The sequence below is a fragment of the Diadema setosum genome, chromosome 2 (assembly GCF_964275005.1).
Source record: "Diadema setosum chromosome 2, eeDiaSeto1, whole genome shotgun sequence".
Taxonomy (NCBI): domain Eukaryota; kingdom Metazoa; phylum Echinodermata; class Echinoidea; order Diadematoida; family Diadematidae; genus Diadema; species Diadema setosum.
In genome coordinates this window covers 44,994,777-45,283,134 of record NC_092686.1, presented here as the reverse complement: position 1 = coordinate 45,283,134, position 288,358 = coordinate 44,994,777, and the positions used below count along the sequence as shown (strand labels likewise).

At 39.0% G+C, this 288,358-nt stretch overlaps 11 protein-coding genes across 14 annotated transcripts; 2 read left to right on the top strand and 9 right to left on the bottom strand.

Moving 5' to 3' along the window:
- Positions 1–701: 701 nt before the first annotated feature.
- Positions 702–11,002, bottom strand: LOC140245553 (uncharacterized). Its single transcript, XM_072325122.1, has 6 exons — positions 10,325–11,002; positions 6,735–6,906; positions 5,387–5,523; positions 2,826–2,906; positions 1,874–2,118; positions 702–1,039 (listed from the first exon to the last, which is right to left on the bottom strand). The coding sequence occupies exons 1-6, from the start codon at positions 11,000–11,002 to the stop codon at positions 961–963; spliced, it is 1,392 nt and encodes a 463-aa protein (XP_072181223.1). The 3' UTR covers positions 702–960.
- A 9,334-nt stretch (positions 11,003–20,336) lies between these two features.
- On the bottom strand, positions 20,337–31,090 carry LOC140246045 (uncharacterized). The gene is made up of 6 exons (XM_072325491.1): positions 30,248–31,090; positions 26,818–27,139; positions 25,531–25,676; positions 24,606–24,686; positions 23,173–23,429; positions 20,337–21,577 (listed from the first exon to the last, which is right to left on the bottom strand). The coding sequence occupies exons 1-6, from the start codon at positions 30,863–30,865 to the stop codon at positions 21,496–21,498; spliced, it is 1,506 nt and encodes a 501-aa protein (XP_072181592.1). The 5' UTR covers positions 30,866–31,090; the 3' UTR covers positions 20,337–21,495.
- A 6,254-nt stretch (positions 31,091–37,344) lies between these two features.
- On the bottom strand, positions 37,345–45,359 carry LOC140246043 (uncharacterized). The gene is made up of 6 exons (XM_072325489.1): positions 45,130–45,359; positions 40,590–41,198; positions 40,219–40,358; positions 38,431–38,511; positions 37,841–38,079; positions 37,345–37,418 (listed from the first exon to the last, which is right to left on the bottom strand). Exons 1-6 carry the CDS (start codon positions 45,332–45,334, stop codon positions 37,352–37,354), a joined length of 1,341 nt encoding a protein of 446 aa, XP_072181590.1. The 5' UTR covers positions 45,335–45,359; the 3' UTR covers positions 37,345–37,351.
- Positions 45,360–52,786: 7,427 nt separating this feature from the next.
- On the bottom strand, positions 52,787–61,471 carry LOC140245543 (uncharacterized). The gene is made up of 7 exons (XM_072325112.1): positions 61,407–61,471; positions 60,165–60,373; positions 57,480–58,079; positions 57,124–57,263; positions 55,771–55,851; positions 54,288–54,526; positions 52,787–52,883 (listed from the first exon to the last, which is right to left on the bottom strand). Exons 1-7 carry the CDS (start codon positions 61,469–61,471, stop codon positions 52,787–52,789), a joined length of 1,431 nt encoding a protein of 476 aa, XP_072181213.1.
- A 7,747-nt stretch (positions 61,472–69,218) lies between these two features.
- Positions 69,219–74,578, bottom strand: LOC140245535 (uncharacterized). The gene is made up of 6 exons (XM_072325103.1): positions 74,392–74,578; positions 71,815–72,423; positions 71,503–71,639; positions 70,957–71,037; positions 69,789–70,027; positions 69,219–69,285 (listed from the first exon to the last, which is right to left on the bottom strand). The coding sequence occupies exons 1-6, from the start codon at positions 74,576–74,578 to the stop codon at positions 69,219–69,221; spliced, it is 1,320 nt and encodes a 439-aa protein (XP_072181204.1).
- A 9,381-nt stretch (positions 74,579–83,959) lies between these two features.
- LOC140246044 (uncharacterized) lies at positions 83,960–93,784 on the bottom strand. Its single transcript, XM_072325490.1, has 6 exons — positions 93,580–93,784; positions 88,048–88,656; positions 87,672–87,811; positions 86,331–86,411; positions 85,209–85,447; positions 83,960–84,074 (listed from the first exon to the last, which is right to left on the bottom strand). The coding sequence occupies exons 1-6, from the start codon at positions 93,782–93,784 to the stop codon at positions 84,008–84,010; spliced, it is 1,341 nt and encodes a 446-aa protein (XP_072181591.1). The 3' UTR covers positions 83,960–84,007.
- A 6,038-nt stretch (positions 93,785–99,822) lies between these two features.
- On the bottom strand, positions 99,823–105,006 carry LOC140246040 (uncharacterized). Its single transcript, XM_072325487.1, has 6 exons — positions 104,805–105,006; positions 103,196–103,810; positions 102,735–102,871; positions 101,998–102,081; positions 101,105–101,343; positions 99,823–99,889 (listed from the first exon to the last, which is right to left on the bottom strand). Exons 1-6 carry the CDS (start codon positions 105,004–105,006, stop codon positions 99,823–99,825), a joined length of 1,344 nt encoding a protein of 447 aa, XP_072181588.1.
- A 4,598-nt stretch (positions 105,007–109,604) lies between these two features.
- Positions 109,605–112,229, top strand: LOC140245527 (uncharacterized). Its single transcript, XM_072325094.1, has 2 exons — positions 109,605–111,597; positions 112,084–112,229. The coding sequence occupies exons 1-2, from the start codon at positions 109,605–109,607 to the stop codon at positions 112,227–112,229; spliced, it is 2,139 nt and encodes a 712-aa protein (XP_072181195.1).
- A 6,962-nt stretch (positions 112,230–119,191) lies between these two features.
- On the bottom strand, positions 119,192–129,021 carry LOC140246039 (uncharacterized). Its single transcript, XM_072325486.1, has 6 exons — positions 128,817–129,021; positions 125,030–125,642; positions 124,349–124,478; positions 122,706–122,789; positions 122,190–122,428; positions 119,192–119,258 (listed from the first exon to the last, which is right to left on the bottom strand). The coding sequence occupies exons 1-6, from the start codon at positions 129,019–129,021 to the stop codon at positions 119,192–119,194; spliced, it is 1,338 nt and encodes a 445-aa protein (XP_072181587.1).
- Positions 129,022–138,902: 9,881 nt separating this feature from the next.
- LOC140245516 (uncharacterized) lies at positions 138,903–143,597 on the top strand. The gene is made up of 4 exons (XM_072325084.1): positions 138,903–139,071; positions 139,645–139,781; positions 140,239–140,540; positions 141,185–143,597. Exons 1-4 carry the CDS (start codon positions 138,903–138,905, stop codon positions 143,595–143,597), a joined length of 3,021 nt encoding a protein of 1,006 aa, XP_072181185.1.
- Positions 143,598–146,016: 2,419 nt separating this feature from the next.
- LOC140246310 (filamin-A-like) lies at positions 146,017–287,944 on the bottom strand. 4 transcript variants are annotated; one of them, XM_072325778.1, is made up of 40 exons: positions 287,865–287,944; positions 254,695–255,088; positions 230,458–230,712; positions 229,569–229,666; positions 215,408–215,536; positions 214,370–214,582; positions 213,708–213,870; positions 211,505–211,699; positions 210,477–210,614; positions 206,284–206,550; positions 204,746–204,939; positions 203,972–204,229; positions 203,277–203,394; positions 202,228–202,470; positions 200,568–201,440; positions 196,984–197,160; positions 196,063–196,386; positions 195,203–195,373; positions 193,822–193,945; positions 192,845–193,001; positions 191,546–191,735; positions 188,791–188,892; positions 185,155–185,405; positions 164,300–164,432; positions 163,155–163,295; positions 161,653–161,781; positions 160,911–161,084; positions 160,462–160,614; positions 159,818–160,021; positions 159,159–159,311; positions 158,540–158,674; positions 156,866–157,030; positions 155,625–155,726; positions 155,053–155,190; positions 154,283–154,398; positions 153,573–153,705; positions 152,747–152,923; positions 151,365–151,583; positions 150,383–150,583; positions 146,017–149,284 (listed from the first exon to the last, which is right to left on the bottom strand). In XM_072325778.1, the coding sequence occupies exons 1-40, from the start codon at positions 287,886–287,888 to the stop codon at positions 149,097–149,099; spliced, it is 7,719 nt and encodes a 2,572-aa protein (XP_072181879.1). In that variant the 5' UTR covers positions 287,889–287,944; the 3' UTR covers positions 146,017–149,096. The 4 variants fall into 4 exon arrangements, with proteins under 4 accessions (XP_072181879.1, XP_072181880.1, XP_072181881.1 ...); XM_072325779.1 differs by lacking the exon at positions 287,865–287,944 and adding an exon at positions 261,640–261,780; XM_072325780.1 differs by lacking the exon at positions 188,791–188,892.
- Between the last annotated feature and the right edge of the window lie 414 nt (positions 287,945–288,358).

The following is a 288,358-nucleotide window of genomic DNA, read 5'->3' as shown; positions in this document are numbered from 1 at the left end:
AACTACATGTACTTCCAGTCAATTAAGATGAGCAGAGAAATGTTAGTTTCAAAGACAACCCTGTATTTTGTTTCTGTCAAAGAAGATACACTTGTACCTTTGAAACAACAACAACAAAGTGAAATAAGCATCAATACACAAAATGTGATCATTAACAAATATTGATATCTAAAATCAAACAGTGAATGAGTGGCTTAGACTGAATATTGATGTAGGCTGTTAATATTTAAGAGACAAAATATTTCATCAAATTTTTTATCCTGTTGTACATACACATGCACGAAGAAAGGAACTTCTGTTACAACTTACCCAAATTTAGACAAGCTTCCATATTCATTTTTAAGTCAATTATTTCATATTAGTGTGATGGTGAATATTCGCTTAACATATAAAATAGATACTTGTCGTATCGGAGGAATTTGGATTGTGTGAATGCGTGCCAATCAGGTGAGCTATCCAGTTTGTTATACCAGAGTACAGTACCCAACGTGATAGTATGTGGTACAGTGTATTGAAACGTGGCTTAGAAACAGCTACAGAAATATTTCTTTACCACAAGTAATCCCAGACTTTAAACTTTGCTCCTTGATGACAAAATGACGAAACTGAAGCCAAATTTAGCAAATCTTCTGTCAGAATGCTAAACATGCTGTCTAGAACTTTAGTAATACATAAAAATATTCCTATATTCACCCTGTAGGGTCTACACAGGTTTAGGCAACTTATGGGTCTTTATGAGCCTGGTAAAAGCATGCATGAATTTACATACATGTACATGTATTTCAGCATCAGACAAGAATCTGAAATACTGCAGAATAAGTTACTTTTATGTTGCACATCTTTAACTGGCGCGGTGTTTCATTGGGCAAGTCTGTCCTTTTATGTTTCACCCCCATCTTGGTACAGCAGGAACTCTCCATGAGTGAAAGTGTAAAAAGAGAGAGAGGTGAAGTTTGGGATTCAGTAATCCTCCATTTGGCGTTGGATCGCATCTTCACACTGCACTTTGAAGACATTCCTCCAGTGAACATGGATGAGTCTGCAGAGGAAAGAGCAATTATTTTAAGAATGTGAACAATAACTTTATGAAAATCGTTTCTAGAATGAACTGTCTACAGTTATGTTTTATTGAGGAAATTACTGATATCTCCTTATATTTCTGGCTTTATTGCCAAATTTTTATATAGTACCTGTAGGATATTTTGTGATGCAACTGAACTATCCATATATGCATTAAATGTGATAACAATTACCGCTTCCAATGGTAAACAATGGCTTTAACCGCAACAATTATGATGCTTGGCATGTAAACGGCAAACGTTAATTTCCTGATTTCAATTCAGTCGTGGTCTAGAAGTAGCTTACTGATTGTCTAATACAGTGGACTCCCGTTATAATGAAAGTCCGCGCGACCGACAATTTTTCTGTTGTTATATCAAAATTTTGTTATGACCAAACAAATAAACAATTAAAAAAAAATGTATAGAGCGGATAATGTTGCTGTCTAAATTTTTACTTCGTTGTAACCGGAATTTCATTATAACCGTGTTCGTCATAACGGGAGTGCACTGTAGCTCCATGGTCGAAATGGTGTCATGATGAACGTGAAGAATGAAAATACAATTATCCTTTTCAAAGACTGACTGGTTCATCTTGTATCTTCATATCTCGTAACAAAATACATCTTGAAGCCGTTTTCACTATTTCAGTGACCAATATGCCCATTAACATGAGAAACAGTGGTTGCTGATTGTGTTTATGTCATCTGCCTGAAAGATTATGTCAGCGAAAAATGTCTTTACACTGAGTTACAGTTACATGTACTTCAGTGACATTTAAGTCTGACAGTTAGTAATGGCTTATCAATACACACCTGTCGAGAGTTCTGTAGATGTTCGGTAAAAGGAGGTGTACATCTAATGCGGCGTAGTTGATCATATCTTGAGTGAGCGGGCGCTTGGCCCAGAACCGGTAGATATAGCGCATTTTCTTGAGAAACTTCTTGTCCTTGTGGGTCGCTTCCTCCCCCACTATCTGGCACAAGTCTTTGAAGTTGATCCGGCCCCGGATGCTGGCGCCATCGATTGCGCATTGGTCCTGCAGCAGGTGGAATGCAATCTGTGGATCGGACATTGTCGGAAGTCGTCAATATTTCATTTTGATTTCGGGGAGATCAACAACAAAAAATTAAAATTAAAAAATTAAAATGTAACAGAAGTGCATCATCAACTTGAAGATAACAAAAATATCATAATACAGATAGGACCTGAAAGGTCTATAGGGCCTACATGTAGTCCGATCATATGGAGTGCCGTTCCATTAAAATATGAACCCGATATCAGCTGAAAAATCAAAGCAAAAACTTCTTGAAGCATACTTTTTTTTTTATTAATATTGTCCAACTTTACGATTGCTCGGTTAACCTGTTTCTTTCGAGATTAGGACATTTTCATAAACTACGCACAAGACACATCAAAATCCCACAGGCGCTAGCTTAAGGTACCCTTCAATGTTTTATGTTTAGAACCGGACATCAAAGTGTCGATACCCTACTCTTTGTCACTCGTCCGTCTTCTGTTTTGTAATTCAGTGCAAAGAATGTAATCTAAGTGACATTAATTTTTACCTTGAGAGCGCGTCAATTAATTAGTCAGCCGATCAACTGGTATGTCAGAATTCAATGCTGATACCTGTTTTTAGATCACACTACAAATCACTTATTTGTAGGAATTCCTTTCAACTCGCTTGCTTGGATTATACCATGCTCTCTTGAACCCCTTCCCCTTCCCCCATCGCATCGTCCCCATGCTCTGGGACAAACTAACCGATGTATCGAAGATGTTGGTGAGGGTGACGCCAAACTGATGGTAGAGGGCAGCAGCATCTGATCTGCAGTCATGAATCACCTGTTTGAAAAATACGTGGAATTAGAATAAAATAAAATAAAATAAAATGAAATAAAAGTACAATGCACTCGTTCGTGAAAGTTACATTTCCGAGGCAATCACGATCTCACGTGTTGCGGAACAGCTCGAATAACATTTGACGACTTGCAGCCAGTGTGCATGTCTATGTAGTCAATGGGGCATAATTCTAATGAAATCATACGTTGTTTCTCACCTTGATCAGATATTAAACAAAAAAGAAGAATAAAAAGAATGAAGGAACCGCATTTACGGTGATGAAACAAGCATCAATTTTTCAAATGACAACATGTCATGACAAGAAACCAGATGAACAGTGAATGGATGGAGGGGCGAGAAGTGCTATGATGCAGCAATGCTTGATATCAAACTGACATGAGTAGAGCCTATAATGAAGAGACGTTAAAGGGAAATAAAACCAAACACTCACGTGGACTGAATGAATGATGCAATGAATGTATTAAAACACGTCAGCAAAGTTTGAGGAAAATCGGACAATCCATTCAAAAGTTATGAAGTTTTAAAGTCTCAGTCCAGCCATAGCTAGAAGACTACTACAGTTCATGACGTCATGTATGAACAACAATACAGTGTATAGGGAAAGTCTAAGGAGAATCCCACAGAATTAGATTTTACATTAAAAGTATACATTCCACCGACTTGTTACGAACACAGGCCTACATTAAGGGTATAATGCATATCCCCCCCCCCCCAGCTTTCTGAAAGTCAAGTGCTCTTTCAGTGTGCTATAGAAAAGTGAAAATAGAGCTTATAATGAATTTTCTTTAGATATTCTTGATACTGTTTTCCATACATGACGGTACAAAGTGCTGTAATCTTCTCATCAAGTGATCGCTGCACCAAAACTTAAACAAAAAGAAATCAAAACGTGTGAACGGATTGTCCGATTTTGCTCAAATTTCGCTAATGTGCATGTTCTACAAATATCGCTGAATTCCCTTGTTTATATAAAACAGTACAATGTATAATAGGCTGCATTCTCCTTTATTCTAGTCCATCGTGTCGGGGTTTTGAGTTTGTGAGATCATGTTGTCGGGTGATGACAACGGTGACATTGTGGGTTGTCTGCTCCACGCAACCACAAGGGCAGCTGACTTAAAAAAAAGAAAGAAACAAAGACAAAAAACGTGTATTCTAACAATAACTGAGGGAAAAGGCAAGTCTGAATAATAAGTTTTGTTTTGGCTTCCTTCTACTATCAAAATGACTGCATTGTCATACCAAGTGCAGTGGCGGATCCAGGGGGGGGGGCGCACCCTCTTTATTTTTTTCATTAAAACAAAATATAAAAAAAAATGGGGGTGGGGGAGGTTGCGTGCGCCCTCCTTTAATTTTGTAAAGGCGCCTCCCCTTTACGGAACCCCTGGATCCGCCCCTGAAGTGAGCATATTGTTACGTCTCCCTCGAAGGGCTAGGCAATGAGTTCATCACTGCATCGTCTGAGGAAACTAGACCAACGTACCCGAAACTAGGAGCTACTACTGAGTTCGTGTTTTGTCTCCTGGCCACAAACAGCTCCTCTGATGGTCATTTACTTCAATTGAAATTTGAAAGAATAATTTTATGTTTTGATTTGATGTAATTGTATTGTATTTTAATTGTATGGAATGGCTAAGCGTTTACAAAATTACAAGTTGCTTTGAAGAGCCTAGATGGAGAATACTACATTGATTGGGTATACATGGGAAAGGAAGAAATATTGGCTGCCTTTCAATGTTCCTCTTTGTGATTACAAAGTACCCTGATTCCCTGCTGATATAATTTCATTAACAAAATATCAATGCAGGAAGTAACCTACTCTTAAGTTATCAAAACATTATAATTTCTCACATCTATAGATATATTTCTCTTATTGGAATGTGAGATAAAAAATTTCTTTACTTCACACTTCTTTGCGTCACACTTTGAGTTGGCTCAGTCGGTAGCGCGTCTGCCTCACGATCACGCGGCCCGGGTTCGAACCCGAGTCTGGACTGAGCAATGTTGTGTGTAAGCATACCGTCCCCTCTAGCAAGAGGCAAAACACCCTGTCCCTCGGATAGGACATAAAATGGAGGTCCCGTGTGTGAGAGAGTAACAACTCATGCACGTAAAAGATCCCGCTTCATTCATTCATCGCAAAGAGCAGGGTGTTTAACCCGGTGAAGTGGTCCCGCAACTCACATCCAACTGGACCCCATGGAAGACCAGCTAAACGTAGCTGAATATGGGCTATCCAGCCATCTTCTCAGATGGAAATGAACAAACAAACAAACAAACAAACTCTACAACTTTAAAGATGAACAAAATAATAATAATTCTGCCACATACCAAATAAATGAATATTTCTTAGTAAATTTTTTCTTTTCGTTCAGGAAAATGGCCACCTTCACTTGTTCATACAAGTTGTAATTAAAAAGTTAAGCAGCTTGATAAGCAGTAAGAACGGAAAAGAGAATGACCTTCAATACTGATGAACTCTCGAGAAAGTCAGCAAGGAGGCCATCAGTAAAGATGGACGGACACTTCTGGACATCGAAGATGTAGACGAGACCATTCATTTTGGCGATTTGCACCAGGGTTAGATCACCGGTACGACCTGTGCCGAAACAGAAAAACGCTGAAAACTTAGAGGAAGGTTAATTGAGATGAGGATTCAGCATTTAACTTTTTGCAAGATACTTAGAAACCACTTTATGAAATGTTTAAAGAACATATTATTCTAAGAAGAAGTCAAAGTTTACTTGATGAAAATCACTTTGAAATGGCTTATAAAGATATCGAAAGACAAAGTAAAACAAAGCAATCCTAATAAATGGTGGGTATCATCTTCTATTAGAATCGATCTCTTTCGGATACCTCAACCATTTTAAAACCAATTTAGATCACATAAACTTTGAATTCCTCTTCGAAAAATAGCCTCTTTCATATTTCACAAAGGGATTCTCATTATCCCCCCTCAAAAAAAAAAAAAAAATCATCAAAAGTAGTTGGAAATTTAAAGCCCCATCTCAACCGAAACTGTACACATACCTCTAAAGATACGTTTCATAGAGGTGTAAATATAATGCACTCCCGTTAAAACGACACAGCTATAACGAAATTCCAGTTAAAATTAACGAAGTAAAAATTAAAACCGCAACATTTTCCACTTTCTGTATCTTTTATTGTTTATTTGACCTGTTTACCTATAATAAATTACGATTTAACGAAAGAAAACAACCTGCCCCTCCCGAGGACTTCGTTACAGCAGGAGTCCACTTCATTTTCATTTTGTAATCAAAGCAATCAATGTGAATGGCAGATGACTCCCGCCATTTCACACGACCGTCATGTTTTCGTCATTGAGAATGTGTAAAGAAGGAACCACATGAATATCTTGCACATTGCCGGTCAGTGTAAAACAATAAAAAATTAAATCATGAATTGAAGAAGAAGAAGAAGAAGAAGAAGAAGACGAAGAAGAGAAAAAACCTTACGACCACAGAGTTGAAATTATCACAACATAATTGAGGGCATGAATATAACTATTATCAGATAAATATCAAATATAGATACAACTTTTGAAGTTACTATACTCAAAACCATGATTATTTGTAACGAAATTTCCCTGCTAATTTGTTGAATGTGTGATTCGGACAAGATACTCTATTGATCCGGATTGAAACCGGACAAGGAGTATAGTGTATCTCTCACATTATTCGGCTTTTACTTTCATAGAATCTCCTCCTCCCCCTCCCCCCCCCCCCCCTCAAAAAAAACCAAACAAACAATAAAAAACAATAGAAACCTATAAATGTGATTTCCTACCAAGATCAACACCTTCGCAGTCTAGCGCCACGACTAGTCCTGGGTGTTGTCCCTTCCTCGCCTTTCTTTCGGCGTGTTCGAGCATTGGCAGAAGAACCGAGTAGGACTGGCGCACATTTTGGATGATTTGAACGTAATCCAGCGAGCACTCACGCCTGCCTCTCGGGAACGTCTGCAAGTAATGTATGGTGCTGAATATCAGACTCACCTCAACGTGTGAATCAGGTTAAAAGCTACTCCTACCATGAATCCTCGCGGTGTAGATAGGGTGAATTCCAAGTGGAAGATGTCACACTGAACAAGTCGATCAACTGACGTCAAGCAAATTTTTACTGAACTTTTCTATTTTCCACAAAAATGATTTAGGCCTACACATTTTAATCAAATTATTCAATAGTCTTACCAAGCTTGATATCATCGGAAATATTTAAGAGCTGGGAGGGGAAATTGAAGCTGAGTTGACGAAATTCATTAGCGTTCGCAATTCTTCATGATGAAATGGTGTTAGGGATCTATCAGCTCAGCTGATGTGCACTGTATAATGTAAAACCAGAATTTTTTGCGTGCATTTTCATTTCGCGAATATCGCTATAGAGCAGATTCGCGAATCCTTTGTTTTTTTCTTTGGGCTTGTTAGCTCATAAAAACCGGAAGTGCCCCCCCCCCATACTTTTGAAAACATGGCGCTGGCCATGTGTCAGACATAATTGTTCCGTGAACATTGAATGTAGACGAATTTGGGGGAAAGGGCTGGCTATGGAACACTGACAGTATCTTCATTTGGCTTGTGAGCATGAAGTCTTTTGATAAGTGTATACATTTTTTTTTCTGAATGAAAACGTTTTCTTATATAGCTCGCGGCTAGAAATGTAGGCTGTATAAAGGTCATTATCTGCCTACACTTGCAAATTATACGCAACCTTGAATGCAGGTAATGGGGTCTACCTTCCTAAAAAAATGGGGGGGGGGGTAATAAAAAAAAATGAAACCATACATCAATATGTCATGCGACTTTAGCAGTCACAAACCCAAGTTGCCATTTCGGTTTTAAAATGTTCAACTACAGGTGCCTATGCTCGATGATCATTTTAATTTCTGTTTAGTCGTGCACCACAGGCCCCTATTTTGTGTATCTTTTGTATATAAATTGCAATAATTTATACTTTTTAGGGGGCCTATGGCTCTATACTGCCCTTATTGTACCGTGAAGTATAGGCCTAGTCATTGTTTCTCATGGGTAGGTGTTTATGACACGGAAATTTGGACAGAATTAAAACCTTCAAAAGCTTTTTAATACGTACTTGAAGTTGACATTTTGTCACAGTAAACAATGTTTTAATGTAAAGGGATCCCCGGGAGCAGTTGTGATGAGTGTGACGTATACCTGACAGACAGATGTTCGATTGCACCAATATTGTAATAATGAGATACAAGCACTACTGCTTTGTAAACGTTGGGTAATCCTGGACAATGAACAGTTCCTTGCGACTTTCTTCACGCAAAAATGTTGGTTTCATAATTATCAATGACAAAATTGTCATTATATTTACTATGAAACATGGGAAAGGCTTCATCAGTTTCGCGTCATTTTAGTAATGGAGAGTACCCCGGGTAAACTTCATGTACCAGTAAGACTGACCAAATGGCTGGGCTTCTATTTCTTTAAAAAAAAAAAGATAAATAGATCAAAATGCATTTCTTTCATCCAGTGTAGGCCCTATAAGTAGGCCTACTTAGAAAAAAAGAAAATAAATTATTAGTAACACGATGCACACACACAACGCACACATATAGGCCTACAAACGTTTGTTTTTGGGGGTTTTTTTTCTCAGTCTCCCTCTTGCTGTGTCATCATTTCTCTGATAAAAAGAAAAATGCGTTTATTTTCACATCACATGGTTCCGGATTACGAAAAACAACAAAAGCGAAGTTCTGTAACGTGTAAAGTCTTAAACTCTTAAGTCTGTGGAGTCCTCTAAAAGGAGTATAGGCCGCTCCGCAGAAGCGATCTGTTGTAAATAGAACTTTTTAAAGTGTTGGAAAAAGTGACGTTCAAGCTTTTTAGACCTAAACAAGTTCACCTCGAATAGACATGTGGATTGTGTGATGCAGCAATATTGGTAGAACACATCAGTCAGAGTTAAGAATTTTTTAATTTTCTGCTCAGTCAATCCTGGATGAGAAGACTCCTACAGCTTCTGATGTCACGCGCGTAGAACGATATAAAGAAAATTATAAAGAAAAAGCAACATAATTTTCACTTTCCTCGCATAATAAAAGAACGCTTTGCTTGCCTCTTTCAGAAGACAAGGAGAAAAATATAACCCAGTGACAAGTCGAGGAAATGTGCATTAAAAAAAAAAAATCTCTTTATATTTCTGTTATATTGTTCTACGCATGTGACATCACACACTGTAGTAGTTCTCTCATCAAGCAGTGACTGCGCAGATATACTTAAAAAAAAAAAACTACTTTAAACGGATCGTCAGATTTCCCCAAATTTTCACTGGTGTGCTCTACTTATAAATTGCTGCATTCACTTAATAACAATAATAATACAGGGTACTTATAATGCGCCAGTTCCACATAGTTAACGTGCTCAAGGCGCAGTACTAGAAGAAGTAAGTCATGAAATACAAAAATCCTTACACAAACATGCACATGAAAAATGAATGACACAATAATAATGATAATGAAAAAATATACATCATAATATACAATTCTACTGGAAAATGGTCATGAACAAATGAGTCTTGAGGGCAACTTTAAAGGAGTCAACATTCGAAATGTGACGGATAGCTTGAGGCAACTGATTCCACAGGTAAGGTCCAGCATGTGCAAACGACCGATCCCCCCATGATTTCTTCGTTTTTGGAACAACAAGCAATCTACTATCGGATGACCTTAAACATCTGGAAGGATTATAAAATGTCAGTAAATTAACACTGTACTCTGGGGCAGATCCATGTATGCAATGAAAAACAAATAGTGATAGTTTAAATACAATGCGAGATTCAACAGGTAACCAATGCAATGAGGACAAAACAGGGGTAATGTGAGTATTTCTCCTGGTAAGGGTAACAATGCGGGCTGCTGAATTTTGCAATTTTTGTAACCGTGAAAGTTGAGATTGTGGTAGCTGAAATAGGAGTGCATTACCAAAGTCAAGTCGGGATGATATAAGAGCATGAACTATTTTTTCTGTGGCTGAACGAGTTAAATAATTGCGTAACTGATATCTCACGGATTTACAGACAGCAGAGATCTGAACAGACATGGACATTGTAGAATCAAATAATACTCCAAGATTTCTACATGATTTAGATGGAGCAATAACCACATCATTGTCAACCGTTAAAGAAGGAAGACTAACCCTGTCAAGTAGAACCTTGGAACCAATAAATAACAACTCTGACTTTTCCTGATTTAACTTCAATGAATGCATAAACGGACTGGCATGCGGTCTCTCAAACAAAAACAAAAATAAATAATGTTCGTAATATGGTTCTTCTGAATATAAATACATGTACGAGATTATCATGGCTTCTACTGGATATCATGGTCAAATCACGAATGAAACCGCAACTTACTTGACAAATGTATGCTAGGTCGGCTTTGAAATCTTCCGGGTGGAAACCCTCGTACATGCATACCCGACTGGCGTGATCCACGTAAAAATACTGAGGTACAGTGCGCAGAAAGCTGCAAAGTGCTTTGCTAGTTTTTATGTACTTATCAAATAGTCCATCGGGATCGACTGCATCTCTACAGACGACATCGAGAAGAACATCGACAGGGCACTTGTTCCATTTGCGAAGGACGTCAAACAGGACGGTGACAATGTCTCCGGTCCGGTGGTGGGGTACGTGGCACAAGGGTGGTTTGGGCCAGGCGGCTGGGAGCTTCTTGCTCGTGTAATCCTCAAAATCATCGTAACACTGCGGCCGCTCGTCGGTGCAGTGCCAAATGCGGGTCACTGTCCACTTTCTCTTTGTTTTCTCTTTTATATTCACCACGACTTGATCCCAGATAGAAAGAAGGTCGTCCACCTGTTCGACGATCTTCCCGAGGCCACACGACGTTCGAAGAGGAGATAGCGTTAGCTTTACACACAATTTTCCCTCCGTAGGATGCGTGACGGTGATCTCGGCGAAATTTGTATCAACGTTGCTCACTTCTCCGAGGAGGTGGTTGACGGTGGCAGTCTTCGCTTTGTTCGCCGGGTTGTTCGCTGCAGTTTGTGCAGCTGCTCTGTGAGATCCAGACATAATTTTGAGAAAGTAGGTTTTATCTTTTCACTGTCCAACAAAGGAAATTAAGCGTCAGTATTGGCGATTAAGTATAAAACAACTGATTAACTTTTATCGCCCGCATTAACACCTGAGCCGACACCGAAAAACAGAAGTAGATCTCGACCGTCGCTTTATAAATGTACCAGTACATGTATAGAGATTTAATGATATCAGAACAAAGACTGGAATGACATGTCCTCCATCTACTGTTCGGCACACGCACGTCATACACGGACGGTTTGATTTGCGGCGTTTCCTCGGATCCGGTATCCTCGTCCACAAGTGCGCCGTGCGCGCACAGTCCTTAGAACCTTTGGACCGTACGCTCTGCTTTGGACTGCGTGCTGCGTTTTCATACAGAGAGATGAAAAGAAAAATGGGATGTCTATACAGGGTAGTCAAAAATCTATGGATTATGAAAACCCTAAGAACAAATTTGTCTGTTTGCATAAGAAGTTTCTCATAATTTTTGTTGTTTTGTGTGTATAATTATAGTTGGTGGTCGATGGATAGCTCCCACCGCAATTTTCGAAGACGAGACTGAGGTCACGGAAATCTAAGACTTCTCTATCAATGTCCGAGTGGACTTCACTGGGATCGTGCCAGGATAGAGGCCAAGGTCTTCATATCTGTAAACAGAGATGGCGAGTTGTCCGACAACTTTGTCTGACGAATTTGCTCTCAGCCAATCAGATGCAAGGATTTCAGTAGCTTCATATAACATTTTGTCAGAAAAAATATCTGACAAAATGCTTCATGAAATGCCCCGCTGAAGGCCTATTCAGTGCAGCGAGTCAGAAATCTTCAATGTTGTCGTAACTTGTGATGGACGTTTTGTCAGTTCATGAATGTCTCCAATCTTCTAAAGGCGGTAGGCTCGGTACAAGAGTTTCCACAATTAGCTGCCGTAACTAGACAATTAGGGTAAAATTCCATTTCTTTAATGACTGTACAGTGCAACGTGATAAATGTACCTGGATTCACAATATCTTATCTTGTAATACAATTGCATAAGATTTTGGTGCACATAACGTCTCTTGGACGCTGTATTCTGATATATGATATACGTAGTCATTGAATTGATGCCGATTTGGGGTTTTCGTTTTGGGCTTTTTTTTTTTTTCTTTCTTTCTTTTTATGGCACCCTGTACACAATTGGGCATGTGTGCGTAAGATACTGAGTACTACGGGGCTGGGGAAAACCATACAGGGGAATCCCCACCATTATGGCCTCGGCGCGCACGATCACGTCATAACAGGCGCGGCGATAAGGCCTCATTTGCATAAAGTAAGCAGCTTGTGCACGCAAACCGCTGGGAAGTGTGATAACGCATGGGTTACACCTTTTTAGTTGCGCAATCAGTTGATTCGAGGTCAACTTTTCGGAGTAAGGACTGTAATCGTGGACTGCCAACACACTCCTTGCCATTGTCAGTGGAAATCTTGCTTCTCATTGTATGTAACAAGGCAATAACGAGTCAAGAGATGATTTTGCACGTTTATGATTTACCCTATTCTCTGTAACTTGTGAACAATTTGGGGGTGTTTTTTTTTTTTCGGAAAAAAAAAATTAAGTGAAAAGACTAAATAGCCAAATACAAAAGTGATCTTCAATGCAACTAGATATTGTTTTAAAGAAAAGAATATGCGGTGATTAAAATACTGCAGTAGGCATTTGTCCAATGAATGTGTGCTACACAAAGAGAAAGAAATCTTCCTTTTATTTATTTATTTATTTGTTTATATATTCATTTTTATTCATTCATTTATTTATTTATTTATTTATTTATTTATTTATTTATTTATTTATTTATTTATTTGGGTTTTTTTTTGCCGAGAGACGTTTATTACTGGAGAAACTGTAGGTTCAACATAACAGAGATTTGGTACCTTGAAAAGGTACCAGCAGCGTTTTTGTATCCGCTTCTACACAACTATTGTATTGATTATTCTACACAACTGTTATATTTTATTGATATTGTGTTATTTTGTGCATGAAAATGTTTTACATTGTTGGAAATGAAATAAATGAAATGAAATGAAATGAATGAATGAAAAAAATATATATCTGTACGTTGAGCCTCGACTTGAGCAGCGTATATATCATGATAACATTAACGTCACAGTGATAACAATGATTATAATAACAATAAGCACTAAAATCTATAACAATCATCACTGTTAATTTCATCGTTCTTTTAAACACACGTAGCAATGAAAATCAGTTGTTTGAGTACCATTTAAAGGGCATAAAAAAACATTACTCAGCATAACATGAAAATTACTCACTCACAACATTTCCCTCGCTGTTTCACCACACACACTTCGCACATGTCTATCCCATGTACATTCATTCGACACATTCACCATGCATCATACCTTGGAAAGCATACATCGAAAGTTATACCAAACTTATTTGCCCCTCTGCACCAATGAAGATGGTTGATTTCTGTGTGATAGGCTCTGTGCAGTTGGACAGTTGAAAACTTCATCAGGGTTAAAATCATCTATCTTACCGGAACTCGCCCAAAATTTCTTTGGATTTGTTTTGAATGTGTTGATTGAAGTGCTCCATACTAGTACATACGAAGGCAGACTGTTCCATTCCGATATCACTCTGAGAAATAGAGGACTGCATCAATTTTGACATGACACGCTTCTTCAAAATCTAAATCGATGTCCTCTTGTTCGGCTGCCAGATGAAAAGTCAAAGAAGTCAGTTGACTGGGAGAGCGTCTATTGCCTGTACAATTTTGTAGAATTGTTTCATGTCTGACCTATTGTAACGTCTGTAGGCCAGTAAGTAGCTTTAACTGTTCAAGTAGTGATGCGTACTGCAGATGTCGAAGGGGATGCACTAGTCTTGTTGCTCGACGTTGCACTTTGTCTATTTTTACAGCATCTTTCACAGCATCACATAGACGCAGTGGACATAGCACATCGAGAGCTCATAATGCTATATACTGGTTTTTTAATGTATAAAAAAGAGAGATATGTTTGAATTAGAGTAGATAATAAACACTAATGAGCTGGTGGTACTCCTTAATCTCATCCCTTGTCAGGATTACATATAAAAAAAAAACATAAAATCTACTCGAGATGGCGGTCATTCTTATGTGTTATCATTACTCTTCTCATGAAGCTATCAGCAATGATGCGTATAAATGTCTCAGCTTAGCCTCACCCATAACCCAACTCTGACAATATTGGAAAGGGCCAGGTTTGTATTTGTCTCCAATTAGAGTGTGTTTTACACTAACATCTGTCTCATGTACCATTCCTGCTTTACAGTGGTATTGTATTACTATTATATCAAACCATGTCTTTAATTTGTCCGAAATTACGTAAAGCGTGGATACGTGTGGAAGCGTTACACAATCCTTCATATTGTATAGGGCCGACTTTTACGAATTCCATGTGTAAAACAAAACTAAAATTAAGATACCAGCAATTTGCCTGTGTAGTTCCATAAATTGTGAAATAACTTGCCATTAGAAAACATGAAATCCCAAGCTGTAGCAATTTATGAATCAAGAGCAAAACACTTTTTTTTTTTTTCATTTCACTGAGAATGTGCATTATTGCATATCACAAACTTTGGCAGCGCAGAATAATTAAAATGTGTATGGGTCATTTGGGATAGGTTTTAAAAATTTACATATTCAAATACTGTGACGAAAGGGGAGAAACTTATATAGCTGGTCAACAAGTTACTCCCAAAATGCCTTTTACCTAACAGTGATCGAAGGTATCTGAGTATTCAAAATGATCATTATATTAATGATTAATAGGTCATGACGTCATACAATCAAGATCCCTCCTTGTATCATTTTTGTCACAAAACTCTTGTTTCGATGTCGGGCAGCACAAATACAATGATCAGAAAGCTTCGACTGTATCGCAAAAAATACGAGTGATTAGTCACCATGGGGGCTTTGGCTCGTCTGATGATTCCAGTATTTCGACCGCGAAAAAAAAAATAGATGCACAAACGTGAACAATTTTGTTTGTCAGGTGGTTTGCTGGGTTCGTTTCTGGGAACACTCTAACGCCCCTGTCTCTCCCGACACTGAACAATATGGTTGCCCCTTGAAGGGTTTGCATGATCACTGATTGCCATGTATATTATAGTTACATAGAAATCAGTGGTCACATTTTTCTAAGTAGATATCTTGAGTTTGGTCTTCGAAGAGCGTTGACCCCTAACTGCATTGACTGTTCTCAAACTACGGTAATGATAGTTCGTATTACAGTATGCCCGGAAAAAAAAAATATTACAATCGGACTTTTCGCATTGATAACTTTCGAAATGATTAAACGAGCTAAATGTAATTTCAGGGTATGAGACTATAGCTTAATACCAGCATCATACAGAAAAGCGGATTCAATTTGGTTCAGTGGTCATGGAGAAATGTGGATCTCGGAAATGCATGTCGTGGATCCATTTCTTCCAAGTTTAGCACTTGGATGCTCTTGAATGCTCTTGACATCCGTATGAATGAAATTATATACTGCTCACAAATGACAGGGCAAACATTGCATCAATATATAAATTTGTGAATATATAGATATTGATGTCATGATCATCTTTACATGAAAAGAGAGTGAAAAGAAGAAAAGAAAATAGAAAACAGAGATCCCAAATGGAAGAAAACCTCAACCCATACAAGTCTTCAATGATGAGTCAATACAGTGTATTTTCATATCTTTATTTAATCATTTATTTTCACACCTTACTGATGTTTGCAAAACTATAAAAAATCTGCATCTTTTTTGAGGTAATTAATTTTTTCACTTCTTTAGTTGAAAATGAAAAGAAACAGGCAGTCACTTTTTCGAAAGAGATTTTCCAGAGAACACAATGAACAACTTAAGGTATTTGTAAGGCGTAAACACAATCGATAACGCGTTTTCTTACAAAACTCGGAGGGAAGGGAATTCTGACATATTTTTTTTTTCCAAAGATCCTCATTTCTATGTGACTACTGAAGCAAATTAAAAGTGGTTTTCTGCAGGATGTAAGTAATAAGTTATAGTCTCATACCCTGAGATTGCATTGTAATTGATTCACGACTCTTATATGCACAGATCAAACTGCATTTCTTTATTTTTGGGGGGTCATTGTCCCATTCCACGCACATAATTATAATGTGTTTCTCTTATTCGACGCAAATAGATTTACTGGGAGGCATTATACTGTGGTTGGACTCCCATCACCTTCACTTCTTTTTTTCTCTCTTTCCCTCTTTGTCTTTTTGTAATACGTCTGGAATTTCGAATGGGGCAAGGGCGATTGGGCATAATACGGTAGTTCACTTCTCGAGTTTTAACAACGCCCCGCGGCTTCATACGAAAAGAGGACAAGTCAAACAACCACACAGCTCTCCGTCGAGGTCGCGCGGCTTATACCGAGGAGCGATCAGTGGTCACACGTTCAGGTAATTATTACTCCACGTTCACACAGTTTCAATAGTTGGTCCTGAGAGGGTCAATTATGCCCAGTGTCTGTGGTCACAGGTACACCCGTCATGCTCCACTGTCCAGTGGTGTAAAAAGTTGTGCACTTTTTGCGTGTACGCCATCTCAACTGCAATATTACACAATAGGCAATCCGAACAATGTAATTTAGCGGCCAATCAGTGGTTTGCTAAACATGACGTAATTACTCAGTATCCCCGAAGCCGTTTTATTTTATTTTGTTTTATTTATTTATTTATTTATTTATTTATTGTCATTTGCGGGGGGAGGGTGGGGGTCTTTAGAAAATCAGAAAGCAGAAGAAATAACACCAATGACTTTGTGTCCTTCCGCTGTGTTTGTGTGTGTGTGTGTGGGGGGGGGGGGCGTTATCATTAAACTTTTACCCCCCCCCCCCCCAGCAATCTACCTTATAGGCCTACAGCAATTTATGTATCGGACACTTTATTTCATTCAAAATCACAAATCATATCACTTTTGTTTCTAATCTGCTTACTGGACTCTATGTTTCAACGACTGGAGACAGCTAAAACGAGATCTTCCCAACAAGACGTAGGCCCTATACACGTGGCGGGAATGAAATATTTCACCAGTTGATGTATTCTGGCATTAGGTACTGAAAGTGCGTGATCGAGGTGGCGAGTGCGCTCTACCAGAGGAATGCTATAAAATGACTACAAGGACAGCTGCATAGGCCTACTGTGTACATCAATGATTGCTACAATATCTCACGTCTGTGAGAAATAAAGGCATAATTTACCATTTGATGAAACAAAAACCCATATTTGGTGCTTCAAAATAGTTCTAAAATGTGAGTTACTTATCGAAACGACCAATGTAAAACTTTGAACCAGTGTAATCAATGTTAGGCATTGTTAGATATACAAAATGTGAACAGTGATTATGATGAGATGTTTGCATGACAACCGTCTACAGTTATGGTTTATTGAGAAAAATAGTGACATCTCCTTATATTTTAGGCTTTATTGCGAAATTTTTATATGATGGGATGTTTTGTGATGCAACAAAACTGACCTACACATATGCTTCAAATGTGATATCTCGAACACTTTTAAAATCACTGCTCCAAATGGTATGTACCTTTAACCTTTTTCTTCTTTTAATGTGTTATTATTATTACTATTTATTTGCTTGTTGTGGACCTCAAGGAAAACTCAGACTGTCACGTCATATCATCTGCAGTCATATCGTCATATCATATCGTCATATCTGCAGTCATCACGTCATATCATCTGCAGTATGAACAGTCACATTAATACTCCATAAATGTAAATTCTGATAGAGGTTATTGCGATTATTCTGTCTTACTCCACGACGGTGACTCTTATCAATGAAAAAAAAACTAATTTCCTCAGACGTGAGATTTTGTAACAATCATTGATGTACATACACGAAGTAGCCTACATTGTAGGTAATATATCAATCCTCACTGTGTAGTTTTGCTTCTATTACCGTTGGTGTGACTCCTTTTAGTTACAAATTGTTAGCAGTATATACTCTGATCGATCCCCATGACAGCAATTAGGTTAATCTTCTTTTAACTTTGCGATGCATTTCCCTGCATCTGTAATATTCTGTAAATACGTATGATCATTATACCAATTTTGAATGAAAACATCGTGTGGACGGCGTCTGTATAGTTGTATCAAAGTGTCAAACACAAATTTACAGAAATGAACTTTCTCATAAAACTTCTCAGCTTGACCCAATCATAAAAAGCGTGTGAGTCACTATTAAGGGAATGTCCGACAAGCAGTTGATCCTGCCAATCTTCGCATGTGGTAGGCCCTATCATATCGCTTCCTCCCCAAAAAAGTGTTCTCCTTGGAATATTGAAGTGATGACACAAGGAATATGACTTGAGGTGAGGACGATTTGTTTCAAGGAGAACTGAAAGTGACGGTGAAATACGGTAGGCTCAGTACATGTTGCGATAAAAAGCTGACGCACACTTCCAGGGTGGAGGTAGCTCAATAAGTAACGTATCGTGCCCCCCCCCCCCCCCCACCCCCCACTCTTCCAGTACAAGCAAAACACTCTGTCCGGCGGATAGGACATTAATGAATGATGAAGGTTCCATGTGTAAGATCCCAGTCTATTCATTCAAAATGCAGGGTGCTAGCTTACCCGTTGAGGTATTCACACTGGACCCCATAGAGGACCAACTATAGTGCAACCGAGTATGGGCTATCTATCTAGACATGTCATATTGTGCGATTGAAAATGAAAACAAACAAACAAACAAACAAACAAGCCAGACAGATGGGAATGGGTACCGAACGATGAACAGATACTTTAGAATTGAAGGGAAAAAAGGATTTGACGGATGGATATATGGAAAAAATAATGATTGACTATGTCGTTTGTTGTGAGGGCATGCCTCCAACACTCGGGAAGAGGAAAAACTCGGATGAATGACACAAACATATAGGCATCTTTAGTTCAATTACCTCCTGCCATACCATAATATACACCAAAGAAAACTGGAATGGGTCTATGGTACAACACAAGACTGCGAACACGCACTTTGGTAGGAAGATACTGGAGCTAATACACCCGTTTACTCAAATGCTCATATTTTGTGCCCCGCTTCATAACAGACGTCGTTCCTTACAACCAGAATGCTTGTCCAAGCTTTGCCCGATAGACCAACGAATGCATGCAAACTAGATTCCAAGTACTAAAATGTATTTAAATGTATATGTGCGGATGTAATAACCTACAAGTACAGTATTACATTGCTAGGTCCTCGGAGAAAAAACATAAGATCCACAAGATTGCATGCATTAGTAAACCGGCCTCATGTGCAAAATACCACGTACGGAACTAAATTTTAAAGGCACTTTAGTATTACCGTGTAGTTCAAATAAATCTTACTGCCATAACTAATAGTGCACATTTTTATTTGACAGATAGGATTCTACTCTTGTTTCCGTTAACAACATCATTTTATCCATTATCTTGTTCCATGAGGTCCCCCTCCCTCCCCTAACCTCTCTGGGTCTGTCATATCTGATTTGCATACTTTACATGACTTTTATTGGCGCCAAAGAGATAGGATGACGTTCTTTAGACATACAGTACATGCATAAATATAATGTAATACTGTACTGCACTCTTATTTCCCAAACCTGAGAAAGTACAAACGACCCTTGTTAGTATACTTGGATACCTCTCTACAGAAATTGGCCTGGATTATTGCCTTCTTACCCCGATTCATGAGCACGAAACAATGAAACAAAAAATACAACAGAATTTGCTCTTCGAAAAGTGATTTTATTCGAACTTAAAGAGAGGGTTTCATGACACATCAATGTGTATTCAAACAGAGCTTACATTCAAGCAGCATGTACTTCGTGACGTATCCATGGCGGTCATTAATGCATATATCCAATATGCGTTTTTTACCAACTCATCATCATACGCCATGTTTCTTGTCATATCCACAACGTATGCAGTAATCACAGACCTGTTTACGCGCTTGAATAGTATGATGCAATTAGTAGACAGGGCATAAAGACTTGCAACTAGCACGCATTTGGCTTTGATTTCAACAGAGTTTTACTCAAACTTATGTCAAATTCATACAAACTTACAGATCCATTTTGTGACAAAATCATTGACATGTGTGGTAGTCATTCTGTGCATGTACAGAGCTAAAGTATAAAACCCTGGTAGACATTGGAGTTGTGTTATTTTCATCCAGGCAAGGCTATTGCATAATTATTTTGCCGGCTATCTACTGTTTTTCAAACAATAGAGGGAGGTTTATGCTCAGGCAAAACATGCTGGTTTTTGTTTTGGAGCGCGCGGATCTATTAACTTCTGAAGTTGTGGAATTTTCAGAAATGAGAACATAATTATGCAAACATAGACTCGTCATAATCATGTTTTGGTGTTCGAAGTAATGATATGAAAAAGACATTACAATGTCACACTCTACTTGTGTTTGTGTCAATTTCAACTGAAGAGGTATAATCTGGTATATCCAGTCCTTTCAAGACATCTACGTTCAAACAGCTTTCACATCCTCCATTGCAGTTGTCAGAGATAGACAGACCGTACTGTATATTCATTGACACTAGGATTCGCAGACATCGAGCACAATTATTATCATTGATGCCTTAAGCACAGAAACTTGACAATAGACAAGAACTTACTACAGTCACGCATAGCTATTCTTCAAGCTTCTCAGATTTTGAGGTAGGCTTACAACTTGAAATGAATGCATGCATACACTTCGGCATAACGATATCTATACATAACAAAGTTAACACTACAGATACATAAACAAGACGTGTGTTGTAGTAGGTGATTATACAACTTAGGTCGTCTATTGAATAAATGAACTTGGCACTGGTAACGGAAAAAAAAAGAGCAATAATCGTGCAAAAAAAAAGGAGTGAAATAATGACAGATAATACTTTCTAAATCACATCTGCAACTACGAAAAAGAGAAGGAGCGGGTAAACATAATATAAAACTGCCATCATCTACAGTTACATGCCAAATTGGGAGTTCTCGTTCGTCTTTAAACAGTTTACCCTGCTACAATAATCTACGTTAAACACAGCATCTTTTGCTACTGCTGAAAACTCGACAAAGAACGAAAGCAATTAATCACATAACTACCGTAGAAACATCATGTTTAACATGAAAGATTGTGAAAAAACACACATGATAAGTAACCGCATAAATCTCATCATTTTCGCTTTCTTTAGACATAACGATTATATCGAGAAATTTTACGACCGTATCGACAACACATTGACTCACAATAACACATAACAACTTGTCTTTTATTTTCATAAAGTATCAAAATGAATATAGACTTATCAAACGAAGCACGAAGTTTGCAGTGTATTTTGAATACAAAGACATACAGCTGTACTTGTTTTCACCCTGGGAAAGGTAAGGTACGGGAGGGGCAGCGAAAGTGATACCACCCGCACGTCGGATGCTTTTTCCCGCTACTCCTCGGCAGTTTGGGTATGAAGGAGAGTGTGCTCGCACCGCCAGTCAAAGTACTGCTGCCAGGCTGGGTGAATGAGTCTGTGTCAAAATCCGAAAAGGATACCGGTGATGTCACTGATTTGGGGGATGGTGTTAGGGATGAAGGGGGATCGAGTCATAGCAAATTTGACTTTGTATACGGACAAAAATAAATGTAGATTCTTAGCTTTGTGGAGTAACAACTTCCTCAGATGACGATGGCAATATCCTTAGTTTTCAGGGGGTTTTTTTCTTCAATTTTTACTTCATTATCTGTTTGTCACTCTATTCATCTGTCTGTAAATTCCCGTTGTCTGATAAAAATCGATTAAAGGATTGTCCCATTTCTATAAATCTTTAATTTACACTTGGTTTTATTTTACTTTGACTATGTTTGGCCGATATGACGAGTGCCCCAGCAGTGGTTAACTCTGGTATGCTTAATAGCTCTACTGTGGTAAACTTATACATACAGTATGTCCCCCAAAAAAAAATTACAACGGGGCCTTCCGCAATGATATCTTTAAAAATAGTGAATCAATCTAAATACAAATTCAGGGTATGAAACTATAACTCATAGCCCACATCTTACAGAAAACCCCATTCGATTTGCTTCAGTGGTCAAAGAGAAATACGGAATTTTGTAGAGGATATCGGGAATCTCTTCTGTCCAAGTTCTGTCTATTGTTCACACACAAGATCATCGAAATGCTAAACTCGGAAGAATCTGATTCATGACATGCTTTACAACAATCCACATTTCTTTGTGACCGCTTAACCAAATCGAATGGGGATTTCTGCAAAATAGAGCTAAAATGTTATATTTCAAGACCCTGAAGTAGCATTTGAAAAATTTAATCATATTGGGCATTATCAATGCGAAAATCTTATTGTAATTTTTTGGGGGACATACTGCAGTAAGTCGCCCCAAAAATTACAATCAGATTTTCGAATTGATAACACCTATTATGATCAACCTGTGTACGTGCTACTTGAAAGTCTTAAGGTATAACATCTTAGCTCTATTTTGCAGAAAACCCCATTCAATTTGGTTAAGCGGTCACAGAGAAATGTGGATTGTTGTAAAGCATGTCATGAATCGGATTCTTCCGAGTTTAGCATTTCGATGATCTTGTGTGTGAACAATAGACAGAACTTGGACAGAAGAGATTCCCGATATCCTCTACAAAATTCCGTATTTCTCTTTGACCACTGAAGCAAATCGAATGGGGTTTTCTGTAAGATGTGGGCAATGAGTTATAGTTTCATACCCTGAATTTTTACTAAGATTCATTCACTATTTTTAAAGATATCATTGCGGAAGGCCGCGTTGTAATTTTTTGGGGGACATACTGTACTGTACATATAAACTTATACATAGCAGATTTTATTACGTCCTTCGATGTTTTTCCAATCAAACACGTTATAATTTTCACTCTATTTCGACAAACTAATACATGCACAGAATGAACTGAATCTTGGAGTATTGCATGACAGAATCTAGCAGGGTGGTATTACACCATTCAGACCGAACATACCGCAGCTCTTCTCCTGAGAACGATAAACACACACATACAGACAAAATATAAAACTTGCGGTAGCTATCTAAGCCACCTATTATGGCGAATTCGGTATAGGTGTGAATTAAGTCTTACCGATCAAGTTTGTTGAAGACTCTGGGTACTAGGGAGCGCACGGTTCCCGCCGCGTACTGAATCAACTCTTCCGACAGCGGTCTGTCAGCCCACATGTGTGGGTTGTTCTCCAGGGTCTCTGTCAGTCCTTTCCCGATGTCGGACTGGGCCTTCTCCCCGAGGAGCTCACACAGAGCGGCCATCTCGATCCGGGGCCGCTCCTCTGTCCGCTCGGTGGGGAGCAGGTTACACTGGTACAGCAAGGTCTCGTAAGCCAGCTATGAGCGTCATGACAGCAAAGAAACGGAGTATGCAGAGTCACATTTATTAATCTCCAGAGTTATTTGATAGCGAAACATCAATCATCAAAATATTGAACGCATGGCAACCATCTTCATTAAGACCTTGCTATTTCCGCACTGAAGTTTTGCTCTATTAAACAACGGCATGTCTTACTTCAGCATAGCAGATCAAATCACCGTCTTGATGTGGAGTTTTGACATGGTACAAATGGGTACAATAATGTATTGGCGTTTTGCTCCTTCCTGACAGCCAAATGCGTCGTTCTTGTACGCAAAGAAGAAAATGTGATTACAATGTATATTAATACTTTCATGACTTTGAGACAAAAGAAACCTACAAGGCTGCCGACATTCACAAATCAAAATCAGACAGACTCGAATGAACTTTTTTTTTAAAAGAGAGATGCTTGCGTGTTGCTTGCACTTAAATATAACTCCTTAAAGAAGAAATCCACCACAAAAATAAATAGCCTTCAAAAGAAAGAGAAAAATATTCCCTCAGAATGATACAAAGATGACAAAAAATCGGATAAGAAATAAGGAAAATATGACATTTTGAAATTTCACATTTTTTCGGAAAACATTTCTTGACCAGTCCTTATGAATAGTCAAATGAGCAAATTGTTTATAAATGGCATACCCTCACAATTTTTCATGTATGTTTTATATGAAATTCAGAAAAATTTTTATTTTTAGCTTATACAGTGTATAAGTAAAAGCATCTTCCCATACGAGGATAATATATCAGAGTTAACTGGTGATTTTAAGACAAGTTTTATATTCATATAGCTGAAATATGAGATTTTTGTCATTTCTGTAAATGAAATGAATGAGAAATTGTGAGAACATGAAATCGTCAACTTGCTGATTTGAATATTCATTAAGGACTGGTCAAGAAATGTTTTCCGAAAAAAAAAATGTGAAATTTCAAATGGCAGAACTTCCTTATTTCTTATCCGATTTTTGTCATTTTTTTCACGCAGAATATATCATACATCTGCAAACTTTCAGATAGGCAAATAAGTGTTCCAGTCGGATTCGAGGTCAACTGGCAGCCAGCACGTTACTACCAGACAAAACTAAACTGCATAAAATATCAATGGCGTCTACTACTGTAATTGACCCCCAGGAGTCGGGGGAATCGTTTCTCACCGATGTGTCGAAGACGTTCAGTAGCTTGACTCCAAACTGGCGGTGCAGGTTAGCGGCGGGAATTCTGCAGTCATGCATCACCTGTGGATATGAAAGACATCAAGAGGTGATGAATCGGAATGAAGGACTATTCTGGTAGAATCAATCATCTTATCAGTGAGATATCAAAGGGCTCAATTCGGTTGGAAAGCGGCTAGCCCAAAATGAGCAATGCAGCTGATAGGGCTTCATGATTTTTAAATGAATTGCAAACATAATACTGTACCGCCAGCATCCCACCAGAGACATAAATGAATCGCATGAATAGAGCCCTGTTTTAAAAAACCTTACCCCGACAACGTCGGGACAACGTCCGGAGAACAAAATTCCTCGCCTCGGGCAATAAAACCGCAGGAGAGAGCTAGGGGTACCGTTTTCAAGTACACACACACCGAAAAGCATTTTTGAAGCGCCATGAGCACTGAAAGGTGGATCTGTGCGCTATTCAAGTAGCCATTATTATTATTATTAGTAGCGGTAGTAGTAGTAGTAGTAGTAGTAGTAGCAGTAGTATCATCATCATCATCATCAAACCATCCCAAGGTAGATTTCCATGACAACCTACCCGTTCATGTGCGAAGGGGGTGTGGTTGCAATCCGCGAGCGATGTGTCATTCTGTTTGGACTATTGCACATGCATGTTGAGTGTATCAAATGACTGTTTGCGTTAATGTCCGTATAGATAGATTATGTTCAACGCATGTCATCCTCGACTTTATTTTTCCTTTCAGGAAAAAGCAAGAATCACTTTTCTTCAACTACATGACCACAACCAAACGCAAAGCTGCGTAACAAGTTACTTCAGCTGACAAGCGAAGTCTTGTGTCTTCTACTTACAAGCTTCTGTAGAAATTATAGATTTTTGATGGTGAGGCGAAAGACCCACCTTCATGACGATATCCGCCTCGAGCAGCTCTTTAAGACGCCCTTCTTTCATCAGCGACGACTTGCCAGGACACTCACTGACGTCAAACAGCCAAATCTCGCCCTCTAGCGTCGAGAGTTGAACAAGTGTCACCAAAGTCTGTCCGTCTGAGGAGTCAACGATAATTTAATATCATTGTTCAGAAGCGGACATGCAACGTCACAAATACAACTCACATACGGATGGTGCATGCATGTGCAGGTACAAATCTGCCGGGTATGTTGTTATACAGGACTGACATGTGACACAATAATGTCTTTGTTGGCAACATGGAATCAATAATACAATTAATGTAAAACATATAGTGAACATCGTGGCTTATGATCATTGTTTTTCACGAGTCCATGTCACCATCGACTATGAACTTCATAATGATAATGAAATATTTTTATTACAGCCTATATCATAGGCCCTACTCTGAAAGAAGTCTCTAGGCCCTTTAAGAATGAAAGTGCAACGTTATAGCTAGGAAAGAGAAAAAGAGCGTGTGATGAAAAACAAAAAAACAAACAGTCGATACACTGAGATATAGAGAGGTATATGTGTAAGTGTATTTCAGTGTAAAAATAAATGTTTATCTGCTGCTGCCAAAGCCCGTTTTTCCGAAGGAAAAAAGAAATAAAAAGAAGTGATGGATGGCGATTGAAATAAGAGAGACTTGCACTTGGTTCTTGGATATATTATGTTGGGGCAAAATTCTGTAAGCATGAGAAGGTTAACAGAATCTTGATCTTAACCCGGCATAGCATTTTATTCACATCGTACTTATAATCTCACAGCATAATGACCATAAAATATCTGCATATTATCTAGTATAAAATGAGCTTTGATAACATCTGATCTTTTTCATAAATTTGAGTATCTAATTCGGGCTTTTCTAATTGTGTGGATCATCGATAATCTTTCTTTGTGCCTGACCGTCTTTTGTCTGAATTGATAGATGAATGAATAAATGAATCAATCAATCAACCAATCAACAAAGTAATCAATCAACCATTATTAATCAATTGATCAATCGATCGATCAACCGATCACTCACTCACTCACTCACTCACTCACTCACTCAATCAATCAATCAATCAATCAATCAATCAATCAATCAATCAATCAATCAATCAATAATCAATCATTAATCAATCAAATAATCAACCAATCAATCAATCAAGCAAGCAATTAATCAATTAATGGATGTGTCAGTGGCTGAATGAAACACGAAACTTCGAATCACATGGCGGAATGTTGGCGTACCTTTCGGAGAACCTTTACAGTCCAGACTGATAACCATCATGCCGGTCTTGGCCGCGTCTTTCAGCAGTGTGTCTACCACCACCGCGCATTTGGCAGCCTCGCTCACCACGGGTATGCGGGTAGTGGTCGTCGCCTTACCCGGCGTCAGGGTGACATCCAGCTCGACGAGGGAGTCGTCGAGGTCGCTCGCCTCGCTCCTACTGTCGCTCTTCCGTCCACCACCACGTCGTTTGTAGATGACCAGGGCCCGACGACGGATCTCCTTCTGGATGGCGAGCTCGGTGAAGCCGGGATGTAGGAAGATGTTGGTCGACCATTCTTCCTTTGATGCGAAATACAATCATCCAGCAGGGTCATAATATTATGAGGTAATGAATATCCACAGTCAATTATAGGAGTTATATCATTTTAAAAGAAAGATATTTTTGCTTAGCATGTATATAATTATTCTGTATCACAAAATAACAAGATGAGCACTCCACGCAATCTCGAGAACTTATAAGAACTGATTTAAGAACTGATTTCTTACAAATGTAACATAACTATATCTAGCCACATAGACATAAGCACCGTCGAAGTAACTTTTGTTTTCTGCTCGTATAATAATAATCTTCATTGGCAAGAGTTTAGATGTGCTAAAGACTGAACAGAATAATGCATTTCAATCTAGGATCACTTCTGTCTAGAAAACGGGGTTAGGATCAGGGTAAGGACGTCGCTTGGGGTTAGGATTGGGAAGGTGCAGTCTGACTCTTAACCCTAATCCCACCGGGTTTTTTTGAGGGACATGAAACCACCGGGGGGGGGGGGGGGGCTTTTTGGCGCCCCTTCAGATCTCGGTCGTGGATCGCGGGATCCTCGCGAAAATTTGCACTAAGGTAGAGGCCAATGTAATCTACAAGACGTGACTGTATAGTTAGATTTTTCAAATTGTAATTTATGTATTTTACATTAACTAATTTATGCTAATTCGGGAAAAATATTTTTTTCATTTTGCCTATAAATCAAAAAATAAAGCTCCAAGACTAATTTTTGGTGAACATTCTTTTCAATATCCTCAACAATAATATTGAAGCAAAATTCGGCTTCATAATTATTTCTTATGTGTTTTATTGTGGATTGAATTTCTTATGTATTTCGTTGTTTTTACTTTTTGTTTTTGTTGGGGTTTTTTTTTCGTCAAATTTTGTCGCAGAAACTTTCTAAAGCATAATCAGGCTAAAATAAATCATTATCAGCCATTGAAAGTAAAAATATTTATTTTTATATGAATTAATTGCAAAAACACAATTTATATTGGATTTATACACAAAATCATGTTTTTGAGCAATTTTTGGGTCGACGATTTTTTTAAAGGGGCGTGGCTTCAAAACGGTATGCCTGGGAGCGACAAATTTGGTCTCAAAAGTTGCGCGATACTTGAAAGAAAAAGTCATAAAATGTCGCGGCGAGAGCATTACGCGTTGCGGAATAATCACGCGAAACGTCGGGGGGGGGGGGCAAAATGCCCCCCCCCCCCCCGTGGAAATAGGGTTAAGCGTTGGTAGAGTTACTTTGAGATGAACATTAAGATAAATTCAGACAATGACGGTATACTCACATTTTTTATAGGGCCTAGCGGAAATGTGTCCTAGTTTCATGGCTATTCAATTCCAAGTCCAAGCTCATGTCTACAGTTTTGTGTATGTACTAATGTTGATGGTTATATCCTTTTCTTCAAAATTTATAAGTGTTTGGACAGGCTTTATTCACTTGCGAATAATAAATACGTATACAGTAATATCCTCCATTAAAGGAAACCAAAACCAAACGAGCAATGTGGATTGAGTGAAAGCAGCAACATTATTAGAACATGACCACATTAGTGAACGTTTGAGGAAAATCGGACAATCGATGCAAAAGTTATGAATTGTTAAAGTTTTGGTGTTGTAGTGACTGGATAAGGAGACTATTTCAGTTTATGGCATTATGTGTGGACAAAAATAATAAAGAAAATCATAAAGAAAATTCAAAATTCAACATACAATGTACTTTCACTATTTTAGCCTAATGAAAGACCACTCGACTAACCCCTTTCAGAAAGCAGGGGAATGATATTACCCATAACATATGTCACTAACAAGTTGATGGAATGTGTAATTTCCTGAAAAATGAATTTTTGTGAATTCTTCTTTTATTTTCTTTGTATTGTTGTCCACATATGACGTCATAAACTCTGGTAGTCTTTTTCAGTCATTACTACATCAAAACTTTAAACATTGTCTGATTTTCCTCAAACTTTCACTTGACTGACATGTTCTACATGTATGTACTAATGTTGCTGCTTTCACTCAACGCGCATTGCTTTTGGGGTTTTCGTTTCCTTTAACTTTACTACAAAGTTAACACTTCCCTAGGTGTTTGCCCGACAGGTCCCTCAGCTGACAGTCAGTGGGGGGGGGGGGGGGGGGGGTAGGGGATGAGACTCCCGACTCCCAATCGGAGGACTCCAGTTCAGTTCCCGACCAGTGCTTACGTCCTTGGACAAGATGTTTTAACCCATCTCGACTCAGGTGTATAAATGGGTCCCTGGCAACGCTCTAGGGTAATAATAATGGCAGGGCTCTCTGGTAGAGTAGTGGCAACACTGAAGAGGCTACCCTGACATAATGCCTGAATAAAGAAGACCTTATAATTCTTATTAACTAAAATGTGTAGAAAAATGTTATGGATATAGGACCTAATATAGGCTGGGCTAGCTTATGTTTTGTTCTGTGTTGTTGTTTTGTTTGTTTTTTCTGCGAGGACATGGTAAAGAGCTATGAAATGCAGGCATCCCAAATGAACGCATTTTAATCCAGTATGCATCCATGCATTGCCATGTCGGGCAAAGCCCGCCTCTGGCAAATCTTCTTGTGAAGATCAACTTACGCGTACTAGGATAGTCGTGGTATTAGCGGTATGAATAGAATTGGAATACATGTACTTGGTATATCGGACCCCCCCCCCACACACACACACACACACAAACACACACACAAATAGGTGATGGAAAACGAGCTGGCGTGTGAAGACAGGTCAGGTGTAATGTACGATTAAGGAGAGCTCTTTACATTGAATATACATGTACATGTATTGTGAAAGTGGCTCATTCGATAAATCCAAGAAAACTATGACTACTTGTGACGGTTCACCCAAGTTCTTCTTGTTAATTCAATAGTGACGTCGTTCTTCGCCCAAAAGCAAAGTGAGTTTTGATCGGTTGACCTTTTTTCATTGTGCATTCAAAGATGAAACATAGATCAATTTTTTTCACCCTACCCCCCCCCCCCCGAAAAGAAAAACACGTTTGGTTTGCTCCCGAATAAAAATGTAATAATAAATTCAATTTAGTATTTTAATGGGTTGAGAATACTTTGGGGGCCGGGGTATCGTGTCATGTGTTTCCTACCTTTCCCCATCTCATGGTAAAGAAGAGTGGGATTGTCATGAAGAAACGTCGGAATCTCTGTAGCAGGGTCTTGCTCTCGCTGTGGAGTACCCGAAGCTCGTCTTTACTAAACACCTTCTTTAGTTTGCCTAGGAGCTCCTCCACATCTTGCCGAGTTTCCTTCGCTTCTGCGAAAATCTGCCAGATTGCCTCCACAACTCTACCGGTCATCTCCGGCTTGACTAGTGGCTTCGATCGCGTGAAGGGAACCTGCATGTTCTTCTTTCCAACGAAATACGCCGCTGGATTGGAGAACGTGGTTGCATTTTCCACGGGCTCTCCGTTAGCCAGCATGATGTTAACCACGTTCCAAGGCGAGCTGCTGCGTTGGAATCGCCGGGGAGATTGCCCCATCGGAGTCAGATCCACATGCACGGTCGCACCCCGGCGAAAGACGTCTCGCATGTCGTAGACTCCTACGCCAAGGATCCGTCGAAGTATGGCGATGTCTAAGCGAGCCTCGTCGTTGTCGAGACTCAAGAGGCGAACTCGAGCGCAAGTCTTCTTGATTCGGAACATACGACCACGAACCTTAGTCTCCGTCGGCTGCATTTTCTTGTTCACTTGCTGCGAGGCCATAGTGCAAGACTGGAAAAGTCTGACATCAAACACGGAGCTTAAAGTTTGCTGTCCACCTCTTGGTGTCTCCTCTCCAATTTACGTGATAAACTTTCATACCCCGTTGCACATTACAATAGTCATGTAGTAACGCTCTGCGCGCCACTCGCGCGGTCATTGCACGCCTGCATGGCGTTAGCAAAGGAATTTCTCCTAAAATTGTTATTACACCTTCTTGGAATTCCTCCTCTCCTCGGAAAGAATGGATTAAGGCTTCTGCACGTAAGTGGCTCGAATTTACCACGGATTTCATCCGCAGGTGAATGTGACGCCGTTTTTGTCCAATTTCCCGCCCTCATGTTCTATGAATGCGCAATGGCTCGTACCTTTTCAAGGGATGTGATTGTCGGGTTTTCTACTTTCCTATATGGGCCAAGACACAGTTATTAGGCTAGATTTTGTGACCTCATTATAGTGTATGACAAACTTGTCAAAGCTGTGACGGGTGTGGTATGGAGTGGTCACTGTGACGTCATGTGATCACCACCGAGTATAAGACAGTTCTTAGCTCATATTGTGTACATTGGTACCAATGTCGTGTTTTTTTTTGTGTGTGGTTTTTTTTATCAGTTGGTTAGGCGCTTCACGTGTTCTGAAGGCAGCATTAATTAACGCATGAGCTTGCCCGACGTGACAATTTAATGGTATGCAATTAATGTTCAACAAAGAATAAATTTGTGCAGAGCAGATGATCAGAAAGAGCTGTCAACAGGGTGTGTAACAACCTATAGAAACATAATAGTGTTTTCCCCTAAATGTATTTAGAATGTTAATACATTCCAAATAATTATGAGGCATATACTCTTTGGTGAATGTGCTGGAAAGCACTATTTATAAGGATCACATGAATAATCATCACACCACTGATGCTTATGTCAGTGAATTTACAAACCAGCATGCCTGTTGGAGCAAATTACGTTTTTCTGCTCATGAGCAAAGACGAATTACGAACTAGTCTATTGGTCATCCACTTGCCAAGACTAGAAGCTCAGTTTCATTTTGTCTGTATACATTGTGCTGAATATTGCACGAAATCCAGTCCAAATAATAATGTTATCTGATAAGAGAGAGTAAAATATTACGATTGAAATCGGTTGAAAAGTATGAAAGTTAAGACATTTTGAAGTTTCACTAATTTTTCAGGGAACAGTTCTTGAACGGTCGATATGAATATGCAAATGGCAAAGTGAGCATGTCATGCCTTCACATCTTACCATATATTTTGCGAACAAAAGTTTGATATTTTTTATTTTCAAGTTTAATTTCATTCAAACGCATTTGTGCCCGAGGCTCAAATCCTGGTATATCTAACAGATCACTTTTCTGAAGTCATTCAACCAGGAAAAACATCATGCTTCAGACTCCAATGACAGAAACATTGAATTTTCGTTATTTTTCTGCACACGGTCAATAGAAAGTTGTGAGGTTATGACATGGGTAAGCTCACTCATTTGCACATTCATATTTACAATGTTTACTGTACAAGAACTGTCAGAAAAACTTCAAAATGTCATAACTTCCTTATTTTTCGTCCGATTTTAGTCAAATTTGTACTGTTATACTCGTAAGAGTTTACTCTTTTTATCAGACTAACTTATGTTTGGACTGGATTTCCCCTTTAACATTTTTTTTTGTTTGTTTGTGGATTAGTTCCCCCCATCCCCCCACACACACACACTCAAACAAGAGGCTTCAGGAAGTGGTAATAGATTGGTGAGACACTCTGCAGTGGAAGTTTTAGTGAAATTGGACATGATTACGCTGTCTTGAGATGTATGAGAACTCATAAATTTCTAATGTCATTGTACAGTAGAATGCTGTACGGAAAATGGAAGATTCTTTTTTTTTTCTTTGCTTGGAAACAGTAGTTGACACGTGGCTCTTTCAGATGTAGAGGGTATAAACAACAGATATAAATTTGCCGCAGTACACGCCAGTAGAACGTAGAGAGAACATGAACACATTCTATCAGAGCTTCACTTACATTTCCGATTTCATTGAATGTACAGGTAGTAACCTATCTGAAGGGAAATCTTTATCCACCTTTACTTTTCCTCGGTATGACTTTCTGCATTGCCAAGATATGTAATCACAGTGAAGAATGAGAGTGCCTTGCTCGTATACGAATGGAATATTTACTTTCAGCGAAACTTTTATAACAATATTTATAATAAGTGTAAAAAATAATATATAGGTATACTAATAGTATGATAATGATAATGATAATGATGTTGATGATAATAATAATAATAATGATTGTATTATTATTATTATTATTATTATTATAACTATCATATTATTATTATTATTGTTATTGTTATTGTTATTATTATTATTATTATTATCATTATTATTATTATTATTATTATTATTATTATAACTATCATATTATTATTATCATTGTTATTATTATTATTATTATTATTATTATTATTATTATTATTATTATTATTATTTAGACACTGGCCCATTTCCTCACTCTCTGGTCACATATTATGCTTCCATCATTACCACTGGTGATTTCATGCACAGTTTTATAGGATATACATATTCAAGAGCACTCTTTTAATCATCAACCCTATCATTCCCATCATCATCATCATCGTCATCATCGTCATTTTGTCTCCGCCGTGTTAATGCTGCATCGCAGAAGTTCGCAAATGTCAAAGCCACTGCCTACAAAAAGTTTTTTTTTTCAAGATGTAATTACGTACTAGTACTACATCAATATCACATAACCACATCAATGTACACTTTATTGCATTAAGGAACCTTATACCCCGAACACGTGACATTGTAGATGTTTCCGTTCTCCAGGTACATTCAATTCAATTCAATTCAATTTATTTTCATATTTCTCAATGGAAAATTGCATCAAGTATAACAAAATAGAACTTGGATGTTCAACAAAATATAACTGACATAGAACATGGCTGTCAATTTATCAAAATTTGAATCGAAGTGAAAATGTCAGAGGAATATGATTTGACCAACTTTAAAGCAAGCTTGTCAAACGTAGGCCCCATCAGAAATAGAGTGTGAACAAAAAGGTACGGAGCACGAATGCAACTTTAGACCAAACTTGAGATAAAAATGACAAATAACACTCCGGGTTATACAGCAAATACTTCTCAAATACAATTTTAGATAGAGAGGAAAAACCACAAAGTGCTGGAAAATTAATGGTTATTATGATAGCAATATTGAAAGTAGTGTTATATTTCAGTTGATACATTCGTAAAACTATACATTAGGGTCCTAAGAAGGTGCAGGGGAAAAACTAGAAATTGAAACCAACGATTTAAGCGTGATCTATTAGTCATTTGCAGTAAGGCGAACAAAACAGCGCCCGCTTTAAGTTGCCGCGTTCCCGAAACCTGTGTAGTAGAATGAACCGGGTTCGTGACTCCGTGTACCTTTAAATTCCATCGAATGCAGTGCAGTTAAAGTGACTTATACATGAAAAAATTAAAAAAAAAAAATGAAACAAATGTAGGTGATTACATGAATTTCGAAAGAGAGTGTATAACAAGCAACGTTGTATGATTAAGAAAAAAATCTAAAAGTGAGTAACTATAAATCACAGATAGCAACGATGGAAATGTTAAATTTTTGCTAATCAACTTGTATTGTTTAACCTGTACGGCTTGTTTATGAATTAGGCAATAAAACTCAAGAGCTGATAATAATCTATCTACAGCCTAAGAGTTTTTATATTTTGAAAAGGAGTGTATCACATGTGTTTCACGTCATGTAACTTAGAAAAATCTAAAATATCAATAAAACATCAAACTAATCATAAATCTCTAAAAGGTAGCACCAATGGAAATTTGCACTAAGACTAAATCTACCTAATGTATACAGGGCCTAAGTTTAACTTCTATATGGCTTTCATGATTACTGGTATATTCCCTACCTCATTTTCATATGCCTGTCTATTGATGTATGACTACGTATATAACATGTTGATATTCATTTAGTTGAAGAACCACATTGTTAACAGTCGTAAGGGTAACGTGGCATCGAAGTTGTCCAGCAGACTAGCTGATCGTTCTGCAAGTAAACTGTCAGGGAATACCATTATAACGAGATCGGATACAACGAGATTCCGCTTATAACGAGAGAAATCGTCCGGTCCCAAATAAGTTTGCGTGTTGGCCTCTGGGGATTCGAAGTTCCGGTTATTGCGAGATAATTTTCGGGCCTAAAAACAAAGAAGAACAAAGACGATTTTGTGCGGGTATAACGACAATTATTCTTAAACCGAACTAAACAACGGACAAAATCGCGCACTATTTTAAAACCAGAAAAGGTCCATTCTTCGTGTAATTGTCTGAATTATATCATTGCGTGCATACAGAGACCAAGGAAGTTGTGACTCCATTCTCTAGAAACTCCTTGCAGAGACTAACATCTGTCATCCAGTGCCAAACAGAACGCAATCAAGGAGCACGCGCCGCAAGTTCATGAAGTCTCTTTCCGAGGGCTGTGATGAAACAGCATCGGAATATTTAGAAGCTATGGAAGCTATATCATGGCTGTGCTAAAACAGGCCTAAATGTTATCATATACACTACAATTCGAATTAGTGTTCTTTATTGGCTTATTAATAACGATTTTAAAAAATGGTGAACATGTATTAATGTAGGCCCCTATCCGAAATGTTAAGGTATATAACCTTTCCAAAGATACACGTAAATAGAGTATCTAACTGTAAGTAACTGCGAACGTAGCAAATTGTAGGTTTCGGTAGAAATTTTGAACATATTCAAAAAAATTTATGCAATGAGAAAAACTGGTTGCAACAATGAAAACTGTTTTCGAGTTTGATTGTAACTGTTACCGAACCCTGACGACATTAAAAATTTGCTATTATTCGCTACTTTCGCCGCTCAGTTAGATACCCCATTAACGTATCTTCGATTATGAGAGAAATTGAATTCGATATCAAAATTAACTCAACTCTAGCTAATTCAAATACTATTTCAGTCGATTATGCAATCATCAGTTACCGGGTAGGGCCCTACTAGTTTTTGTTTTCGTAAACGGCATGCACCCGTCAATCTCGTCGGGTAAAACATTCATGCAAAGCACGCATTCAACCACATGGCGCTCTGACAGTAAAGTCATCTGGGTACATGTATTAATAAAGCACGCGTTTCGCGCATTGCGCTGTACAGTAATAGCGAGAGAGAAATAGGTGTTGGGCACGGTTTCCTTGAAGGAAATAAAAAAAGATGAAAGTATAAACTGTGATGTACGCTTTCACCATAGTACACGTGATTTATATCAATAATTGTCATAGAATGAAAAGTAAATTCGGACTTCATGCAGTCACAGCATTCATCCACGCGAGTTACGCTAAACGCAGCGTCGATAGCGCGATGACCTTCCCTAGTTACATGAATTTTTCTTCATCTCTGATGTGCAGATTAATTAGCATGCGGATAACAAAAGGAAGGTACAATGTACCATCTACGACATGATTATATGATTTGTCAAATCTAAAACATTCGATTACCAGTGTCTAGAAAAAAAAAGTATATTATGTTATACTATCATATTATGATTGTAATCATCGCGAGAATGCTCTCGCATTTTTCCAGTCGCACTTCCTGTTTTTCTGTTCATCAACATGACGTGTCATATTATTCAATGCATGTAACCCAATTTTAACAGAGCATGTTTATGTATAAGGTGTACTTTCAACAAGTGATCGAATACAACGAGAATCCGGATATAACGAGAAAAATCACCCGGAAACGACGATCTCGTTATAACGGGATTCCCCTATACAAGTATTACATAACAGGTGAAACAGATGTGTGTCTATTTTTTTGTATCTAGAAAGCTCATAATAACTCTGTGTTTAAAGGGACATTCCAGACGATTTTCATAATTTCACATCATGTAGTACATAAATCGACAACTCCATGTATAGATCTCTGGAATTTATTGTGGTTCTTGAGCAGAGAAACAATAATTTGAAAAATTTTAAACAAATTACACTGAACAAGGATGATGACATAGGAGGTTCACATATTTCAGAAATGTAGCAGTGTCATTCCTTTACAATACCGCTTGCTCAACAAGTTCACCTGTGTATAATCTATGCATTCCTTCTTCTTTTGTTCTGCTTCCTTGAGCCCCAACTCATGCATTCTTTTGGTGACTCTGCCATGTCATCATCCTTGTTCATTGCAATTTGTTCTAAATTTTGCAAATATTCTTATTCTTCATCCCAATCATCACAAATTCTGAAACTCTGTCCTCAGTATAACTAATTTATAGTTGTTCAAATGTAAAAATCTGAAAATCATCCAGAGGTCTCCTTTAATCATTTATTTCTCATGCACCCGTCTCTTTTTTTTTTCTCTCTCGTTTGACTTCGAATCCGCAGAGAGTTATACTGTACTGCGCCCGATCGAAAGCAAATCCGTCGACAGGTTACAGCTCCATGAGGGCGTCCTTGCACTTGGCATCGAAATAGTCCCGCCAAAACGGACTGATCATTCTGCAAAGTAAAACAAGTAAAACCGATAACAGGTAAGACAGGTAAAATGGAGTAACCCTGTATTCCAACAGACTTTAACTTATCCTTTTCAAAATTCATTGTCGGAAATATTTGATAAAGGACCATAAAAATTATCATTATTACTTAATTTCACAAATTTAAAATTAACGAATAATCGAGTGACATGATGAAAAATCGTGAATCATTTTATTTTGACGCCAGTAGTCTGACCGTTTTTAATAAGGTGTGTGTGTTTGCGCATTTGGAAAAAATACAATAATGACATTGCCCCTTCGGTCACTGATATTGTTTCCACAAGTCATGTTCAAAAGTTCGCTCCCCCATTCTTTCCATTGCTTGAGAATTCCTACAGATACTTGTTGAGAGTACTTGAGAATTGAGAATAATACTTTAGAACTAACCCATCCAGGGCCTGATACACGTGAGGTATGAGACTAGGTGGATCCGCAGCAGCGTAATTCTTCATGTCAGCCGTCAGAGGGCGCTGTGCCCAAAACTGCCTGTCGATCGCCATCCCCTCAATGATGGCATCATCTTTGAAGGGTGTGTCCTCCCCGAGAAAGCTACACAGCGCCTTCAGACCAACCCGAAAGGGTTTCCCAGTCTTATTACACTGCTCCATGATCGTCGCGAAGGCAACCTGTTGGGATCGAGATAAATGAAGTGTGGATGTAGGCCTATGCATGTATTAAGCCAAAAATATTTTCCGTTAAAGGCTCCCTGCAATCTAAATGTATGTTGACCTCTATTGACACGATTAATGTGGTCTGTACATAACTGAATCACAAATTACTTCATGAAAATACACATCATAAATTTTTTAAATATTTTTTCTGATTCTTTTAGCACCCTGTTAAGCCCTACCTCTTATAAAAACCTCCATATCAGATTTATTCTTATTTCAGCAGTGACCTCCTCCTGTAGAACATTCATCTACAGAAATCAACTCTTTGTATGGCTATATAGCAAAATGCCCGATGGTCTGTCTTACCGCTGAGTCGAAAACTCCAGCCATCTTGATGCCGAAGTTAGCTCTGAGAGCTGCCGAGTCTCTGCGACAGTCGTGAATGACCTTTGATTGAGAGGATTGAAGGACGATAGTACAAGTGTAATTAGATGATTCATGTCTTCCGCACTAGGCACTACCGAATCAACATTAATATATTTCACATCATTTTAATTAGTAAACTAAAAAACAGAAAACATAACAAACAATTCAAAAACAACTCTTAAACAAGCACTACATTTGATGGAAGATACAATGTAATGATAATAAAATCACATAGACTGAAAATATGAGGGATTTTAATCAGCTTATGGAAACAATCACACCGCTAGATCAGTATTCAGCATATCCTTCTGTTTTTCCTCCCGAACAAGATACTCAACAGTATAAGTATCTTATTAATGAACAAAGCATAATCACCTGTCAGTGTGTAACACTGCTCTTCCCTACCCCACCCTAAATATCACCGCTTGGTTCTTCCACATAATTTGTGAGTACGCCTCTGGCACCCAAAGTGTGCATCCCCGACAGAGCCGTATATAAGGGCCTGCATTCCCGCTACGCTTCTTCTTTGGCTAACGTGCTAGCTGTGTATAGTAGATTCGCCGGGGAGGCAGGGTGGGTGAGCTAGTATGCTTTGTTAGATACTCACTGCTGAGTATCTTGATTCATTTAACTGCAGCATACACACCTGTCAGTGTGTATCACTGCTTCAGGGGGTGTTTCATCAATGCTTGTCAGTCGGCGCTGACCAATTTCAGCAAAATCCTTGGTTTTGATTGGCTGAGATGCTCTGGTCACTGACTGTTACTATGGTGATTCAAGTTGTCAGCGCCGACAAACGTTGATGAAACACCCCCCCAGATTACAACATGGGTGCTGAGCGGCGAATAGCACACAATTCAGTATATGAAAATTATAATTATAGGCTACTCTATGAGCAAGGACATTTTATTCGCGGTTGATTAATCCCAGGAATATCACAAGAACTCATAACATGCAAACTCTTAATCATTGAGGTTCAAGATACCTGCTTACAGTATTCAAGTAACTTGAGCGATGCCTCAGAAGCAACATATTGTATAACACATGACAGCGGCTTCTGATGCCAAGTAATTAGTTAAGGGCAATATGGCGACAAGCAAGGACTCCCCGTGAAAATATTGTGCCTCGAGTAGTGACATCTTTAAGGTAGAAGGATGTGAAAGTACTGGAATTTCTTCCAATTCCACTCCTTGGAAAAGTGTCCAGGAGTCAGCGATACCTCTTGTATCAAGTGCTCGGATGGATTGGGGGCGCTGTGGCATAGTGTATAAGACTCCCGACTCCCGATCGGAAGACCCGAGTTCGAATCCCGCCCAGTGCTTACGTCCTTGGACAAGATGTATTTACCCACTATATCCCTCTCGACCCAGGTGTATAAATGGGTACCTGGCAACGCTAGGGTAATAATAATGGCAGGACCCTCTGGTAGAGCAGTGGCAACACTGAAGAGGCTACCCTGGGTAAATAAGACTTTATTATTATTATTATTATTCTGAGAGAATAACCTACGGTCCCCCCCCCCCTCCCCGATTAGATAGCCTGCACTACACAGTATCAGATAGTATCTGCCAAGGCTATACCGAGAGGGGCAGTAGAGGGTAACTTAGGTCAATGTTATATACCCACGAGCCACAACAACTAATTCACTTTACCGGTGATAACAACGAGACGTATTTTGTCTCTCAACGAAAACTGATGTGGAAACACATTGTAAAGCACTCTACCCACCTTGATGATGTAAGGATCCTCTAGCAGCTGTTTTAGTTTCCCCGATTTCAGAAGGTTATGGTTCTTTTTGATATCGAAAATGTACACGTGACCATCCATGGTTGCCAGCTGAATGAGAGTTACGGTTCGATCTGGACGATCTTGGAAAAAAAAAAAAACATTTGTAAGTTTGGTCATCATGTATTCGACAGCTTGATCTTAATTAGTGTTTGTATCTAAAAATCGTGACATTACAATGTCATCTGCGCTGAATATATACTTTAAACTTATACACTCTTGTAAAAGCCCCTAATTGTTGAGGTACCTCCGTTGCTTAAGGATTTCGAGTGTTGAATTAGGCCTACTAGTCAACATCGACCCGTAAAACTTACCGAAATATACTCCCTCGCAGTCGACAGCAACAACCTTTTCTCTGGGTGCCGCTTTCTTCAGGATAGGATCCAAGATGGCGTCCATGTCTTCTGGAGTTTCTACCACACGTGCGTCCTCAACGATGTCGATAATCTCGCGCATTCGTGGCTGTTGCTTCCTACAAGCAGTAAATCTTCGCTTCATTTCTCTTCCGATTTCCTCTTCATCGAAGCCCAGGTACAGCTTCAATTTCCCGCCGGAGAACTCACAGTACACTCCAGCGAGGCAGTCATCAACGAAGCGACGCAGGGAATTTGCGTCTTCTGAGAAGCCAGTTGATTTGCAGCGCCATAGATTGATGAATGTGGCGAGATCGACCACGTTCCAGACGGACAGTATCTGTCGGATGGAGATGAGGAGTTTGGCCGACTGCAGCCGACTGCGGCCCTGCGGAGCTTGAAGCTGATCAGTGGTCATGTCCATGTAGCCAGCTGGAGAAGAGAAGGCAGCAGGACGTGGGGCTGTTGTGACGTTACGTTGCACGGTAAACACGTTCCACTTACTATTTCCTCTCTGATGTTGTAGGGGCAAATCAGACATCTTCTCGAGAACCATGATCACCCGGTCCCCTGCAAGAATAATGGAAAATTTGTACAATAATTACATATTACATGACTATCGCCTCCTCATACTATAATAATTATTATGGTTATTTATTTTTGTTATGCCACAGGGTCTGTTGAAAGCTGTAATTTACAGCAATCAACTATAAATCATCAATCAATAACACATAGGTCTAGTTTGCTTGGGTACTGAAGTCATCGTGTTGGCTATATTTTGGTCATGTTTTATGAACAAGTTTCAGTGCGTAACGCCTCAAGCCTTTAATTCTATGATCTCAATTTCCTCGTCTTGTTGAATAAATGCGGATTTACTCTTTATATCAAAAATATGTAAAGTGCTAAGCTTTCTTACAATTTCAGATGTAGTCTCATTAAGACAGAACCGCTCCATGATGAGACTACTAGAGGTAATGACGTGTGTGTGGACATCAATATAATGTAAATATAAAGAAAATTCCACATAAAAGTCACATTTCTAACATAATGAAAGAGGACTTGTCTAACCGATTTCAGAAAGCGGGGGGGGGGGGGGGAGGGGAATGGGAATTGCTACCCATATGTCAGTATCAAGTTCATGGAATGTGTAATTTTCATGAAAAATGAATTGTTGTGGAATTTTCTTTATCATTTTAATATTGTTGTCCACACACACACGTCATAAACCTCTAGTAGTGTCCTCATCCAGTGGTTCCAACACCAAAACTTTGAATTTATAACTTTTGCATTGATTGTCCGATTTTCCTCAAATTTTCACTGATGTATTTTTCCAATGTTGCTGCTTTCACTCAATCTACGTTGCTCTTTGGGTTAGGGTTCCCTTAAAGTCAAACAATCTCTGCCGAATCGATGGTGGGAAGTAGAAAATTAACAATTTGAAATCATATTTGGCTTTAAGTATGTCCGATTTTGTATTTCATTATGATAGAGTGAAATAGTCAGAACTGAACAGTTTTCATACAGGGCATGTGCGGCAATAAAAGTGATTTTTTATTTTTTTTTTTTTTTTTTATATCGTGAATAGACATGGAGACTGCAATTTTCGCCTACGTACCAGCAAACAGCTTTAACCCGAGAGTACCGACGAACTCGTTAATTTGTATTTGGAAGAAATCGCTTGACTTGCCATGACATCATGTGCTCAGCTGCTGCCCGGGTTCAGCGCTGTCTCTTCCGTAGTAGTACAGTGCAGTGTGCATTTTTGCAGCAAAGCCGTAAACTGGCAACGCATATCACTAAATGATTCGTGATATGTTGCCAATTTCCTGTTTGATTTTAGGGAATCTGTTTGGCTTTAGATAAGAAATACGGGATCTCGGGTGAAATTATTTGTCAATTATCGATTAGTAGGAACAGAACACTCCCCCATTGATAAGAGAAATTACAGAAAGAATGTTAGAAAGTCGAGAAGAAGAAAGGAAATAAGCAATGATACGAGGTACGCTGGCCTTGAACAGCATAGTCTGGTTTCTAGACCCTTTGCCAACTGGACTTTGACCAACTTAAACTATACTAGTTTTCGACGTTGAGGGCGTCTATATCCTGAATAGCGAAATAGTATGAGCAGAGGGTCTGGAAGCGAGACTATGAACAGCAGGAAATGGAATCACTCAATAACACGGTGATCTTAACTCCACATCTATAGCTACAATTTCTTTGTGTGTGTTTGTGTGTGATTGTGCGTGTGTGCATGTTTGTTGTTTGGTCGATTGTTGGTGAACAGGTTCTATGTTCGTGGTGTGTGTGCGTGTGTGTGTGCTTATGCGCTTGTATCTGTGCTGGAGTGAGGTATACTTGGAGTATGATTTTATGCCTATAGAGTGGGAAGTGTTGATGAGGTGATTCGGGCGATGGAGGAGTAATGTTGATTTATAGGTATGGATTATAAAGACATTGATCATGTATACATTTTGTATCGCTTTTGTATGTATGTGTGTATATTGGTATGTATGTTTTTTGTTGACCCCTTAAAAATAATCCACTCTATTATTCACTACTTACTGCTGAGACAAGTATATGAACGCAGTTAATGGGTGTATTTTGTATTGTATATTTTACACATATATTGGTTTTGTTGACCCATTATCAAGAATTGATTTTATTATTTAATAATTGTTGCGGGGATGAATATATTTGTGCAGCATAAAATAAAACACCCTGTGGAAGGGGAAAAAAATATTTGTGCAGCAGCTACTGTGTATTATTTGTGTATAGTAGAATAATTAGAAATTGACACAATGACAGTCCTAAGAATTACTTTGTAAAATTTTGTAATATGTTTGAAATGTCACGCAGCTAGTAACAATAACTGAGTGTTCAATTATAATCAAGGATGGATGATTGAATCGAAATGAAATATTGTCTGAAACAATGTGTCGATGATGTGATTGGTTGTGCAATACATCTCGATGAGGTAATCGATTGCGCATTACATCTCACTGAAGCAATTGATTGCGCATTACATCTCCATGAGGCAATCGGTTGCGCAATACATTTCGATGAGGCAATCGATTGCACAATTCATTTCGCTGAAGTCTCGCCAATATCTTACCCAGGTTGGTTGTCATCAGTGTTAAATCGAGTGTGATTGGAATATCCATGGAGCTACATAGCTCCATGGAATATCTAACAATAATTTACAAAATGATAGCCATGAGCCACTAAAGTACGGTTAGTTAAATGACACCCCCAAAACCGACTTCAAAATATTAATGATACAAATGTACACAGGTCCTATCAAATAAAGTATTCACGAACAAGTAGCACATCGCATCTTGCTTGATGTCAAGATTGATGGATATCGCAAAATGAATAGGACCATGCATACAACTTAACAAACTTTTCTAAGTTATATAAGTGCTATGCAAAGCAGATTTTATCATTGTATAAAAGGTTGTATAAAATAATATATATGTATGTATGTGTGTTATATATAAAAATATTTTATTAATAAAAAGTTCATATTTAGACATAGATTAAATATCTTCTGACTTCCAAAAATGTTGATTTCTGCTGATGCAGCATATCACAAATTCGGGAACTGTTTGATCAAAACCTGTTTTGCGAATATCTGATCATTCCATTTATTTTTTTTCAGTTTGCGCGCACCCATAAAGCCCTAACCCCCACTCCCGCCACCCTCCCCCCCCCCCCTCACATCACAGAGGTGTTAAAGAATGCAATGAAATTTTGGATGGGAGTGAAATGTTGGGTTTCAATGCTTTTAGTAACAGTAGAAGCACTTTAACATAGGCATAGACATGATCCTGATTGTATAAACATTCGAAAACCAGCTCTTGTTCTTGATTTCACGTATGGTGTACTTTTTTAAATCTGTAATCACGGTAATGATTATAATTTTCTCTACTACGCTGTGTGTCATGTTTTCTATCATGCATTATCATGTTTTTAATTTAGCAATATGTTTGTCAATGGACTTGTATAATATTAGCCACTTGCTGAAGCAAAACATTTCATCACAAAGTGGAAATGAAATTAAAATGAAATTACACCAACGGAGGAAAAAATTACATCAAATGATGAGACACTCAAATAAGTAAGTAAATTTTCCCGAACTTCTGGATTAACCAGCTCCTGTAACCTCAGTCATATCTTACTGACAACCTTATGTCATTTTCATGCATGTGGTAAGTTTGATTTTGATGGCATTCGCCATGACTAGCATTTTTATGCTTATTAGTGCAGAAAACATTTGACAGTTGTTTAGGAAATTTGCGTCTCCCTTCACACACTAACACAGTCTCTCTTTCTCTATAAGTCTGTCTGTTTCTCTGTTTTTTTCACACCCGAGACACACTTTAAATTGTCATTTCATCTCCCGTCTTTCTGAGTGAAAACAGCCATAACAACCTCCAAACATTCAGGATAGAACATATCTATCCCTGCCTTACGTGTATAGTAATAGGACGAAATCCAATACCGTTATGTATGAAGGCGGTGAGGTCATCTATTTTGGCGTCCATCGTTCTCCGTATGGCCGCGCAGTGCAGCCGGGCACTGTCCCCACGAAAGCCCTGTCCCTCGACACCAATTGTGGCGTGTTGCCTCATCACCTGTACGACAGTGCCACAGACGCCGTGCGTTCGTTGGCGGTCCGCGGGTGGTACCTGCCCACTACTGGCCATGATTGTCTCTTTCTTCGCCGTCAATGCAAGAAGAGAGCCAAAATCAAGAAAATGAGGAGTGTTCGTGCTGCTGCGGATCACCTGGAAAAACAGTACATCGGCAAACTAGGGGTACAGTACGGTATTGCACTCCTTCCAAGAGCACTGCACGACGATAAAATGATCACTGACGAAAAATTATGTGATGTTCACCATGGCACATTGAACTCAATACTCAGGGAACGCCCATTTCGCAGTCATGGGAACAACTCATTCAATGTTTTCATTGGGCCACTGTAGACAGGTAAGATATCAAATCAACGTTGGGATTCTCAAGTGTACATGGGTATTCCCAGAACCAGACAAGAACACGCTTGATTATAAGATACGTTCACACGCTAAAACTTAACTCTCGATGATTAGCTTCGATTAGTCTCGAAAGTTAGCAATCTCAAAGTTTAGTCGATGATTAGAACCACAAGACATCTTTCGGGTTTACGCTTGAAACCAGCCACGGGTGGTGGGGGGGGGGGGGGGGGGGGAGGTCCTCACTCGTAGTTTCGCTCCGTGTGGACACACCCAGCCAACAACCCCATATGGGGCCCACGTCGTGGGTAAACATGGGTAAAAGGTGGGTAAACCGGGTTGGAGTTGGCCAAGGGCTACTCGAGGGTCATCCTTCAAGGGTCCCTTGTAGGCAGCCAAGGGCAGAGATGTGAAAAGTTGATAGGCCTACAAGTATGGGTTTCTCATATCATGGGCTTGTCACTTGGGTTTCACGTGGACACAGACAAGGAGCATGATGGGTTTTTGTACGGCTAGCCCTACCTTTTTTATGTGAGTGTGTGTGCGTGTGTGTGTGTGCGATTGTAATTTTTTGAATTTTTGGATAAGCTAAATACTAAGATAGCGGAATTGTATGATCCTTCTCAGCTCGTAGTTTTAGGGGGAGATTTCAATATACTCATGAATGGAAAATTAGATTATATGGGGCAAAAGAATATTATAAAAACTAAGTTTAATGAGAAATTGGAAGAATTTTTGAGAAGGTATGAGCTAGAAGATGTGTGGCGAAAAAGAAACCCGGATAAAAGGGAATTTACTTTTAGGCAAAAGTGGCCAATCGTTCAAAGTCGTTTAGACTATTGGTTTTTTTCCTCTAATGCACTTAATTTGGTTAATAAGTGCGATATCATTACGTCAATTACACCTGATCATTCTTGTATTTTATTACAACTTAAGAATCTAGCAGATAAATTTTCATTTGGTAAATCTTGTTGGAAATTTAATAATAGTTTATGTGCAGATCTTGAGTTTATTAATATGTTGAATGAGAAAATTTATCAATTAAGGGAACAATTGATTCCAGAAATGCAGGATAAATTACTTTTTTGGGATTTTTTAAAGATGAAAATGAGAAATATTATAATCAATTATTCGAAGGAGAAGGCAAAACGAAGGAGAAAGGAAATAGAAAAGTTAGAATCAGAAATAAGTCATTTACAAACTCAATTATTGACTTTACCTGTAAAATTTATAACGGATGAAATTGAAGAGAAAAAAACAGCACTAAACAATTTGTATGATTATTCTCGCCAAGGTCTGAGAATCAGGTCAAGAGCAGAGTGGTATGAAGAGGGAGAACAGAAAACACAGTATTTTGAACAGTTGTTGAAATCTAAGAAAAGGAAAAGTGTTATTAAAGAAGTATACAATGAAAAGAAAGAAATAGTGTCAGATAAAAATGAGATTTTGAAAATTATTAGAACATTTTATGAAAAATTGTATTCTGCTTGTGATATTTTTGAAAATGAAAAGTTGATGTTTTTATCTGGTATTCCCAAATTAAATGAAGAAAGTAGAAATTTATGTGAAGGTGAAGTAACTAAAAATGAATGTTATGAAGTTTTGAAGGAAATGAAAGTTAATAAGTCTCCGGGAAATGATGGATTTACTGTGGAGTTTTATAATACTTTTTGGCCAGTTTTAGGAGATATTTTAGTTGAAACACTAAATGAGGCATATAATAGGGGGGAACTGTCTACATCTCAAAAGGAGTAATTACACTTATAGAGAAGGAAGGTAAAGATGGTATGTATGTTCAAAATTATAGACCTATTACTTTGTTAAATGTTGACTATAAGATTTTATCAAAAATATTAGCCAAAAGGATTCAAAAGGTGTTACCGGAAATTATTCATCATGATCAAGTAGGCTATATGAAAAACAGAAATATCGGAGAAGCTGTAAGAATAATAGATGACATTCTTTTTCATGCATTGGAACATCCTTGCGGTTATCTAGTTGCGGTGGACTTTGAGAAAGCATTTGATTCGGTAGCGCATATCTTTTTATTTAAAATTCTGCAATTATTTGGTTTCGGGAATTCATTTCAATTTTGGGTTGAAGTCTTGTACACGGATATCAGTAGCTGTGTTATGAACGGTGGAAACTCAACGGGGTACTTTAATATCAAACGGGGTGTGAGGCAGGGTGATCCTCTGTCTCCATATATATTTTTATTAGCTATGGAAACTTTAGCTGGAGCTATAAGAAAAGATAAGGATATTAATGGAATTAAATTTGGCCAAAATGAAATAAAACAAATTTTATACGCGGATGATATTTCTTTGTTTGTGAAAGATGAGGGTTCAATTAAAAGGTTACAATTTTTATTTGATGAATTTGGGGAAAATAAGTGGTCTCAAAATAAATAAAGGGAAGACTAATTTCTTATGGCTTGGGGAGGAAAAAGATAGGCCAAATATTCATTTGTTTGGGAATTTTGTTCAAGAAATCAAAATATTAGGAATTTATTTTTCCTTAGATGTTAAGGCAAAAGAGAATTTAAATTTTAAAGAAATACTAAGTAAGATAAAAAGTCTTTTAGGATGGTGGAAAGAAAGAGATTTAACACTTATGGGAAAAATACATCTTATGAAAACATTCGCCTTGTCAAAATTAAATTATGTAGCATCACTTATTGTTGTTCCTCAGTGGGTATTTTCAGAAGTCGAAAAAATTACCTTTGATTTCTTATGGCATGGCAAAGACCGTATAAAGAGAAATATTATGTATCAAGATATGAGTTTGGGGGTTTAAGAATGACGAACTTTCGGTTATTTGTTAAGGCACAACGTATTATGTGGCTAAAACACCTTCTATATGGAGAAAAAGAAGTTGGGTGGAAATTATTTTTTGACTTCTGTTTTAGTACTGTAGGAGGTAGATTCCTGTTTATGTGTGACTTTGATTCATCTATTATGACAGATAATGTACCACCTTTTTATTCGGAAATATCGAAGGTTTGGCTCGATATCTATAAATATAGACAATTGGAAAATGAGGTTGTAAATCCAATAATATTCAATAATAGGAGTGTACGCATAGCAGGTAGGATGTTTTTTCATAGAGATTTATTTGATGCAGGAATAATTACAATACAAGATATATTAGATAACGGTCATTTGAGATCTCAGTCACATTTTCAAAGCTTGGGTCTTGGTTTTAAGGTAGAAGAATTGCTTAAACTGAATGATATATTTAATGCTATACCCCAGAAATGGAAAGACTCTATGAGAGCAGGTACACTTCAGCAAGTTGATTCCACAAACTTTGACTTAAAATTGATTTTTTTTTTCTGGTCAGAGAGTAAATTTGCAAGTTTTAAAATCGAGAAAAATATATGAGGCTATGGTGGAAGATTTACAGTCATCTTATGTTTTACAAATTAAAGATGACCACAGTAGCTATGATTATACAAACAAAGAAATAAAAGATCTTTTTATTAAACCGAGTAAGTGTAGATTGATAAGAAAATATAGAGAATTTCAATTTATGATGTTACATGGCATAGTTTACACTAAGGAGCGTTTAATGAAGTTGGTTTTGTAACAGACAGCCTTTGTTCCTTCTGCCAACATGAGCCTGAAACTTATCTGCATTTATTTTTACACTGTGTTAAAGTGAAACCGTTATGGGAATTCATAATTAATTATTTCGATATAAATGAGTTAAGGAATATGGATTGGAGAGATATATTTGGGGGAATCTCTGGTTATTCAAATAGATCAAAATGTGTAAATACTTTGATTATCTTAACAAAATACATCATTTTTAAATCTAGAACGGGAAATAAGTTACCCACTGGAGAAAAGATGCAAAAGATTATTGTTGAATTAATAAATGAGGAAAAAATCCTTGCGACCAAGGCTGGGATGCTACATGTACATTTACAAAATGGGAATATTTTGAGACTTCGTTGAATAAACCAGTCTGAAGCTACGTGCAACGTCTGTGACTTTTATGAAAATTGTAATGTTTCCATAGTATTCCACTCTTTCTTTTCTTCATTTTTTTCCTTTCCTTCATTCCTCCTCCTCTTCTTCTTCTTCTTTTTTTTTCTCTTGTGTTGTTTTGTATTTTCTCCCCCTCCTTTCCCATGCGTTCCTGTCAGCCTGTTGGCGGGCTGATTATATAACTATATTTACTATATTGTGATGTGTAGGCAAGAACAGTTAACCAAATTAGGTGCATGTGTATGTGTGTGTGTGTATGGGTGTGTTTTGTGTGTGTTTGTGTGTTGCATGTGTACAGATAGGGGTGGGGGAGGAAACAGGAAGGGAGGGAACTGGTGGGGGTGATCATAGGGACTCAGTAAGGGATATGAGTTAGTATAGGTGGGCGGGTATTGGTTGATAAATAATATGGTTCCATTATTTAATACTGTATAATTTTGCTGCATAATTCATTTGGATGATTATTAAGATTAATGCTAGAAGAATTGAATTATCACTGTTAAATTTAAGCAATTTTTTTGAGAGCATAGGGGAAGTGACTGTATGTAATTTGATAATTGTTCATGAAAATGTAATTTTTGTTATGTCATTATGTACAGCAATAGCAAATTTGCTATTATGATCACAAATGTATATTTTCGTCATTTCAATTGTAGCAAATGAAAATTGTTATTTTTTTTCTATTACTTTGAATGGAACAGAATAAACATCGTTGAAAAAAAAGCGTGCTTGTGTGTTTGTGTATGTGTGTGTGTGTGTGTGTGTGTGTGTGTGTAGGGCCTATACAGTTGGTTGCTACTTTAACCAAGGAGGTACTAGTACGTCCTTGCTTAAATCATACATGAAGGGGCCCCACATGTGCTTCAGCTGAATAAGGATTCAGATTCTTTTACAAGATTTATTTTGAATTTTAAAGAGAAAAGCAAGAGTGTATAAGAGATCAAATCTAAAGGTTAAATAATTGATTTAGTTTCAAAATGTTACCATGTAAGCTCAGACAATGTTAATAGTTTCGGTTATACGTACATAGAGAACTTACTTGATACACCCATTATAATTATCATTGCCCTGCTCGGCTCGGCCTTCATGGTCGTGCTGGTCTTCCGAGAGGTCCGACTTCACATGAAAAATTACAATAATCGAAACTCCATACAATGAAACTGATTATACACAAACTTACTTTCACATAATAATGTAACAAAATATCTATACATCAGTACAAAATCAACTAAAACAACATTACATTAAAAAAAACTTGTGAAAATGGTACCTCCCCCCTCCCCCATACCGACTGCCAATATACCCTCTCCCAGCCACAGGAATCCCCATATAACATTATCGGTAACATATACAGAGATACGTCATCATAGTCATGACATCCAGTGTAAAACATGATTATTTATTGCTTTCTTAAAGTAATTACATGATGATGAAGATATTTTATCCAAGGGAACAGTAAACATGGATGCCCCAAGGTATGATGAACATGCGTCTGCAACATTCTGTTCTAGGCTTTGACAGTGTTAATCTTCCATAAGATTGAAAAAAATATTGATGAGATACAAAGTCAAACCGGTCCAATAAATAAGGAGCGCTGAAATTATTAAGAGTTTTAAATACCATTAGCAAATATGCTTTAAACGGCGTGTTTTAAGGATTCCCAATTTAGTGGCTGATGAATAACCTCATTCGAAATATGCATTATAGGCCTACGGACTGACTCTCAGGATCATTCTCCGGGCTCTGTTCTGTAATTTCTGCAATCGATCAGTGTACTTCTTATGGGCAGAATCATAAAGTACATCTGCATAATCAAACGAAAGTTTGATTATAGAGTTGTAAATCATCATACTTTGCTCGTTTAAATTGAAACGGAGACGACCCAAAAAACCTTATCAAATTACTTATATTCAAACACAACAGGTGTCATATACATAAAAAAGAAAAAAATCTTAATGATATTTATGAATTTGGAAATGGAAATATGTATCACAAGCAACGCCACGTGACTAACCAAAAATCTAAAGGCGAGTGACCAATCTTATCACTTACACATAACGACAATCAAAATCTGCAATTTTGCCACATCAACTTGCATTGTTTAATTTCTACAGCTTGCTTAGAATGCTGACTTAGACATCAAAAATCAAGAGCATCTATAGCTGTATATAGACAGGAATGTGTATACTTTGAATTGGAATGTATTACAAGCAACGTCATGTGACACCGAAAAAAATCTATATACAGAATCAATAAAACACCAAACTAAGTATAAATGCGTGAAAGATAACAACCACGGAAATTTGTATTTTGATAAGATCGACCTGTATAAGTAAACTTCTATGGCTTGAATGATTATATTACCTACCCTAAAACCAAATTTGTATAATTTTGACTGTCTGGTTTATAGGAATGATAATAGCCACGTTATTCATCAAGTCGAAGAAACCGCTTGTGAACCGATGGAACGTGACACCATAAAGGAGACCTCCGGATGATTTTCAGACTTTTACATTTAAACACTTATAAATCAGGTACACTGAGTACAGGGTTTCAAAATTTATAGCGATTGGCATGAGGAATAAGAATGTTTTCAAAATTTAAGACAAATTACAATGAACATATTAATGGAATTACGCGGCTAGGTTTCTGAAATATGTGAGGCTCCTATTTTTATCAGCACTGTTCAGCGTAATCTGTGCAAGATTTTTCAGAGTATTGGTTTTTCTCTTCAAGAACCACAATAAATTCCACAAATGTATATGTGGAGCTGTCGATTCATGTACAACACGATGTTAAAATATGAAAATCGTCTGGAATGCCCCTTTAATCAAGTACAGTCTCATCAAAACGGACTTATCGTCCTGTAAGCTAAACGATTCAAGAAACATAAGAGATAATGCACATATTTATGTGTCTGGTTTATGTATTTAGAATTTGCAGATATTTGTGCTAAACCGTTAATTTCCCATCCATTCGTCTTTACAGATACACACTGTTAGATCGGATGTAACTGCATTAAAAACAACAGCTACTTATAGCGTAATGATCGAATCCCATCATGCAGTCGGAAAGTTTTCTGCTCGCAAATCAGCCCGGGGCATGATAGAGATGTGTCCATAGTAGGCCTATCTCTACGGTCATGAGCCGTCACTGACTTCTAGGGAGAATAGGTCTAGAATTCTTCCTGATCGGCTGCTTGCACTTTCACTTTCATGACGGCGTCCTCGCACTCGGCATCGAAATAGACCCGCCAAAGTGGACTGATTATTCTACAAGTAAAACCGACATTAAATCACAATTACCGACAGGTAATATGAAATAACCTGTATTCCAACTGACTTCAACATTTTTCTAACCACCCCCCCCCCCCGCCCCGCCCGCGCACACACATACACTTTTGGCTCTTAAAACACTCCCCAACGAATCCCGTCAAAGCGTGCTGGGGGGGGGGGGGGGGGGTGCTGTACCATTGCCCTTGATCCCCCTCCCATTGTCGGGTGGGGGTCAAGAACAAGAACAAGAATCAAGCATAAAGACAATTCGACATAATCATTTTCACTTTCCTATCATAATGAAAGAGCAGAAACACTTATCTCGTACAGAAAGCAAGGGGAATAATAATCATTATCCTTGTCATATTATGTCAGTAACAAGTCTAAGAAATGTGTATTTTTAATAAGAAATGGAATTTTGTAGAATTTTCTGTATATTTTCTTTATTATCGTGGTAGATTATTTGATGTCATGATCTGTAATAGTCTTCTGATCCAGCGGTCTCGTCACAAAATTTCAAAAATTCAAAACTTTGAACGGATTGTCCGATTTTCCTCGAACTTTCACTGATGCACAACCCCCGTCTTAACAGGCCAAGAAAACGCAGGTAGCCTCGGGGTAGCCTCCATCGAAGATTGTTCTCCGGAGAAGATTGTGTCTGTTACGACGCAATTAGGCCTATACACTGTCGACAGTCTCCGCGGAGACCCTCCGGAGAAATCTTTACCCTGCGGCGACCAGGGTAGACGCGGGATAGCCTCCGGAGAACCGTCGGAAAATCGCCGGAGAAGGTGTCTGTTAAGACGCTTGCGGGATAAATCTTACTCGGAGTTGTGATGTGACCAGCGCTGCGCCACACAAACCCTAGAACTTTCACTGTTATTATGTGTTAGACGCCATGCGAAACACAGCGACTTCTGCATAGCGCGTCTTTGCTAGTAGCTCCATGGTTACCTTATGGTCTTCACACTCATCGAGTGCTGTAGATTGAACGGTATCGTAGTGTAGGCGTGCTCTGATTGTAAAACATGTGACTTTTTTCATGACATACTTTATAGAGAAATAAAAGGCGTTTGCTCGGTAAACATAATTACATATATTTTAAGAAGAAAAAAACCCAGTAAGCCTAATTCAAACGCCTAGGTAGATTAGGGCCCACATGCCTGTATGAGTATAAACGTCCGTGCACAATGTTAAATGCTTCCATTTTTAGAGAAGGTTTTTGAGCTGCACTCGGCGTCCAACCCGTGTTTATGGAATCTGAGTAATGTAAACACGGGGTGATTCTTCGCCAGAGAACGCTCTGGAAGGTCTGTTGTAAAGACGGGGCTTGATATTGCATGCATTCACTCAATCACATGTATATTTGCGTTAATTCTCCTTTAAGTGCAGTGTCCTTACCCATCCAGGGTCTGATACACATGAGGGACGAGACAAGCTGGATCGGCGGCAGCGTAATTTTTCATGTCAGCCGTCAGAGGGCGCCGTGCCCAAAACTGTTTGTCGCTCGTCATCTTCTCAAAGATGGCATCATCTTTGAAGGTTGTGTCCTCCCCGAGAACGCTACAAAGCGCCTTTTGTCCGATGAGATAGGGTCCTCCAATCTTATTGCACTGCTCCATGATCGTCGAGTAGGCAACCTGGTCAGACAGAGATAAATGAAGTGTGGATATGCATATAATTATTGTATAACAAAAACAACTTTTCATTAAGAAGATTTCACAATCTGTTCTATACGGGGAGATTCCTGTGGTTGTTTTGATATTTTGAACTACAATGTATCACATGTAATTAGGTGCCGTAATTAATCCAAGCAGATGCAAATTGCTGCTGTACATTTGTACCTCCCATGGTGACAACCACAGAACAAGCACGTGTGTGCAGACGTCAACTCTTTGTATGTCTATAACAAATTATGACCTATACCAAAGTGTATACGAGGTAGTTTTGCGAGGCAATTACAGTTGGTATTTTGCAGGGTAGGGAGTTAAGCAGGCGACATTAGAGCATATCACGAGCATCCGGGGTTTTACATATACAGTGGACTCCTGTTATAACGAAATCCTCGGGGCCGGCAGTTTTCTTTCGTTATATCGGAATTTTGTTGTAACTGAACAAATAAACAATAGAAATACATAGAGTGGATGACATTGCAGCCCAAATTTTTACTTCGTTATAACCAGAATTTTGTTATAACCGTGTACGTTATAATAGGAGTGCACTGTAAAACAGGGAGGTGGGAAGAGAAGGAGTGGAATCTCTCTTCCCACCTCCCTGCTTTACATGTAAACATTCCGATCGACCACGAAGAGAAAACATTCAAGGAGGTTGCTGCGTGTCGATTACACGCACCGCAGAAGAACGCCGATAAATCATCTCATACAAGGTCGACCACTTCCAGCAGCACTACGCGTCAAACAATGATTAGTCCATTTGTGCTCAATAACTGCACAGTGACCATCAGTTATTACAACTCTCCAAATTGAAACAGAAGCAAAAATAAAGTGTAAAAGCGTTCAGACGTTTGAAGTTCGCCTGTTACAACTACATATGTATCCTTGAAGTTGGAGTTGAATGATATACATTGATGAACAATTTTTCAATTATTCGACATGTTGGCGATGATCTACAGGTAGTCAAATGTGGCTTGACCTATATCATAGTGTATAGCCGTATTCACATATTTTCCTAATTTACCTAGGGGATGGGTAATAATCATGACATTGACTGGCCTTGAGGGAGATACCAGATACATATTGCCCGCACTGAAAGAACATTGCCCTCGTCTTCGACTCGGGCAATATTCTTTCAGTTTGGGCAATATTTTCGGGTATCTCCCTCGAGGCCAGTCAATATCATCTAAATGTCCGATGGTCTATCTTACCGACGTGTCAAAAACACCAGCCAGCTTAATGCCGAAGTTAGCTCGGAGAGCTGCCGAGTCGTTGCGGCAGTCATGAACGACCTTCGATAGGGAGAATGAAGGGATGAACGGTAGTAAATCTACAAGTCTGCAACAATTGGCACCACCAAAACGACAGTTACATTTCACATCATTTTTCATAAGTAAACAAAAAACCTGTCAAAAAAAAAAAAAACAAAAACAAAACAATTGAAAACAGCTCAAACACGAAAGTAATTAAGAAAAGATGTATATCATTCAAACGACAATGAATAAAAATATATCCGATCACACTTAGCTCATGAACACAACACCGCTTGAAACCAGCAGGCCTACCTAGCACGATTATGCTACTGTTAGGACTGGAGAAAAAAATGCGAACTGTTTTCCTCCTAAATATTATGTTCAAGGTGGTGTATGTATGAAGTGGAGGACAAAATTAGCCATGAATATAAAAGCCCGACACTTGCGAGTTTCCTGGAGAAAAAAAATCCTGAGTTTCGATGGCTTTCTCACAATCAACAGCACAGGCTTGAAAAAAAAAAAGCTTACATCCTTAGAATTTAACAGTCAGCATGGGACCAACGTAAGATGGCTGCAAGTATCCTCCAATCACGGTGACTAAGAGGGCCGATAGGATCCTCATTGTTTTCCTCTATGACAGGAAGTTGTAATCATATTTCACGATGAATTGAATATGACTGAATAATATTTTATTTGATTCTTACGTGGATGCAAATTAGTCATTGGATACTAGTACTTTAAAACAGATAATAAGTCAATACAGATGAAGTGCCTTGCGTGGGGCACAACCATTGCAGCCAGCAGATTCGAAGCGGGGATCTCGTGATTCATTGTTCGTTGTAATTGTTATATTTCCATCTGACGAGATGGTTGGATATCCTTTATTCAGCTGTACTACCTGTATAGGGTTTAGTTGTGAGTACTTCGGGTGGACCATATCATCGGGTTATGCACCCTGCTCTTTGAGGTGGATGAATGAAGCGGGATCTTTTACGTGCATGAGTCGTGATGCTCTCACACATGGGACCTCCATTTTATGTCCTATCCGAATTCCGATGGACAGAGTGTTCCCAGCCTTTACAGAGGAACTCAATATTGCTCGTTAGGACTCATTTGGATTCGAACCCGCTCCCGAACCCGAGCCATTCGATTGGAAGGCAGATACGCTACCGTCTTATCAAATTGATGAGATTGCTCTTATCCACTGATGAGCCACAGCAACTGATTCACTTTACCGCTGATAACAACGTGACGTATTTTGTCTCTCAACGAAAACTGACATAGAACCACAGTGTAAAGCACTCTACCTACCTTGATGGTGTTAGGATCCTCTAGCAGCTGTTTTAGTTTCCCAGATTGTAGAAGGTCAGGGTTCTTCTTAATGTCGAAAATGAATACACGACCATCCATGGTTGCAAGCTGAAGGAGAGTTATGGTTCGATCTGGATCACCTTGAAAAGAATAACATTTTGTAAGTTTGGTCAGTATGTATTCGACAGCTTGAGTTTAACAGTGTTTCATACAAATATTCGTGTCATTACATCTGCTCTGCGGGAACATTATACATTGTCGGATAAGCCTCTTATACCATGTACAACTGTTGAGGAACTACCTTTGCTTTATTTTGAGGGTGGAATGACTAGTCAACATCGATCCGCAAAACTTACCGAAATTTAGTCCCTCGCAATCAACAGCAACAATGTCTTCTCTGGATGCCGCTATACGATCCAAGATGGACTCCATGTCTTCTGAAGTTTCTACCACATATGCGCCCTCGATGATGTCGATTATCTGTCGATTTCGAGGCTGCTGCCCCCTACAGGCAGAAAACCTTCGCTTCATTTCGTCTTTAATTTCCTCTTCGTCGAAGCCTTGGAACAGCTTCAATTTCCCGTCGGAGAATTCACCGTAAACTCCAGCGAGGTAGTCATCGACAAAGCGACGCATTGCATTTACGTCTTCCGAGAAGCCAGTAGCTCTGCGGCGCCAGTGTTCGATGAATGCGTCGAGATCGACCTCGATCCACACGGACAGCATCTGTCGGATGAATGCGAGGAGTTTAGCTGTTTGCAGCCGACTGCGGCCCTCGGGAACCTGCAGCTGATCAGCCGTCATGTCCATATAGGCAGCTGGTGAAGAGAAGGCATCAGGACGTGGGGCTGTTGTGATGTCACGTTGCACGTCAAACACACTCCACTTACAGTTTCCTTTCTGCTTATGCTCCGGCAAATCTGAAATCTTCTCGAGAACCATGATCACCCGATCTCCTGCAAGAAAAATGGCAAAATTTGTGCAATATGTATGATTATTGATCACATTTATCAGTGGTTAGTGACACTACGGTATAGTGAATTGATTATTAGTGATAGATTTGGTGTGACAGGCTCTGTTGAAAACAGTGATTTACAATAATCAACCATCATCAATCACGTACAAATAAGACATTCTCTGACACATAAGCTAGTTTGATTGGGTACTGAAGTCCTAGGCCCGAATTCACGAAGGTGGTACAATCCATGGTTTTAACCATTGACAAACGTATGGTGCGCCAAGTGTCGCATGGCCTATTTCGTTGACGAAATGGTTATTTCTTTTCGAAATGACTGATTTCGTAACGAAATAGGCCATGCGACACTTGGCGCACAATGCGACGTTTGTCCATGGTTTAAACCATGGACAAAGATTGTACCACCTTCGTGAATTCGGGCCATTAAGTTTACATTCTGCATCACAAAACCATCAATAAATCGTCAGACATGAACCTTTCTTAAGGGCCAATTCTGAAAGCGCAGACTCTATCATAAGCTTTAAAATGATGTGTAATTCAGTACATGGACTTTCCCTATAACCTATCTTAATGATAGACCGCAAATACACATTGGAAAAGTGTTTTACGAAAAAAGAAACTTTGAAGTTTAGGGCCTATTCAAACGCTTAATATCACCAAGCTGTGCTCTGTTCAATGTATGGGACAAAAAACGAGGTGTACCACTCCATAGCAAAAACAATAAGGGATTATCAGATTATAAAGCTGAAATTTTGCATATTCTGCAAGCAAATTTGATCCTAGACTAGTAATAACTTTTAAAGCAGCAGCATCATCTTTTCAAGTTATTACAGTTGAAAGTGAAGAATTTATAAAGGGTTTTAAAGAAATTCAGTGGCTGATGGGGGGTGGGATGGGGCCCGCGCTTCCTTTAATCTAATTTCTTTTTTTTTTTTAAAGAAAAGAAAAGAAGAAAAATTGTCATTGTCTTTTTCGTTTAAGTGGATCAATATAAAAACAATGTTCTAATTAAGAACTTTCATCATTTTCAGATTAACCTTTCGGAGTAAAGACGCTTCTCTTTTTCAAATGAACGAACCTTTCGAATAACCAACCCTATTTCATTTTCGGAAAACGAACCTTCGGAAGAAAGAATCTAATTTCATTTTGGGATCAACGAACCTTCGGAACAACGGAGGTACAGGGAATTTGTGTTTCGGAATTGTGAACCTTCGGAATCACGAACATCATCCGTGTGTTTGTGATGCGTTGACCAATATTGCACTACTGGCTATGTAGCACTTCGTCATATACTTCTCAACGCTTCTAGAGAGATTTACCATTCATGATTTCATAACTTTCTAATTTCTTAGTATTCTGTTTGTCTGATTTTACATTATATATCAAAGCCAACTTGGACCCCTGTTACACACACAGACACGCACGCACGCACACACACACAGGCAGTACTAAATTTGGTCTCCTTTGGATGGGTATAGTCTCAGGCCAGCCATTGTTTTTGCGCACCGATCTATTTCATACCACAAATCATAATAATGGGTATATTCTTGAATTATTATTTTATTATAGGTAAAGTTAGTTTATTTTTCTTGCATACAGCTCCGAACTCCTATACCCTAACCCTAACCACATCTTTTCTCTTCTATCAACTTTTCCCTATTCAGGTATTCCCTTCTTTGTCCCTGAAATCCGTTTTCTGTCGTATCATATTCCCCTTGTGTTGTCCTCACCGGCCAAAATGATATAATGAAAAAAACGCGGAAATTTAATGGCTCGGTCACTAATGCCTTTACGAACTGCTATACGAGTCAAACCAACCATACTCATCAACAGGTGTTCATTCGAACCCTCTGACCCCCCCCCCCCCCAACACACACACACACACACACACACACACACACACAAAAGACACAAGCAAACAACAACATTATAACTTTTGCCCAAAACTCCAAATGCAACAGAAGCTTCTTTTTTTAATCCTATTCTATTTTCTGTAAACAGAGTGATCAGTTACGAGTCTGCCGTCTTTAAAGTATAGATACGAGTAATAGGATGGAATCCCTACTTCTACGGATGAAGTCATTGAAGTCATCTTCGGCACTCATCACCCTCCCTACTGCCCTGGAGCTACGGCGGTCCATCCGAGCACTGTCTCCACGATAGTCGTGTGCCTCAACATTAATTGTCACACAATGCTTCCACATCTGTCTCACAGTCCCACGGACGCCATGCATTCGTCGTCGATTTGCGGGTCGTGCTCCCTCAATACCATGTCTGGACGTTCAGTTTCTCACCTGTACCTATAAATGCACTGCTTAGTTTTCAACTACCTGGGCTTGTGTTAGTCTCGTGTTTGCCGTCAATGAAGTAAGCTAAAATAAAGATAAAATCGTAGTTCGTGCTACGGATCTTTATGGGCTATGCGATACACACTGCTCCTGCGCAAGCAAAAAAAAAAGCGTAAATATGACATTGCACTACATCTAATAGTACTGCACACGGATTGAAAAATGAAACCCCTCACTGACGAAAAATATTCTGCTGTCAATCATGATACCCGTTTCTCGCGGAACACCCATTCCATTGACCTTCAGTCAGCTGTAATGTATCAATTGATGACACCGAAGGATCCTCGGTACACGGGTATTCCCAGAACTTACGTGACTTAAGAACCGGAATGGAAATAACATGCTTGGTTTCATTTCCTCACTGCCTGAATGTGAAGAGCTTTTCAACAGTGCACGCACGCACGCACACACACGCACACACATACACACACAAACAAATGACATTATACATCATCTGTTTCTTCTTTCGGCTAGTTAGACGATACCTGTATTTGGTCGTGTGTAATGCTGAAGTTATGATAAATAGCCTTTTGAATTCGATAAAAAACCTGATGACTTTCGTCGCACTGGTCGAGCTCAAACTCAGGCATGCACACTTTTCATGTTTAAGAAATACAAAATGACAAGCAACATAAACTGTATAATAATTATCTCATGGCTTTTCAAATGTCTTCTTCCTTGATGCTGACCAGTTTGCAACAGTGCTTACGGTTCCTGTCCTCACCGTTCGTGTAAACATTGTTCGTGGTAATGTCACTAAAAGGGCAATTCCTTACCAGATAATATAGGCCTAATTCTAAAAAGAAAACTTACAATATTTGCACAACAGTGATTGATAGTGTACAGGAAAGAAAAGAAAATACTAATGAGAATCCTATCCCGGTTGAGAAATTTGGCTAAACATTGTACCAACGTTAGCCCGCCGTCGATCTTTCAGCGTTGGGTCAACGTTGGCCCACCGTCGATCTTTCAGTGTTGAGCCAACGTTGGCCCGATAGCCAAAAAGACGAAGGACCAACGTCATGTTTCTGACGTTTGGCAAATGTAGTATTATACTATCTGGGCAGTTGCCACCTAAACCAACAAAAATTGCACGATTAATGAAGCAATGGGTATCGAAATCTACTGGTAGAATCATGACAAATACATATTTAACTTACCCTATTCCTAAATGCCTACATCCTATATCGATTAAAACTATATACAGCTTTTTTTCTAGCTGATAGCAAATTTTACCATGCCCATTATCAAGAGACACGTATTTGTAATGCTTTACATGAAAGAAATTGTTAACAACTAGATTACACTGTTAGGCCGATTGAAATATGAAAATAGCTGTTCATAACACAAGTTTAAATTGTGAAGAATTTAACAATAATGTTAGAATTTTTCTAACACAGTTCAAAGTTTAATCCCAGCATAAATACTTTCGATTTAGAATTCTTTCAATTCATACTAATATTCATGATCGCTACATAACGTTACACCAACGTTCTACCAAACATTCCCCCACCTTGTTATCACGTTATCCCAACTTTAGACCAACGTCATACCACTATCATAATGCCACCCCAACTCTCTACATTATTAATCTTATTCTAGTCCGTGCAAACGTCACCTCGTTGGACCAACACTAACTCGATTCTTATTATGTCATATCACACAAACATTTTTCACAATTATTCAAATATCAAGCATAACGAGATTGGTCTAAAATTAACCATACCTTATACACAAATGAATTACTATATTCCACAATATTGTAAAATCCGGTCACCGACTATGACCCTATATATACCCACCATCGCCGATTACGTTAGCCTAAAGTAGGATAGCCAACCAATATCGACAGTAAGACCCCGTTTACAGTGCGGGGCTGGGCCGAGCCGCGGCCGAGCCCAGCCTCAATTGCGAGGCTGGGCCCCGCAATTTTGTCCGTTTACACTGCCGGGCTCGGTCGCGCTTTTGATTCAAACCTTTCAATATTTTGTCGTAGTGGCGCTCTGCTTGTAAACAAATGCAATTTGGTATTGTCTGGTTTCCAGACCCTTTGCCAAATGAATTCCGTGGCGACGAAGTCGCCGTTCGGGCAAAGGCCTTTGCCGAAGGAAAGAATCCTTTGCAGGACAAAACCACCTTAAACTATACTAGTTTTCGACGTTGAGGGGGTTAATATCCTGAATAGCGAAAGATACAGGCAGAGGGTTTGGAAGCCAGACTAAAATTGGCCGCGCAATTGGCCGCGCATTTGGCCCAGTTTGCGTTTACACCAAGAAAAGGCCGGGGTCGGCCGCGACCGAGCCGCGGCCGAGACCACCTCCAGAGCGAGGCCAAATGCGAGGCCAATTTTGGCCTCGCATTTGGCCTTTTGCGCGTTTACACTGAAGCGGGGCTGGGCACGGCCGCGGCCGAGCCGCGGCCGAGCCTCGCATTGTAAACGGGGTCTTAGTTTCGACTTTTGTCAACGTTGACCCAACGTAAGACAGCCAACCACTTGTATCCACCGTGCATCAGTGACAAGCGTACGACAGTGGCCCAACGTTGAGCCAACGACCACTGAAAAATGAAATAAAGTTCGTTATTTTTCTATTTTCATTTTCGAAATAACGACCCTTATTTCATTTTTGGATTAACGACCCTTATAGAACTGTAACCCCTTATTCTCAGTAAAACAAAGTTAAACATTTGGGGGGGGGGGACAGCAAATACCTCTACCTACTCTTAAACTGGCTTTTAAAGAATTAAGATTCTTCGATGAGAATTAAGCTTTCAATCTTACGAGTAAAAACAAAAACAAAAACAGAATCTAAATGTTATCATCAACTTTGTAAATTTGTAGGTTGTTTTGTAGGTGATCGAAGGATTATAAAGTTACAAAGACAGACTGCATTGATAAACCCTAGTTTGTTTTGTTTTGACAGTTATGACTAGAGTAAAATCAAAGAAGCACAACTTTGATCATCTTTATCTCATCAGCCAACTGTGGAAGAGTTCTGGACTGTCAAATTTGGTACATTAACAACATATTCATGATATCGGTATCATTCACAATAACATACAACTGGACCCCATGGAAGACCAGCTTCGCGTATAGCTGAATAACAAGCAAACGTGTAAATTATATTATCGAGGTGCAGTAAGGTGTCATCGGCCTCTTGCAAGTCTCAGGTGGCATGATTAAATGCAGTATCAAATGCAGAGTGGAACAGGAAAAATAATGTTTCGGATGAAATCATACTACAGTGTAGTTATAGTTCAGCAATGATAGCACCAACAAGGGGAGGTTGTTACAGTTACCTGATCTCTTACAGAAAAGAAATAATCTTACGGTATGATTGATAAGAAGAATTTTGAGACCTTTCTTTCTGTGTTTAGTGGGAATGAAATGTACTGAGATTCATGGTTTTAGAATAAGAAACAAAGTGCAAACGATTGCTTTTGTAATGATATACAACCAAATTTCCCAAACACATGAGCGATGTGACTGCTTTCCCTAAAGATAAAAGAGGAAAAAATAGTGCTATTATTGTGAATTGGTGATGCCTATTTTGGTAGAATCACTGAATGTGTTATGGGTCTGCAAATGTATAACACACTAGTTGGTATGCTGCGTACATTTTGTACAGTGTGTATTACAGTCATCAAATTCAACCATAGTGCTTTTCAGTACAAAACAAGTCTGTTTGTGTCCGTATTTAATCACTGCATGTGTCACACTCGATTAGGCATCATAATACCCGGTCACTGTGACAATGAAATCAAGAACAGGCTACACATGCAATCAACTGAATTAAATGGCAGCACAATTCTCGTAAAAACAAAACGTTTTTGGTGGTTTTTTAAAAACATAATCACATAATTAACTTTATTTAAGGAATAATGTCATCACCTAATAAGTTTCTCACTGGCATACAAACAAACCTTAAGTGTATTTCCCATATTTAAAAGAAATGTATATTGCAGAAATCATAGGTTTGTGATAAAATCATTTTACAGGTAGCAATCGTGGCAATGATGAAATTTAACAAGAGGCATTATGCAAAAGTTGCGCAATTTGTTTACAAAAATGATTTCATGGTATCATAAAACTATATCATGGATAAACAAAAAGTTTGGAACACGTTTGCTGTGTGTACTACAAAAGAATGATGCGTGGTTTGATTGTTTAGAATATTAGTAATGATAAGGAGAAAATGACAAATAATTGCGATTAGAATAATACACTTTGTAAGCTACATCCGAATGCAACAGTGTTGGGACTGCCTTAGATAAAAAAGAAAGAAAGAAAAATCCATTTTGTATTATATGATGTTATCGTGTTATACCTCGAACTGAGAAGGCCTTAATGAGCATACTATTGTATGTGTGACAGAGAGAGAGAGAGACAGTACAATAAATCTACTTGTGGGGTACCCAGATTTTGTTCAATACCAATTGCTGTCATCATGCAACATCAGTTATAAATCATTTCTCTTTGCATTTTATTGGTACATGTGTATTATCATTGTATCTATACTCGTCTAGGCATCGCACTTATTCAATTTTTGTACAGTGAATTCTCCGGGGAAAACCAGCTGCACCTATTGTAGAAAATAATAATCTGTCTGCGCAGTCTGGGATACAACGTACGACAAACTACATTTCAAATACGTTCATTTATGCCATGACCAACATACTCTCCCAAGTACTGGAAAAAAAAATGCAACTGAATATAATTATTATGACTTACAACACTACACATACACAATGCATAGTTTTGGGTCCTGACGATAATATAAATGTTAATGATAACACACACACACACAGACACCAACGTTAATTGATAGCATAGATCATAGAATTCAATGTGTTTTAAACCACAAATGTCAGGCATATTGAGTATGTATTTTCCATTTAATGTCTTGTGTCTTGTTTTTCATGAGAACAATGCTGCGGTACGACATCGAAAGCAAACATAATTGAAGTAATTATAGTATTTTCGTTGACACGCCTTAGTCTGGCATTATAAAGTATAGTTGTGTCATTTTGTAGAGATCAAAAGCTTTATGAATATCGACATCACTTTGTTACATTAATCTAAGACATCCAAGTATTTTCGAGGCCATGCTGCATAGGAAAATACTCATCTCAGTTGTTTTGTTTTCTTCCTTATAATAATATGGCTGGAATTTTCTTATCCTTAAGTTCTCTCTTTCTGTTCTTAAAAGAATTGTGAAGAAAATTCTGCACATTTCCAATTTTATGGCATAATGAAAGAATTCTTGACTTGCAATTCCAAGAAGACAAAGTAATGATGTTAACCCTGTATAATATGTCAGTTATAAGTCAAGGGAATGTGTGATTTCAATTTAAAAAAGAAAGAATTCTTATGGAATTCTCTTTGTATACACTGCACAATTTAGAGATCACTATACTGTTGTAGCCTTCCCTGTCCAGCCATTGCAGCACAATGATTTAAGTAAATTGGAATATTTGCATATTCATTACATTTGAACGGATTATCATTTTTTTCTCCAAACTCTCATTCATTCATTTCAATTATTATTTTTTCAACAGAAACATATATATTTGCTTACAGAAGTTGAATGCGCAAATTACATTACAATGTACAATAAACGATTGAGTTTGCAAAATATTCAAAGTATACGGAAATGCTGAAAATGGGGTGGAATGCTAAAAAGCGATGCTTGTAGGGTGCAATTCCCCCTCATGTAATGCAACTACAAAATGATTGATATACTGTTATGCATAAGGAGCGGAATTACGAAACAAACTAAGGCATGGAAACCTAACTAACCGTAATCAAAAAAACATCCTAGACAAATCTACCACAGCTGTACTATACTTAGAGGAGGAGAAACAGAGAGAATGAGAGAAAGTATAATAAGGCCTACGTGGTTCGAAGGCATAGGACTATAAGAAGACAAGAATTAAACGGGCATTTCAGACGATTTTCATAATTTCACGTCATGTAGTACATTGTACGTAATCAACAACTCTGTGTACAGAATTGTGGAATTTATTGTGATCCTTAAGCAGAGAAATCAATGCTCCAAAAATCTTAAACAAATTACACTGAACAGTGTTGATGACATAGGAGCCTTATATTTAAGAAATGTAGCAGTGTAATTCCATTACAATAGCGCTTCCTTAGCAAGTTCAACTGTGTAAAATCTATGCATGCTTTCTTTTGTTCTGCTTCCTTGAGCCCCAACTCGTGCATTCTTATGGTGAGGTTGCCATGTCACCCTCCTTGTTCATTGCAATTTGTTATAAATTTTGAAAACATTCTTATTCCTCATCCCAATCACAATAAATTCTGAACCATGTACTCAGTATAACTGATTTACAGTTGTTAAAATGTAAGTCTGAAAATCATACGGAGGTCTCCTCTAATGCATGGTCGGGGTCACTGAGCAATTGCTCGGTTTTGAAAGAAAATACAGTTAGTTCCGGTTCTTTTGCAGTTTGATGATGAGACTCGGATGAAGTTTTGTAATTTTTTTTCTTCAAATTAATTTTTAAGGAATTTAAACTTGGGCTGCTTTCAAACTATCAAAGAGACCACAAACTTGCATTCCAAAATTTTGGTCCAGCAAATATAAATGTACCTTATGTGAAAGTAGTCCTAGTTACTTAAGAGTGACGAGTTTGTACTTATGGAAAGAGTGGTTTCTCGCAAACATGCATTTGAAAATGGGATGTAATGAATTATTTGCTGAGTTCGTATAAAACATCGGTGTGGGATCTCCAAGATACGCTGCAAATTATACGATTTTTTTTTTTTCTGGAGACATGACAGTCTATCGAAATAAGTTGAATAAGTGTTCCCCAAAACTGTGATACCATAATCAAGATAAGGTAAGATTAAGGCTGAGTATAACATTAAGAGGGTGGGAGTGAGAAAATGACATTTAACTTCGTAATAGCACCAATGTTACAAGACATGAGACATCCAAAACATCAACTTCATTCAATCCATTGATGTGTTCTTCTAAAGAATATTGCTAAATTTGCTGAATCCAAACATGTCTAGGGGTTGAAAGCCCTAATTTCTTTGTTTAAAAGTCGAATCAATTATTTTAAATACCATTTGCATTATTGGCTGAAATTTCATCTGGATTATACAGTGATCATGCGTTTTGCAATGTACAAGTTTTAATAAAGACTATTGATTCTTCTTGTAATTATTGTCACTATTGTTATCGTCAATATTCTATCATCAATTATGCGTAGTGGTATTGCTTTCCTTCTACTAGACTTGTAAACCAACGTTATCATTATACTGATGACAATCCGCACGAAGATGATAATTTTAATTGCAGCAATCATATTTATCTTTCACTGTGTCACCGCTACAATTACTAGAATACAGGTACATTAGGGCCTATATAAGCACTTTATGAAAACACAAAAGTAAATCATAGTAAAATGTACATGAGGTGTAAAACCCCTATAATTATCTTTTGATCCTATACATACATGTTACAGCTGGCTGGAAGAATGAAGAATTTAAGGAAGCAGGTGTGTCTGAAGGCCTTCTCCCAGCCCAACTCATGTTCCGCTACTCGGGAGTACACGTTTGAATTAATTACTTCGATTGAATCATAACTATAAAGTACAATTTATACGCGGAGCATTTTTCATAAAATATCGAAGATTGAGTTAAGAAGAGTGAAGGTCCTTTCAAGCACAATATAAATACGATATCTTTAAAGCTCCTGTAAAGTTGAAGTCAGAAACAGGCTGTATATGAATTAAAATGATGTCATCTATCTTTAGACGCTGAAAGCACTCAGAGTGTGAGACTTTCTATCACCGCCCCGTCCCATGGCTAATCGAGGTCTTTTGCAAATACATGTACCTCTTTGAATACAAAGGCGGGAGTTGTCATTTGATATCTTGTCACGAAATAATATTGCCCTATATGTGCGCATCGAATATGACTATACGTGTGTACACTATTATTGGAGGAATGATCTATCCGTTAACTACACTTTTATGTTTCGATGCTTGATGGATAGTATTGCGGTAAACAGCAAACAAACTACTGGATACCGTTACGAATGTGCCAAAGAAACAAAAGCGTACATGCAATTGTGTGATTTGTGTTTAATGGTAATATTGGTTACAAATTGTCTCGTAAAAACAGTAAAAGTTGAATCACGGAATTTCAAAGTGAGACACTACCTGAATAATTCGTCACTGCGACCATAAATCTCGAAAAATGGAATTTAACATCATTGAATTAATCTCAATTGTTTCACCTCATGGCTGCATGATGTGTATAACCATATTATGACTAATTTGCATTGTCCTTTATCTCATACTGTATATTGATATACGTACGTTGTCATTCGTCTAGAGTAACAGTCAAAAAGGATTGTTAACAGGGATAAACGTGGCGTCGAGGTAGTTGCTAAAAAAACAAAAAACTATAGATATTTCTGCAAGTAAACTGATACAACTGCACAAGTATTACATGACAGGTAATACATAAGTCTATCCAGTTCTGCGTTTGGAAAGCACAGGTAACTATTTATGTTTAATCATCAATCTATCATCCATCCATCCTTACAGATACACACTTCTTTGTTAGATCGGATGTGATGCAATTAAAAACAGTGATGGTGTAAGCTAGTATAAGTCATATAATTATGCAGTTGGGCAGCAAAGTAGATCAGTCATATTATGCCATCACTGATCTTGCGTCAGACTTCGAATCCGCAGAGAAGGTACTGTGCCCGATCGAAAGCAAATCTGTCGACAAGTTACAGCTCCTTGAGGGCGTCCTTGCACTTGGCGTCGAAGTAATCCCGCCAAAACGGACTGATCATTCTGCAAGTAAAACCGATATCACGCAACAGGAATATGATATAACCTTGCATTCAAACATACTTTATCTTGTCCTTTTCATAGTTTCTTGTCGGAAATATTTGATATAAGACCATATAGATTATCATTATTACTTAATTTCACATACTGAAATTAACAATATCGAGGCGCATGAGATGTTTACCTCATCGTGCGACATTTGACATTAGTAGTCTGACCGTTTTTGTGTTTTTGTTTGTTCTCTCTCTCTCTCTCTCTTTCTCCCACTCTAGCATTAATTCGCCAGGTAATGCCTGAGAGAGTGCAGTGTAAGATGCATACGTACTCTCCCATTAACTTTTACATTACTTATTGTTATCAAAGTGTGTGTTAGGAAGGAATTCAATAATGACATAGCCCATATTCGGTCACTAATGATTACTGTTTCCAGATGTTCAAAATTTCATCTCCCTCCTCTGCCATCGCTTGGGAATTCCAACAACGCTAAGACTATCTTCAGTACTTACCCATCCAGGGCCTGATACACGTGAGGTACAAGACTGACTGGATCAGCGGCCGCATAATTTTTCATGTCAACCGTCAGAGGGCGCCGTGCCCAAAGCTGTTTGTCGCTCGTCATCCTCTCAAAGATGGCATCATCTTTGAAGGTTGTGTCCTCCCCGAGGGCACTACACAACGCCTTTTGTCCAATACGATAGGGTTTCCCAATCTTATTACACTGCTCCATGATCGTCGAGTAGGCAACCTGTTCGGGTCAAGAGAAATAAAATGACGGTTGTGTCAGCCAAGATGCTATCCTGCCTTTTCAATTCTAAATATCACAAATTTTACTGCAAGAAAGAACTGCGTGGTTGTTTTGATATTCAAATAGTTGGACAAAATGAAGAGGTCGTGATAAAATGCTAACGATAACAAGTTGCCATTGCATCTCCCATGGCGACCGCTTGGGAAAACATATTATATTTACAGACCTCAAGGCCCGACTTCACGAAGGTGGTACAGTTGAAACAATGGTTTAAACGATGGACAAAGACCGTAGTTTTGTATGGGCGTCAAGTGTCGCATGGCCTATTTTATTACGAAATCAGTCACTTCGTCGATTTCGTCGACGAAATGTTCATTTCGTCACGAAATAGGCTATGCATAATATAAAATTATAATGGCTATAACGGGCGAGCGAAGCGAGCCCAGCCGAGCGCGACAGCGCTGGGCTCTCTGCACCATACAGCAAGAGAGCCTTGACAAAGGCTAATATTTCTTTGGCAAAACGCTTAGGCCCGAATTCACGCAGGTGGTAAGTTATTGAAACCATGGCTTAAACCATGACAATTTGTATGGAACGCCAAGTGTCGCATTACCTATTTCGTTACGAAATGTATGGAGCGCCAAGTGCCACATGGCCTATTTCGTTACGAAATAGGCCGTGCGACACTTGGCGCTCCATTAATCATCAATGGTTTAAACCATGGTTACTATTGTACCACCTTCGTGAATTCGGTCCGTACTGTATTATTATACCGATGTGTCGAAAACTCTGCCAAGCCGGATGTTAGCAAGAGGGCCTTGACAAAAGGCTAATATTGCTTTGGCAGATGAAGGCGCAAATTAATATTCATATGTGAATGTCGCGCCTGAAACACAACAACAACAACAACGCTTACTGTATTATCTTACCGATGTGTCGAAAACTCCGGCAAGCTGGATGTTGAATTTAGCTTTGAGAGCAGCCGTGTCGTTGCGACAGTCGTGAATAACCTTGGATGTGAATTAAGGGCAAAGGGGTAGTAAATAAGTCATTTAAGTTATATTGATCCACTCCTGACACTACAGTTATAATTACCACGGTATAATGATATACTAATTCAGTCATTCCAAAACAGAAAATTACAAATTTCATTCAAAGTACAAAAAAAAACAAAGAACAACCAACAATCATATCTTACTGAGATTGAACGCCAAAATCACATCGTGACTGTTAGTCCATTATCCATTGATCAGTGATTCTAATACTATTAGCACATACTACAATAATGTACTATCAAGATCGGAGGGAACTACTGAAGATTAGGACTCTGGAGAGTGAGTGGGATTGTGTCGCATTTCAAACTGGTTGCTAGGACACCAGTGTATTGTGCTCACTTACGACAAGGTGGCATCCATTGTCTCTTGCTTCGTAACAGAAATTCGTATGAATTCACAATGTAAAGCGCTACAATGTACCTTGATGATCTTGGGATCTTCTAGCAGCTGTCTCAGTTGTCCTGATCTGAGAAGATCGGGATTTTTTTGGATGTCAAAGATGTACACGTGACCATCCATGGTTGCCAGCTGGAGAAGTGTGAGGGAACCGTAACGACCTGGGGAAAAATTGAGAAGGTACCGCAATATCTGACAATCAAACCTAACAATTTCTTTGCAGAGTTGTTGAAAACAAAGGGAATTCCATGAAAATTCTCGTTGAACAAATATTTCAAGGGTTATCATTGATTTATCGTTTTCATTTCTTAATTTGAATACAGGCTGAAAACTTACCGAGATGAACTCCCTCGCAATCCACTCCAACAACAACCTTCTGATTGGATGCAGCTTTCTTCAGCAAAGAATCCAAAATGGCGTTCGTGACTGCTGGAGATTCTACCACAAGCGCGCCCACAATGCTGTCGATTATCCCGCGCTTTCGTGGCTGCTGCTCCCTACAGGTAGCAAATCTCCACTTCATTTCGATTCTAATTTCCTCTTCATCGAAGCCCTGATATAACTGCAGTTTCCCGCCAGAGAACTCACAGTAAACTCCAGTTAGGCAATCATTGACGAATCCTCGAAGAGAATTCTCGTCTGCGGAGAAGCCAGTTGATTTGAGGCGCCATAGATTGATGAATGTCACGAGATCGACCACGTTCCACACGGACAGTATCTGGCGGATGGAGACGAGGAGTTCTGCCGTCTGCACTCTACCAAGGCTCTGGTAAACGTAAAGCTGATTAGTCGCCATGACCATGTAGCTAGCTGGTGAAGGGAAGGCAGCAGGACGTGGGGTTGTGATGTCACGTCGTGCGTCAAAGACGTTCCACTTACTAGTTCCTCTCTGATATCGCGCGGGCACATCTGACATCTTCTCGATTACCATGATCACCCTGTCCCCTGAAAGAACAAAAATGCAAAATTTTCAGATGAGCATATCTGATTATCAGCATTATTATGTTGGATGAAAAGCTACTAACAGTCACATTAGTACGACCCCGCCAGGGAGATTATGTTTGGCTTGTCTGTCTATCTGTTAATTTGTTTTTTATCAACTTCGTGCAAAGAGTTGTGAACAGACTTGGATGAGTGTTCAGGGTGCATTGTAGCTTTGAAATGGGCCAAGAAACTGTTGATAAGGTTTTGGTGTTGATCCGGGTCTCCTTCTGCATCCATTAGTTTTCAGAGATTCTTGACCATTACGGCTATGGGTGCTTCAAAGAGAACTGATGGTGGGTGGTTTACATGAAAACCCTGTGGTATCGTTGGTAGTCGTTGGCGCGCGTGTACGCCTTGCTTTACCATGCCGATCAAAATGCGTTGCGTTAATACGTTGCGTTGTGAATTTATGGTATAACTTTGTATTGATTAAGTTATATGTATGAAATCAGAGGCGTTGTGGTAAAGTAATATTAATTAAAACCATCATCATTACCACAATTCACTGTTATAATGATTCTTTGTTCATGATTGTGTGACAAAAACTAAGAAATTACCTCCTCATTATCATGAAACCGTGACTTATTCACTTCTTCATTTGAATGTCCTAACCAGCAGTGAATGATTATGACTAGCCTACATTCATAATGATTTTTCTCGGCAAAAAAAAGAACAAAATCGGGGAAAAATCACAATACCCGTTAATTTCCAAAGGTTCCGTCCTTACACTCTTACTGTCTATAACCGCTCGTGCAGGGGGTTGGAGGTTGGGGGAGGGGGTCTTTTGGTCTGTAAAATATAGGCAATGCTACTCAGCTGCATGTGCTGCAAAAGCTTGCACTTTAATGACATCGGTGAATAGGGTACAATCCTGCACAAACCGTGGGCTTCAAAGTATCTAACGTTAATATCGGAACAACACGGACCTTGTGATATGCTTTAAGGTTGTCATCGTGTGTAATCATAATCAATGAAATACTTTTCAACGAACATTTTTTTCTTATTTTTTGAACATTTTTTTAACATTAGTGATGTCTAGTTCAATTTATGTTAAAAATGTAATTCTGATTCTGACTGCTATAACTTCTTTAAATCTAGAAACCTGTTCAAATTAAATAGATTTCTCTACAACTACTACTACCGCTACTACTTATACTAAATTTACTGCTACTAATACTGCTACTTCTACTACTACTACTACTACTACTACTACTACTACTACTACTTTACTACTACTTTACAACTTCTATTTCTTCTTCTTCTTCTTCTTCTTCTTCTTCAGCATTTCCCTTTTTCCTTGTCTGTAAGATCATAATATTTCATCAGAGTGCCGTCCACAATATTGAATGGTCTATCAATGTATGTATTTGCTTAGTTTTACTTGAGAAAACTTTCTAAACCTTCAGAACATAACGCAAAGAAACAGTTTCACTTTCCGGGAATCTTTCTTGTTACCCTCCCCTGTCATTCTGAGCACATTGCACTTTGGTTATTAAAGCTCATCTTTTTATGCAGTGCTGATAAACATGATATTTAGAATAATGAGCTAACTCCTCCAAGTATGATGCTAAGCTCGATATTGATAATAATTCTCAAAGTGTAATGAATATGATGATGATCATGATCATGACAACGGTTATAGCAAAAGCCAATTCTGATACATCTTGCAGCGTACTTCAAATGAATGAGGTAAGACTGCACTTCATGGTATCCATCACAACCTCTTACATTCACCCCTTCGTCCAGCGAGCATACGTATCACAATGTTCATTTACAGAACCCTTTTGATAACTTAACACATCCATGCAATTTGTCTATTCTTTCTCTACTTCTCCTTCATACACAAACTTTTTCATTTCATCTCGTCTACGATGCATATCTTGCTTACATTGTATTAAGTCGTTCGGGTAATAAAGCGGAATTCAATACCTATACGCATAAAGTTGGTCAGATCTTCAACTTTGGCATCCATTCCTCTGCGCATGACCGAACAGTTCATCCAGGCGCTCTCCCCGTGATAGTTGTATCCCTCTAGGCCGATTACCGCGGCACTCCTCGTCAATTCTATTACAGTGCCGCGGACGCCGGGCGTCTGTTTGGGTTGCCGTCTGGACATGACTTGATGTTCAGTTTTCTCCTGCGCCTGTAAATGTGAAAGGTTGTGATGAATTTCTTGCACTTGTCCGACTTTGGAATGACCGCAAATAATATGATGCTTACCATCGATGAAGAAAGCAAAAATAAAGAGCAGGTTAAGCGTTTGGACTAACGATATACACCAGCAGATTAAGTTTATGGCAATGCACTATAGATCCAAAGCACTGTAGTTCACGCATTAGGTCACTTTATTGTATATAAGTATAAATCAAAGTGGGAATTCCCAGTACATAAGTACTCCTAGCCTTTTTTTAAACTGTTGACAGCATTTACAGTCTTGAGCAGAGAGCTAGAGAGCAGAACCCAAGCGCGCTATAGGCCTCGAGTGACCGGGAGAAAGTCTAATCCGCACACCACTCCTGCTGAAAAATTGAGGTGGTCACTTCAACCAATCAGTTGCTCGGTTCGCCCATCCGCCCTCGAAGCTAAATATTCATGCATAAAGCTTCATCGAGAGCGCTCTGCTGATTGGCTGTTCTTTTTGCTGAAGACGAACAAACCCTCCCTCTCCTGGTATTGGCTCTCGCTGGTGACTTGCCTAGTCTCGCGTAACGACTCCCTGCTTTTTACAATCATTTCCGGGACGGTCTTTGACAAAGACTAAATTACTTTTAGAACTCACCGATCTCTATCTTGTCTACTGTTTTTACACAGAGAACAGCGTCTGAGCTACTCTAATACACCCTCGATTCCCGCATTGCACTATTGCCTTTTGTGAAGAACGTAATGATAACAGCGATGAAAATTACAGTGAATCAGTTTCCTTGTTCGGCTTCTAAGATGTGATACCCTTATATGGTCATGCGGAATGATTAGATTAGCCTTGAACATCTTATGAAACGCTGATAAAATGTTATTGTTCTGGTATTCGCTCAAATTTCATATTGCAGGCTGCTCGTACTTTGCTTGATTTCAGATGAACAGAGTGAGCATTGCAATGGGAAGGGGTGCTTAGAATATTTGCAGACTAATCTTTTCAACATGTTTCCTTACTTTCCGCAGCGGACCAGCTTACGGCAGTAGTTGTGGTTCTTGTCCATACTATCCCCTAATAAACTCTGGAAATTGTACTTGATCTACAAGAATGGTATGTATGCAGTTTCACAAATGATCGCACACAACTACTGTGGTTGGAATGCCACACCTAAAACAGACAAGATATGAAATCATCGTGGTCAGTGTAACTTTGCTTCCTTTCAGGTGACGTATGTAGTACTATATCAATACATATTTTCACACTCACAATCTCGGAACCATATCAGCTAAAATAATAAAGACGTGCATTTTCTTCTAAAACGCATCACATTTTCACATTTTTTAAACATTACACCTTATAAGCTTTACAGTAGAACAAACAAAAAATCTTAAACCTCAGTAAATAGGCTCTGAATCTGTCTTTTTAATCAGAGTTTGATCTTGGATTTACCAAAGAAAAAAAAAACAATATTGAAAAAGTAATTAGAGTGATCAATTTGATGGCAGTCTATAGAATTTAATCCATACGCCTTCGACAAGAAATCTAAAGTTACTAATCGATTCAGTATCCATTGTTCATTTAAAGAATTTTGTTTTTAGCCGGGCTACAATATCACATAACAATACAATACATACAATGCACTTATGTACTAACAGATACAAATGAACTTGAATCTCAAACATGCGAATACTCTATATTGGTAAACTGCAGAGAGATGTCTTTCATTACAATAGAATATTGCATTGTAGCTATAAATTCCAGGGAACAGTATCCTTCTATGGTCTTTATAATCTATAGGGTGTTTGCATTCGTGATTATAGTTGTGGGTGGGTCTGTAAACATGAGGGTGTGAAAATGACAATGGCAATGACAATGACAATTTGATTAATCCCATGTCATGTTACAAGGCATTGGGGATCGCCATGCATGAACATTCGCCACCGAGATTTGACATAAACATCCTATCGCTTCTATACACGATTTGCACTAGAAAGAGAGAATATGCAATAAACTCAAGTAATTACAATGGTGCGTGCCTTAGATACGAATGCACTTCAACACTGGCGGATTCAGGCGAAGGCAAACCGGGCGCCCTCCCCCCCCCCTTATTTTTTTTGTTTGTTTCAAAACAAATAAAATAAACAAAAAATAGGGGGCGCCCCTTTTATTATGTAAAGTCGTCGCTCTGTCGGGCGGTATAATAGCTCTGTGATCTAGTGAATAAGACGCCAGTCCTGAGATCAGGAGGTCGTAGGTCCGAATCCTGCTCTAGTACGCCTATGACTTCTGATACCATGGCTACTACTAGAACGCTAATCAATTTGGAGCTAATTCACGTCGATGTAGGCCAATTTTCACTCAGTTGAGATTATAAAATCAACCGGACAGAAGAATTTATTACCGAGTAATTTGAATAAATAGGCAGTATCTGTTGCACGTTATAAGTGTTATAGCACAGTCTGTCGGTGGTCGGCTGACAGTGATTAATCGGTGTTTATTTATACGTTGATGTAGGGCAGTTTGTCAATCAGTTGTAATATTACTATACCATTTTAGACTTATATTTTCACCTTTTTTGTCTATAGGCGCGACTGATGATTTATTTGAATCTCTATATTCAACGTGATACAGGTCTACTTTCGTTCTTAACATCACATTTTGCGTGTCTAAATTGGAGATTAATATGAATGATCCAGATATCCCTCTACATAAGATACCCAACACGAGACCAGTGAGTTCGTATCAACCACCGAATCGTTTCCCTGTGCACAGTGAGCTGCAACCGCCCGTCTCAAATTACTTGGGATTCCCATCCCCACAACTCCGCCCACATCAAGATGCAAAAGAAAAAAAAACAAAACAAAAACAAAACAAAAAACCGGAAATAATGCCCACGGAAAATTCTTATGAATCGAAATCATAGACTGCAGATTTGGAAAGAAATCAAGTATGTAATTTCCTTGACTTTAGCTGTATGGCGGCGGAGGTGGGCGATCGGCTTGTGGTCTCTTGTGAATAGATACACTGTATTAGGTAAAAAATTAAAGGGGTGGTACAGTTTTTAGTTTCCAACTTGTTTTGATGTTTTTTTTTATTGTCTTAGATAATGAGAAACCTTCATGAAATCTGAAAGAGCATAATTCACATAATTCTCAGAGGAATTCAAAGTTCATTTGATGAAAATTTGTTATGAAATGGCCGAGATAGTTACTAAAAACAAAGCAATCCTAATAAAATATGGAACCACCTTTTATTAGGACTGCTTTGTTTTACTTGGCTTTTTGATATCTCAGCCATTTCAAAACCGATTTCATCAAATTAACTTTAAATTCCTCTTAGAATAATTGTATTCTCTTTGATATTTAATAAAGTGGTTTCTAAGTAGTCCTATTTCTCTCTCTCAAAATAAAAAGAGTAAAAAGCTGAATCCTCATCTCAATCAACACTATGCCATCCATTCAACCTCCACACCTTGCCGGGGTCATCCCACAAGACCGACACCCACGAGTCATACAGTCCACGAGTTCGACAATGAAAACAGATTCATGAGTCATACAGCTCACGAGTCATACAGCCCATGAGTTCGACACTAGGCAATTGATAAAGCCCATGAGTTCGACACTAAGCTAACAAGGCCCACGAGACCGACACAATTAAGCCCCGTGTTGTATCTGTCGAACTCGTGGGTTGTTTTCATCTAGTGTCGAACTCATGGGCTGTAAGACTCTTGAGCTGTATAACTCATGGGATGTATCACTCGTGAGCTGTATGACTTGTGGGTGTCGGTCTCGTGACGTGCACCCCACTTTGCTTCTTCCACCGCCCCCCCCCCCCTTCAAAAAAGGAACAAAATAAACAAGAGACCCGGTACCACAAGTTTACCTTCCACGCATTCAAAGATTCAAAGATTCAAGGATTCAAATTTATTTTCACTTCCATCAAATAAATAAAGAAATTATATACAATGTATAGGCTATATAGAGGATTTGTAATAATTGCAGAATGTGATTTAACAAACTACATATGAAAATGCGTAACAGATGAAAAAAAAACACAATTATATATTTTTTTATATTTGTTATTATACATAAATCATTTAATACAAATTCACTAAGGATGCAGATGGAAATGGAGGGTCCCACAAAGAAAATACACAAGACAGCGATAGAAAACAAAATAAAACGAACCAATGTCAACTGACATGACATCAACGGAAGGGAAAAAAGAAAAAGAAAGAAACTACATCACGTGCCTTCACGGACACATTATTATCATTATTTGGGGGGGGGGGCTTTGAGGGTCTCCATGGGGCATGGTGTTCATCTGTGTATTCTATCACACTATAGCAGAAATATGTGCACGTATAGTACTTGTACACCCTTTTACTCTATATATGGAAATGTTTATGCATTTTCAATAAACAAGATTAAAAAAAAAACTGGCTGCCATTTGACCAATATATATTCTGCACTCTATTTGCAATCTATTTTCAAAAGTTACTCCAAGATATTGAAAACTTTTCACATGAATTTTTTTTTTCATTCAGAATTAACATTTATACTATTCAGCTTTAACATTCAGATGCTTTTGTCTCTAAAGCATGTTATTCGTACCAAATAACATATATACAGCTTTATCATGATTGACTTTTAAGGTGTTGTCAACGATTTATGCTTCTAAGTGTGAGTTCCTTATTCAAAGAATTTTAACAGCATCCGGATTTTTACGACAAGACAGTAGTACATGACCGTGTTATCAGCGTATAAAATGGACACTGCAGTCAGAAAAAAAAAAAACACAACCCAGAATATATATATTGTTATGAAAATGCTGAACAACGATGGTCCCAACAAGGAACCTTGTGGCACTCCTCTTACAAGTCTTTCTTCCGAGAGGGCATCATTGATGGAATTTCTTATACTCTTCGCTCCGAGATATACTTTAAACCCATTGTAGTTCAGCACCAGTGACGCCCATGTGTTTGAGCTTGGGTAAAAGGTTCAACGTGATTAACCATATCGAAGACCTTTTGTAAATTGACAAATTTTGCGCCAACGTATTCCACTTTATCAGTAGAGCGAAACCAATCATCCGCTCCCTGTAGCAAGTGCAGTAAGTGTTCATGTCAAAACTATTCCTAAATACAATGTAATTTCATCTAATTAATCAATTACGATTGTGTGTACACATGATGCGCATGAAATTGTTATGTAATCATGATTTAAAGTGCCTAGATACGAGAAGGAGGGAAGGAAATGAATGAATTAAACGTAATCGTGTCTATAATGCTTCCATTTGACGTAGTACTAACTACACTGTGATCTATACTTCGTCTACGCTTACACCTGCATTCCCTTAATCATATAAGCAAAGACAACAAAAGCATGAAATTCTCCACCCAGTCTTTTTCACAACGACTCAGGACATGTTTGCACTGCACCTTAATCATCACCTTGCACAGTAAAACAAAGAAACGTACATTTGGAACAGCAAATAACGCCTCTATCTACGCTTCAACTGGAAAAGAATCCGATTATTTAAAGAGATTTTGGTTTCTTATTTCAAAAAGAAAATCGAGTGAATACAACTTATCAAAATGTATAGGCGAAATAATAATGATTTGATTTCAAAATGTTTCAAGACGAGACAATAAAATTATAATGTTTGGTTAAGCACATAGAGAACATACTTGATATGCCCATTCATTCTTATGCATGTAAGTATTCTGTACCTCTTTATTCTAGGCCTCTCTCCTCTCCTATATAATCTATTCTATCTCTATAGGTCCCCTACCAGCTAGGTGGTTATTTTCCCATTAGGTACGGTTAGGTGGCGTCTGTTCCAAGGAAAGATCAAGATTTCACTGACGTTGACATGGGACACTGTTCTTATATATGCAGTTCCCAATGTCGACAGAACAGACGTATCCCTTCACTACCATAATATATACAGGTTCTGGCAGGCGATTCCTGTTTCTATGTGTGTGTGTGTGTGTGTGTGTGTGTGTGTGTGTGTGTGTGTGTGTGTGTGTCGTGTGTGTGTGCGTGTGTGTGTTTGTAATGGTGTATTGATTGTTTTATTAGTAGCTGTTTTATTTTACTTGAAATTGTTTTGGGTATAAAGAGAAATTAAGAAGACATACAGTTTGACCTCGATTATCCGGCCTCCTTTCATACGGAAATCTCTATTATCCGGACGCGTTCACGCAGTGAAGGATTTCTTTTTCTTCCAAAAAATGAGAAAAAAAAAGTGACTTTCATTGATCTATTTCACTAATTTCATAAGATATGCATGATAGGTTTCTCGATATCTAATGAGGTAAAACATGTATGATTTTCACATAAAGATATACTTTATTTTTGTGAAGAAGGGACTACAATTTTGCGCAGGCTAGTGTATAGATTACACCACCGTTGCGGGGTACGCCACCTGCCTAGCTGCCAGTGCACTATGGGACGGCAGCTTGGACGGCAGCTACATTAACATTGTGTCTCCCATATCCGGCCAATTCGCTTCGATCCGGATGAGCGCCAGTCCCGACATGACCGGATAATCGAGGTCGAACTGTACGTGTACATATGTGTAGATAATAAATAAAAAAGTGCATTCAATTCAAAAGAAGGAGTTACTTAGCTTGGGGCCGAGTATGTGTGCCTTTTTACTTTGATTTGCATAGAGTGGGCTTCATGGTGATATGTCTACCTATTTATTCTCAAATTGTAACTTCACGCAGGTAAAAATGGCACGCTACATACTGGCACATAGTGCACCGTATACATGCAACCGAGCATATTGTGGAGGAGGTTGATTGACAACTCCGAGGGAATTTCGACTACATTGAAACTGATGAGACGAACATTAGACATTTTGTTTGTTGTCTGTTGATATATTATTGGTTTCCTTTTGCGGAACTATGTGAAATCATGTGTGTCAGTTTGTCTTTGAATAATGATGCATTGTGTGGTTAATATTGGGGCGTTGTTCTTTCTATGTGCATGTGGTCTCATCATGGAGTATGTTTGAATTGACGTTGTGTTCTTTAAATGCACTGCTGACTGGACTTTATCATGTAAAATTTCCTGAAATAGAAGCCCAAGTGTATATGAACTCAGTAAAATACAGAACCTTTAAAAACAATCATAATTATGCTAAAGCAAGCCTATGAAAACAACAATTTTGTGTGTGTTTATGTCCGGCGGGTATAGGTTGTGAATACCTGTGTAGTGTTATTTTATGAGAAACTCTCCCCCTTGCTTTTTCAAATATTTATCTTTAACTGATTGCACGAAGTATAGGAAATTGATCCCCTGAAAATGAAATTGAACACCCCAAACAAGCTCATGGTGACTACTGCGTGAATTTTAATGCAAGAGTGTAGAAAATGCGATGCTCTCCTTTTGACATTGAAATAATAATTACATGAATTTGATTTGACGGAAAGGAAACAGCTAGAACTGCCATGAAGGAAGATGGAGTCTCACTATAGGTCAACACGTCACTAGTAGACGATCCTCTCCGCATCAGATAAGAAGTTTTGGGCAGCATACCAATACCAATACGTCTCTATCCTTGAAAAGAAAATGAAATTAATAGCTCGGATTCTGAATTCAAATGCCCGAATAATTTGCGTGCTTTCGCTGTATGAATTTGAGTAAATATTCATTAATTCGAATGACAAAAGTATGAGTTTGACCGGGAAAACACAGTTTGTGACACACAATAAGTTAAATACAATTCTATATCTAGGGGGCTAGAAACAAGCTGGATATCAATTATGTAGATTATATGAAATATCTTTCATTCATTATAGGCGATGATAAAAGACTCGTTAGGTACTAGATAATTAGACATTGAAATGCTGAGTTTGATTCTACCAATGTCCTAGAATTTCAAATCACTGATCTTAATATTCATTGATTCATTTATTTATCTATTCATTTATCCCGTTTTATCTTAACAGGGTAGCCCTTTTTAGTCAAGTAACAAAAAAAAAAAAAAACCAAAACTGATTAACAAAGAGGCCCTGCATAAAAACAATGCAAAATACATACAAAGTTATATAAAACGTACAGTAAATAAAAAAAAAAACACACACACACAAACTCAATACAGAATAATAAAAAAAAGTATCATAATGATAAATTGATAAAACTACCAAATCAATGAGTTGCCCGTGCGAGTATCCTGAGATCTACATATTTGTACAAGAGACTGGACAGCCAGTAAGCAACACGATAGCAGAGTATAAACGACAAAATGATTTGTTTCTCGAGCAATAGAGTGTCTGCGTGCACGTGCCTAAACATTGCAATCCTGTAATAGGTGTTACGGAGCCCCTAGTGGAAATCAGCAACCAATCATTGCCAATGGGAGGCCATTGAGTGGTCTTTAGTAAGTCGATGTTTTAAGAGATCCACATTCGATGTATTGAGTGGCCCACATTCCTACAAGCTTTTCTTCTACGTGGGTTCCTCTTTTCCATTAATGCAATTATTTGAACAATTAATCACGTTCCATAATACATGCATATTATTTGTTGTATAAAATACAAGATTGTGCGTATTATTTTCTTTGAATCTCTAACGGTGACAAACATGTACTGTGTTACTAAAAACTTTCATCGGCTGGGGATGATGAATAATTAAATGACTGAGCTTCAACCAACCTTAAAATTGTAGAGGGCAAGCTTTCGGCAACGGGCAACGGCGCCAGCAAGACAACACTGCATAAGGCTTGAGAAAGTCCTCAGGAGAGGACGAAATCTTGCCCTCTACAATTTTAAGGTTGGTTGAAGCTCAGTCATTTAATTATGTACTGTGTTATTGGAAATAAGATTTCATTTGAATTTGAATAAGTCGCCGATCATTATTTGCCGATCAGTTGCCGGTCATTTGCAAACCCTTTCTGCGAGCAGCCGCCCATTCATCATCATTATTTTTGTTGTTGTTGCTGTTGTTGTTGTTGTTGTTGTTCGCAAAACGGTCACAAAGCGCTCCTCAACCGGCCGTCAACTGATTTGCAAATGGTCGGTAACCTCACAGCAACCAGTCCCCATTCAAAACTTATTAGATTGGTCGCCGATTGGTTTTGTATGGTCTCCACAAATGTTTGGATAATGGATGTCGGCAGGGATGTCAGCGACCAGTCTTTGCGTATAATGCGACCAGGCAACAAACAGCCCCGCCATAACGGACTGGTCTTTCTGCAAGAACACTAATACAAGTATTACACGGCAGGTTTTTTTGCCCTGTTGTCTAAGTCCTGTCTAAGAAGGGCCGCGAGGGGGCTCAGTCGGTATCGTATCTAGCATGAGTGTTTTTGCAGTCGGGAAGTTTTCTACTATCAAATCAGTCATGAGCGATCACTGGTCTCAAATCTAGAATTCGAATCTGAGAGTACTCCGCCGTCAGATTACAGCTCAATGAGGGCGTCCTTGCACCTGGCATCGAAGTAGTCCCGCCAAAACGGACTGATCATTCTGTAAGAAAAAAACCGATAGGACCTATTTACATAACGTGACAGGTAAAATGAAATAACTGTGTTGCAACAGAACTTTAACATATCCTTTCTACACTTTCATATTTCGATTTCATAAATTAGAATCAACATTTCGAGTCGCATGAAATGTTCACCTCATGGTATATAACATTAAATTCTTATTTAGTAATATCACCGTTTCCTTTCTCTGTTGTTAGTCACTTCCTGAGAGTTTGTATGGTTAATCAAAGAGGTTCAAGATACGGAATACCAACTGCTATTTTATTCAAAATGTTTTCGAGGAATGCACAAACGATTTCAGCAAATTCATTTTCTTCTCTCTCTCTCTTTTGTTTTTTACTTTAATGATCAGGGTTTGATGCCGCCATTTTCCAGAGCAACCTAAAAGCTTCATTTTGAACTGTAAACTAATGTCGGATATATTCTACTTGCTTATTAATTAATTGGGATGAAATTTCAGCCCATGATAAAGCATAAAATAAGGTAATCCCGTCTAGAAATGTCAGCAAGTGTGGAAAATTAGAGCTGTTATGATGTGAAAACATATCCTGGAAAGCAGATTTTATAACTTTTCCTATTATAAATTCAATGTGTCCCATAATTACCAAGACATGTCTAGTCGAGTGATTTCAATTTCTATTTCATCTATCTTTGCGCATTTTCTATTCGCGCACCCCTTGTCTCTCTCGTATGCACCACTCATCTTTTATAATAATAGTCAGCCTAATTACCATCATAAAGACATAATCTTCCTCAGACATAAGATGCCAGTCAATAATTATCTCCCTATCTGCGCACTAGCAGCAGATCCACTTTGACGCATGCTTCAAATATTTTTGAGTGGCGGCATCAAACATGGGTTCAAGGGGAATAAGGTTTGTGACTTCATATTATCTTCAACGTCCTTAGACTAACATCAGTGGCAGATACATCTTTTAGTGTGTTTGCGCATGATTTTGTGGAAGGAGTGCAATAATGACATCGCCCACCTTCGGTCGTTTATTGTTTACACATTTTCAAAATGAACTGAAAAGAAAACAACCAAAACGACAGACGAAGACAGAACAATCCTCGTAGGCACCTTTACAGAACTTTAATATAGTACGCTACTAACCCATCCAGGGCCTGATACACGTGAGGTACGAGACTTGCTGGATCCGCGGCCGCATAATTCTTCATGTCAGCAGTCAGAGGGCGCTGCGCCCAAAACTGTTTGTCGATCGTCATCCTCTCAAAGATGGCATCATCTTTGAAGGTTGTGTCCTCCCCAAGAACGCTACACAGCGCCTTTTGTCCGATGCGATAGGGTTTCCCAGTCTTATTACACTGCTCCATGATCGTCGAGAAGGCAATCTATTTTGATCGAGATAAATGAAGTGTGGATGTAGGTCCACATTATTGTATTAAGCAAAAAAAAAAAAAAAATGTATGTTGAGCTTTATTGATGCCTTCTGGTTTGTACCTAACTGAATCACAAAATACTTTATAAAAATATGCATCGTGCAGTTTTGAATATTAATGTTTCTCTTATTTTTTTCTCCACCCTATGAAACTCCTCAAAAAAAAAAAAAAAATCCTCCGGATTAACTTTATTCGTATCTTAACTGTGACGTCATCCTCCTGTAATACTTGGGCTGAACAATAGCCACAGTTATGTGTCTTTTACCTTTCATTGCTACAACAAAAGAAAATTGTCAAAAACATTTGCATGAAAAACAACGTGATGTTGTTGCGATAAATGCAAATAGCACTAGCAATGAATGATAAGGCACACAACTGTATCTATTGTTCATCTCAAGAGTTACAGGAGGATGATGTCACAGCTGGAATATGAATAAAGATTTTTTGGAGGATTCTTTTAGAATTGGGACTTAACAGGTTGCAGAATAAAAATTAAGATTTTTTTCAGAAATATTTCAAAATGTATGATGCATATTTCCATTACGTATAAAGTGATTTGTTTATGTACAGACCAAAATGCATCAACATACATTATGGATTGCAGGGAACGTTTAACGTGTTTACAGATTCCACAGTCTGTTCTGTAAGGGAGACTGCTGTGGTTTTTCTGAAATTTGGACAATCACATAATGATTAGGTGCCATGATTAATCGTAATGATAAAAAAAAAAATTGCCCCTGTTAACCTCTTATGGTAACAACCACAGGACAAATATTCATCTACAGACGTCAACTGTTGGTATGACTATGGCGAAATGTCCGTTGATTTTTCTTACCGATGTGTCGAAAACTCCAGCCAGATTGATGCCGAAGTTAGCTCTGAGGGCTGCCGAGTCTCCGCGACAGTCGTGAATAACCTTTGATTGGGAGGATGGAGGGACGATAGTAATTAAATCATTCAAGTCTTCCTAACTGGGCACTATATACCGAAACAACACTTATATTTCACATCATTTTAATTAGTAAACTAAAAAAAAAAAAAAAAAGACGTCATAAACAACAGTTGAAAAACAACTCTTAAACAAACACTACACTTTAATTAAGATAATGATATTGAAATCACAGAAAATATGACAGATTTTAATCAGCTCATGGAAACAACACCGCCAGATCAGTACTCGGCATATCATTTTTTTTTTTTTTTTTTGAGATAAGAGGACTCCACTGGAAAAAAAAAAAAGAAAAAGGTCACGAACTGCTTTCCTCCTAAAAGTAATGTCCAAAGCGCTTTAGGTGGCCGACTTGTATTCCTATCTACAAGATCTAAGTCCCCTTAATATCTAATGCCACTTGAAATAAGTTCCCTCCCTCCAGCCCCCCCCCCCCTTCCCTCAGGCGGTCAACCGTACACAGGACATTATGCTTGTTCCAGATTCTTAGAGATACCCCCTTTAAGGATGAGAAGGGGTTAGGATTTTGACCCCCTATAACTGGCTTTTGGAAGGGAAGCCAGCAAAATCACCCCCAATCAAGGTTTTTGGAAGGGAAGCTAGCGAAGTATGGCTAGTGTACTGTATGTGCAGTGCATGTGGCGAAATGTCCTGAAAAGCCCGGCACGGCATGCTTTGCAGCAAAACATGCACATCAGTATAAATATATTCGGGAGATCTTGCAAACACCAAGAAGCCCCATTACCAAAATTACTATCATTCATTTTTTTTTTCAAAACTAATCCTATTCGGAACCCTATTTCAGGATTTTTGGGGAAAGATTTGAAAATCACCCCTAATTTAAAATATTTCGGGAAAAAATACTTAAAAAAAAAAACTATTTCAACGATTTTTCGGGATTAAGCCCGTAAAATATGCTCCTTTCCCGAAAAATCGGAACGCGCATGCGGTGCGCGATGACCACCTGAGTGAGGGGGCCGGGTTCCCTTCAAATGATTTGCCGATAAGGATAAGGTGCCTTGCATGGGGGGTCAGCCGCTGCAGCCAGGAGACTCGATCGAACCTGCAAGGGATCTCGTAATTGATAGTCCATTGTCTTATGAGGAGATGGGTCTAACCAGTTATAATCCACAACAACTGATTCACTTTATCGCTGATAACAACGTGGCGTATTTTGTCCCTCAACGAAAACTGACATAGAAACACACTGTAAAGCACTCTACCTACCTTGATGGTGTTAGGATCCTCTAGCAGCTGTTTTAGTTTCCCAGATTGTAGAAGGTCAGGGTTCTTCTTAATGTCGAAAATGAATACACAACCATCCATGGTTGCAAGCTGAAGGAGAGTTATGGTTCGATCTGGACGGCCTTGAAAAAAAAAATCACATTTGTAAGTTTGCTCATTATGTATTCGACAGCTTGATCTTAATTAGTATTTGCTATCTAATAATCGTGAAATGACATCTGCGCTGAATATGCTTGAAACTTGTATACAATCTTGTAAAAGTCCCTGACTGTTGAGGTACCTAAGTTGCTTAATGCGTTTTATCTTATTTCGAGGGTTGAATTAGGCCTACTGGTAAACATCCACCCGTAAAACTTACCGAAATTTACTCCTTCGCAATCGACAGCAACTACTTTTTCTCTGGGTGCCGCTTTCGTCAGGATAGGATCCAAGATGGCGTCCATGTCTTCTGGAGTTTCTACCACACGTGCGCCCTCAATGACGTCGATTATCTCGCTCATTCGTGGCTGCTGCTTCCTACACGCAGCAAATCTTCGCTTCATTTCGCTTCCGATTTCCTCTTCATCGAAGCCCCGGTACAGCTTCAATTTCCCGGCAGAGAACTCACAGTAAACTCCAGTGAGGCAGTCATCAACGAAGCGACGCAGGGAATTTGCGTCTTCTAAGAAGCCAGTTGCTTTGCAGCGCCATAGATTGATGAATGTGGGGAGATCGACCACATTCCACACTGACAGTATCTGTCGGATGGAAACAAGGAGTTTGGCCGTTTGCAGCCGACTGCGGCCCTCCGGAACTTGAAGCTGGTCGGCCGTTGTGTTCATGTAGGCAGCTGGTGAAGAGAAGGCATCAGGACGTCGGGCTGTTGTGACGTCACGTTGCACGTCAAACACGTTCCACTTACTATTTCCTCTCCGATATTGCGCGGGCAAATCTGACGTCTTCTCGAGAACCATGATCACCCTGTCCCCTGAAAGAACGATGAAAAATTTGTACAATATATATGATTATCGGCTACGCATACTATAATAATTATCATGGTAACATGTTTTATGTTACAGGGTTTGTTGAAAACCGTAATTTACAACAATCAACAATCATCAATTACTGACAAATAGGCCTAGTTTGCTTGGTACTGAAGTCATTATGTGTACTATTTTTGGTCGTGTTCTAAATAGGGCCGCACGATTAATATTGGACAAAAATATAATGACACACCGTCGGCTGATTTATTAAAAAGTCTTAAATGGATGACACTAGACAAACTTTTCGAGTTCTGTCGCGTTATGATGATATATAAATGCGTTCATAACTTAGCACCTTCTTACCTTCAGGTACACTTAGACCCCGTTTACAGGCGGGGCTGGGCCGAGCCGCGGCCGAGCCCGGCCTCCATTGCGGGGCCGAGCACCGCAATTCTGTCCGTTTACAGTGCCGGGCTCGGACCGGGCTTTCAATTCAAACCTTTCAATATTTTGTCGTAGTGGCGCTCTGCTTGTAAACAAACGCAATTTGCAGGTTTCCAGACCCTTTGCCAACTGGACTCCGTGGCGACGAAGTCGCCGTTCGGCAAAGGCCTTTGCCGAAGGAAAAATCCTTTGCCGGACAAAACCACCTTAAACTATACTAGTTTCCGACGTTGAGGGGGTTAATATCCTGAATAGCGAAATAGTACGTGCAGAGGGTCTGGAAGTCAGACTAAATTTGGTACCGCTTTTGGCCCAGTTTGCGCTTACAATGAGAAAAGGCCGGGCTCGGCCGCGGCCGAGACTACCTCCAGAGCTTATAGCCAAATGCGTGGCAGATTTTGGCCCCGCATTTGGCCTTTTGCGCGTTTACAGTGAAATGAAGGCCGGGCTCGGCCGCGGCGGAGCCCGGCCTTTTCACTCACTGTAAACGGGGTCAACGTTAAGCCTAGTGATGTACATGAACATCACACAAGGCTAATGGACTGTGGAAGTCTACGTTTGCCAAGATTTCGCTCTGATTGTCACAAGTGTAGCCCAATTATCATGGCCGTATCTTCTTTACTTGAATGGAACAAGCTAGATTATTCAATCAGATCAGCGTCTTCCATGTATTCCTTTAAGAGATTGTTTAAACAAAGTTGTTATTTTGTAAGTTACACACCAAATTTATTCTGGGCTAGCTAATCATTCCTGCACAATAGCGATTTAATTGTTATATCGGCATTCTGGTGAACTCTTGTTGTGGCATACAGTAATCAATAGGTGAGTTGGCTCAGTCGGTAGCGCGTCTGCCTCCGACCCAAGCGACCCGGGTTCGAACCCGAGTCTGGACTGAGCAATGTTGTGTGTAATCATACCGTCCCCTCTAGCATGTCTAGCAAGAGGCAAAACACTCTGTCCCTCGGATAGGACATAAAATGGAGGTCCCGTGTGTGAGAGAGTCACAACTCATGCACGTAAGAGATCTCGCTTCATTCATTCATCGCAAAGAGTAGGGTGTTTAACCCGGTAAAGTTGTCCCGCCTCACATCCAACTGGACCCCATTGAAGACCAGCTTAGCATAGCTGAATATCTATGGGCTATCCAGTCATCTTCTGAGATGGAAAATGAACAAACAAACAAACAAACAATATACGCTGTATTTTTTATGTTACTTTGCAATGTACAGTATGTACACTAATTGTATCTATAATGTTATCTTCTGTATACATTTTGCTATCCAATGTACATAATTAACATTCATCAATATTATTCAGGGCTCCACAGAAGACAACTACTTATTGGTGAATGGGCTACCCTGACAAAATATTAGAATTAAATGCATAAATGAATAAATAAAAACAAGTTTCAGTGCGTAACGCCTCAAGCCTTTGATTCTATGATCTCCATTCCTTCCTCATCTTGTTGAATAAATTCGGATTTATTCTATATGTACATAAAAAAAAATGTAAATTGCCAAGCTTTCTTACGATTTCACATGTAGTCTCATAAAGACATTGTTTGCTTCTAAACGACGATTTTGCGTTAACTATCATCAAATTTACAGTGGCTTTGAACTGTGCTAAATGATATGCATATTATGATCGATTTAAAGTGCTCTGAACTTTTATTTGAAATAGGGGATATCACCTCCTTTACCCACTCAGCCACTGCTAGGTTGCTTCGCTCTGTCAATGAGGATATTCGACACCGATCAACGTGCCGATTGTCTCCAGCCAAATAAATCTATATCTTAATGCTATGTTATTCTTTTTTACATAAAAAACATCGTGATCCGTCTGATCGATACTCATGCAACCTTCTCTCCAAAGCAATCCTGTTTCTCTTGGCATATAATGATTCTACACAAGGGCCCGAATTCACGAAGGTGGTACAAATGAAACCATGGTTTAAACCATGGACAAAAACCATGGAGCGCCAAGTGTCGCATGGAATATTTCGTCACGAAATCAGTCATTTCGTCGATGAAATTATTATTTTGTAACAAAATGACAACATTTTGAAACTAAATGAACATTTCGTCCACGGAATGATAATTTCGTTTACGAAACCTGTCATTTTATCGACGAAATGACCAATTTCGTAACGACATATTCCATGCTACACTTGGCGCTCCATGGTTTTTGTCCATGGTTTAAACCATGGTTTTGTTTGTACCACCTTCGTGAATTCGGGCCTATGTGTTTAAATGGATATTCAGGGCCCATGACGACATGACTAAGAAAATGTTCATGGAAGAGTTGCTCACACACTGAACTTTGTAGGTACAGATACCCGTTCTTGCTGTAGGCACAATCTGCTTGTTGGAGGCTATATGTTGCTTGACTTGACTGAACGAACCAATATCTGCGCTTCAAAGCTCATACTCAGTAAACCCCAAGCGCAACAGTTGTCATAACAGTTGTCATAATTCATTGTTAATTGATACATAAAGCGAGCACTTTATGAGTTTATACACTTAACTCTTTTAGTCCCATTATGATGTATCAATGTAACGTGAGTGGCTTTTTCTACTCTCCTACTTTGACTCTGAAAGAACAACAATAGGAACTACTTGCACAAAACATTGAAATTGTCTTTCGTTTTCAGAGTATAATGGATCTCCGATTTATATGGGGTTTTCCACGTCGAGGCGAGATGCGAACTTCAGTTGTCAATGCTTTACTTATGTAACTGAACATTAACTCAAAATTTCAAGCCTGTCGAGAGTTCGGGCATCGCGGGTCTATCGAGAGACAACCAGAGCGATCTGATGTGGGGAACGGGTGTGGAGGCCAAAGATGACATGAGCAGCGGGTATCAAATATACCAGGACGTCATCCCTGCGTATACCCGAGGAGGATTTTCCCTTCGAGTCATCCAAGGTATGATATATCAAGTTATGCATTTGTAATCTTTTCCGTTCATTTGTATATATCTACCCAGAAAAAGGAATTTCTCTTATTCATATCAAACGCTGTAGATGCAACAAATATGAAGATCAAACTTTCTTCAAATATTTATGCAGTTAGTTTGATTGTTTTTTTTTTTCTCAGTCAGAGAAGCGGAGTAGAAAAAAATGCCTCTCACGTGACACATAGTAGTACAATGTCTACAGTAGTGCAGATTGTTTGTTCTCAGAGTGTTAAATCGAGTGTGGTTGGAATATCTAACAATTTACAGAATGATACTAGTAGCCATGAGCCACTATCGATTATAAGGTCAGTTAACCGACACAACAAAAACCGACAAAATATAGCTGATATGAATGTACATGTCATATACAGTATTCACAAACAAGTAACACATTTATCTTGATGTCAGAATTGATGGATATCTCAAAACTAATAGGACGAAATACAACATAACAAATATTTCAAAGTTGTCATAAAACTGCTATACAAAGCAGATTTTGACATTGTTACGTTGTTTGGAAAACCACAGACTTAACAAAATCAAGTCACAAGTTGACAGTCATGGATATCAATGATATCGACAGTATCTGACATAATTACCTTATATGATCAATATTGTATGTGCATTCCACGACACGCAGTAACTGATATCTTTGCATAAGACAACGGTATCATATTATTCCATAGCATGCATGAAATAGCTCATGGTGGTGTTGTTGGGTTTTTTTTTACTTCCTCCTTGCCTTTGTCAACAGTTGGTAAAAAAAAAAAAAAAACATACCATCAGACACTGTGATGCTTATTTTTGCAGACTGATAACATCACGACGGACACGATTTTTTTTTTTTTTTAGTGGAGCTTATGGGTGCAGAAAGTAAATCAAAATTAAATGATTAAAACCATTTGAAACCTTGATCTTGATTTGTGTTGTAAACACTATTAACATCAGCAGAAGTCATCGTACAATGGATTTTCACAAGAAAGGGAATTGGCTGTTGGGGGCCTTTAATGAAATCTAAGTCATGATTCAGGTATCTCTTATAGAGCTGAACATCACAAAGGTGTGAAAGAATGAAATGGACATTTCGGATGGGAGTGAAATATTGGGTTTCATTGACATGAAAATGAAATTACACCAACGGCGAAAGAATTACTTCATATCACTGCAAAGTCGAGAAAAATAAGTAAGTATATAAGTAAATTTTCCCGAATTATTTTGACAACATTATGTCAATTTCAAGCATCTGGTAAGTTTGCATTTGATGGCATTCGCCATGAATAGCTTTTTTATGCATATGAGGGCAGAAAACATTTGACACTTGTTTCAAAAATTTGTGTTTATCTTCCCAAACTAACACATTCTCTTTTTCTCTATAATTATGTCTGTCTCTTTCTCTGTCTTTTCGCACACTCACACTTTGTCATTTTATCTCACGTCTTTCTGATTGAAAACAGCTACAGCAATCTCAGGTTGGAACATATCATCTGTCCCTGTATTACTATTGTAGTAATAGGACGAAATCCGATACCTTTACGTATGAAGTTGGTAAGGTCGTCTATTTTGGCGTCCATCGCTCTCCGTATGGCCGAGCAATGCATCCGGGCACTGTCTCCACGAAACCCCTGTCCCTCAACACTAATTATGGCGTACTGCCTCATTACCTGTAAGACAGTGCCACAGACGCCATGCATTCGTTGGCGGTCTGCGGGTCGTACCCCCTCACTACTGGCCATGATTGTCAGTGCAAGATGAAAGCCAGAATCGAGAAAATGAGGAATATTTGTACTGTGGACCACCTGGAAAGACGCTACACCGGCCAGCAAGCGAGTACCGTACGGTATTGCACTCCTTCTCAAGAGCACTGCACGAGGATAAAATGTTCAACATATCACTGACGAAAAATTATCTGATGTTAATCATGGCACATTGCACTCAATTTTTATACTGAGGGAACGCCCATTTCGCAGTCATGGGAACAACACTTCTATTCTATGTTCTCACTGTAATCTATGTTCTCATTGGGCCATTGTAAACGCGGAAAATATCAAGTGATCAACGTTGGGATTCCCAACATGGGTATTCCCAGAAAATAATAGACAAGAACACGCTTGATTATAGATAACATTGCCTTACTGCCTTTTGAAGTGCGGATCAGTTTCCTCGTCCAGGTATAACAAAATGTGATAACGGTGTTTGGCCGTGCAAAACGTTGATATTAGTCCTATAAAACTCCAATAATTGTTATTGAAATGGGGTGAGATTCAACTTCAGAACGCACACTGCTCAAGTCATGTGTTGCTGAATTTAAAACAAACAAAACGACAACAATTGCAAAGTGTACAATTATTTCACTGTTTTTCAAATAATATCTTTTACTTACATCAGCAGTGATTAGGGTTCATGTCGTCACTATTCCTAAATGCTGTGTACATTATGGTAACTTCATTTCATCAACTATACATTTGTGTGTACACTGAGTGATAAATGATCGCATACTGTCCTCTCTACGAGAAGCAAGAGATGAAATCAACGTGTAAAATGTAAGTGTGTCTACGTCCAGTTGACGTAGTACTAACTATACACAGTGATACACCTCGTGTACGTTCACACCTACATTCCCTTATTCATATCAGCAAAGACAGCCTTTTTCATAACACATCACAATATTTTTACAGTCAAAATTGCACCTTATCATCTGTACAGTAAAACAGGGAAGGGCACCTTTGGAACAGCAAATAACGCCTCTATCTACACTTCAACTGAATGATATAAATGCAGATTCTTACTGTAATGGTTCAGCAATGATAAGGCACCAACAATAAAGCAAGGTTGTTACAGTAGATAGATCATGTACAGGATAATCTTACGGTATTATGGATATGACGAGTTTTGATATTTTATCTTCTTTCCTTTCTTTTTCTTTCTCTTTTTTTTGTGGGTGGGATGTGTGTACAAAGAAAGAATGATCGGTATACTATAAGTAACAAATAATAGGTAAATAATATAGATCTAAGTTTAGAAATGCGTGCATGGGTGATATGACCGCTTTCCCCGGATAATGGAAAAGCAGTGATAATATCATTCGGTATTGAGGCCTAATCTGGTCCGAATTGAGTGAATGTATACGTGTGTAATATGGATTACTGTCGTCACAATTAATCACATATTTTCAGTATTAGTACATTTACTTTGTGTTCGAATTCTCATTGTATCATACTCGACTCGAACCACATACTATAGAAACTAAAAACATCTCACGCAGCCAACAGAATCAATGGGCAACACATTCCACATGATAATGTTAGATAATTGATGCATTATATCCGTCACAAAAATTCCAATGGTAGCTTAAAAAAATGCTATGTCAATGGTGCAGTGTATGGTAAACGGTATTTAATCATTAATGGTATTTCAGTAGTGAACGATATTTCATTCATGGACTCAACCGGTAACCGGTGTTCCAATGGTTCTTTAATGGTCAATTTAATGGTGAATGATATTTAATTCGTGGACTTGACTGGTAAACGGTGTTTCAATGGTACTTAAATAGCGCATTGTCAATGGTAGATAAATGAACGATATTTAATTCGTGGACTCGACTGGTAAACGGTGTTTCAAAGGTACGTACTTAAGTTGTGAATGGTGAATGGCGAATGGAGTTATATCTGTGGACTCGACTGGTAAACGGTGTTTCGGTTGTACTTGGTGAATGGTACATCATTCGTTAACTCGACTGTAAACAGAGTTTCAAAGGTACTTTAATGGCCATGGTGAATTGTGATATTGCTTTCTTTTACTCGACTAAAAAATAGTGCTTCAATGGTACTTTACTGGTGGATGGTCGATGGTAAATGGCATTTACTTGACTGGTAACCGGACTGGTAAATGGTGGTTCAGTGGTACTTTAATGGTGAGTCATATGCAAAAATTATTTTGGTAGAGTCTAATGATAAATGATGTTTAAATGGTATTTCTATGGTAGAAGACGATTGGTAAATTATATATATTCTTGGCAGAATGTAGTGTGAAACAGTGCTTAAATGGTATTCCAGTGGTAACGGTTGAATGGTAATCATTGGGTCCAAAGAAATATTATTAGATCCAATGGTACTTCTGTGGTAGTTCAACGGTGCTTTAATGGTAGTTTCCAAATCGTCATGAGTTTGACACCCTTGAATCATTCAGCCCACGAGTCATACAGCCCATGAGTTCGACACTAAGGAAACAAGGCCAACGAGACCGACACATTAAGCCCCGTGTTGTAATGTCGAACTTGTGAACTTTTTCGAACTCATGGGCCTTGTTTGCCCAGTGTCGAATTCTTAGGCTGTAATGACTCTTGACTTAATGACTAATGACTCACTGGCCTCCCATTGGCATGCAAACAAATCATGGCTGAATTTCAGATATTATTGAAAACAAAGATTAGATAGCAGAAATTACATCTTTCCCATAAATCATTCTAACGTTGTATAGTGACAATAGCAATGATAGCTTTAACATGCTGATGTCGCAGCACTTGGCGTGTTCTGTATGCAGACCTCTCTTCTTTCTTCTCTCCTCTTCCTTTCCTGTCTATTGTTCTTCGTAGACTTGTATTGTTACCGTCTTCTCTCCTCTCGGTACTGTCTCGCGTCTTATAATTGATGTGTGTGGGGGTAATTGAATGTGTGTACGAGTGTGTTGTCCTGTCGTTATTTTCCCGGTACACGTGGTTCAGCGAACAGTGTCCGGGCATTAGCATTGATACTCTGTCTTTATTTTTTATTTTTTCCCGACCTGCGTATCTCAAAATAACTACATGTATATCTTTACAAATGACCTAAGTAATCTATATCAAATACAATAGCTAAAAAAAAAAAAAAAACTCGAATAATATATTATCTACTCATTATTTGTCTAGCGATCCACGTCCCATAAGCTTTGCTTTTTAGTGGATCACTATTTTCCATAATCAAATTTATTTTCCGCACGCCCACGAAGTATATATGCATTGTTCCTTCTAATTATTGTATATACTATATATATGTGTGTTATATAATTTATCTCGTATACTACATGAATCTTTTGCAAATGTTTGAACAATATCATTTCATGACATGTATACTTTGTACTATGTTTTGATTTTCGTTGATTGGAAATAAAGTATGATTGAATAGAACTGAATTGAATTGAATTGAACACGGGGCATTTAAAATTGTGATACTTGCTCGATGATTGTTTATATAATGATTTCATTGTGTCGTAAGAAAGATAACATACATAGATTTGAACAGTTCTGAGATATGTTTGTTTTTGTGTTAATGAAGAATGCTATGATTTATTATTTTTAATAATGAGAAGAAAAAATAAAACCATTTCAGCTAGAATGATAAACTCAATTCTCTAAATGCATGGGTGATGTGGCTGCATTCTCCAAGATGAAAAAAAAAAAAAATGAAAGCCTTACTTTCTGTGCTTAAAAGTCTAATCCCTTGTTTCCATTATAGGTTTAAATCACATCCAGATTACTGGGATCGAGAGTTCTACGTCCAATACATGCTCTTGAATAAGGACCATTGATTCTTCTTGTAATCACTGTCACTATTGTCATCGTCAATATTTTTTGTGCCTATTATTATTGCTTAACTACTGCTAATTAGACTTATATAAACTTAGGCAATAATTACACGCTCAGAAATCACTGGTCGGCAGTTGCTTGTCACCCAAGGGTTTGTCACAGGTCGTTAATTTTTTTTTTTTTTAAGTCGATAATTTATTGTTTGTCGATTTTGGTCGGCTAGAGGATTTCGATGCTGCATTGAAAAACTTTTGCCGACTGGTCTTTAGTAGATGGACAAGCAGTCACCGACTGGTTACTAACCTCTTTAGGATTGGTCTGCAGTGAGTATTGACCTTTTGCCTGAATAATTTATATGGTTGCAGACCAGATTACGTGCAGGCCCATAACAAATGCTACTAAACACCCCTTTTCTAGATCGTCTGCGTGCACGTGCCTACACATTTTTGTAATCCTGTCGTAGTTGTTGCTGAGCCCCTAATGAAAATCAGCAACCAATCATTACCAATGGGAGGCCAATTTTGAGTGGTCTCTAGTGAATCGTATGTATGATCCACATTCAGTTTCAGTTTCAGTCTCAGTAAGTTTTATTTCTCCACTTGTACATTGCAGAAGAAAAAAGTATGACAATATCGAACATATATTCACAAGTCATGAAAATATAAACAAAATGTCGCATTACAAATGTATAATCATGTGAAATAATACATAGATATCATTACAGATCTTTAAGTGTACAGGTGGAGGAGACCGTTATCAATAAGCAAAACGCTTGACTTGGACAACGGCCTCTGATATGCCTTGTAAGAATCTTTTATTTAACTAAAGGAAGGAACGGAACAATTATACGTAGAACGCAGAACGTAGAACAAATAATGTAAATCTTTAAATTATTTTAAATGTCATTTGACCAAAAAGGACAATACAAGGTGGAATGTATAAAGACGAAAGAAGGACAAAACAAAACAAAACAAAGCCCGAGAATAAGGTACCCGAATAGGAAGAGTAGAGGAAAGAGAGAAGAGAAGAAAAGCGATGAGGATACAGTGTTCGGGAGTTGGGAACAATAAAACAATAGCGTAATTTCTAATTCGAGTGGTACATTGCGAGAAGAACGTTTTTAAAAGATGATTTAAAACATTGTAGAGAAGATCGTCCATTGGTGTATGGCTATTCCTAAAGAAAACATAATTCATTTTTTCAATATTCAGTGATAATTCATTGCACTTAAGCCACGTTGAAACTTTTAAAAATTCTGAAATACGTTCGATGTATTGAGTGGCCCACATTCCTACAAGCTTTTCTTTTACATGGGTCTCTCTTTTGCATTAATGCAATTTTTTGAACAATTAGTTCCATAATACATGGATATTGTTTTGTTGTAATACCTTGTACGTTTTGTTTTCTTTGAATCTCTATCGGTGTAAAACATGTGTTATTGGAAATAAAATTTCATTTGAATTTGAAATTGAATTATAAGTCGCCGATCATTTGCCGACCATTTGCCGAACAGTTGCCGGTCATTTGCAAACCTTTTCTGCGAGCAGCCGCCCATTCATCATCTTTATTTTTGTCGTCGGTGTTGTTGTTGTTGTTCGCAAAACGGTCACAAAGCGCTCCTTAACCGGCCGTCAACTGATTTGCAAAATGTTCGGTAACCTCACAGCAACCAGTCTCCACTCAAAATTTATTGGATTGGTCGCCGATTGGTTTTGTTTGGTCTCCACAAATGTTGCATGGATGCTGGATGCCGGCACGGATGTCGACGATCAGTCTTCGAATAATATGTGACCAGGCAATAAACAGCTCCCCCCACAAAAAAAAACAAAACAAAACAAAACAAAACAAAACAAAACAAAAACAAAACAAAACAAAACGAAACAAAACAAAACAAAAACAAAAACAAAAAACAAACACAGAACAAACAAAACAAAACACAGCACAACACAACAAAACAAAACAAAACAAGGACTGATCTTTCTGCAAGAAAACTGACTCAAGTAATACTGAGGTATTACATGACAGGTTTTTTTGTGTATGTCATGTTGTCTAAGTCACAGTTTCAGCAGGGCCATGAGGTGGCTCAGTGGGTATCGTATCTAGCATGAGGTCTTTGCAGTCGGGAAGTTTTCTACTATCAAATCAATCATGAGCGATCACTAGTCTCAAATCTAGAATTCGAATCTGCAGAAAGAGTACTCCGTCGTCAGGTTACAGCGCAATGAGGGCGTCCCTGCACTTGGCATCGAAGTAGTCCCGCCAAAACGGACTGATCATTCTGGAAGAAAAAAACGATAGGACCTTATAACGTGACAGGTAATATGAAATAACTGTGTTGCAACAGACTTTAACACATCCTTTCTACACTTGCAAAAATATTTGATATTAAACCATTATCATATCTCAATTTCATGAATTAGAATTAACATTTCGAGACGCATGAAGTGTTCACCCCATGGTGCAACATTTGACTCTTATGTAATAATATCACCGTTTCCTTTCTCTGTTGTTAGTCACTTCCTGAGAGCCTGTATGGTTAACCAAAGAGGTTCAAGAGATAGAGTACCAACTGTTATTTTACTCAAAATGTTTTCAGTTTTCTAGGGATGCACAAACAAATTCAACAGGTGCATTTTCTGCCTTCAATGATCAGGGTTTGATTTTTCAGAGCAACCAAAAGATTAATTTTGAACGGTAAAATAATGTAGGGTGTATTTTACTTGCTTATTAATTACATGGGATGAAGACTAAAGCATAAAATACGTTAATCCCGTCTACAAATGTGTGCAAGTGTGGAAAATTAGAGCTGTTATGATGTGAAAATATGAAGAGCTTGCTTCCAAATTTAGTGCCTCTTGGAAGCTAGCTCTTCACATATCCTCCTGGAAAGCAGATTTTGTAACTTTTCCGATTATAAAATCAATGCGTCCCATGATTTACCAAAATATTATCTAGTCGAGTAATTTCAATTTCTATTTCATCTATCTTCGCGCTATTTCTATTCGCCCACCCCCTTGTCTTTCTTGTATGTACCACTCAATTTTTATAATATAGTTGGTCTAATTACCATCATAAAGACATAATCTTCCTCGGACATGAGATGTCAATCAATAGTCTTCCTTTCTGTGCACTAGCGGCAGATCCACTTTGACGCATGCTCCAAATATATTATTTTGAGTGGCGGCATCAAACATGGGGTCAATGGAAATAAGGTTTGTGACGACATAATTATCTTCAATGTCCTTGGGCTAACAGCAGTGGCAGGTACATCTCTACTCTTCCATCAAACTGTACGTGCAGATAATAATTATGTGTTTGCTCATGACTTTGTGGAAGGAATGCAATATTGACGTCGCGCACATTCGGTCGCTTAGTGTTTCCAAGTGTTCAATAGTGAAAAAAAAAACTGCAAGACGGGAGACGAAAACAGAACAAACTTCCTTGGTAACTTTACAACTGCTACATGTAGTATATTAGTATACTTTGTACTAACCCATCAAGGACCTGATACACATGAGGTACGAGACTAGCTGGATCGGCGGCCGCGTAATTTTTCATGTCAGCAGTCAGAGGGCGCTGTGCCCAAAACTGTTTGTCGATCGTCATCTTCTCGAAGATGGCATCATCTTTGAAGGTTGTGTCCTCCCCGAGGGCGCTACATAGCGCCTTTTGTCCGACGCGATAGGGTCCTCCAATCTTATTGCACTGCTCCATGATCGTCGAGTAGGCAACCTGTTCGGGTCGAGATGAGTGAGATGAAGACTGTGTTAGCCAAAATTCTAGTTTGTCTTTCAAAGGTACTGTTAACCATTGGCACCGGTGATTTGAAAAAAAAAATCGAGATATTACATTTGATGCATATGTTAAGGTCAGTTATATCACAAAACAGCCTACCATAAAAAAAATCTCAATAAAGCCTCAAATTTAAGGAGATGTTGCTATTTTTCTCAATAAACCATAACTGTAGATGGTTTGGTCTAGAAACAATTTTATTATAACTATTGTTTACATTTTCTATATTAAACAATTACTTATGTATATACTGATTCAAATTCTTACATTGGTTGTTTCTATCTCTGACTCACATTTAGAACTGTTTTGAAGCACTACAGCTGGGTTTTTGTTTCATCTGCAAATGGTAAATAGTGTCTAATTCCATATTTTACAATTTTTACATGTATCAGTATTATTATTAGTAGTAGTAGAAGGAATTGCTGTGGTTGTTTGAAATTTAGATAATGTGATAGAATAGCCGTCATGGCGAAATATTAGCAATCATTAATTTCCAATCAACCTCCTCTAGCGAATGCTTGGACAGACATTCACTTACAGACTTGTAACAGTTTGTATCGCTTTATTGGCAAATTGTTTACTGGTGTTTCTTACCGATGTGTCGAAAACTCCAGCCAGCTTGATGTTGTATTGAATACGTCTGAGAGCGGCCGAGTCATTGCGACAGTCGTGAATAACCTTTGATGGAAAAGGCGTAGGGGTAATACGTGATTTATCCTGGCATGATTCGTCCATTATTATGTTATACGCAAAAGTGTGATATGATACATTATGACAGTAATATATATATATATATATATATATATATATATATATATATATATATATACAGTATAATTATGTAGTGAAAACACTATTTATTATTTGTTTCTGGTCAGTTTTCCCTTTCTTGTTTCAAAATATATTACAAAAAGCTGCATCGCTTCGGCGATCCCCCGCATTTCTTCCAAAGTTGATTTACATCCTTTGGGTTTATGTCAGGTTAATGTGTGTGTGTGTGTGTGTGTGTGCGGCACACATATACACACACCATAGCTTCTGACCACACGAGCAAAGAGAGTTAAGGGTTTGGGACGAATATCGATCTAGGGCTTTCAATAGCTCAGTCGGTAGAGCACCGGTCTAGTAATCCGGAGGTCTCGGGTTCGAATCCCGATGAAAACCCATTTTCTTTGCTCAAAGTTTTCACTATTTATTATTTGTTTCTGGTCAGTTTTCCCTTTCTTGTTTCAATATTATATATATATATATATATATATATATATATATATATATATAATGGGACCTAATAGCAAAATTCATCCGAATTCACGATGTAAACCTAAATGTACCTTGATGATCTTTGGATCTTCTAGGAGCTGTTTCAGTTGTCCTGATTTGAGAAGGTTGGGATTTTTTTGAATGTCAAAGATGTACACGTGACCATCCATGGTTGCGAGCTGGAGGAGTGTGATTGAGCCCGATCTTCCTGGGAAATAAACAGTGACAAACAACTCAAAATTTGACTATCATACTTGAGATATCACGGCTGTGTTATAAACAATGGAATCAAACAAAAAAACCGTTCAAATAAAAATGTTTCTGAGGTACATCTCTGATTTTCTGTGATATTAAAAAAAAATGTTGTGTTAGAATAATAAACAATAAAAAATGTTGTGTTAAAATAATAAACAATGAGCTGTGTTGTAAACAATGGGATTATATCTTTTTTTTTCTTAATCATTGAACATTAATGTTTCTGAGATAAGCCACGTCATCAAATGATTTTCTTTTTCACAGGCTGAAAGCTTACCGAGATTTACTCCTTCACAATCCACTCCAACAACCACCTCATTGGATGTCGCTTCCTCCAGCATAGAATCCAAGATGGCTTCCATGTCTTCCGAAGTTTCTACCACACGCGCGCCCTCGATGCTGTCGTTTTTCCCGCGCTCTCGAGGCTGTTTCTCCCGACATGCAACATATCTTCGCCTCATTTCGCCTCTGATTACTTCTTCACTGAATCCCCGGTACAGCTTCAATTTCCCGCCAGAGAACTCACAGTAGACTCCCTTGAGGCAATCATCGACGAACCGCTGCAGAGAATTCGCGTCTTCCCAAGTACCTGTACCGCTTGATTTGCGGCGAAAAAGTTCCATGAATGTGACGAGATCGACCTCGTTCCAGACGGACAGTATCTGGCGTATGGAGACGAGGAGGTTGGTCGTTTGCAGCCGACTGCGGCTCTCGGGAACCTGAAGCTGGTCAGCCGTCATGTCCATGTAGGCAGCTGGTGAAGAGAAGGCATCAGGGCGTGGGGCTGTTGTAATCTCACGTTGCACGTCAAACACGTTCCACTTACTATTTCCTATCCGATATTCCTCGGGTAAATCAGACATCTTCTCCAGAACCATGATCAACCGATCCCCTGCAAGAACAGTGACAAAATTTCGTATGCAGCATATCCCATTATAGTCAGATAATTAGATTCTAAAAGGTGTTACATGGAGATGGTTTTTGTTTTTTTGTTTTTGAGGGCGTTGGGTTATCCGTCTGCCAGTGAATCTGTCATCAATTATTGCTATCATTATCATTTTGTAAGTTATGCGGTGAAATAATCAGGGAAGAGCTGAAACGGGCAAGGGAGCAATCATGATTACTAATTTAAAGAGTAGTTCATAGAGAATATTGTTATAGACAAATGGAAAGAGAGTTACATGATTAATCCTCTATCATTGTGAAATACCTTTCCCATTTCAATTATGGCAACTAGCTGAGCCACTACATCGAAAAAGATTTGTGCGTGTATGGGTATGCGTGTGTTGTATGCACATTGTATATATCAAAGGTAAATGAGTGCGTTGGGCCGTCTAGACAAGATAGAGAAGAATATACTTGTAAAGATAAAACATAGTTTCCATACGTCTGGAAAAACTGTCGGTTTAGCTCTCAAATTGACACATACACATACGAAATGTGTGAAATATCGCTGTGGAAACACGATTCCAAGTGGGTAACGACGAAAATGCGAAATATTAGTCAAACAGGTAAGCCGGAAGTACTTCAGTCTAGGAGCACAGTAGGAATGTGAATATTAGGCCCAGGCCCGTAGCTAGGATTTTTATGGGAGGGTTCAGAATGTTGGAAAGAGTGGACCTCTCCTGTTCCGACAAGCTGGCAAACGAGGGGGTTAGTCTGTGCATGGGTTGTAGGTCCATGGTCTGTGGAACCCCCTCCCCTTTAGGCCCCCTATAGTTACGGGCCTGAGGCCTATGCAATCTCTTGATAAACCCATACTATGCAACCTTGGTGTTCTGCTCCCCATCTCTTCTCCTTCTTCACCCACAAATATTGTCATTTCATATTTTATCTGCCTTTCATTTACCAGACAATTTGATTAGTAATAAAACGGGATTCAATACCTGTATGCATGAAGGTGGTGAGATCATCCACACCGGCGTTCATCGCCCTGCGTATGGTTGAAACGTGCAGCCGGGCGCCCTGTCCCCGACACCATCCCTCAGTGTAGATTTTTGCGGCGGTCTTCGCCAGTCGTTTCACAGTGCCGCGGACGCCGTGCACTCGTTGGCGTTTTGCGGGTGGCACACCTTGTCCCCCAGACATGATTTCAACACTCTGTGCTTTTATGTTGATGGTTTGATGATCAACCTCCTGCGTGGTCTGGCTTTTTTAACTGCAGTTAGAATATAACTTGATATTTACCGTTGATGAAGAAATCAAACATGAAGAACAGGATAGTGTTTGGACAAACGCCATACACTCCAGATTAGTGTACGACATGCACTACAGATCCACAGTACCCCACGAGGACTATGATATGGCACAAAAGAAGGTTTCCATGGTGCAAGTAAATTTGCAGTCAAACGTGACTTATTTCGGAACGCCTGTTTGCATACTCATAATTCACGCATTCATTTGTCAACATTTTACTGTTCTATGTGAATGTGAAAGCGGGGATTCCCCACCAAAACAGTATTTCTAGAAATGCTAGCACCAACACGGCCCTGATTCTAAAGTCCTATTCTGGTCCATTTTATTAACAGCATAATGATAACAGTGCGGAAATTAAAATACCTCAGTTTCCTCATCTGGTTTGTATGATGTATCATACCCTTATTTGCTTATGCACAACGCTGAAGTTCGCCTTGCAAAACGCTGACAGATGTTTTTGCAGTTGGATGATCTCAAACTCCATGATGCACATGCTGCTTATGTTTTATCGGATTTGGTATAATTATAGCGTTTTAACGTGTATAGAGCTCTTTGAAAGTTATTCAAATGTTTCTCCTTTTTGCTCGTGACCACCTCACATGTAACAATGTTAAATGGGAATGAAACCCCCAAATACACGTTGATTGAAGTAATGTAGCAATATTAGTAGAACACATCAGTGAAAGCTTGAGGAAAATCGGACAATCCGTTCCAAAGTTATGAATTTTTGATTTTTTCTCTTTTTTTTTTCTTTTTTTTTTTTTTGGTGACGAGACCGCTGGATCTGAAGATTCCAACGGATCATGACATCACACTTATCTACTACAATATAAAGCAAATATAAAGGAAGTTCAACATATTTTCACATTTAGAGCATAATGAAAGAGCACTTGACTTACCTCTTTCAGAAAGCAGGGGGGGGATATTATACCCTATATCAGTAACAAGTGCAGGGAATGTGTACTTTTCATAATTATGACATGATGTTTTGTGGAATTTTCTTAATATTTTCATGTATCGTAGTATATGTGATGTCATGATCTGTAGTAGTCTTCTGATCCATCTGTCTTATCACCAAATTTAAAAATGTTAATTACTTTCGAACGGGTTGTCCGATTTTCCTATACAAACCTTCAATGATGTGTTCTGCTAATGTTACTGCATTCACTCAATCCACATGCTTGAAAGGGGTCAATTCCCTTTTAATACTAGCTCCTTTTATAACATATACTGATCTTTGGCAATTGATCGCTCGGATTCTGAATTTAAATGCCCAAATAGTTTGCGTGCTTTCGCTGTATGAATTTGAGTAAACATTCATGAATTCGAATGACAAAAGTATGAGCTTGACCGGGATACACATAGCTTGAAACAGCGCTATGTGAATGTAAGTATTCAGCTTTTAACTTTTTGCAAGATACTCGTCTTAGAAACCACGTAATTAAACGTCAAAGAGCATACAATTAAAGAGAAATTGAACGTTTATTTGATGAAAACTGGTGTTGAAATGGCTGAGATATCCAAACACAGATACGACCATGGGTCCCACCTTTTATTAGGATCACTTTGTTTTTGATATCTCAGCCATTTCAAAACCCCGTTTTCATTAAATGCATTTTGATTTCCTCTTACTAGTATACGCTCTTCCATATTTCATGGGATGTTTCTCATTATCTAAAGAAATCATTACAAAAAAGTTGAAAAACCTAAAGCCCCATCTCAACCGAAACTCTACCAACAACAGTGACGCTAACTTCAGTAAAATTCGACAATTATATTAGAGGAAAGTTCTGAATTGTCAAATATTAGCATTAATTAGGAAGAAAGATTTGCGGTGACACCATGTGTATGTAGTCCTTAACCGGATCGTAGTTTGGAAGAAGAGCTTAGAAAGAGGAGAAACGAAGAGGGAAGCGACATATGGGGGTTGTGAGGAGGGGAAAAAGTGAAGAGTGGGAGACAGTAATGGGCTGGAAGTTGAAGTTGCACTAGTGGAGACAGTAGAGAAAGGAACACAGATAGTGGTAAGGAAGAATAGTGTGAGAATCAAGTAAGATGTTCGGACATCGTTAGAAGGGGAAAGATGAGATAGAAGGGAAGAGGAAGAGGAAGGAGTTGAATGTTGGAGAATCATGGAGATAGGGAAGAGCAGTGAAGATTCATGAAACCAAGAGAACGAAGTCGGCGAACAGTGTGACTATGGAATGCGAATGAATGGAGAAAGGACGATTAACAGAAATAAGGAGGGGTAAGCAGAGGAGAAGTGAGAATATGCGGAGAGAAGGGAGAGAGAGAGAGAGGGGGGGGGGGCAATGAAAAGAAGAAAAGAACAAATTGAAATTCAAGACGTAAATTAGAGGGAGCTATTGTAGATCCTAGAATTAAATGCTGCTGCGGAAAAGAAAAATAAATGGAGAGGAAATTGATGACAGTTAAATCCTGAAAAGGTTCCTGTGGGAGAAATGCAAAAAATGAGAAATTAAAATAAGGTTAAAGTGTAGACCTGAGGAGAGAAGACAAGAGAAATAACCTGTAAAGAAATGTGTAAATTAAAACTAGTGGTCCTGAAAAGGACCGTTGGGTTGTATGGAAGGAAGAAATAAAAGAAGAAGAAAAGAAGAAAGAAGAGAACAGAACAGAAAGAAAAGAAAAGATAAGTAGTGTAGAAACAGACAAAAAGTGTAAGAGAGAGAGAGAGAGAGAGAGAGGAAAGAGAAATGAAACACTGAGTAAAGGTACACAGCTAGTGAAAGTAGAGCAAGAAGTCTAGTTATAAGAATAACTAGGAGAACCGAGGAACTTGACGTTTCGGGCAGGTTGACTGTCCTTCGTCAGAAGTGAAGCGTGATCTGAGGAGAGGCGGGCTATATATGGAGAATGCGGACCTAGATGGAAGAGGTCGGTCAAGGCGGGCTCGCAGGCGGGCTGAGCGTCGGCTGTTGGTGGAGTGTTGTGGTCGTTGATGCGTTCTATTGTTCTTTGGGTGTGTTAGTGGGGGAGTACATCTGTGATGTCTAACTTGGCTGTTAGTAGGTCGTGCCCGGAGATTGGAGTCCGGGTTGGTAGATGGGGTGGACGCCTGTGGTGTGAATGAATTGTGTCGGTGAGGGCGTCTTCTGGAACCAGCGATAGGTGTGGTCGTGAGTGGAAGGCGCGGTTGACGTCGTGGGCGCTGTTGTGAAGAGGTGGGGGAAGAATTATGAGAGGAAGAAGTAGAGGGGGGAATGTGCTGTGGAGAGAGTGTGTTGTTGTTGTCATTGTTGCTGTTTGATTGTTTGTTGATGAGAGGAAGCCAGATGTTGTTGATGTGGAGTCCAGTATCTTGTGTAACAGTGTCAACGACCACAACACTCCACCAACAGCCGACGCTCAGCCCGCCTGCGAGCCCGCCTTGACCGACCTCTTCCATCTAGGTCCGCATTCTCCATATATAGCCCGCCTCTCCTCAGATCACGCTTCACTTCTGACGAAGGACAGTCAACCTGCCCGAAACGTCAAGTTCCTCGGTTCTCCTAGTTATTCTTATAACTAGACTTCTTGCTCTACTTTCACTAGCTGTGTACCTTTACTCAGTGTTTCATTTCTCTTTCCTCTCTCTCTCTCTCTCTCTCTTACACTTTTTGTCTGTTTCTACACTACTTATCTTTTCTTTTCTTTCTGTTCTGTTCTCTTCTTTCTTCTTTTCTTCTTCTTTTATTTCTTCCTTCCATACAACCCAACGGTCCTTTTCAGGACCACTAGTTTTAATTTACACATTTCTTTACAGGTTATTTCTCTTGTCTTCTCTCCTCAGGTCTACACTTTAACCTTATTTTAATTTCTCATTTTTTGCATTTCTCCCACAGGAACCTTTTCAGGATTTAACTGTCATCAATTTCCTCTCCATTTATTTTCTTTTCCGCAGCAGCATTTAATTCTAGGATCTACAATAGCTCCCTCTAATTTACGTCTTGAATTTCAATTTGTTCTTTTCTTCTTTTCATTGCCCCCCCCCCCCTCTCTCTCTCTCCCTTCTCTCCGCATATTCTCACTTCTCCTCTGCTTACCCCTCCTTATTTCTGTTAATCGTCCTTTCTCCATTCATTCGCATTCCATAGTCACACTGTTCGCCGACTTCGTTCTCTTGGTTTCATGAATCTTCACTGCTCTTCCCTATCTCCATGATTCTCCAACATTCAACTCCTTCCTCTTCCTCTTCCCTTCTATCTCATCTTTCCCCTTCTAACGATGTCCGAACATCTTACTTGATTCTCACACTATTCTTCCTTACCACTATCTGTGTTCCTTTCTCTACTGTCTCCACTAGTGCAACTTCAACTTCCAGCCCATTACTGTCTCCCACTCTTCACTTTTTGCCCTCCTCACAACCCCCATATGTCGCTTCCCTCTTCGTTTCTCCTCTTTCTAAGCTCTTCTTCCAAACTACGATCCGGTTAAGGACTACATACACATGGTGTCACCGCAAATCTTTCTTCCTAATTAACTTCACCATGCAAACCTTCAAACAACACATAACCGAGCTCTACGGGGAGCAAACTCAACGATCTTCTCGCCTACTTCAACGGAACCTAGTCAAACAATCTAAACTCTCCAATCATCTCACCTTTCTGAAAAGATGCCGAGATCACAGTATCATCCCTCCTGGTCTACAGCTGAAATCAACCATACAAACTCCACGTGCTCGACGTATTCTTCACCAAGCCGGCCTCTCCCTCACCAGAGAACGCATTGCCCATACTCGACAAGAACTTCACACAATCGATCAACAAATCAACACCTCACAAACACACTTGTCACAAACACTACATCATGCCGACCTCCAGAAGATACAGACCTTCAACTCTCACACAGCAAGGACCACCTTCCTTCGCACCAGAGAGAAGCAGATACGGAAGTTCAACACACTACATAAAAGCCATACCCATACATACACACGAGACAAGCCGCCCGCCGCCCGCAACACAGTTGTCAATTTAAGCCAGCACAACCTCACACAAGCCGAACACAACGTGTTATCCCTTGGGCTTAACTTCGCAACACCACCCAAGAAGATTCCTTTCACAGAAATCATACAACAAACGGAACCCAAGCTCAGATACCTGAACAAAGCCGCAGCCGACAACATTCGACTCCTTGTTACTCAAGCTCTCTCCACAGCTAAGCCACCGCAGCCCAACCTCAACAAAGAAGAACGAACAGCGGTGAAGACTCTACAAAGCAACGCATCCATCCATATCATTCAAGCAGACAAAGGCAACGCCACGGTCGTCATGGACAAAACACAATACGAACAAAAGATACAAGACATCCTTCACACCCCCACATACACCGAACTGAAACGTGACCCGACTCCTGCCACCGAGAGGAAACTCAACGCCAAGCTCCTCGAACTTCATCGATCAAATGCCCTTCCTCAACAGCTTTATTTTAGACTCCGTGCCTCCTCCAGCAGATGTCCCATCCTCTTCGGGCAACCCAAAATTCACAAGCCATCAGTGCCTCTCCGCCCCATCATTTCTACACGAGGTTCCCCTTGCTACGAAACAGCCAAACACCTGTCAGACATTCTACAGCCACTCGTTGGCAACACAGAACACCACATTAACAATTCCAAACACTTCATTGACATTCTCTCTCAAACTACTATCAACCCTACAGACACCCTCGTCAGCCTTGATGTAGAATCACTCTTCACCAGCGTTCCTGTCAACGAAGCCTGTGACATCATCAAACAACGTCTCACCGATGACCCTTCTCTTTCTTCCAGAACACAACTCACACCACAACAGATACACGACCTCCTCCTCACATGTCTCAATTCTACCTCCTTCCGATGGAGGGACACACACTACAAACAGCAACAAGGCGCAGCCATGGGCTCCCCCCTCTCACCGATCATTGCCAACATTTACATGGAACATTTCGAAAGTCACGCACTAGCCACGGCACAACACAAACCTTCACTCTGGCTCCGGTATGTCGACGACATCTTCACCATCTGGCCACACCAAGCAGATCAACTGGACGACTTCCTCACACACCTCAACGAACAACATTCCAACATCTCATTCACAGTGGAAACGGAACACAACCATTCTCTCCCCTTCCTCGATGTTCTCGTCACAAAGACCAACGCTGGCACTTTCTCTCACCAGGTCTACCGCAAACCCACTCACACAGACAGATATCTTCACTACCGCTCCTTCCATCATCCAGCAGTCCGTCAGTCAGTACCGAACGCTCTCGTCCGACGTGCTCATCAAATCAGCGACAAAGAACATCTTCGACAAGAACTCGAACATATCACAGACACACTCACCACTATCAACCAATACCCCAAGCACAAAATCAACACTCAAGCACCTTCTCATCCCAACCAAGCAGCCAAGGAACAGCCCATCACAACTGTAAATCTTCCCTACCTCGGCGCCACCTCGCACAAACTACGGTGTACAACGCATCTTCAAGTCCGCCAACATCCAGGTCCGTCATTCATCTTCCAACAAACTTCACAATTCATTGCACTCACACAAAGACAAGCACTCCAGACACAAACAACCAGGTGTCTACCGTATCCCATGCGAATGCGGCAAAGTCTACATAGGTGAAACAGGGAGATCGCTAGAGACCAGACTGAAAGAACACAAAACATGCTACAGACGTTCGGAATGGGAAAAGTCAGCCATCGTGAAACACGCTCAACAGTCGGAACATCGCATCAACTGGGAAGACAGCAAACTCATCACATCCATCAAAAACTGGAACACACGACGCATCAGAGAAGCCATAGAAATTCACACACACGACACTGTTACACAGGATACTGGACTCCACATCAACAACATCTGGCTTCCTCTCATCAACAAACAATCAAACAGCAACAATGACAACAACAACACACTCTCTCCACAGCACATTCCCCCCTCTACTTCTTCCTCTCATAATTCTTCCCCCACCTCTTCACAACAGCGCCCACGACGTCAACCGCGCCTTCCACTCACGACCACACCTATCGCTGGTTCCAGAAGACGCCCTCACCGACACAATTCATTCACACCACAGGCGTCCACCCCATCTACCAACCCGGACTCCAATCTCCGGGCACGACCTACTAACAGCCAAGTTAGACATCACAGATGTACTCCCCCACTAACACACCCAAAGAACAATAGAACGCATCAACGACCACAACACTCCACCAACAGCCGACGCTCAGCCCGCCTGCGAGCCCGCCTTGACCGACCTCTTCCATCTAGGTCCGCATTCTCCATATATAGCCCGCCTCTCCTCAGATCACGCTTCACTTCTGACGAAGGACAGTCAACCTGCCCGAAACGTCAAGTTCCTCGGTTCTCCTAGTTATTCTTATAACTAGACTTCTTGCTCTACTTTCACTAGCTGTGTACCTTTACTCAGTGTTTCATTTCTCTTTCCTCTCTCTCTCTCTCTCTCTCTCTCTTACACTTTTTGTCTGTTTCTACACTACTTATCTTTTCTTTTCTTTCTGTTCTGTTCTCTTCTTTCTTCTTTTCTTCTTCTTTTATTTCTTCCTTCCATACAACCCAACGGTCCTTTTCAGGACCACTAGTTTTAATTTACACATTTCTTTACAGGTTATTTTTCTTGTCTTCTCTCCTCAGGTCTACACTTTAACCTTATTTTAATTTCTCATTTTTTGCATTTCTCCCACAGGAACCTTTTCAGGATTTAACTGTCATCAATTTCCTCTCCATTTATTTTTCTTTTCCGCAGCAGCATTTAATTCTAGGATCTACAATAGCTCCCTCTAATTTACGTCTTGAATTTCAATTTGTTCTTTTCTTCTTTTCATTGCCCCCCCCCCCCCTCTCTCTCTCTCCCTTCTCTCCGCATATTCTCACTTCTCCTCTGCTTACCCCTCCTTATTTCTGTTAATCGTCCTTTCTCCATTCATTCGCATTCCATAGTCACACTGTTCGCCGACTTCGTTCTCTTGGTTTCATGAATCTTCACTGCTCTTCCCTATCTCCATGATTCTCCAACATTCAACTCCTTCCTCTTCCTCTTCCCTTCTATCTCATCTTTCCCCTTCTAACGATGTCCGAATATCTTACTTGATTCTCACACTATTCTTCCTTACCACTCTCTGTGTTCCTTTCTCTACTGTCTCCACTAGTGCAACTTCAACTTCCAGCCCATTACTGTCTCCCACTCTTCACTTTTTGCCCTCCTCACAACCCCCATATGTCGCTTCCCTCTTCGTTTCTCCTCTTTCTAAGCTCTTCTTCCAAACTACGATCCGGTTAAGGACTACATACACATGGTGTCACCGCAAATCTTTCTTCCTAATTAACTTCACCATGCAAACCTTCAAACAACACATATTAGCATTAATGCCAAATTGATATAATTCTCATAAACACATGTAAATTAATCAAGGTGAAGATTTCATCAACTTACAAGTCTCCCATTGGCATGGCAATTAGGAAAACAAATCGAAATTTTTGGAAATTTGAAAAAAAAAAAGTGATGGTTTTGTATGATTATTGTGTATTGATGGTGACTATTATAGTCTGAACTGAAGGAATGTTTGCCTGTCCAATGTGTATACTTCTGTCGTCACAATTATTATTAGTCATACAGATTCAGTCCTAATCTCTTCACTTTGTGTTCGAATTGTCATTATATCATACTAGACATGGGCCTCGCACTCAGTTTGATGCTGTTCAGAGTCTGACTCTCCGGGGAAAATCACCTACTGTAGAAATTTAAGAACATCCCATGCAATCAACAAACACAAAAGGCATCACATTCCTTGTTGACTGATTAGATGAACAGAGCGTATATTCATCACTATCACATTCAACACACGTACTTTGATGATGTGATCACCTCTCGAGCCTCTCGTTGTTATGCAGACAAATCATGGCTGAATTTTAAATATTATCGAAAAAAAAGTTTTAGACAGCATCAATTAAATCTTTCCGATGAATCATTCTCAAGTGTTATAGTGACAATAGCAATGATGGCATTAACAAGGGGCATTTGTGATACTTGGTAAGAATGTCATAATGATTTTCAGGTGTCATAAGAAAGATGTCATACATAGATATGAAAAGTCCCGAGACTTGTTTATTGTGTGTTAATGAAAGAATGCTATGATTGATTGTTTTGAATAATGAGAAAAAACAAACAAGCATATAACCATTTCAGCTGGAATGATGAACTCAATTCTCTAAATGCATGGGTGATGTGACTGCATTCTCCAAGATGAAAAAAAAAAAAGAATTTAAAGCCTTACTTTCCGTCCGTAAGAGTGTAATCATTTGTATTTTGCATTATAGGCTGAAATCACCTCTGGGTTACTGTGATCAAGAGTTCTGCATCCAATACATACTTTTGAATACGGACCATTGATTCTTCTTGTAAAATCACTGTCACTATTGTTATCGTCAATATTCTTTTGTACCTATTGTTTTATCTTTTTTTTATACATATAGACTTGTAAATCAACTTTAATTCACCCATGACAATTATTACACAAAATGATCTTAATCCATATGATAACCATACTATTCACTTTCAAACGTGTCACTGCCATGTTTTTAATTCAATTACTATGATACTCTCGAAAATTATATATACAACAAATATAAAAACAACAAACAATGAAAATTGATAGTAAATTGTGTTAGTATTAGATATCTTGAAATTCCACATTTCCATATCTCAGCTGACTCGAGTTGGGGAATGAAACAACAACAAGAGGGGAGGGGAGATAGCAAATGTGTCTCAAGGCCTTCATCCAGTCCAAATAACACTTTGCTAATTGGTATAGAAAACGTTAAAAATGATAACATTGAATAAATCGTATACAGTTGTACTTCAAGCATTTTCCATTTAACGTCGAAAATTGAGAAGAGTAGGTCTATGTGTGTATTGAGCACACATGAAGATGCATTTCAAAAAGGAGAATTAAGGTATCCTGATGTGACACACAATTTGAATACAATATCCAGGAGGCTCCAGAAGTGAAGTCAGAAACAAGCTGGATATCAATTATAATGATTATATAAACTTTATTTTTTTCTTTAGAGGCTGATAAAAAAAGACTCGTTAAGTGCAAGAAAATCAGAAATTGGAAAACTTGGACAGAATATTTGTACAAGAAAATGGACAGCCACAACGTTAGCAGAGTATGAAAGACAGAAAGATCAAAGTATCAATGATGGCAAACAGTAAGTATAATGTTCCCGAAGGGCTGCTCATGCGATTCTCAATTATGACAGTGTTGTATATAGTCTTATGAACTGTTCTTGTCCCGTGTATAAAATCCCTTTCTTTCCACGGATGGAAATCGGTCTTTCATGTCTTTCATGAAATGGATAGTCGAGGTTTGTTATAATATCATTATGCTTACACGTGTACCCCCAGAAGGTTATTATGTCAGGCCTGTCTTATGTTACCTCTTGCATGAGTTGTCACGGAATATACTGCGTTAAATTACATATACTAAAAGGGATCGTACAGTTCTGGTTGAGACCTAATTTCAGGTTTCTAACATTTTTAGGTGAGATAATGAGAAATCTCACATGAAATATGAAAGAGCATGCAATTCTATGAGGAATTCAATGTTTATTTGATAAAAATTGGTTTTGAAATGGCCGAGATATCCAAAAAAGAACGATTCTAGTAAAGTGTGGGACCCACACTTTGTAACGATCGCTTTGTTTTACTTTGTTTTTGGATGTTTCAGTTATTCCAAATCCGATTTTCATCAAATAAACTTTGAATTCCTCTTAAAACGGTAGGCTCTGTACTATATCATAAGTGTTTTCTTGGTATCTTGCAAAAATTTAAAAGCCTAATTCCCATCTCAACCAAAACTGTACTATCCCTTATGACTACGTATACCATCAGGGGAAACGGTTCAGCCGTCAACTACACTGTTTATGTTTCTCTTACATCTATAGACTTGAACTCTACAGCATGGTTTTCGGATGTTTTCTGCAGTAACCCCCGGTTTTGGTTAAAGATGGTCATGAAGATCCCATAATGTTGCACATTATGGTGAACTCTAATGGTTACAAGCAAACAAACAAACAGACTGCTGGATACCGTCACGATTGTGGCAATGAATTATCAAAATATAGTACATGTACATGAAAAAAAAAAATCGATGCTTAAATGTTGTGTTAAACGGTAACTTAGGTTGTATTATATTGTATTTTATTATCCGTCATAGAAAGATAATCATACAAGCAAAGATACAGTGTACATGAAAATGGATACTTTAACGGAGGGACGACCCTACTCAGCGCTGCTATCGTAATAGCGTTGTTTTACAGAGGGGTCTAAACAATATGCACTATGTATACAGTTACATGAGAAAAAATACATACATTCAGATTACTATTTCACATGAGAGCTATGTACAATAACAAACTTCGATGATCACTACTGTCGTAACGGAGACAATTAAATCACTGAGGTTTGAAGTGCTACACTGGTTGGATAATTTGTCATCTGTGACCATTATCATAATAATAGTTGTTTAAGATCTTTACACGTAAATCTACGTTAAGACCGTTGCTGCCTGTTTTCCTTGAAGATATCGGCAATTTAGTATTATGGCAATGGGAGTTCAAATGATCCACTTTCAGCACTTGTTTTTTTTTTCCCCGAGTAATAATCAACTATTTCCATAACACTCAGGCTAGCTAACAATCGTGCAATGCAATAGTATTGTTTAGAATGTGACTTAGACAAAACCAAAAGAATTCGTGTATACATGTATTCTAAAAGGGAGCGTATCACAAACAACGCACGTGACCCAGAACAAAATTCAGAGGTGAATAACTCACTTTAAACCTCTAAAGATGATTTTTTGGGGGGTCCGACAACAAGTTGCCTTTTCTAGTGTGCCTGCGTTCATGCGCGGACATATTTATTATTATTATTTGTAATCCTGTAGTAAGTGTTGTCGAGTCCGAAACGACAATCAGCAACCAATCGGTGGCCAATTTTTAGTGGTCTTCAATAAGTTGCCGACCATTGGCAAACCTTTCTGCGAGCAGTCGCCTATCTATTATCATTATTGTTGTTGCTGCTGTTGTTAATGGCAAAGCGCTCTCCAACCGGTCATCATATGGATTGCAAAATAATAGCTGGAGCCGGGTCGGCAGCCGGTCGCCCATCAAAATTTTGGGGGTTAGCATGCACGTTAGGTTGCGGATTGGTTGTCGATGCGTTGCCAAAAATTGTTTGATGCTGGAGGTAGGCGACCAGTTTACAGTAGGCGACCAGGCCCGCCAAAACGGACTGATCTTTCTTCAAGTAAACTGATACATGTATTACATGACATGTTTTTGTTCCTCTTTTAGTATATAAGTTACATGCCAAGCAGGACGGCGAGGTCCCCTCCATAGTACAGACAAAATACTCGGTCCCTCGGATAGGACATAAAAATGGAGGTCCATTGTATGAGGTAGTCACAACCAACACACGTAAAAGATCCCGATTCATTCATTCATCGCATAGAGCAATGTGCATAAATCGCAACAGTGGTCGGCCCAAATACATACAATTGAACCCCATGGAAGAACAGGTATAGTGCAGCTGAATATGGGTTTCAAGCCGTCTTGTCAGATGCATAATGAAAACAGGTAATCAGAAACATGTAGTACAGAAGTGTGTTCAATTTTGTGTTAAGAATTCGCATACAGATAACTTTATGTTCAACCATCAATCTTCCATCAGTCTTCACAAATAAACACTACTTTATTAGATCGGTTATGAGTGCATTTAGAAACTAGAATGTCTCTATGATGACTGGTATGCCTCCGTATCATTCTCCAATTCGTCTATCTATAGGCAATGTGAGATGACAGGTTCATTTGGTTGGCAAGACATGGAAATCACAATGTTTGAAAATTTAATGCACCAACACAAACGCGTTTAGTGGTTTTAATATGGATTACATTCCTTGAAGCACTTTTCATTTGAGCTTTGACGCTTTACCATTAACCCGATAACCCACAACTTTCCCTTAAATCATTATATCTGGCAATATATACCAATTTTATGACAATACACTGAGTCACTTTCAAAATCTAAAAAAAAAAAAAACGGAGAAATTTTAGCAGTTTCACTTGACCTTAAAGGGATGGTACTGTATTGGTGGACATGAGGATTAGGCTTTTAACTTTTTGTGAGATACCAAGAAACCACTTATGAGATAGTACAGAGCATACCATTACCAAGAGGAATTCAAAGTTTATTTGATGAAAATCGGGTTTGGAATTGCTGAGACATCCAAAACAGAGTAAAACAAAGCGATCGTAATAAAACGTGGGTCCCGCCTTTTATTAGAATCACTCTGTTTTGGGTATCTCAGCCATTACAAAACGAATTTTCATCAAATATATGCTGACTTTCTCTTAAAATTAGATGCTCTTTCATATTTCATAGAGGTTTCTCATTATCTCACCAAAAATGTTAGAAACTTGAAGTCAGGTCTCAACCATGACTATACGATCCCTTTAAACACCAAGGCCCAAATACTTGTCTACAGAAACAATAAATGTATGGTAATGAATGCATATACCAAATTTGATTAATTGTATCCTTCAGTTGAGACATTTTCGTACAGCATAAATTAGTTAATGTAATTTCAGCGTTAATCAGTGTAATTCTAGCATTATAATCTGACTTTCAACTCTTATGACCTTTGACCCCATGACCAAAAATCTTAACAAGAAAATCTTTATCTCGTAATACAAACGCATGCTCCCGCAAGTTGATAGGCACAGCTTCTTCCACTCATATAATATGTCAAGTTCTATTTGGACACCTCTAACGGCTCACCAAATCTATATTACTGACGGAATAACGGAAAGACGGAAGGACTGACGGACGGACAATCCGAAAACATAATGCATCCGGTGACTCTTCGTGGCGGACGCATGAAAACAACTAACGGTGTAAGCTAGCATGGGTCCTTTGCAGTGGGGCAGTTTTCTGCTTTCAACTCAGTCATGAGGGATCACTAGTATCTCTTGAGAATTCGAATCTGCAGGGAGAGTACTCTGTCAGCAGGTTACAGCCCACGGATGGCGTCCTTGCACCTGGCATCGAAGTAGTCCCGCCAAAACGGACTGATCATTCTGAGAGTAAAAACCGATAAGACCTATCTTAATTACGTGACAGGTATATAGTATAAAGTAACTTTGTATTGCAACAGACTTTGCTCTCCAGAAAATATTTGATATCTGACTATATCATAATATCTCAATTTCATAAATATTAGAATTAACATTTCGAGTCGCATGAAATGTTTCACCTCATCTTGCAACATTTAACGCTTGCCTAAAGTGATCTGACCGTTTTCTTTCTCTATCGTTCATTTATCTTTTACTGCCGGATAGTCTGTATGGTATATCCAAAGAGGTTCAAGAGATGTAGTTCCAACCGGCCTTGTTATTCAATAAGCTGTCAGTTTTCTAGGGATGCACAAACTAATTCCAGAGGTGCATGTGTGCATTTTATGATCTCTGTTTGATGCCGCCATCTTTCTGAGCAATCTAAAGATTCATTTTGAAATGTAACATTATGTTGGGTATATTTTGCTTAAATGGAATGAAATTTCAACGTGTCATAAAACATACAAGAAAGTCAATCCCGTCAAGAAATATGCCCCAATGTGGATATTAGAGCTGTATGTTTTAAAAGTGTTCGAAACTGTATCCTCCTGGAGAGCAGATTTAATAACCTTTCTGATTATAAATCAATGTGTCCGATTTTTGTCCAGACATTATAATAGTCGAATAATTTTTATTTCTATTTCATCAATCTTCCGAAATTCCTATTCGCGCATATCCTTGTCTTTATCTTGTATACCGCTCATCTTTTATAATTAGGGAAGGCGAAAGTAATTACCATTGTGAAGACATAATCTTCCTCGGACGTGAGACGTGAATCAATAATCTTCATATCAGGTCATAATATTTAACACAATGCTTGAATGGTTTTGAGTAGCGGCATCAAACATGGGTTCAAAGGGAATAAGGCTTGTGACTTCATGTATTCAACCAGGGCCGGGAACCAGGAGCATCGATTGGGGGGGGGGGGGGGAGGAGGGGGAGGAAGGGGAGAGGACGGGGAGGAAGGGGGAGGGAGGGAAGCAGTTGCCCCGCCTTAATTCCCGAGATGTGGCTAATTTTCTTGCCTTTTTGATAGAAACTGTCCAAATATTTTACCGAAAGTGTGCACCAGATTTTTTAATTTCACCGATGAAATTGCAAAATCTTCCTCGCGCGGGAGAGGATACCCCTTCCCATACCGCCCCCCCCCCCCCCCCGCGATCATTTTCCCATGGACTTAGTATTCCACTTATATATTTTCGAATTTCAGAATATTTCGTCAAAAATGTGCACCAGGTCTGTCACTTCAGTTTGATTATGCACAAGTTTCTTCGTGTGAGAGGGGCAATGAGGTACTAGGCAAGCCTCCTTATGGGAGAGGATTATTATTTTCATTTAATCAACCATTTCCCTGCTTGATTCTCCTCCATATGATGTATAGCACACTTTGGGTATTAACAATTTCCAAATTCCATCAAAAATGTGTTTACGACATACAGTTATTTTCATTTGAATTCTAAAAGTGCAATTGCTCCCTCGTATGCGTGGAATCGATCCTGTAGGGCAAAGGGGGCAGTTTCAAACCACTCCCCCGCCCCCTCCATGAAAATAAGGTGGCCGGGCAAACATGTCATTTTGCCTCCAAATAACTCCCAAATGCGGAAAAATTTCTTGTTTTTTAATTGTAGAAAAACTGTACATATATTTTATCTATAACGTACACCAGATTGTTGAATTTCAATCCTGAAAAATGCAAAATATCTCTCTCGTGGGGGGGGGGTGGGGCCCTTCCTCGATCGCTTTCCTATCCATAGATTTTAGTAACTTTCTTGATTGACAATTTCCCGAATTTCCCACTCCATCCCCCGTTAGGTCCCCTCCCATACACTTTTGAGACTGACAAATTTCCGAATATTTCATCAAAAAGTGTGCACCAGGGCCCCGTTTCATAAAAAGTTGATATGATGACAAATCTTGCTGGAATGTCAATTGTCATGGTTGCGACGAGAATGCGGCTTCCTGATTGGCTGTTACCATGGAAAGTTGTCATTCCAGCAAGAGTTGACATCCTAACATCTTTTATGAAACAGGGGCCAGATCTGTCACTTCAATTCCGACGAATTCAAACGTTTCCTCATGTGGGAAGGGGAATATCCTCTTTCAATTCATCCTTCCCTGCCCGCTCGGTTACTATCCATAGATTAGTTTGTTTGTTTGTTTGTTTTTTTTGATTGAAAATTTCCCGACTATTCCATCATAAACACGATAAATGTGTGTACGAGATATTTTCATTTCAATTCTTTAACTGGGAGGGGTTGGTGGACATCCCCTTCCACACCCTCCCTCTGCTATATTAGCCTCCCCTCCATGCATTTTTACACTACATTACATATTCTACCAAAAGTGTGCACCAGATCGTTGAATTGCAATTACAAAGATGCAAAAGCTCCCTCGTGAGGGGGATACCTCTTCCCACATCCTTCCCCCGCTTGGTCTCCCCCAGGCCCCAGGCTCCATAGATGACAGACTTACTGCACTTCTCTGATACAAATTTCGGGATATTCCACCAAAACTGTGCTTCATGACTTTGTGGATGGAAGGCAATAATGACATTGCCAACTTTCGGTAACTAAATTATTGTCTAATGGTTTCTACATGTTCAAAATTGAAAACAGCAACAACAACAAACAATAAACTTTATATCATGCTACTGGTTCCATGACATTTGCTCCTGCGACAATTGCTCCCCTAATGAAATATCTGTACAGTCATAAATTCTGCCCACGAACACAACCCTAACCCTAATCCTAATCATCGAATCAAACTAAACCTAACACCCTATCACAACCCGAACCCTAAGTCTTTGGAGAAAATAAGACGGGAGGAATTGTCGCAAGAAGACTGGAGCAATTGTCGCAGGAGAAAATGTCGTGTCACTGTATTGGTTATTAGTACCCATCCAGGGCCTGATACACGTGAGGTATGAGATGAGCTGGATCGGCGGCCGCATAATTCTTCATGTCAGCCGTCAGAGGGCGCCGTGCCCAAAACTGCTTGTCTCTTGTCATACTCTCAGAGATGGCATCATCTTTGAAGGTTGTGTCCTCCCCAAGAACGCTACAAAGCGCCTTTAGACCGATGCGATAGGGTCTTCCAATCTTATTGCATTGCTCCATGATTGTTGAGTAGGCAACCTGTTCGGGTAGAGATCAATGAAATGAAGATTGTGTTGACCAAAATGCTATCCTTATTCCTTTTCATTTCTAAATTTCACAATTCTATACTGCATGAGGGAATTAATGTGCTCTTGCTTTGGAATGTAAATAATGGGATAGAATTAGCTGTCATGACGAAATGCTAACAATCAAAAATTTCCGCTCCATCTCCTTTGGTGAAAGCCTGGAAAAACATTTATTGGCAGACTTTAACAAATTGTACTGTTTTGGCAAAATGCTTCCTGATGTTTCATACCGATGTGTCGAAAACTCCAGCCAGCTGGATGTTGTATTGAATACATCTGAGAGCGGCCGAGTCTCTGCGACAGTCGTGAATAACCTTTGATGGAAAAGACATAGGGGTAACACATGAGTCATCCAAGATAAATTCGTCCACTCTATGTTGTTAGTTATTTATTGCAAATTGCTATACAGACATAAATTTGTCAACATAAAGTTGACACACATCATTTATTCAAAATTAAATAAAACATCACAATCATGCTACTCGAAAATAAACTAACTGCCGGTGTTCCTCAGGGCTCTGTTGTTGGTTAGAACCTATCAAACATGAGAAAAAAGAAATCAGTTTTTTGGTTGGTTTTGTTTTTAATAAGATACCCATGACAATTTGCACTATATGCATTAAAGTGATATGTATACGATAGTGATATATAACTATATCAGAAATCATATATCATAAAAGATCGTCAAATAAAATTCATCAATGGCGTTTTTCAACTGACAAATTTAAATACTCGTTACGTCATACTGGTTCGCTTTTGGGAAAAAAAAAATTTGAGTAGATACTTTCTAAAGACAGTATAAGATACCTTGATTATTAAGTGCTGATGAATTCATTTTATATCTTTTAATATGAAAATATGGGTCTTCTCAATATTTGTATAATGGTATTCAAAGTATGTATTTTTCTTATCATAAATAAAGTATTGGTATCTATCATTCTATTCTGAATTGTCAATAATCATTTTGGGTTATATGCAACACAACAACAACGCGCACACCATTTTTCGATCAACCACACAGAACAGAACTATGATATTGAGCTTGTGTTCATATTGTACCAATGCTATCTGTTTTCCCATGTTATTCTTTTTTCTTTTACATAATCTTGCCTTGTTTCTTCAATGCTTTCACTTTTAGTATATAATTTGCTTATATTCAGTCGTTACAGTTCGTTATTCCGAAGGTTCGTTATGCCGAATTTCATTTTCGGATCAACAAATCTTCGGAATAATGAACCTTCGGAATAACGCCACTAATGTTCGGATTAACGAACCCTTTTTCATTTTCGGATTAACGAACCACTAGGTATAGGGAATTTCTGTATTTCGGATTAACGAACCTTCGGAACAACGAACAGCACCCTATTCAATGTAGGTCCCCCTATTTATATATGAGCTTGCTTCCAAAAGGCGCTAAATCCAATTTTTATCAATGGATTTAGCGCTTTTTGGTTGAAAGGTCTATATACAAGTATATTGGATTAGAAATAAGTCTTGAAGAAAGATGGATGATATGATATATATTATATATATATATATATATATATATATATATATATATATATATACATATACACATTATATATATATGCATATATATATATGTACAATATATATCATGATGTTATATATTATATAATTATCATTAACATGCATTTTCACTTACTTATTAATTCGCTATAAAATACAGAAAACTGCAAATGCAACTCAAAAATACTAATGAAAGTAAGGAATGGTTAAGGAATGAGAAGAATTGTGTCGCATTTTCAACAGGTCGCCATAGACATCAGTGGTATTTTTTTTTCATAAATTACACGATATTGTGACATCACAAATTCATATGAATTCACAATATGAAGCAATACATGTATACCTTGATGATCTTGGGATTTTCTAGCAGCCGTCTCAGTTTTCCTGTGAGAAGGTTTGGATTCTTTTTAATGTCAAAGATGTACACGTGACCATCCATGGTAGCAAGCTGTAGGAGTGTGAGAGAACCCCAACTACCTGGGAAATGAAAAAATGACAAAGTTACTCAAAAATTGACAATCAAATTTGACGTATCACATCTGTGTCATTAAGGGAGTGTACAGTACTGGTTGAGGTGGGGATTCATGTTTTGCACATTCCTAAGTAAGATAATTAGAAACCTCTTATGAAATATGAAAGAGCATGTAATTTTAAGAAGGGTTCAACGTTTATTTGATGAAAATTGGTTTTCAAATGGCTGAGATATCCAAAAAAGTGGTAATGATAAAAGGCGACAGGCCACAACTTTATTAGGATCCCTTTGTTTCACCTTGTTTTGGGGTATCTCAGCCATTTCAAAACCGCTTTTCATCAAATAAACTTTTGATACCCTATGGAATTGCATGCTCTTTGACATCTCATAGAGTGGTTTCTGAATATCTTGCAAAATGTTAAAAGCTAAATCCTCACCTCAACCAGAACTGTACACACCCTTTAACAAGGGAATCATTTTTTAACAATCATTGAACAAAAACAAGTTTCTAAGGTATGCCATTGATTGATTTTCTCTTTTACAAGCTAAAACTTACCGAGATTTACTCCTTCACAATCCACTCCGACAACCACCTCCTTGGATGTCGATTCCTCCAGTATAGAATCCAAGATGGCTTCCATGTCTTCTACAGTTTCTACCAAACGCGCGCCCTTAACAATGTCGATTACCTTGCTCTTTCGTGGCTGCTGCATCCTACAACCAGCAAATCTCCTCTTCATCTCCCTTCTGATTTCTTCTTCATCAAAGCCCCTGTATAGCTTCAATTTCCCGCCAGAGAACTCACAGTAGACTCCTTTGAGGCAGTCATCGACGAAGCGACGAACAGAATTCGCGTCTTCCCAGGTGACACTTGATTTGCGGCGATAAAGTTCGATGAATGTGACGAGATCGACCACGTTCCAGACGGACAGTATCTGGCGGATGGAGACGAGGAGTTTGGCTGTTTGCAGCCGACTGCGGCCCTCGGGAACCTGAAGCTGGTCAGTTGTCATGCCCATGTAGGCAGCTGGCGAACAGAAGGCATTAGGACGTGGGGCTGCTTTGACGTCACGTTGCACGTCAAACACGTTCCATTTACTGTTTCCTATCCGATATTCCTCGGGTATATCAGACATCTTCTCCAGAACCATGATCACCCGATCCCCTGCCAGAACAGTGACAAATTGCGTATGCAGCATATCCCATTATCAGCATATATAATTTGTTGGATAATTTACTTCTAATAAAGTTTCACATTAGTATTACCCGGCCACTGGAGATTATGTTTTTGACGGTGTTGGTTATATGCCTGTGTCTGTGAATTTGTCATTATTTGCTTATTTATTTATTCATTTATTTATTTTTGTTACACAGTGTACTTAATGTGGTGAAACATTCAGGGAAGTTCTGAAACGAAACAACTGATCACGGAGAGTTCTTCACAGAGAACCTATAGAGAAATAGAGGGCGGATTACATGAAAATCCTCAGCCAGCGTGGAATGCCGGTACCATTACTAAAATTGTATACTGCAGTATGAGTCCCACATCGGAAAGATTTTGTGCGTGCGTGGGTATGCGTGTGCATGCACATTGTATCAAAGGTAAACGAGTGTTGTGTGACTGTCTAGACAAGATAGAGAAGAACGTACTTTTAAAGGTAAACCATAGTTTCCACACGCCTGAAACTGTCAGTAAAACTGTCACCTATCTGTCACTAGAAATGTGCTGTACTCTAATGCAAACACACACACACACACACACTCACACAAATGTATAAAATTACGCAGTGACAACAATATTTCAGTTTGGTAACAATGAAAATACGAAATATTAACCACGAAGGTTCACCGGAAGTACAAGAGCGTAATTTTCTATAATCAATAAAATAATCGACAAATCGAGTCCATAACAATATTCACTGATCTTTCTCGCTGGAGTGAATCGAATGCAGCCCATCATATCATACGATTAATCATACGATTGCTACGTAACGTTTACCTACCCACTACGGGAACATGCAGGGCTTTTCATGAATAAAAGTCGTGTACACCGATTTTTATCATTTTACACTCTTGATCTGAAGATAATCCAAAACAGCTTAATATCCTGATTATTCTCATCAGCCAGACAAGTTTCTTGGTAGACCCTTTCGATGTAATCATTGCAAGCAAAGCCCAAAATGGTGGAAGTTGAATTTTGAGCCTTTAGAGAAAGAGACGGGAACAGTTTAAAGACTAGGCATGTTGCGAGGAGAAACTATATGAAAGAAATAATATGTAAACTGATATCCAGAAGGAATGACGGATACGGATACAGAAAATGATGAAGGGAAGGCAGATAAAGAAGGGGGACAATGAAATGGGTGGATAAGATAAAACCTTGGGCTTCAGTGGGTGCAACAAATGATCAAGGTTATACTTTCTATACTCGCAGCTTTTCATTTCAAATAAAATCAGATACTATCTACTACATATTGCTGCTGCCTTCTATTCTGTTCTATCGTTTTCTTTCATGAGACTGCCGCCCGCTATTATAGATTATGCATGTATATTGGCTTCATTTTGCTCTATCATACTTTTAAAACTTTCACACTCTAACACCAAGAAACAGCTTTTTAAGAACTTTCTACTGCCACCAACTCCTTTGATAATTTTGAGCACATTTGAGCTTAGGATTAACTCATGTTTGTATGGGCTGATAAAACAATGATATTGAGAAAAATGTGCTATGACGCACCATCTAGTATTATGTTCAAGGCGCGGAAATCATTTAGACACGGGTCAACGAAATTATGATAACAATGATGGCAGTACGGTACCAAAAGCAATTCTAATAATACTCTTTACCACACACTTCACTTGAGCAACATAAAACTGCACCTCGTGACATATCCGTCACAACAGTTCCAACTTCCTCCGCTCATAACATTTTCCGGTTTGTGTATGTATCATTCATGATTGGTATCAGTTCAGTTTATTCTATGTAATAATGGCAGTTTGCTTCAGCAAAGCTGTTCTTCTGCAAAACCGTGAGAAACACAAAAAGAGCAGAAATACATGCACACTGCATACCAAAAATAGAAGAAGTAACAAAAGTAAAGAAACAACAACAACAACAACAACAAAAGTACAACTGAAAAGGAATAAAACACACAAATATCAAAGCTATAACATTGAACAAGATCAAAGAGAGAGAAAAAGAAAAAGGAAAAAAATCCTGGCAGTTGCTTTCACTAGCAGAGAAAATATCAAGAGCTCGTTTGAAACTGGACAGAGAAAGCTCACTTTTCAAATCATGAGCTAAGTGATTCCAACTCTGGACGCCTCTGGAAGAGAGAGTTCTTTTTTTCAAATTCTGGTTTTACCTTGGTCCTTTACACAATACACAAATTGTGGAAAATGAATAAAAGATTAATTCGGCGTGTCTTTTAACGTCTGAGAGTGTTCTTTCCCATGTGCTATGTAAGGGCGCATCATTGATGTGAAATCACTGTTGTAAAACCTTAGATTTTGATGTCCTCTATAGGTTCCTAAGTGCCATATAAGGAAGCATTACTATAAATGTGAAATCACTGTTGTAAAACCTTAAATTTTGATGCTGTCGTCTATAATACTAATCGTAAAACCTGAATTTTGATCTTCTATCCCTGAGAGGACATCCAAGTTCAATGCCGAAGTGGTCTCTGACGATGTCGGTGAAGTGGTTTCTGGTGTCTTTCCAGAGAACCTCATATTTCTAATATATTTTGGTGAGATATAATGAAAAACCCTGTCTATATGGAATGCATGAAACGGCATGACATTTCAAAAGAGATTCACGGTTTATTTGATGGACATTAGTTTTGAAATGGCTGATATATCCAAAACAAAGCAATCCTAATAAACGGTGGGACCTACCTTTTATTAGAATCGCTTTGTTTTACTTTGTTTTTTTTTTTTATGCCTCAGCCATTCCAAGACCTCTAATAAACTTGGAATTCCTCTTAGAATGGTATGCTCTGTGTAATTTCACAAGTTGTCTCTTGGTATCTCACAAAAAGTTAAGCCCAATTTTCATCTCCACCAATACTTATTGCACTTTATAAGGGGCTTATGACACAGATATTGCACTATTGTGTCCTTGTCAAAAGACACGTTATCCACAATACTCCTCTCAACCTACATGCGGTATCGTAATATATATATATCCTATACGTATGTGTATGTGTATACAATGCCTTGACATTCTCTCTGTGCCCCCCTCCCCCCCCCCCCCCCTTCACGCATAAATTTTGTTATTTCATTTTATCTACTTCTGATTTATAAGGTTATATTCGAGTAATAAAACGGGATTCCATACCCACATGCATGAAGTCGGTAAGATCATCCACCCTCGCGTCCATCGCTCTGCTCACGGTTGAACGGTGCATTCGAGCGCTCTGTCCCCAATAAATGTGTTCCTCAATTTCGATTTTCGCGGAACTCCTCTCCAGTCGTTTCACGATGCCGCGCATACCGTGTTTTCGTTGGCGTTTCGCGGGTGGCACACCTTGACTCCTAGACATGACTTTATGTTCAACACTGTGCTTGCAAATGTTAAGTTTAGTGATCAACGTCGCAGGTGGTCTGACTTTTGTAACGGCAATTAGAATACGGCTTGATATTTACCGTCGATGAAGAAAGCAATTAGAACAAGGTGTTTAGACAAACCGTGAGCTCCAGATTTTACAAGTGTACGCCACGCACTTCAAATCCACAACACTTCACGATCGAGAATATGACACACAAAATGTTTCCATGATGTAATTTGAGTTGTAGTCAAAACATGGCTTACTGCGGAACGGCTGTGTGTATACTCATGGAAACAACACCGCGATTATGATTCACCAGGGTGATTGATGCATTCATTGGGCAACTGTTTTATGTGGGTGTGAAAGGGTGCACGTCACGAGACCGACATCCACAAATCATACAGCCCACGAGTCATACAGCCCACGAGTTATACAGACCACGAGTCATACAGCCCATGAGTTCGACACTAAACGAACAAGGTTCACGACGACCGAAAAAAATCATATCCCATGTTGTAATGTCAAACTCTTGAACCTAATTTGCCTATAGTGTCGAACTCATGGGCTGTATGACTCGTGGGCTGGGCCTCTTAGACCTTTTTCTAATGGCAGACTCGATAGGTGTCGGTCTCGTGGAATGACCCCGGTGTGAAAGAGGGGATTCCCCACATAAAAGAATACATCTTGATTCCATAGCCCTGTTGCATTTTGTGAAGAGCGCGAAGAGATTTTATAGGGGTATCCATCATTGGTAGAGCGTCATGACAACAATGCTGGAACAGTTACAATACATCAATTTGCTCTTCCGGCTTAATGTAGGATATTGTTATACCCTAATTTGCTTATGCGAAACGATGAAGTTAGCACTGAACATCCTGCAAAATGCCAATAGATGTATTGCACTTTCATGACCTCGAACTCAACGATGCACACTGCTTATGTTTTGATGGAATTGATACAAAACAAAATAAGCGTCTCAAAGTGTATAGCTCTTTTCAAGCTATTCAAATGTTTTTCCTTTTTGCAAGTGACCAGCTTACATACAGCGATGATGATACTAGCTCCTTTAGATTGTAATATTTTGAGTAGCTATTGACCTACAAGAAAGGAGGGACGAAGTCTTGGTGTGCAATGTGAATATGCTTCCTTCAAGTTGACGTATCACTGTACTGAGTACATGTATTGAGTATACATAATCATATAGGCCTACTACGTTCACATCAAAGAGATTGTGTACTTATTATAACATCCTCCTGGTTCACACTCACATTCCCTAAACGTCATAACATCTGCAAAGACAACACAGACTTGAATTCAATAGATCTCCACTCGAGCCTTTTTCGGAAATTTTTCATATTCAACATAATGAACATCGCACTTTATCAGCTCAAGGGGGTATCTCACTGATCGGCGAATGCTTGCGAACGTATAAATAGCGAATTTGGAATTTCGCCAGGGTTCGTAAAAGGTTGCAAAAGGTTCGTTAAAGGTTGTAAGAAAAAAATCGCAAACAGCTTGCCTTGAAGCAAAAAGTTGTTTTTGGTTGTTGTTTTTTGTCGCAAATAGATTTTAAACATGTCCAAAATTTCTTTGCGAATCTATTTTTCCGCAAACAGTTGCAAGCGTTTGTAAAAACAGTCTTAAAGGGGAAGGGTAGTAACTGATCAGTGGGAATCAGTGGAAATGCTGGGAGATGATTGTTCCAATCCTTATGGGATTCATTCAAGAGTTCATTGTATATCTATTGTTGTGTGAAAATGATTTGCTTCAGAACGGTCTCATATTCAAGTAATGTGCAGATTAATGCTCCGTCCATGACCAGGGACGCTAACCTGGCAGCATTAAACTGCACATTACTTGAATATGAGACCATTCTGAAGCAAATCATTTTCACACAACAATAGATATACAATGAACTCTTGAATGAATCCCATAAGGATTAAAACAATCATCTCCCAGCATTTCCACTGATTCCCACTGATCAGTTACTAACCTTCCCCTTTAAGTCCGTGTAAACAGTTGTAAGACGGTGTCGCTGAAGTTTTTTTTTTTCTACTTCGCCAATGCTACCGACACCTGACCACATGGTTACTGTATAAAATCGACCCATTGAGAGAAATTTTCAATGTAAGTATGCCGAAGAAACAAGGTACTACAAGGAGTTTCTCATACTGACCGAAGTCTGTTCTCTGCAGCAACCACTCTCAGACCCAGTCAGTCTTTCTTTTCTTCCTCATTTTTTCTTTCTCTTCCTCGTCTTTATTTCTCATAATTTGCACGATAGCTGTAGCAGCAGCAGCCAGGCAAAGCAGTTTTTCAAGGGCAGCAGCACGTGGGGCCTTTTCCTGGCGGAAATTAATTTCCATATTCTGGAAATCCATCTCCAAATTATTCCTCGATTCCGGTCTGAAGAAATCTGAATGCTGTATAAGGTTCGCTCACCACTCTCATAGGGTTGGATCCATAGATTCGCCTGGTACTTTTCCAGGAGTTAGCAAAAGTTCCCAAACATTCACAAAAATATAGTGGTAAATAACTGACAAATAGTAGTTGCTAATCTTCGCAAAAACTGTCGCTAACATTTGCTTACGGTTGCTAATAGTAGTCAACTGCCTTTCGCAAACACTTTTGCAAACATTCGCTCAAATTTTGTTGATAAACGTCGCTTAAAGTCGATGTGTAATGTCGCTAACGGCACAGTCGAACCCTGGAGTTTCGCCAACATTAAATTTTGTCAGAAAAGTTGGCGAATCCAAAATTCGCAACGTTCGCAGTTAATCACACTTTGAGGATATGAGAGAGAGAGAGAGAAGGGGAGGGAGAGAGGCATGTGTGTGTGTGTGTGTGTGTGTGTGTGTGTGTGTGTGTGTGTGTGTGTGTGTGTACAATAAATCTGCAGGTTTTGTGCACTGTGCATTATCATTGTTGAAAGCTGTCTCATTCATTTTTTCTTTTCTTTTTTGTGCTTAATCCGAACTTAGTGCCAGCGGAAAACCAGCTATACGATAGAAAAAAATGTTCTAACTGAGCAGAATATTATCTTGAACACGTTGAACTAGCTTAATCCCTGAATGAACCATAAATGGCAATACACTATAGCAGATTTATGTATTTCTCTTTCTTTTGAACTGCCAAAAATTCATGGTTTCTTTTCTACAGAATAAATTTGTATCATACTGGTAATGATCTCAGTCACTGAGGGTGGTCTCTCCAGCATGAGCATCGTCTCTCAGGCGGCTTTGCAACTGTTTATGTCAACAGGCCTACATATTTTTTTTTGTAGGTGTATGTTCGTGTATATGTATATATATATATATATATATATGTATATATATATATATATATATATATATATTACATACTGGTTTTAAAAAAAAAAGTGTTCACTTTTCCTTATTGTACCTTATCGTCTGATCATGATTTAGCCTCAAAATCATGTGATTTTTTATCGTAATGAGTTAATTTGTAGGCCGTATTATATATATATATAATTATATATATATATAGATAGATAGATAGATAGATAGATATAGATATATAGTGGCAGCAATGGGCTTAAACTAAACATGGCGGGGTGGTGCAAGGAGACTTAAATGTATTGGCGACAAATCTTGTAACAAATCTTGCAAGCTTAATAAGGGGGTTGCAACTCGTACATACCGTCATCGCAGCTACGTCTCCGGTGCAAGATTTGTTGCCAATATATATATATATATAAATTACTGGAAAAGGTATATCCATACATGATAAAGACTGATAGACATAGATAAAGACAGATAGATATTCTGATCATAGGCATTGGTGGCGCTTTCATGGAACGAGTTTTCGTAGTGGTGGTGGTGGTGGGGGGGGGGGGGCGTTGGTGACGCCGCGAAAATGCATGTGTGATCTATTCCAAATAGACGGATCATGGCCCTACGAAGATTTTCTGTTTTGAAGAGGGGCAGTGTTGTGGCAAAAATATATTCAATATTTTGGGGAACATGCAAGCGAGGGAACGTATAGAAAGCGCAGAGAGGGTGTGGGAGAGTCCCTCCCTCCCCCCCCCCCCCCCGCAAGAAGGATCGTTAAAATTAATGCATTCTAATAATGACTGAAATTCAATTATCTGATGCACATTCAAAGTGGAAAATTTTCGATAAAAAAAAAAACATGACAAAAGCTCTGTCTAAGAAATATATTGGTGAAATGTGTCAAATCTTTAAGACAAATGCAATTGTACTCGAAAGCTGAACCTTGGAGTAAGCCTGTTCGCCTGATTCTGCCATATGATATATTACTTTTTTTTTTAAATATACTGTTGTCATGGCAACATATTGCCGCAGATTGAAAAAGAAAATGTGTTAAAAACTCTTTAAAAATAGAGCAAAATAAAAATATTAAGCTTTCCAAAATTAGAGGATAGTATAATTCCCATGAATGTCGGCGTATATGACGGTTTGCATATATGTGCAACTTTATAAGCTCATATACACACAAGCCCATTTCAAAGTTATCTTAACCTTGTCTTGATTTGATATGATTTGATTTGATTTAATTTAATTTCTTCTTTCCTAGTTTTTTATACAAAAATATAAATTACAGTCAACCGAAAGAAGTTATTGGGTAATATTTGAACAGATGCAGTATTACATGGAAACAAGTAAATGACTGTTTAGCTTGATATAAAGATAAACAGCATTACTGTTCATGCGCCAAGATTTTTCTCAGAGTTGAATTCTCTCTCTCCTCAGCAGCTCTTCTTTAAACTCTTTCTTGCCGTGATGAAAATTAGGTTTGAAGCAGCGTCGTCAGACTGTCTTCTCCTCAAGTGGAATAAACTGACGTAAGAGAAAGATGTCTGTACCACTATCAATTGGACTTTGAATCCACAATAACTACGAAATGAACAGTAATGAACTGCATACTGATTTAGATTATTCTACTCTGCTTGAAATAATTACCTTGAATGCAGTATATGTGAATCTATATTCACATAGCTCCTAACAATTTCCTTAAACTCTCACACTACGTATATAGTCATTGTAAATTGTTGGAATATTTACACGAAACGTGATACTTCAACATGCTACTATATCCTTTTTAGAACTTTAAATTACACGTTTTATTTCGTTTCTGGATTGATGATTTTGAATCTCTCTCAACTCAACGGGATAAACTTTCGGTAATAACATCACATTTTGCATTTATATATATGTAAAACGGGAGCGGGGGTGGTCACAAATGGCCCTGATATCCCTCTATACCAGATGTACTGGACATCCCAGTAATAGGTCATGATCAGTGAATATCAGCCCCCCGCCCGGGAAAAAATAAACAGAATAAAATACTAACAACATGCAGATATTAGTACAAGTCAGCATCATCTGTTCAGGCAATGTTACTTTGGTTGATTGCCCGCTTTATGGCTACTTTTGATTCACACTTCACACGGACAGCTATAGACGTGTAGTTGGATTAAAAGGACTTCCAGTTTAACAGTTTAAACTCTTTGGACTGTATATACACACATCGTGCAGTTTATGTCATACTAGTAATCAGTAGTATTGCGAGATTCAAAAGTCAGTATAATACGTAACTGTTATTTTCATGAAACTCGTAGTTCGCGTGTATACCAAGATGTGATTTCATTTTATTTACACTGCATGTCTAAATTCTTATAAAAATTTGTTTGAGAACATGTTATGCATTCAGCCCGCGTCAAACCTGTCCATTGTCGGTGTTTTAATGATAAGTAATTACGAAACCAATATTACAAACTGCCTGCAGGAACAACCGCCTCCCTACTACATTTGCCCCCCCCCCCCCCCCCACCCCCGAAAAAAGGGGGTTGGGGTCATAGAAAATGGGTCATTCATTTGCAATCTACAAAAAAGAACTGGAGTTTCGGAATCACATTTTATACAACCCTATAGATTTCTCGGTTGATGTTCGTTATTTCGAAGGTTTGTCAATCCGAAAATGAAATAACGTTCGTTATTACTAAACACACCAAATCCCTATACCGAGACGTTCGTTCTAGTCCGAAATGAAACAGGGTTCATTAATCCGAACATTTTTGGCGTTATTCCTAAGGTACGTTATTCCTAAGATTCGTTAATCCAAGAATAAAACTTGATAAAATCCATACTAACGAACATAAGGAATTACGAATATTATTTTGTTTTCGGACAAACAAATTAACCTTCGTAACATTCAATGAACCTTGTTTCATTACTTTCGGATATACGAATCTTCGGGTCAATAACAAACGTTGTTTCATTTCAGTAGCAACCGAATTCCCGGAGGTTCACGCAGGTTGTCACCCCCTCCCAATTAAAACCTTCAGGGGTTCATTGACGACAGAATAAAGCAAAACTATACATGCACCCTAGAAACAAACAAACAAACAAGAATGTAATCTCAGATGTTTGACTTCAAACTCATTCACCATGGGTACATAGTAGTTAGGGCACTTCGTCTCTGGAAATGGTATATACAGGAAGCAAGAACAGTAGGTGTGTATTCTGGATCTAGTATGATGACATTATTGTAGAAGTCACTTTTTAGTAGTGACATTAATGATATGCGTATTCTAGAATAATGTCATTATGTTCTCGTGTATACCCATAACATACCGTAGAGCGATTTCACCGGTTGTTCTCTCGAAAGTGTTTCGAATAAACGAGACATTTTTTTTTTTTTTTTTGGCAAAATGCATGGTAACAGTCATGCAATAGGCAAAGGCAATAAAAATCAAGATAACTTATTTGCTACAATTGAAGCTGCGTGTCTTTCACTTTACTCGATATAAAGCAAGTTACGAAGCAAGGGCCCTCCATCACCACATTAGAACGGCACAATGGACACAGCGCCACCACCGCTTAACATTGAATGCATGTGCAGTGCGATAGATGTATCTTACCCCTCATGAGCTGGGGCGTAAATATTGTATCCTCTTAATTAAAAAAACAAAACAAAAAAAAAAAAACACACACACACAAAAAAAAACTCGGGTGTCCTTTTTCTTTCTTCTCCGCTTTCACCAACACCTCAGTCCTAATAGTGGTATCCTCTTCTTTCCTTGCAGTGGAATCCTTTCGGTTTACGTCATAACAGTTCATAGATGTGTGTTAATATAGAAATGAACCAATAACACAGTTACAACAACTCAGTTTGTCTCCCACTTCCTCCAGAAGTCGGATACATGACATACAAGTTTGACAAGGTTAGAAAATATTCCCATTTTCATGGTACACAAGAGGCAAACTTAACTTGCAAGTTTATCATTGCCTTTTCTGTCCCCCACCACAATCCCACCACCCTCTCTCTCTCTCTCTCTCTCTCTCTCTCTCTCTCTCTTCTCCGCATGTATAATGGTATCTCGCTGTTGAGATCCCTTTCCCCCTACGTGCCCTCCTTTGTTTGGAAAAAAAAAAGTCTACGGTCAAGGGAGGGTTTGATTACGTAACATGTTATGCGCGCTCCAATGATCGCGACAATGAACTTAAAGCCTGCCCAAACCCAGACAGGTTTATTTTCTTTTCATCTCTCCGCTTTGTCCTGCAGCCAGTGACGAAGTCCTTTCTCTTTATCCTTGTCTTCTCTTCCACACTCTCTGTAGAAGTCCCAGACTGCCATCCCAAACTAAGCTCATTTGCATAAGTACCGGCAGTTCGAGATAGGGGAGAATATTGTCCCCCATGTTGTCGTGTGGTGACCATGTACGATATACCGTTGTGGGATGACTGCGACGCGTATAGACCGTGAACTTGAAAGAGGACTACTACCAACACGTCCAAAAGAGCGAACAAGTTACGCACTTTGTTGGCTGAAATCTTGTGTTTCTCTTCCGAATCAGGTAGGCCAGAATGCAACCATGTGATGATATATTTGTTTTCTTATGAGTGATATTTTAATAGACCTTTAAGTTGGATTTCTTCCCCTAGAAAGAGAAAAAGCTTTTGTTAGGTAATGATGTTACTTGAGGTCAGTAGGGTAGATCTATTGATGGTAAAAATTATGTATTTTCAGTTTGCGTTCCTTACTATAAATGCAGGAAATCATAATCTGCAGTCACTGCACGATGTAAAATGTATGTGTATTTGTGTGTGTGTGTGTGTGTGTGTGTGCGTGTTTGCGTGAAGTACTCGTATGGTAATGTAAAATGTTTGTGTGTCACACAATACTAATGTGTTTGAATATACAAATCGTAGGTCGTAAAGTACATGTGCATGATATCATCCTTAACCATACACATTCCATGTACACATGTTGCATATCATATCAAAATAAATACTATAAAAATTCCAGGTATTTGAAAACATCTAAATCAGGGTGCTATTGTGAATAGTTACATTGTACTCCTTGCCAAAAGAATTGGAAGCCATTGAAATTTGCCTCTTTGTTTGTTTGTTTGTTTTTGTTTTGTTTCGTTTTGTTTGTTTTTTCTTTGTTTCTATATGCAGCATCATTTATTGAGTATTAGAAGGTGTGAATCCTTTTGAATGGGATGAAATGGAATTGATATGAAACTTGTTCGAATATGTTCAATCAATCAATAGTTAAAGGAAACCAATGTCCAAATATAAAATGGATTGAGTGAAAGCAGCATATTTAGTGGAACACGGATTCAAAAGTTATGAATTTTCAAGTTTCGGTGCTGCTGTCATCGTGCACTGGAAAAGGAGACTATCACACTTCATGACGTCATTTTACATAGACAACAATACGTCGGTTGAGAATGATAAGGGCGTTAAGTTGCCACAAAACCCATAGTCTTCAAGACCACTTAACGCCCTTCTCATTCTCAACTAAGAAAATATAGCCAGAAATGCCTTTTTTCATGAAAAGTACAACTGATATACTACATGTATGCTGAGAGTAATATCATTCCCCCTGCTTTCTTAAAGAGGTGCAAGTACTGTAAATTAAGTATTCTTCCATTATGGTAGAAAATTGCATTTTCCATGTACATACACGTATACAGTTAAATTTTATTATTGTCCAGAATGACGTCATGAAGTTAACACGGACTGGTCTCCTTGTCCAGCGATGATGGCACGGAAACTTTTGAAATTCGTAGCCTTTGTATCCATTGACGGTTTTTGTCTCAAACTATCACTGATGTTTTCTTCTTCTGCTTTCACTTAATTCAAATTTATATCTGGTCTTTGGTTTCTTTATTACTTTCTCGATTGTGCAGATATTGTATTGCCATATGAATACTATTCAATAGTGCTATTTACTACGATTGGATTCCTAAAGAAACCCGCTGTTTACTTGCATCTTTTACTAATTTCCTGATTGTGTAGACCTCATCTATTTACTATTCAGTAGTTTTCTTTACGACGATTAGATTTCTAAAGATATACACTGTTTGCTCGCATCTTTATTAATTGCCTGATTGTGCAGATCTTATCAATTGTCACCAGTAATACTACTCAATAGTGTTCTTTAAATTGCTAATATAGATTCCTAGAGATATCCACAATTTTACTTGTACCTTTATCAATTTCCTGTTTGTGCATATCTTATCTTTTACCATGATTCTACATGTATATACTATTGTGCAATTTACTACACTGTACTTTTAGATTCCTAAAGATGCCCATTGTTACTTGTGTGTTTATCAATTCCCTGTTTGTTCATATTTTGGCTATTGCCATATAGTGCTGTAGAACTTATATATCTCTATCGATATTTTTTCTTTTAGACCCTAAGTTATGGAGGTTTTTCTTACTTCATTGTCGTTATCACAACAGTATCGTCTCTTCATCATCATTTTCAATCCGTAATACTTAATTACTGGTGATGTGCTCCATCATGAGATTATAATATCTAGTGTTATGCATTTCAGGTGAAAGACATCTGATCGTATGGATGGCATAGCTACTATGCAGATGCCGGCTGGAGGTAGTCTGTTGCCAAAAATCGAACCGATGGCAGTAGCAGGTCTAGAAAATGCTCCGTATGTGCTGTCAAGCTCTCCTTCGACCGAGGACCCGAGGATGGGTCGGATGAAAAGACCTCGAGATGAGCGAAAAATGTCCTCACGAGGCAAAGGTACGTTGGAGAAGAAATGAGGATAAACTTTTTTTTTAATAGTTTGTGAAGAGATTAAAGAGAGAGAGAGAGAGAGAGAGAGAGCATGTGATCTTTAGATCAAACATTCATAATATATTAATCTTTCCCGCTATTTCTGCCCACGTTACAGCTGTAAACAGTCAGACAAAATTAAGACAAAAGGAATTAACAATCACAGAAATCTTCTTTGATTATAAACGTATGAAGTCTTCCTCGTGGGCTGGCATTACGGCCATTGTCTGTCTTTATAGAGGACACGGTGTTCATTTTCCAAGTACCACAGGTGAAATAAAGAGTACTTTATGATTGTCCTCACACTTTTTGTTTTGAAATTTTGTTATGATTTTGTTTTGTTTTGTTTTTGTTTTGTTTTCTTCCCATTAAAAAAAAAAACTATTATGGGGTACAGGTACATACTTTTCTAATCGAAGTGAACGAATCTCTTGGTAAAACCAAGCAGGTACAATGTGTGTTACAGTGTTTACCTCCTCGCTAAATGTGGAATAGTTGTGCTGATGATTTAGTGTAGTTCTTTTTTTCCTACTGCGTTAGAGAGGCGAACACGTACGATCTTCAACCTTGCCCAGCTCAACGCCCTAGAGCGAATTTTTCTTGACGAAGAGTACCCGGATGGTGAACTAAAGACCAAGATAGCTCAGCGTTTGGAGGTCGAGGAAGGAACAGTACAAGTAGGTTTGATATAAATATTAATTTGTGAATCTACTGTAAAACCAGACATTTTTGCGTGCATCTTAAATACGTAAATTTCGCGAGAGCCAAGATTTGCGAAATCGAAAATTCTTGGCCCTGCTTTATGAATAGATAAAATTGATTATAAAGTTGATGTCAACTGTAAGTTTATGGCAGACTGTGTGGTAAGGAAATTTAAAATCGATTTTATCTTTTGATAAAACGGGGCCCTTGTCTACACTATATGCATTGTATGGCAGTGGCAATTTGCAGAAATTTCATGCCGCGAAAAAGGCCTTGAGATCCAGTTCTGGAAAATTTCATGGATTATTTCTGGATTAACAGCTTCCTAACGACGTGACAGCAATACTCTTTTCAGTGAAATACACCTGTGTCTCACTAAACACTGCCCTGCATTTACTCTACGGCGTCTTCTTTGTCTCTACCTCTTTCTAGATATGGTTTCAAAACCGTCGAGCGAAGAAGAAGCGACTCCAGCGAGGACAAGGGGACACCAATGATCCATGCCTCCATCACGACACCGTACCTCATTCGGACATCCCCCTACAACCACTCCTGCCAGGGCCGACGGATTATCACCCAGGTGTGGCAGACTGTTTCTTGTTACCTCCAGCTTCGGTCTCTATGACCCAGCCCAACGTCGCATTGGACTCGCCCGTTTTGCCTGTGTCCATAGCAACGTGGAATCCGCACCTACCTGATGATAGTGTGTTCCCCCCGTCAAATCAGCTGCACAGGTCAGTAACTATATTCGACACTCTTATGGCAAGAGTAATGTCAATCATAAATGTATAAAATCATGCGTTCATTTAGTGTATTACGCTCTGTAGAAGGTCCTAACAATACATATATTTTGAATTGATTGTCGGCTTTGACATCCCACGCATACAATTTCGAACAGTTGGTAATGTGTCTTGAGTGTTTACGGCACATTAAAAAAGAACTAAGATTTTTTTTTTCATCCTCAATGTCATAAAGACGATTTAGACATATAGTTGCCTATGAGGGACATGTCGCCTCGCAAGGAGAAATATTACCTTGTCGAATATATATATATATATATATATATATTTATGTGTGTGTGTGTGTGTGTGTGTGTTTTGTTTTAAGCTTAAAAAAAAAACTCTGATTCACTGTGTCTTTTGATTTGGTTTATTTCAGTTTAAAATTTCAGGACTGAGAGAACTATTGATTAAAACCTATTACGATTTCAAAGTCTTTAATGTTAAAATAAGTAATTTCATATCCAAATCGACGTTAAAGGGCAGCGGCCGATTAGAAGTAGTGAAAATGTTCAAACTGATGAAGTAACGTGGAGAGGTCGAATATAAGGTATGAATGACTAAATACATGCAGTTTGTTTTCATTTGTGTTGTCACAGTGTTCCACAGATGCTGACAGCAGAATCCTCACCAAGATGTGGAACGGCCACTAACCCTCCAGGACATCAATCAAACCAAAACTCGATCGAAGTGAAGACTCGAGCTCCCTTACACGAGAGCAGGTCAGTTGGATCAAGAAGGAATTCGGGCTCCATAGAGAATCCAGCAGATGCGACATGCAAGTGGCCGGTGAAAGAGCCACCAACATCCCAAAGTGGTTTCGGGAAGTTGGACTTTCCCCAGCTACCACGCGTTTGTATCAGACACGAGAATTCAGCCGGTGGTAGACAAACGGGACCTGCTGGCCAAGAAACGAAGCTGATGGGCCGGAAGGTTATTACGCTTGGAAGGCTCCATTCGAAAATAGACCGACACAGTTTCGCTGAGCTGAGACAGAGAGTGCTGAAAAAAGATCCTCCGCGATCACCTCCTCCCAATCAATCATGTGCCACTCTACCACGCTCCGAGCTCAACGAACTCACACTCGCCTTGCGACGACATGGATTCGGGTCTGGTTCGAAGAGCTCTCATCGCGGTCGATTTTCGGGTAACTTGTCAGATGACTGGTCGTCTAGTTCCGACGAATCGTCGGATTCCGAGGGACTGGCGCCTCCTCGGCGAAGACGCAGACTCAATCAAGTAAAGAAAGTACCACCTCCAAACAAAGTTTGTACTTCAGTTCCCTTGATGGATCGCACTCTTCCCACTGTTGTCTATCCTCAAGCTCAAGAATTTGGCAAGAATGCAGACGGAATCCATCCGCTCGCTGTGTCTCTATCTTCTCCTCCATCGCCATCGCTATCGAGCGAAAATCAGCCGAACCTGAATGACAGTGACCTTTTATCCAAGAACCCTCCAGAAGATGGGTCAGATTGGGATAGTGACGACTCAGTTTGGGCTTACTATGATCCTGGTCCTGCCTCGCGTCGATCGGAAGTTACAGGCGACTCAATTACTTCACTTGGCCAACCCCAACAGTCTGACGATGGCCTTTATAAAAGGCAAGAACCGAAAAGTGCGCCTCCAAATCTTGATCTGCAATCGTATTTCATAGATCAATGCACAGCAGATCCAGGCTACCAATCATTGACGAGATCGTCTTGTAATGTAGATCTTGATGAATTTTCTGAGGTTACCTTGGCCAAAGAATTTGCTGAGATGCTACCGTCACCTCTTGGGGAAATGATCCCAGTTTCTCATGAAGAAGCCGTCGGCAGTACTCAGGTGAACCAGCCTGGCAGACGAGCTCGAATACACAGTGATTCAGTGTTAACGTCATCCTACGATCGAGCTCCCCCAGCGCCAGAAGTGAGCAACGATGTTGGCGACCACGCAGGTGATGAGAGTTCTTCCTCATCGCTGAAATCCACGGACACGTGCTTGAGCAACCTTTCGGCTCTCTTCAATCTGCCCGTCTCTCCTAGTGATCTCAATAGCCACTTCCTGGAAGAGGCGGCCCCATTGCCAAGTACAACTCATGGTGAGTTTGAATACTCGAAACATGATTCCAAAGAGTCCGTTGCACCTCAAAACAATGCTAGGAGTGATCAGACCAGTATCTACGGGAACTTTGACAATCATATGGAGTCATATCAATTGCAGAATAACAATGTGCAAGCTTTCGACCAAAACAACAAGTCATTGCTTACCACTTACCAGCATCCGATCATTTACAGCGAAAGTACGTCCGGAGTCACACTAGACTTTGCTCAGCATGCAACATGCAGAACGGTGCCGACAGGACCTGTGCCTCGACAAAATGCCACCTTTCCTGGGGTGATTCGACCCATTCCAACTCATCCAGTGCAGATGACGACTATGCAAAAGACAACCCCGCAAACAGCAGTGTCGTCAAACACGATGCCTCTTGCACATGAAGGACCTTCTAGCTCTGTGAAATCATCGCATCTCTACTTGACTTCGACTGGCCCAATCAACCAATTCGGTAGCAGCGATCGAAGCCAGCTTCACCTTAACGACTCTCATAATAGGTTGCCTCAGACGAGAGACAGCCATAATGGATATCAACCCGCTTATCAGAGACTCCACCACTCGTCAAAAGTGAGTAACGCTGCAGTTGTCCATCATCCACCGACAAGACACTCACAAGGCTTCACAAATCCGAATCATCCCAGTCTTCTTGAAAATCATTATGGGAGGGCTGCTCCAGCGGATGTCGGCGTTAATTCAACCACGCAACAGCAAAAGGCGTGTCATAATTCGAATCCGTCCCATCTGCCAAACGCTAGCCTCCCGCCTAACGTTAGTTTCCCGCCAAATCAAGTGTGCACTGCTGTACCCGACGCCGTCTCTTCACAGGGACTCATGGCACGATACTTGGCCTGGACACAGGGTAGGATTGTACACCAAAACGGTACAGAAGTACCCCAGGATAGAATGGTACAGAGTTAGGTATGAACAAAACCTGTATGAAAGCAAGGCGCACGCTGTGAAACACATGAGCAGATACCTGATGTGCGTGGCAGTACATCGAGCTACAGGGGTACGTAGGCCCAAGTCAAAACACCGAGTTAAGAAAGAAGCCCGTTACGATGTTCTCTCAGACTCTGTTACGACTTGAAATGCTTTCAAGTCATGGTTGGTCTTGGAAAATGAATGTGTAAAAGTATGGAACGATTTAACGACTTTGAATTTATTTTATTTCATTTGTTCTTTTTCTTCTTCTTTTTTTTTTTTGGGGGGGGGGATGGGGGAGTAACCGAACATTGTGCTACTCATTTTGTGTTTGTTGATGATTACAAATGACGTGAAGGTGTTCGTACAATTTGTAGTATACAGACAATGCGACTGTATACTCGCTGATTCCAGAGTTGCAGATGATTTTTTTTTTTAGATCCCATGGCAACATCTAGAAACTTTTGAATAAGGAACATCGACGAAGCACAGTAGATACTCAACGTGAGAACTGATGCTATATGGTATTGAATAAGGTGAATTCATCACGATGAATCCTTACTTTAAGTGAAAGCATTAAAATTAAGAGAAAAAGATTGGTGAACATATGGCTTTGATTGGAGAGATGTAAATCATTTAACATGGTTTTTACTGGTTGCCTCTTGGTAGATACTTGCTCGCTGTCTTGACTACTACATGTATGTGTCATGATATTATTTTTTTCGTAGCTGTGATACTTCTTAATCTACCTCTTAATTTAAGGGTAGCTTTCGTAGCTGTGATTCTTCTTAATCTATTTCTTAATTTAAGGGTAGCTTTCTTGAAGCATTCATAATCATGTTTCGTTTATACTTTAGGCAGGGAATTAAATGAAAATCATTGGTTGAATAACAGACACTCTAAGCTTGACGTACACAAGAGACGAGAAACGAGAACTATAGAATTAAATAAACACAATGCTATTTTTTTTTTTTTTTTTTTGCTAAACTTCATTTGTTCTTCGATTTTGAATCCCTACCTAAATTGAAGAAGGACAACTTGCGTAATGATTTTATTCTTCCCATATGAGCACGCATTTTGGTGGTGTGTATGCCTATTCGAAACCCTTAATACCTTAGCGTGAAGAACGTTCCGGTACGGTTGGGAAACCTCGTCATTTCATCATCACTCGAACGCAAGCTAAAACGTGATAGAAATGAAATCGTTTCCACTTCTGCATCAAACAAACAAAATATTGTCAGCAGCAAAATGCTTGGTAAACATAGGGATGGGAATTAAAATGATTCATAGGTCAGCAGGAACAAAGTTCTAAACACGATTTTATAAAGCTCACCTTGAATAAAACCCCCTTTTCTTTGCGGTGTTGTAGGAAAGTATGTATATATAAAACTATTTCGCATATCTGTAGTTAAATGCATTTCAAGTGTGTGTGTGTGTGTGTGTGTGTGTGTGTGTGTGTGCTAAAGTGACAACGGTTTTCTTGATTGATGCAAGCAAACTAGACTGAATAAAGAGGCCTTTCATGTCTTTTTATCACTGTGCTCTCAATTGGAGTCAATTGTTGATTTTTTTTTTCTCACTGAGTAATGATGACTGGATGAAGAGGAACTGTCATTTCTGAGAGGAGTTGAATTTGGGCAAGCCCTAGTATTTTTGGATGCTCTAGGACATCATGTATTTTAGAGTGTGTTACTGTATATAAGTGAATAAGATATATACATGTGTGTATACAGTGTATATATAAATATTATTGTGGCACTGGACTTGTACTGTCACTGCCTGGTAATTTGTAGTTATTTCATCTCCTATGGCGACCAGGGATGACATCTCATAGCGCTTTGTATCCAGTGGAAAAGGCCCTCTAAAAATGTCTATTATTATTATTATTATTTTTATTACCATATATTTTGATTTGGTTTATCACAACATTATTATATTGTCTCATGACTACTACAAATACAATATCCTCACGCGTTGGTAGGCCCTATAAACAGATACTGATATTTTGCTTGTTCATTGGTAAACAGGTGCATTTTTCCTACTTCATAGTATCTTAAATGCTTGGGTTTAGGCAATAATTTCCACTAGAGGACCCTGATGCAGTGACAGATACTGGCTCTCTTCTGTTAGATATTATGTATAGTGAGGATTCTATAATAGTAGTAGTAGTAGTAGTAGTAGTAGTAGTAGTAGTAGTAGTACTATTACTGTTATTATTATCATCATTATTACATTTATTCTTGTTTGACCTCGCAGACATGTCAGATTCATCATCATTTCACACACACACACACACACACACACACACACACACACACACACACAATATCATAACACAACCACACCAAAAGTGACATACTTGTATGGAGAATGTAGCATTTTACAAGGGAAACAAAATGACATGAATTCAGCAAAATACAGATTCAAAGCTCCATGATTCCCTTTAATGCAAAAGAAGTGATCTCATTTTACTAAATGCTTGGTTATTACTTCTCCTTGTATTAACAATGATCGTTTACCAACCCACAGATATTGCCTCTTAACCTGTATATAGCATTTAGACACCTTTCTATACCCCATCAATTGCTAACTACATATTGTTAAAACCATATGGCAAAATACTGCAATCATACTTTCATATCATACCATGATCCATCTGTGAGTAGCAATGTGGATTTTGTCTTCCATATCCTAACAACATTTGTACTGCCTCTTTGTTAATTTAAGACACATTGAGCAGGTTGATAAGTAGATTTTTGAACAAAAACGAAGACTATCATTGTACTCATTGCTCTATAGAACAAACAATGCACTGTGTTAATCTAAAACAATTTCATTACACTACTAAGCTGTGCTTTGCACTACTAGTTAGTAATAATATTAATGCTGTTTTTATATATATTCACAGTAAAAAAAGAGAACATCTACACAAAGTAATATAGCTATAATTCACACATTTCAGCCAGCTATGCTACCAAACATAAGGTAAACAACAAAGATATTCTTCAGACATCAATTTGGAGAGTTCCTTGCACGTTTTTTTTTTTTTCTGTCTGTTACAACTTGATACTGCCACAAGTATCAAAATACAGTTTAAACATAACCACATCCAATGCATAAAATCACATCAACACATACATAAATGAAATATCTACTCATTAAACAAGAAAATTATTGCCGATTTTACTCCTCTATATCACTACTTCGATTCTGCCAAGACACAAAAGAGGCGAAGAAGAAATTTACAATCGAGGATACTGCTTCAGAAAGAAAAAAAAAGACGAAGAAAAACACAGGAGATTCATGACAGAGTACAATTGTACAAACTAGCTAAACTCAAAATCACTAGGTTAACAAAAGGACATTGCTTCTTTGCATGTGGCTGCCTCATTATTCTTCAACTTGACCAATGGTAGAATCCTTTCCCTCCTGTTTTCAGATAGTGGATGATGTGAAAAATAAAACAAAAGGTAGTACTGAGCTCTCCTTTCTTTATAATATCCCAAATAGCATAACATGTTATCACAATATGAAACATAAGAAAATACAATATTCACAAATAACATAAACATATTATGAACATTCAAAAAAGATACAATTATTTATAATATGCGGTATAAACACATCTGAATAACTCATTTTAATTGTCAAAGCGCAATACGTTTATTACACTACATGTGATCTTCGCTTAGGTGGCCCTAAAATAACGCGCATACAAACTTAGGTAATATTATTATGTTTCCAACTAGCAGGTCATCAAACTATATTTGAGAAAATATGCAAATTGTATGCAGAATGGAAATCACAACAGCTTCAGATTCTTATCTTTACAGCCCCAATATATATATAGCTTTAAATCATAATTATGTTGAGCAAAGGAAAAATAAAAGTTCATTGTAAACTATCATCCGGCATGTATATACTTTATTACGAGGAATATAAATATCTCATGTATTTGTCTCACCTACATGAAGCAAAAGTATTGAAGAAAAAAACATGCAGTCATCAAAATGTTCATAGCTATGAATACATTTTAATTTAAATAGTTGTTAAATAAATTTCACTTGTAGTAGTCTAAAAGAAGTCTATAAAAGTATAAAATGAGTGACCACATGGCAGTCACGACTTTCTCTTGTTTTATTATTTTCCTTTGTTTATTGTTAAACATGTCAAATACTGGTATTACTTCACCAGCATAATTGGCAATGTAATGCAATATAATATCTCTATCAATAAAACAAATTTCTTTATCTAACATGTGTTTTTTTAAATAAGGCATTTGATTTTTAGTTACATAAGGCATACTACATACTAGTTTTCGATACTTCAGTGTGAGCAGGTATCATAACTAAATATGTTGTCCCTTTCCTTCCAAGTATTTACTACATGTATTTCAACAATGCTTTTCTTGAAAGACTACCTTACTTCTGCAAAAATCTCATATTTGCCAATATCTACACAAGTCAAAGGACCAGCCATTGGCAGTATTTTTTGTTTTTGTTTTTGGTGCTTTTTTTTAAAAGTTTTTGCTATGCGCATCTCAAAACATAAAAGGAAGCAAAAAAAAGCAAAACAAAACAAAAAAACTGTCTTCAAGCTTGTCACAGTCACAATGCAGCCGTGTTCAAACTAACAGCATCAATCATCACAAGATTAAATGAATAGCCAATGACCACGCAGCTTTATTCCATCTAATTCAAAGGACACATGAACTTGGGCAACACACTCTGACGAAATACAATGCATATTGATGAACATTCACTGAGGTGTCTCATCCATATGCACACACCATTGAGTTTCATTCAGAATCTACGTATGGAAAACTGACATGAAATTACGCGGAGCTACGGAATATTGGAGGGCAAAAATCATGGGATGGAAGAGAATCAAGTGATTACCAGAGCGGGAACGGCAGATACTTCTCCATTCCACAAGATGATTTTTGAGCAAAGTACAAGGTATGTAAAATCAATGTAATTCTCAAGGATGCATCCACGTCTCACTTGTCATCAACACAGTACTTTCTTCTTCGTCTGAGTAAATCATACAGTTTGGATAAGGAAGGAACACACTGATACAGACCTTTACATAAAATCAGGTAGTGCCTCTCCAACATACAAAACACAACTGGCAGTATTTTTTCCCTTGCTTTATTTCAATGTCCATTCTTAGTTTGTTGCTATCATATAGAATTTTAACAAAGTCCTTCAAGGAGCTTTTTATTAAAGTATACGTTTCTTAATTGCTTTCTTTCTCCTTCTCGAGATCCTCAACCCACCGTTTTGAGATGTCAAAGTTCTTGCATAGATTATGAGGAAGAAGCAGACTTGTAATATGCATTGAGTCTCGAGGAAGGCAGGCAAGGGGAGACAGGAGGTGGAGGAGGAAAGGAAGGGGGGGGGGGGAGTGTGATCATCCAATGGTCAGTCAACCTCGTAAAGGGTCACAGCTGATCATCCCTCCCCTACTGTATATCCAAGTGCAGCTGGTAGTGGTCTATACACACTGGATCTGGAATGGACTGCCCGGTATGTGATCCTCGCCCCACTTGACCATCAGTATGTAGTTGCCCTTCTCCTTCAGGAGGTAGGTGACCGTGTAGCGCTGACCAAAGGTGTGCTTGACCAGGATCTCCTCGCACGGTGTCTTCGGACCAGCGATGCCAACGATCAGCATGTTGTTACCTGGAGAAGACACACAAACATGGACAGTCTTTTAATACTACTAGTCTTCTTGGGCATTGGTTTTCACCCTCGTCTCACTTCTTGATGTTTCCGTCATCACAAAACATTTTGAAGACACATAAAGCAATGCAGCAATCAGAGCAAGGTGTGTCAGTCCAGATTCTCTGGACAAAAACAATATCTTGCATTTCCTATCACTGGTAAAAAAAAGAACAAGCAAATGTACAAATGGATCAGCTGTTCCTAGGGATGGTCTGGGAACTTGCATCATGCGATTTAGAAATATCTTCTTTTTTTTTTTAATGGGGAGTAGTTATGCACATATATTGGCAAGTTATCAGGAAAAAGAATAAAGGATCAACTCATTTTTAATCAAGATAATACAAATTGTGTTATTGTTTTTCAGATTAGCAGGTGTGCAACCTTACAGCACTATATGACCTCTCAAAGATCTGCTTCCACTTCATAGACAATTGACTGAGCTGCTGATAGCTGGTTTGGCTACTACAGTTGAACCTCTCGTATTCGGACAAGTCGGGACCGGGGCTCATCCGGATAAGGGATTTGGCCGGATACGGGAGACTCAATGCTTTATACATGTACATATACATACACATGTACTGATGTCGCCCATTGTAGTACCACATGTAGTAATGTGTATACTGCAACCTTTTCATTGTTACATTTGGGGATGTTTGGGGATGTTGAAATGTCTGGAGGTAAGCAATTTGGAAGGAAATTTGACGTAATGTATGTTAATCATGTTGGAAGTAATATGTAATTCATGTGTGTTTGGGTAGGAGTTGTCAAGGAGTTGGGAATCCCCCTTTCCTCCCGTAATTAAAAAAAAAAAAAAAAATCACGACGAGATTGCGTCCGTATAATAGAGCGATCCGGATAAAGGGAGGCCGGATAAGAGAGGTTCAACTGTACCTAGCTGTTGGCAAAGCACCGGTAATGATCATTACTGTGAAGTCATGAGTGTTCTGACATGCATCTATACTAGGACTGGGTTGCACTGACAATGGAAAGTGTTAACGTAATTCAAAACAGGTCAATACAAGCCAGTGCTGATTGGGTCGATCTTGTTTCACCCACCTGCATCAGAGCAGTTGACCTGGAACTGACTCTTCTTGTTCAGGAAGGCCTTCTTCAGGCCCATGCCGCTGGATACCACCTTGCTGGCATCGGAGGTAAAGACCGGTGCAGCGAAGCCGGTGGTGGTGGTCGTCTTGACGATGGTTTCCACCATGACCTGGGAGGTCTCCAGGACACCGGCCTTACCACCCCGGGCTGGACCTGCACATGAAGATAAGTCCCGGAACAGTCTCTTCTATGAGTTTCCCATTCAGATCAACATTCTTGAGTTTTTCTTTATGTTACTTCTATGTTGCAAAGCACTTTTAACCCATTGAGGACGGGCTGATTTTGCTACAACATGCATTTGCCATAAGACACTTAAACGAGTATACTTGGGACTCATCCTCAACGGGTTAAGCATCACCATACAAGGGGAAAGGGATCGCAGGAAAGCAACTATCATCGTGACTGTAATGATGTTTAAAGCACGTTTTTCAAACCAGGATTGTTTTTGCTACTGTGACACCAGGGAATGAGAAATGACAGCTCTGAAGTTGTTAAGACAAAATTAAATGTCAGAATTGATCATTAATATTTGCTGGCTGCAATAGAAATGGTGCAATAATCGACAGTAACATGATTGTGATGCAGATATAAAGCAAACACAGTTATGGGTAAATCCATGGGCTGATCACTAGGAATTCTACAGGACAATGGGTTAAATTATTTCATATACTCACAAAATGTGACCAACACTCCTACAAATCCCACAAAAATATCAAGAGTGACACTTTTTTTTTGGGCAAAGCTTACATTTCAACATGAAATCAGAAGATATGTGAACTGTCTCCCTTGCTAATGGCTTTTAAATTATATCATTCTATGCATCTGCTTTGTCTAGCACAGGGGAATGAATTCTGTCTCCACTTCCACAGAGCATTCACCATTCATGCATGAAGGAGCATTGCCATGGCAACAACATCATCTTAGCTTCACTCACCTGTGATCTTGGCCTTGAAGGGACTGCCAGTAATGTGTGTAGGGCCGCCATATTTGATGGTGATCATGTACTCGCCGGGCTGCGTTGGCACGTACACACACTTGTAACCCTCTCCTACCTCAGTCACATCTAGCTTGACCTTGGAGGGGCCGTCGATCTGGATGGACATGGTTCCCGCACCAGCACCACATGTGTTGATGATGAACTCGCATTTCTCTCCTGGGCGAGATGAACCAAAAGACAAATTTGTTTGTAGGTTTTTTTGCATGTATCTATGCAACACTGTGTCAGAGAATCCCACAATCATGGAGTTAAAAGGGCATTCCAGACGATTTTCATAATTTCACATCATGTAGTACATAAATCGTGGCTCCATGTATAGATTTGTAGAATTTAATGTGGTCCTTGCGCACAGAAACCAATACTCTGAAAAAGCTTAAACAAATTACACTGAACAGCGTTGATGACATAGGAGCCTCACATGTTGCAAAACTGCAGCAGGGCATTTCCATTACTATACTGCTTGCTTTAATAACAAGTTCACCTGCGTAAAATCTATGCATACCTTCTTCTTTTGTTCACATCTGCTTCCTTGAGCCCCAACTCATGCATTCTTATGGTGAGGCTGCCATATCATCATCCCTGTTCATTGCAATTTGTTATCAATTTTGAAAACATTCTTATTCCTCCTCCCAGTCACTATGAATTCTGAAACTCTTTAAGTATAAATAGCTAATTTGTAGCTGTTCAAAATAAATGTAAAAGTCTGAAAATCATCCAGAGATCTCCTTTAACAGAACAAAGTTTGAACGACTGCTGGCAGTCCTACCTTTGCAATGTCATATGTCTTCAATCATTTGCATCGTTCAAAATACTCAAGACTACAGCAACCAACAAGTTTTAAATTTGCTTTCATTAACACTTTATTTCATTCACAGAAGTTAATAAAGAGGAAGAAACTACATGAAAATATTTGCATGAGCTTTCCATTTGCTTAGCTTGCAATTTCATTTGCATTCATTCTATTTCTTTATTCATTATTTTCTTCATGGAGTAATTAATTGTCAATCTCTCTTTCACATTTTTACTGCTGCAGTGTCCTATTTACAAAACTCATCTTAATCATTTATCACTTTGCTCAAACATTTCCTATCATAGTTATAGTGGGCAACACTGCCACTTTGGGATGTCATAGCTTTAAAAAACTCATAATCACCTATCATAAAGAAATATCTATAAACACACTGATACACTTCTGTGAAAAAAAGAAAGAAAGAAAGAAAGAGATATTCACTAAGGAAACCCCTTAGGGCCCAGTTTATGTATGTCTTTGTGGTCAAGAGCTAAATTCCTTGAGCCAACCAACAATCCACACCACTGACCTGTCTTGCCCCTCTCCAGGCCGTCACCGTAGGCATGGACGTGCCCGGGGTCGCCAACTTCCTCAATGGTGCCCACCCTGATCTTGAAGGGGCTGCCTGGGATGGGGGAGTCCTTGAAGTAGACGTGGACGAGGTGGATACCATTCTCCTTGGGTAGGAAGCGCACAGCATAGTTCTCTGTTTGGGGGTAATGATGGCAGAAGACTCAAGGCATAAGCAGATATGGCACATACTGTCAGAACTCTCAGCATAAATTAAAAAAAAAAAATTCAAACAACCTGTATTCAATAAGTACACATCTGCACTCTTTATCTTTCTTTTACAACAGATCAAACTGACATCTTTCTTCTTTTTGCACTCAAAATATCCAAAACAGAAACTTCCAGTAAAAGTATTTAGGACTTGATTGTCAGTGCCCCTTTTAGAAGCAAAACTGCCATGTTTTTACTTAAACGAGCAAGTGCAGGAGAAGGCAATAATTTTGGTTACAACCCACCCACTTCCCCATATTTCTCTCTCAGGAAGACAACAAACACAATTCTGTGCAATTCACTCATCCTAATTTCAGCACTCTAGCACAAGGTCCTTATGTATGACATAATCCTCTTGCACACAAACTTTAACTATTGGATTAATGAAAAATATTTCAAGAATCTTTTCTTTTGTTCCCAAGAGACATGAGCAGAAGTGGGTGCAGAAGGAAACTTCTCAGGATCAATGGCTCGTCAAATCACTTCTCTCAACAAACATGGAGAAATTGCACCTTACATTTCCCAATTTAAAAAACAACAACACACAAACAAACAAAGAGTGCAAATCGCTTTACCTTCATCAATCTCTGTGATGACACACTCAACATCTGCTCCTGAAGGAGCAACTGTCTTGGCCTTCACAAGACCTTTAGCACCATTGAGTTGGATGACAAATGAGCACGGCTGGTTGAGCTTGACACCAGTTTCCTTAAAGGGGGGGGGGGAGATATATGCAAACAAAATTATGCCAAATGTTATGTACAATGTCAAAAAGTAATCACACAGAAAAAGAGTAAGACATTGATTTGACTTAGTGACATAGGAGAGATATTAGTTTATGCCTTTTGTTTATCTATCATATCTCTAAAAGGATGAGCAAATGACTCAAATGAACTTTTCTGAACAAAAAAGTAACTCCTAGAACTAGCGTAACTTTTTAATGTAACTTAAACGTAACACCAGAAACAGAATTAGTCAAAATCTTGTTTTGCAGACCTCAAGAAAATGACTCTTGTGCCTTTGAAAAGTGACCATTTTTGTCTTTGATGTGTGCTCACCCATGCACGACTCATCAAATCATTTTTTATTTCCTCAAAGATTTAATCAATGAGTGTACAAACACCCTTGCCAAATCCTTGCTCAAAATCTTTTTTTTTTTTTGGGGGGGGGGGGGGGGGATAAAAAGTTGCAGCATCTAATTCGGGGGAAGTTACTTTTTTTGGTTGCGTTTATGTTGTTACACATCTAACATTAGAGACTGAAATATATATTATATCAAACTCACCTGCATGCTCGATACACTGCATCTCCTTGCCTCACCCATGGGCGGGGTGATGAAGGGCTTGTAGGGACTGTCTGGGATGGGCTTGTCATTGAACTTGATGTCAATAACATATTCACCTGCAATAAAAAAATTTGTCAAGTCATAAATCAGGCTGTATGATGGATAACAAACCTGCGCCAGATTAACATCATCACTGGCTTCATTTCTCAATGATTACAAGATGTAAGCTAAGACACATAGTCTCATGAAATAGTCCTGAGAGAAAAAAAAAATAGTGCGGGAATGCATATTTCAGACAAGTCCTAGTTATCGGATGTACAACTCATCAATGTATATCACTACGACACTACTAGAAGCATCATAGTCGGGTATGAAGAATGGCTGGAAATATTTAACTTATTACAGACTACTCTCAAGTATACCTTGGTAGGCGCGTATAGGAAATGCTTGTTATAGCAAGATCAGCTCATTCTCAATGGGTTAATCAGTAAATGCCCTTTTTGATGAGGATGAATTCCACAAGCAATCCTGCAATACATCTAGCTCATTGTACTCAAAAGACAAGCAGTAATATAAAGCAATCAAGTCCAAAAAGCCAGGTTTTATCATTGTGAACACAGCTTCAAGACTTCTAAAGATCAAGACCGATCATGTTTTTCTTCCTCCAGTTACCAGAAAGCTTCATAGCACAGAGCTTCAAATTAACCTTTGAAGCAAAGATAGATGTAATGACACCTCCTTAGCTCCAGAAGCAGTTTTTTTAAACAAACCTGGTTCTGTGGGTAGATAGGAGACCAGGTAGGAGCCATCCATATTGTCCACAAAGTTGATGGGGGCCTTGGCAGGTCCAGAGACGGTGACACCCAGCCTGCCTGGTCCGGCCTCACGGGTCCAGAGAGTGAACTCAGCTACACGGAAGAAATAGAGGAAGGGGGAATAATTATGATACATAAATACATCATGGAGTTTATAATGGCAAATAAAATGATCAGTAAAAATACAAATAAAACTATCAATGGATTTAATCGAACAGAATCTGTAATGTGAATGCATGTAACATTTCAGAAGAAAACTGGTACAAAATTAGACTTTGAGAAAGTACTATTGCCAGTAAATGAACTAAAACAATTACCATCATAAAATATTTGTTCTAAAAATGGCAAAAATTTTTTTCCAAAATTTAAACCCACTGTCACTTTGTCTTAATAGACATGCAAATAGTGTAAATCTTTACTACTTCCCCTGGAGTGAGAGTAGATGTCGCCCTCGCTTGAAATTTTAAGGCTCTAAAGGGGTTAAAACAGAAGGAATGAGAGAGCAGGAGACAGTCCAAGCTCCTTACCTGGCTGGTTGACCTCTCCTCGCTCAAGACCAGGTCCACCAGCATGGACCTTGTGGGCACCGCCCTCGCCAAATGGACCAACGGTGAACATGAAAGGACTTCCTGTTGGGGTAGAAGCATGATGGGAAGGGGTAGATAATATTCTTGATAAACATCAGGCTCAGGCATTTGATGGTAAACACTAAACAGGATAATATACTAATGTTTGTAAGTCGCTAATAGAATATCCAAAAGGTAAGTGGGTACAAAGATAAAAGAGACAGATTGGGTTGCTGTAAAACCAGTTGTTTTTTGCGTGCATGAAACTTTTACGAATTTTGTGAGCCAAGATCAGCGAAAGTAAAATGTGTATGAAACAGTGTTTTTTGCCTGCAGAATGCATTAAATGCCAGTGCCAATTTGTGAAAGTTTCATGTTGCGAAAAAAGCCATTGGCTCCAATACATCAAAGTTTTATGCCACAAATGTTCCGGTTTTACAGTAGTTGGTCATACACTTCCATAGAGAGAGGGAGAAAAAGTGAGACAATGAATGAGAGAGAAAGAGAGAGAAAGATATAGGATATATTGACATAAGGAATACTTTTGATATTTATGAGTAATGATAAGTTCTCTTCTTTTGATACTATAATCCCTGAATTGAGAAATCTTCCATTGAATTGTGATTGAAAGTAATACATCTTGTATTAACATTCCTATGCAGTCAGCTGTAAAGGAATCCCATTCCCACACATATCAGAGAACACAACACCAAACCCACTTACACACAGAGAGTACTACAGCTTTCATAGTTCCCAAACTTACATATGCACACATTAAAAAGGCAACTGTGACATTGTGGTGAAAGAGTGATATATTGCTATCCTCATTCAAGTAGTTTCTTCCTACTTCCTTGTGTAGTGCCAGAGGCATCTGACACCAGTGCCTAGCAGAGCAAAACTGAAACTGTCATTAGTGTGAATGCAACGTGCGTTTACTTGTGTGTACTGTGGCTGTATGAAGTCTGTAGTCTCAATGTTTTGTCTGGCTCTCGGCTGACAACAGTCCAACGTATTATTTCATAAAAGGTGTTTGAACAGCAATTCTCCAAGAACAACGACTTCTTGTAAGCGACAGCCAATCAGAAAACTGGATTCTACAAGGCACCTTGAGAACTGCCACTGCGGCGAAAGTTGCCATCATAGCAACTTCCATTGAAATGGAACCCACGCCTCCGGGCACACATTCAAACACTTGGTCTTACCTGAAACGTGCATGCCCTTGTTCTTGACGCTCACTGTGTGTACGCCTTCCATTGAGGGTACAAACTTGACGCAGTATCTGCAGTCAGGCTTGTCCACGATCTCGGCATCCTCCGTCTTGCCAGCCGGGTTGGTCACCTGGGCAGTCATGTCCAGTGGGTCAGTGCCTGAGTGACCAACGCAAATGGTGTGATCTGTTATGCTACAGAGTCACTGTGTGAGCGAGGTGAATACTTAGTCTCCGAAACTTCAGGCAGAAGTTGTAGGAATGCCGCATGCTATCATGAACAGCTGTATTGATTTCACAGAATGCTACGTTCTCCTGCAGTGCATGTGAACAGTCTGAGCTTCACACCACCAGCACACCAGTATCAGGTGACAAGTGAATGCGTTGGGAGACAAATTATCACCTATTACACTCCATCATGTTCTACCTCCCTCTCTCCCTCCCTCACAGGATTGGAAAGTAGGATGATGATTAATGACTGATCTTGTTGAGTTTCTTAATAAAAGAAGTGCTTTGAAATACCCACGGAAAACTTTCAAAGAAAATTTGAATGTGATTACCAAATCCAATTAAAAACCATTTGCCATTTAGGCTTCAATGCAATTTTCATATCCTTTACACACGTAATGACTACACTCATGCACTCGCGATAATTCCCCTAAGTGCACTGATGAATAAAAGAAGTTTCGTTTTCTCTGTACATTCAGAATAGTGCTCAGTGCATTAATCAAACAGAGACTGATATTGGCAAGCTCATATTAGACATGTCATATAAATGCATTGCAGTATTTTGGAAATAAGCACGTCCTAGCATTGCTGCCTCCTACCCATAGTACTCTGCAGATTGTTGGCTTGACACACTTAAAGCAAGTTTTACAGTCATCATTTGCTTGCTCTTATCAAGCTTTTCAAGTAACTCTGATCTTTAATGTTGTTTGACGATTTTTTCAATTACTATCATTTCACTTGATAGAGTGAAAGTGAAAACAGGGATAACAAAAGAGGCATCAGATAATAAAAATGTCATTTAGAATACAGCATTGTGACTATTGGCAAGGATCCCATCCACACAAGTCAGTCATGGCTGAAGAGAAATGCCACAACTTGTACACATAGCAAATTCGTGAATCTGCTGCTTTTTGTTTTGCAAACATAATTTTAAAATATGTATGTTTAAGTCAATATTTTGTACTAAAATTATTCAAATTTGACTATAATTCATTTTACATCAGCAACTAAACTTTCCTGCTTCAGTGTGTGACTTTCTGGATCCATTAATCTTTAAGATAAAAATCATGTAATTTATTGCACAATATTAAACAGCTAACACTACACATCCTCCTAAAAATAAAAGCCTCAAGGAATGCTTATTACCATAGCTAGGAGTGTTATCATGAGAAACACATGCTAACTGCTCCAAAATACATTTGTGCTGCAGTGTATGAACACTTGAACCTTAACCCACTGAGGACAGACTAATTTTGCTATAACACGCATTAAATTTCCCATAGACACCTGCCCTAGTATTCTTGGAACTCATCATCTACGCAGTTAAACTTCTGAATGCACACAGAGCATTTCACCATAGAACCAGGCCACTTGCACTGAGATCTGGCAGTAACACGGGAGCACTAGGGGGGGGGGGGGGGGGGGTGGGACTCCTCCTTACCTGGGATCTTAACGCTGAGTTCGCACTCGCTGCCAACGTTGGAGACAGGGATGGCCTTGGTGGGTCTGACCAGGGTCTCTTTGATGAGGGGCAAATCTGTGCTTTCTCCCTCCACTGCAACCTGGAATGGGCTGCCTGCAAGTCAACATCAAACAAGAAAACAATTACAAGGCAATCAGGACATCGGGACATTGCCAATACCACATCTTTGATTTCTTTCTTTAAGTCTCCACATTTTTTCCCAACTCCTCACCCATTTGTTGGGGCTAAAAGTAACCTGGCATGAATTTTAGTCAAGCAGTTACATAACATTAACACCAAATATCATGGCCTACTGTTTTCTTCAAGTGAGAGAAGACAGAACAAAAAAAAAAAAAAATATTCCAATCCCACTCACAGACAAAACTATGATATGAATGCCATTTTGCAACTGTGGTCTTGGAAGGGTAGAATTTCCTACACTAAAGATTTTCACAGTTGGGTGTATGTCAGAAAATGGTTAATTAAATAGAATGTAGGGAGGGAGATCTGAATTGTTTTTGTTTGCTTTGTTTACAGTGGTTGAGAATGAAAGAGGTGATTAAGGATGTGCTAATGAAGGTCATCAGTCTAACTATACCTGGAACGAGTTGGTCAGCATAGTGGACATTGACGTTGTAGGTGCCCGGCTCGGTTGGGGTGAAGGTAACTAGACACGTGCCATCTCCATTGTCTTCACAGTTGATGTCCGCTTTGCTCGGGCCCTCGATAGAGACACCGAGACCACCGTAACCTGCCAAAATCACAAAATGTTCGGGGATATTGGAGTCTGCTCAACAAAACCATTCAGGGTAAAAGTCAGTGATAGGCTTTGCATATACTCAACAAAATATATATGCTTCCCGCTATCTTCCTCTTTTATGTAGTCATTAAGAAAACCATCATAGATCGACAAGGAGATAGTTTCCTAGTTCCAGCACTCATCTTTGCTCTGGGGGACAAGAATGTACATGTGTAATATTGCACACAGCAATGCACATATAATTGAATGTTCACTGTCTACCACATTGGTCTTGCCCATCATGTAAACGTGGTGCTTACAAGAATAATATGCTCTCTTATGTTTCTTTAAAATGCTAACCTTCACATGCTTAATTATAAACTTGATATTTTGCTAAAATTGGTGAGCTTCTAGATGTCAGCACAACTTCTGATGCTGATGATTAAAAGCAATAAATCTGGGTAAGAATTTCTCGATGACTGAAACTCCTCCTTCCTCCAAACCCGAAAGTAACTTACCAGCATTCCTGGTGTCGACAAGGAACTGGGCCATCTGGCCTGCCTCTGCCTGCTTGATGCCACGGCCAGTGACCTTGACCTTGGAGGCATCACCAACCTCCTGGGCACCGACGATGATCTTGAACGGGCTGTTGGGGATGTGCTGGCCACGCTTCTTGACGCTGACTTGGTGCTCACCAATCTCCTTGGGGGTGAAGGTAATACCTGTTGCGCGAAAAAAAAAGAGGAATAAACTTATATTAACAATATCAATATATTGACAATTGTGATATAAACATCATAATGAGTACATCTACACAAGTGAAGGAACAAATTTATGCACATAATTTCAGTACATCATCTCAGTGAACTATAGAGGACATTAAAACATTCCCAGAAATCGATTACAAGCCCTGACCTATATATCCCTATGCAGTGTTCACTTGGTGCTGAAATGACAGAGTGTACTTTACAATTCTTCTTTTTTTTTTATTGAAAAGGATTGTTACTCAATACTAGATCTTCATTGCTTGAGTATAATGAATAAAACAAGGCTTTGCCACGAATACATCCTCATTTGTGGCAAAAGAACACATCTAATGGTATGTACAACATAATTATAGGGAAAAAAAAAGTGATGGTGATTGTGACTTGTGCAAACTTACCGATGTTTCCATTGGGAAGACGTTTGAGGCTGCATGGCTCCTCGTGTTTGGAAGGCGTAAGGATGGTGGCGGACAGCTGACTCAGATCAGTCTCAGTGATCTTGAGAGGAACATCACTGGGTGTACCGATGGACATGCGGCTGCCTGCCTTGTCTGGGGGGAAAAAAAATGGTGAGAAGAGATGAGAAACGACATCAAACCATAAGAAATCTGCAAGGTACTGTAAAACCAGAAAGTTTTGTGTGCACAAAACTTTCATGAATTTTGTGAGAAGCTAAGATTTGCAAAAGTAAAGTGCATGCAAAAGTGTTTGTCTCAAGAGAGGAATACTTCACGTATTAAATTTTACAAGATATTTCAGCAAATACCTCATGCATTATAATTCACTCGGCATAAAGTGAAATTCACAGCAATCCAATGGAGCAGGTATAAAGGGAGTCGGCCCTTACCAACAATCTGGGCAGAGAAGGGACTGCCAGGGATGTGCTTGTCGGCAAACTTGACCACGATGTCGTACTGGCCTGGCTTGGTGGGGAAGTAGGTGACGCTGCAGGTGCCGTCCTTGTTGTCGACACACTTGATCTCCGCCTTGGATGGACCCTCAATGGCCAGGGCCAATCCACCTGATGGACAGAGTGGACAGTGACCACAAAGATGGAAGGAAAGAAAGATGGGCAAAAACAGATAGTCAGAATGACAGAATGTATAAAATATCAAAGGAAACAAAGAAATATAGAGTGTAGAGACAGGTATGCATTGAGGAGAAAAGAGACAGATATAGTCATAGGCAATGTAAGTAAGAGGAGAAGAAATTCAAACTCCATATGTGATAAAGTGTTTATGGGCATGTTCAAGTAATGAATGGTAGTTGAATCACAACATTGTTTTGATCTAACTACACGTCTTTCCAGCTTAGTTTAGGGCATACAATGAATTCTGATGCACTAAAATATCACTGGAATGCTATCCAAACATTAGATCTCAGTGTTTGTGGCATCATTTCACTGGTATGTAGCCTAGCATCACAATGATTGTCCCCACCTGGCAGACAACATTGCAATGAAATACAATATCTAACATTAGCATAACATCACATCAGTTTAATATCCTAATATGATTTGTAGAATGAATTAAGAAGCACTGATTGACTTGCTCCCACCAGCCTTCGGGTCCCGAATCTAACGAACTCACCTGCGCCTGCATCTTTGGTATTGATGATAAAATGGCAGGGCTCCTGACTGATACCGTGGGTGAGGCCGGTACCGTAGGCCGTCACGTTGCCGCTCTTGAGCTCGTCCACGTGGAAGTGGAAAGGACTTCCTGTAAGTCCGGACAATAAAATCAAAGACATTGATGAACTACGAAATCTCTCATACAAGCAGGGTTGGCTGGAATGTTATCCAATTTATCATACTATCAGGGGAAAAAAAAAACAATAATATTCATGGAGCTAAAATATCAGTTGTCAAAATGGAAGACAGGCTACAGAGAAAGTTAGTTGACTTTGCACCATCAGCAACCATTGCGTAATGAAGATAGATTATTTTGAAGTTGTTTTGGCTCATCTCCACCCTTTACAAGTGTCCTTGTCTATCATAAGAATATGACATTTCTAAGTATGCGTCTTTGGCAGATTAAGGCATCACTTTCCACTCGGAAGAGATATGAACCCACTGCAGTTGTTTTATTTGACTTATGTATGTCTTGCAAGCAAAATATGTATTACTAGGAATTTGAAAGCAATGAAATTTAATGCGTTTATTGAGTGAACATAACTCCTCATACCATCCTCCCCATTCTTGGAGTTAAACTCCAAATCAGTCACATTCTGTCACCAAGGAAGGATAGTATGAAGCTCCAAAGTGCAGCGCAGGATCTACTGCAAAATCTGTAATGCAACAGGCACGCTGACTAACTGATGACACCACAACTGACCCGCTGCATGGGAGAGGAGAGCTAATCCAGACCAGACGCTAGCCTAATGGACGTTTGGCAGAGTGGGTATCTGAGGTGTCACAGATGGAACATGGAGCTGAAAACCCGCAGGAATGCCACGGTCTGAGCCCCTCTGGTCTATCGCTCATCTACGACAGCTCGCTGCCATCAACGGGCTCACGCATGATGGCCCTCTTAAGCACCCCTTGTCACATGCTTCCCATAATCCCCTTACATCCTATGTGCATATCTCTTGTCTATGTCACTCGCAAAAATGGCCTCGGAGCAGATGCAGCAATATGTCATGGGAAGGAAGAGATAGCTAAAGATAATGTCTGGAAACCATGGACTACTCTAGACATAAAAACAGGGATGGATCTTGTTTAAGAGGTTATCAGGATACTGCTCAAGACAGCTGATACTCTTTAAAGCTACTTCTGCAAATGGTGTCATCCTGAGAGATTACAGTTAAATACTTTGTCAAAATATCTCAAGACAGATTAAAAAAATGGTAGATAAAAAAACAAATTGAAAGTACAATAATGATGCACAAAGTAGCTATTCTTTTATATGTAAAATTCTGATAGGGCATTTACATCAATGTAGAACCCTGCGGTCAATTGGATAGAAATTCAATATGGTTGCACTGGTATTATTTGCATCAATCTAGGTAGCAGTTATCTAATGCATATCCACTCTGTAGATAGCGCTCAAAGCATCACAAACATTCAGATTGGACAGGACGATTGTTTCCATACCTGGAACATCTTTGCCGTTGTACTTGATGGACAACTCGTGGCGTCCAGTTTCCTTGGGGGAGTACTTGACCGTGATGGTGCCATCCTTGTTCTCAATGATGACCGGTACTTCTTTGCGGCGTGATGGTGTAATGACCTCTCCTAAAAGGTGCAAAGCAAAGATATAATAGATATGAATTGAACTGATATGAAAAGACATGAATTATTTAACAAATATCACAACCTAAAAGCATCACATCAATTTGCCACTGAGGTATATAAACATATATATACATTTTTTTCCCCTGAGTTTAACCAGTATAATCACATCCCCACGTATTTTTTTTTTTTTTTTTTTTGCTTTTGGTGAACACCATGAAAACAGTATTCACCAAAAAAAAAAAAAAAACATTTTGTATTTTACCACTGCTCCTAATTTCATGAGCTCTTTGTCACTGGGTGTTTTTGTTTCTCCTACATGAGGGGCACAAAAAATAGCCATTTGTGAAAAATAGACAATGCTAGATGAACATTATAAAATGTGGAAAATATGAATGTATCATTGTTAGGATATCAGAAAGAGATGGGGAGATATCTGTAATACAGAGGAAGAGACAGATCTGAGATGGTAGGATGACAAAAGAAGAGATTGAAGAGATTGAAGTGGATGGACAGAGTGAAAGATTAATCATCGGTAGGCTAGTTTACAACCATGTTCAAATTTCTGTCTGAATATTCCCCAGAACCTATAGCAATGAGCTGTTGAATTCATCTGTAACTGTTGAACACATTTCAATACCTGGTATCCACATTGCATGCGTTAGTCGATACTTTGTTAAGTACTACGCCTTGGGCAACTTTTCTAGACGTCAGGAACAACTTTAGTTACTATGAGCAGTAATCACATTGTATCATAGCTATATATGGGTTCAATCCAGACAACCAACACCAGAGAGCTTGCCAATCCCTGTCTGACATAGCAGCAATTAACGTATGCTAACTGGATTCTAGTTACTGAAGTGCATTTGATCGTGACAGACAATTTGAACAGCTACTTCCAAGGAAAAAAAAAAGAACATCTACAACTTTGCACATATCATTAAACTGGTAAAATGATGGCTGCTCTCGTTATTCCAAGGAATTTAGTCACTTTGAGGCCACCTTACCTGTGATGCATCCTGACCCAGCTCCGATGACTGGGATAACCAGGTCCAGTGGTCTGCAATCCTGGGGCATGGCGGACTCCACGGCCTGTACTGTTTCTGGCTGGATCAAGTCTTCTGGTGGTCCTGGCTGGGCCTGTATGGGAGACAAAATTCAATGATATTGGTCCTGAATCCTTAATGTGAGAGTTAGACCAGGGCTTACATCTGATCCATAACATACCAAAACTGAAGAGCAGACATGGTTCATATCTGGCACAGTGTAATAAACATCACCACTACTTCCACATGATATCAGAGTATGTGGTAAACACAAAATAATGGTACTGGTAAACAAAATGCAGATTTAATTTGCAGATCTAAAATGATCACAAAAATTACAAAATTTGACCCGTAAAGCACTATTGCACCTGTAACAACTGCATTGAGACTACCACCGGTATATTGATGGTGAACAGAAACAATCACTAACACAACGCAAACACACACAGCTATTAAGTCAAAGGAGTCTTAATACACACAAAACACAGACACAGACAGACACACCCACACACCAAGACAAACTCCTCAGACATTAACATTCCTCCCATAAATCTCGAGTGATTTTCACACAACCAAAGATGAGCCTCAAAACAAAGGATATAAAGAATCATGACATGACTGTCACCTACTCTATCACTGAAAAATTCACCAACTAGCTCTCAAACAACAGAAGTCTTTACCCCTGTTGGTTTTCACGACACACTGAGTCCTGAGCACTCTTGTTTCATCTAACATCCAAGAATTCAGGGGATATGGGAGTGCTGGTAATATTCAAACCGGACTGTGTAAATACTGTATAAACATGTCAACGTTATATGAAGCCCAAAGATGGAGCTGTTTACATCTTAATGCATTAGGAAATGACAGCGCTACCAGAAAAGAGCAGAGACATTTCCACAGGTCTGTCACAGGGAAATAAGAGGTCATGTCCCCTGGACAATCATTTCAAAATCTACCATCCTACCCCTATGCTCATTCCAAACTCTTTCCATTCTGACACAGTTTACTTTTTCAGAGCATCACCACTATTCCAATTGTATAAGATGCCTGTAATTTGATGTCAAAATGTATGTACATGAAACATCGTGCTATCAAACTGAAAGCTAACTTGGTCAAAAACAATATCATTTACTTCATGTTGTTGAGCATTCAAAGCATTTTCAATCAGCATTTAGTCCTACACAGTACTGTAAACAGGTGTATGAAATATTTCATTACCTCCGTTGAAAAAAAAAGACTGCACTACACAAATTACATTATTACTTATACTATAGTATAGTATCCAAGTTTTACAATGGATCACACCCATGTTAATCTCAATACAGGAACTACAATTTATGAAGAAAAAATTGGAAAAAAATAAACAATCAAACATAAAGTCCTTATTTACAGATCAATGCACAGAAATTTGTCACTGAAGTGAAGTACCAACAATATTATTTTCATTTCATTAATTTCCATATCTTAGTACCAACAATAAAAGCATTATCTTTATCTTGCAGAACCTGAATCATCAACTTGTTGAAACTCTGTGATGTCACTTTGTACAAGACAATCTAGTTTGAAGCTTTTAAAACAATTAATGCTAGTGTTACTGGTTGATAGCTTATCAAGAACACCGATCATCATATTATCAAGAACTTTTATTTTCATTATTATTGTCATACGAGCCCTTCCATTACCATGCACATTAAAAATCCAAGGCAACAATGAACTGCATAGTTTCCTACTGACATTAGCAGTGTTATGATTAATATGACAATTATAGGGGGAAATGCATTTAAAAGCATTATTTTACACCAGAGATCATTGACAGTAAAACTGTCGGTAAAGAGTTTGACAGTTTGATGTGAAGGCCTCTTTGAGTTGAGTGCTGCCCTACCAAGTGAACACAAGGCAAGATTGCATTTCCAGCAGGGCCAACAAGATATTAGCGCAGTATGTACCGAGCTGACGCACAAAACCGACTACGGTCCACGTGACACTTATTGGCCGTGACAGTGACTCCCGTAGGTGGCATCAACTCTTGGCACGGATTAACCAACAGCTGTCATTAACCTATCTAAATTCGACCCGTCATGATGTAAGACCAGTGACACTCGCCGTGACAACAGACCCAATTGGACCGGTACGGAAAAGAATGCGTGTACCCCTCCCCCTCCATGCCACCCTACGCGTTGGAATGTTTGCCGGTAATTAACGGTTGACCTACAAGGTTGATTAATTGTTATTCTCTACATGCATACTAAGGTAGGAGGCACATCATGTCGTTACATAGAGAGGAATGCCACACAGTCTTGTAGGTGCTGCATGTACCTTTATCTTTTACATGCCTTGTCTCAGTAATGTAATGTGCCTTACCTTGATTGTACGGTGTATGATAAGAAAACCCATCTCATTAGAAATAACTCAAAGACTATTTTTCTGTATTTTTTTTTCCCTCCAGAGCTGATTTCAATGTGACATTTTTGTTCCAAGTATGGGTGGTAGATCATTTTGAGACCCGAAAAAGAAAGAGTTATATAAAACACAATTCTTTGCCCCCATTCCCCTCTTCACACAGCTTGACCCGTTGAGGACGAGTCCCGAGTATATGAATGCTCTCGGGCAGGAGTCTATGGGAAATGCGTGTTGTAGCAAAATCAGTCCGTCCTCAACAGGTTAAGTGACATCTTTAATCAGATAAATCCATTCAAATATGGAGCATTCACTCATACTTTGCTAATATCTGAAATGAAGTAAACATGTTTGAACACCAATAAGGCAATTAAAATAGATTTCTGGTATGCAAACCTATACATCTTGTCACCCGCATCTAGATGGTACTGAAATCAGATGTCTCTGGAATGCTCTTAAAATCAACTTTGGGAATTTTGCAATGTGGTCAAAAACTACACACTGAAAAAAAAAGAAGATCACTAGCTTGTGATTTTACAGTAAGTCTGTATGTATCAGTCAACCACTGAGGAATCTTCCATATCTTATCTACTGGTCTTAACCCGTTCCATATTAAATTCTGAAATCCCCATAGGTTTAATACACAGGCCACCAGGTTCCCGTATGGAACGGGTTAAAACTGTCTTAGCAAACCAGCAAAGAGTACATTACATAACAGACTGTATGTCTGGCAAGTTTAGGACTGTTTTTGTAAGTTTATTTTAAGTCTCACTATCACTGGCAACTTGTAAGCAAGATAGTGCACATGTTTTCAAAGAAACTTTGGGACTGTCAAAAGAAGGTGTGGTATCACAAGAGTTTGGTCTACTAAAGTACTTTTAATTCTTCACTCCACTACAGGACTGGCAATCCCTTTCTCAACCTGGCTTGATCTCCTGCAAATATAGGTTTAATACCTTTAGCAGGTCCTCTCTGGAAATATTCAGAGGAATTCATCCAATGACGTATGCTGGCATAACTTGTATAATTTGTGGGTTAAGGGTCGTGGATACGCAGTCATGTTCCACACAATGTTAAGACTAAATATAGTGCAACAATGCACTGCATATAGCTGTCCAAACTTTATGTGAACCAGGGGGAATGAGGAGCCTAAAAATAGACAATGATTGCTTAAACCCATGTTTCATGACACCCCAGGTAAAGGATGAATACCACCCGGGCGGAGATTTGACACCCTCACTAATTTTCACTCTGACGCATCGGGAGGTACCCCGATATGAACACTACTATGAACTTCCACTGCCAAGTATTAACCTCATGAATACCATTGCGTCAATAAAGAATGTACTGCCCAAACGTGATGGCTGCAAGAACTCTCAAAGCATTTATCGGCGGCTTTCGCAGTCATCAAACTGAATAGGTAAACTAGCATCCACACTCTTGATGTTTTTTCCCAACACTGCACACTGGCACTGGTCTGACATCCCAGCCCAGTAAAAATCAATGTCGGGCAGGCCTGTAACTTGCCAGGAATGGGCCAGTACAAAAAAGGAAAAACTGGGTACCTACTGGTCTAACAGGGACAGGTCGCACCAGTAGAAAAAATGGGTTAGTGTGCAACCCTGCTTTTTCACACACTTTAACTGCACTGAAATCAGCTCTATTCTTTCCAAACTCATTCCAGAAAGAATACCCAATCACAAATGGTACACTATGAACTATCCCCAGTTATGATCTATTTCTTTGGGAGGTCTTTTAGGAATACTAGAAAGCCTTTACAGATGCTATTGACTCACATCCTTTATGCTTCAGCCCAATTGTTTATGTATTTGGGAACTATCATCATGTTATTTAGAAACTTGACTGTTTGAGTTGATGATCAGTGACTTCGGTTCTCAAGTTGGTAAAGAGATGTCCTCTTATATCTTCAACACCAGCATTTCTGGGCACCTTGACATATGGGATAACACTGCAGGGAGTGGACCAGTCTGTACACCAGTGGAGAGATCATCTCCCCCCCCCCCCCCCTTTCACCGATTTGGCTTCTGGCCAACACAAGAAGAGCCCAGATCAATTTTTGCCCAGCAGGGTTGGGGCGCTTAAGGCCAGGAAACATCATTGATGCTGACAATGTTATCGCCCAGTGGTATTTTAATGAGAACGAATGATAAATGAGGAACTTCCTTCTTCTAACACAAGAATAGCCTGGGATGCCATAAAACATTTCAAGGCAAATCACATCAACTTTTGTCTTAAACATAATGATCACGACCAAGAACTTACGCAAATTTTCATACATCACTGTACAGAAATATAAAGTATTTGATATGACTGCAAGTATTGCAAGTCTATAAGTCTGTCAGTTATTTGACTGTCAAAACATTGATCTTAAAACAGTTTTCAATTCTTAATATTGCTGGCCCTCATTCTTTGAGAATGTGTGTACTTTTTTTTGAACACCTTTCCCCAATCTTTCTTTTTCTTTCATCTCTTACATATACAGTTGTAAATATATACCCCCTTTCCCCCCCCCCCCCCCCTCTCTCTCTCTCTCTCTCACTCTGACTGTACCCCTATCTCTGGGGGTCTCATGTCAAGTGAAGATATCAGTCAGCACTGCTAACTTACATGGGATCACATGATTGGATGCTATGCAAGGACTGCAGACTGTAATTTGATTCTCGATCTCTCTCTTTGTATGCTATACTACTCTCTTACAAGATGCAGTTTGGAGATCTGTGTCTTCACATCTACACCTGCTAACATGACAATAGGCTACACAGGATTCCATAGTCACCTCATTCATTATTCACTGCTTAACCAAATATAAAGCCAAGGGTGCACAAGGTGCTTCTTAGAAAGGCAAAAAAGGATCAGAACTTTTATCAGATCTTTCTTTCTTTCTTTCTTTTTTGTCTGAAGGACACAAAGTACAATGTGAGTCAATAGACAAATTTCCACAAGATTCACATATAAACATTTACAACATTTTTTTTTTCATGAAACCCTGGCAATTGCAAACAGTGAAGTAGCATTAAAGATATTTATGCTAAGATGAGGCATGAAATGAGCAGCATCAGAAGACAAGAGCATAAATAATGAGAGATGTCTCCTAAGAAAGCATGTTACAAATCATCAGGAACTGATGAAAATTGAACCAAATAGCTTGTCCACATTTCTCTTGACTTGAATACAAATCAATTGCCACTTACTAGTACTGACGGAAAAATCATCCCTACAAAACTATAATTTTACTGAGAATCAAAATGTATTAAATTACAACTGTTCTGTCATCTAATCAGTGAGTTAACAGTTCAAGGACGAGGAGGATGAGAGGGAGGAGGTGGGGGTGGAGATACCACCATGGAGAAGTTCAAATAAACCCCCAACTCCTGCACAGCCTCATGACCCATCATCTGTTGTTTTTCACCTGAAGGGTCCCTGACATTTGTCTGGGGCAATCGTTTTGCTGGCGGCCCCCCGAGAGTCGAAGCAACTGACACAGCAGTCAAAAGCCAGAGATGACCTGGCTCTGAGATGAGGGAGAGGGGGAGCCCCAGGCTCTGATTTGCCTGTCATTGATACACCAAGTGAGCAGCTCCAAGCTCATTTCATGCTCTCTACTGGTATCATTCCTCATCAGCACAGTATAAACTGTAAGGTTTGGGGTTAAGGGGAGAGACACCTTACACATATGGTTTGACTGGAGTTAAAGTTTCCTCTGGTACACCAATTTTTGCATTAATGATAGATGCAGAAATGCAGAGAAATATCAATTTTCCTCTCATGCCCAATATTCTGTTAAACACTTACAAAGTAAATAGAATTTAACAGAAGTCAGCACTTTTCATTGTAAAATGTTAAAAGCACCATGATACAAATACTTCCACAAAGCAAGGGCAGTCACAAGCAATGTTTGCCTTCTTTGCTTGGGGATCGTATATATAGACTCACAAAAAAAGATTATATGTTACTAATACCAAAGGTTTTCTGATTTCTTATTCTATCATAACCCCAAACAGCAGAAAGATCTAATTTGCATCTACAATGCCTGTTTGTCATTTATGTACTTTCTTCTGCTTGCAAACCGGAGGAAAGATATAGTATTGTAAAGATAGGTCTTTTAAACACAAAAAAATTGAAATGCAACCAGTCAAAACTCTAACATTCTTACACTATTTTTTTTTTTTTGCTCTCATCTTGAATATCACAGCACTTGCAAATTGATGACTAATTCTATGTGATTATTTCTCATTGTTTTAATGAAATAATTGTTCTATTTATCAATGATTTAGTTGATTGCCGCTTGATTGGCTGCTTGATTATTACTCATCTACTTACTTTTATCAATATTTTGGTAAAATATGGGTATAATAGTACCGAAATGAAAGAAACACTGCTTTGGTATAGCAACCTTTAGAAACAACTTTTTGTACGAACAAACACTGCTACCTGAGTGCATCTGTCCCAAATGCAGATATATGGGCAGGATCACGAGACTGAATGCATGATAATCATCATGGTTGTAAGTCATTTGAAGGCTATGCATTCCTTGGTGATATTTTCTCAAGGGAGTAAAGAGATAACAATATGCATAGGGTCATTAGTAGGACACACACACATATACAAGCATTCAGCCACAAGATGGTGCCCCTTGTCATCACCTGTGGGACAGACACCACAGTACAGTCCTGGGGCAGTGTCAGGGACGCTGCGTGCCAACTCGGTAGTAACATAGCCCCAGCCACTGCTCACCGCAAGGAAATACGGCACTCGGTCCATCCACGGAATGCAGACAAAGGCAGATCTTATGACAGACAGCACGGCTTAAATTTCCTTTTTCAACAAACACACTGTCACAAATAGGGATGCTCACTTTAACGAGAGTAATGTCCCCAACCACAACAAGATAATCATAACATGCATGTGTCTGATGACCCTGGGGTATGCCTACACAGACTGACAGTCCAATCTCAACAAACAGTCATAATATACTGGGACATTGATTATTGTTACCCCGCTCCTTCCAGGAACCTTGTATGCCAGGTTCCTGTAGCATCAATACATAGAAGGGAACCTGGTGTACCAGGTCCCAAAAATGAACACTACGGAGTGTCTGCATTTGGGTCTAAATTCATGTTTGTGAGTATTATATACTGAGTTGAAAAATTATGACAACATATTATGCAGTATAACAAAAGATGTTGCGAGCCCCATGCACACTATTCATATCTCACGTTTGATCGACATTTTGCACTGATTGATGGCACATGCAGTTAATCATAGAAAGAGTATCTTCTTCTGCACAGGCAGGTCATTAACCTGTCCGTTCTTTGTCGATGGGCAAAAAGATTTTGTTTGGGGACATTCAAGGCTCACAGATAATTTTGGAAGGATTGGGTTGATACAAAGGGCACAATCTCTGATTCCTAAATATGAATGCTTAACAAACAATAAGCATTGCAAAAGACTAAGATGAAGTGATTGTACATTGCAGAAGATGGCAGCAGTACATTTCCTTTGTTGAGGAATCTATGGAGCATTGAAAAGAAATCTCCCGAGTCTTTTCATCAACAAGATGTTGAAGTGAAGCAGAGTTGACTGATGGCTCTATATTCCAAGCTTATTTATTAAGTGTTGAAATCGGCTTAAACTTCTACATTTATTTAATAAAGTAGCCTTCAGTCATATGTGTAATCTTCCAATGATAATATCCAAAAGCATGAAACTTTGAGTGTTGTACTTCAAGGATACCAACACTGAACAAGACTGCACACTGCCATGATATCAACTGACTCTTCATACACTTCTAGGGGAAAAAAAAAGGTCAGAAAAGAATGATGAGAAACACATTTGATGGTGACATATATCATGACATAAGTTTATCCTGCTGGGGGGGGGGGGTGGGGGGAGGGGATGAGCTATCAAATTGATTTAAGGCATAGACATCTTTGGCGAACTTCCAGAATCCTGTAATAGTTTGGCATCTACTGAAGATCAATCAAAAAATAATGGCTGGCTACAGGGTTGTGAATTGGCCTTTCAGTAGCTACACTAAATTAGTACAAATAAGCATTTACTAACAAAACAGACAAAATTGCTCACTCTTCACATGGAATTTTGTGTTGAGGTTTGTTTTCTTTGTATCACTCAAATGTGTGTCCAGTCCAATTTAAGCATTACACTATACATTCTGTTCAAAAAAAATAAAGAAAATCAAGCTTAAATTCAGTTTATTATGTCCTCAAAGAACACTGATGATTAGATACCAGTATATGAAAATTTGTACATTTATAATAATCACACACATTAATGCCAGACACTGAAAGAGGACAAGGATTATAATATTCTATATGGTCTCCTATTTTTGAGACAACTTTGCAGTGTGCGATTAGAAGATGGATGGATTTATGTTGGTGGGCTTGTAAAGATCAGATGTAGCACACAATTAAAAGTCTGAAATGTTGTCCAAAAAGATCTGTAACCAAAGCAAGTATGAGGTCTTTTCCCTCACTGTTAATGGGAAATTAAATACTACTTAATGTGGGATCAACACCTTGTAAATTCTCTCCCACATTCAAAGAAAAGTATAATGGAAAGAAGAAAATGAAAATGTAGTATCAAGGATGGCAATCTCAAGGGAATATTCTAAATATCTAAAAAGATTTCGAGATGGGGGGGGGGGTGGGGGAGATACAAGGACAATTCTGGAACGTAGAGAGTGGATGATGGTATCTTGTATACAAAAATAAGTCCAGCAAAAGGAGTGTCCTTCTATAACCCCTCAGCGTCCATGTGAGTAACCCAAAACAAAAGACGAACATTTATATGGGATTCCCCGAGCGGGGCCGCGCAGCCCCACCACGCTGCAAGGACACGCAGATGGCATAACTGTGGGGAAACAAAAGCAGCGTAGCGGGAGGTGGTTAAGATCCAATCGTCTTGTTATATAATTCAGAAATGACTGCTTACCTGGAATGGTCAAACTGTGAATTCGGGATATATTATCTATTAATTCCACAACAAAAGTACATCAGACAGAGAAGGGTAAAATCCTCTGGTAAACGGAGTCCAGCTGTGGATGTGGGGAGACAGTCAAGGCGGCGATCGCGAGCAGAGAGAAAAAGTGGTGAAACGAGGCTCGCTGAATCACGGCTTGCTCAGAAAGTCCAGTGACGTAACACGATAGGGGGCGGTGTGGACCAATTTATGTGCCCGAGTTTGATGTGTGTCTGGGATAGTCCTCAACCATAAACAAGCATCCGATGTTTGGGATCTGAGGGCAGGCTATCCCAAACAATGCCCTGTTTGTAAATCAAGCCTATACAGGCAAACACACATACGGCAGTACAGTCCTTGCCTTTCTCGTCACTTGTTTCTATTTCTATTTTCCGCCTTAAATTCTCTCTACCTTCCATTCCTTCTCTTCCCCCATCTCTTTTTTTTTTACTTTCTCTCTGTCTATCTCTCCATGAGTTTCTTTCGATTATAATGACCCTCAAATGCCAAGTCTATGACAGCACATACCAGAGAGTGCCAAATAAGTCCTGTACCCACAGTGCACCATGTTGGCCACTAGGGGGCGTAATTGCCCTGAATGGTAATTCAAGAACTGCACAAGTTGGATTAGGAATTCCACTAATGCTCCTTGACAGCAAACCCCCTTTCAATCCTAGCACACGGCACTGCAGTTGAATGACAAACAGGAGGTGTGCGCATGGTCGCTGGTGTTGACCGCACACGCCTGCCTGCTTTTGAAGTTGAGAAAGTCTCAGCTCACTACCCAAAGTCAAGTCTGCGTGACACTCTACACACAAACATCCACGAAGCAGAGCAGAGTAGAGAGGAGGGGAGGGGTAAGGGGGGGGGGGGGGGCTTTGAAAAGGCAAGTTACAAGCAGGGTCACAAATGGTTGCTTAGAGAGATGGGCGGGGCTCCTTGCATGATGTGGGGTGGCATCTCTGGAGTAGAGATCAAGATTTGTTGCCCTGTCATGAATGTTTTGCTGCCAGACGAGACTCACATTCAGACAGCGCCATGCCTTCATGCATCCTAGCTAAATGTTTCCTTTCACAGCACACACAGCCCCTGAGATTGATGGAATAACAGTCAGTGACATTGTCTATTCTTACATGCTGTCGTAAACGCCCGTGAAATATTTCGCACAGCTGTAAACACAAGAATAGTACCCATTGGTAAGTCACTCTTCAACTGCCATCTAATCTGACAATGCTGGAAACTTCCATAGTAAGTTTAATGTAAGACGCAGTATGGCACATGATTGTGGGGAAGACAGGGCTGGGTTTGTCATGTTACAATCTACACTTCATGGAATATGTTAATTTCTACAATTCCATAAACAATTGACAATCCAAATAATGATGCAGAAACAAGCAGTAATACTCATATGATATGCAACTATGATGCCCTACAGGTTGTACAGCTAATGAATATAGATAACTTAATGTCCGTTTTAAGAGGTATTGCGGACAGCTGTTGACGTTGTTTAAACCAGTACTTCAAAACTAAAAAATTCTAATTTCATGATTTTGTCAATATCTTCAAAACAGCCAAACACCCATTAATCTGCACTACAGACTGCTAAACAATTTGTAAAAAGTTGAATTTACCTCATATAAAACACATAAATAATCGATTTCAGTCATACAAATATACGTTGAACTACTTAATAAATATTGAGGGTGGAAAAACAACACAAGATAAGTCTTCACCATTTTCATATCTACCTCTGATATCAGTTGGGCCTCTCGATGAATACAGCTAACTTCCCTCCAACTGGACAGGGTTACATTCCTAAACTAATCTGATCAACAAGTTAACTCCACTGAATCAAGCGTGATTTCAGTCAAGGCATCAAGGCGGCCTGCTCTGGAAGGCAAGGTTACCCTGCATTAGTGCTTGGCATACGAGTATCATTTATCCACATGTTGGTTTCTAAAATTTCATTTATGTCAGGGTGAAATAGATCTCATAATAGAAAGGGCCAATGAGAAGGGGGGGTTAGGAAAGGGTGTAAGGAATCAAACAGACTCCTGAGAAGAAGAAGAAGAGAAATAAATGACATTGACCAAGTGAAAAGTCCAGATGCATCGACACACTTCACAAAATAATGGAAAGCATTTAGATGTCACGGCATGAAAGGATACCCCTGTACCAATCCCTTTGCCGTCTTCACACTCTGCTATCGGCCAACCCAGATGTGCGCAGACAAAAATGTCATCACCATAATCCATTGGTGTTTTGGACATGGATGTGGGTCAAAAATTAAAGGACCTACGCAGCGCAAAATGCAATTAAAGGACCTACGCAGTGCAAAATGCATGTTGACTAGTATTGATTCACTATACCGTGATCATCACTTATGTGGCCAAGTGAATATCTAGATGATATGTTCCATATATTTCATAATAATATCTTTATTATTTTTCTTCTGGATTTGCTCGCAAAAATACTTTCCAAACCAAGATTTTGTCAGTGACGTCATCTGTCAGTCATTGCTAAAGTATTACTATGATTAACAAACGACAATGGAATGAAACCTCCCCTAGACCTTGCATGTTTCCCTGTAATGTCTTTTGTTACTCAAATTAGAGACATGGAAACATGCACATGCAATGCTCAGTCTAGTCTACGTCTTTTATAATAAATCAAAGTACTTTAGCGGTGATCAACAGATGATATCACAGGCATAATCTTGATTTAGAAGGTTTTTGTGAGCATATCCAAGTAGTCCAAAAAAAAAATAGTGGAAAAAAATTATCATGAAATATATGGCAAGTATTTAGATATTCTTTTGGTTACATATTAAAGTGATGTTGAGGGTATTATGTCTCAATACAAGGCAAGATGTATTTGCAGTATATGAGTTCCTTTGAGAGAAAACTAGGGACAGTACATGACAGTGTGGATAGAGCAGCTTTGTTGTAGAAAGGCAATGAAAACTAGAGCGAGGGTGGATATTACTCCTGTTGCCATGGACACAAACAAACAGATATGACAGGCATTGCCTATTATATAACACTCCCCCCCCCCCTCTTGAGAACACAGGGTGGAAATGGTGCCATAGGTTTAGTAGAACTATGAAGGGGCATGATCAGAAATTATCTTCCTACACAATTATCATGGAAGGCAAGATGTGTTCCATAAGTCAGAGTGGTGCACGACTACTTTTGTACATGTATCATACCATAGCCAGTGAATGAAATTAGCCACAAAGTTCACAAAGTTTTGGTAACAATCAATGCCATTGCTCTGGCAAATATCACTGAATTGTCTTTATTGTAGTAGGTACAAAATAGACCATGATGATGTCCTTTTTTTAAATACTTATAAGAATTATCACTGCCACTCAAACTTCATCCCTCCTTTCTTGTCTTGCTTTCTAGTGTCAGACAAGAGAAAGAGATTTATTAGAACCCCTTGGGGAACATACCACTTACTTCCTCATGTTTCAAGATACATGGTAACCTGAGTGGTACAAAATGATGGTTGCAGTCATCACAAACATCGATACATGAAACAGAGAGAGATGATTTGGCCTCCACTATGGGGGTGGCATTGGGCGATGCCACGTACCGGGGTGATGAATACTATTGTCAATGCTCTGAGTAGTTTAACCTCCATCTATGGTTGAATTGTACTTTAAAAGGTCAATGTCAATCCCTTTAATGTGCAGACCCAAATATTTGAGATAGGTCACCAAATGGGTTGATGGAATGATAAAGTCCCAGACGAGAGTGACGCCTCTACACTCAGCCCCCCTTCCTCCGCCTCCGCCTTCCCACCTCTAAAGGGCTCTCGCTCGGAATATCAGGCATCAACCCCGATCACACCATCATGTGAGCTTTGACTGAAAGGAGTCACACAACATTTCCCTCCCTCTCATGTCTACATTGTAGACTAATCATCTATTTTTCTCTTTGTCTATCTCTGTCTCTCTTTATTTTTCTAATTCTTCTTCTTCTTCTTTACTTCTTCTTCTTCTTCTTCTTCTTTACTTCTTCTTCTTCTTCATCATCTTCTCCTCTCCATCACTCTTGTTAGTCTCCCATCTGCCTTGCTATGTACCACACATCCCTCACCCCTCCAACATCTCCTCCAACTCTTAATCTCTGTCTATACAATGTACCTTCCCACATCATTCCATCTCTCATGAATATGCTCATGACTACAAACAAGACTTGATGCCCCCCTTCCAATCAGATGACAATTTATTGTTCATTAGTATACTGTCTGTACCTCATCCCTTTCTATGCTACCTTTGCCAGATGTCTTAAAACTAACTGTCACTGGATGAAATTTATACAATCCCATCGTAACACAATTGTCTATACGTGGGACTGTGGTTGAAAAAGAAATAACATTTGAAAGTCATACTTTTAACATCATTCTCAATAATCAATTGAACTTGTTTATTTCAAGGTTGTGTTCTTCCTTTTTTTTTAGAAGTAGGCAGATTCATGAAGCCATGTTATAATTTGTAATGTTCTCATCAAATATTGAAGCATAAAGTCAGATGACTGCAGACACTATGCTGGACAAAACCTCATGATTTCCACTGGAAAAAAAAAATGATAGCTTCAAAGTCAACAGATCAGACTACTTGAAAACCTACAGCATGGATTATACAATTTTGTCATCAGCCGGTGAGATCACTCATTTCGGCTCCACTGGTAGAAACATCCTTTGATGGAGAGACATTGGCCAATCTGACAAGCGCTTGGCTTGTCTGGCCGAAATATGCTATGCCAGCTGGCAAGAGCTGTATCGCATGAAAGTAATTCAATTTTAAGGGCATCTGTGTTTACAGTTCCTGATGTTTAATCAGTGGAGGCCCAGAGGGATATTGAAGGCAGAATTGCAATGGGAATTCTGTAAATGTTTCTGATTATTGCAGACTGCTCTTAGATACGATCCATGCTTATGACGTTATCAAAAATAATGACTCTTGGCCTATCATGTTAAAATTTTGCTCTTGAGTGTATGGAACAAAAATGTCTGATGGATGCATGGTGCAAGTCCTCCATTTTTCTCTTTTCCATTTCCCAAACAGTAGTCAAAGAACTTTAGATTCATATGCAACATTTAAGCATGTCCTTACTAGATTTGTCCTACATTTTTATCTTTACTTCTCCTACACTATCATTTGGAAATAATATTAGACAGACAAAAGAAACACATACATGTAGATCTGCATGTCAGTAATTTTACACTTAAAAAAAGTTAAGTGAAAATATGATTTGAATGACTGAATCTGCAAAATGTGAAACATCTTGCATGGGAAAATAATGCCTTGACGGTTGCCTTCACACAGACAAAAGAGTGGTAAGATGATCGCGATCAAAATACCAAGATATTTTGCTGCTATTTAGATTGACAAAAATATCCCTTAAATTGTTGATTGTGATTTAAAAAAAAAAAAAAAATCATCAACCGAACTGCACATGCCTGAAAACTTCTGGAATGGTGAACCTTGCCCTTGTGTTTGTGCATTGTCATGATGTATGTTTGAATGAATGGACAAAGAATCTTGAGATTTTTTTGCTCGAGCATTCACACTTGCTGTACATAGTGTAAATTACTGTGATAATACTTAAACTTCTCAAGATTTCTTGGGATTTGGATCAAAATGCTGATTGCACTATTTAGTGGGTTTTTTATGTCCACACAGGTAAAAATCGTAAGATTTGTATCATATTACAATGCATATCTTGAGATTTGAATCCCGCTAATTTGAGTCAGTGTGAATCCCACGATAGTACGAGACAAGTATGTGCCGGGGTACCAGTGTGAGTATACCCCGTGTAAACAACTCCTATTCACCATGTTGAGGGTCATGTCTCAAGGCCTGGCAGATGGACCTGGCAGGAGGAAAAAAAAAAGTCATATGGATTCTCACATACAACACCTGACACTGGTACAGGCACAATGTGAATGAGTCCTGAAGAAAGATATCCTCAATGCAAGAGAGTGTCAGAGATTGGGTCACATGTCACCACGGCGACAACATCACCACAGCAGTTACCCCGGTAAGAGGAACGGTGTCCACCCCAGGGAAGCAGGCGGGGTGGTGGCGACAGAGATGGCGGGGAGGAGGATGCAGGGATCGGGGGATGGAGAAGCACCTTTTTTTTTTAACCCGTTGAGGACAGGCTGATTTTGCTACAACATGCATTTTCCATAGACCCTTGCCTGAGTATACTCAGGACTCGTCCTCAATGGGTTAATGTTGAATTTTCAAGACACAAAAGGAGCTCACATCACATGAGTGAGGAAAGCAAGGAATGAAGAGTGAAGGAAATTAGAGAAAAACATAGATTTCACAAGGTCAAAGTTCATATTTTTTTTTTGTTATCACTATAATGTGGTAGAAAATGCTGCAATGGATAACAAAACAGATAAGTAGGCAGGGAAGTACGAAGAATGCATGACCTTAAAGGTGTAACGCAGTTCTTTGGACATGGTGGATGGACCATACTCACTATTGAATGACCCAAAGTGACCTGTCATCATGAACATGACCCCAGCTTAATTTCTGGCATCCTTCCTTTAAACCTTACGGCCACATCGGAGAAGGCGAGAACCTAACTGAATCAGACCGGGGGTAATTTCTTGTTTCTAATCATACACCCGCTCGTCTTTGCGCAGCAGAAACAAACAAACAAACAGATGTGGAGAAACTCCGCTATCTGACTCAATCACATCTTCTCTTTATTCAATCGCAGTTACATTTCCTGGGAGGATTGGACTTATTATACAGGGTTTTTTTTCCTCTCTCTCTTGCTCAGGACACAGAGGAGACCTTCCCACTGGCTTTGATGCAGGGGCTGCATGCCCTTAAATGGAGTTTGCCAGATGGCTCTGACTACATTGCTTGCATGCCTCTGCTTCAGGCTCCTAGCTGAATACATTCACTGCAGCACGCACCCACATTCACGCCCATCGGTGTCTGCCCGCCTGGGCGAAATTCCTCCCCCCTCCCTCCCGGATCAACCTCTCTCCAGCCATCCTCTCTCTCCCCAATCTCTCCACCTGCTGTTCTTCCGCATCTCTGCCCGAGCGCACAGAGTGAGGGCGACAAGTCACTTCACAACATGTTGTCCGCCAAATGCAACACGTTTCTCCTGTTTACCGTGGCCCTGCCCAGCCGAACAATGATTAATGAAGTTAATTACCGCTCATGAGGCCTTGGTGTTAGCTCTGGCACTGACAATGGGGCTCTGCAAATTGGCCATGATGTGAAAAACACTGGTGTTCCAACTTCCATTAACGAGCCAGCCATGGTCGGGGGAGAAAGAGCAAGGGCATTATCATGTGAACGGGAGACAGTCTGTGAGGTGTTCAAAAATGGGTCAGTAATTAGGGAGAGTAATTCGAGCACTCATTGGTGGTTGCACCCCAGTTTGGATTAATGCCAATTAGCTTTCTGGAACCAGATTGAGAATCTTTAATACTGGGTTTCTGGGTTGATGCTGCCCACAAACAATCACCATTCTAGTGGGCTGGGACTAGTTTCTCTGCAAACTCCCCCATGTAAGAGACATTAATTAAGTTTGCCCTCCCATATTCCTAATGTCATGGGGAAAACAGAAGGGTTGGCATCTTTGTCAACATCAATATATCACTAAAACTGATTCATATCTAATTGAAATAGAGGATAACTTTAAATGAGAAAACAGCTCAATGAATGCTAATTCATGCTAATTCCTAATTTAGAAGCTATCTCATTGTAAAGCAAACAAATGTACCATGTTACTTTCACACATCACTTAATTTGTATTATACCCAATGCATTCAATTTTGATCAAAAGGAACTATTTAAAAATATGCCCATCACATTTTCTTCTTATTGTGGAAACTTCACGCCAAGGTTTGATTTGATTGGCGATAATCGCATACATTGTAGAAAACAACTTTCAAGTATCTGAGCCTTACGCCAGTATAAAAAAAAAAAGAAAAAAAAAAGAAAAAAAAAAGAAAAAAAAAAGAAATCATATATACATCAGATATATATCCCTGACTCTGCAATCAGTGATGTCTACGTGCCTTGAAAGTCAGTTAATGTCATTAAAGATCAAGGCACTAGTACTACGGACGGTCTGACATCAATTAAATGCGGATATGCCGACAGCAGGTGTAAAAACATATGTACATGAAAAAACTTCATGAACCCATCCAGTTCCGTCTGGCACTGGTTTATTCTCTAGCTTTAAAATGATTCATATGACTCTTATGGGAAGAGGAGTCAAAGTGAAGTTTTTTTGTTTTTTTTTTCTTGTGTCTTTTTTTTTTGACAGCATCAAGGTAAGTACCAGCCCAAACTAAACAATTCAAACTTAATATTTTCAAATATGAAAAAGCCTGACAATTTCTTTCAGCAATCTATAAAAATTTTCAGTGTGAACTATCATAACACGAATGGCAGTTTTGCAGATAACATCACCACACTGGTATTTCAAGCAACTTCTCTGTTTTTTGTTTTTTTCCAGTAGTTTCTTGGTGAATGCAATTATAACCTCAAATCAAGACAATCAGAAAATAAGAATAGCCCATTGAAGCAGTTTAGTCTATAACAAAACAAGAAAAAACTCCAGAAAACCATAACTCGCAATGTATCAAGGAGGATATTTTATAGCAAACTCATTGTCACTGATACTAACCAATCGTCCATGTGACATAAAAAGTAAGACAACGTTTTTTTCCTGACACATTAAGACATCTAATTACTCACACAATATTTTTATTCTGGAGAACTATCTGATTTTAGAATTTACTCATGATGCTCTGAAACGTAGAGTGTGAATGAAGTCTTCCTGAAATACAGAGACACTGAAATATGGATGTTGCTTCGTTTGAAGACTGAGCTAGAATATTTGAGATTCTTTTCCGTTTGCTACATCGTTTCAAAAAACTGTCAAAGAAATGAAAGTCTCAACTCAAAGTTTGTGCTCTTTGTTGATGGTTTCTTTAAGTTTGACATTGCTGTGCTCTTTGCAGACGGGGATCGGGCCATAAAGAACAGGCAACTGACTCCAGATACTGCTCCTCAATGTAAACAAAGCCTGATTCAATTGGCAGACATCTGCCTTTGGCACGTAGACCCAAGACAACTGTTTGGGCTACTGGAGACTACAGCATGAGCATTTGACAAAAAGACAAGAAGGACAGAAGGGGGTGGGGTAGGTGTCGAGTCAAGGGGTGGGGCAGGTTGTCTCCAGCTGTGTTTCAATTTAATGTATCCATGGATCAAATAGATACAGTATATCATATTATTCACACACATGAATCCTCTCTCTCTCTCTCCTATGTACACAAACACACACATGTACACACACACATGCATCCACAGAAACATCCCCCTCCCTATAGCCTAACCATGTATCTCATGCAAAAATGGGCACAGTAAAATGGACAAGAAAACAAAAACTATGAGGTAGCACTTTTAAACACACTTATGATAGGTAAATTACCATGCACTCTGTCAATATTCATTGAAAATGGTTCCTTCAAATATATGAGATTTTCTTTTCTTTTCAAGAAAGTTGAAGGTGACTTTGTGTCATAACTGAGATATAAACGCTAACTTTCCAACAGCTTGTAATTCAAACAAAGGTCAGTATATCAACATTTGAATAACATGAAGGTTGTCAAAAAAACACCTCAGTAAAATCAGTTTTGTGTGCTTTGAACTAATTTACAGTTTATCAGATTTGAACGTACAGTGCATAAGGGTTTCAAGCTGCATTGACTTCTCACGTTCTGTGGCTCATTCCAAACTAATGGCCCCTCCCACACAGGTGAAATAGACGCAAGTTGTGCAGGTTCAGGTATGTGAACAAAATGCCACATGTCATGAACCAGTCACCGATAGTTTTGACCCCGTGGACAAATTCTCTTTGGTGTGTAGGACGGCTGAGCAATTTGGAGAATGCAAATTGGCGTAAAAAGGTGCTTTCCAATGTCCAATCCAGTTTCCTCGTTCCTCATGATTTGCCGATTAGGATGTTGGCTGTTCAGATTGCAGACTAGATTGGATATGATACCATACTCATTTAATCCCTTACAACGCAAGTATTCTGTACTTCTTAGACCTTCCCAAAATCCTCAGCTGTGTTGCCTAGCATGTTTTTTAGAGTGCTATCAGAAGGAGACCAGACTTACATGTTGCTTCCACAAGTTCATAATTGCTCATAAGATTTTCATATGCATGACTGATTAAAAAGTGAATATCATAGAGTCTGAACTTGCAGACAAGATGCAGTGGAAATCCCTTTAAACCTTTAAGTACTACAATCTCAACACTTCATGGCCAGTTTATCTACGGCAACTGCCAAGCCAAAATGTCAATTTATATGGTTTAGTGAACGTGTGACATTTATTCATCAATTAGCAATTTTTACCTTCATATCACAAAAAAAAAACCTCTTTGCTCAAATACATTTGGGTTTGAAAGCAAAACACCACAAAGCATACAACTACAATGAAGATTGAATGATTTTAAAAGCCTCTGTAGTCATCAATTTTTACCTCTATCATATTATCACTTTTGTGAAAGATTGGAGTGTAACAGACTCCTTCAAGCAAGGAATATTTTCAATACATCAGCTTATCTTGCATTGCCAGGCATTGCAATGCAACTTAAACCACACAAACACTGCACTGGGGCCACTAATGAGCTGTCAACATTTCATGTTTGGAATGATAACAACAAATCAAAAATACATAATTATGATAGACTGCATCTAGTCTCACAAGACACGTAACACCAGCTAGATCCGCACAACATCATCTGCTATCCATTGAAAAGGCCCAAACAAACACACAGACAGAAACATACACACACACATACGCATCCACAAATACATATACAAGCAATCACTCTGACATACAAGCATCATTGGACCAGATCACACCTTCCAATTATTAAACAATCATTTGTGCCGAGGTACAGAGCCAAACAAAACAGAAAAGAATTCATAAACTCATATATCATGTTGACTTTGGGCTTAAATGCCATTTACAACAGAAGCAACTGTCAGACAATATTAACAATGTTCACAAGAACATCACAACTGCACACAGAATATACCTTGAGATACTTCAGTCTTAGAAAATTTGACCTGTTGAAGATGCCAAGAAAAAAAACTTTTATCAAATGGCTCCTGGCTGAGATTACAGGCTCTTTTTTTGATGGGAAGTAGTGTATCTCCAAAGGGGTTGTAAATAGAGCTTCTGGCAAAAAAAAAAAATAACACACATACAGACAGGTACACAGGCACACACACAAACAAAACATATCCCAAATCAAAGGACTCTACAGCAATATGACCACACCTCACATCACTTCCCTCATCACTGAAAAGTACATTGTAAGAAATCAAGAGTTTGCTGTTACTTACAAAGATTGTGATCGGTCCACCGGTCAGCGACACTCCTCCGAAGCGGAGGTCGACCTCGTAGTTTCCAGCAGCAGGGCACGTCCAGATGATGTCGAATGTTCCGTCGGGGTTCTCGATCACCTTGACATCGGGGATCTCCTTGCCGTCCGGGCCGGTGATGGTACAGGTGACGCGACCCTTACCAGCATCTCGTGAGTTCACCTTGATGACTGTTTCCTCTTCTACGACCACGGTCTTTGTGATGGTCTCCTCTGAAGGTAGAAGATTTGATTCCAAAAATGTTATATATATATATATATATATATATATATATATCATTCAAAATATCATTGTTAACTGAGGCTAAATTGGGAGAATTGATTAGAAGGGATACTTAGTCCTCTCATTTCAAATCATACTGAAAAATGTCTTGGTTCTAACTATGAATCTGTTTTCTTAGAGATTCTGAAATTCCCATAGAAACCATCAGAATTTTGGTGACCCTGGGTTGATATAAAGTAGGGTGTAATTACTATGTCGGCTAAATGAGGAGCATATTTGATTACAGTTAAATTGGACATTAGTGATAAACACGAATGCCAACTCTGTAAACAGCATAGCAGTATTAGAAATGCATATTTTTGGTGGAAAACAGTATACAATATTGCAAAAGAAGATGCAGTTGGGATCTCTAGATAAAGTACATACCAATAATAATGATGATACTTCTACCTTTATCAGGGGACTGCATTGTTCTATTTATGCTGAGTGACTTACCTTGCACATGGCATATTGTACAATTAACATTCATAAAGAATTAAATATTTTTCTGTAAATTCATTCTGTTTTGGAGTTTAAATATATACTGGATGAACTTTATGATTTCAATTGCCCTGACAACATGATAACAGCATGAAAACAAATAACTTGGTAAGATTAATTTGAACACTCTGCTACATTAATAATAGTTTGCAGACTACAAAACTGGGTCACACAAATAACTGGAACAGAAACATGTAGTTTGAATGAATTTGATTAAAAACAATAATTTAAAAAATAACCATGGTAATACAAGTCATCTGATGCATGAAGACAAAACAAGAAATGAAAGAGAAATAAAGACAAGCATTGTGTAGTAAATGTAAAAAAAAATCAAGTGCAAATAATCAAGACACTGCTGAAACAGAAAGTAATTAATTCTGAAAAACGTTAGAAAACACGACATGAATATACTTTCCATTTTGCTCTTTGAACAAACTTTACAAACAGTAAAATACAAAAACAAATACAAAGTCACAACACCAAAACACACGAACAATGTGATACAGACTCATACTTGTAGCGTGTCGACAAAACCTAGTTATATACATGAACGCAAATACTTTCTTTTTGCCTGACATAGCTTTTAGATTGACACACATAAGTTGCTCTTATCATTGATGAAATTATGTTATTATTCGCTTGTGAAAGACTAGCTATCCACTTTTACTGTATCATCCATTGTATCTATACATACATCAACTTAAGTATGAATTCAAAAAAAAATCTAGTGCATTTTTTTTTATACAGTTGTATGTATTCATAAAGATTTTGTTCATACCAAATAAAATGGGTAAAAGTTCATTCTTATCAGATATTTTATGACTATATGCGATTATATAAAATTCACAAGGGGAATTTCCATTCTTTACACATCACACCCCAGCTTTAGTAATATGGTACATAGACATTACTGGTTTAAAACTGAACCTTGAAAAAACAAAATCACAAATCATCTTTCCCCCTAAATCAAAATATCTTGTCACATCATCATAAGCACGTCACATTGAAGATTAATGGAATAAATGAAAACAGCAAAGTTTTGGGGGGTTTTTTCTAACAAAGAAACAAAAAGAATTTGTCACATTTTGGTATATAAGAGATTATGATTTGTAAACTTTAAAATTATGGTGATTACTAACAATTGACATAACATTTAACAGAAAGAGATATTGTTTGAAACAAATAATCACACCGAGCTGATATTTACGAAATGCAAAGCTAACTTAATGCTCTGGCAAACAGTGTTCATGGAGAGATGATCTACAATCAATGAAAGTTCCACCTACACAAAATAAAAGCTTGTAAGACTAATACAATGGCAAAATTATCAAATCACACCAAGTTAAAGGTTCTTCTCACTGAACACATCATTATGCACATCAAATGTTGCACAAAGTAGACCACAGACATGCAACACAAACATATGCAATCATGATTTCAAGCACATTGGCGAAATTTACATGTTGTTACTAATGCAATTAGGCTCCCATAAACCTCAACAAAATTAATGCTACTTTAAAAAAAAAAAAGAAACAGCAACAAGAACAATACAAGTACATGATACACTGTATTTTTGCTAGGCATGGAACATTACAATGAAACAAACAACTCAAACTTACACAATATCACAACATGCTAAAAATGCATTCATGTTCATAACAAACTACTGCCTTTAAGATGAATAAAGAAGGCACTTCACACAGTAGTCATTCAAAAAAAAAAATCACTGTGACTGTAATGTTAAGATGGCTGTAACATATTCTTGCATCAAATGAAGAAAAGTCATCTCTAGCTGTAGTTTTCACCACATAAAAGTAATCTCCTTACATACTTGCAACACGTAAATGTAATGCAACTTAATTTCAAAAGAGGGAATGGAAACCATGTAAGGTGTACCATATACATTTGCAGGTACTTCTTGTTTTCATTTCAAACTTATCAGTCTGGTGTGTATATTAACAAAAACAGAATCTAACTTGCACCTTTGAACTTTGCACATACTGCAACAGAAAAATATAATCAGGTTTAATGATGTCATGTACATATCAACTTCAACATGTATGTAAGTACAAAGACTGGCATTCTCCTTTAGATAAAAGAAAGTTGATCTTTTTTATGCCTTTTTTGCCACAGCTCTTTCAGCTATGAATAATTGCAAATCAATCAAATTTAAGAAATACCAAAGTCATAAAATACAATGAGTATTGTATGATGTTAGAGATGGCTGAAGTGTTAGCCTCAGATCGACACTTGCATTCAGGTAAAGAGACTGGTGTCTCTCTTCAAGTCTTAATAGCCGCATTGGAAAGAGGAAAATGAGGGCAGCAGTCCTCACCTTTGGGTGAAATTGGTATTTTCCCTTTCATTACCCTTATTTTGGGTTTGATATATATAAAAAAAAAAAAAAAACATAGGCACATCAAATGCAAGCAAACCTGTAATCGAACTGTATTAAATAGCAATGTTTCAAACAAACCACACAGCCATGCCATTAGAATGAACTCTTCTTTGCTCTTCCTGACAGTCAGAAACATGCGGATCCAACTATCGTGCTGAACTCTCTCCACGGACAAGAGCTAGTGAATCCAAAGAGATATCCCATTCCAAAGCACTTCATTGCACTGCTAAACCTACGAGTGTCAAAACCATGCTTGTCAAACCTTTGCACACGAAAAAGAAGGAGTGGGACTGAGGACTTGACTGTTTTCTGAAGTCCACAGTAAGAGAGAGAGAAGTGTGAGGAGGAGGAGGAGGAGGAAGAGGAGGAGGAGGAGGAGGAAAGAGGAGGAGTTGGCAACTGATGCTGCTCGGGAGTGGTTGCATTCCCTGTCTTACTTGTTGTTGTGGTACGGGTGGTGGTCGTGCGGGTAGTGGTTGTACTCTCGGAGCTGAGGCTCTTGCGTCGCACCGGAATCTCGTAATTGCCGCTCTTACAACCTACGGACGGGGCATACATTCCCATTGGTTGCTTTTTGCTCACGACTCAAATTCACGTCGTCTGCCTGCCTTCAATTTTACATGGCAGTGGAAAGATGGTTCTTCACATCCTTAAACTCATGTACTCTTAAACTTTAAAAATTCCTGCCAAATCTCAGTAACTTTCCACATTTGGTGTCACCTGTACACAATTTTACCATATGCTCTGTGTGGGTAACAAAAAAAAAATGTAACAAATATGACATGAACACCAAGCACAGATGCAATAAACTGGTTACTGAGCATTTCATTACATGAAAGACAGGTGAACTACTATGATTGCACATGTACACATGAGACACAACAATGAATGTGTCAATTGTCACAGGAAACAAAACAGCACGAAAAGAACTAGTCAATGTGGAACAAATCTTTCCAGTCCCAAGGCCCAGAAAATAAAAAAAACAAAACAAAATAAAACTACACGATGAATTTGCTATCAAAATCATTGGAACTCAAATAAGTCTAAAAAGCTTAACAGAGATGAAAATTGGTTTGGTTTCTGAATGATATGAAAAATAGAAGAACACTGCAGTATATCTCTGTCCGGTAATTGACCTTCTCTTTTATCCAGTCTAGCAATTGTCACCTTTAAAATGAAAATAGGGGCTTTGGGAGGTGTTATCAAACAGAGAGCAATGTGCAACTAAAATCTAGTCTAAAACCAAATCCCATAATGCACCATTACATATATGTGATAAGGGTTGCAATATAATAATTTTTTAGATTAAAAAAAAAACCTAAATCTTGTGCATGTTTTGAAATGAGAGGCTTTGTCACCAATAATCTTCCTAAGGAATTTAAAAAAAAAAATAATAATCATGCCACATACAAAGACTCTAACACAATGCAAATGAACCAGAAACTACTACAATGTACATATAAAACAAAACTCTAGCAAAGTAAAGATGAAGCTTGTGATTATTGATATCTTATGCAATTTACATACCCATCAGTCAATTGAACTGCAAATGAATGCTTACGCAATTTGCCAATTCCATGCGGCAGCTACCAAATTTGCTTTTGTTAAAAACGTATGTTTTCAAATTGCAAGATCCATTCCTCTCATTTCCCTCTTGCATACTCTAGCTACCTCACTTTTATGTATCAACTGAACAAAATGGAATACAGAGTTTATATTGCCACTTGATAAAGCTTTAAAATATGAAGAAAGAGATCCCCGCTATGAACAAATTTACAGTACTACTGTATTAGCTTCTACAAATGGAAATTCTGAATAGGTGCATCCGGTGACCAATCAGATATCATCAAGTACTGGTTACAGAAACAAAAAAGACGCCAAACACATGCAATTACATACACATACAAGCACAAAGGATAAGAAACACTATGGATGATAGACTGACAGTGAAAAGGGGAACACATCCTAAAGAAATTTGTTTTTGAAAAATCTACCAAAGTCTGCTACTGAACAGAATGCTAGCAAACAATGTGACAAATATTCTTTGACAGAAAATACATATTACTGCCTTGATTATTAAATGCAACAATGCTGAGATATGATTACGTAATTCACATAGGTATATGTACATCAACACCCAGTTTTCTTGAGTATATCATACGCAACATCAAATGCTCTACTTGGGCTGGACTTCAGCCTTTTCATCAATAATATGATTACGGCTTCAACATCTTGGGATAAAAGCAGAAACCTGAATCAACATAATACTTGTATAATTGCACATAATGTAATATCAAAGATATGATGCATGCATATTCTAGCCAAACATTCAGAAGCTTTGGTGTTCTTTCTTTCTGGTTCAAATCCTTTCTAACAGAGTACTCCAAGCACATATTCATTCTTTTGAAGCAAAAATCATTTTACTTTTCATAATGACTCTCTAAAAAATAATGTGAAAATATTTACTCAACCTAAAAGTCTTTGATAACATCCAGGTTGTACTTGACCCAAGTCTATTAGTCAAACCGTAGGACAGCTCACTATTTGCAAATCGTAAGGTGCTCTACTATAATTAGTTACTCAAAGGCAAAATGCAAGTAATCAATACATACTATGTATATATTTTCATATTATACACATCAATCATTGATATCAAACTGGTTTAACAGCTGCATCCAAATTTGTGTACATAGCATGGGTGCATAGTTTTTATTTAATATCAGCCAAAATGACCCTCTAAATCTAAAATCTTTGCAGCATTTGTCTCTGGGTATATCCCTTATGAAGCATAAGACATTACAAAAAAAACAAGAAACAAAGGCAAAAATCATTTACAGAGCAAACAAGAAAGGCTCACAAACAAAAAAGAGAAAAACTCCACAAATTTGCCTCACATCATTTATCACTCAAGAAGCTATTTTATTCCTGGAAGCAACACAATGCCAGCATACATCATCTAAATATCAGCTACTTACAATCCAAAGCTCAAAAAATGTTTGCATACTGGCATAAGAAAACAGGAATCAGACTCGTATTCATATGCAATTAAGCCAACTCACCAGGAAAAAGAAAAAGAAAAGAAACAAGGAAGAAAAACAGAGATATGATGTGTTTGCCAACCTTGGAGAGGAAGCATTATAAATCATTTTCATGTAAGAGTCTGTATTAGAAGTCTAGAGTTTATGACCTTACCCATAATGCTGCACTTGCTAGCATCTCCAGTTGGGCTGGTCTTGACACTGAATGGAGAGGCGGGTACGCTCTGGCCACCGTACGTGACAGTCACAGTGTATTGACCAACATCCGTAGGCACATAGGAGATAGTGAAGGTTCCATCGCCGTTGTCGCGGATATCTGGCTTCACTGGTTTGCCATGGCTATCCTGGGAAAGAGCAATATTTTATAGGAAAGATACTTTCTTAACCGTTGACTCTAATTTTTCTGATTCATTTTCCACTTGCAATCACTGTGGTGACAATCATTCCAATGGAATTCTCAGAACTTTGTTTTTTTCTATGCTGTGCAGAATTGAATGGTGACTTGTCATCAACCCATTACTTTGCATATGTGGTAATGATAATAATATCCTTTTTTGAAAAAAAAAAAGAGTGAAACTTTACATTTCCAATTTCGATGAAAATCCTACTAGCCCGTGTACCTGATATAGCTATATTTATCATAGCTAACATGAAGATGGGATAAACTTGCACTTTCTAAACAGCATACATGAGTGTTGGGGTTGGATTTGTGATGTAGACACAATACGTCATGTTGAAAAAATGTTGGTGGGTAACACATACTCCCTATCACATAAAGGATTTTAGAGCAGAAAATATGAAACATGTTTACAAATATGCTCTGAGTACATACTTCTGGTGTCTGACATTACAGCAAAGACAGGTAAAGACCGATTTTCGTAGATGATGTTAGCTTTTACAAATATGCAATGCCTTATGGCATATCTAACTCTTGGATTGATAAACATATGACCTAATGAAGTATCATTTTTAGTGCACTGTTCGAGTAAGGAAGAATGAAAATAACAGTGTGTGATCCCTTTGTAGAATGATTATATTTCCTTCACATTACTTCCTGAACCATAAATTACTGACTCAAATGAATCCACTGATGAGCGAACAAACAAACAAACGAACGAACAAATTGGTAATGAAAACATATCCTTCTCTCTTGGCGGAGGTAATGAGGTCTTATATTATTCAGGGTAGCCTTGCCAGTGTTGCCACTGCTCTACCAGAGGATCCTGCCATTGTTATTACCATAGCATTGCCAGGTACCCATTTATACACCTGGGTTGAGAGGGACACGGTGGGCAGAAACCTCTTGTCCTACAACATGAGCACTTGGCAGGAATCGAACTCCGGTCCTCCGATTGGGAGTCAGAGTTTTATCCACTATGCCACAGCGCCCCCACAAAGGTTTCAGAGGTTCTAAACAATTATCATTTAACATCAAATGAAGCTGTCTGCTCACGGTGATTGTAATGATGAGCTCTGCATCACCAGCATCCTTGGTGTCCACGGTGAACTCTACTGGCAGTGAGGCCAGGACTCCAGTCTTCTGGACTCCTGGACCATCGACCTTGACCTTGGAGGCATCAGCCTTTGGAAGCACACGGGTGTTGAAGGGACTGCATAGGGATAAAGACAAGGAGAATTGAGTAGGCTGACTCTCAAAATAACTTGTGTAAAGTTTTACGCTAACAGGTGACTGCAATGCAGAGCAGTATGGAGGAGGAAAAGTGTTATATTGAGCTCCTCTTCAAAGTGAGTTGCTTGAAGGTTTGCAAGGTGAAGTAAATGAGGGAGAAAAAATTGCTTCTCTTCAAAAAGTAATTGACACACTTTCAACAGCAGATTTCTTTCGCACATCTTGATTGCAGCCTTACTCTGGTATTGAAGAGGCCGACTCACCAAATAAAGTTTTGTATTTACCGGTGGTAGCAACGCAGAGGAGTACTAAGGAGCAGGTTGTTATACCAAACTTATCTTTTAAGAATTATTATTAAATACATTTTAATAGCAGATTTCTTTTGCTTATCTTGATTTACAGCCTAACTCTTTTGTTGAACAGGCTGACTCCCTAAATAACTTGTGTGAAGTTTTGAACTCACAGCTGGCTCTTATGCAGATGAGTACTAAGGAGCAGGGTGTTGTACCAAAATTCTCTTTTAAAAACCATTAATATGTTCATAACAACAGAATTCCCTTTCAAGTCTGACACACACATCATAGTCTCCTGTAACCTGTCTTAAACAAGCATGCAATAATAAGTAAAACTTTGATTGGACAGGTGAAATTTCCATTAATTAATTCATTGAGGACGAGTCACGAGTATACTCAGGCAAGTGTCTATGGGAAATGCGTGTTGTAGCAAAATCAGCCCGTCCTCAAAGAGTTAATATCTCATGAAAACAAGAGACGTGATGCTCTCAGTGTCGTAGCGCTCACCTGTCTGGAATATGTTGGCCACCATAGGTTATATCCACTTGGCAACGGCCCTCCATCTTGGGTGTGTACGTCACATCAAAGGTGCCGTCTTTGTTGTCTACCACCTTGGCCTTTTCGGGGGGTCCTGTGTCAGATCACAAAGAAAGAAAATAAGTTAGCATAGATGAAGACTGCAAGAACAAGGAGATCTAATGCTTCTTAAAAGAGTTCTAGTTAAGTCTGTATTACATATGGTAACATATAAAATAAACTTAGAAAATTGCTACACCTGCATTTGAATATTATAAGACATGTTTTTTTTTTTTTTTCTTTTTGGGGGGGGGGGGGGTTTAATGCATGAACTTCATGTTGACCATTACACTTAATATTCATAACAGCAATTCATATAGTTTAGGTAGCTAATGGAACAACAGAGTTCATTCAAATTGATTAAATTCTTCTGTCGAGTTGTTTTTATTGCAACTAATTGACAAACTGCCCTACTTCAATGTAAATAAGCACCAAATTGATCAGTGTTCTCTTGACATGGCTAGTGATAAAAACACTGATCAATTGGTGTTAATTTATGTCAGTGTGTAGGAATTTGTCAATCAGTTGCAACAGAGTTCATATCATATATATATATAAAAAAAGTCTGTCCATTCCATAACCTTCCTTTTTTTTCCCATGTGTGCTGGTAGGTTTGATACAATGTTGATATCAGAATATGAAATATCTTTAATAATATTATGCTCTATTACACCTCAACTGAAAACTGAACTTCAACCTGAAAACTGAAAACCTCAACTGAACTTAACCCTTTAGCAACTGAAGATTCCGTACATAATGGCCTATTGTTCCCTAAAAGGTACAGCACTATTAATCTCATTTTGATAATTTTCTGAATTATGCAAAATAGTTCTCAACATGTTCATGTTTGTCTATTATAAGATATGTTAATATGAAAGCCTATTAAGACTTTAACAAGAGACTTGCGTGTCAAAGAAGTAATTCTCACACACTTGTGTTGACAGTCGACCTCTTTCATATTATGGAATTATATATTCTATATGAAAACAATAAAAATGGTAAAGCATAAAACTATAGAAAAAAGTGGACGGGTGGTTTCGGCAATTTCAGGGAGTAATAAGACATGTGGTTCTGGGCATTTCAGTTACTAATAGTTTAATATGAGGGTGTTTTTTTTTTTTTTTTTTTTTTTTTTTTGGGGGGGGGGGATCTTTTTCACCACCTGGTAAGTTCAATGTGGTCAAATTCTGAAGGTTCATCAGCCAGAATGGACATGAAACAGAACCTTTTCCTCCCGAAACCATTAGTCATCTACCATGGCTAGCATACAGGTGTAACAGAGGAGTACCAAGCCCTTTATTTTTTTCCTCACCCCTCTCTTGGACGACAGTGACTTCCAGGGGAGCCTTTCCAGCCTTGGTGGCATCCACCTTGAAGGGGGCGGGGACGTTGGACCTGACTGCATTCTTCTCCAGACCTGGACCATACGCCTTAACCTTGCTGGCGTCAATGCTGTCTTGAATGGATGGTCTGAAGGGACTTCCTGTATGGTGGAGCCACGGAGAAAACATGCCGGGAGTGATAACGATTTATCTCATTTACAACAAATGATCTTTAAAGTGTATAAAAATTAATTTGCATACAGACTTTTCAACATCTGCATGATATTAAAAAATATCGTCAGCTCAGAACCAGAAGGGCGCTATCGCGTTCTGAGATTTGAGCCTAAAGGAACATAACGCAATCAATTTTCATGAAATAAAAGGTTTATTCAATCAAAAGTGGGCAGATTGTGAGCATTGTTCCACATATGGGGCAAAATATCAGTGCCCTTGTGGTTTTAATTCTAACATTTTACTGAAAATGAAATAATTCCAAATTGACACCATAATGTAGAGGAGATCAAGCTCTACAACATGATGCCAATATCTACAAATTGAAATTTTTAAAAAGTTTGGAGTACAAGCTTAGTATTTGATGAAATCACTAATGCAAACACAAAACTGAAAAGAAGATGGCAAGAGTCACATGTATCACTATGGGAAGGTATGGTAAGGATCTTTCTAATTTCTGCTCAGCCATGATAATTAAATTTTCACTGAAAACTGAATCCTGTTGACAACATTGTATATTTTTTTTTTCTGACTATATATGCCTTACTAATTCCAAACATAAAAGCAAATATCTTTAATTAGTCTTGTATGGATACCCTGTTGCCAAGACAACACTGACCTGGGATAGCCTCGTCGGCAAAGGTGACATGGACAGCGTAGTCTCCTGGAACCTCGGGAAGGTATTCCACAGTGGCGGTGCCATCCTTGTTGTCCACACAGCTCATCTTGGGTTCCGAGGGTCCCTCAATGAGGATGCCTAGCCCTCCCTTGCCGGCGTTCCTGGTCTCCACCGTAAACTTGGCAGGCTTCTTGGTCAGACCGGCCTCTAGACCAGGACCATAGGCCTTGACCTTGGAAGCGTCATGGCCAGGGACGGCCTGGGTGGTGTAGGGCGACTTGCCAAGTGGCTGGCCAGCAAAGGTGACATCTACCTTGTGCTCACCTGATGATAGTCAGAATAAAGAAGAAAGAGATACTTACTACGCCACAGTCTCCCTCTGAGAATAGCAGGCAATTAAGGGGTCATTACAAACTCATTCTTTATAGTAACTCTGTTGTTGTCAGGGGATACTATCCCATTGTGTCTTTTGGTGAAAATATGTATCTCTTAAAGAATCAACATGATTATCTTTGGAGAATGCTTGTATGTTACAAGCAGTAAATGGGGTGCACCAATTTAGTCAGCTCTTTTTAAGATGAATTTCCATCTGTTTCAGAGATATATTCTACACAGCCATGATGCATTACAGGAATCAATATAATCAAATGGTTATGAGTATTCATGATGCTTACACTCAAACTAGTAACATACTGAAGGTTCAAAGAGAAATCATCAAAACACAGCTCAAGAAAGGAGAAAGTAATGGGTAATTCTGGTAACAGGGAATATCAATGCAAACATTGGTTTCCAAAATACCCCTCTTTAAATAGCCTTCCTCCCTTGTTATGTATACATCTTCAGATAGCATTTCCAAGTTGCCATGGGAACTCCCAATGACATAAAACTGCTTTGGATAGTAAAAAAAGACAGGTTACACACCCTGCTCCACAGGGGTGTAGCTGACAGTGCAAGTCTTGTCCTGGTTGTCCTTCATGGTAGGCTTCAGTTTCTTGCCCGTCGGGGTGGTTACGTCCGTTTTGAGAAGCGATGTGTCCAGGGGTGTGGGCAGCTGGGTGGCATCCACCTTAAAGTAGGTTGGACACTCGCAGAAAACAGCTACAAGTCGAAGAGTAGTAGAACAAAAAATGAAAAGGATTAAACATGTTATTGTTTACAAATTCTTTTACATATGGTAATCAAAAAGAGAATAAAGCATGTTCTACACATAAAATGTTCTAATGTTTAACTTAAGTTTAAGAAATGACAGGATTTCGGAATCCTCACTTTGGTACATATTGTGGCCAACAATTTTCATTCTTATGCAAGAGACAGCCACTAGTACTAGATATCTGGATTGCGTCATTAACAGATGGTAATTTGGAAACATCTCTCATTCCAATCTAAGCCAAGGTCACACAAACAAAATGATAACAATTAATCAAATCAAACTGAAATAAACTTCATGCCCTTTCTCAGAATTCAAAGATGATTGAGTGGATTTCATATAGGATGGTGTTTAGTACTCATGCATTGCTATAAAATTGGATGTAAAGTTACCTGAAACCCTGCTTAATTGCAGGGTGGAATATTTCAGCATGAAACCATGAGCAAGAAGATACAAAAACATTCAAATACAAGGGTAGATATTATCACTTAAGATGTTTTAAGCACAAAAGCAAACGAGTGTTACCCCTTGACCTCTTTTCATGTTTACTTCTCTTATTATAATTGAATGTAAATGCTAACCACATTGAATTCATTTCACAGACATTGCAGTACTTGGTATTGGAATACTCAGCACAAACAAAGTCAATATCTCCTATATGACTGCTAATGACCATGCAAGCAGCAGCAGCAGGTAGCTTTCACAGGAACAGAACGGGAGGCACTTCTGACTATTCAAGACCAATATCATATGTGACTACAGCTATCAGATGGGTGCAATATATTAGTCCACTTATCATGACATTGCCTTCAAGATGGGAATAGATGAGTGTCCGTTATCACATGATTTGTCATAAGCTGTGTATGAGAAGCTACAATTTACAAGCAACAATCGAATATATGTATACAAGCAGGGGGTGGAAACTAAACTTGACATTCATATGACGGCTTTTGTTCCACATATGTTTGCCATAATAACAGAAAGAAATGAATGCTAAACCACTATATGGATTAAATGATTATAAATACATGGGTACAAAAGCAATTGATTCTTTATTAACAGGCAATGAAACAGATGGTCATGCCAATACAGTCTTACTTTATTAAAGCAGATACAAAGAGCTGAAGCCACATCGGAACATTGAAAAAAAAATAATACAATTTTTTTTCTGACAGGTATACATGGGGTGCAAACTAGTGAAATGAAATAGTGTGCTCAGACTTCCACTTTAGTAGTAAATGATCACTATATATTTGTGACAATCATGTGACAAAATTATCAGACATAATAAAGTACATTAAGGAAGAAAACTCTATCTGTTAAATGAGAGAAGCAGACAAAATAGCAACAAGATTTCATAACAGCACATTTCAATCAAAAATATATGTTGTATTTAGAATCCTCAGTAATGACAAACAGTTGTGTATGCCCATAATGAAGAATTTGTTCTTGTTTTGTAGAATTAAGAGGCATATAACAAACTAGTGTTTTGTTCATACACTCAGTTCGGCTTGATTGTTATTGTTCTGATGTTGTTGTTGTTGCTTTGTACAGACAGGTATATAGGCTACAAAAACTAGAATGGAAGAGTACAGGTTAGTTAGATCTCACTGATTTCTTTTCATTAATCCATTGCATACTGATTGTGATAAACTGTGAAATAAGTTGTGTTATTCATTATTCAAACTTGTGTGATTGGTTACAGCATGAAAGAGACAACCTTCCACCCTGAAGAAAAACATTATCAGAGATGTGTTAATCAGAAAATGGATCACAGCCCTGCAAAAGTTCTGTCAAAGTCAGTATATGAAAAAAAAAAATAACCTGCACCAAGTTAATTCAACCCTCACCATATGAAGTAACTCTTGAGCCAATATTATTTAAGGATGGATTTATTTCTGACATGTGACAAATACTGAAATTCTGGGTCAAATAATGTGTCCCTTGCTCTACACAGTGTTTCTTGTCATTCTTAGGATTGATACACAAACAAGGAGGCACAAAATTTCCAAATGGTGACCAAAGTTCCCATTCACAATGAAGTCTTGATCATAATTTATGTGAGGGAATCATTGAAAATTACCCAAGTGTGAAGACATCTTCACAAATTCATGTTCCAAATGGAACTTACACAATCATTTCTTTTGGCTACAATGAGTAATGAGAAATATATATGTATACTATTTTATACAAATGCAAGACAAGCATTAGAGCATAAGACTCATTTATATTTTCCTACAAAATTCTGAGGTACTATTTTTATTTCACTGTCGAGTGAACCGAGAGATTGCACCAAATAAAAATTATATTCCATGTTAGAAATATCCATATTTAGTTGATCTTCATGATAATCTTGCTAATGAGTATTCAAGTGCCAGTCACACAGCCTTTAGCATACAGCTATAGTTGAGTCATGTTGAACTGAACACCTGCCTGAAAAAAAAAAAAAAAGTGAACTTCCTGCACACCCGTCTGAATGACTGTATTGTATTTAAAGACTGCCATGAATTGTTCATTATCAAACCATCAATATCACTATCCTCTTAATGTCCACTCTTTACACACAAATCTTACACCTTTCAATTCTATTCCTGCGTTTACCATAAAAATGTATTACCTAAAACTGTATGATACCCATAAAGTCACAGTACTATGCTCTTAAAGTAAGTGTTCTAAAATGTATCATCAAAATAAAGTAATACTAACCAATTAGGTGCCTTTTAAGTAGCACTCTGAGTGTGTTTCTTTTCTTTTTCTTTTTAGAAATGGAAACACTTTTTAGGTAGCATCTTGCTTTGGTCCACTTCTTTGCAGCATTGTTCAACAATTTTGTCAACCAAATTTTGCAGTAAAACATGTCACCCAGTATAAAACACTAAAACATTATTAATGTTGGTAGAATGTGAACGTGTGTTATTTGGTGATAAAGTACACCACAGAACATGGGAGTTTTGATTTGAAGTCACATGAATTGATATCCTTTGATCTCGTCATTGTTGTAAGTCTGCAAGGAAACACAGCAATTGCTCAACAAGTTTGTGTTACTGTGTAAGTTCAGTGTTACCAGTAGTACACACAACAGTCTTTATTACAAAACACACACCGGCATTAATATATCAAACTATAGCAGGAGATAGGTGGATGTCAATACTATTTGTTGGATTTTTCAGTGCAGGATAAAATCTTTTGTTGCCATGAACACCAAGACTATACGAAAGACAGTACTAGAAAAGAGCAGATAGAGTAATATGCGATAAGGAAACAGAGTATACATGTTTTGATGGAAGAAACCTGTGGTGAGCGAGAGAAGCTTGAGTGAATTTTTTAGCAACCCAGACCAGAGGTAGCAATGTTTTACCCTCATCGAGACCTGCTCCGTCCAGCACAATTTTTTCCAGATCAATGGGGTCCTGGACCTCAACGGCCTGAGGAAAGATGGGGATGTCCTCACCACAGTAGATGGCATCAAGGGTGTTGGGACCGGTCTTCTCTGGGAAGTAGGTCACCTTATAGATGTCTTCTTCCACTGGCTCCACGTTTACCTTGAGGATGTCACCATCTGGTCCAGTGGCCATGACTTTGACAGGGAGATCAGTGTCTTGATCGTAGTCATCAAACGGCGGACCGGCATCTCGGCAGTCGAGCTCAAAGGTACAGGGGAAGTCCATAAAGGCACCATTGACAAGGCCGGGACCACTCGCCTTCACCTTGGAAGGGTCGACCACCTTGGCCGCAAAGGGCGAGCCCGGGATGTGCTTTTCATCAAACGTGATGTTGATGTTGTAGACGCCGACTGTGCTGGGGGTGTAGAAAACAGCGCAAGTGCCGTCTCCGTTATCCTGGCAGTCAATTTCGGCCTCGCTAGGACCTTCGATGGTGACGCCCAGAGCGCCTCGACCAGCCTTGCGGATGTCGATCATGAAGTCGGCGGGCTTGTCCACCCGACCAGATCTGAGACCATCACCTTCGGCGAGGACCTTGGAAGAATCCGGCTTGGGAATGCCAGTGAGTGATATTGGTTTGTCTAGCATGGGGCAGCCGCCATACTTCATATCCAGCTCATGTGGGCCCTCTTTGGTCGGAGTGAACCTACACTCAAATCCACTCTCCACGGGAACCACATTGACAGGAACTATTTCTCCGTCGGGATCTGTCAGGAATGCTTCAAGCTCCCCGTTTCCAGCCTGGGAGGTATCAACCTTAAAGGCATTTTCTTTGCCTACTTCTATGCCTGCAAACAATCCATGCGCAACAGATGAAGACAAAACAAACATTAACATGCATGGGACTGACCTCATTCCAGGTCAATGAAACAAATGAATAAGACGGGTCTGCGGCAATCATGCTGTTAACTGGGGTAATTTGACATTGAGAAAGTTTAGAAATTAATTGCTGGCTGTACAAAAACATACACAATTTAAAGCATTCCATTTGGTGACCAAACCTGGCAAATATAGCAAAAATCACTGTCATTGCAGTGGTGTCAACATAAAATATTCACACATCTTATGAAGTGTGCGTAGTAAATGGAGGGTTTATTAGCGATATATGAACTGCATGAACAGTGGGTAGGTACAGGACTAAAAACTGGGATTGTGTAATTTCATCATGCCTTTCATAATCTTCATTTATCATTTTGATACAGACAAAAGTAGTGCCTAGATTGATATAAACTAGAATTCATGCACTTGCATAACAGCAATAAAGAAGATATAACTTTAGGGAAAGGATAACATCAACCTTTGTTTGATACATATCTCACTTTCCTCTTTCCCTTCCTCCCCCCCCCCCCAAAAAAAAAGAGAAAAAAAAATCACCACAATTTTGCAAGCCTCTGATTAAAATCCCCTTGAAATTAGTCAGAACATCAACAATATCACCCCTCACAGCAACATAACATCAGCACCTAAACATAACAAGCAATCACATGACACTAGCAAACAAAACAACAAACCTCGGGTGGAGTATGAAAGAGGAAATATTAGCATGCTAAGAATCATGCCGTAGTGTCTACTCACTCTCTTGCAGCTCTGCGATCTGGATCTTGCCAACCTCGACGTCCGGCACGACGCCGACGTTGATGGGGCTCTGCGGGATCTCTGTGCCGCCGTACTTGACACCGACGGTGTAGTCGCCGGGACCTTCTGGGGTATAGTCGGCAGTGAAGGTGCCATCTCCATTGTCCTTGACCTTCACAGGAATCTCCTTCTCCTTGGGACCATTGACTCCTGGCTTGGACTTAATGGACACAGCAATAGGTGCTGTGGGGGGGGGGGGGAGGGGTGGGCGGCAAGGGAGGAATGGGAATGACAGGTAGAAACAGTTAACTTCAAAGTATGTGCAGACACCGAGTTTTTTCACACAGTTTTAGGGGCGGATTCAGAAATTCTGTTAAGGGGGGGGGGCACCTTTACAAAATTAAAGGAAGGGGCACATGCGCCCCCCTCCATTTTTTCTTATTTCTTTTGTTTTAACAAAGAGGAAGGAAAGCGTGCACCCGGTGCGCCCCCGCCTGTATCCGCCAATGAGTTTCTGCATGTAACACCAGCACTAAAACATTTAAGACACAGAATTTCTAACATGCAATATTACACAGCATATCAATACAATGTAGGCAGGAATCCATCTATTTCTATCAGGAAAAAAATAAGAAAAATGAGGAACTACAAGAATACCCACATTGGTTTTATATTTCTTTGTCCTTTTTAGCAGGTGTTATATGAAAACTTGTTCACATTAAGAATGAATTTCCACAATTATTAGACAAGGTCATATTTCATTTCATCTTAATCTATAATGAGGATTTGGGGAATTGTTTCTTGTTCATTTTAGATTTTAAGTGTCTGTCAAAGGAAATTGAAGGGACTACAGAGTATATCTACATGCATTTCCGGCCTACTGTTCAATATTGTTTTACATCACTTTATTAGGATATTGCTTGTTGGTTTGTTTGTGTGTTTTTGCTTTCTTTTTGTTTTGTTTCTACTTTACAAGGGCTGAATTCTAGGGTGTTTGGTGATTAAATGATGATGTATTCCAGCTCATGACACTTTGTATGATACGATACCTTTGCCTGCCTCTTTGCAGTCCACAGTGAACTGGGTTGGGGTCTTGGCCTTCACCATGCTTGGTTCAACTCCAGGACCATACACCTTGACCTTGCTGATACCACCACCAACAGACACCTGTGGTTAGAAGAACACACAGTCTGAAACTGAACACATCATCCCAAGAATATACAGGTAGTGCCATAATAATATTGGCATTTATTACCATACAGCTATCCTTCGAAGTTTGAAGTGGGACAATTCACTGTCTATTAAACTGGTCATCATGGAAAAAAATAATAATAATAATTGTTGATCAGAATTAAAGTAATGAAGTAAGCGACCACATAACATTCCACATAAAAAACACACAAGGAAGATATCACTGTTGTACTTAACACCATTTTCTCTTTGTAGTGGTGTGTATTAAAATTAGTATTTTTCCTTCTTTTTGACCCTTTTTTTTTCAACCATAATGATGGGACTTCATGTACTACAGCTCGAGTGGTATTGCAGGTCAGAAAATATCTATAAAAGAAAATTAGTGATTGTGATAAGAAAAATATTTTAAGACACAGGGATATTCTTAAAGTTGTAATATTCCTGTTGCCATTTATTTACAATAATCTGAAGGCTGGGAACTACTCAAATGTGGCTTCATCACACCTGCTCAGAATACAAGGACTGGACACGCATAAGCTAACTTTTACATTACCTTGAAGGGGCTGTCTGGAATACTGACTCCTCCCCACGTGATGGCGACGGTATGCTTGAGGGGGTGCTCTGGGGTGTAGTACACGGTGTATGTACCATTCTTGTTGTCCTTGACCTCCGCCTCGACCTTGTTACCCCACTGGTCTTTGATGTCGATGATGAGTTCGGCTTTGCCTGCCTGCTTGACGTCGACGGTGAACTCGGTTCGTTTCTTGATCTCGATGCCGTCTGGCTTCAGGCCTGGTCCAAATGCCTTCACCTGAAGGAGGGCAAGAGACAGGAAATATGAGGCATGGTAGGAGTTGTGTTGCCTGGCAACACAATCCAAGCTGACCAAGAGAAGATAATTATACACACATACATACAGGCAGAAACACACACAGATACAAAGAGACAGACAGGGAAAGCACTCTGTCTTGGCTGCAATAACATCCCACCAATAAATCTGATCCATCAATTATAGGCAGTTTGTTTCTGCCAATCAAGAAAATTATCTTACCAAAATATGATTTGACCATAAATGCAAAAGCTATGTTCGTCTACCCAAATACACTGTCAAAACAAAAGCTTCCTAGATGACAATCAATGTCAGTGGGTTTGTTTGTTTGTTTGTTTGTTTGGTTTTTTTTTTTTTTTTTGGGGGGGGGGTTGTGTGTGTGTGGATATCATCATATCTTGTCAAGATAAAAGAGACTTTTGATATGAATAGACCACCAGTATTATGATTAAAATCACACCAAAATACCTCAAGAGAGAACACTTTGTGTATTTTTACCTTTGACGCATCGAATCCACCGGCGTCGAGCTGAACTTTGGCAATGTAGGGGCTGTTTGGTATATCCTCCTCCTCGTAAGTGACGTGGACTGCGTACTCTCCGGGCACGGTGGGGAAGTACGACACTTCGCAGGATCCATCCCCGTTGTCTTTGCACTTGATCTCCGCCTGAGATGGGCCCTCGATAGCAAACCCTGGTAACAGACCAACACTCATTGTTGATTGGGCAGCTTACCATGGTCCTGATAACTTCACTTTCATTCAAATTAAAGGACAAGTTCACCTTAATTGAGTGACTGCAGCAAATATCAGTAGAACACACCAGTTAAAATTTGAGGGAAATTGGACAATCCGCTCAAATGATAATAAAGAAGTTTTGAAGTTTCTCTGCATCACTGTTGGATGAGAAGACTACTACAGTTCATATCACATGCATAAAATGATATAAGGAAAACACAAAGAGAATTTCACAAAATTCCATCTTTTGGAAAAAGTACACATTCCCTCAACTTGTTGCTGATGTATGTTAATGGTAATATTATTTCCAAAGCCTTCTGAAAGAAGCAAGTCAAGTGTTCTTTTATCATGCGAGAAAAGTGAAAATGTGTTGATATTTTTTTTATTATTTATTTTTTTTACATTTCCTTTATATCATTCTACATATGTATGCATGTGACATCACAAACTGTAGAAGTCTTCTCATCCAGGGATGGCAGCACTAATATTTCAAAAATTCAGAACTTTTGAGCAGATTGTCCAATTTTCCCCAAACTTTCACTGATGTGTTCTACTAATACTGCTGCATTCACTCAGTCCACATTTATACGAAGGTGAATTTGTCCTTTCCTGAATTCTTGCATTAAGTTGTTTTTATTGCAACTGATTGACAAATTACCCTTCACTAACATAAATAAGCACCGATTATTGAGTGAGAAAAATGGTGGAAACAAGATGAAACACATCAACCCAAGTCTTATGCACACAATTTTTATCACGGCTACTACTAAAACACTGGAAAATCAGTGCTTATTTACATTGATGAAGGGAAATTTGTCAAACACTTGCAATCTTCACTTCTGTTTCTGATTAAATATGACAATATGATCTATTCTGACATACCAAAAATCAAAGGAATCATACAAAAATATGAAATAAAAATTTCAATTTATTTTATGTAGATAACTACTGGAAACAGACTTAGGGTTTCAACCATCAATTTTTTTTTTTCTGCTTGAATCTTTGCAGTACAATTCCTCTTTTTTTTTTGGTGAAAAAAAAAACTCAAAAAGGCTCTTTTTGCTTTGTGTTACTCATGGCGAAAGCACCCATAGCCTTTTTGAAATTTCACATATATGAACAGGAATTTTATTATCACCTCACTGCTTGCTGTACATCAAATGAAAGGAAATTTTCATGAATTCATTCCATACAGGTTTGTTGTTTGTTTGTTTTGGGTTTTTTTTTTTTTTTAATAAACAGAAATGATGATTATTTATTATGAACTTTTTAAGACAAAGCAGCATCTTGAGAAATCTTACCAAGTGCACCAACAGCGCCATTGGTTTCCACCGTAAAGTCGCACGGCTTTCCGACCACACCCTTCTCAAGGCCTGGCCCAAAGGCGCGGACGTAGGTGATAGGTCCAGTGGGCTCGGCCCCAATGTTGACGGTGAAAGGGGCCTTGGGGATCGGCTGGCCACCATACTTGATGTTGACGATGTAGCGGCCAGGCTTGTAAGGCGAATACCGGCAGGTGTAGAGGCCCTCGTTGTTGTAAGTCGTCTTCACGGGCTCATCAATACCACCTAGTTACAAGTAACGGTCATTTTGTGAGAAACAGAGGCATGGCACAACAGCATGGTGATAAACAGGATTAGACACAAGGGAAATTGAGACAAATACCAAGAGAGACAGACAGACAAACACAAAGGGAAAGTGACAAACATACACACAGACAGACAGGAAGACAGAAAAATAGTCAGACAGACAGATAGACAGGCAAATAGGCAGGCGGAAGAAGAGATGCAGATGGTGCACATTAAGAGAGATCAGTCCAATGAAGTAATTGCAAAGATAAAAAGGAAAACAAATGAAAGTGTTAGTAGACATTCAATAATGCATATCACAAGTTATTACATTATGTGTCTGCTTCGTTAATGTTCAAAAAGGTTACTGGTCCCACCATTAAACCACAGGATCATATCAAGTTAAAATAAAAATGGGTATTTTGAATTTTGATGAACTTGAATCATGTTGTAGCTTGAGACATTGTGTTTGCATCCTCAGCATGGCATTACTTCTACAACATTCAAACTAGACTACATGTAGGTTGGATTGTAATGGGTTAGATTGTCTATTAACATCCCTGAATTAAATATGAATGGAACAAAATGTATATCACAGACATATCCCATGTCTTTTGACAATGATTTGTGATCAACAAAACAAACGTGTAACTCTTTTTTTTTACAACTACTGACAACTAGATGTACTACTGTCATGGATGTCTCAAGTTTGGCAATACTCTTGACAACTCTGCGATGTATTTGCATTGATTCTGCTCAAAATGAGTCGTGTGATATGTATTCTAAACCTGCTTTAATCAGCCTTGAAGTAGTAGGTAACATCTAATGTATGGACCTGCTTTGAACAGCAACTGATAATTTCTTCTAGTATGCCCCATCAATAGTGCAGAACATCACTATCAGAAAGAACACTTGACTGTTGAAAGCAGGTTGCAAGTAAGAAGCACTGCTTTCTGAGTCCTGCCAGAAAGTTTGCACAGAGTACTCACAACATCTGAAAATATTCCATGGTCAGATGGAAATATCTGTTAAATGTTTGTTGGTTGGTTGGATATCTCAATTTTGCTTCCTCCAACATTGTATGATTGTTGTCGGTTATCCAGATTTGTTTTGTCCCGGTCATAAGATTTTCTTCCATGTATTGAAAAATTGCATGAATCAACTTTTAACAAAATTGGCTGTAAATGCTTATATTCAAAAAGCTAATGACCTTTACAAAATATGACGCAGGAAAAGTGTGGTTAATTTGCATGTATATCCATAATCCACACCCTGATGTATAAGAAAAAGAAAGTGTTATTTTGCTCGTACTAGTAAAGTCCAATCCACCAGGTGAAAAACAAACAAACCTGTGCAATTTAGAAATGAAAAATGTGAGGTAGGTTACATGTGCCTGGGATAACGTGCAGAAAACAATGCCCACTTAAAATCAATATTCCAGGGGAGGAGGGGTTACTTAGTCTCCTCCCCAGTCTTTGCATCTGAATAGAAGCAAGACTGATAGAGCGTATCACCAACAGCTGGATCAAGCTGCATTCAGGATGAACACAACAAAATGGACGCCAGATGGCTTGGGTGGCTCAGCACGAGTTAGGAGTCTGGGATGAAGACTACATGCAGTCAATGATGGTATGTCAACATTTCATGTTTGTCTACAACAATGGATCATTTCAACGGCTACATTCTGTTGATATTCCACTTACTTCACTTACACGAAAACATGATAACCAACTCACTGTTACATGCTACATACCCAAAACAAAATATCTTCTGAACATCATGACTACTGACAAACAATGATGTTTGATGGAGATGTCCTTGGATGCTAAGAAGTTACTGACTCAAACTACGATGTAGCATGAGATTAGAGGTCATATCTCTGAGTGCCACATTTCTTTGGTTTTCCTAACATGTAATTATGCCATGAATACTGTACTAACCAAACAAAGAACACAATGTATGGATGCTCAAACATTTATGTTTAACTGATCACGTTTCTAGACTTTGTCTTCTGATTGCACATACACCTGGTACAGCATGGTAGACAAACATTCTTTCTCAAAACAATGACTATAAATGACATTTAAGAAAGAGATGCTTTGGCTACTATATTTGAATGACTGGATTTCAAAATTTAAGAAAAAAAAATCTCAAAGGTTACTATTAGTAAAATGGTTAACTTACACCAGAGTTTTGTTTAAAATATATTAAAACTACTACACCAGATACATGACGCTGTATCAGTTATCTCATAAGTTAAGGGATACCACATTGGTGAGTATACTCTTCATGATGTTTACATAAAAAGTAAACCATAAGTTGCCACCGTTATACATAAACCACGGCTACATGTACAGAAAATGACTTCAATACCCTTCATGACAACTGAGATCAATATGACATGATAAATGGAAAGTGAGGTGTTTCATTACAGTTAGGGATAATCCTGATGTTAGTTCCACAACAAACCATGCCTGTGCCAATCCAATCCATTCACATTCAATTCACACTCGTGGCATTCATACAGAGATGCAACAAAGACATTAACAGATAGCAAAGAGAATCATGAACAATGAGACGAAGGAAAAATCATATAAGAGAATACTGACAGATTCAATAACAGAAAAATGATGAAAAGTTGCGGTTAAATGCTATTAAACTGCAGAGAAATTGCTAAAACATAACGTGCTGCTGGAAGGCAAAATCAAAAGAAATAGTCTGGCTTATTTCCAGATGATAATCACAGCGAAATGGGTCGTTAGAGTAAGAAAGGGCTAGAGAGGGCTAGAGAAAAGGGAATAGTTTCTCGGTCATGAGCATCTGTTTGTGCAATCAACAGCAATTCCACAACATTTGTAATTCCATCACTGATCGCTTTAAACATCAGCATTATCATCATCTATCATTACTACCACCATAGTTCATCATCATCATCATCACCAACACTATCATCATCACCATCATCATCATCACCATCATCATCATCACCACCACCATCACCCTTCACTATCATCACCATCATCATCATCACCACAATTATCATTCACACCACCATCTGATCATATCATCGTCGTCATCGTCGTCGTCGCCGCCATCATCGTCACCATCATATTGACACTATTATCACATCATCATAATTATCATTGTCATCAATATGATCCCCATCATAATCACCACACACCTCCTTGCCATAATAATCACAGTCCTCCTAATTAGTCCTAAAATTAATTTATATAATGGCAACACTTAGATGGAAATCTAGAATAAATATTCCTATCAAATGTCACTGGGTATTGTTCAGCTTTACTTTATTTACTTCTAGGTTTAAAATGACACAAACTTATACTTGATCATATGTGATGATAAATGAATGATTGCCAAGAATGTAAGATATGCTATGAAGTATTTATTATATACATATTAATTTAGTGATGGCGTGTTATGTAGGGACTTACTAGTTACTTTAATGTTTAATCATGTAAGGACATACTTCACTAATTCTTACTCATACTATCACAGTTACTAAAGCAATAACCTCAATTTTCAGAACTGATTGGTTGTTGGGTAAATGTTGTCACGGCAATTACAATAATGAAAGTGTTAATTACTTTCTATCTATACTTTCAATACTTTGAGGAAGACTGAAGCTCCCACTCATAAACTGATGTACAATAATGATTACATCTTCAGGTCATATATTTCACGTGATTCCTGCCACCTTATAGTACTGGCCTTTAAATACTAATATGTAGGCATTTGATTGCAATTTTAAATCTCTACGATTAATCTACTTCCTGTCATAAACCAAATTTCATCGGAAGACCCTAGGGACTAGCTTTCACTGACTGCATACATCCGACATCCACCCATTACCGAGCCAACCTTCACTTTGCGGCCATTTTGCTATCCCAGAATGCCCAGCTCACCAGGGCCGATGATCTGCACTTTCAGTTCAGCCTCTCCCGCCTCTTTTGTGTCCACATAGAAGATGCACTCCTCCTTGACCCGCTGACCCTTGGGCTGGAGACCACGTCCATACGCAAACGCCTTGCCAGGATTGAGGGCTGTAAGTAGAACGTAGAGGAGAATGACGAATCAAAAAGTTTGTGAAGTCATTGGGATAACGTTTCATCTGATATGTGAACTGGTGCAACCTAATGTGAAGTCATTGGGATAACGTTTCATCTGATATGTGAACTGGTGCAACCTAATGCCAAGAAAAACACTATGTGTTACTGCTTTCCTACAAAGCGTAGAATGCTTTTTCATACGAAGAATCTTCCAACAGTCCTGTGGTATTTAATTTGCCCTTCTTATGCAATCTTGTCCCATCTTTACCGATCTCATCTGTGAAGGTAGTAGGCATTCATTCCAGGCACCAGCTGTTACAAGTTTTTATTATAAAATGTCTACAGTCATAGAGCATTGTAGAATTACACTGGTTTGCTTTCAAGACAACAACTACAGCACAGGCTATGCAGGGGAATCTGCATGTTGCAATGGTACCTGCAGTAATTCATAAATTCTACCAATTAATCCTAACCTTTATTCCCTTTCTCTGGGCCCTGCTGATTTGAATGAGAAAACTCGAGTCATGCACTGGTTTTCTTTAACACTTGAAACATTTTATTTGGTGTTTGATATCATGGAGAAGTTCTTTTTTTTTCTGAATTCAATTTTATGACCAATAAATACAATCAGAAGAAGCTAGATTTTTATCTGCAAGTAATAACTAATTTGTGACTCCTGTCATAATTTTTGGAATCATGAGCAGTTACTTTGCACCACAGAAGTTCTGATCAAAATGAAATTCATCATACAGAACATCCTGAATAAGGATCGACTTGCCCAAAGTAACGAGATACTGGAAATCTTAGATCACTGACAGAAGAGACTGCATATAACAAGTGTTTCCACAATAAATGTGGGGAACTCTGAAAAGTAGGCTACATACCATGGGAGATCTTCACATTGAAGACGCTGCCTGGGATATTGGTGCCAGCGAATTTGATCTCGATCTTGTAGGTGCCAATCATCACGGGCGTGTACTCCACGTAGTAGGTACCCTTGCCCTTGTCTTGAAGCTGGACTGGTACTTCCTTACCATCGGGGGCAATGAGCTTAACAGTTGGGGTACCCGCTCCCGCACCTGCAACACACCAAGTCGAGGCAGAGGGGGTTGAGGATATTTATGTTTCTCTTCATGAATCCTCTGTTTGACTCACATTTAAACATAGAACATATATCATCTTGCTGAGATGAAAAACACCCAATGGATCACTTCAAATAATGACAATGATAATAATGCTAATAATAACACTTATATAATGCTTAATACTGACGTTTCTAAGCACATCAATACAGAAAGAATATTAAATCAAAATACAGCATTATGTTAATATAATATAACAAAAAAAAATTAGGATTGAGTAAATAGATAAGTTTTCAGCAATGATTTAAACATATCAACACTTTCAGCATTATGGATATAAAGAGGGAGTTAATAATCACATCCTCCTGTCATAAGGGGTAAGAATACATTAATTGAAGCAGGAACCAGTGCTCATAAACTCATAAACCTCTGACAACAGAGGTGAGAGCTGTAAATAAAGCATGATCAGTACAGAGACTTGTTAGATTCTATAATGCCAATAAATCTAATTTGCTACAGTCCTGACAAAAGCCATGACAAGTGCATCATTCAAGAATTAGTGTATGAATGAACAGGAGATTTGCATTAAGCCACTGACTGCCAAACCTATCATATGTTTGGGCAGACAAACTCATAAAATGTTTCTATAGACAAATCTCATCGCACAAGCAGACTCGGACAAACTGTAGCTCACTGCAATCATGGGTTAACAGAAGCATCTGTAGACTGGCAAATGAACTACACTGCTCTTTTCACTCAGTGAGGCAGTTTTCATGAAGGAAACTAAACACCATCATCTTAGCAGATGCTCAAAGGGCACAGCCTACTTTGATAACATTTAGGTCAGGACAAATCTGCAGTAGTTAGGAAGGCCCGAGCTGGGAGTGCATAGACTTAATTGTTATTTAGCATTAGTAAATTTGGTGGCCAAAGTACAGTATACAATTGCTTACATGCAGTCTTATATAACCCAGCGACAATTCTTCTTTAATATTACACCTTTAAGTGCCTCCATTATTAAACTATGAAGATTCTGCCATATGGTGATTGCATGCACGAAGATTAAAGAAGATATTATCAGCCATATCACAGAGATGATATGAATCTATCTAGGCATGTGATTCCTCCACACATCATGCCAGGACCATGCTGCCCACATTATCCATCCCAAGCAGGACTCCAGAGCTGTTTCCTGTGCTGGACCATAGACCTCTTGGGAGCAACAGCACAATGAGTTAAGGATCTGATTGTGAATAATTGGTGCAAAGCAAAGTTAACACTGCATTCACCTTCTCCGTGTAAATGCCTCCTATGTACAGTTGTGCAATATTGTTAGTTGCCACGGCTACTAAAGAGGTTAGTTATAAATTCAAGAGAAGGCTGGTAAAACTCATACTCTTCTTTCTTTAAATCATACTTGATATTGATACATATCAAACTTTCAGCATTCATTACAAATAGAACCTGCTATCATTTTGTTGGAATCCATATCCACTGATCTACTATGACATATTCAAACTGAAATTAATGATCTCACAAGTTCAGTAATTGCTGCTCAGTAAATCAAAGAGCTGTAAACTCATATCACAATGAGATTTCAAGAGATTGTATGTGTCTCCACTACAGTAGTGACAAATTTATGAGGCTTGAATATATCAGTTGTCTACATAAAGCTTTGCATGTGTTATATGTTGCCTTCATGTCGGAATCTGTTTACATCACTCATCAAAATCTAATGAAACTTTTGAGGGTGCACAGTATAGACGTAAATCTCAAATCAATTTATTTTCACTAATTAAGATAATAATCTAATAGCTCAAATGGTTTGTGAGATTCTGTGCTTGATGTCAATGGCATCCTTCAAAGATGAGTTAGCATTCTTACAAAAACAAGTGGTTAGATGTCCATGCATGCAATTAATGATGTGCAAAGGCAAGGTGTGGGCTAATTATCATCAATCATTCTGTTGGGCGAGATTTTGTTATGTTTTGTTTTTTTTTTTTACCAGCTGTGAAGATCTCAAAGTGGGTCTTCTGGTTGATGATAAGTCCTGATGGTTCGAGACCAGGTCCTTTGGCAGAGCACTTGCTGGCGTCCGAGGTGATGTTACCGATGTTGACGGTGAACGGGCTCTTGGGGATTTCTATCTCCTTGAATTTGACCGTGATCTGCATGTGAAAGGAGTTAATGATGCTTGAGATGAGAAAGGACTCAGAAAGGTTGAACTCATTCATCTCCTTCAGACTAAAGCCAAAGGTAAAAGACTTTTGAATACAACAGCTTTATTCACTGATGGTTTATGACCACCTGTCATTAGGCCAGTTGAGAGGCTTAGTTTCTGTAAAACATATCCAACAGCTACGCACAGGTGAAACTCCTCTTGTTACAAACCGGAAGAGAAAGGGCAGAAAGTCACTGGTCTGAACAATTCAAGTACCCTTTGGCACCAGTCAACAACTTTCACCTGAAAGAAGTGAAATAGTCTCTGGGTGGTTGATAACCAGCATTTTTAGTCTGGAAAAAAAAAAAAAATTAACATCATGAACAATCAGCAGCTGAATTAGATGAAAATGGGCTGGCAAGTTTTGCTCAATGTGTTGTGTGCTTGGGTGTGATATGTTGGGGTAGAGGGGTAGGAACCAGGAGTTATAGGGGTAAGTACCGTACCGTGTGTTTGCCGGAGATCTTGGCAGTGTACTCCACAGTGTAAGTCTGCTTCTTGTCCTTGTTGGCCTTGATGGTGTTCTCCACTTTCTTACCCTTGGGATCCAGGATGATGACCTCAACCTTGCCGCTTCCAGCACCGAATGTCTCCACTGTGAACTCGGTGGGCTTTGAGATGACGTTGCCATCTTCCAGACCAGGACCATAGGCCCGAACCTGTAGCGAAAATGTGATGAGCGTATATATACATGTAATCATAAACACAATGATTTGGTGTCAGATATTATTCCACTTTTTTTCAGGGACCTACAGTTGTATACGGTTTATCAATCCACCTGAATGATCTCATGGCATGAAGTAACTGTACCTACATAGAACTGGGATACACAACCATTATAGACAAATCTAAACCTTTGGACAACCAGGACCAAAGGCCCAAACCTGCTATGAAAACATGATGAGTGTAAAATCATAAACACAATGATTTGGTGTCAGATCTAATTCCACTCCTCCAGAGCCCTATAGGGTTAATCAGTCTACCTGATTGATCTTATGGCATGAAGTAACTGTACATGTACATAGGACTGGGATACACATCCATTGTGGACTAACCTAAACCTTTAGACAACCGGAGGAATTATCAATCCCATACCAATAAGATGGTGTGAATATTTTGTACACAGTACATATGACTTATACAGGACCAGAAGTAATGATGAATATCTGTGCTGAAATAAAACAAACTCTGCTGGCACCAATTTGAAAATACAGTAATTTGTTATCACAAAACAAAACAATAAAACGGTATTAATACACCGTATAACCAAGCCAACTTCAAACACTTTACCCAATACAGCACAAATTCAAACTGGTTATATGAATGGATAACTTTTCACACATCATTAGCAGTAAACAGAAGTGGTAATTTGATGTGAAAATATCCATCCACCCCCCAGCACCTACTGTTATATTGTACCAGTAATATCATATGATACACTCCCGTACTGGAGTAAAGGTTGGGGCTGTGAGTGAAACTTTTACCTTTTTGGCATTGGATTTGGGGCGGAGTGGAGCTCCTTCCTTGAGTTTGGCTTTGGGGAAGGCAGACAGGTAGGTCATCATACTGAGGTCGTCGATGTTAGGGTTGACCATGTCTTCTGGTCGCAGCACCTACATTGCAAGGAGAGAGAAATAAAAGAATATATTTGTTACAAAAAACAGAATTAGTATCATTCTGAGACCCTGCAGGATTTCAATTCTGCCTAAACTATATACATCAAAAGGCACCATAGTTTTCAAAAGCACTTTTCATCGGCAGTTGTATGGTATGGTATCTTGTATGTAACACAAATAATTTGAAGAATACTAGTACAATCTGATCAATATGATACTAAACTCTTAAAATTATGAAAAGCATGAAAAAAAAAAGCAAATATGATGACAAAATAGTGGCATATTGTTCTTCCACTGCCTTTACAACTCTTTTTTTTTTTTCTCCCAATAGAAAACAGATAGAGAAAAAAACTTATTATTCATGATAACATATGTTTGTTAATAGCATTGATTTCAGCATGATTTCTATAAAGAAAGATGGAGATATTCATAAGTTTCTTGCACTAGATCTCAAAATTCCACTTTCTTTGGAGAGACAAGGTGTGTATAAACACCATGCAGATCTCTTTTGCTTTTGATTTCACTTGCTGAATGACAGTGTGCTATTAAATCTTTGCTTTTAAAAGGGAAAAACCCACAAGCAGAGCTTATATCCTGCTTATAGTGATCAGTCTTAAATGCCACATAAACCTTTAAGTAACAGCAGGAGAGTATTAGAAAGAGTCATCACTGTCATAAAAGTGACATGCTTTATATACTCATTTACAATGGGAGCACTATAACATTCATTCAGCTTGAAACCTTGGTAGGGTCTAGCTATGACGGGTCTGCAAAATGAAGATTTTTCAGACGTCACTGCACTATCATCAAGTGATTCAGGCATCATACACATGAAAATAAACTTAAATAAAGTTGATCAAGAGGGATTTATGTTACAACTAGACATATCCCCTCAACCTCCCCTCCCCCTTCTCCTAACCCCTCCCCTCCCCCTTCTCCTAACCCCTCCCCTCCCCCTTCTCCTAACCCCTCCCCTCCACCTTTTCCTCACCCCTTCCCTTCACCTTCTCCTAACCCCTCTCCCCCCACCCAAAAAAATAGAAATAAGCAATTTATTTCATGTAGAGATATAGTAAAACCTGAAATTTTCACTTTCATGAAACTTCTGTCAATTTAGCAAAGAGCTAGGATTCACAAAAGTATAGTGCCCACAAAAAGTCTCGTCTGGGTACCATGAATTGAATGCCAGCTGCAATTCACATAAGGTTTATGCCGCGAAAATGACCACCGGCTCCAATTTGCGAAAGTTTCATGCCGTAAATGCTTCTGGTTTTGCAATAGGCCTATGTACATATTCATCAAACATTCATGCATGCTGCAAAAATGCGTATCCATGCTTCATGTTCTGGGCACATTGCCAACATCAAGCCAGGACTGCATGGCCACTGCAAAGCTGGCAGGGCCCCTGGTATCCAGATTACAGCATCTACTCACTGGTATATACATGTGTTCAATGTGTGCTCCCATTAAGGAAAGGCATTCAAGGTATGCCATGTAACACATTGAGCAGCCCTGAAGGCAGGAAAGGGTCAAAGGTCAAGCAGACATTTAAGCTATAATCAAACTGAGGAGTGTAGGAGTGTGTGTGCAATGTATTGCGCACACACAAGTACACTCTATGATGGCTGGGATTGCTCGGCTGTGCTTCACACATACATCACATCCAGCCAGACAATCATGTTTACTTTCCTACATCAAAATGTGTCCCACAAAGGCAGAACAAATTCTCCTCCCACCACCTGGGAAGCTTGGGGAGTGGAACTGTAGCGTGTCTGTATACAAAAAGTGCCCCTGTTTTGACTTCTCCATCCAAAAGCACATGGGTCGCCATGGCGATGTGATATAATCGGGATGATGATAGGGCACAGTTTATCTGTCATCCTCGGGGGAATGGCTTAGATAGGGGGCAGGGTTGATGAGAAAGTGAGAGTGAACATGCTTTCAAGCACTGTGTTATAGGAGCCCAGTCACGAACCACTTCTTCTCCACGCTGGCTCATATAAATCATCTGACACATTTTGCTTTGAGTTGCATCCTCTTCATGCAGGAAGAGCAGACTACAGGTACAGTTTCCCATCTGTCATGGAAAATAAAACCCTTAAAAAGAAGTCACCCTTCCCCCTCTATAATTTATGCCTCCATCGATGTTTTTACAACTTCTCTGCACAGTTTTGTTTCACAGTAGAACAAATTAGTCAATGCTGAAAAACATACATGTAGGAGCTTACATATAGGCCTACCACTGCAATGCAAACATGTTTGGGATCTAAAGGACATGGATTATCAGATATGATTATTTCACATGACAAAAGAGATTCCTTTGACTTTGTGTACAAAGTTATTCCTGATGTGCCCTTTAGAAATCTAAATGAAATGCTATGCCAGGACCAATCAACGTACTTAGTAGAGCAAACTGGATTCCCTGGTACTGATGATGTATTCAACAGGGACAGGTGAATAGGCTTTCCTTAATAATTATCACAGTTTGGTGCACATATTTTAAGACAAAATTTGATTCAGACTACCAGAAAGCTTGCCAAAAGCTGATGTGGCAACAACGATGCACATAAACTGGATTTCAAGTACAAATGTATCAAGATGACGATACATTAGGCGTTTTCACATCAGCCCGATGTTTCGAAATAGCGCGCTATGACTTGAGAAATTAACCCGATCACAAAACAGCGCGCTATTTGATGATGTGAATACAAGTAAGCGCACTAATTTTATCGCTCTGATCGAAAAAATTTCTCGAGTCCAACTCAGGAAATTTCCGAAATTGCGGGATAATTTGCGAACTAGCGCGCTATTTGATAATGTGAAATTGCCTCAAGAAATTAGCGCGATGCATCCCATCATGCCTAGCGTGTGTGATGGCGATCACGCAGGTAATTTTTTTTTTTTTTAATGCGCGCGCTCTACTGGTATGACACTGTTTGCGCATGCTCTGCTGTCGAGTTAGCTCGAAAAAATTTCGGGCTAATTCTCTTCCGGCTGATGTGAATAGGAAATGAAATAGTGCGCTAATTTGCGATTGCAAAAAATATCTCGAGCTTGGATTTTTATTGAGCTGATGTGAAAAACGCCTAAAGATTATTCCCTAAAGCACAGGTGAATGGAATTCTAGTCATTTGTTGTAAGGTCCCCGGAGGAATACATCCATAAATTTGAAAATCACTTGTATGCTTGTCTACTGCCAAGATGTTTACAACCTGCCCATGATCTGCTCTTCAGCGTACAGGCCTAATACCATCAAATATTTCTGATGACACCCCTTTCCCCATCTTATTTGTCAGATAACAGCTTTCAAGGTTGCCTTCATTTAATAGTGAGGCATTGTGGGAAGCCTAGGGTCGTTTGTGAAATACGGCTTCCACAACCTCCAGAGATTGATGACTCAGAGATGAAGTTGGCACTGGGGTGCTCAATTCTCCATCACCATCATGGGTCGTCTATGTCAAAAACCAATTATTCTCCATGATGGAGGTTGAAGAACTCCATCAGAAGCAGATGAAGACCTGGAAATAGTTGCATTTGGTTTTGATTCACCATAGAAACTCACATTTGATCTCAACTCACATCAGCTCATGTTCAAATCTCCATCACTCTCTTCCAACAGAGCTAATTCAGTGCTATGTCTACAACCATAGGCGTGAATATGGGTTATGGAATTCACCATTCTAGACAACACCTGTTCTCTGTGTATCCATGGCAATGTGTATTCACACCCCTCTGAAATTAGAATTTGACCTGGGATGACCTTTGGAACACCCTATCCCTGGGAGAGGGTCATAAAATTTGGGATGAGACAGAGTGGGGGTCTGTTTGAAACAGACAGGCATGGACCTCAATGTCCTCACTACCAAGCAGTCACTACACCTCCAATTTCCCTCAGAATCCCTTTACTCTTGGGAGCCAGGTGTGTCAGCCATGAAGTCTATGGGGAACTGTCAGAGCTCAAAAGCAATGGGTTAATTAATGTTTATGGACGAACATGGATAGAGACTTGCCAACCAATAGAAACAAGAAGACTGATAAATCTCTGCATAATACTTCTCATATGTGACCCGCTACAACAAAATGGTCCTAAAGTCGCGCACGGTCAAAGCCGTGAAAGTAGTGTTTGAAGTTAGAGCATCAAAATTGGTCAAAACTTACGATTTTCTGAATTTGACATATTATTAGAGTCTGACATGTCTTCTATTGTCTGTCGAAATTTTGAAGCAAAATGATGAAAGGAAAGACCAAAAAATAGCGTTTTTCTGGCCCATGTTTTTTGGCGTTTCAACGAAGCAGAAACGGGTTCGAACATTTGGATTGAGCGCCACAGATAGGCTCCGCCCCTAACTACGACCAGAGTGATCTCATTGGTCAGTTTGCTGCTTGCCGCTAACCGAAGCGTGAAGCTCGCACACTGCCTAGTCGACTGGTGCGTGCTGGCAGGGTGCGCTATGCCCAGCCGCTTCATCCTGGTCACTGATTGGTCGGTGAGGAGACCGCCGACGCTGTGTTTGAATGAGCATTTCGGGGGTTGCTAGGGCTTACCTTCTATTGTCCGGAGGTGAATACTGACTTTCGTGCCCATTGATCGTGATTGCGTCGCAAGGATATCTTTTAGGGCGCTTTTCTCGAAACAGTGATTTCCCAGACGTCTCGACATGCTCTCTTTTAAACATCGATATCTCCACAGCCGATTATCTTTATAAGATGTGTTACACATCAATTTAAAGCAGAAAGATTAGGGAATTGTGTCGTGCAATTTTCAAACAATCGGCCTCACCCGACTTTAGGACCATTTTGTTGAAGCGGGTCACATATACACGTATTTAGGGGTGCACAGTATCCTTTTGTTTTCCTCCTCAGAATTACATTAGGGCCTATCTTCTTTTGAATGTCACAAAAGTCTTCAACCTCACTTTAATTAATAAAATTTGTGAAAAGGCCTACACTCCTCAATTCAATGTAAAGACATCAATTTTGTAAGCATTTACTGCTGGATAGGCCTATAAGTTTGTTCAGATTGGTTTCATATGACTTGCAACAAACTTTTTTGGCAAAAAATAACTTTAGGACCTACCCTACTTTTTGACACGAGCAGCATTTTCAATTAGTGCACTAACAGCATTAACCTGTTGAAGACTAGCTGATTTTTACTATAACACATTCTTCCCACAGACATCTGCCCGAGTATACTCAGGACTAATCTTCGAAGGGTTAAGGACATTTGTGGTACTCTATTATACACACAAATCTTCTTCCCACGCATTATCTGGAAGTCTGAAAAACAAAATAATCACAACCACATCCTTCCACCTACTGGAAGTTTGATTGACTTTGTTGGCAAACTTTTTTACAGTGCATGTAAACAGAGCTCTAAACACACCTGGAAAAAGTTGAGAAGGGAAAGAGGACAGACATATTAGCTGTATAGTTGTATACTATCCACTATTTTGCACTTTTAAAAGTGACAAATGCATTGCCATGACATTTCATCATTTTTTATCTTGATACCAAATTATTTAAAGCTAAATGCCAATTCTTATAACCCACTCACACATTTTTTTTAGAAAGATCTAGCATAAAAGACATGAAAAGTAGTCAAAACTAACCCTCACAATGAATGTGTGAATGAATGAATGAATGAACTTGTCGAGTTAATCCATTATGAATATCAAAGCGCTTCATACTGTACTTTGTGATCCCTATCCATTTACATTTGTTAATAGTTACTACCAGAACAAAAATCCACATGTGGGATCTATACATGAATACCAAATTGCACTTTGTTCGTGATGGTATCACACACTAATGCATGACATTCACTTTCCTACAGCAAAAGTAGCGCAGACATTCTAGGCCACAGGGATACCAAGTCACAAAAGAGGGCTGGTATGAAGTTGTGTTTGCCTTAAATGCCCTGAACAAATATCACCTCAGCGCTCGGACTCTAAAAGGCTGGGTAGCTAGTTTACCCTATACATCTTCATCAAAAAATGGCTTTTTTTTAGTTATAATCTTTGCTTGCACTGACACCCACACACACCTCCTATTTCAAATAATTCATCTCATTGAAGCGTTGGTGTGTCACAATGAAAATGGCTGCCCACAGTTCGTTCCACTTCACTACACCGCCCCAGAGCCAGACAGGAATTAGCTCTTCGGTATCGAGTCACGAGCCTAGCTAGTTGAATTACTGTATACATGAAAAGAACTGTTTGAATTTAACAAGATCCCAGGTAAGCCTCAGCTCCCATTGCTGAAACGCACATTTACAATGTAAGTGCTATCGACAACTGATATGTAGGCCTACCTCACAAATGGAACCTGGCAGCTAACTTTATGATATACAAGCAAAAGTGATAAACCCATCTGAGTTTTAATCTGAAAGCAAGATACATGTAGAGGCTGTGTTTATCTAATTCGAGAGAGAGAATCACCTTTCAAAGCATGTTTCGAATGGCATTTATAAACGTGGTTTGAAACACGGTTCTTGGGGTGCCGCATTTATCTGAACATCGCGATTCGAATATTGTCAGTGCAGAGCTGCTTTGCACCGTTCAACCTGGGAAGTAGAGGTCAACTGAGGCGCGTGCTTTTTTGTAACCGACGGCATGTACAGTTAATTATACTGGAAAGTGACCTTGGCAGCTCAGAGAAATGCATTTCATTTTCAAAATGCCATTACGTTATTACTAGCCAAAATGCGATCATGGTCTCAAATGGCGCTTCAAGTTGCCCTTTGAATGGTACTTCAAATCAGTGTATCTAAACACAGTTGAAAACATGGTTGCATTAATCTAGAGATTGCCCAAAATGCCTCAAACGCTTTTAGGATCGTGATTCTGCCTGAGAAAGTTTTTAGATAAAAGCACCCAGAGTCACTACTTGTTGCTTAAAATAAACCTTTATATCATCGAGAAGTGCCAGTTAGCATCATTCTGGTCATTCAAATCAAATTCCAAATTAGATATTACTTTGTTTGCATTTATTTATCACAAATGCAATGCCAACATGCCCATGCCTATGACCTACTCTTTGACATGAATTGAGCACTTACTATGATACTGCTAGTGCTTTGCTAACTCTTTTCTTTTCAGCCCATGTGTCCTATTTTCAGCCAGCAATCCCTAATAATGCTTTTTCTAAGTTATTAAAACGTTACTTCATTCTACATGTACCTCGAGGACTTTTCAGGCCCATGAGGTTCCCACCCCTGTATTGTCAGGACAGTTTCCACTACCCTGGGGAGATAGCAAGAATTGAATTTGAAATGAAAAAGATTACAACAAAAAAGAGGGAGGGTGGGTGTGATGTGAACAATAGGAGAGGGCGACAGGTCACCTGAGCCGACAGTAAATTTTTTCTTCTTCTCAGTGGACATGTAGTGCATTGAGAATTTGTTGTACGTGAAATGTACACTGCCAGTTTAACCTTTACAATATAATAGCAGCCCACACAGTATTTAGGTTGAGATTTGTCATGGTGAATTAATCTTGAACAACTTTTCTCGCTGGCTTTAATGCAGCCATTCTACTGGAAAGCAAGCCTCCAAAGTATACCCCCTCTCTCTTTTCAGTGTTTCCTTCTGAGGTTGAAAAAGTTCACTGATCTTCAGCCCAACCTTTTCACTCTGTTTATGTGCTGTCTTTTATATAAGAAACTATACATGAATGCTTGCTATTCTCGCATTTGTGTCAAGCGACAAACTACTGTCCAGTTCAGAGATCTGCCAAACAGGCGTTCCACATAAACTGAAGTGTTGAATGCTCTGATTGGTAGTCTTCCTAGAACCACTCCCAATCAGGCATATTGCACCCATAGACGGCCATCTCATATAACATAGAGAGTCACTGCATTATGTGAAACACAAATCACAAAATCCCTCCTGGGTTTCCACGTACCCTTGGATAGGCACTAGTGCATTAAAACCACAGAGTATAGGGTATTGTGCACTGAAGTTAATGAGTATAATATGAACTGAAATTAATTAGATTTAGGGGTACTGAAAGGAAAGAGCTTATGATCTGTTATAAATCCAAAGATGACTTCCATTCCTTTTAAGAGCTTCTCTAGATATTCTCTTGGGGTTTATTTTGGATGATGGAGGGCAAATTATCTCCCACAATCATTCCATAGTTCCCTCAATTATTCAAGTCATCATCAGCATCTCTCAATCCCAAGCCGATTCAATTCCTCTACAAAATAAAAACTAATTTCTGACGTAACCCAAGGAAAGTCTAATTGTGTCACATGTCTTTTTCTTTTGAATCTGGCTCTAATTCAAGCAGATAAAGAGTCTGTCTTCCACATAGCACGCTTATGATTTGAATTCTGTATTTGAATAAAATAATTATTCTACGAAATAGCAGAAACCAATTCCTTTAAAATTCACTCAAATATATGAATTGCTTTCCAGTCATAAAATGTTATGCTTTATACACCCCTTGTATTTGATGAATATATAATACTCGGTAAATTGGGTCTGTATAGACAATTCAGGAGTGATTGAATTAATTTTCCAGAACTTCACTAATGGATTGAGAAATAGTATCATCCCTTTTCAATTGACAAAATTTTGTGCTTTTCTGCTTTGGAGTTAATACAAAGGACAATTGTGTATGGGTGGAAATAGTTTTTGCGAGTTGTCATATTCTCATATTTCAGTTGACTCTTGAAATTTGTGAAAATAAGAACGCACATATGCAGTAATAAGCCAGACAATGGCAGATGTGGGGCCAGCATATAACATGAAAGAAACACCCAATGCACAAAAAGCTGTAGAGACGACCAGTATACAGTTTTATGCAAGAAACAGGAGATAGACCGAAGCAAACGAGGGAGACACAATAGGAGAAATAGAACTACGACACAGACAACGGAGCATCCATAAATCACGGAGTATCACAGAGAGCAGAGCATAAAGTAATGGAAAATGCAACATTCGGAGAGAAATTGATAAGCGCAGAGACAGACAAGTATGTATATATCATAGACACACAGGTTAAAAAGATACACGGGGAAAACACAAAAGCAGAGGCCACAGGAAGAAAGAGAAAGAGGTGAGACGGGCAGAAACACTGCTGGAGAAAACTGTAGACAGCACCCTGCCCAGGAAGTGAGTCCTGTAATTTCATTCTCCGCCTGCCTCCGTAGGATATGGAAGAAGAGGGTTTCAAGGTTGCATATCATCACTCTGTTCTCCGGCGATCTCTCTCTCTTTCTCAGTCTGACATAAACCTTCTCTGTCATTTTGTGCCAGAGGATTTTTGGTGAAAGTCATCACATCCTGTCCTGTCCAATGCAGAATCTGTTCTTCCACAACAATCACACACACATAGGCCTACACACCTGGTACTGAAACCTGATTCACCCTAAATTTCCTCTAGACGGACGTATTGCTGATACACTGGCTGCTTGCAAGCATCTCGGGAGCTTATTTCATGATGCACTGATGAGTGAAATTACAATTTTAGTGCATCATATGTATGAATTTTTCAATCTACTGTTAGAATGACTGTGGTTTTCGTTTGTGAATTGTTTCATCAAAAGCAATACATTGATTACTGATTTGCTTCCACTGAAATGGTCACATTGTCTTTTATCAAATCACTTCATTAAATTACAATTCGAATTAGTAAATGGGCCAGAAAATGACTTCCTATCTCTTCTCCATCAATTTCTTTTCCACTACTGTAACAGAATGCAACAACCATCTAGGCCTACACAGTATGAGATACTTAAAAACTACTGCATACAGCTCCCATTCATCATTAGTTATAGACCGGGCATGATCAGAGATGCCAACCTTTGAAACAGCACTGGAGTATTCTGAGGGCTGAAAAGGCTTACATATTTTTGTAAACAGTATCACCATTCCTGCAATGCACATGAGTAGTTACATAATTTGTGAAAAACAGTATTTTCGATGAAACCTGCAATATTTTTGGAAAAAGTGGTACTTAATACTGCAATAAAGAAATATTAACTGGCATCTCTGCATGATTCATCAACCATGTGTCTTCATGAAAATAAATGTAGGACAGTATTTTCAAGGTAATTTTCAAAGCACAAACCATATCCTCTATAAACACAGCCAGTAGGGCATTTTAATTGTCTTTTTAGACATACCAGTAAGTATACTTATTTCCTCTATTAATATCTTATAAGTCACAACATCTTTTGAACCTGACTTCCTCCCAAGCATAGAACACAAGAGCAGAACGGGTGTGAAATCCAGACGTTGGCTTGGCAGGGTGTCTGGGCGGCCGACACCTCGTTTGCTAGGAGTGAGGCGGTTTATCTCTAGCCCACCAGACAGGAAGGTGATATTACATGACACGCTGTGCTACCACCATCCTGTCAACCTGAGTCAATTTAGCTGTCATGCTTCAGACAACCAATTACAAGACAATTCAGATCATGTTTTCGAGGCCAAATCATTTCCTTTTCCCCCTCTAGCTCCAGCACTGCTACATGGAGTAGCAAAATTAATTGTCTCCCCAAGTTTGATATATTTACAAGCACCTCAAACACTGTTACAAACAAGAGTAAATTTATTGTCTGTAGGAAATGCACAAGTGTTCATAATTCCACAACATTTTCTTCATATAACATTATTACATAAATGCATTGTTTTCTCACATAATATATATAGTCACCTCTTTTTTAGCCTCACATGATTACACTTATTTCTCAGGTGTAATGAAAAATCCACTCAATCCGTCTTTAATACATATGCTATAAACATATTACTGAAGTAAACTTCTGGAATCAGTGATGAAGCAGAGACTTAAAAAGGGGGCTATTTGGATAAAATCAATCTGCTCCTGCATGTATTGAGAGGTTAATTCCTTCACATTCTCACCTTGAACCACTATGTCCAATCGTGCCAAAGTACTTAGCTGTAATCAATGTAACCTGATTTTTAATGGCATTATTCCATCCATTACCCTGAACTTGACCTAATTGCTTATTTGCCAGACAACTCTGGCATAACAATGTACCTTAGTCAAACAGGAAGGCTACAGTGACAAAATATGGATAATGAGAATTTGGAAATCTCTATCTGCTGGCAATTATTCTCCCCACCCCACCCCCACCCCCACACCCATGCCAATCTATGAAAGAATAAACAAGCACTCTGGTAGTTAAAGCCTTCATGGTGATTGAAGGGGTTAAAGGTCATGTTTACCTTTGGGAACAGTGATTCAAAGAATTTTCAAGATATGACATTTAATGCATTATGTGTAGTTCTGTTGTACCACAAAACATCTAATCATATAAAATTTTCACGATAAAGCCTAAAATAAAAGAGAATATCTGTATTTTTCTCAATAAACCATAACTGTACACGGTTTAGTCTGGAAATATTTTTTTATGGTGGGTTTTTGTTTCATCTGCAAATGGTAAATTATGCCTTTAACATATCAATCATCCTACAGCACTATTGACATATCACACATGGGATGCCATTAACCTTTGTCATATGATTCATGTAGTCAGATGGCACTTGAAATGAGAGACAAAATCTCATACCTTCACGAACATATTGCATCAATTTTCTTTTTTTCTCACCCTGCTGAAAATCAATGCACAGGTTGTATTTAATGACAGGCTGTGAATTAAAGTGCTCTATGCTATATCTTTTATTTCCAAGACAAATAAGAACCTATAGTGCTCTCAATGAATCAGTCTAATGGAATTGAACTGGCCCTCAAATTGTAACAGAAGACAGAAATGGTCTGACCCATGTCACACCTGTACGTGCATTAATTCCTCCAACCAACCTCCACCAACAAGATCTCAAGTTTCTTGCTACACACCCTTTTCAAGTGGTAACAATGCTCTCCCTATAAAGTTACAAAGGTTTCATTGACAGCAATGCACATGAATGTACACACTCCCACAATGGCAGCAATGTTGATCACAAAGATCTACTACATTGAGCATTTCAAATGAACCATATGAGTGACCAAAAAAAAAAAAAAAAAAAATACAGAGAAGTACAATGTAGCCAAATGTCCTTTTTGAGTAAGTGTTTTTCTGAATTGAAAAAAAAAAAAATGTTCGTACATTTCCATTTTACTTTCAGGGAAACGTAGTCAGATACCACCGGGTAATCAAATACAGTAACACACAAGTGGTTTTCTATGTAGTGGTAGTACACCGTACTGAATTCTGAAATGTCCATAGACTTAATACGCAGGCCACCAGGTTCCCATATGCAACGGGTTAACTTATCAATGATGCTTGCTGAAATAAACACAAGCGATGTGGTATCTTTCAAGTGCAAGATTAGGAGGAAACCACAGGAGGTTCAAGTGTAAAGATGCTATAGATCCTGGTTCAAGTATTCTTCAGAGTATTCCTATGTCAGCGGAAGAATGTAGCACCATGTCCCAAGTCAAAGTTCATATTAGCAAATAGCCCCCCCCCCCCCCCAAAAAAAAAAAAAAAAAAAAAAAAAACTCACATCTGAATTCAGTCACAAAACAATATCAGGTGCATTTTTCCTTTTACTATGAAATAAATATATGCTCCCTTTTCACTGTGTTACCATGAAATAAAGAGATTAAGAAGAACAAATGGGGAGTAAATTTCATAAAGTACAAGGACCGTCACATTGCCCTCTGTTGTTAATGTATGCTGTGCTGTCAAACAGCTGAGAGAGAATGAACAGTTTCACTTAAAACACTGACTGCATAATCACAGAAGTTTGAGTGTGTGGTTGATGTGTTGTGCAAGAAACCGCTCTATACCCTTGTGACAGATAACTCCAGGATGCAAAGGCTGCATAATATATCAATGATAATTCCTGCAAACATTATCTGACAGCCTTATTCTTGGCTCAAGTCTGTCTCAATTATCTATGGCCTCCATCATTTAGGTGGACCATTCTAGAGTGCAAATCCTGTCCTTATTTTGGCTAGGATGCAATTTAAGTTTCTTGTCCAGAGTCTGTTCTTGATTTGCAGTGTCCATTTCAAGTCTTTGGGGGAATTCAGTCCATCTGAAGCAATCTTACCCAAATGAAAACAAAAGTGAAAGTCTAAAAGCAGTCTGTTATTGATCCCTTAGAATATTTGCCAAGAGGCCTTAAGTTGGGTTTGATTCCCAGCTAGTAAATACATCTTTCTTTTGGACATGCTAGTATATCCCCTCTATAGGCCTACATCTCAACCCAAATACATAAATGAAGCACAGAGAGTATTCCTGGGAAATAATGATACAGGGGATCAATCAAAGACTAGAGTTAAAATCACAGTACCTACTCTTTGTGGGGGGAAAAAAAAACACACCCACATCATCATCATCACAATATTATGATGATTAAACCATAAATTCCTCTTTCCACTAACCTGTGATCCCTGTAAAGCAATTATTTCATTTGCTATCATTAGGATGAATTCAATCCTTATTTATTCAAACAGCTACCCTGTACTCTGACAGAATCAGAAAAAAAAGAGTGGATTGAATGAATGCAGCATTATCAGTAGAACACATCAGTAAAAGTTTGAGACATTTATAGTTTGTGATGTCATAACCATATAAAGAAAATATGATGAGATATCCACAAAATTTCATTTGTTATGAAAAGTAGGGGCCCTGCGGGGGCACTGCTGATGATACTGCCGATCACCGTTAGCATTGATACAAAGATTGGCGAAGTTGAGATGTCATCATGAGTAAAGCGCATAGGTGTTGCTAGGTAACGTTGCCTTTGTTGTCTTCTCTGCGCATCACGCAGCCTGTAGTAATGCCAGGGTGCGTACATATGTGCTTCTTAGTATGACATCACAAAAGAAGTTTGCTAAAGCTGTCATCCCCCTCAGCCGAATCATGCCAAACTGCGATCGGACCACTGACTACAGTGGATCAGACTTCTTCGGACTCGGGGAAATGGGTCAAAACGTAAGCACTAAAGAGGAATCGATAGCGTAGGTCCCTATAGGAAACTTGCTCAGTGCGCTCGCATACGCATTTGACTAAACCACTAGGGCCATGTGCCTTTAAAGTAAAGCTGCCTTACCTGGGGGACATCCAGCCAGTCTTCTGCAAGCTTCATGGCTTCCTTGGCATTCTTCAGAGCATCCTTGGGGTTCCAGTCCTCCCAGTCAGGGCACAGACCTGGTGGAGAGAGGCAACAGGCAAAGTGCAGGTTGGAGAAAGTGACCACATTGAGCCAGGGGTAAAGACTAATTGGCCATTGGTATATCATACTTTACAGGATGTACAGAATTTATCTCTGACCAACAACCATGATTGCCTTACATACACGGTATTACTTTAGGGGCCCTTATACATACAGTCATATACACATGTAGTTCGATGGCATGCTCTTTGGTAAATCTCTGATATAAGAGAAGTTTTCTTTTAGTATTTCATTCAGTGAATGCAGAACACTTAGGGGAAACATATCAGTGAAACTGTGATTAAATTTATGCAATCTCTCAAAAAGTTAAGAATTTCTAAAGTTAGGGTTAATTCCATGTGCCATGATCTACCAATGAGAACTTTACAACAATTTGTGGTTTCAAATAGTAGAACAATAAACAGAAAACATTACCTGAACTGCACAAAAGATATGTCTTTCTCAGTTCACGGTTCCGTATACTGTTGAATGGCACAAGCTTTGATAGACTACACAAACTGGTCTGGAGGTGCAAGTATGTTCATAGAACATCCAAAATGGCAAAGGCTAAAAATGTGACAAATGCTAAAGGGCCGCAAAGCAAAATGCACTGAATACAGCGTCTTTCTGAATTTGAGCCTGACTTCCCATTACAAAGGGACAATATTTTCTCTCTTGACTTCTTTACTCTTGCAGACCATTCAAAAAAAAAATGGTAGAATTCAAAGCAGGAGAAAAATCAAGAAGAAGAAGTAGTTCACAAAAGAGGAGGACTTTTTCTTGTTACCAGGGGCAACAGCATCCACAAGAGCTCCGATAGCCTGTCCATCGTTCCAGTCCTTATTGAAGTTGTTGATGGGCTTGTCCGGCACCTTGCTCCTGATCCATCCCAGTAGCTTGTCCTTGGGAGTCTGCTTCTTGCCCTCCTCAGGTGCCTCGCCTTCCTCATCCCACATCGGCATGGAGATGGAGTAATGCAAGATGAGGAGCCATATCAGACCCAGGATGAGCTTCAGCTTGCCATCAACGATGTCAGTACTGTCTGTTGGTCAAGAGAGGTTGGATGGGGATGAAGAAGAAGAAGAAGAAAAAATATTGATTTGAAATTTGTCTTCGTGGTGGCTGCTCTAACTTGAAGGGTATCGGTAGGGATCTTGGACAGGAAAGTATACAGAACTTGTGAAGGCTTTAAGATGACCTCAGAACAAGGATAACTACATTCTTTTCATGTCAAAATACTCTAATGTGAATTTCATGTCATTGAACAGCTAATTTTTTATTTTGCATTAATAATGACAGTATTTCGTGAAAGATATTTGTAACTATATTGTTTACTTTCATTCTTAGGTCTCAAGCTGGTATTTTGTGGTGATTGGAAGGCTGTCAGAAAAAGGCAACATCCCTGATGTAACATTATATTGCAGCTGAGCAAAGAAAGGAGCTGATGAAAGAATTGGTGTTATCTTTTATCAACAAAATGAACAGAGTATTGTATTTGATGAGGTAAGATTCAGCTATTGAAATAAAATGAAAAATTTCATCCCTCACCCCCATTGGATACTTGCTATGAATGACTCGATTCAATGTATTGTAGAAATGTAAGCATTATGTACCTGATATGAATTAGTATTTGTTTGCTTTTACCAGGGTGTCCACATGTGTGCATCTAGAGAGAAAGTTTCTCACTGAAAGCTTATTGCTTTTACATGGGAGCTGAAATCTTGGTTGAATGACTGATAGCCATCCTCTTACACACATACAATCTCTTCCACTAAGAGTATTTTGTTCAGGAACATGACATTAAAAAACCAACCAAACAAACAATTCCCCCGCAAGAGCAATGCTGAGCAAAAATAGTAATCTGATGGCATTTCAAATAACGCTAATGAATACCGGTGAACAACCTGCAGTTCAAACTTCAAGGCTGCCTCGTAATGAACTCTGCTTGGATGTTATTAAGTTCATGTGTGGAGACAGCATCAATCTGGTCGAGGGCGTGGGCTGTAAAGAAATCTCCCTTAGAGCATGCGGGAGCTACAATAGACTGTTGTAGCTCCATGCTTAGAGCAAGCACTATTTGAGTTGAAAAGATAGTCAAAAATGGTCATCTACGCTGCATCACATTTCAGCATCTCTTTGCCAGCATATATTTCGATCACATCTACTACAGAGACCTGTCAATTATTGGCTGGAGAAGTCTGCTTCTGCCAATGTGCAGAAACATCTGGAGGTTTTTCTTCGCCAGACGGTTTGAGAGTTACAGACACATCCTGTTCAATTTTCCTGCAGAGAGTTTCAACGTCCCCTAAAATACATTGTGTGCACTTTCTTCCTCTTCTTCATCGTCTTCATCGTCTTCTTCTCTTTCTCTCTTCTCTCTCTCTCTCTGAGTCACTTTTTGATCTCAACTTAAGCTGCACTTCAGCCTTTGTTTTACTGCTGTGGTTAAAAATTTTGTTTTACACATTTTAGTACAGTATATCTTTATCATGTAGGGTACTAATTGGCTCATATGGAATACTACATGACACAAGTTATGATAATTTCTACAAAACAAATTTTACAACCAATATTCTAGCAGCTGAAGTTATTTACAAATATTTCTTTTTCAGAGAAAAAAAAATGATGCTGAAAATACACTGTCAACATATCAATATTCATACTATTGCAGTCATTTTCACTAGGTTTGAGTAATGTTGTTTCCCCACTTGTTGGTTTATGTAACTATCCTCTACGATACCAATTATTGACGAAAATGTGTGGACAAGATTTTATTGAATGAAATACACTTTCTTTACCATAACAGTAAACTGAAGCTACAGATACTGCTCGATCCTTGCAATATTCTTTGTCAAAATGTTGTCTTCAGTTGCACCAGGCATACAGTACAGACCTGACTGTGGCTCATGAGTCATCCGTCACAGTGAGTGAGGAGCAATTTGATGGAAAATCCTCATCAATTTACCTAAATTGGCCACGATTGTGAAGAGGGAAGGAAAGTGGCGGGATATACACTCATCCAAAAAATTTTCTGCCAGGCCCTTGGACATGATTGAAAAAGCTGGGCAATGCAGATACAGCGCAGTGGCCTAGTACAGGGTGTACTTTATGTTACAGGCCTATATGTACATAGTTAAGACGGCACTTATGATTTTGAATGTGTTAAAAAAAGAATCATAGGACAATTGAAATGCACTGTACATTAAATTGTAATGCTTCAATATATCAGATTTATTTCTATTGAATATGGCTCAGCCTCCCTACGTGAACTTCCAACAAATAAACCCTTCCCTTTAGTATTGCTTCCAGTACTGTGCCTTATTTTGTTCACAATAGGAGTGGTCACATGTACTGGCAAAAGATCGTAAAGTTTATGATCCTGATCTTTTAAGATCTTGAAGTTTTGCCACTGTGACCACAAACTACTCGTGAAACGTCTTGCAAAACTCTCCGCAAAACTTTCCGCAAAACTTCCCACTCAAACAAGGGATATTTCCAAGTCCCCTTCAAACTTCTCAGTCTTTGGGCAGGGCGAATGCTCATGATTAAAACTTTGCAAAATTTGTCATGTGACCAGTCCACCATCTTTTTGTCAGTAGTGTCTCCAAAGCAATTCTCATTGGGATTATGTCTGTACATTGTTACATCACAATCATCAGCTGTCAGACGGCATGCTCTTTCTTCTTTCTTGTACACACGCACCAGTGACTCAAACTTTGTGAAGACTTCGCAACTAAACTCTATGATCTTTAGCCAGTGTGACCGCAGCTACAGAGCGGTCACAAGCAACACTCCCTTTAATGGAATGGTAGAGTCTGCTGCAAGTGGATCCAACTGTACATCATGAGTGGTATCCATAAACGGGAAGTAATTATAAATAGCCCTGCCCTTCATCCCCAAAGGATAGAATAATTTCCAAAATTATTTCCTGGGTTCCTTTCATCTACAGAGTGTACAATTGATATCAAGATGCTATGACAGGAGAGCACACTGCAAAGAACTGTGCTGCCATTTCACTTTCTGCCCTATCTCATGAATGCATGACCACCATGGCAACAACTGTAAGCTAATCTTGGCTGTTGCCTGTCCTGTGACATTGCACGGTTTTATACTAGGTGTGGTTCTTTGATCTCGGTCTTTAGTTAGCACTGAGAAACAGCCTGTCAGGTCACGACCTTCATTCTCAGTCCACCTTGTGGTCTGTGGATCAGGATACGATCTCTGCCCTAGTCACTCCGCTGTGCTAAGTATGGACGCCCCGATTGTCACATTACGCGGATGGCTTTCATAGCATTAGAGTGGAATTGAAGGGGGGGGGGAGGAGAGCTAAGAGGGGGATCAGGATCAGATAGGACAAGGGCATGTTTTGTGTGCATAAAACATTCTGTGACTGGGTTTGAATGGCATGAAGGAAGGTAGAGGTATTCTTTTGTCAGTGCTGAAAACACCTACGGTCTCAGCTGCTAGGATGAGCATTTAAAAAAAAAAAAGTTGCTTCACAAAGGGCATGGATAGATCCCCTCTGGTTTTGGATTTCAACCAATCAAAAATTGCCTTCAAAACAGCATGGATGCCAGAAAAGAACAAGTGGACAAAATTTTGAAAAAAGAGCACACAGGTGTGGGCACATTGTATGGTATACATCTTGCTTCAGATACAAGTGTCTTTCCACAATTAGGCCTGAATACACAATCTGCTGTAATTTCACACTGTGTGGGGGATGTTACCAAGTTGGATAATGCTTTAATTCTGCACTCAATTCCATGAAATCTACTTTAGCTTTTGTGTATGGTACAGATGAAAAAACCAAAATCAAATCACTCCATGATTGTGTGGACAATATTGTCCCCCATGCTTACCCAATGTCACAAGGGGGGGGGGGGGAGGGGGGTTGGGCTCAGTTGCTTGTCAAAAGGTTGCATGCTCAATGTTAGGGTAAATATTACATAACAGAACGCAGCGCTCAGGAAGCTACAAAAGGAAGATGACCAAATCAAATGCCGCTCTGTAGATTTCAGCCTCACTTATCAGTTTTCTGCTAGGAACTACGAGTGCATAGTACAGGCAACCCTGCGATACCTGAGCAAGGAGGGTAATCGGCTATTCAAAATCTTTGCTCTACAGGGAGGTGAGAGATAGAGAAGTCCCCTCCCCCATGCCCTACCCCCAGCCCACCCCCAGTCTCTGGTCTTAGCGTTGTTCAATCATGCTGCACAGGTTTTGAATTATGGCTACACAACTTAGTCATCATGTAAGTATTTGAATTCCTAAAAACAGATTGCAATGGGCCTAAAAACAGATTGCAATGGGCACAAAAACCTCGGTGAAACATGTCTGTCAATCAGTTGGTACATAAGTAATGTTATGCATTCTTTTTGTTTTGGGTTTGTTTGTTTATTTGCTTGTTTGATTGGGTTTGGTATTCACATCTTGGTTTCACATTCTAGACCTCCATCATCAATCTACACATCCATTTGTCAAAGGGGACCTTTGAACAAACAAAGGAAAGCATGTCTCTCCTTACAGCAAGCGTTCTAAAACTAATTTTGTACATTTGCTTTCAGTTACTGTATATGCCATATATTTAGTGAGTTTAAATCTTCATGAATCGGGACTTCCCGACGATTTCAGGAGTGGTTAGATTCGCGATCGTGGAGTACTGCACTAAACGGAGAATGTATATGTGTGTGTCACATTCTTATCCGGATCAGAGTCATTATTTTCGGCTGTCTCTAATTTCGCAAATAGCACCTGACTCGTGGCACTAAATGGAGAATGTATATGTGTGTGTCACATTCTTATCCGGATCAGAGTCATTATTTTCGGGTGTCTCTAATTTCGCAAATAGTACCTGACTCGTGAAATTCACAAAAATAAAAACCTCGCGAAATATTCATTGTACAGTACTTTGCAATGTTCATTTGATGCCTTTAGATGAATAACTAATTCAAAGCCATGTGCAGAACAAAAGTTTTTAAACCAACTAGTATAATGGTGTGGTACACTATCATTTGTCAAAAGTGGGTTAAAGGCCTCCTTATAGATTTTAAAGGATCGAGGGTGGGGCTAGCTGGCTAGAAGGCAGAACTCACCAATTACTCAGCCATTAAATCATCATCAGCAAGGGAGGAAGAGTTAGAGAGGGTAATCCTCAGTCCTTCTCTGCCACCACACTCACAAAGGTAAGCCATTAATGAGATACTTGGCCACATCCAGGAAACCACTTGGCCTGCTCGTGGTTCAGACACACAACTGATTACTTCCTCTTAGCAACAAGAAACACTGAATCAAGCACAAATCCAGGGGAAATCGGTAGTGAATGTGTGTGGGACGTAGAGCTTTGCATTGTAGATGAAACTTTGTCACGCACAGTTACCTTGTCCTTAGTTACATGGGCATTGTATCGAGCATGAATTACAATAACAATTTAATGGCATCATTACTGGTTCTCTTCAGAAAAATCATCACTATGGCAAACAGTAAAACACAATGAACTAAACATCACAAAGTTAAACATACTGTAGCTCAAATCATTAGTACATTGTAATAAGGGGACTGCACTGGTATTCCTGTCTAGCTGTACCTTTCGTAATATTCCTGTCAATTTATCAAGGAAGACGAATATCTGTTACCTGACCTTCATAAAGTATATTTTCTTCCCTTGTTTCATAGACAGATTTTCTTCTTTTTTTTCAGCAGTCAAGGAACATATCTAGTTGTCAATGTCTGTCGGCCAAAAAGACAAAGGTGATCTCATGGCATTCAACTTTACATATCCAAGAATCAGGGCCAGTCTCCTGGCTTGGAGTGCATCTGATAAATACGAAGGGTCAGAAATTGTGGAGGACAGTTTAAATAGTGAAACAGGCATCACACTGTGGTATCCAGCTTGTGGTGAGACAGGAATACATGAAATCTCCCTTTCAGACAAGAGAGTTCTTGTATGGATAGGACTACAACTAATTACTTATGGATATAGCATGTTTTTTCCCATCTGAATTCTCTCCACTGTTTCAATATAGCAGATTTTTCAAAACAATTTTTTTTTTTTGGTTCAAAACAATTTTTTGAGCATCATTTCGCACAATCATGCTATATATCCACACTTTTTGCAGCTGAAAGCTCTCACATATATCCATACGTTGTCTAAGTAGGCAGAGCTTTATATTTGCAACATGTGCTTAGGGCCCGACCTCTACTACAGATGAGTCCAGCACATAGTATAAACACAAAGCCCGCAAAAAGTTCATACTGAGCAACAGAGAGACTTGTACATACAATGAGCTTCCCATGAGAGTTCAACTGAGCACTCCCATACGATTATTAAATAATCGGGCATTGCACCTGAATGGACTCGCATCAATATGTCATATATACCCATACATCCTATGAATATATGAGAAGTTAATATGTCTGAAAGGACCCTAAGTGAGATGACAGAAGCATCCAGTCTACATGGCTGTGGTTTCTGCCTTGGTCTCTTACTTCCCTCAATAGAGTCTCTGTCCTCCCAGTGACTCTATGGGCAGGTTCCTTGAAAATGTCTGAAAATACACTTGACAGGAAATAATATGTCTGGACATGCAAAGGGGGAAAAAATGACACATGCATACTGTATGTCTTTTTTTTTTTCTTTTTCTTTTTTCTTCAGACAGGGCCCGTTTCTTTTTTCAGAGGGACTACATTCACACCCAAAGATTGCTTTGCCACACCTGTTGGCCTACATGATGTATTCTACATATTGCTGTTGCACAGCTTCGCACTGTTCTTGAGTACTCCTATGCACCACGCAATATTAACACAGAACACAGTGTTCACACATATGAATCCTGGCTTCCAACAAAAATATGATTCAATGACACAGTAATCGGAGAGATCTGTAGCTCACATCATATTTCCAAATTATGCTAAGGAAGACACATTGTTTCATATTTTCCACAGATGGGAATTGGGTGATAACTGATCATTTCATGTGAAATATATGTTCCAAAAATAGTTTGCTCAAGGGCAGCAGCATGGCTATACAGATAAAGATCTATTTAATTGCTGCTTCTCTTCTGAAAAGATTTCCTATTCTCTCAGGAATCGACCGGCTGTATGGTAATAAAACATAAATGCCAACACCGCTTCATTCCTGGAGTTTTTTAATAATATGCCATACTCTGCAGTCTGCCATTGACTGGTTGCCCTTTTACTCCTTTTTTGATAACCTTGCCCTGTCCACAAGTGGACAAAGACAATCTGAACTTGGGAGTATAATCATGTCAATATGCCTGTAATTCCTGTTGTGAAAGTATATCAGACCATCAGACACAGTCCGCAAGTGACCCTAACCATCATAATCAGCACCCATTGAGGTGTCTTTGAAAACCAGAATCAAACAGACCTAAATTGACGAATAAAAGTGTGGAAAAACAATCACAGAATTCAATAAATGGCTGCAGTGTCACACTTGAATTAAATGAATAAGTCTTTAGAATTAGAAAAAATAGAGGATAATAAAAAGAAAGTATTAGTTATGGTGATAAAAGTATTACTTAATCTATGGCAATTACAATCAGCACCATCATTCTAGTATGGCCTAATATCATTTTACAATACTTGAAGAGGTAACAGAATACTGCCATGTGCGGGCAGTAGAAACTAGTTTGCCAACTGACATAAACGCAAAAGATCAACAATATCCTTGTTTATGATAGTTTCAGGGCCTTCCCTGCATAATGCTGATGAAAATGATAATGAAACCTGATTCCCTAGTTCCCAAATTTTCCAGTTGTTTGGTAAGGTAAACACGAGGAGGATTAATCTAAACTCTGCTGGCTGGATTGCTTGGCAGCCAAGTAATATCCTGTCCTGCCAGTGCTTGTTATGTGCTAGATGCGTAGATCTACTTACATTTTGCTGTAAGCCACTCAACAGAAATCTGTTCTGAGGGCTCAAAACCCCTAAGTATGCTGGTATGCTGTCAGGTTGGGAAAATCAATCAAAGCAACACATTTGGGGTGCAGAATTTTTCAACAGTGAGCAAAATATCGTGAATGAGAGGATGTAAACTGGACAAGATAGGAGCGGACTCACTGTCTGAAATGTCTGGACTGTGGTCAGTTGCAGAGAACATTTCTATCTATTGTCATTGGAGTATCTCTCGGGCCCATTTCCTTTGCTACCTTATGTCTGAAACATCCACTTCCCCAAGCACAAATATTATTTGACAAGTTTTGTACACAGTCAAGCATTCTTCCTGCATCTAACATGACCAACCCCTTGACACTGGGATAAACATTAAATTTGTTGGATTCTAGACCAAACTGTGTGTGCAAATAATGGCCTTGGAGCATAAAGAATGACAGCGAGAACAGCAATTATCCCCCTCAGCAATTAGCACCACTTAAACACTATGAAAGGAAATCCTTTCATTAGCTATAAGGGTAGTTTAAGACTTAGTCTTTGTATAGAGACCCCATGTAATGAAATTCTACTCTGAATGCATAAACTTCACCAAATTTCTTGATAACACTACACGCAGATGGAGATACACTTATATCTAAAGCACATTTTGAGGTGGCATGTGATGAATGAATAAGATCCACATCTGCACACTTCTTAAAATTCTGAATTTCTTGTCCCTGAAGCACATACAAGGGACTGAAAGTCTTACACTACACCACAGGCACACAGATTCTTCTAATCCCCTAGGTTGTTGTTGAGGAGTCAATTGGGGTCAATTTGCATATAACAGTGTTGTCAATAGTGATCTCTAGAGTGATGATGATCCCAGCTAGGAAGTCTAACCGATTTAACAGTAACAGGCGTAGGTGTGAATAATCACCATTCTAACACAGGCTAACTACCCCAACTGAACTTGAACAACATGTGTAAGAAGAAAAAAGGAAACTGCTGCTCAGAAACAGCACACACACACTATCTTCACAAAAGAAAAAAGGGCAGAAAAGGTCAAAGAAAGCATGGATAAACAGCTCTAGGCACAAGGAGTGATCAGGATTCAAAGGAAAGAGAGAGAGAGAGTCACAGACAGACAGACAAGAACAATCAGTACAAAGAGAGACATACATACATACATACAGACAGACAGACAGACAGACAGGTGTGGTTGAAGAAGGGCTGGACTTTCCTAAGAGACCTGCTTACTAGCCTATCACATCTCATGCATTCATCCATATTAAAGATTGTTCCTGACATTCATGCAACCAAGGTGTGCGAAACTTCAGATACCATTTGAATGCATGGAAAAGAGACAGAAGCAAATAACAATTTACAGTGATATAAAATCCTTCCAGTAGCAACATCACATAAATTACAATGTTTATTTAATCTTGAAAGACTTAAGAATTATGGCCTGCACTTGAATTACAATGTCAGAATGGTGGAACCAATGTTCAAGGAGACCAGCACATTATTTCATTGGCGGAAATATGCCCGGATAGGTTTATGATGCCAAGTCTGACATGAAAGATGTCTATCTGATAACCCTGGGTCTGCTTTCCATTGATAACCTGTAAATACTGTCTGTATACACTCCTTGACGTAACCGATACTCCGCCCGGAAGAGCAATAAATAATAATTAATTCTCCACACCTAGGTGAGAGCATACATGTATCATTACAAGTCCTGATGCAACATCTCATTACGCAAGGGAAACTTTTCAGTTTCACAAACGATATATCTGCCCTGCACGTGTGGGGGCCTACAGCAATGTAGGCGTGGAGTAGTCACAAACTCATAGCTGTTCAGACAGCCCTTTGATGTAATCATTCAAGGCACATATATGGGTCAGTAAACACAGACAACAATGGTTCATGCACCGACTGCTACAGAACCTTTCCTCTGGAAGCTGAGTGTCCTTTTGATGCCAGCATCGGCATTATGGCTGTGGTCCTTGAATTGAATTGCAGTTGAGGGACTGACTAAATTGAAGTGACTCTCCCCAAAATATTCAGTCTCACAATCACATAGCAATGTCCTGGACAGAGTAGACAGGGGATTTCATAGAAGGGTCTACCTTACACTGTACATGCTTGTATTGGAAGCACAAGCTTTCCACTGGACTCATTTTCAATGAAGCTGAAAACTTAACATATCCTTCATGTGACCACTGTACATCATACATGTAGGTCCAACAACTAAGCCATGCAGAACTTGTTTTATGGTGAAGTTCTACATACTCTGCATAAAAACTGGGAAATACTGTTTTTAAAACTAGCCAATGCTGAAAATGACAAAATTTTTGTGAGTCTTCGGCAATGAATGACAGACATATCATTTAATTTTCCAAATGTCTCCATGAGACTAAAGACAAAAACAAAAACAAAATAGCCTCCTTGAATGGAGACTAGTGAGAAACCAAATGTGACCCACTACAACAAAAGGATCCTAAAGTCGCTGATGGGTGAGCCGAGAAAATCAAGTTTGAAGTCAGATCACCAAAATCTGTCAAAACGTTCGGATTTCTGTTTTTAACAATCAATTTTGTAGTCTAATGTATCTTCTATCATCTGCCGAAATTTCGAAGCTAGATGATCAAAGGAAAGGCCTGAAAATAGCATTTTTCTGGGCCATGCTTGGCTCGCCCGTCAGCGACTTTAGGATCCTTTTGTTGTAGCGGGTCACAAATATCTCTGGCCAGTGTCATATTTTCAAATACTGATTTGACCTTAGAATTGACCTGTGCAAACAAGAAGAGGTACAGTAAGCCACTACACTGTCTGATCATGGAGATAATATTATGTCACGAACTGTGTAGGAGGGAAGAACCAGGCAGGTCCAGTTACATGAAACTGTGGTATCCATGGTAGTAGGACAAAGCAACAGTCACTCCATCAACTGACAGAACTTCAGTTATTGTCATGGTTTATACCCATACTGGAATTATTGAAATTTGCTACAATTACACATTATAAGAGATGGAACCCTGACTCTAAATATACCATATCACCTGACACACACAATTCAAACACCCTCTCTCTGTCTCATTTTCTCTGTATTTTTTTTTTCTATTTCTCTCTTATATCCCTACTCATCTGAACACACAAGATGCCACAACACTGGATATTCTGAAGTGAATGAATTGAAGAAGTAATTCAACTCTACTTGTTGTTTATCGAAGATTTCTCTTTATTTTGCATGGTGTCCATATCATCCTAAAGAGAGCAGTAGAAAAATATGATTGACACAACATTTTTGATTTACACAAAATTAGTGTACACTTATATGGAAACTCTTTACAACGTGTGTCAATATCATTTCATTTTATCCATCTGTCACTACTAAAATGTAGACTATGTCTGTCCTTGTTACACTCCTAGCTTCCTATCACTATTGTCTGTGAGTAATGAGTATGGTAAGTCTTTTCACTCGCTGCTTTTTACTTTTAGAAGCACTGCTGGATGATTTTTCAGTTTCATCAATACAAACTATCAGAGACAATGTTGCTCAGATTTATTTGTTTTTTTTTTTGTTTTTTGTCTTCAAACTAGAAACAATGCTGGTGGGGGGGGGGGGGCTGGAAAATGCCTGTGAGGCACAAGTTCAACTTTTGGGTGCCTGCTGCTTGATGAAGTACGCCTGAGATCAGGTGACCCATGGTTCCCTTGACCCTTATAAACCAGTCATCAAACTGTCTATCTCAATCAAGCCTTCTTCCCCTCAATGAATGCAGACTTTAATCCAGGAACATATTGTATCCATACACCAATCTGAGGGGGAAATTGTCAACTCCATCACAATGCTCTGTTCTATAGGTTACATAACATGGAGCAGCATCTTGGGTGTCTCATATGTTAGCAATTCAAATTCCATATTTGTCCATTTTATTACTTATCAAGCAAACTGTACGATATTTATCAATTTTATTACTTATCAAGCAAACTGTACGATATTCATCAATTTCATTACAATCTGACTTTATGTCCCAGAGGTACTGGAACAGAAACTTGTCCATATTCTTATACCAGCAATTTTGGGTCGCTCTAACCTGTGTGAGCATAATTGGTGTGTATGGATTATGAATGTCATCAGACAGCATTCCATTATCACACACACACACAAAAAGACAGCTGGAAACATGGAGGGTGCCTACCCCATTATTCCTGTTATGACAGAGTTCCCTAAGTCAACCCCACGGGGCAAAGTGACATTAAGGCGTGTTTTATTCATGAATGATATCTGAGCACGTCTTATTCGCCTTGCTCATGAATGATATCTGAGCACGTCTTATTCGCCTTGCTCATGAATGATATCTGAGCACGTCTTATTCGCCTTGCTCATGAATGCATTTCCACCCGATCTTTCACCTTGAACCCAAAGGCGGAACACAACCAATACCACTGCTGGGAGATCGCAGAGATAGTGCAGGTGTTCTATACTATCATATATCATCAAACTCTCACCTACATTTGCAAGTATGTAGCATATCACTTACAGCTGGATGCATTCAGTCCTACAATGAGTAGCTTCCATGCTACCTTTTTAATATACACCAATCTATTATTACAGTGTGGGAATGAAATGGTAATTTTCCATTCATAATTTAAGTTATTTTCTAAACAGAGCAGCTAACCTTCACAAAAACATCAATCTTCATCCATGTCACTGCAGAGGCATTTAAAATAAAATGCACAGAGTTTCACCAACCCACTGAAACAGCTAAGAAAGCTGCATGATAGAATGTGGATGAGAAATGAATAGCAATAGAAGTGTATACCACGTAGGCTTGACGTAACATTTCTCCCATAGCTACCAATTTACTACAGCTATGTCTTTCCCACCATACATAAGAAGTCAGTGATAGCCCGAGGCTACATGTATGATACACAATTAATATCAGTGTAGATAATGCACTGATCTCAGAGGTAGACACATGGACGTTGTGTATGAGAGAGAGGAAGAGAGAGAGAGACACCAGCAGAGGCCGTTTCATCGGTTTTGTTATGCAAATTATACTGGGAATCCTTGGCTGTACACACCTCACTGCCACAGAGCAGGCAAACACCACGACATTGTCACCTGGCCTTCATTCAAGACCTCTGAATGGTTTACAATCTATTTTTAATCAAACATATAGAACCCAATTTAATAACGTTCAAATATCACTTGAAGCACCACCACTCTCGCGGCTCAACTCTTAAACTAACTGAATGTCAGACAATCCACAATTAAAAATAGAAGGTAAGCCTTCGATCAAAGGTTGGTTTATAGCCGAGAGAGGAGTGGTATTTACAATCACATGAGGTGAAGATCACATATACCAGTCTTTGAGCTATAGAAACTGCCACCTGCTCATTGCTGCTCACATATACATACACAATGCTGTATTCCGCTGTGAATTATGGTCAGGTTAAATAGTGGAAGACACAGCGGGGTTCAGTAAGATATAAATGTCACTGCATGCTACAAAATATAGACAACCTTTTCAGGAATCCAGGTAGTATGTTGGCTTGACATTTGAGGGAGAGCATGCAGAAAATAATGAGTGCTTGAGCCCACGCATTTTAGAGAGTGAACACACAAGGATTTCTGATTTGAAAGCAATGATTGAATACCCTAATGATTGAATACCCTAGAATATATAAAGTGTATGCTACCTTTTATCTTTAACATAAACAGCTACAATGTTTAAAACAAAAAATCATTTGGGGTAATAAAGAAATGATAGTTGTTTTGCCGTTGTTGTTGTTGTTCATGAAATTTGTTGTTTTTGTTCAAACATCTCACATGTGAAAGTTGGATAGACATTTGTACATCCATTATATCCAACTTACATATCATTGTATTAAAGATAGTCACTCAGACCATAATTTTGATTCCCCCCCCAAAAAAAAAAAAAAATATATATAAATAAATAAGTAAATCACCAATCTGATATTTTCAGTGTACAAAATAATTACCCTAGTCACATACAAGCACATTAGTGTTGTTTGTCTTATGAATGACTGTAAGTTTCATATGCATTCATTTTTATGATATTGATAATTCATGCTCTCTATCACATACAACTTTGCATGGGAATACTTCCCCAGCTACAGTAGGCCCTACAAGGTAACTACACAAATCTGATATGTGATGAGCATACATGTACTTTAAAGAAACTTGATGTCATTCTTACTTTAACCTGTTGAAGACGAATTCCGAATATACTCGGACAGGTGTCTATAGGAAGTGCATGTTGTAGCAAAATGAGGACATCCTCAAGGGGTTAATACATGTAGGTGACAATGAATTGCAAGAATTTTAAGATGAATTTCAGGGAAACACTGATTTTTGTCACCCAGTACATTACCAAGTGCAGAATCCCCACCGAGGTTAGCCTGGAATCCCTACCCACCTATATTGCCTGCACCAACCATCAGCATGACCTGAGTGACCTCAGGCGACCTCAGGAATTCCAGACTCTATGACATCACAATTGTGGGAAATCTCCTGAGTGACACTGAGTAGGGGGGCCTTCCAGCATGCTTGGTGTTCTTATCACCAAGGTATGCTGACAGTCTACCACAGGGGACACTCGCACCTATAGGACACTTTTCTACAACTAGTCCACTGAGATTTTTATCTCCAGCAGATTTACAAGAATTCAGGTCTCTGGAGTCATATATGCCAACTGGATGTTCCTGAACTTGTGCTAGATGCCACAAAATTTTGGATCACAACAATATAGGGCCTACACAAGTACAAATTGCAGCAGATACAAGTCGCAATCTCTCTTTTCTCATTTAAGCTGCTTTATGTCCAGTTGCATGCAAAACAAAAGCTTATGACAAAATAACAATCTGTTGATGATTACATGGTCCAATTGTGTACTCCATTCTCTTTCTCATCACTTATGATGCTGATTTCTTCTACTCACTCTGATTTCTATCATGTTGGATATATGCTTGTATTTTCTTATCATCATCCACATGGTTGGAGTTACCTACCTTGTGTACATTTGCACGCATATTGTAGTTGCAAGCATTAATGTTTCATGTGATACACTCATTCAGATGTTTCCCCCAATAAAATACTTTATTTATTGCCATAAATCCAGTGTCATCATCATATACAAAATAATACAAAGTATCTGTACAATACGACTAGAAATATGACTAATACATTCATGTTACCCTCTTTAATTAAGATTGGAGCACGGACCACTTGTAAACCAAGATCTAAAAAATGAAAGCATTTGATTATTACCCTGCCCAAATTACCTCTATTGATCAAATAATGATTTGAGTGGTATCCAATTTCTGTGCCAATGAAAACAGCTGCAAACAATCAGTGTTTAGAATTCACCACCACATCTGTGACGCAAATACTTCCCACACATTGGCAACTTCCGTAATGAGCTCTGGCAGACAATGATTTCAGAAAAGTGGGATTTCATTATCTGACTCACTTTGTATTTGGCTGGTTGGCAGTCAGTTGCTGCTAACAAGGATTGGAATGTGATTCCGGAGAAGAAGAGACTCCTAATATTTGTATTTCTCAAACTATGTGTCTCCCCAGGACCTTACTCCGGTCAGTCCTGTGCTGGCCGATGGGCAAAACGGGGTGGAATTCGTGCCCCCGTCATGGGGTCACTGGTCAGAAGAACATGGGTCTTGACCACATGCAGTGTATCCAGATCAAATTTTGCCCCCCATAATAAATGATATGAAGGAAAAAATAAATGATATGAAGGAAACCAGGGTCTCAACAAGAGTGAATTTCTTTGGGCTATCCATATAGGATGCTATAAACAGATGATTCAGAGAGCCATCTAATCATTTCTGTATCACTCACATGAAAAATAAGACTGTCCTACACCATTAAGGTGGCTCAATTCCTCATTCATATTTGCCTGGGGGAAAATAAAATAAAATAAATAAATGACTGACTCAAACCAGAGGTACACAGCCTAGAGAGATGATCCTTTTTATCTCGGCAAAAACATTTGTTTCCCATTCATCAGTTTGTTTGTTTGTTTGTTTGTTTGCTCGTTTGTTTGTTCATTTCCATCTGAGAATATGGCTGGATAGCCCATATTCAGCTATGCTAAGCTGGTCTTCCATGGGGCCCAGTTGGATGTGAGGTGGGACCACTTCACCGGGTTAAGCACCCTGCTCTTTGCAATGAATGAATGAAGCAGGATCTTTTACATGCATGAGTTGTGACTCTCTCATACACGGGACCTCAATTTTATGTCCTATCCGAGAGACAGAGTGTTTTGCCTCTTGCTAGAGGGGACGGTATGATTGCACACAACATTGCTCAGTCCAGACTCGGGTTTGAACCCGTGTCCTTAGGATCGTGAGGCAGACACGCTACTGACTGAGCAAACTCACCACCTGCTCAGTCTTCAGTCAAGTCCTGGGCCTTGCTTAATGTGGCAAGTTTACATCAGTTTCTGTACATTGCTGTCAACATTAGGAGTTTTACATACTCTTAAACCAATCCCTACTTCCCCTGCTGTGGTAACGAGAATTTGAAATGGTGAATGAATTTCTTTTTATCCCTTTCATGATTTCCATATATATATAGAACCTTCAGTAGGCCTACATATCTCCTTTTTTTTTACTGCTTACTACTAAAAGCCTTGTGAAATTTTTAGAGAGAGTTTTTATTCTGATGCTTGTCATAAATCAGTTGTACGACTAGTACCCATTGATATTTCTCAATGATATGCTTGAGTATGATGATCCCTTCTCTGTCTCAGTATTAAATATTAATGATGGATGGAATACCACAACTATCATTACAGCTCAATTTAATTTGGAAACTGATAGAGAAAGCTGCATAATACACTTTGCAAAGTTATTACTACCTCTTACTGCTGGCAATTCAAAGTTAGCTTACAAAAAAAGAACATCTTAAGAAGAGTGATCACATAAATCGAGAGTGCAACCAGAGCAAAATATTTTGGGAGCAAACTTAAGTATACTTTCCTATTCAAAAAAATAAGAATTACATTTGCTGTTGATGTTTTCCTTGCTGGTGAAGTGCTCACTCTGAAAGGTCAAAGGTAACAGCATGGTTAAGTTACAACTGAGGTATGAACCATGGGAGATGTACAGCTAGAGTTACAGTAGCTCACCTTCCACAAAAATGCCATTTCTACTTTCGTTTCAGCGTGACTCATGTCAAGAATGTGCTTGCTCTGGTGATGTCACTCTTTAAACATTTTTCAGTTTACCTCTATACTGCCTACTACCCCCACCCCCACCCCCACCCCATCCCCACCACCACTACCACTACCGGTACCTTTTCTTTCATAGCCTTTACACTGAAGGATGTGTACACCCACAGTAGTCTACGGGTGTTTGCAAACTTTCTTAATCAGTGCACAGTCACTGTTGACCGAGACGATTTTCTCACTTCAGTCAGCCAAGGTAGTCAATATTGTCATTTCTCATCATCAATGCTCAGATAACATGTCGGAAACAAAACAAAGAAGTGGCTTTTTTCCCTTTAACCCATCCCCATGGCTCATAGGAACATGATGACGCATGTGTCATATTTACAGTAGTATGGGGAATTGCCATTCTACATTGTACCACATAATGAGTTAAAGGAAAAATCAGATTTTACAATAGAAACCATGTTTAGAATTTATCCTCTGCATACTCTTTAATCATCTGTTGTTGGTCAATATGATGTACTGTAAAAAAATCCTCAAGAGATAACTGATCATAGGAACATTGTGACACTGTTTTCAGTGACTCATTTATCTTCTTACCTTTATTGGGGGTGGGGGGGGGGGGAATCAGGGGTCAGCAAATCACAACAATTCTGACTTGAGAGGACACAGAATAGCCAGGCAACATGTTCTGTCTATGAAAAATGAGCATCCAGTTTGACAGGTTAGTGAAACTTTTTGAAAAAAACTATTTTCACCCTACACATCCTACAACAAGCAAACACAGTTATACTTTTTTCCCTTGTGGCATATCTGCTGGGAATATGATTCTATCAACACTTCCTGTTATTACTTCCTTAGTGTGAATAACCAGAACAGGGGAAAAAAGATAAATTGAAAATCCATGATACACGATACAATACACGAGAATGATAAAAACTAGTAGTTCTGAGAAAGAAGACAGGATGCCAGTACAACAAATACATGTACTGTATGTGTTTATGCAACCCAAAACTTTGTAAACTGTGCAGGGAATTTTTGTCATTTTTTTTATTTTTGTATTTGAATGTTTTTAAAGTTACATTGCGAAATCTGAATGTGGAAGGATAACATACAGATTTGATGTCTACTTGGGGAACATACAAATGAAATACATCTGAATTTATTTGAATCAAAAGATTTTTAGAGCTCCAGCAATGACAGCCTGCTTTATCTGAATATAGTGATTATTTAAAGGCTACGTCCTGTCAAAGAGCATGAAAAATGGCTTCAGAAATGCACATACCAAGCATGACTGACATACAGTGTAGATTGTTTATCAGACACAAGTAATGGCAAAGGCAACTTTGACACACAGCAGTATTTGTTAGTATGTCTAGCTGTTAAATGTTTGCCTTCTTCAGTCTTTATGCTGTGTATAAAGTATTTTAACTGCTGGTCATTAACTTCACAAGTTGTGTGCACTTTAGGTTGATGACTCATTGAATCAATGCAAACTTTGCCATGGCTTCAACAGTACATTCTGTAAATAACAGCCATTGTCGATCATAATCTACCATTATCTATAAATCATTTTTGCCTTCTTGTCTTGCACACTTAAGTGTTGCAGAGAGTGGAGTAGATATACCATAATTATGGCTCCATTCTGTGAAGAGCAGAATGTGAAAATCTCTGCCTGGTTACCACAATAACTCACACATTGATAAGCAATACATATAAAATATCATTTATTGGTAATCATTGAATACAAATGTGTGACTTTGACAGAAAATTCAGCAATTAATCAACACTGTAGACAGAAAAAAAAAATCCTCAATAAAGTGACATTGTAACTACGCTACAATTAACTCCCAACTTCCATTCCAACATTTGTCAATCCTTGAACGGTAACTCAATTTCCAGACAAAGACAGGTTTATGATTCTTTTCTTGTTTGCATTCTCAAACTGCTTAGAATATGACATACATCAGGACACTGAGCATTGAACATGGCATGATTCAGAGACATGACAAAGAATAATGTCATTCACAAACGTATTCAATTCTTCATTAGGCTTACATTACAAAAGACTGAGCTCTGCTTATGACTGAATTGCTTTGAGTGGTACCTACAATGAACTTCATTCTTAGAGCAACTAGAACATCTTCCCGCCTGTTTTGCTCAGATTTGATCTGTTGCGGGGGCTCAATCTCACAAAACTGTTGAGTCAACATAGCCATTTTTAACATTCCTGCCTAACAAAGAACTCTCATGCCTCACAGACATGACGTTCACTCACAAAGGCACTAAAATCAATAATCTTTGCTTGCTTGATCAATGACAGAGAGATGTATCATACTCCTACAAGTACTACTGTAGTAATTGCAACACACCTCCTGGTTAAGGGTCTGCTTGAATGGCATGAATCTGAATGTACAGATTAGGGCCTATACATTATGCATTGTAATAGACTAACTCCATTCACTAATTAGGCCTACCCCTCAAATATTCATTGTTTTGCTGGGAAGAATGTATGTCAGTTAGCACCAATGAACATTTCTTTATATTTGTAAGGAGATCCAACCACATATCAAGTATAGCCACAGAAGAGTAAAATTCATGTACAATTGTACCTCAACGTTTTGACATCACATTGTCGGGCTATTGATTCTGATGCTTTGATTCTGACAAATAAAGAGTGTGTGTATGGGAATAAAATACAAGAGCTTTTGACTTTTCTGCATCAATTTCATTGATAATGATTTCACTGGGAAGTTTTTGAGATCATGCCGTCTAGGGACCTGTCTATGAACTGCAAACTGTTACCTGATAGCTTCACCTCCTGGCCAGGAGGATCACTCTGCTTAAATTTCATTAGACTCTCACGAGAGAGTCATCACAACGTGTTTCGCATACCCAAAAACAGCTATGTTTGCGCCAATTACAACGTATGTCAGAGACAAACAACTTTGAAAGTAGACTCACTCAATGTTGTGCTATAAGATTGTTTTTTTCCGATTGCACAGTCAATATCATTTTTCTTTTCTTTTTTTTTTTATGTGATTCTGGGCACATGTCCCTACCCCATCCCAACTGGCGATCATCCATCCCTACCCCCTCCTGATTGTGATTCTTGCCAGTAAGAGGAAAATGGTAATTTCCTGACCCTGTCCTGCGGGTGAATGTTTTTTACTTTCTTCCCCTACCCCCAGCCCACTCCTTGAGATGAAATTCTGGAGTGACACAGTAATATTCAGACGAGTATTTATAGACCAAGAGAACGTCTGCCTTTGAGTAATCACCACTGGGATTCGTGAGTGGTGAGGATTTCTATGGAGGGCCAACAAAGAGTGCATGGTAGTCGTTACTAACTCCATGGTTAAACCTCTGGGCTAAAGCTAGAGCGCAGAACATGCATTTATTCTCTCATTACATTACAGAACAGTGGTACAAAGTAGGTGGGCAGCCATTTAATCCTTAATTACATCACTTTACAACTTTAATAAAGATATGAGCACAAACTGGTCATATGGAAATAAATGACATAATGGCCATGTTGCACAGAAAGCCAATGGGGATGGGCTACGGAAGAAGGAACAAGTGTCATCTTTTGAGAGATGTCATTTTTGACAACCCATGCCTCTCTTGTCAAAACATCACCTAGATGAGGGGATGGTCAAATTAAGCCCTAATCAGTGTCAATAGAAGTCCTTCCCATAGTAATTGATGTTATTTCCACCAAGTGTCAGTCAGGCACACCTGTCAACTTCCACACAAAAAAAGTTACTTTGTTTCCAGACAACAAGCTCACTTCATATGATCATATAAACACTGGAGTTAATCTATGTTTGTCTTTTTTCTTTGTTATGTGTTTATTCATACTACATGCTGTCAGCTCCAAAATACCAGATTTATAGCCATACACTGTACAGGCCTGGCTGGTCCAAAGTATAGCTATATTAATCTCACAATGACTGTTTGCATCATTAGGAGATATCTGTGAGAAAGATCTTTGTGACTTCCTCTGATATTGATGTGGTGAAAAATACAGTGTATGAAAACATTGTTGAAGTGTCATACAACCACTGTGAAAGGAATTCAAAATTTAAAAAAAAAAAATATTCAAAAAATTGCACAATCTAGTGACAAAAGCCAAACGTTTGCTGGACTTGAAGAAGTGAGAATTGAAAGGAAGACAAACACCCTAAAGATAATAATATTAGGTCATGTTATCGTGTCATGCAAATGTTATAAATGTGAGCGATCAAAGGACACAATGTTCACCAACAACATTGGCAGCACATGCTGTCACATGACTTCTTTTACATGTACATTGTGCATGTACTATCAAAATATGATGCTGTTTCCTGTGCTACATGTATGTATGGTCACATTCTTTTTTGTCCCCTCACAGTATACACTGTAACATAAATTCTACTCAATAGCCGATTTGGTTGGTGGTTTAGTAAGTGTCTAAAACTGCTTGTCTAGATATGAATTTCATTTGCCCAAGGCCAAACAGCAAGCAAGTATGGCAGTTACTGTAAATGAGTTGGAATTACATGTAATTCCCCTGTCTTAGACATCTTCAGACATGGAGGATCATTCATGGGTTACTGAGAAGCCACTAAATGACCAAATAAAGCCTGCCATTGTGCAGACAAAATGTTTTGTCACTTAATCAGAATGCCTTCTCTGAATGACAAGGTCCATCTCAGTAGCAAGATAAAAGGAATGCTATTTGGCCGTGAGCTTTTGTGTTGCGGTATTTGTCATGCCTATAACTCCCCACTGAAACGGCAGCAGTGCCTTTCTACGCATCTGAGTACAAATGCTGGCAAGTGAAGAAAAAAGCACAGCAAAAACATATGTATCTTTATCATTCCGGTCAGACACCAAATATGATTGTCTAACAAGGACAACATTCCATTCACAGGTTTGGGAGTTTGCCAAGCACAACAGTGTTCCATGGTTTCAGTATCACCGTAAAGAGCAATCTGGCGTATCTGATTCTTGTTTGAAGGCCTGCATGTCTCGTAATTCCACCACTCTGTGAGATGTTCCCTTTGAGTACATGTGTGTCATTATTTACTTTGACTTTTAGTCAGTTTTGCTTTGTATATATCTTCTCAGTTTAATTCCGATTGAGGATATAAATGAAATTGAATACAATTTTAGAATCATGTACTATGAAATATGTCTCAAGTCATAAACTACTGGGCTAAATGCCCTTTAAGATAGACTGTCTTTAATCTGTTTCATATAACGCTGGGATTTGATGAATAATTACAAGAATATGGTTGCATGACAAGAATAAGCCTTGATGTGTCTCTCGGACCGTGCTTAATGCTACACATGAAAGTCTTCATCACAAAAATATGAGTTTAACGCTTAGGTTCTCCTAATTACTACTCTCAATTGAGTCATAAGGACTGCTGGTATCTTAAAGCAAGTCTTGCTAAGCATTGTTGTGTGTTATCATACCATCCCCTCTAGTAGAGACAAAACACGCTACTGTCCCTCAGATAGAACAAAAAAATGGAGATCCCATGTGCAAGAGAGTCACGACTCCAGCACATAAAAGATCCTGCTTCATTCATTCATTGCAAAGAGCTGGGTGCATAACCCCTTGAAGTGGTGCTGCCTCACATCCAACTGGACTCCATGGAGGACCAGCTAGTGCACCTGAATACAGGCTATAGGCCTAAAGCCATCTTGCCAGATGGAAAATTAAAATAAAAAACATACATCTCTAAAATGACACACTTACTTGCTTGTTATACAATATCTAGCAAACTAAAACTTCTTTTCTTTTTGGCTATACCTTTACTGCATTATTCGAAAGGAGTTTCCAACAATTTCCTGTCCTAGAGTGAAAGTCCAAAGTCTACCATCACACCAGCATGTGCTGTAGTACTACTTGGTTTCACTACAACATTTATACACATGTGCATCTTTGCTCCAATACACTGTACAGGAGATACAGGAGATTCAACAGTGAATACAAACCCCTAAGTTCTACTAAGCTACGATATTAAGTCATACACTTAAGTGTGAAGAAATATGCCATGACTGGTTGTAGAGCTTGTAAAGTTGTACTAGTAATTGGAGTACTGGAGTAACAAAAAGTATCCAGTATGCAAGTTGTGAATGAAACGGGTCACTTTGTTGGACAAATATCTCTAAATCCATGGTCATGTGGGTTTCAAGCCAAAGAAATCAGCACATGGCCTCAACCACCATTCCAGTATTGGTTTCTGAATACATTGTAAGCAGCAAAAAGAATTACTCCATGACACAAATAACCCCCTTCTCTTTTATTCAAACACTCCTATGTGAATGTAAGTACCTGGTATAAGAACTGTCAGACTCAAATAATCTCAAGAGTATTTAATCAAATACAAAACCTGACATTTTGGGGGTATGACTGACCTAGAAATCTCATACAAACATCACAATACACTATGAAAGTGCACGGTGTTCATTCAAACATATATTACAATCAAATTATTCCAGCAAAAGAACTTAAATAATATGTTTTTCGAGTTTCCAAACTGCAGGTGATGTGTTCCTCCCAATCCCCCTCCCCCCCCCCCCCCCCCCCTCCTCCTCCTCTCTCCGCTTTCACACATTGGTTTTAGCGCTTGTAGTGGCATGGTATCCTTCCTGGTTTTCATAAGGCTAATGGCAATTACATGTACAACATTACGCGGCCTAGCCTCGCGGTCCACCACATCGAAGCTTCCACCGAGTCCCTGACGGACTGCGCACGGGGAAGCTCGGGCGCGTAAGTGAACTGTGACTCGGATGTTGTGAGGAATCTCACAGGTGTCAGTAAAACCACGCAGACAAAAACGTCCTTGTAATCGCATCAGTACGAATAAGATTGACAATTTTTGCAGTCTATGTGAATCTCTAATAGTTAAACTTACCCATACTGACAATCTTGATGTTCTGATCTTCCAGGAATTTGATGGCAATAGATACATTTTCCAATTTCATCGACCGGAACGTGGGACGCTTGTTGAATTTGCTGATCTTCTTCTGCGACAGCACCTCAATCAGGGCGATTAGCCTCAAACCATCGCTCAGATCTGTTTCCAATTTGGAGATGCTCTTCTGAGCCACCTTCAAATGCTCGTTGCACCATCTTCTGAAGGTGTTTTCCTGGATTTTCTTCCAGGGAGCGTCGTCTGCTAAATCTCTCTCTGCTAAAGGCATCTCTTCCTCCTCGTCCAAGTCGTACCTCTGATCACTGCCATCGCCGGCACCGCCACCTGGTTCATTAGTACTCATGATGCCTCCTCGTGACGCGTACCCAAGAGCCTATGAAAAAGCAGAATCGAGAGGTTAAAGGCAAAAATGGGCGGAGCATCGCATATTTCATGAATAATGCAGTAGCTTCCTTTGCGACATTTTGTGTTTATGTAAAGTGACTGTCCTTGTGGTCAATCATCCTAATCAATACAAACAAAAAGATACCGGTTTCCTCGTGGGAGCCAACACGTGGTTGGACGAGTTCTGTGTTAATGTTTTGTTGGCAAATGAGATAGTTTGTGTCCGCAAAATGTATTTCCGATGTTGACTTTTGTGACGTAAATAAACGCGATATTCAGAAGCAGGATAAGGAAAAAATGTAGCTGTATCTCAATTATACTAAAACACAAATAACATTGTCTTGATATTCTCAGGTTATTAGAGAAAAAAAACAAGCAAACAAATAATGTGAAAAAATGAAAATAAATACAAAAGAAATAAAGTTAAAATTAAAAATCAAAACACACAATGAAAGATGTAAAAAAAAAAAAATAATATGTGTTGGGGTTTGCACCCACTGAGCATTGCTGAGCATGACAGGTTCGCCAATTGGGCAACATGCCACATGACAGTAATATCATGGCGCAGCATGGTATATCGACAGATTCCCTTCTTCATATTCAAAAGCGTGCAATAAGAATCATAAACCACGCCGGATATTTTGCTCATACCAACTGCTTTTTTCATCAAAAACAGAATTCTGAAAATTCCAGACCTATCTTATTATAATCTCGGAATTTTCATGTATAAACAAACAACTAATGGATTACCATCTGTTTTTATCCACATGTTCACAGGAGATCGCTCTATTCACCGTTATCCCACTCGCCAGGGTCACGCCTATCACCTTCCCCATACTCGCACTATTTTTGCAAAGAAAATAATCATGTTTACTGCATGGACCCCAGATACTGGAATGACCTCCCTCAAGGTATTACTTCTTCCTTATCCCTATTCATCTTCAAACGCAAATTAAAACAGCTATTACTTAGAGGATACACTCTACCAGGCTTTTAGCAACTTTTTTTTTTTTTTGGTATACTCCCAGTCTTGTCTTTGTCCGCAGCACTAAGTTTTTTAGTGGAACAGTACATACATCAAATAATATAGCATTCTTTTTCAAACACGGTGAGATTCGTACAGTCTGGTTTGAGCGATATTCATGGGGTTCATTAGTTCATTCTTTATATTGATTTTTGTACTGGTATAATTTTAGTTGATCAAGATAAACATATCCGTTTTCCATATAATTCCACGCCTATGAATTCGGGAACCTACAGTTTTACAAGCGCTATAGCTTTTATGTATAGGTCCCATCATATTTCTGATATTTACTTGTGACATCCTCAGATGATATGACCATATACATTTGTGTTAAGTTTGTTTTTTTTTTTTCTTCTTCTTCTTCAATCAAAAGACATGGTTGTATATATTTTGTATTCTTGTTTTACTATCAATCATTCTGTAATCTCATCATTGAGAAAGTGGAAATATGAAATGAATTTGAACTGAACTGAACAAGGGATCGAGAAAAAAAAAAAACAGGCTTTGGGTGCTTCTCTGATCACCCATATAAATGTTCACGGGTGATCACAAAAATTACCAAATGCCTGTTTCGTTTAATAATAACATAAAGTTATCAAGGATGATTCGCGAAAATTAAAGAAACACGGAAGATGATGATGATGATGATGATGATGATGATGATGATGATGATGTGGATAATGATAATGGTAATGATAGTAGAAGTAGCAGTAGTGATAGCGGTAGTAGTAGTATACAGTAGTAGTAGCAGTAGTAGTAGTAGTAGTAGTAGTAGTAGTAGTAGTAGTAGTAGTAGTAGTAGTAGTAGTAGTAGTAGTAGTAGTAGTAGTAGAAGTAGTAGTAGTAGCAGTGGTGATAATAATTATGATAATAACAATAATAATATTAAGAAGAAGAAGAAGAAGAAGAAGAATAGTCATGATATCTATAACAATAATGATGAAATGATAAAATAAAAAGTAGAAAAACGAGAAGAGGAAACAATAGAATATAGGCAAGTACTATCATCATGATTATCATCCTCAATCATTTTAATGCAATCGCATATAGGGCCTATACAGGAATCCATGCAGATGCTCACAGTGACTCAAGAGCATCACATTTATGATTTTAAACTAATAACAATTATTCCTTGTAGAAATTGCTTCATCACGCTAACATGTCTTCAAGGACTATGTATTTATTGTGACAGTCGCTAAGTTAATATGATTAAAAGTGAACTTGATTCATCCCATGGAGTCATTGGGTGACCCATGATCGTGTCACACTTCGGTATACCTCCTTGTCAACGCCATCTCATCACGATGAGACGCAGAGCGAGATTTCCTTATATAAGTGTATTTCTAATCAGATTTTCAAAGTTCGGCCGGTGAGCGAATGAGGCGGATATACACCCTATAATCATTCGGTGCGCTGAACATCCTCGTACAGAAAGAAGAATTGCGACCCCCACGTGATACTTCCGCAATCGTTTCCATCAACATGTATTGCTGATTTAATTTCTATACGCATCCGCACGTCATCATCTAATCCTTCTGTTTTACCCAAACAGATAGATCTGGCTTCCGCTGCGATTATATCGCGGATACCACCACTATCCACGATGGATGTTATTCACTTAAACGGCTGCCTTAAGGTCAAGCTCCTTAAAACTGTCATAAGGGTCAAAACTCATTCTGATCTCTACAGCAAGTTAATCAACTCTACTCTAATGCATATAGTATGTATCCATGATTATTTACTGCTTCTTTCTTCTGGCGGGGTGATTGTGAGTGGTGATGCCTTAAAGGAATGGTATTTAGTTTTGGTTGAGATGGGGATTGAGATTTTAACTTTTTGCGAGAAAATAAGAAACCTCTCAATAACTATCAAAGAGCATACAATTTTAAGAGGAATCTAGTGTTTGTTTAATGAAAATCGGTTTTGAAATGGGCGAGATATACAAAAAATAAAGACGTCTTAATAAATGATGAGTCCAAACCTTTTATTAGGACCACTTTGTTCTGCTTTGGTTTTTTATATCTCAGCCATTCCAAAACTGATTTTCATCAAATAAACTTTGAAATCCTTTAAGAATTGTATACTCTCTAACATTTCATATAAGTGGCCTTTAGTCTTACAAAAATTCAAAACCTGAATGGCCATCTCGGCCAAAACTATATACCACCCCTTTAAATCAAACGAGTTGTTTGTAAGAATTACATAAGAAGAGATAGTGGTCAACAGGAATATTAAGATGTCATGGATGGGCAATACAACCGAAATGATGAAAAAGTAGAGTTTCATTTATGCTCTATATCGTCACTGATCATCTGTCTTGTTTTAGGTGTGGGTGCATACTTTGTCATATTCGTTTCTGCAACGTTTTAATCATACAAAGACAGCATATACATAAAATAATGTTTTTGTCGGAGAAAAAATCGAGGAAATAATCATCATGTAAACACAGAATGATCTGTAAAAGTGACATTGTTTCTCTGATATATTGTTAAAGTTGCAAAGGGAAAAACAGTCGAGAGAGAGAGTCGCACTCAACACGCTTGACAAGATATTACTGGAGTATACCATTCTATCAAACTGTTTCCGAGTTAATGTTATTCTTACACCATTATATTTTCATCTTTTGAAGGAATTATAACAAATAGATTAAATCGTAAAATTTCATCTGGTTAACATATAAGAGACATATATACGCTCTGATGTGTAGGATTATGCAGCTCAGATTTTTTAAGTTGTACACATTTTTGAACAATTATGCTGTTCAGGTGCAATGCACACAATGCTCATGTGACTTCTAAAAATTATGATAAGAGTCGAGTCAGAGAAAATGAATGCTCGGAACTTTCACAAAAAGTGAACCTGAGAAAGTTACAGGATTTTAAAGTTTGAGATACTTTCATCAAATAATGATGAGACGCCCAAACACGAAAAATTCAAAGCCGATGATGTCATCATTTCACAACTTTGCACAAAATATTAACATTCAAAACGAGAAATGCCGTAAAAAGCTTTTGCCGTAAAAAGGGAAATTTAGTGAAAATTATATGTTGATTGTAAGGGAAACTTGTGGGTATATGATGCATTATGGAGAACTGTGCTGTAAGTAAACAGGGCGTGACATTCTACATACTCAACAACAACAATAAGAAGAGGCAAATATCGAGAACTTGACTTTTACACATCATGGGGTGCTGGTACAGGTGCAAGGGTATGACTTAATGGCCCTGTAAGAACGTGTCTCGGGGTGAAGTTTGTTATAACATCTCTAACTTGAGGAGGAAAATCATGTAATGAGTGTTACAAACACATGATTTGCTTCATCGAGTACATTATGATAAATAGCGTTCTGCAGTGTTATTAGAAGTGGGAAAGAAATCTTGGTGTGATCCAGTTTATTTTTAGGAAGCGTTATTATTTAAATTTCCTTTTCAAGACGTTTGATTTCGTCTCGGCCAGGACATGGCACTTTGTGGTGTTGAGAAGCGGGTCAATTTATTCCACTTCATAATAAAATGCTGGCTCGAAGTGAAATGGCATCTAGGTTAACTCTGGGGCGGAAGAGAATTCGAGCTTCGGCGGCGAGTTCGTTGACCTGCTCATTGTCGAGATTGGAATGCGAAAGGTGCGCAGACAGGTGTATAGGAGCGCGGTCAGATTCCAGGGACCTATAAATTAATCTGATTGCTTATTCCTCTCGGCTGTAATACTATACAAGTATTAGATGTCTGGTACGTGATATTTATAAGCATTTGGAACATTCGCGGGTGCCTACATTTCTCCTAATCATTGTATCGCGTAACTAGAGCTGAACCCCACAGTGAGGCGCAAAGATAACCACAATAATTCCACGGGTTTCTGATTCAATGATAACAAATAATAATCGTCAAACAGACTGTTACCAAAGTGACAGACATATTATTGATATGCTTGGATCGCTTGGTAATTTGATCAAAGTGTACACTTTAATTTGTATCGACAAAACAATAATATTCGTCTTTTATTTTGTTTGTTATGTTGATTTTTGCTTGACCTTGTGAAACACTTTGAAAGTCTTCATTCCCTGTAATGTAATTCTTTCTTTCTTGTTAACGTAATCGATTATGTCACAAATTCGGTGAATCAGTGATTAAGGTTTATTTCTTACTGTAATCGGCAAAGTCAACTTGTCAAATCCCTTGGGGTATGAAACATGACTTTACAGACACTGCCAGATAGATAGATCAAAGAAAAATGAGGTACCAAAAATGAACACTTTTAGCAGTGAAATTATTCATCCATTTCCTTGCGCTTACTATATGCACATAACGCGTAATGTTACAATGTGCGTAGAACCAGAACGGCTTGTCAGATTCATACTTCTACTTTTCTAATCATTTTAGTAACTATTGAGTGTGTTGCAAATCGAAACACGCGCATTTCGATGCTCGAAAATTAAATACTGCTGTCAATGTACCGAGTTTCTGGGCAGTCGTGGGGGTTGGGGGTTGGGGTAGAGCATCAGGCACACTGCGCGTGAACATTATTATAGAGGGCGCTAGTCAATTAGGCACCCTGAGACATTTTGCTCGTCCCCGAATGCCTTGTGACGTCGTTTTCATCTGACGTGACATACTGTAATCGTTCCCAAATATTTCCAGGGTCAGTCTGGAGGATAGCGACAACGTGCAACACTAAATTCTGGGGTAGGATCATTTCCATGGTCCACATACATTTGGATAATGATGTCATATCAAGGAAAACAATAACCTTCTATTATCTATCTATTTCCCTCCCAATCAAAATACGACTTGTATTCAATATGAGAAGTCTGTGTCACAGTCACACAGTGATGCTTGAAACATCTTGAAATCTAAGGAATGTTAATATGTCGAGAATTCCATATTAGAATGTAACCTTTATAGTTCAATAAACATTCGTCGAAAGTAGATACACAATTCTTTTTCAGGTGATGATATTCTTTAATGTCTCAATAGATAACTTTCTTTGATGAGTCATATTGTTGTACAACACGTACAAAATGCAACAAGTACAAAGTAAACAAAATTATACAAAATAATCTGCTGTCCGTCTAAAGAGAAAACAAACATAAAATATCAAAAAGTTTGAATAAGAATACATATGAACAACGTTGAATAAAAGCTGAGGCAGACTAGCTGAGACGAGGCACAATGTAATTTCAGTGGGCGTGATGTAACGTCCACGTTATCGTAGAAGGTATGCGTGTGTTGATGCCCGAGAGGCATCTGCGAACATAAACATGGAGCAACGGGAAAACACAGAATTGATTCGCGTTAAGATATTAGAATTATTATCCAGGAGATGGGTCCGTCTGGGTGATGTATAAATCCATTGCAAAGGACTGGATTGATTTGATGAACCTGCAATGAACAATGTTATGAGTTCAGAGCTCTAAGCTGATGTATTGAAAACACAAAGGTTAATGTGAATCGTAAGAGAAGAATGTAACTAAGTAATAATGATGACAGTTATCTACGGAAGACGTGAAGTGAACTTACAGAAGAAAAATATTATGACCCTGGAGGCAAGGCAAGGCTGCGGAGGAGTAAAAGTGCCACAGATGGAGATATTTCTGGGACAGAAGCTGTCGAATTATATCCCAAAACTGGCCAATATGTGGTTGGGAGACGTCTGGATCCAAGACACACGACACACACGGGAGAGAGATGATATACACCCCTACAGTGTAAAAAGGCAGGCAAATCAAGTTGTATCCTACGAGTGTTGATCGTAGAATACTACCGAGAGCATGGAGACGCGGAGGCAAGGGAGCCTAGGGTGGCGTTTTCCACAGCACACGGCCTGGGGAACGGAGAGCTTCGCTGGGGGTCCTGAGAGGCGTCCTAGGAATTTGTTCGCCAAGTTTAGCGACACGAAAAGATTATGCAGGCTTCCCCGTTGAGATTTCTAATTGACCCTCGTGTCCCGACGACAAATCAGATGCTGCGTTACAGAGCAGGAATCTGTAACAGAGCACACGATTGGTGGAAAGGGAGGTGTGGATAGTCAGCCTAAGATTGGAGGAGACTCGAACTTAAGTCTGAGGGAATTGCTTCGGGGGCGCAGTCACAGGGTACACAGTCGCACCGTGGTAGAGGTTGAGAGAATGAAGAGGAAAGAATCAGATTTGAGGATGCCTACTAGACTCCCTCTGTTACAAACCTCGTTACATTGAGAAAGCAAAAAGGGTTTTAATCATTCTACGGCCATTTTGTTTTTAGGCATTGGCTGCGTCTGCGGTCTCCGAGAGCGACGTCGTCCCCGCGCGTAAGCGACTGGCGGAGCGGGGCACTCCAAATATGGTCAATGAAGGGGTTGTGCATTAGGCCTGACACATCGCATAACTCTGCGCACTCTCACCGCTGGTCCAGGATAGCCCAGTCTCTCTCTCCCCTCAATCTACCGCTCTCTTTACCATCTCCGTCCCCCATCCCCCCCCCCCCCCCAACTTTCACTCATCGTGTTCACAATCCACACGACCACGGCCGTTCGAACTAGCGACGGCACGCAAACATAGTGTACGACAGACTCTTCCCTAACTTTGTACAGCATTAGGGCACATCTGTGTTCTGAATCATAATCAGTTTATCCATCCACACACGCACACATACACACACACAAACATATACAGAGGCACACATTAAAGAATGACCAGATAAAACACACATATCGTCGTCCTTGTTGATGTCTTTTTCTTCCTGTACAGTGTGGAAACCTCCTGAGAGTGCATGTACAGTGCATTGATTTTACATGTCATTGCAGCCCCTATTGTTTCGTCACAAAGACGAAAGTCTACTTTCTCCGAGGACAGTGATATTGATATTGAAGAGATAGAGTTGTCACGCCTGAGAGAAAGACAGACATCTTATCTCATGGGCAACTTTCAACTTCTCTTGGACAAGGCCAATATTTTTAATCGCCGCACACTGGAGAAGCGGCTAGCTTTGATACAAGGTTGGCAATAATTAGCGCATATCCTTCAAAGATCCAGATCACGGTTTGATACAATTTGAAATGATGTCGTGGGAGTATTAGTTGGGAAGTAGGGTGTAACGGTTCATTGTGACCTTCGTGGCATCTATAGCAGTCTTTGTAAATGTGGCGCTTTATTTCATTTAAGGAGATTTCTTACATACTCATGACTGTGGTAACTTGTATTAGATTTTGGAAACTTTGTCATGCAAAAATAGTTGTGCCTATATTATTTTGCTTTACATAACTTTGGTCAGCTTTTAGTATATTTGTCTGTTGATTTCGTCAGTTCCACTAAATAGCCTCGATCTTCGTATCTGCGTTATGCATGACTTCATACTCAAATTATTGGCACAATGAGCAATAGTTGGTAACCATTTTCTATATAGAGTTTAGATTGTGTACATGAGCCGAGCTCCTAGTTACAGTTCTCTCTGCTTAGTCTCAAGCAATATACAGGAGAAGATATAGATATCAACCAAAGACAGAATCACACGAGGATATCATAAGATTCATACCGATTATTCATGATGTTATCATCTTGTAGTTTGTAAGTTAAAAGCTGTATTGTCAATAATACATAGCAAATTATCATAACTATAAACCTATCGTTATATAGTTCAAACTCAATATCCACTCTTCACTGGATTTTTGAATGTTTCAAGGTTATGTAAGGTGAATATAGTATCTATGCAGGTTGTTACTTTAATGCAATCATGTAGCCCAAATATATACGATTGTGCTTATATATTATACTCAATAATTCAAACTGCTTATAAAATGAAGTATCAACTGGTGAGACCATGTCCGTCTACGTCTCTTCTTTCTTTCTTTCTTTCTTTCTTTCTTTCTTTTTTTTTTCTTTCTTTATCTCTCTCTCCCTCTCTCTCCCCCTCTATCTGTCTATCTCTCTCTCTCTCTCTCTCTCTCTCTCTCTATATATATATATATATATATATATTAGATAAAGATATAGATATAGATGTAGATATGAAATATTATGTATATAGATATAGAGATATACAAGATTGTGTTTCTATATACCTATCTCTCTTTATTATCTTTATGTATAACGTTTGTTTAATAATTAATGCAAATATTCTTAACCCAATGCTGTCATAGATGGCACGCCTACCCCACTCCCAGTCAGCGATGTGTTAACAAACAACTACTGTTAACCCATTGAATAAATTACAACAGAAAACACACAGAGAGTCATTACATTAATATCGTACCCCGATGTGGACTCACTGCTGGTATGCTTGGACCGTCCCTCTTTCCGCCCCACCCCCCTCCTTACAGTCCACGCATGGGTAGGTTTGGTGCTTAACTGGATAACAATCTGGTCTCGTGTTGGTCAGGCATTGGGCAGGTAATGGAAATGCGTTTGACTGCTCGGACTCCCGTCAGTGAAAACGGAGGAATGTCGATGAGAGAACGCAATGTTTGTTATCAGCTGTAACCCTGGTGACCGGATGACCGTGATCATGAGAAGATTTCCTCCCGGTAACCCAACTATACATGTTTGCCTAATGGCCAAACTGTTCTGATAATCCCAATTTTGATGAGGAGATTACACTGTATCCTCCCGCTTTTATGGGAATATTTTTGGTAGTCTTTCCTCTCAGACCCCGCGTATCTCCATTTCCCATTTCATTTTATTTCTTTCACGTTTTGGGGGATCAGTAATGAGGAACATTATTATTCTCTAACGAGCCTTAAAATTTGATACAAAGTAGCATTGTCATAACTTTGGATGGGATGGGGAATAACTACATGAGGAGGTACCTATTCCATGTAGACACTGCCTAAAAGAGGCGCCCTCAAGGAACGGAAAATTATCACTGGCCATTTGAGTATATCGATGGAAAAAAAAAAAGATTTTAGCATAAAGCCGAAACTTTACCAACCTTAAAAATGTTTCTTTTTTTCTCCCAGTGGTGAACGGACCTCGTTGCCCCCTCCCCCATCGTTATCACGTTGCGTATATCATGGCCATAACACAAGCATCGACAATATGAATACGGGTATTTCATTTACCAACTTCATTGTTTATAATTAAGATGGAAATTGAAACAGCACCTACATACGTAAAGCCATTACAGTGTGTTTACTTTTATATTAATAGACATTACAAAGAAATGTATCCATGAGTCGGGGTGGTATCAGGGAAGGGGTTCCCACCTCCCTGATGGTATCCACTACCATCAAAGATGACGAGAGGAGATGTAAGCAAAGGAGAAATAGATTGCTCGTCCAGCCGTAGCTATGCAGGGCGACCCACGCTCCAACAAAGTATGACAGGAATTATTTTTATGATGACATAAGTCGGCATCGCTCACTTCTCCCTTCGAAGATCAAGTTTTTCGAGGGGCGGGTCGTGTCAGGGCCTGGTAAGCACCCAAGACGCGGTGCGGTGGGCAATGAACCCGGCTGTAGAGAGACATCCTACAAACGTATCATGAAGCCTACTAGATTACTGGACTGGGCAACAACTTCCCCCGTCCGGTGCCGACGCCATGATACAAGGCGCTGTGGTGTTACCTGAGTTTGCGTGGTGTCTGTGTTCGATTACTCTACATTCGGTTAGCTCGTTTGTTTGGGGGTTATCTTTTGTTGTTTGTTCGTTCGTTTGTTTGCTCGTTTTCAGGAATTTCACCTCGTGTTCCGTTACAATCAAATTATCCGCCTAACATAAACTGACATGGACGGATGGGGGTGGAGATTATAGGGAAGTACATACAAAGTGAACGCTACTGTCGTGTATCAAGCTGATGTACACGTGAAGTATACGTGGGCATAGCAATGAATGAAATTGATTGTAAAAGCATTGTTCATGCACATGGATTTGAGCCATGATTGATATCTTGGAAAATATTTTTCACATACATTATGAAGGGATACTGTAAAATAACACATTCGTTTAGTTTGCTTGATTGTTTGTGGGGTTTTGTGTGTGTGTGTGAAAGTGATTTCTAATGTCCCTTGCTTACGTGAACATGACCGTCACTGACAAATTAAGTAAAGCAGCTAAGCCCCCTACATTTGATTTCTCAAAAACATCTTTTCAATCATGATAACAGTAACCGCTTCCACAGTCCGTACATCCTGTCAACAATTTAAGGAAATACACGTTCACCCTTGAAGACAGTTCAAAGCTCTCCTCCGGTTTTCCAAAAAAAAAAAAAACAACAACAACAACAACAACAACAACAATAACAACAACAAACAGCAAACATTCAATCTACTACTAGTATTATGCTCGGATTACACGAATTTTTACATGCAGGATATGCGTATGACAAGTATATAAACCGTCAGGAACGGCTTCCGCACCGTTTCTCCTCAGCAAAACCTTCAACCTGGAACAGTCTCGTTATATATCGACTTTGACCTTAAAGTTGTCTGTTTACCTTCCGCAATTTGGTTGTTGTTTTGCGGCTACCATAACATTCCAACCACATAATCTCAATCCTTATCCTGTGAAGACCACAGACTTCAAAATGTGTGAATAGGTAGTCGTTTTCTAAAGGTTTTGTCTTGGAGCAAAACACACAAAAACAGACGAAATATTAAAGACACTTGATAAAACTTAAAATTTTGGCGTCGAAAAAAAAAATGGGTATGGCCGATCGTACAGTGTAATTAGTACTGGTCTACCGAGAGTTAATTGTTACAAAGGCATGTCGAAAACTTTCCGGTTTTCACATTACGAGAGTTAATTCAGAGTAATTGATAAGGAAAAAAGATCATGAATGTGACATTGTTGTTTCTACCTATAGGGCTAAAAAGGTTGAGAGTTCGATGTAGAGCACGATAGACTATAACAGATGAGTTACAATGAAATTTTCTATTCAGTGTAGAAGGGTTTGAAAAAAAGAGCATTAGTTATTTCCATCAGTGATCTGACAATAAAAATGTAAATATTTCGAACGTTTCTTTTGATCACAACTTTGCAATCATTCGACCAGGAATCGAATAAGATGCTGGGTGAAATGATTACAAACTCAATAAGATTTAACGGTAAATATTGTGACCCCTGTCTCAAGTGAGAAGAAGCTAAACAAGTGAATGTGTATCAGGCGCTTTACAAGCAAGTTCAGTCTGCCGTCCACCTGCTTCTCCATCTCCAATCCCCCCCCCCCCCCATCCGCAAACTCCCCCTCCCTATAGAATACCCATCCCTCTCGTGTTCATAAAGACTTCTCCAACTGCGATATCGTCATTGAGGGAAGGATGGTGATAATGGCTTTCCGCTTGTAGGTTCGGCCCATCCCCTTTGCGACCTTGCGAGCACAATGATATCGCCGCCTCATTTCTGTTGTCTCGACTATTTCTCTGACTTGGAGCAAGATACTGTCATCACAGTATGCCCATGGCATTTCCTTTGCTGGGGGAAGAACCGACCCGAGAAAGCGATCAGCACAGTGTTAACCCTCCTGCAAACCGCCTTATTTCGCTTACATTTTATTTCTTTGTTGGCTTGCTTCCTTTACTTTATTGGGGTACAGAATTAAAGGAAAAAGGATGAAAATATATACGCGTGATCTTTTTTCTCTGGTAAATTCAGTTACAACTTTCTACTCGCTTGATATTTCTTAATCATCATTTACATTTCGGAAGTATTGTTTGACGAATAACATTTCACGTTGGATTGTAATGTATTTCGTTTCTTGTTTATTTCCTCCTCTATGCCTGTACGTGTCTCTTCCCTCCCACTTCTCAAGCTCTCCCTATCCTCTCTTTCTCTTTTCTCCTTAGAGAGCTTTCAAAACGTTCAAAAATTAAAAAGAGAATTAAATCCCTTATTGATCTCTTATTCATCCTAGATATACTGGATATCATAAATACAAATTCTTGGTGTTACACAGGAACACGAACAATAGAAATAGAGTGAATTAATATACGTAAAAAGGTTATATCTGAGTTGACGAACTCGCAAACATGGCAAATGTTACACTAGTCATTCTTTTTTTCTTGCTTTCTGATGAGCACGACGTATGATAAGTTAATATTAGCTTAAGATGTACTTAATTTCATCATCAAAATGCATGGTTTAATTTTGTTTTTGTTTTATCATTTCTTTTTTTACTGGTACATTGAGATCTTCGAGTCTTTATTGGGTCAATTCGGTGGGCCTTTACGAGTTGACTTGATTGCACTGGCTCTGTGTGTTGACGCTGATTGCCTGGAAACATGGTATGTCCTAAAATGGGTCTCGGGCTTGGCGGGTAATAAACTTGTGCGGGAAGGCACGCTGGATATGTCGGTAACACGGACAGAGCGCGGGCCCGTGTCGGAAGGCTGGGTTTGAGGTCAGCGGTTAAAGCGGCTCTCGGCACACTCAGAATGACCTAACTTCATGTCCATGAAAAAAAAAAAAAGACAAAAAAAAAGAATGAAAAAAGGACGCTATTTTGAACCCAATATAGAGGAGGGAACGGTTATGCAATACTATAGAATAAAAAGTTATTTATCATTTCGTTTCCTCTTAATAAAAACATATTATCAAGATTAATTTCTAAACTTGAAGGATATTTAAGATGCAGTTATCTTGTTTGTTGTTATTCATGCTGAGAAAGTTATTGCGATTCGTGTCACAAAGTAGCTCACTGGAAATATAGATGCAAAATTGTAGTACATTTTTTTTCTTATTTTCATTTGATTAGCACAAATAAACACTTGTTATCATTTTTTGAATGAAGATGATATCACATGTCTATATAATCAAGTTATTTGACCAATTATGTCTATCTATGTATCTATTTATATCTCACTCTATATCATTATATAGTTTGTCGTCACTCATGCAATTGTCTGCTATGCCAGTGTCTTTTTTGTTTCCGCCTATCCTCTTTATCCAAGTCCTCTCTCTCACACACACACACACAAACACACACACACACACACACACACACACACACACACACACACGCACACACACACACGCACGCACGCAGACAGACAGACAGACACACACACACACACATACACACACGCACACACACACACGCACGCACTCAGACAGACAGACAGACACACACACATACACACACAATGCCACAGAGTTTTCCTTTTCTGTGTTGTCTAATCCCATGTTATGGTAAGATTTCCTTTCTCTGTTCCTCTGTCGGGGGCGCGGTTCGCAGGGATATCGGGTGGAGCTCTACGGGCTGAACCCGAGACAGGTGGATTGTAGAGCTAATCATCCGTCTTTCGGCGACTTGTCTCGACCTCTTCTCAGTTACATAATCCTTCATATCCACGATGCTACATTTCATACAGCCGTGATAAGACTGGATACTACTCTGACCTTCTCTACTGAGCCGATGTCTCATACGGGTGAAAACAGATTTCATTTAACGGCTTTAATCAATGGACATTCACTGCAGGGCAAATAATTTCTATGAGCACGCCCTCATTTTCCTGCATTGTTAAATCCCCAATGACATGAATTGCAGTATCGGTGAACTGAAATCTAATTACCCTTTTATGCCGGAAGAAAATGTAACGTTTGATATTCTTAACTGACTGCGCGTAAATTGCAGCTTCAGCTTAATATTATGCGGAAGCAGAAATACACAACCAAAGTACGTTATTTTCCACATCAAGCAGAAAGTAACATAAAGGTATAAGTAAATGACTCAGCACGTCGATATGCGACCAGTCTCGATTTGACTGAAAAAAAAGAAAAAAAAAGAAGCCCCGGACACAGGTGTAGTGAAATATACGACGAACAATTAACCGACATAGAACCATCAACTCAATACTCATCTGAAATCGTGAACAAGCGGTAGGCAGATGGTAGTGACGGAGTTAACATGAAAAACATTACCAATGTCTGCAATCCTATACAGGTCGGAAGGTCTGTATGAATACGTCCCGCTTGCCAGACGGGACAGATAATTGACTTACTAACCGTTCGAAGACAAAATTCAAATCCCCTAATTGCATTTGGCCCAATATTATTAGATCTACTTTTAGAAAAGGTAATGTGGTCTTGAGGGAATTTCTCTCACCATGTTCATATTCTTAAATTCCATTTCAGTCTAGGACCCAGAAACCTAATATCCTCAAGGTACTTTATCAAATTTATGACCTCCATCAACATTCTCTTGTACATTGTACCCCCTTTTTTAAACTATTATTTTTCAGAACAACTTTAATATACGGGAAGATGTACATGCCGGCAAAGAAGTCCATGTCGACAATGGAATTAAGATTGTCCCAAGTTTGACTGCAATAATGTAAGGTGTAAAAAAGAGAAAGGTGTTTTATGCAATTTATTTCGGAATGGAATTCTTGTCACAGAATGTACTTTGAGGACGTTCTGAGAATGAGAAGTGAAAGGTCAAACACAACTATCCTTCAAATACTGGCCTATGTTATAATTTATTGAAATAGACACCCTAATTCACGTGACCTGTTTGGAATCCACTTTCCCACATTGTCAACAACAGAAAAGTTGTGAGAAGAAAGAAAAATCATACCCCGTTTAAGATTTTGAGAAGGATAAAATGGTAAAGCGTCTACACGACAACAGCATGATTAGCACAATGCGTCGTGCGCATGGCAGATTGTCGTTAGCGCGCTTCCCTGCGCCTGGCAGATTGTCGTTACAGTGTGGGAGTGCGCATGGCAGATTGTCGTTAGGGTGTGGGAGCGCGCATAGGGTTAACAACATTCTGCCATGCGCACGGAAGTGCTCTAACAACAATCTGCCATGCGCACGGAAGCGCGCTAACGACAATCTGCCATGCGCACGACGAATGGTTGTAAGTAATTTTCAAGGAATAACCGCCTCTCTCTATTATATTGCTGAATGCCGTTCTTGCACGTGATTGATAGTATCTCTCAGACGACAACCATTGCCAATGTATGGACCCTATAAAACTGAAATCCATGCAACCATATTTCAAGTGACCATTGCTTTAAGGCCAATTGACCTCTAGCTTCCATCTCTCGTGGCGAGAGAGACTGGATGCTTCCATGCAAATGTTCTAATGAAAATCCGTGTGGCGCTTGCCGTTGACCTATATGCTCGCAATCACTTCTCACGTTTGAAAGTGTGGTGCTGCTGCATGTCGACAAGATGATTGGGGCGTGGGAACCCCCCCCCCCCCTCTCATCCTCCCCCCCCCCCACCCCCCACCCCCCACCCCTGCTTTCTTGCGTATAATACAGGGTGATTCTTTGGTGTTGTGTTTGTTTTGGGCGGCAGAACACAGAAGAAGCGAGAATGGGAAAACACGTACAACGATGAGATATTTTGTGTTAACATGAGTTGCTTACATTAAATTGCACAGAGTTCTCTCATCACTTGCTCATAGGGTAAAAAGGGGGCCTGTATAGCATGCTTGCAAATATCGATGATGACATTAACAGGGCTGACAAACCTCTCCCCCATCTTCATTCGCACGTGGAATAAACGTTAAAGATCGGGCATAAGCAGATTTCGACGTTGAGGCCGGGTTCGACTAATCTCGAAATAGCTTGAGGGGCTGATTCCTTTAGACAAAGCCGGTCGAGTCAGGCGACCCCGCGCAGGAGAAGCTGCATGGCGATGGCAGACGGAGCGAGCAGAGGTTCATACGAGGCGTGATTGCGCAATCACGTCTGGCTAGTAAATGCCAAATGTACGTGTGGCCGACTATGGGAAGAGAACAATGCCGCTGCAAGCTGTTTCGCTCGCACGCACGGACACTTCTCATACAGATCGAGTGTACTGGTAATCTACGTTTGATGTGAAGCTATCAGTGCGGGAGCTAGTGAAACAAAACTTTTTTTCAAGAACTTATTACATGAATTCACATCTTGTCTTCTATCATGACTATACCTACATACTTAGAAACTATACCTAAAATGTATCATTCACTCTTTATACCTCAGGCAGTCAGTGTTTCAGAGAATTTCATATTAAAAGACAAACATCCTATAGATCAACATCGCTGCATGCGACGTGTGATTTTCCAAGTCATTTACGGTGACTGGTTTTTCGCTACTACAAAGACTCCGGTAGATGTATGAGGGACGGTTTGTTAATGTATGTTTGTCAGTTGAAAGCATTTATCACTTCTCTTCTTACTGCCGACAACAGCGTCTAGAGGATAGCTCTCCCGCAGTCTGATAGGTCTCGATGCACTTAGTGCCCCATCAAGTCAAACAAGTATTATCGCACTATGAATTCAAATAGCAGCATAATGTCATCAATGACGGATATAGATTACCAACATCAAAGCTAAAGATCCTCGGAATCCTGCCTCACTGTGTCGCAAATAGTCCAACCATTTCACTGCAGTTAGACTGATTAAAAGAACTGCACATAAGTGTAAACAAATAGATGATCTCTAATAAAATAATATGCGCATTTAAAACATGGTTAAACGCACTCAAATTATACGCCACTCTTATAATTTACTCAAGTTTATTTGTGAAGATTATTCACGCGTGGAGTATGTGTATGCAATTAACACAATCCTTAAATTAATCTAAAATCTGAAATACGAGGATAAAGCAGCCATCAACTGCCATTGATCAAAAAGTATACGCAGTGATTTTCAGCTCCACGTTTTGTATTCTTGGTCGTTTGGTGGGAATATTGGTGTACGACGATTCCTTGGTCTGTTTTGTGCGATTGGTCGGCGTATGTCATAATAAACCATCCTCTGATCTCCTAACCTAGAAACGAATAGGATTGGATGTCCAATCGGCTGTCTCATATGGAGTGATCTCTTTATGACGACTGGTAAATGAGCTGTCAGGGACAATATTTCCCGGTCATCATTTCAGCGTATATGAAAGTTCTCCGCTGGGGGAACTTTAAAGGCCTGAGCGTCAAACAGCGTGCTGTTTTGATGTTTGGCACAGCGTGGGTTATACTGGGCAAAAAGGCAATTACACAGACAACTGAAGCATTTAGGGCATGCTGGGGAAGCAGGTATATCGTTAATAGAATGCCCCTTAGCATAAACAAACATAAGCGAACACACGGATAATCACACTAACTCAAAAGTACACGCAAACATGCAAACACGTATATACATACAGCACATGCCATACAAGAGTCACAAATAGTTGCACTTATTCAATAACATCAAACTTTTGTGAGGTGAGTTCAATAGTTCAAAAAAAAAAGGAAAAAGAAAGAAGGAAACAAGGAAAGATATCCACTGCTGTGTCAATTCAAAATCCTTGATTGAGGTTTGGGCGTTTGAAACCATGATCTCTTCGGGAGAACATTCATGGGGGCTAAATAATCAGCCCAAAGGTGACAAACTTTTTTTTTCCGGATATTCGACAAGGTTTGAGGATTGGGTAACGGAAGTTTTCCTCCATTCGAAGGAGACTTAATACCGTGTATCATATCTCTGATAATACACAGGAAGGACATGCAGATATATTCTTACTCCTAGTAACATGGACCTGAGGAAAGAAGGTTACGAAGTTGCAGTAAAATCAAGGATGCGAAAACCGACAAACATCAGGATAAGCAGCATGACGGTGAGTCCACTATCGAATGCAGCCTGTTCATACCACTCTTGTCAATCATAAAGACCTCGTTCTTTTATCTCCGGTATTAGAGAATAGAACATCTCGTAATTCACGTATATAGTGCCGAAAAGAGAGCATCAAAGTTGACAATACCTATCTTACCACGGTCACGTTCACATACAACAGACTGGCTGTTTTTGTTATATATATAAGGTTATGTTATGCTTTCCATTATGATAATCGCTGAAAAAAGCCTGTTTAACTCATTAAAGAGAGATATCAACCCGCATCCTTTCAGCAGCATAATTGTTCGTTAATCTCTCCCTGATAAGGGTTTTTAAAAATTCACTCCAAACACTTCCCCCGGTCCTCGAACCTTTCCATATTTGGTTTCCGCTCTTCGCGTTGGAGGACTCGTCAGGCTTGTGCAAGAAAACCGCAGAGATTATTACGTCTCCCATCGCAGATTATTTTCTGGATCAAGGCTTGGACTTCAAGGGAGACGTGAAGTTTCACAAAATTACGTCTAATCCTACTAAAGAGCGTGTCACCTTGTAATGACCTGTCGGCTCTACCTTTGGCTATAGGAAAGGCATAGGAGGAAATTATGATGGGGTGTCATAACATTAATGATCGACATAATTTGCACAAAGAGCACACTAACTATCAAAACTTACCAACATGAGAGTGTGCACAGGGAGTAATGTCCCTACCAATGTGTTTCTCATACGGCAGGTCACTGCCTTACACACACACACCCACATCCTACGATTTGCCCCCACTGACGTGAACCCGGATGTCAGACACGTTTACGTGGTTATGTATCTCCTCAGTTTTTGTTATATTCGTAATAATGAAGACTCTGACACGAAATCTAATAACGCAACACTTACACCTCCCCCCCCCCCCCACCCTTTAGCAAAATGCTTAAAGCAAGTATGCAGGTCTATGCTCAGAAACATCCACTCCACGGGCTCATGTTTTCATACACGCACACAAACCCGTCTTTCCTCTTAGCATCTTTATTATAACTTAAGGCGTATCAGGCGTCGATCCCAGCGGTTTGTCTGTGATCACGTAAAACAATAAGAAAAGTAGGCAGTTCATATTGTTCATACTTCATAGACAGTTTTGTCTGTTGATAACAGCGTATAGTGTTCGTGATTTCACACCATTTATTCACAAAATACCCAAATACAACCACTGAAATCAACAATGTATATAGAACGCGGCACTAATGTAAATCTGTTCGATTAATGTCTCGCTCGCTCCTTGAAAGTCATGGGGGATGATTGTTGATATAAAGAACAAAGCATTGAATCTCCTTGGATTCAAAACAGGTCACTTTTCTCTTCAACCCTACCTGTATAACATCCGGATTGTTACGCCATAGATCATTACCGAATAACAGGAAATACACGAGGGCCGGAAGTTGAAACATGGGATGTAGATCGCTTGGTAGAGACAAAATACCAATTTCCTCTCACTGCACTAACCGCAACTTTTGGTCATCATCTTCATCATTAATGAGAATAATTTCCTCTGAACACACAATCATGTTCATGATATTTCACTCAGCAGCCAGATGAAGAAAAGCAGCTATTTTTGTAAACTCATGAGATCATATTATTTCCAAAAGATAATGATGATGAACACTAGAGAAGTCTTCCTCTACTGAACTCTCCATTTATTTTCCTTCCTTAACATAAGCATATTTTTAGTCTGTCTTCATTTTGATCAATGTAATATACAGTATTCCGTTATTTCGATGTTGCTCAATGCGCCGGAAAATGTTATAGTCAGCCTGGACAGGGAGGAAACATAAACGACATATCGAAAGGAGTTGGGACCGGTGTCGGTCCCTAAAACCAGTCACCCCGGGTCGATCTCCGAATCGGGATGCCGTCTGTACCATCACAATGACCGTTGCCTGCCTAAGATCGGTATGTTATTACCAACCGAATCGGAATGTTGTCGCGGTCCAATATATCTAATTTACGCTGGAATGTGGGTAACCTCCGTTCACCCGCCGCTAAAACGTGCGCCTTACTAGACATTCGCTACTGCACTTGCACGCATACGAAGTCTACATCGTGCAGTACCGTGCAGTAAAACGACAGAACCTATACAAAGCATATATACCCACAAATAGGACCAAATTCGTCCTTATGGAATGAGCCAAAGATACGCAAACCGGCAGCGTACAGGCAGAAGTTAGCATCAGGCAAAGATGAGCGATGGAAATATGATGCCATTGTACCATATATGCATACTCAAACTGAGTTTACCCATTTTAACACTCACTTGACGCTGTGGTGACATACATTTGGCGACAAGCGTATAGATCGGCCGAAATTATTAGTAACTTATCATGATATATACACAAATAGATTCCTCTCCACATACAAATTGAATCATATGCAGCGGACATGATTACACAAAGTAACGGGAATGGACAGCACGGAAGTTGGGATGAGTGCGAATGACTCTTTCTTTAAGCAATGGAATAGGACATCAATGAGAATGAGGACCCTATTTTGGTTACGGTATTGGTTGTTTACGGTTTGCTGTCGTCACTCAAAGAACTTGACTGAACCCTTATGGTCTAAATATTTTTTCAGAACTTCCGAAGATCGTCTGTTGTATAGGAGTGTCACTATAACCAGGAACCACATCCGTGGATCGTAGGTTTTACTTCCGGTACATGTTTTGCTCTTGTTGTTTTAGTTCTTACGCGTATAAACGTACGAGCAGGATAAAAACCTTTTGATAAATAAGGGGAAACACATCTTCTTCCATCGGGTCAGTGCCTTTAACAGAAGATGCAATAAAGGCGTTTTTATACGCAAGGAATAACTTTGAATTCGGTTATGACGTTAGAATCAGCCTAATTTGCCTAAAGACAACATGGCATAATATATAGAGTTCGACCAGTACACAGCTTTTAAACAGGCTTCAAAGGATATGAGATACAATATAACATAAGATAAATTACATACAAATATGAAATACCGGTATCTACATGTATACGGAATTTTATACAGATATCCTTAAAGGTATTGTTTGAGATGAGGATTCAACTTTTAACTTATTCTGAGATACTTACAAACCACTTTATGAATGTTAAAGAGCATGCCATTCAAATAGGAATCAATAGTTTATTTGAGGGAAATCCGTTTTGAAATGGCTGAGATTTCCAAAAACAAGGTAAAACAAAGTGATCCTCATAAAAGGTGGTCCATTTTTAACTGGTTTATGATGGGATCTTGGCAATTATCCAACTTTATTTGATAAAGTAAGAAATCAGCAAAATGAAAGAGCATAGTCATAATTATATGCTCTTTCATTTTGCTGATTTCTTACTTTCTCACAAATAAAAGTTGGATACTTGAAGTCCCATCTCAACCAAAACTATACCATCCCTTTAAGGAACACCAAACATCATTACGAACAAAATATACGGAGCTAGACATCACTGCCTGAAGCAGGATTTCATTTGCAACTGAACACTCACTTGGCAGCTAAACTAAAATCACATGTCTCCCTGAACATTCATGAAAAATCACGATTCAAAAGAAGGAAACCCTTTCCCGTGTGTAATTGAAAAAAACTGATACATAAGTGACCCCATAGCTATCTCTTTTTACACCCAGTCTTTGCAAAGGAAGGCCCTTCTTACTTCTCTGACATTCCAAATCTTGTTTTAGTTTTGTTCTGTTCTTTGTGTTTGGTTTTTATGTGACAATTACAGATGATGCTGGCTCGAAAGAAAAACAGGACATGTCAGTCAATTGTCAGATTCAAACTCAAATACGTGGGGACATGTATTGGACCAGCTTGCCCTGGCAACCGTCGTACGTCATCAGCAGATCGTGATGTAATTTGAGGAATGTGTGAAAATTCCTCCAACGAAATGAAACTGTACGAATCTATAAGACTTGAATAATACAACTTTCTGGGGCATTGAAAGCATTTCCTGTGAATAGTTTGTTAGATGTTGTAGCGATAGCGATGTTCGTTGGTATTTTATTGTTATTGCCATCAACACACAATGGATGTACGGGAGAAGATTGTGTAACAAACAAAGACAACATTTCCTCAACGCTTCCCTCTTCTTGAGGGTTTGGAACTGAAACAGCGACATCATTAGAAATTGATTACACACACACACATACTCGCACATTCATACAAACACACACAAATTATGGAAATATGCACCTAATCGTATGTTCACACGCATAATTCTCAAACTCAAAACAAAACCAACCATAAATGTGTTGATGCTTGCATAGTTCGGCAGTAGAGGGCGAAATTCCAAACTATGAATTGGGTATACAATATCATGTGTCTCTTGTGTGAATATCATAATCCGTTGATCCCTTGGTGGAAAAGCTGTCGATTGGGAGACCAACCATAATGAATACTTTTTTTTTTTCAGTCTGATTCCATTTCAGATCTCCTTACGTGCAATGGACACACAGCATATCTGATCAAGTGCTACATTGCACAGTTATGGGGAAAATAGTAATGACTTTTGGAACTTCCGTTCAGGCCTCGTATAGGACCCTCTCCTTTAAATGTTATGGGAATTCTTTCAAAATTGTATGTTTTTTTAGTTCAGCTCCCGCAAGCATGCCTTAATGATTGTGGGGGATTCAATTCAATTCAATTCAATCATACGTTATTTTCACCTATCAAAAGGTAATAGACGATACACAATATATATTTGACATTTGACTTTGACAATTTCTCTCGATAAGGTATAGACTATGATATAAAGTAAAATATTTTAACTATTTGGCCCCTCGACCTTTGTCGATGTGGCATACATCTGGCCTCGTATCAACGGGTGGCACGTGACATGGCAAAATACGAGACGCAAAGAGTTAATCGACATCATTCCTAAATATAGGGGAGGACAGAAATACAGCGATACCACGGCGACGAAATAATGAGAAATGTTTATAGGAGGGGGAGGGGCGGCGGGTGGGTACACCCATTCGAATAGTGCGCCTCCCGTGGAGTGGCCAAATTGAGCACCGCAGATGAGCGGACCGCAGCTGAGTCTAGCGGTAGCACGCTTAGCACGTACTGCATTCGGCAGCGCATCAGAAAGAGGCGTGTCGCCGCAAGTGATACCAACCATTAAAAAACTCTGAGATCCTACAGTCAGTGTGTGGTTTCCTACACACGGTAGTTCTTGCTGTTAAAGGAGAACTTCAGAGGATTTTTAGACTTTTGTTGAACGTCTTTAAATTGGTTATACTGGGTACAGAGTTACAGAATTTATTATATAGTGATTGGAATAAAGAATAAGAATGTTTTCAAAATGCATAACAAATCGCAGTGAACAACAGCTTCACATAGGAATGCATGATTGGGTGCTCACGGAAGCACAAGAAGAGAAGAAAGCATGCATTAATTTTACACAGGTGACAGCAAGTGGTATGATTGGTAATGGATTACATTGCTGCATTACTGGAACATGTGAGTCTCCTATGTCATCATCCTCGTTCAGTGTAATCTGTTTTGGGGTCTTCAGATTATTGGTTGATCTGCTCAAGAACCACAATAAATTCCACTAATCTATACATGGCACATACTGTCGATTTATGTAATACATGATGTGGCATCATGAAAATCGTCTGGAATTACCGTAATACAGGGGAGATGAATAGAATGGAGACAATCTATGGAGGAAAAGACAGGAAATTAGCAAGCAAGCAAGAACGACAGAAAGAAAGAAAGCAGAGAAAAAACTAAGGGAGGGAGACAGAAAAAAGAAGGAACTACGAGTAAACGAAATGAAAAAAAAAAGAAGGAAAAAAGAAAGAAAGAAAGAAAATCGAGCGGAAACGCGGGACAGATTAACAACTTAATTCATATTGAGAATTCCATAATATGTTGTAGTAGTGCCAAAAGTGAAAAGAATGCGAACAAACAACCTCAGCAGGATCAACTCGGTTGACCTCTCTCTATAACCTGAGGCGTACTGCGTTCAAGATAATTTTTAATCTCCACCTTCCCGATGACACTGGATGTTGCAACTGTAGTGATGGGCTACGTCAAGATGCGCGACGTACTTCAATTCGAGCAAGAAGAAATCTGACAAAAAGAAACAATCTGAAAAAAAGTCATACTCTTCCACTAAAGCCATAATCCCCATAACAAAGCACGTACCTGGACAATATGATATCATTACCATCAATTTCATCATTGCGCATTAGTAATGAAATATTTGTGCCATTTCATACGCGTTCAGGTTAAATTACAGTGGTACGGCAGTAATCTTGAACAGATCGAGCTTTAGGAGCAGAAAATGTCAGTCGTTGTTGCTATTTCCCCCTAATAACATGGAAAATGTATTCCTTACGGCGATACTGTGATGAATCGTGGCGATACTTTCACATCGAAAGTGAAGGGTAACGCTCCCAACTGTGTCTAGGAATGTGAGCACGTCACACTTTTGGGACAACTCGCGGGGAATTCGCGTAAATCACCGGGAATCATATTTACGGCCACTTTCCCTTGAAGTGTATTAGCCTGATATACCATCATGCCAGCATTTCCTTGGCATCAATCATCTACACTTGTAAGTAGGCCTACCCGGATTAACCAGGGTAATTTATCTTCACATCCGCAAGTATGTCACCTAATCAACACGATGTTGAAAACAATAATCATTAAAGCAACCCGCTAAAATACCCCTTCCCAAATAATTTACAATGAAAAAGAAATTGAGCTTGTTCCTTGGATAGTGAAGCAGTGATTCTTGGATGAAGCGAGCTTTCAAGTGCAAACACTACCAATGTCTCCCTTGTGTGACGTCACAGACAGTCTTCGAAAAAAAAAAGACACACGAAGAACGAGAGACGGAGAAACACCGTATAAATACTGAGAGCGTCGACTAAAAATACCGCCGATATTTGCTCAGACGTACGGAAAGCGGTTAGGACAACATGGCGGAACCGAGACGTGTGAACGAGTGCTGTCACCTCGTCATCCCTCCACCAACATGCATCAACTCCAAATCCCCATCCCCATATAGCCTTTGGCTCTGATCACATCTTGAGCGAGTTCGTGGCTACTTTCAAAAGTACAAAGACAAAGTCGAATTCGTTGCGTTATATAACACCCCCCCCCCCCATTTTCTTAATCATTCTGTGCTTATGTCATTCACCGCTACAGCATTTTTCCCATTAGGGCATTTTTTAATACAAAAACCAGTGCATCCTGTAGAAAACAAAAATGATGAAATTTGGGATACCTTCCCTAAAAGATATAATCGCAATATTGGTCTCCATTATCAAGGAATGTCAGGACGGATCTGTACTCATGATTTAATTGCGCGCTTATCCTAAGTGACCTTCGTTGCATAAAATCTGAGGTTATAAGTCATATATGTAATAAAAAAGATATCACACACCAAAATCATCTTTTCTTGAGTCTAATCGACTAAAAGGTATCATTAACATGGTTGATTTTCTTATTACTAGTACCTTAAAGTCACTTATCGTAAACGTAACAGGATACGTCATATATTACAGTGTTTCTTGATCTACTCTGGATCGACAGTCATGTTAACATGTCAATACAATTGTCATCCACTTCGACATGAACATAGACCTACATAGGGATGTATGTTTTATTTGATCTGACTGATAGGAAAGGAAAGAGTGCAAATGATGCAGTTTTTTGGTGCAGTATTTGGGTATGGTAGATAGACACCATGTTACAATGATAAATATATCACGTTTACCGATATGTAAGCGCTCGCGTTTGTTATCTACAGTGCGGGATGTGTCTGTGTATCACAAGGCAAAAGGCATCCAATATCTGTTACTTCGAAAATAATGAATGATTTGGAAATATTTTGAAAAGAAAGTCTACAATCCTACCCCTGAATACCACCTTCTGTTTGAACCGTTGAGTATAGGAAACTTCGCTGGCTCTACTTGTTTTTATGAAGTTTGACGCTCGACGAAATAGCTTAGCGTCAAATTTCAGTCGAAAGCGATATCATTGGCTTTCGCGATGTCGACGTTGTTACAATTCTCAAAGGAAACCTCCACTGGCTTGGGCCCCAAAAGCAGGTAATTCACACCAACATATTCCATGTCTGAAATCTGAAAGCTTAGACCACACATAAAACCCACACAAACAAGAAAAATCTGCACACACATGTAAAATATGCAAGCAGGAATACCGCATGAGTACCATACCTCATGCAATAATGAAATGTTACAGTTAATATGCTTACGTATGGGAATTGATTTTCAGTACGATTAATGTTTCCAAAAATTGATATATTCATAAGGAAAATCTGTTGGCTTTTGTAGGCTTAGTGGATGCCGTGCAAATGGTGGGAATCCCGTCGCTGAAAGTAAAGTAAAAAGAAACTAACATGAGCTGAATATGAGTTGATATGAAATATTTTGACAAATGAATTTAGTTGACTGACGCATCATTCACACAATGTCGACACCATCGCTTTAGAGGAATTCGTGATAGTGGGCTGGGGAGATAGCAGGAATGAGCTAAGGTGAGATGAAAGTGTGACGTCATCATGGGGATTTTTCTCTGATTCACGCCTCGGGTATGCTCGCGGATAATCCCACACGAAGCCCAAATACATCGTGATCCAACAGCTGAGCAAATGTGAGAGAGATAAGCAGTGGACAGAACATAGAAACGCATGGACAAAAACGCACACACAAACACACACGCACTCACACACACACATACAGACAAACATACACAGACATAAACGCATCTCTGGAGACTCGTTTATAAGAAGGATCTACGGCTAATCACGAGTGTCAAGATGAGTCACGTTCCGTGTGACAAAGGAAAGTGTGGACGAAGAGACAAAGGCTTTGGAAAAAACATGAATTAAATATTTGTCAGTGAGGTGTTTGAAGTGAAAAAAAAACCACACACACAAAGAGAGCGCAACAACATAACCGAAGTCAGTCCATCACACTACAATAGTGACTAAGGCTATAATGACTTATTCACCAACACGGCTTTGCTTTACTCTGTGCATGTCTCCATTAAACAGTGTATCGTCTGTATTATTATTAATTTTTTTAAGTAGCTGAGTTGAGTTTTTCCCCCGCAGCCAGCTGGTAAAATAACAAACATAAATTGACAACAAATTTAATGACTAATGATCGGCATCAACTACAGAGTGGTAAGTAATAATGTGTTCATGTGCAGGTAGGGCAGCTTGTTGTATGACATTGTTTCTAATGTAATTCCTCGACAGGTCATGCCTGCACAGAATACGTGCAAGCATGTGTCTATTCTCAGTTTCGACGGGATTTAATATGTGATATGCAGACAATATCTATTTTCAGAGGTTTATTTACATAAGAGAACTGTTTTCTTTGTGACGTGACAATTGGATGACGAGAGAGTACATTAAAGCGATCTATCTATAGATATCTAATAATCTCCCGGGAATATCACTGACAAATATATTGGAACGACACCACTTTGAATGTGATGCTCTACCGATATGATGGTTGCCTTTACTGGAAGAACTTACTTCGAAAGAGAAAACAGCAAAGAAAATTTTGAAGAACAGTTAAAAACTTGAATGAAATTGCACTGATAATTAGAAAGATATGATTATTTCAATTTGTGCTTTAATTGAAAAAGGGAGTTTGGCGCCTCATTTGGGTTTCTTAAATAGCTATCGCTGTCATGTGACCACCGCATCTTGCAACCTCCTCCTCATTGGCTCATTCAAAATTAAGCAAAAATTTAAAATTCAAAATTTACGTAAGATATTGAATTTCTTCAGCTGTGACGATATAAAAGAATGATCTATAACGAGTCACAGACAAAAAGATTTCGTCTATTGAATAGTGAGTAAGTGATATTTCTGTTCCAAATGAAGTGCCCTGGTACTCTGAGAATGACGTCACAATGCCGTGGCGGCTACTTCAGATGTCCGCATAACGTTCTGTCAGTTCATGACTAACATTCCAGTTGTCATAATAGTTGTCCACTGTTGCTTATTCCGCTCGAATTGTGATCAACTTTTCTACTTCTTCTGATGCGTCACCAAGAAGATATCTCTCTTTTAAGGCAAAATGTATGATGTAATCTTTACAAGGATCTGTCACAAAAGGTACATTCACATTACAAATTACTCAAATTACACTCAGAAACACATACACACAGTCCGACAGAAACTGTGCATGAACCCAAGCTAGATATGGATAAACGTGTATGAAGGTAATTCAAGTGCATATAAGTCTACAGAAGATGTAAACTCAGACACACACACACACACAAAAAAAATAATAATATTGCGAATCGTTCAATGCCATTAACATACATGCCACCATAAAATATAAAACCCTTTTCAATAGGGTATCGTATTACTCTTTCAATATTAGGCCTACAGCCTTCATCCACCCAACACATAAGGGCCCATTTCCTTCTGCGCCGTCAGTAAAGATCATAGCAGTCGTAAACCGATAAATATTTGAACGTAAAGTCGTTTTAAATTGCTACAGCACAGGAAATATGAGGTGATTTGCCGCCATTGGCACTTTATAGATTTTGATGATAAGTCACGAAAGTCTTTATGTGTGTGTGTGTGTGTGTGTGTGCGTGTGTGTGCGCGCGCTTGTGCGTGTGTAATAAGATATGTGTGCGTACGGACAGTTTTCACATAAATGCAGCCTAAGAATCAATCAATGTTTTGAATATCAAAACACAACAATGCTAACTAAAACGGATCTTACCTTGCAGAAATAAAGAATGATACCCAAAGTGGGCGTCAATGCAATTCTACAGAAAGCGTTCTGGATAGGAACGAGAATTCCTTGTAACTCTCAGAAAGTCTTTTAATGTCGCACAGCTCAACGAAAACGGCACCGCTGGTCAAAGAAAGTGAAAATTTGGCGTGCTGATCAGCCACGAGAGCTCTCTCCTGGACGTGTCGTCTGCCAAGCAAAGCCTGGAGTGAAAGGGCCGACTCGGAATTACTGGTATGAGATTTCGAAGTGCCACACTGAACGAGCCTGAAGCGGACTGCGGTACACATTTGCACGCGGCCTCCCACGGAACGCACACGCACGTGCGGCGGCAAGCTTCGGAGTTAGACGGGGTGGGTAAAGTGGCGTCGCAGAGAGAGAGCGGAGACTTGTAAGAAAACGATCTCTAGTTTCCTTGGCGATGGCGTTGTTGATGCGCTGTGACTTTCGTTTATGCTTTCAATAATTTCTCTGTAAAGCTCTGTGAAAAGACGTGTAATGCCGGATATGGATGCTAAAATGCCATGGTGTATGCATGGAATGGGCCTAGCGACTTTGGGGGATTGGCTGCTGACCTATTACATCATGAAATAGTACTTGGAGAAATGTGACTAGTCTGGGTAATGAATTTGTGCCGAGCTGGAATAGAGCTAGCTGAGGAAGACTGTACGTCTTTAAAGAACTCAACGATGAATGCAAATGATTTAACGTGGTGAATTAGAAAAGCATCGTGTTCACTTTCTCCTCTGCAGTGACATCTGTAGTTTTGAAATTGGGAACCATAAGTCGACTTTTACAGAAAGTTTTGTGGTTTATTGATTCATACGCGGGCTGACGATGAACCAAAGAAAGTGGTTGCCGGTTTTGTTCTCTCAAATTGAAAAACAAAGCGCAAGTGTTTTCAAGTAATTTTACGTAACGTCGAATCAACCATATTATACATCGACATACCCCGTAAGAGTGCCAAATTGCCGATAAAAATCCCCAATAAGCAAGACATCGTCGTCAGCAACCAACCTCTGTATCTTAATGATTTATGCTCTACATTTCAGCAATGCATTCTCCTTCGAAGTGGTAATAAATTAAATGAAATAAAACATCTTGCTTTGTTAGATTTGTTTCTGTCACCGTCGTACCAGAACCAAAAGTATGATTGTTCACACAAAGATTGGGGAAACTACAGAAATCCTAAGAAAACCCCCCATTAATATGACGCTATAGTCTGAAATTTTATGTGTTGCATGGCTGCTGCTGACGTGTGATGCTCGTAAAATATAATCAATCCGTTCTTACAGTGTCAGGTATCAAGGCAATTTCTGTTTTAAGTGCAGACAAATGACAGAATGTCTGCGACAGTAGACTAGTCTCTGAAAAGACAGATAATGTATGCGGAATGCAAACGATGCTATACAGCAGTGCCTTTGGCATGAGTGTGACGAAGAATAAACCAACAAACCCACGGCGGAGTATTCGAGTTTAAAATATTACTAGCATAGCTTTCTCAGTCATTCGAAATATATGTAAATTTATGAAGTGGTTGCATCCAAGATTAAATGTCGTGTTCCAAGTACACTATATAAGCCATACCAACCTACACCTGAGCTACCACAATGTTCCATATCGGACAACGCGTACGTGCTCTTCGCAGCGGACAAAGTCCTAACAAACTTCACCGCTCAGATCACATTTTTATTTTTTATTTTTACAGTGCTCTTAAAACAACTTTTTCTTGTGTTTTTTTTAAACAAAGAAGAAGAAAAACTTCCCTAAAAAAATACGGGACATAACTGTTTGCAATGAACGTTTCCTTTCCGGACACTTGGGAATAACATTGGTACCTGGTGAACCTGTGTTATTAAATGGTGTATCTGACTTGCAGACAAAACAACGCTTAGAGCACGTCCGTCATATGTTGACGAACAGGGAGGAGATCTCGGATGTCTACGTTCTCTGAACTCTTGTGTTCTTTTGATGTGTGAAAGTGTAGGCCAAATGTATGAAATTACAGTGCCTAAGAATACATACACGCAGTTTGGGTGTACATTTGTCACGATTTCACTAGACGATAATAGCAAGATTAAGACAAAATGATGACCTTGGGTATCCCAGCTTCTTTGCGAACATTTCCGTTTCTAAACTTTTCGGAAATTGGGTTTTGGAACGAGCACTCCAATTGTAGAAGGAAAGATAAGCAAGATTCATTTCGAAGGTCGATTTCTTGATTGAATGGAGAAATAAAGGAAGAAATAAAGGCGTATAGTCATAGATGCAACAACAACAACAATAACAACATCATCATCAACAACAACAACAACAACAACAAAACGTTGATCACCCCTTCCACTTCCTTTAGGAGAAAAGAAAAAGACGATTGGTTGTAGAAAAGTTTTGCCCGGTGTTGATGAGTGATGAAGTGCAACTGGAATGATGTCGGTAACTGGCGCAACAAGTATCATGTGATTAGTTGTCGATCAGTGGCTAGTGCTTATAACAAGACGAATAAAATGCCATCGCCATACTGAGATAGGTGTGCATGGACTCACGCTATTCCACAAGCTGACGACTGCTGGACGTACAAAGTCTACATTATGATGTCCCGAACTGTAGGGTTTTCGGGCGTCAAGGGAGGGTTGTCGATGTCGATTGACTAGTGACGGATGGCGAGTGCTCGGCAATATACGATTTTGTTATTCTATTATGATTACGGTGGCATACGGTTTTGTTTAGTTTTTTGCTTGTTTGTTTGATTGTCTGTTTGTTTTGAGGGGGTCTGCAAAATTCAAAGTCCTGTTAATCACTAGTTGCAGAGGCACTAGCCGAAAGACAATCACAAACGCTGCCAGACCTTTGACATCAAACTACCGACCAGCTGTAGTGGTTGTCGAAAACCCGAGGATCGGCCACAGTACCTTCCATTTCTGTTCTAGCTAAGGAGTGAAATCAGATCGAACACTTTCAGTGATACGTGACAGAAGAAGATAAGAAAATTGTTAAAAATCAAAAGGCACATCAAAGTCAAATGACAGATAGCGGAGAACTTCCGTTTAATTCAAAACTAATAAAAAATTTCACTTCAAGGGATGGTATAGTTTTGGCTGAGATGGGGATTCAGATACCTATTTGCGAGATGATTAAAAACCACTTACATGAAATATTAAAGAGCATACAATTCAAAGAGGAATCAAAAGTTTATTATTGATGAAAATCGGTTTTGAAATATCTGAGATATTGAAAACCAATGTAAAAACAGTGGTCCAAATAAAATGTGGGACCCACCTTTCATTGGATATCCCGGTCATTTCAAAAAATTATTTTCATCAAACCTAGACTTTTAATTCCTCTTAGAATTGTAGTGGTTTTCAGTTATCTCACAAAAAGCTAAAACCTCAATCCCATCTCAACCAAAATTATATACAAATAGATTACAATCCCTTCAAGGTGCCAATATTGTTTGGTACATTCACCTGTGACAGTATCTGAACACTTACCAACTTTCTCCTGTAGACCGACATTGTTCCTGTTTGTGTCTTATCCTCTTATTTGACGAACTGATGTACAGACTGTTCTGCAAAAGAAGACACAAAGCAAAAAGAAACGTGCATTAGCATTGGTTGTCGTGACGTTCCTGTTATTCTATCACATTGTTCCCAGTTTCTTTGTGTTTCCACGGGTATTTTGTTTTAAGTTAAAAGAATCATGTAAAAGATTGTCACGTTTCAAAAGTTTTCAAAGTTTTCTAATGTATTTTGCGAGGATTATTATAACACATTAACAAAGTTTGATTAGCGGACTTCTTTTCATAAGACAGTATAATTATGTGGACTGGTGTGAAAGTTTTATCACGCATAATTTCTCAAAGTATTAGTACCTTTGCAGTTTACTTTTATCTCCGATAAAGCGATAATCATCAATATTTCATTTTTGTTCGCTTCTAAAGACTGTCATAATATCTAACACCAGCCGTTGTACAGACACTGTCATA

What these genes read in the sequence shown, in the direction of transcription:
- LOC140245553 (XM_072325122.1), bottom strand. Translation starts at nt 11,002, where the DNA reads ATGTCTGGATCTCACAGAGCAGCTGCACAAACTGCAGCGAACAACCCG. An exon ending in AGAGTTCATCAGTATTGAAG is followed by an intron (nt 2,907 to 5,386) that starts GTCATTCTCTTT and finishes TTTTTCAAACAG; the next exon opens with GTGATTCATGACTGCAGATC. An exon ending in ATCTACAGAACTCTCGACAG is followed by an intron (nt 1,040 to 1,873) that starts GTGTGTATTGAT and finishes TTTCCTCTGCAG; the next exon opens with ACTCATCCATGTTCACTGGA.
- LOC140246043 (XM_072325489.1), bottom strand. Translation starts at nt 45,334, where the DNA reads ATGGCCAGTAGTGGGCAGGTACCACCCGCGGACCGCCAACGAACGCAC. An exon ending in CTGGAGTTTTCGACTCAGCG is followed by an intron (nt 38,080 to 38,430) that starts GTAAGACAGACC and finishes CGATCCCAACAG; the next exon opens with GTTGCCTTCGCGACGATCAT. An exon ending in GTGTATCAGGCCCTGGATGG is followed by an intron (nt 37,419 to 37,840) that starts GTTAGTTCTAAA and finishes TTTACTTTGCAG; the next exon opens with AATGATCAGTCCGTTTTGGC.
- LOC140245543 (XM_072325112.1), bottom strand. Translation starts at nt 61,471, where the DNA reads ATGACGTTGGTCCTTCGTCTTTTTGGCTATCGGGCCAACGTTGGCTCA. An exon ending in TTGCGAGGGACTAAATTTCG is followed by an intron (nt 57,264 to 57,479) that starts GTAAGTTTTGCG and finishes ATTCTTTTCAAG; the next exon opens with GTGATCCAGATCGAACCATA. An exon ending in GTGTATCAGACCCTGGATGG is followed by an intron (nt 52,884 to 54,287) that starts GTAAGGACACTG and finishes TTTTACTTGTAG; the next exon opens with AATAATCAGTCCACTTTGGC.
- LOC140246040 (XM_072325487.1), bottom strand. Translation starts at nt 105,006, where the DNA reads ATGTCTGGGGGACAAGGTGTGCCACCCGCAAAACGCCAACGAGTGCAC. An exon ending in TTGTGAAGGAGTAAATCTCG is followed by an intron (nt 102,872 to 103,195) that starts GTAAGCTTTCAG and finishes TTTATTTCCCAG; the next exon opens with GAAGATCGGGCTCAATCACA. An exon ending in CTGGAGTTTTCGACACATCG is followed by an intron (nt 101,344 to 101,997) that starts GTAAGAAACACC and finishes CGACCCGAACAG; the next exon opens with GTTGCCTACTCGACGATCAT.
- LOC140246310 (XM_072325778.1), bottom strand. Translation starts at nt 287,888, where the DNA reads ATGTCGGTCTACAGGAGAAAGTTG. An exon ending in TCTTCCCAATGGAAACATCG is followed by an intron (nt 160,022 to 160,461) that starts GTAAGTTTGCAC and finishes TTCGCGCAACAG; the next exon opens with GTATTACCTTCACCCCCAAG. An exon ending in CTATCTACCCACAGAACCAG is followed by an intron (nt 154,399 to 155,052) that starts GTTTGTTTAAAA and finishes TTTTTATTGCAG; the next exon opens with GTGAATATGTTATTGACATC.
- LOC140246044 (XM_072325490.1), bottom strand. Translation starts at nt 93,784, where the DNA reads ATGGCCAGTAGTGAGGGGGTACGACCCGCAGACCGCCAACGAATGCAT. An exon ending in TACCAACTTCATACGTAAAG is followed by an intron (nt 88,657 to 93,579) that starts GTATCGGATTTC and finishes TCGTTCTTTCAG; the next exon opens with GGGACAGGGTGATCATGGTT. An exon ending in GTGTATCAGGCCCTGGATGG is followed by an intron (nt 84,075 to 85,208) that starts GTTAGTAGCGTA and finishes TTTTTCTTACAG; the next exon opens with AATGATCAGTCCGTTTTGGC.
- LOC140245516 (XM_072325084.1), top strand. Translation starts at nt 138,903, where the DNA reads ATGCAGATGCCGGCTGGAGGTAGTCTGTTGCCAAAAATCGAACCGATG. An exon ending in AATGTCCTCACGAGGCAAAG is followed by an intron (nt 139,072 to 139,644) that starts GTACGTTGGAGA and finishes CTACTGCGTTAG; the next exon opens with AGAGGCGAACACGTACGATC. An exon ending in TCGAGGAAGGAACAGTACAA is followed by an intron (nt 139,782 to 140,238) that starts GTAGGTTTGATA and finishes ACCTCTTTCTAG; the next exon opens with ATATGGTTTCAAAACCGTCG.
- LOC140245527 (XM_072325094.1), top strand. Translation starts at nt 109,605, where the DNA reads ATGCAAACCTTCAAACAACACATAACCGAGCTCTACGGGGAGCAAACT. An exon ending in TCAAGTCCGCCAACATCCAG is followed by an intron (nt 111,598 to 112,083) that starts GTCCGTCATTCA and finishes TCTTCACAACAG; the next exon opens with CGCCCACGACGTCAACCGCG.
- LOC140246039 (XM_072325486.1), bottom strand. Translation starts at nt 129,021, where the DNA reads ATGTCTAGGAGTCAAGGTGTGCCACCCGCGAAACGCCAACGAAAACAC. An exon ending in CTGGAGTTTTCGACACATCG is followed by an intron (nt 122,429 to 122,705) that starts GTATGAAACATC and finishes CTACCCGAACAG; the next exon opens with GTTGCCTACTCAACAATCAT. An exon ending in GTGTATCAGGCCCTGGATGG is followed by an intron (nt 119,259 to 122,189) that starts GTACTAATAACC and finishes TTTTACTCTCAG; the next exon opens with AATGATCAGTCCGTTTTGGC.
- LOC140245535 (XM_072325103.1), bottom strand. Translation starts at nt 74,578, where the DNA reads ATGTCCAGACGGCAACCCAAACAGACGCCCGGCGTCCGCGGCACTGTA. An exon ending in GACCAACTTTATGCGTATAG is followed by an intron (nt 72,424 to 74,391) that starts GTATTGAATTCC and finishes TTGTTCTTTCAG; the next exon opens with GGGACAGGGTGATCATGGTA. An exon ending in AAGATCCCAAGATCATCAAG is followed by an intron (nt 71,038 to 71,502) that starts GTACATTGTAGC and finishes TTCACATCCAAG; the next exon opens with GTTATTCACGACTGTCGCAA.
- LOC140246045 (XM_072325491.1), bottom strand. Translation starts at nt 30,865, where the DNA reads ATGGCCTCGCAGCAAGTGAACAAGAAAATGCAGCCGACGGAGACTAAG. An exon ending in AGGCGGATATCGTCATGAAG is followed by an intron (nt 24,687 to 25,530) that starts GTGGGTCTTTCG and finishes TCATATCCACAG; the next exon opens with GTGATGCATGACTGCAGAAT. An exon ending in GTCTTCAACAAACTTGATCG is followed by an intron (nt 21,578 to 23,172) that starts GTAAGACTTAAT and finishes ATTTTGACACAG; the next exon opens with ACTCATTCACCCAGCCTGGC.